This window comes from Schistocerca serialis, chromosome 2 (genome assembly GCF_023864345.2).
Source record: "Schistocerca serialis cubense isolate TAMUIC-IGC-003099 chromosome 2, iqSchSeri2.2, whole genome shotgun sequence".
NCBI classification, from domain to species: domain Eukaryota; kingdom Metazoa; phylum Arthropoda; class Insecta; order Orthoptera; family Acrididae; genus Schistocerca; species Schistocerca serialis.
The window spans coordinates 1,126,819,791-1,127,063,583 of NC_064639.1; the positions used below are offsets into that span (position 1 = coordinate 1,126,819,791).

The 243,793-nt window shown below is 42.6% G+C and overlaps 1 protein-coding gene across 1 annotated transcript; it reads left to right on the plus strand.

Annotated features, from left to right (window-relative positions):
• The first annotated feature begins 13,114 nt into the window (after positions 1 to 13,114).
• LOC126458575 (uncharacterized) lies at positions 13,115 to 226,610 on the plus strand. The gene is made up of 7 exons (XM_050095707.1): positions 13,115 to 13,202; positions 89,317 to 89,385; positions 183,880 to 183,968; positions 192,102 to 192,189; positions 210,065 to 210,138; positions 212,346 to 212,499; positions 225,956 to 226,610. Exons 3-7 carry the CDS (start codon positions 183,894 to 183,896, stop codon positions 226,054 to 226,056), a joined length of 492 nt encoding a protein of 163 aa, XP_049951664.1. The 5' UTR covers positions 13,115 to 13,202; positions 89,317 to 89,385; positions 183,880 to 183,893; the 3' UTR covers positions 226,057 to 226,610.
• Positions 226,611 to 243,793: the final 17,183 nt, after the last annotated feature.

Genomic DNA, 243,793 nt, shown 5'->3' on the forward strand with positions numbered 1-243,793 from the left:
ATTCTAAGGGAACTAGAGTTCATATTTTCGGAAGATGACGCAAGAAAAAGACGAAGCGCACGTGAAAACGAAATCAAAATGCAGTGGAATCCACAAGACACAGTACGAAGAAACAATAATTACGAACCACGTGATAACTTCGCACCAAGAAACGACAATAGATTTCAACAAAGAACCGGTTATGGATTCAGAAGAGAATATGGCAATAACTATAATTCACCCAGGAACGGCAACAACTATTACAGAGGGAATAACGACAACCAGAACGGGTACTGGAGAACCAATAGACCGACAAATTATCAACAAAGAAACCACTATCAACAAGCTGAACAAGAAAAGAGAATACTGATAGGTGGAGGTAAGACCACCGAACCCCGATAAACGTTCGAATTGACAGCTAAGCGGCCATGCCAAAGAGAATGACGCACCGACCCAGGACAATTGCAGCACCTTGAACAGGGAAGTAAAAATCTTATCACGAGAAGAGAAGAAGGAAGAAATCAATCCGCAGGGACCAGATGAAAACGAAGACAAGAAAATAACAATATCGTGTTGGGACGAAATTAATTGGGAGAATACTGACGAGGAAGATGAATTACCAGAGGCATGCACCACGAGTGTAGGAGGAAAGGACGAAGTAATGAGTATTGCAGAGCTATTTGAGATGGAAACCAGGGAAAACGAATTCAATGAGGATAATGCGCAGTCAACAGAAGTTGAAAATAAGTTACGAGTGGGCACACAACCCAACGTATATAATGAAGGAAGTTATGAAGCGATAATTAGAGCATTTAGATGCGATTATTTGGAAGTAGCGACGAAGAAGGAGAAGATAGACGAGGATGAGGAAAAAGTAGAGGACGTTGAAGAAAGCGTAAATGAAGGAAGAAATAGAGAAGAGGAAATAAAAGAGAGAGAAGTACCAGTCGAAGCTTATCCTACAGAAAGTTCGAATTCACAAGGGAAATTCCTAAAAAGACTCATGTGTGATTCAGTGGAGGATTCGTTGATGCAAGAAGAAGAAGAACAGAACCAGCCCTTTCAAATTCAAACAATTTTGAAGGCCATGCTAAAGCATATCCCAGTCAATATTGTAATTGATAGCGGAAGTGAACTGACTGCCATCTCATAAAATTTATTCATGCAGTGTAATGCCAATGAGGAATTGCCAGTTCTGAAAACACGTAAGATTAAAGTAAGAGGTCCTATTAGAAACAATGCTGCGGAAGTTACGAGACAAACAAGGTTAACTCTTTCGTGTCAAGGTCAAAAGATCGAAGCCAACTTCGTGATTATACCTAAACTAACTGTAGATTTGATTATAAGTGCTGATTTTTTAAAGGAGAAACAAGTGATAATAGATATGGGGAAAGGTAGCGTAACATTCGGGAATGTAACACTCCTCTTTGAGCAAAAGCTAAAATTAGAAGAAATACCAGTTATAATCAAACAATTAAGAATGATGCGAGATAAAGAGGATGAAGAATTAGAATGGTATGCACAAAAGGGGGAATCGCCTCAACTCATGTTAGAAGTCCATAAAGAAATCGACGAAAAATTGCAAGAAGTTCAAGGTATTTTGGAACACAGTAAAAGAGAATTAGAGGGTATATTACGAGATAAAGCAGAGGTACTTTTACCTAAGACTGGCAGTATTAAACACTTTCAGTACAAGTTTGAAGATTAATTTTATTACTGGTAAATAATCAGCACAATATTTCAAGATTATGTTGCAGATAAGATCGTCAGGAGAAAGAAGAATGAAGAGAGAGGAAGGTGGGAAAAAGAAAGTAGTTTCAATAAAAACAAAAACAAAAATAACATCAATAGTACCATAGATTAAGGTGAAGGGCTAAAGCGTAGATAGTCTAACAGCATGAAATACTAAAATGCTACACACCACAACACTACACAAAAATAAAAAACGAATTTGAGGATTCTTGTAGACGTTAAAACTCGAAATATCTTAGAATTATAACATGGAAAGGGCGCCGAAATTTGTAAAGCTTTTAAGAAGGCGTAAAACAATTTAGGTACTTGACATATGTTAGATGATTATAAGTAAAACTTTTTGTAAGAACCATTGTAAAAACTCCAGCAAGGACGAGATGCAACGACCAACAAGTTGCAACATGAGAATTATCAAGAAAGGAAAGGACGTAATTAGCAGGACACGATTCCTACAAGGCAGAAGCGTTGAGAGAAAGGAAAGGACAGCGAGACCAACAGAAGGCCCTTGTATCGAAAGAGGGCAATAAATCTGCCAGCTAGGCGGAACCCTGCTGGGACGGAACACGGAGCCGCACAGTGGCGGAGCCCTGTAGAGACGGGACGGGACGCTGAATGCCGGAAGTGTCTCCGAGCGTCCCGACTCAGCGGAGCGAGCAAAAAGCGGCCCGACGACGAGAAGACGGCTTGGGCAAGCCACCACTGGCAAAAAAATATGTGTAAAAGTCACACTACTGCTATTAAACAGCAGGCTGATGCACGAAACTGAAGAAAACTTCCACAAAGTAAAAATGACAAGCCCAAACAATTTATCAAACTGTTACTAAGAAGAGAACTTCAAAGCGACTAGTTATCAATAAATATTTCCATATCCTGACCAGAGAAGAACCAAGAATCAAGTAAGAAGCAGAGAAAAAGCAGGAAGAACAGAAGTTGATGTTTCGCAAGATTGAGACCAAGAAAGAAAATGGGTGAAGAATAGACGACATACCTTCCCAAATCCCTATCCTATTGTAAACTAGTAGTCTGCGAAGCAGCGACACATAACAATGACTTTCACACATACAAAGCCAGTAAACCACGAGATTCTGCACTCTCAGCTCCATTCCATTATGGGACCTCCACAACAGCAACACACACTTGCAAAGCCAACAAGGAACGACGAACAAAGCTGTACATCAAATACTTGCCCACATCCATCTCGCTCAAGTCCATCACCTTCGTGCAAAAACATTCGCCAACCTCATGCTTAAACATTCATAGGATTGTGTGAATGTGTGAAATCAAATTATGTGATGTAGGAATTGTGCAAAAGAAACATGTGAAAAAATAAATAAATTAAGCACACCAGACAGCTAATAAAGTACAAAATAACAGTCATTGACTATGGACTTAAGTAAAAAATAGACTATCGATAAAAATAAGTCATTAGTTCTGAAATGGACAGTATATAAAGAACAAAAGTAAGGCATAATAAACACTAAAACCAGATGCCACTTATTTTCTCCTCAGAAAAATAAAAGAATAACTATATTTTACTTATTTTCTTCTTATAAAAACAAAGAATAAAAAATTATCTTGTTGAATGTTTTCCCTTTTTTTAACATTTGTACAACTTGTTAGGATAATATCTCAATACTTGTGTATGTATATTTCTTTGTCAAAGCAATTCTTGGAAATAATTCTTATTTGTTAGTGTAACAATGTTGAAATGAGTGTCTAGAAACAAAAACATTTTACTTGTACATGATATTAAGAAAATGTGTTAGGAATAGATTTTACTTAATTACTACATTTATAAAAAAAAATATATTTCTAAGAAAATAGATGTGAAAGACTCCTCACTTTCGATAACAAACTTCTTAAGAAACAAACTTCACACTTAAATAAAGAAAGAAAATAATTAAAAATTAATAATAGCATAAAAATATTCTTCTCTTGTCATTTTTGGGAATAATGTGGAAGAATATAAAAATATAAATTAACAATACAAACCAGCATAGAACCAGAATAATGTCGCTGAGCAGTAGGCAGCAAAACTTAGATAACGGAATAATTTTTGACTGGCTTAGACAACGATTCAATCATTGCCTTAATTCAGTGCAAAAAATAAGTTCGAAGGGTGGTGATGTGTAAGGTGTCAGGCAAATACAACCCCTTCCATGAAAACCCTGACATGAAAAGCAGATCCAGTAGTATGTCACATAGCTCCGAATAAATCATCATCATCATCATCATCATTTAAGACTGATTATGTCTTTCAGCGTTCAGTCTGGAGCATAGCCCCCCTTATAAAATTCCTCCATGTTCCCCTATCCAGCGCTAACATTGGTGCCTCTTCTGATGTTAAACCTATTACTTCAAAATCAATCTTAACCGAATCCAGGTACCTTCTCCTTGGTCTGCCCTGACTCCTCCTACCCTCTACTGCTGAACCCATGAGTCTCTTGGGTAACCTTGCTTCTCCCATGCGTGTAACATGACCCCACCATCTAAGCCTGCTCACCCTGACTGCTACATCTATAGAGTTCATTCCCAGTTTTTCTTTGATTTCCTCATTGTGGACACCCTCCTGCCATTGTTCCCATCTACTAGTACCTGCAATCATCCTAGCTACTTTCACATCCGTAACCTCAACCTTGTTGATAAGGTAACCTGAATCCACCCAGCTTTCGCTCCCATACAACAAAGTTGGTCGAAAGATTGAACGGTGCACAGATAACTTAGTCTTGGTACTGACTTCCTTCTTGCAGAACGGAGTAGATAGTAGCTGAGCGCTCACTGCATTAGCTTTGCTACACCTCGCTTCCAATTCTTTCACTATGTTGCCATCCTGTGAGAATATGCATCCTAAGTACTTGAAACCGTCCACCTGTTCTAACTATGTTCCTCCTATTTGGCACTCAATCCGTTTATATTTCTTTCCCACTGACATTGCTTTCATTTTGGAGATGCTAATCCTCATACCGTAGTCCTTACATTTCTGGTCTAACTCTGAAACATTACACTGCAAACTTTCAATCGAATCTGCCATCACAACTAAGTCATCCGCATATGCAAGACTGCTTATTTTGTGTTCACATATCTTAATCTCACCCATCCAGTCTATTGTCTTCAACATATGATCCATAAATAATATGAACAACAGTGGAGACAGGTTGCAGCCTTGTCTTACCCCTGAAACTACTCTGAACCATGAACTCAATTTACCGTCAACTCTAACTGCTGCCTGACTATCCATGTAAAGACCTTTAATTGCTTACAAAAGTTTGCCTCCTATTCCATAATCTCGTAGAACAGACAATAACTTCCTCCTAGGAACCCAGTCATATGCCTTTTCTAGATCTATAAAGCATAGATACAATTCCCTGTTCCACTCATAACACTTCTCCATTATTTGCCGTAAGCTAAAGATCTGGTCCTGACAACCTCTAAGAGGCCTAAACCCACACTGATTTTCATCCAATTGGTCCTCAACTAATACTCGCACTTTCCTTTCAACAATACCTGAGAAGATTTTACCCACAACGCTGATTAAAGAGATATCTCTGTAGTTGTTACAATCTTTTCTGTTTCCATGTTTAAAGATTGGTATGATTACTGCTTTTGTCCAGTCTGATGGAACCTGTCCCGACTTCCAGGCCATTGCAATTATCCTGTGTGGCCACTGTATTTGATGAGTTCCGACTTAATTTCATCCACCCCAGCTGCTTTATTGCACTGCAATCTATTGACCATTTTTTCCACTTCCTCAAATGTGATCCTATTTCCATCATCATTCCTATCCCATTCTACCTCGAATTCTGAAACATTACTGATCGTATTTTCACCTACATTGAGCAACTCTTCAAAATATTCCCTCCATCTGCCCAAGGCATCCACAGGATTCACCAAAATACTTGTCATTTCCTTCTTACCTCCCTTTCGAAGACTGATAATTACACTCCAGAATGGTTTTCCAGGAGCTTGACCCAATGTCTCCAACCTGTTTCCAAAGTCTTCCCAAGATTTCTTCTTGGATGCTTGGATGCTGTTTGGCTTGTTTCTTTTTTCACCATAACTTTCTCTGTCTACCTGAGTTCTAATATGTAGCCATTTTTGATACTCCTTCTTTTTCCTTTTACAAGCTGCCTTGACTATGTCATTCCACCAAGCTGTTTGCTTCATCCTACCTTTACACACTACTGTTCCAAGACATTCTTTAGCCACCTCTAGTACTGTGTCCCTGTACCTTGTCCATTCCTTTTCCAATTGTAATTGACTACATTCAACTAACTGGTACCTTTCTGAGATCGCTGTTATGTACTTGTGCCTTATTTCCTTATCCTGAAGTTTATCCACTCTTATCCTCCTCCATATGGACCTGACCTCCTGTACCTTACAGCCTCACAATCCCAATTTCACTGCAGATTAAATAATGATCAGTGTCATCAAAGAATCCCCTGAATACACGTGTGTCCCTCACAGCCTTCCTGAATTCCTGATCTGTTATTATATATCCAATGACAGATCTGGTTCCCCTGCTTTCCCAAGTATACCGGTGAATGTTCTTATGTTTAAAAAAGGAGTTTGTGATTACTAAGCCCATAGTGGCACAGAAATCCAAGAGTTGTTTCCCGTTCCTGTTGGCCTCCGTATCCTCTCCAAATTTACCCGTAACCTTTTCATACCCTTCTGTTTCCAATCCTGGCGTTAAAATCACCCATGAGCAGAACACTGTCCTTGTCCTTTACTCTAACAACTGCATCACTGAGTGCCTCATAAAAACTATCCATCTTATCTTGATCTGTCCCTTCACAATGCGAATATACTGACACAATCCTAATTTTCTTGCTAGACACTGTCAAATCTATCCACATCAGTTGTTCATTTACATACCTTATTGCAACTACGCTGGGTTCCATTTCTTTCCTGATGTAAAGCCCTACACCCCATTGTGCTATTCCTGCTTTGACTCCTGACAGGTGGACCTTGTATTCTCCACTTCTCACCCCTTACCCGAATGTCACTAACAGCTAAAACGTCCAGCCCCATCTTACTTGCAGCCTCTGCCAGCTCTACCTTCTTCCCAGAGTAGCCCCCATTGATATTAATAGCTCCCCATCTCATTACCATTTGTTTGCCAAGTGGTATCTTAGGAGTCCCTGGTTTGTCAGTTAGAGGTGGGACTTCGTCACCTCCAAAGGTCCGAGGCATTTTGCTCTGATTGTTGCCAGCATCATATTTAAAGTACCAGGGAAGCAGGTTGCTAGCCTTACTTGCCCCGAGTCCCATTGGGTTTTACCCCTAACGGCTGAGGGACTAACCGGTGGATTTGGTAGTCTTTGCCGCATGAGCACAAAGGTGACCACGACTCAGAATATGTCCGAGATACCCAGCCTTATTCCAAAGTAACTGGTATCCTGACTGTCGGGACCACTTACTTGGCCACTCATACGTTGACCATGGTTCATGAACTAGGACATGACTACAGGAACCCACACCATGAACCAAATAAATCGTGACATTAAATTAACCAAAGTAATACGAGTAACGAGTGGGCAAATGGAATACCACAGACTAACACAAGAATGCCTAAATGCATCTCATACCTTCCCACCGTGAGACAGACGCAGGTCCAAGGGGAAAAACAAGAACAGAAGCCGAGACCAGAACCGTGTTAAGCTGGAAGGTCCTACGATAAGGGACGGACACCCAAGTCGCCAGCTAACCGCTAGGACCACACCCCAGCCGCAAGTTTTAGTGTGAGACTGTTCCGCATCTCTGTTACGTCAGGACCACCCCCCAGCCCATGTTAAAAGCTAGAGCCCCCCAGAAGAACAGTACAGATCTTACGATAACACAAAAAGGGCCACCCCAACACCACCCGCAAGTTTTAGCGTGAGACTTTTTCGCGTCTCTGTTACGTTGCAAACTTTAAAAACATCGCCCCACCACGAAAAGTATAACGTTTCTCATCGGATAGACAGAATTTTTGTAGGCAGAGCTTAAGGTTAACATTGAGACCCTGATTGATAAGATGAAAACACAGCCAGATAGTTTTTTTAACTAACTTCGGCAAATTGTAGTAAGGAGAAGTTAGGAGAGAGTTGCTTCCGAGACGGCGAGGTGAGCGGAGCTGTGCTGTCCGCCGCCCCCTGACGAACACCGACAAGGTAATGAACGCACGCGATGCCGCATAACAGCGCATAAAGCTTCATTCAGAACTGCAGAAGTCTCATCTGTTACACCCCCTTTTTGCGTAATACTAGTGTCGATCGTCAATTAAAGCTCATGGTGTTCACATTTGCCACTTGAAGTAAAAATCTGAAACGCGATGATTTTTTTGTTATATAGTTATTGAGAAGCCACATCAGCCACTGTAATTTACGACAAGTTACATAAGTAATTAAAGATAATTGAGGGTCGCTGTAGACCATTTTGATAGTTTTCTGTTTTATGAAACTTAATTTAAACCTAGATTATAGATGTGGTATGGCATAGGTCATCCTTCGGTCCATTGTAGAACTTGGAAACCCATTCAGGGAATATTCGTTCACATTTTTGTTGAACGCAGTTGGTTTTTACCATCCTGTATTAAAACGTTTCCTTTTATCAATAGTGCAATTTATAAACAATGTTTTGTGAGTAGAATAAAATTTCCAATGGTAAACTTAACTGCTTTTTCGACGTTATTTTACCAGCTAACTAAAAATGGGAAAGCCTTGAACCCCTTCCACTAAATTTAGTTAGTATTAAGATTCTTTTACAGGGATTGCAGTGGAGCTGACGCTGAAATCATTAGGTATTTGGTTATATCATCTCTAGTCTCACTGAACTCTTCTGAACTCTACATGTCATGTGTGGTCTGGCGTCTCCTTACCAGCAACAGGTCCCAGGTTCAAACTAGTCAATTCCCTAAAAAACACGCTCAGAGCATCGTTGCACGAAAGTGGTAGGGAGACACGTCTTAGAACAAACAGACACTACACCGAATGTTAGAGTGTTTGTTCCGCTATCATATAATCATGCAATAAAGGATCATTCTTTCTATGTATTCGCAATACATTACATTTATCTATGTTAAGAGTCAGTTGCCACTCCCTGCGCCAAGTGCCTATCCGCTGCAGATCTTTCTGCATTTCGCTACAATTTTCTAATGCTGCAACTTCTCTGTATACTACAACATCATCCGCGAAAAGTCGCATGGAACTTCCGACACCATCTACTATCTACAGGTCTCCTGTTGGTTGTCGGTATTTTAGCGAACCCCGAAAGGAAAATCGCGACCCCTTCGCTTCGGCGTTAGCAATACAGAAAGCTTTCGTCAGCTATCTTGTCTGCTTTTGTTCTCTGATCTGCGTGAGCGATGGAATGGACTAAAAGGAATGTAATGTTGGTGATAGATAAATATTTTTACCATCGGTGCTTCTGGAAGCCAAGGTATCGACAGCAAAAATGCTGGAGGAAAAGAAGTATGATTCTCTGTATGCCCATCTTTTCAGAGACGGTTGCGGGACTCAGCTGTTCGGTGCAAGATGTTAAATTAACCACCTTCCAGCCGTCTAGTTTCCAACATTATTTTATTTGGCTACCAGTATCGGCGATTTACTACGCCATCTTCAGGCCCCCGACCGACGTATAGGAAGAGTCAACCTGGTGTCTGATCAAAACAGGGGCCAGAAACACTGGTATTAGTATACGAAGTCGGCATATGATGGTTGAAGGTGCCGCTATAGCAAGCAGAAATCTACTAATACCAGTATTACTTACAGTTAGTCGAGTTTTTGGCTGGTATCTGCGTTTCCCTTCATCTGATCACGTGCTGGAGGTCGCAATATAACTTCACTTACGAAACATAGCCACATTTTCACGTTACGAACTTCTTTCTTCACAGTTTACATGTTCTTTGCGCTAAATGATATGGAGCACTATTATTTTGCTGTCGCCAGCTGTAGATGTTTTATCGAAAACTATGATTTAAAGTCGTGACTAATGTGCGTTCACTTTATGGATCTCCCTATATATAGAGAGAGGGAGGGAGGGAGGGGGAGAGAGAGAAGGAGAGGGAGAGAGAGGGAGGAAGTATATGTATGGATTGTGTGTGTGTGTGTGTGTGTGTGTGTGTGTGTGTGTGTGTGTGTGTGTGTGTGTGTGTTCAAATGGATCTGAGCACTATGGGACTGGTATTAGTAGACGGTTATATATTAGTTATACTCGTATATTAGTAGACGGTTATATACATCTGAGGTCATCAGTCCCCTAGAACTTAGAACTACTTAAACCTAACTAACCGAAGGACATCACACCCATCCATGCCCGAGGCAGGATTCGAACCTGTGACCGTTGCAGCAGCGCGGTTCCAGACTGAAGCGCCTAGAACCGCTCGGCCATGTGTGTGTGTGTGTGTGTGTGTGTGTGTGTGTGTGTGTGTGTGTGTGTAGTCAGGGCGAGTTATAGAAACTAGAATATGAATGCAACGCCTGTCATCTTTTGTGTAGCGAATCATGGAAGTGTGTGTGGAACGGGGTTGGGTGATATTATTATTATAATAATAATCCTCTGTTGGAGTGTTATTCTACTATTTTATCGATGAACGTAAGCAGCGAGTTATATGTATACTTTATTATTAAACAGGGTTTTCTTTCTGTTTCGTCCTTTGTATGTGGCAATCTTCTTGCAGGGTTAGAAAGTGTTCTTTATTTTTTATTTGAATTATTTTTATTTATTTATATTATTTACGCTGAACGAACAGCTAAATTGTTATCTCTTCTTATAGAAGAATTTATGTGAAAGAGAGAATTGTGATTTTGAAGTCCTATTAGAAGTACTGAGCTTGTGTTTCGAGAAATAATGCAAAATAGTGAAATCTAAGTCGATGTAATTCCACATGGTGGGTAGTTGGATTTGCAGCTGTGTTATTCACTTTGTAGAGGAGAAGTATCTGCTAAACAAACTGACAGGTCAGTCGGGACCGACCATCCTCCGTGTCATCCTTTGCCAAAGGCTTCATTTGGATGAAGGGGCGTGGGGTCAGCATAGCGCTCTCACGACCGTTGTGGGTTTTCGAGGTCTTCGAACCGCTACTTCGCTTTCATGTAGCTCCTCAGTTGGTATCACGAGGCTGAGTGCATCCGGATCCAGTACTTCCACCATGGAAAAACTGCAGACAGTACTGGGAATCGAAGCCTGATCCTGCGCATAACAGGCAGATACGCTGACCTTTGAACTAGTACTTACGTAGGGCACATTGCAAATAAGGTTAAGGGTTATGACTTGCTGACAATGGATCGTCAGATGCCTACTTTTAGGAAACGTTCATAGAATTTTTGAGAGGGAGCGTAAGAATTGAAACACATCAACACAGTGCCTAAGACTTTTTCTCATAATTAAATTTGTAACCATAACGTAACTGTGATATAATTTCGCCGGCCGGAGTGGCCGAGCGGTTCTAGGCGCTACAGTCTGGAACCGCGCGACCGCTACGGTCGCAGGTTCGAATCCTGCCTCGGGCATGGATGTGTGTGATGTCCTTAGGTTAGTTAGGTTTAAGTAGTTCTAAGTTCTAGGGGACTGATGACCACAGATGTTAAGTGCCATAGTGCTCAGAGCCATTTTGATATAATTTCTGTCATATGTACCTTTTATTATTCTATTAATGTTCTCATATAATTAAAAGTCAATTAATTCAAACCAACTTATTATAAAAGAGTATTGTAATAATAGTGTAGTAAAAACGATGGCCTTGTCAGGGAAGTTTGCTTTTGTTGAGAGGCAAAGACTGGATTCGAAGCAAGAAGTATTGTCGCTGGGGGCGTAAGCGCTTAGTGGGGCAGAAGTAGTCGGCGGAGAGAGTAGATAGCGACAAGTGGTTAGCGCAGACGTGGTGCGCGGGAATGGAAGGAATAAACTGGAAGAATTTTAATATGTGGCCAGGCATATTAACGGTAAATTGTGATCAAGAGGAATTATTAAAGAAGAGTACTGTGGGCACGAACTTTTTATATGAGGCAACGATAAAGAAGAGCCTATTCCCTTACATTGTCGACGATTAATAATTTACATCGCACTAGCAGAAATATGTCAAAGTAAGATGCGATCAGTTTCATCTTTAGATTGTGCAAGGCTAGCGAGCGTAGTAGTCTAAATGAACTTCACCCCAATCATTTACCTAAGAGGGTCTTATCCTATCATCACTATTGACTAGGCAAGTAAAATACTGAAAGTCATGAGCTTATTTAATTTCGGTATCTAAGATAAAGAACCGCAATTTATAAAACTGAGTTCATCCAGAACGGTTGTTTAATAGCAGTGAATTTTGCTACGTGGTAGAACAACTAGTTAAAGAATAATGCCTAACAGTAAAGGGGTAAAATCATAATTTAAATGAATTTTGACAAAATATTACTTCAGAACAATCCGTTTTATGTTTTTTGTGTGCATTGCAAGTTACGTAACAATATAGTGTAAAATTACTGATTATACGCTCATGAAACATTACGAATTTTCCAGAAATAGCTTACTATAATAGAAAACAAATATTTACGGGCATTTTCATTTCTATAATCGGTAACAGTTGACATTGCAGTGAGCAGTGCATAGCTATTCATTAGGCGAACCTTTTTGCAAACGATTCAGGTGCATGTGTTCCTATTATTTTGTTGCTTTGCTTGTTTTCTGATTAATTTAAGTCGTGGAATTAATTGTGCTTTTACATCTGAACTCGAGTAGGTGCTTTTGGATCCGTTCTCGTCTGCTTGTGATTCATTGATTAGTCCGTAATAACAATTTATAAACAATCAATAATCCTACAGCAAGTTTTGCTCACAGAGTGACCCGACAACCGTTCTGAAGTAATTTTCAATCTAAAATTATAACAGATGCAGTTTATTAACTCTAAATTTCGCTGACTCTTTCTTATTTTTACCTTTTTCGTCAAAATTTCTTTCGATCATTATCGTGAAAAAGTAGTCGCACGATAGCGATTCTGCACTTACCCGGATTTTAATTATTCTTCGAACAGATGCCTTTCCCAAAAAAAGCAGGGAGTATTACGTGTACGTGCCATTTAAAAAACAAGAAGTGTAGATGCGTTACAGATTTATGTGTGAGGTTACTGTATACGCTCAGTTTGGTTGAGATTCGCCGCATAGAGAGCGTGCAGCATGAGTAAGGAACCCTGTGGTGCGACAGCCAGCGACGAGAACAGACGCCGCCAGCCGCAAGTTGCATCCGCAAGTGGCTAAGCAGTAAGATGACAACTTAAAGCAAAAGCGCTGCGTTCACGGAAGGCTGTAACGTCAGCGCGTTAAATCGCTGGTGTCGCGACAGCCAGCTGACCGGTCGCGGTTTTGGCGCGAGCTGTGAACGGGCCGTGGAGTGGTGGGGGGTGGAGGACGCCCGCCGCCCGTCGCTGAGCCCGAGCAGCTCAGTCGACGTTCGACGCCACAGCAGGCAGCAGACAGAAGGCGGCGGCGCAGTTCACCACAGAGCAGGTAGGGGGCCGCACCGCCGGCACGTCCTAAACCAGGGGCTTTTGGCTTACCTCGACCACATCAAAGAAGACGTGTTTTTTTTTTGTTTTTTTTTTGGACCGCATAAAATGCTTAATACTGACAATGGCCACGGAGGAAGAAAACAGGAATGGACCAATGACAGAGAAGCATCGTGTGGTGGGATTTCCAAATTGACAATATTCAATTTAGCATAATTTTACATAAACGGATTCTTTTCTTTTTATTTACCTCTTTATATACCGATCGTTCGATAGAGGCTCCTTCCTGGGCCGCTTTAACACTTAGTTCGGCTCGGATGCGGCCCGCGGCTTGGACGCCCCATGGTCTGAACGCTGGGCTCCTGCTTTAATCGCTAACTTCATGGATTTTTCTTTTGCCGCGTGGTACACTTTTTTTTTTCAGGGATAATCCGTACTGGTCCGCAGTGAGATAAGCTTTCGGATATTAGACGGAAAAAAATTTCATTACTACGAGGCGTATTCGGAAAAAATGGTTCGAATGGCTCTGAGCACTATGGGACTTAACTACTGAGGTCATCAGTCCCCTAGAACTTAGAACTACTTAAACCCAACTAACCTAAGGACATCACACACATCCATGCCCGAGGCAGGATTCGAACCTGCGACCGTAGCGGTCACGCGGTTCCAAACTGACGCGCTTAGAACCGCACGGCCACACCGGCCGGCCGTATTCGGAAAGTAAGGTCGGATTAGGTGCGAAATAGAAACCATTGTAAAAATCCGATGGAACTTTGATGAGGTGTGTTGGGCTGTGTCTTTAGTGCGCCTGTCGATCGCTTCGCGTCGCTCTTTTCAGTTCAGAGCGCAAAGTGATCACATAGAAATGCCTGAAACAACAGTGTCTCCCGGCAAGTATGGGGATCTGAAGCGAGATTTCGCCTGAAGCGAAGCAGCATGTCATTCTCAATGGAGAGAAGTCTTCCGAAGTAAGAGCGATTTCAGTTGTGCCGCAGGGGAGTGTCGTAGGACCGTTTCTATTCACAATATACATAAATGACCTTGTGGATGACATCGGAAGTTCACTGAGGCATTTTGAGGATGATGCTGTAGTATATCGAGAGGTTGTAACAATGGAAAATTGTACTGAAATGCAGGAGGATCTGCAGCGAATTGACGCATGGTGCAGGGAATGGCAATTAAATCTCAATGTAGAGAAGTGTAATGTGCTGCGAATAAATGGAAAGAAAGATCCTTTATCATTTAGCTACAAAATAGCAGGTCAGCAACTGGAAGCAGTTAATGCCATAAATTATCTGGAAGTACGAATTAGGAGTGATTTAAAATGGAATGATCATATCAAGTTGATCGTCGGTAAAGCAGATTCATTGGAAGAATCCTAAGGAAATGCAATCCGAAAACAAAGGAAGTAGGTTACAGTACGCTTGTTCGCCCACTGCTTGAATACTGCTCAGCAGTGTGGGATCCGTACCAGGTAGGGTTGATAGAAGAGATAGAGAAGATCCAACGGAGAGCAGCGCGCTTCGTTACAGGATCATTTAGTAATCGCGAAAGCGTTACTGAGATGATATATAAACTCCAGTGGAAGACTCTGCAGGAGAGACGCTCAGTAGCTCGGTACGGGCTTTTGATGAAGCTTCGAGAACATACCTTTACCGAGGAGTCAAGCAGTGCATTGCTCCCTCCTACATATATCTCGTGAAGAGACCATGAGGATAAAATCAGAGAGATTAGAGCCCACACAGAGCCATACCGACAATCTTTCTTTCCACGAACACTACGAGAATGGAATAGAAGGGAGAACCGACAGAGGTACTCAAAGTACCCTCCGCCACACACCGTCAGGTGGCTTGCGGAGTATGGATGTAGATGTAGAAGCTATGCAGCCCACATAACATAAATGTGATGCGTTTCTTTCTTTGAGACAATTCTCAGCCGCATTCTGCAGGAGCAATGGAGACGCTCCTGCAGCGTTTTCGATAGGAAGTGTTCGATCACCACAATACTGCCCTTTATTGGCACCCTCCGTTGGTCATCTCTGCTGACATGGATCGCTGGCTACAAAGGCAACAGTTTGGCACAAACAACGAAAGGGAGACGAGAGAAAAGAATTGGCGGAAAGCACAGGCGGCTGCTTTCTGTGACGAGGGTGCTGGAAAGTTTGTACAACGACACGACAAATGTTAAAGTAGGAGCGGCTATTTAGAGAGGTAGCTGGAAGGTGTGGCTAACTGTTGCAAATAATTTTTATTTTATTTTCACTGTTGTTTTCATTTCGCGACCGATCTGACCTTACTTTCCGAACAGCCCTCGTACTTTATCCACGGTGTCTGGAAATCCCAAGAATGTTCTCGGTCACAATATCCCATAATGTACGATTTTTATCTGTGTAGTTAATTCCTGGCCGAAGCACATCCTTAAACTGTCTATGCTTAAGGGGCAGTCAAACGGAAACAAGATGGATGGAAAACTAATTAAACTGTTTATTATTTCAAAAGTAATCCACATAATCAGTAATACAATTATCCCACCGTGCGACTAGACCGTCAGTGCTTCCGTGGAAAAATGTTTGCGGTTGCCTGTGGAACCACGACTGTACCCACGCGTGCACATCTTCTTCCGAAGCAAATCGACGGCTTCGGACGCCTTCCCTCTGGGCCACAAAAATATAGGAATCGGTTGGGGAGGGACAGAGACTGTATGGAGGATGTGCAAGGACTTTCCAGCGAAAGTTCTGCAGCGTAGTAGAACATGTGGGCGGGCATTTCCCCACAACAGAATGACGCCCTCTGTTAACATTCCTGGGTGTTTGGACTTGATTTCACGCTTCAGTGGCCCACAGACCTCTGCGAGTTAACTGTGGCGTCGTGTTCCACAAAGTACATGAGCAGCGGGTTGACGGACGGCGTCATTCCCTTGCGTCATAATGTCCGCGCATATGTTGCCAAGGTAGTTTCGATTTCGTTGCAGACGTTTCGCTGGTGGCCCTTACACATCCTCCACACAGTACCCATCTCTCCCCGTCCGATTTCCATTTCTTTGGTGTCCTGAAGAAAGACATTTGCGGCCAGCGATTTGCGCGCCTCGGTACAATCGTGGCTCCACAGGCAGACGCAAACATATTTACATGGAGGCACTGAACAGCTTGTGGCACAGTGCCATGAACGCATTAACAGCCGTGTACCGCAAGTCTCTAGAGGAACGGAGGGTTCCAAATGATTGGAAAAGAGCACAGATAGTCCCAGTCTTCAAGAAGGGTCGTCGAGCAGATGCGCAAAACTATAGACCTATATCTCTGACGTCGATCTGTTGTAGAATTTTAGAACATGTCTTTTGCTCGAGTATCATGTCGTTTTTGGAAACCCAGGATCTACTATGTAGGAATCAACATGGATTCCGGAAACAGCGATCGTGTGAGACCCAACTCGCTTTATTTGTTCATGAGACCCAGAAAATATTAGATACAGGCTCCCAAGTAGATGCTATTTTTCTTGACTTCCGGAAGGCTTTCGATACAGTTCCGCACTGTCGCCTGATAAACAAAGTAAGAGCCTACGGAATATCAGACCAGCTGTGTGGCTGGATTGAAGAGTTTTTAGCAAACAGAACACAGCATGTCGTTATCAATGGAGAGACGTCTACAGACGTTAAAGTAACCTCTGGCGTGCCACAGGGGAGTGTTATGGGACCATTGCTTTTCACAATATATATAAATGACCTAGTAGATAGTGTCGGAAGTTCCATGCGGCTTTTCGCGGATGATGCTGTAGTATACAGAGAAGTTGCAGCATTAGAAAACTGCAGCGAAATGCAGGAAGATCTGCAGCGGATAGGCACTTGGTGCAGGGAGTGGCAACTGACCCTTAACATAGACAAATGTAATGTATTGCGAATACATAGAAAGAAGGATCCTTTATTGTATGATTATATGATTGCGGAACAAACACTGGCAGCAGTTACTTCTGTAAAATATCTGGGAGTATGCGTGCGGAACGATTTGAAGTGGAATGATCATATAAAATTAATTGTTTGTAAGGCGGGTACCAGGTTGAGATTCATTGGGAGAGTGCTTAGAAAATGTAGTCCATCAACAAAGGAGGTGGCTTACAAAACACTCGTTCGGCCTATACTTGAGTATTGTTCATCAGTGTGGGATCCGTACCAGATCGGTCTGACGGAGGAGATGGAGAAGATCCAAAGAAGAGCGGCGCGTTTCGTCACAGGGTTATTTAGTAACCGTGATAGCGTTACGGAGATGTTTAATAAACTCAAGTGGCAGACTCTGCAAGATAGGCGCTCTGCATCGCGGTGTAGCTTGCTCGCCAGGTTTCGAGAGGGTGCGTTTCTGGATGAGGTATCGAATATATTGCTTCCCCCTACTTATACCTCCCGAGGAGATCACGAATGTAAAATTAGAGAGATTAGAGCGCGCACGGAGGCTTTCAGACAGTCGCTCTTCCCGCGAACCGTACGCGACTGGAACAGGAAAGGGAGGTAATGACAGTGGCACGTAAAGTGCCCTCCGCCACACACCGTTGGGTGGCTTGCGGAGTATAAATGTAGATGTAGAACAGTTACGATGATTACTTTTGAAATAATGAACAGTTTATTTACTTTTTTCTCATCTATCACATTTTCATTTCACTGCCCCTCATACTTGTGTGCAATTTACGTTTTGTTTCTAATGATGGCAAAGTACATATATTCTAAAATAATACTTAATTTCTGTCTTAATAAAAACATGATGTATTGCACAAAGTCTGTTCCACAAATCAGTACTCTGAAAGTTCTCACTGGACGGGAAAACGATTTGCCCAAGAAGTGTACCCCGTCGTCTCGATCTACCCGCTCTTGAAATTAGTTGCGGGTAAATCAATTCAGCGAAATTTTGAGTGGTTGGTCCGTTTGATCGTTTCTGCAGATCACTAGAATTTGATTATTTTATTGCTTCAGGATATTCTAATATTATGTCCGAGTTTCTGGTTTCCTTATAACTATACCGTAACATTTCTCACAAAATTTTCAAGTAAAGATAGAATACAAAGACCTCACATGTAAACTATTACCATTGGATGAATATAAGTTTCATAAATGTTTCGCACTACTTACCCAAACATAAATGTACGGTATCCGTACAATGTCAGCAGTCTGTATACAGACTTCTATACAGTCTCAAGCATTTCAGCGTTACTGGTTCTATTCTTTAGACATCTGGTGTGTACTGTGAATGGCGAACAGAATTCTCCTAGAAATTTTACCAAACACTTTTTATACCGTTTGCGACTTAATAATTGGAAAGACATGATAATGATTGTTTGTCGCGCCTCAAATCTGAACGCAGTTTGAATTATTTTTGGATTACTGTAGAATATTCCGTTATCGTCCATGAGTCTAACTTTATAACTCCATCTTATCTCCTCGTGAGAAGACAGTCTCGGTCTTGTGGAGCTGGTCGTCCGTACCTTATCACCAGGACGTGCGTCGTCTCATCAGCCTTACAATGAGCTCGTGAGACGTCACCACCTCTCCTTTGTACTTTGGTGATTTATTCACTCAGTCTCCACAGACAGGAACCACGTTTATAACGGCAAATTTAACAAGGAAATTGTTCTGATAGTATTATTTGCGTAAGTATGCAGTATGCTTAAATTCATTAATATTAATTTTACGTATGTCTTTCAGGTACTGGATGTGTATTTGGACATCAATCGGTTTGTAAATTGTTCCATTCGCCTCATACTCCACTTAAATACAACCACCTGTCACAGTTGTACACTAATATTTGCAGATTAATGGGAAAGTATTAAAAGGGTTTCTTGCCCCAAATGCGTAAAGAAGAAACTAATTTGCAAAGAGGAACATTCATTTAAGCACTGCACCTATTCACCAATGCCATGGCAGTTGTTCTTTACACGTCACAGATAGAGGCTTGACTTTGTAAATGAGAAGTTCAGATAATCTCGTCTTTATGTCGCAACTATATGAGACGTGTTTATGAAAAATTTGATCTAATTTTCCACTCTGTGATACATACTAAATATAGCCACACTTGTCGACTGTAGTTCTTTGCCAAGTATGTCACTGTCTGTTAGCTTTAAAAAGGTCCGGCCGTATGGGTATTGCGTACCTATGTTTACTACGATTTGAGGATGGATCACCTGCTAGCTCTACAAAAAGAGCAGTCCCACGTCTGCTCAAAAGTCACCCGGACGGTGAGAAAGAAGCCCTACTTCGTGCAAAAAAACCGGTAGTTGAGTACAGTGTGACATTACTTTAATTATTCAACACAGAAACAAACAACAGAAAGTTTATTTTACACCCTGTATCTGTAACTAAAGATACTGATTCAGTGTATTTCCTACTTTGTTGTATTTAAAGGCCGTGATAGTTAGAAGTAAATTCAAAGTGAAGTCTCAATGCTAACAATCAGAATTATGGGCATTTGTCTGTTGATAAATTGAAACTTCCAATTCGAATATTATGTGTTTCACAGAAATTTAACGGTTCTCAGACTTTGACATTACCGCCAGAGTTAGTATTCACAGTAATATGGATCCGAAGGAAGAGGTCAATAAGCGATTTCACAAAACGTAGAACCCATGGAATGCTTCAAATGAAAGCAGTTGTCTTACTCTCAGTGTACAGCAGAAACAGGAAAGAGTTTACTGCCAGAGATTATACACGTAATTTGTATCTCGTACGGTTTTCTGTGTCTCGAGCGATCCAAAGGACTTTAGGGTAGGCGGGGGCAAAGGTGCGCACATAACACTGTTCCATTTTTACCTTCTGATTTTCTGGTAACGTGCCAATGAAAATTGCACACAGTACACCTACGACCAGACTTTACATGATACCATAAATTAAAGATTGCTTATATGGTGTATTAAAGTTATATTTAACAAAATGTTTCAAATGAACAAAATTGCTCTTTGCCTGAGGCCTGGGGTAAAAATTCTATTGTTATAAGGCAAAATTCCACACAAAAAGAAGTTAGTAACTATAACAGAATAAAGAAGAATTACATTATTTGTCAGGTACAGCCATTATAACTTGTATAATGTTTTACTATATCAAAATTATCACCATCATCATAATCAACATCATTGTCTCCATCGCAGTGATCGTATTAAGTATAAAAACATAACACTAACGTATTACTAACTTGAATACAAAACATTTCAACAAAGTAAACACATTGGATTATTATTGTTTGTCCTTTTCTTGCCACATTTTTCTGCAGTTTTTCCGGCACAGTCTGTATTTCTGTTTCGTCTTCATATGGAATTGATGGGGCTGAGAATTATTTTTAGATTCCAAAGTTTCCAAGTTGCTAAAAAGTTTCATTTGAGCTTTATTGAACCCTGTTATACTCCCGATGCTGATTTTCTCCGGTTGCCTCAAAGTTAAATTATGATGAGCGATCAATAAGCGATCGCAGTCTTCCCCTGCCACTTGGGTTTCTACAATAAACGGGTGGCTTACGTCATTACTTTCCGCGAATTGATATGCTAAATGTCGGAAGTGTTTAAACGTAAGGCCATAGAACATACGAACCAGACTGATGCAGTGTTCCACCAATTCATTTTCCTCTGCCTCAGAAAACGCTCCCTTGAAACACCACGATACTGCCACTCCACAACATGTTTTATGTCTTTTGTGTAATGTGGATTCATTACATCCAAGTCTGTTAGCTGGTTTTCTACTCGAAGATCTATTTTCTATTAGCTCTTTAGCCTTCTCTATCGTTTTACAAGACAACCTTTCCTCTCGTAATTTCTGTAACATGAAGTTGAACTAGTCTTATTAATACTGAATCAGTCGATGCGAAATAGTGCACTATAAAGTAAGATCCATTAAATATGTTAAATAAACTTATGCGTTCAGTATTAAAACCAAATAAAGAAAAGAAAAATATTTTGGAGCAAAGGTACGCATGTGGACGTTTGCCCCAACCAGTTCGTAACTTCTTTGCCCCGCGGTGCAGATTCCTGAACTTCTAGTAAAAGCTGCCGTATATGGCAACTTGTTAAACTAACATTAAGCTTAAAGCGTGAGATATGTACTTATATACCAGATATTGGTAATTCATTAGTGTTTTGGCATAGCAGATAGATTATAGCCAATTATACCGTATATACTTAGATCGAAAGTTCCAAACAAATAACTCACCTCATATCTCGAAAGCTTCAAAGCGCAAACCACTTACGTAACCTATTTGACTCTTCCACTGTAGAAGTTCTCAACTAAAGAGGCAGGATTGTCACACAGCACTCACAAGTAGGAGAAACACTAGATTCGTATCGTTGCTCCGTGCGCACATTTTGCCCCCTCCTGCACTACATGCAAAGGATGCAGATTACATGACAGAGGTAACGCTATTATAAAAGTCGTGCCCGGCAGATTTTATATGCGCTGGTGTGTTAAACCTGTCGAGAGTGTTGACATAGGGAAAAGGGGGCAGAGGATTTCAGTTCAGCAGCGCCATCACCCAAGTCTTAAGAGAGGTCGCAAAAGTTCAGCTAGACAAGAATGTGGAAGAAATCGATCCACTCCTGTGAGATAAACCATTTCGGAACGCGCCTTCAGTGATTTGGAGAAACAGGCAAAACACGAATAAGAATTTTCAGACGGGTATGTAAACACGACTACATCCGAGTACGAATGCAGCGTCTTAATCACCACACCGTCAGCCTTGGTCTTTTTAATATTTTTTTATGAAACCATAATTCGCTGCACATGTCCCGAATGCCGGTGACCTCACTGAATTTTAATTATTTGCTGCGTATCTCACCCACTTGCACCGATACGCGGCCTGACTACGTGAGAGAGGAAAAGTTGCAAAAACAACGGGTACGCTGCAGCTCTAACACGGCGTCCTGTTTTTGCGACAACAACGGTGAGATCACCATCGGAATGTATACGCCGTCATCATGTTGGTGGTATAGCCGGTTTGGCAGCAAGAAAAACGCACACCACCTTCCGCAGCCGCTCCAACGATTTTAACATGCCAAATTTTTTCCTTCTATCTGTCAAGCACAACGCTACGCTGTTCTGTTAGATGATGATAGAACGTAAGTTCAGCTACAACGACATTTGCAAAACTCCCTCCGTTTAAAGAGAAATTTTGCAAGGCAATAAGCGTAAGATGACTGAATGCCTATTTGTTTTTTGCACACTAGAGAGTTAAAATATGTATACGATGTACATTAAAAGGGTTAAGAGGGAAGCGAGTTTGCTGACACGCATTGATTATGTAAGTGGGAATATTCTTTCGTGTTGCACGAAGCGATTATTTCTCTCTTCTTATTGCTTTTGTTTGTTAGTATTGTGCGGCTCCGATATTCTCTGGTGTTTTACGGTCAAGCAATGTTTTCATTGACTCATGTCTGCCGGCTTCACTGAAAACGTTATTCATTTACGATACACAATACCTGGACGAGCAGAAGTGATAAACCGTCAGTGTCCGCTCAAACTGCTGCTAACGACCATGAGCATTATGCAGGAAACCTATTGGGCTGCTCATAGTGCAACCGTCTCCCTTGGAGAATTAACTGCGAACCAAAGATATTTTCTTTGAGATCACAAGAGAGAAGAAATAATATCTATACCTGCGTCCTTCTGCAACAGTCTGCTAAACAATAGCCGAAACTTACTTTTCTTGTACGGTGCCTTCTCTTTTAAATGTGTTTGTAGATGACAAGAATTTAAGGGGGACGTTCATGAAAAACGCACACTATTTAAAAGATGCACCAAATCCACAATTCTGAAGATACAGCAGTGATATTTTGTACCATGTTTTACATGAAATTAACACATTTACTGTCGAGTTCCTTGGATTACATATCTAACTTTTTCATGGAATTTAAAAATTTTAGTTTCAAAACACTTTGTCCCACATCTCAGATCACACTCAGAATTTCAAAATTTACTCTTGAGACAACATTTATTGGGTTTACAGAAATAAGTGCACAAAATTTCATAATTCTTGCCTTCATAGGTTCTGAGAAAAAGATACATAAACTCTAAAAAACATAATTTTCACGAAATGTAATTTGAAGTTCAGCGTAATGTGTTATCTTATGTCATCTCTTCAGAAGGCCCCAGATTTGTACTCATGGTTCTCTTTCCTTCCGAAGTTTCTCTTCTGGTTCCTCGTTTTCTGCTTCCTTTCCTTTACCAGGTCTTCAGCTGACTTTCAGCTGCAGAGAGGCGCTGTACATCTATTTTTCTCAAGATGTATCCCATTATCCTTAATACCTTTATCTTTCCTAGGTTCCCATAATTAAATACAAGAACTGCATCAATAATTGGAATTCTGAGGACTGTAGCAGATAAAAATGTGGTTTTAGGGCATCGTTTCCATATGAGTGAATTTAGAGACTCATTTTGATATGGCTTTTAGCATGAACACACGTTTTTAGAAGTTCAAGATCGGCCAGAAGTCTGTAAGTGGGCTTGACAACATCCAGCATACAATTTTGAAGCCCCTGCTTGTGAATGCAGGGGTTGTTATCCCCTCTAAGCCCGCAAATATTTACAGTGCACCAGTTAACGTGGTACAGACGATGAATATCATGTTCTTCTATTGACACTATGTGGAAATACGCAGCCCATATTGCACTCTTCGTGTCACTGTAAATAGATAGGTTCTGTCAGATAGGATTTCATAATACACTTGAAGAGTGTCTTTCATCTCCGTCAGTAGCACAAGGAAAACAAGAATTGCTTATTCATAAACAAAGCACCTAGTTTGTTATTGTTTCCAAGATACGGGACGGTCACAGATGATCTATGAAACCAAAGACTATATATCACAGCCTTCTAGATACATCTCGTACAAGTTTGCTTGAAAGTAATCCACGGAATCGTTGTTCAGCGAGCTAATATTGAAGGAGTTTTCCAGAGATTCGCCACTGATCATGAACCACTTTTCATACTCATTTAACAATACTAGGGAATCTAAACAAATACTTGAAACAGTCTGAAAAGCAATTCTAATCTTACTCAGAGAGATTCTTATCTATCCAATCACTGTATGTTAGAGGATAATACAACACTGTATGTGTCTCTTTGAACCGTATTTGCTATGGAGGCCGAGTTATATAGATAGTCTAAGAAAAGAGTCTCAGATTCTTATAGGAGAGGAGACAGCATTTATCAAGACCACAAAAAAAATCTTGCTAGCATATGCCTAGAAATTACTACCTGATTGGAAAATGTTTAACCCTCTCGTTTTAGTAAGTAATTGGATTTACATCTTTTTTGCGCTAATCAGAACACAATCCTCCCGTTTAAATCGAGAGGAAATAAAGGACAAACACGAAGCAACAATGTACTATGGAACCAACTGCCTGTACCATAAAGCGGGAGCGTAACTGATGGGCGCGACTGAGTTTCAGCACAGACCTACCTGCTGGTACTGCGTCCCCGAAGTCCATCCACACACACTCGACCTTTTAACCTCTCCTGCCGTTACCTGTAGTGCAGTTGCTCGTACGTTGCGCTCCAGCATATGAACTCCGATAACAAATTAATCTCACACCATATCCCTGTGGACGAGACCGGTACACTAGCAAACGAACAGCAAACAAATCCAATAAAATCGGAATACAATATGTGTTCCCAGAATGAGATTTTCACTCTGCAGCGGAGTGTGCGCTGATATGAAACTTCCTGGCAGATTACAACTGTGTGGCGGACCGGGACTCAAACACGGGACCTTTGCCTTTCGCGGGCAAGTGCTCTACCATCTGAGCTACCCAAGCACAACTCAGGCCCCGTCCTCACAGCTTTAATCCGCCAATACCTCGTCTCCTACCTTCCAAACTTTACAGAAGCTCTCCTGCGCAACTTGCAGAACTAGCACTCCTGAAAGAAAGGAGAACTAGCCCGCGAAAGGCAAAGGTCCCGAGTTCGAGTCTCTGTCCGGCACACAGTTTTAATCTGCCAGGAAGTTTCACAGTATATGTTGCTGAGGCCCAGTGTTCTCCAATTTGGTAGGTTTACATTCATTACTACAATTATGCAACGCTACAAGTGCATTTACCAGAATTCACACGACCGAAACTACTTCCGATCAACACTGCACTATCGCCACGAACTAAAAAAGAATTTACAATTTTAAGTTCCCACGCCACTGCTCTGTGCCACGAGGAACTTGAGACCACAACGCTAGGGAAAATTTTAGATCTGCTGGCAATAAGTAACACAATATTCTCCAAGACACAAAATGATCTAAGGCCACCTTCGCGACCGAGAGGTCATCAGTCACAACACTGAGGCAATAAACAACCACCCCATTTACCGACTTCGTTGGAGCTATGGCGTATTGCATTGCATAAACTTCGTTCGTTATCTATCATCGTCTAAATTTATGTAGATCGTCAGAATCAAAATATACTTAATCAGCACCAAGTAAAATCACTGCCTACACGATTTCATTTTATTAGACTTTGTTAAGTCGGCATGAGCAGAAACAAACATTATTATGACGTTCCTCTTCCAACAACCAGCGCATTCTCTCTGCACAATGTCTCGCCATCCCCACAGCTAACTTTTATGGACTACAACTATGTCAGATAGTCCACTTTAGGAATTGTAGCCACCCGTTTAACATAGAAACCCAAGTGGCAGGAGAAGACTGGGATCGCTCATTGATCGCTCGTAATAATTCAATTTTGAGACAACCGGAGAAAATCAGTATCGGGAGTATAGCAGGGTTCAATAAAGCTCAAATGAAACTTTTTTAGCAAATTGTAAACTGTCGAATCTAAAAATAATTCTCAGCCCCATCAGTTCTATAATGAAGACGAAACAAGAATACAGACCGTGTCGGGAAAACTGCAGAAAAGTGTGGCAAGACAAGGACAAATAACAATAATACAATGTGTTTCCTTGTGTTGAAATGTTTTGTATTCAGGTCAGTAATACGTCAGTGTTATGACACGTGTTTAGTTGTTAATTGTCTGTCCAAATTTAATATCTTCTTATGAGCGAATTTTCCTGACAAATGAGATAGGTCGGAAACTAATTAACTTTTTAATAAAAGCGAATGTCTTGGTCTGGTTCGCAATGCGGTTTTCTCCGACGGCTTCAGCAGTTGCAATTCTTGTCGCATTTGTTTCAGGATTATACCTTTGTTGCTCACTTCAGTAAAAGTTACTGCACTCGTTCCACCATGTCGGCTGCGCAAAATTCTATCATTAACAATTCTCTTAATTCGACTGAAAGGAAATGTTGAATGGCCAGTAACTCAGAAGACACACCACTAATTAAAGAATTAAGTCGCGTCTTTAACTAGGTGGATGCTCTCCGCGATCTTCCAGTTCCATCAAGGTACTGCGCACTGGCTTCTTAGATTCTTTGCAAGCGTTCAGGACAGTGACATCTTGCACTCACACCTTCAATAAGTTTAAGAAGATGATTATTTTCACTGCGTGCCTAGAAATACTGTTTGCATTATACAGGGTGATTCAAAAAGAATACCACAACTTTAGGAATTTAAAACTCTGCAACGACAAAAGGCAGAGCTAAGCACTATCTGTCGGCGAATTAAGGGAGCTATAAAGTTTCATTTAGTTGTACATTTGTTCGCTTGAGGCGCTGTTGACTAGGCGTCAGCGTCAGTTGATGCTAAGATGGCGACCGCTCAACAGAAAGCTTTTTGTGTTATTGAGTACGGCAGAAGTGAATCGACGACAGTTGTTCAGCGTGCATTTCGAACGAAGTATGGTGTTAAACCTCCTGATAGGTGGTGTATTAAAAGTTGGTATAAACAGTTTACAGAGAATGGGTGTTTGTGCAAAGGGAAAAGTTCTGGACGGCCGAGAGCGAGTGATGAAAATGTAGCACTTCATCACTGGCCTCCAAGAAGCCCTGATCTTACCCCTGCGATTTTTTCTTATGGGGGTATGCTAAGGATATGGTGTTTCGCCCACCTCACCCAGCCACCATTGATGATTTGAAATGAAAAATAACAGCAGCAGCTATCCAAACTGTTACACCTGATATGCTACAGAGAGTGTGGAACAAGTTGGAGTATCGGGTTGATATTGCTCGAGTGTCTGGAGGGGGCCATATTGAACATCTCTGAACTTGTTTTTGAGTGAAAAAAAACCTTTTTAAATACTCTTTGTAATGATGTATAACAGAAGGTTATATTATGTTTCTTTCATTAAATACACATTTTTAAAGTTGTGGTATTCTTTTTGAATCACCCTGTATACAGCATTAACAAAGCAGGTTGCTGATGATGAAACTGACTGAACAATATTAAACAACATACTATTTCAGAAGTACATATAATAGACATACTAAGATGCGCCACAGCTTCTGAACGTTCTGGAGTGTAGTAGCCCAATTATTTTAATTATGTTACAATTAAATTCCATGCTAACGTAAAGATTGAACCATTCTAATGCTTTCAGACGGAAGACTTCCCTGAAAAGCTGTAATTTCGTGCAATTATCTCAGGAGAAATACAAAACAAACGTGGTAGGTTTTTTCTGTTGATACAACTACATTCAATTTGGCGATAGTAGGTTCAAAAAGTGATGACTTACTGTAAAGTAAGACCACACACTCAGTGAACTGAAGTAAATATCGCATCATATTAAAAAAAAAGAGTTGTCGAAGTGAAAGAAGGACTCGCATACTGAGGGTTCTGCACAAACTTAATGATGCATGCAGAGTTCATGCATTCCAGGAATCGAGCATCTCGGCGATTTCTTCCTGTTAATGACATTGATACTGGCAAGATATCGGTTCCAAGGATTCCAAGACTTACGTGAATGTTTTAATTTCAAGCTTGAAGTCGGATAACAAATTAAAAAAGAAATACTTTTTTCGTGTGATATAAGTAAAAATTAACAATTTTCGGACTTTTTTTCCTTTGTTTGTACTGTGAAACCTTTCTTCTTGACGTATTTCATACCTCTACATCAAGGGAAGTACCCTCTCGGTTTTAACGAGTGAGTTTGCGGGTGTCAAAATATGTGACAAAAATAGCGTATCCTTTGTTGATTGCATTGACTTAGAAGTCAATGTTTATTACACCGGCAAGGGACCGCAGGCCTTAGTGCTTAACATAAATTTCATCTTGATACGTCTACCCCGTTCCTGCGATAGAGGGGTCTTAACAAACGGACAGACAAACAGAAATTCTGCTAAAAAAAGAACAAAAGGTTTTTGTGATGTAATTACAAATTAACAATTTCGCGTTTTTTCCCTTTGGTTGTAGTGTGAAATCTTGTTTCTTTGCAAATTTCGTTATTCTACGTCAACGGGAAGCATCCTTTAGGTTTTAATGAGTCAGTTTGTATTGAAATAAGTGACATAAATGGTGAATCTTTTGATAGCATTGAATTAGAAGCTTCACCTTTTTATATCGCCAAGAGACCCTAGATCTTAATATGTGACTTAAATTTAACTTGACTTGTCTGTCCGTTCCTGGGAAGTAGGGTTGTGAACAGTCGGACAGACAGACAGGCAAACGGACAACAAAGTCATGTTATAAGGGTTCCGTTTTTACTGACTGGGGTAGGGAACCCCGAAAAAGACACCTCACCCTTTTCAGTGATGATCCGAAGTCAGCTACTTAAGCCACTGAATGTGCACATGTGGGTCACATTTCTGCTCGTCAGTCACGATAAATTAATGTCTTGTGACACACATACAGATAATCATCTAATCCCGAACATCTGGAATTAGCGTCATTCTTAACACAACCCCATAGGATTAGATTAGATTAGATAATAATTCATTCCATAGACCCATAAAAGAGGGAATACTCTTGGGTGTGGAACATGTCAGATAAACACATTACAAAAATTGTAATTAGAAAAACTTGAGTTTCATTAATTTTAATGATCCTCAGTCAATAAACAGTAAAATTATGTACATGAATTAAATTTAAACTTCTAATATGTACAGGTTTAATACTTACATCTGCTTTCATTAAATTCATCATTCAGACATTTGCTAGTTTCTTGGCTATTACAAAATAGCCAAAAATTAAAGTAAAGTATTAATTTCAGTGATCCTCAGTTAAGAACAGTCAGATTATGTACAAGATTTAAAATTAAACTTCGACTATTTACAGACTTAAGACTTACATCTGCTTTCCATACATCCACCGTTCACACAGTAGGTAGTTATTTGGCTGTCACAACCAAGTATTGTCAAAAATTAAAGTATAATAAATTTTCATTAAAATGGTCTACTGCACTTGTTGAGAAACTCACGGATGGAATAGAAGGAGTTGGCCACCAAACATTCTTTTAAATTATGTTTAAATTGTGCCTTGTCTGAAACCAAACTCTTAACGGTTGCTGGTAACTTATTGAAAATATGCGTTGCTGAATACTGGTCTCATTTCTGGGCATGAGTAAGTGATTTTAAATCTTTATGTATATTGTTCTTATTCCTAGTATTAATACTGTGTACTAAGCAGTTAATTGGAAAACGAGATGTATTATTTACAACAAACTTCATTAAGGAATAAATATACTGATAAGCTGTGGTTAATACGCCCAATTCTTTGAATAGGTTTCGACATGACGTTCTTGGATTTACACTACTCATTACTCTTATTATACGCTTCTGTACTCTAAAAATTTTTTCTCTGTTTGTGGAGTTACTCCAAAATATGATACCATATGACATAATGGAGTGAAAATAAGAGAAAATATGCCAGTTTTTTTATATTTATATCTCCTATGTCTGACATCGTTCGCATTGCAAACTTAGGCTTGTTTAGGCGCTTTAGCAGTTCGTTAGTAAGTTGCTCCCAACTGAATTTATTATGAAGTTGTAATCCCAAGAATTTTACACTCTGAACTTCTCCTATTTCCATGTCATCATATTTTATACACACACCAGAAGGAAATCTCTTGGAAGTTCTGAACTGCATAAAGTCTTTGGCTTCGTTAAAGAAGTAGGAGACTCACTTCAATCCTTTTATTTGAGTTGCTTCAGTCACACTGTGGCATGCCTCCTTGTGCTGAGTTTCTCGTACAATCTACCATGTGGACACTGCTGGCATTCACTACTGCAACAATATTTGTTCACCGGTTCAGTAAGTAGGCTCTACTTGTAACCCAACATCCACCAATGCTACTGTGAAAGTAACTCATTTTGCCATCAACACACGGGCCGTAAGATCGCGAAACGGGAGAGTGACTACTCGTACAAAGTTCCGGTGCTCAATATGTGTCGATGTTGAGGGGAAACACGAGAGAACTCGGGGACGTGGTGGACAATGTTAGAGTGAGGCAGTGTTGAGTGTCTGCGTATCGTGATACAGAGAACAGAGCCCTACTGTGCGAGAATAGGGGGAGACGGTGTTGGCCGCGACTCAGAATTGTGCAAGGCTTCGCCAGCTGTGGCCGGACTGACTTCATCTCTAAATGGAGGTCGCCCATCTACAATTGCGCTCGTGCTTTGCAGTTGATGGCCGCTCCGCTAACGATCCCCAGCGTCCGGTGTATCTCCGCTGTGGCGCGTTCCGTTTTGGATCGATGAAAAAAGTACGACGGTTTCTACATAAATGCTTCCTGAAATCTACAGTACAGATTTGTGGGTTTATTGGCGGAGTGTGATATAGAAACCAGTATCAGAGCAGGTTATATTTTCACAGAGGTTCGACCGTTAGCGGCGAAGCGCGTCAGGTTAGATGGAAAGATATCCATTGCCTGCCTTACGTAACTGATCATAATACGAGGCGTATTGTATTACGCTTGGACAGTATCTAGTTACTCTGCTCACAACAGCGACCTCACCGCTGCCGTTATCCAATCTGACTTACTGAAACAGAAAAAAAAAAACAGGAAACTAACTGAAGCACACAACCAAATCATACTTTTTATAAGGTTTAATTTTTTTCTTTCCTGTTATGCACAAAAAGTTCACCGGCAACTAGTTTCAGACAGAGAGAAAAAAGAGGTGAAAGTGACAGCGCGAATTAGAACTGACGCACCTGCTTCTGATCGTAGTAGTGAACACGTAGCCCGCATACGGAACTTCGAAATATCCTCAAGCATAACTTCGACGCTTTTGACTACTTGTACTGCATCTCGATGAATATTTCGTTTTTCTGCACAAATATGTGTTCCGCATGATTGCAGAAATTTATAAATGGACACAATACTTCACTGTCCATTTTGCGTAATATTTTACTATCGCCTTCCTTACACTAGTGCATTCTCGTAGTATCACTTTACAAAAACTCAGATGAGTAGTGCTTAAGATGAATACCACGATAGTCATATACTGCCGGAAGAAATTAGTACGAGGCGTGTTTTTTAAGTAATACCGTTTTGAAACTAAAAAAAGACGTGCTAAGATATCTCAATTTTATTTTTACACGAAAGCCTGTACGTACTTTTCTACATAATTTCCGTCAATATTGAGGCACTTGTCACAACGTTGTACCACTTTTTGAATACCCTCCTCATAGAAGTCTGCCGCCTGACTTGTTAACCACTGTTTTGACTTCGTCATCGTCTTGAAGACGCTGACCGCCCAGGTGTTTCTTCAAGTGCAGGGACAGATGGTAGTCACTGGGCGCAAGATCGGGGCTGTACGGAGGATGATCTAGAGTTTCCCATCGAAAAGATGTGATGAGATCTTTGGTCTGATTCGCCACATGCGGACGGGCATTGTCTTGCAGCAAAACGATGCCCTTGCTCAACTTCCATGGACTGTTGCTTTGATTCTGGTGTGATGTAGGCCACCCATGTTTCATTGCCCGTAACAATATGGGTTAAGAAATCATCACCGTCGTTGTGGTACCGCTCAAGGAAATTCAAAGCACTGTCTAAACGTTTGGTTTTGTGCATATCTGTCAACATTTTCGGTACCCAACGTGCGCACAATTTTCGGTAATTCAAGTGCTCGGTCACAATGCCATACAAAACACTACGAGAAACATTAGGAAAGTCATCCCGCAAGGAGGAAATCGTAAAGCGTCTGTTTCCTCTCACATTATTGTCCACTTCCGCACCAAACTTTCATTAACGACCGAAGGACGCCCACTCCGTTGTTCATCATGCTCATTTGTGCGGCCACCTTTAAATGCTCTCACCCACTTTCTTACCATTCCATTACTCATAATGTTTTCTCCGTAAACTGCACAGATCTCACGATGAATATCGATCGGTTTTAGGCCTTTAGCACTAAGAAATCTTATAACAGCCCGTACTTCACAGTCGGCGGGACTCACTTTAATCGGAGGCATCTTAAACACTCAGTACACAACGTAAACAAGGAAGAAACAGACTGTAATGGCGTCAGTGCGTAGATTAAGGTACAGGCTTTCATGTAAAAATAAAATTATTGAGATATCTTAGCACGTCTTTTTTTAAATTTCAAAACGGTACTTACTTATAAAACGCGCCTCGTACATCTTTTTAGAGAATTCCAATTCACTCAAAATTCATTGCTGGAACAGTGCATACGGATTACATGAGATGATTACATTTACAGATCACCAGCAGAAACGGTTCTGAAGTACCAGGTGTTGATCCATGCTGGAACATCCATGTTGGTACGTGGTGTAGCCTCCACAGGTGCCAAAGTAAGCGATGACTATGGCGTCCAGTCAATCGCATAGATGGCGAATACTGTCCTAGGATACGTTATTCCACGCCTGCTCGACCTGTTCACCTAGTTCTGTAAAAGTTGTCGGTGGACGAGTCTCACAAGTCACTTCTCGTCCCATCACATCCCACACGTGCTCTATTGGAGACAAGTATGGACATTGTTCTGGCCAGGGAAGTTGCCGTACGTCTTGCGGAGCACTTTGAGTTTCCCGGGCAGTGTGTGGACGAGCGTTATCTTGTTGGATCAACATATCATTTTCCTGTTGCAAGAACGGCTCTAGCAACTTTCTGTACGTACTGAGCGCTGGTTAGCGTCCACTCCGGAAACACCAAAGGTGAGCGAGAGTTGTAGCTTACCACACCCTAGACCATAAGGCCTGAGTTGGGGTCAGTGTGTATCACGGTATAACTGTATATTATTTTTATAATTATATATTTTATGATTTTGGTTCGGGTGTCTTTAAATATTGTGAGCTAGCATGAGACTTAATTAACTTATACCGCGATAACACTCGTACGGACATCGGCTGCTCCGAAGTACGTAGCATAGCATAGCACTCCGTCTTCAGGCCACGAGTGGCCCATCGGGACCATCCGACCGCTGTATCATCCTCAGATGAGGATGCAGAGAGGAAGGACGTGTGGTCAGCACACCGCTCTCCCGGTCGTTATGATGGTTTTCTCTGACCGGAGCCGCTACTATTCGGTCTAGTAGCTCCTCAATCGGCATCACGAGGCTGAGTGCACCCCGAAAAATGGCAACAGCGCATGGCGGCTGGATGGTCACCCATCGAAGTGCCGACCACGCCGGAAAGCGCTTAACTTCGGTGATCTCACGGGAACCGGTGTATCCACTGCGGCCCGGCCGTTGCCCCGAAGTACGTACGATATAATATTTTTTAAACACAACGCGCGACTCACCGCCTTCTAGTAAATAGTTTGCGTGAGCGCTGCTATTTAGAAAAGAAAATATGCGTATTCTTATGAAAACTGTAATTATTAATATGGGTCTGAGGGGATAGTGGTTATTTATGTACCAAACTACACAAAGATTAACTTAGATATTGCTGAGCTCATTAAATGGAATGATTTTCAATATTTCTTGTTCATTATTTGCAAGGCAAAACTGGAGAGAATCTCATCTGCCGTTAGGCGGCCTAAATGAAACATACTGAACTCATTCAGTGCTGTGAAATTTGGTTGGTTCAAATGGCTCTGGGCACTATGGGACTCAACTGCTGTGGTCATCAGTCCCCTAGAACTTAGAACTAATTAAACCTAGCTAGCCTAAGGACATCACACACACCCATGCCCGAAGCAGGATTCGAACCTGCGACCGTAGCAGCAGCGCGGCTCCGGACTGGAGTGCCTAGAACCGCACGGCCACCGCGGCCGGCTGAAATTTGGTAAATGAAATCTATCACTACTCTTTTTAACTTTGAAATTAATGAAAGATCAAAATTGAGAAGTCTCTCGCATTTACATTTAACATTATGACATGAAATTTTAATTAAATAATACAGTCAGCGTAATGGCCGACTAAATCCTGCTAGGGGAGATGAGTTCCCTGCTCTACGAACTTCTGTAAAAACTTGGTTATTGAGAATTAATGGTTGCGATCATGAGAGGTGACAACTAAGTCAATAATACACACTTTCTAATAACAATTTCTATTATATTTTGCAAAAATACAGAAAACTTACATTAATTATTATCCAGCGCTACAATGGCGGCCAACCTCTAGACGAAACAAAAAAGAGGAGCACTTTCAATAAAACATTAGTCTCTGGTCATGTTCATTTTCATTACATAGATAAAAAGAATGTTCTTTTTTTTATATCACATCGCTGTTTGTGATTTTTGGTGGTATTGCTTAACTTTTTTAATCTTTCTTACACATCGCGCACACATACAAAGTCTTGAAATAATTTACAATTCACACGTGAGACAAGCAAAAACCTTTTTTTTTTCTTTTTCTCCAAATGTCCATTTATGTGACTTACCGTCACATGTGTCACGGACGAACGAACTCTACGAGGCAGCGCGCAACAGGTCCACAGCGCAAGCGCAAACGACCATCACTTGCTTGCAGACAGAATCTGCTTTCGCCGCTGAAGACCACGGCGCGCCATTCCCATTTCCAAGGGTTCCTCTGACAGCACCAGTCAAGCTGTGCAAATCGACGCTGCGGCGCGAGTGGAAGACGAGCTAAAGGTGTGCGTGCCTACACAGTAGTCTGACCGCTAATCACCGGTTCACAACAGTTCGTGTTGACACGTCTGGGCTCACAAGCCAACTTACCTGCGCTGTGGCAGCTGTACGATCTGCCACTGCTGCCCTTACACTGCCACGATCCCGACGGGCGTCTGTGCTGTGTGGACGCCCAAACCTTTTCTACGGGCGTGGAAATGTTCACTTGACCTCTTCACCATGCAGCACACCCAACGTTTGTGGCAATTCTCCGAAAGGGCCATTCCGCCACTCGGAAGGTCCTAGTTTGACCCCCTCCAAACTCGGTCAGTTGGCTGTAGGAAGCACGGTTGCCTGCTTGCTTCACATCTTTCGGGGATTTGTCCGAAATTTTGTGTGGTGAAAGAGGACCCCTAACACCTCACGTGGTTAAAATGTTAGGACGCACTACCCGGAAAATCCCGGGAAAAATCGATCCAAAGTTTCTTAGGTGCCTTATGAGTATAAAATGTTAGTCCAGTGCCGACCCGCCGTCTGGTCTAGATGATGCCGGCACGGTAGCTCAGCGTGTTCGGTCAGAGAGCCGGTTGGCCTCTGTAATAAAAAAAACTGAATGGAAGGATCAACCACCGAACTTGAACAGGATAACAGGATGTCTTAAAAAAAAAAAAAAAAAAAAAAAGACATGTTTAGGGCTCGGAGTCTTACGCCAGAGGACTAGGGTTCTATTCCCCCTCCGGCACTTTTTTTTCTGTTTCATTTTCTTTTGTTACTACACCAATTATTCAGAAAGTTTCCCAAACCTACATTATCTTTAACAAATTAGTTACATTATTGAATAAAAATAATTTTCATTTTGTCCAACAACACAATTCATGGCGGTGGGTTTTTCATTTTTCATTGTAAAGTATATGAGGAGGATCACTGGGTTTTTAGTCAGAATAACAAAGTCGATTGGGAAACATTCCATTTTATGCATATAATAATTATAAACCAGAATGTCAATGGTAATTATCGTAAAAACAAACAAAGCAATAATTTTTGCGACATCTTGCGCAACATATAAAAGTGGATTTTTTACGGTCACAGGGCGTTTGCAATAAATCTGTACAAAAACATGCCCCATTAACATTTACGAAAACGTTTCAAGTTTCTGATAATTTTGAGGCAAACCAGGCATATTGAATCATGTCTCAGAATATTGGTGACGATAATTGATGGTGAATTATAGAATGAATTTTTATACAATCTTCCCGGGAATAAATTTCACGATTCTCCTGTAACAATGCGCTGCAATTTTGCAAGCAACAGAAAAAAAGTGCCGAAGGTGGAATCGAACACGAGGACTCTGGCGTAAGGGTCCGAGCGCTAACCACGTATGCCAGACGGCGTCTCGGCAGTGGACTAACATTTTATACTCATAAGGGACCTAAGAAACTTTGGATCGATTGTTCTCGGGATTTTTCGAGTAGTGCGTCCTAATATTTTAACCACGTGAGGTGTTAGGGGTCCTCCTTCACCACACAAAAATTCGGACAAATCCCGGACCCCACGCTCGTGCCGTCTCCTTGTAAGCCTTCTGGCTGTGAGCATTCCCTCTTAAAGGGTAGATACAGATGCTCTGTGGTAGCAAAGCCACTGTGCTATCTGTTGGCGGACGACGGCGAAACCATTGTCAGTAGATCTACTATCCCCTAGGTGGCATATGCCGTCACCGGACTGACGTCGTCTTTCCAGGTGTACTAATTTTTTTTCCCGGCAGTGTATTAATGTTCCTAACTCTATCCGCGGCGGGTTGAAGGTTTTATAAGACTTTATGTGAATTTGACCTCCACGAGAGGCTATAAAAAGTCAGGTAGCACTCTGAGACAAGCCAAACTGTTTATCCGTATCCGCGTAATAGTCGCATCGTGAATCCATCAGACCGCTGTCTAGATCGCGAAGTCGCACCGACGTGAGTTGTCTGTTTGCTTTTAGCACGCAGCCATACAGCTTGCCTAATGTCAGTGCTCCTTCTCTGTTGAATATGTTTTTGTTCCTTTCAAGTTGTGTCGTCTCTCTGTAAATTCTAGCATATTACTGATTGAACATTGACAAAAATATAATATTAGAAAAACGAGTTTTGTGACTCACTGGTTCCAGTGTGTTATCTGCTCTGATGACGTCTCCGGCGTCGTACTTTGGACCATATGCTCATAAAATAAAAATTACCAAGTACAAGTGGTGCGTATTGAGATACGAAATGCTTGGATACTCAAAACAACTGAGGGTACAAGAGAAGCGTGATCTTAAACCCATCTTTACAAGTTCTGTGGCAGCCAATATTTTCTTTCAGAATATCGATCGATTCTTATTACCTTCTCCGTGTCGGTTTCTCGACAGTGATTAGAGGCACTTTAAAAAAATGTTAGTCGCAAACGTCGCAATACAATTGGTTCAGATAAGGAACTATTTACACAGACGAGACTGCTGGCAGTTTATAAAATAACAGGAATTATAATCGGCAACCACTGGTGGAAGAGTCGTAACATTGAATGGATCGAGCAGGTTTCAAAGAATTTCCTTCCTTTGTTGCTTAATGTCTGTTTGGTGACAAACGAGATAGAGATGAAACTCAAACTCGAAAAGCCTAATGGATTTATGGAAGCCATACGTAATCTAAATTTGTACCACCTGATGGAGGTGTGAATCCCGCTCATCCAGTTTTCGAGTCCACCACCTTAACCAATGCGTCACTTCGCTTCGTACGCGACTTCAGGCGTAAGATTTGTGCGTTTCCGTTTAAGAGAGGTAGCACAACTTGGAAGAAGATCTTTATAAACATTTTCTTAGTTCTACTTCAGTTTGGCTGACTAAGAGGATCTGCGCGAGAATATTTTCAAACGGAGCAGGACAAGTAACACCCAACAGCAATAAAGGTCAGAGAGAAGGACGTCGGTGAAGCAGTCGCACAAAACACTGCACTACAGAAGAGCTCTGACGAAGGCACACAGTACCGTAAAGAATTCCCAGATCTGGACACAACAAGAGGAAAAAGGATTGCCACATTCCTGCTAATACCTGTTTAGCAAAAATTTCAATAACAGCTTGCTTTCTTTGTAATTTTTCAGTCAACGACTGTTGTTGCTATTGCTTTCTGCGATTAGCCGGCGCCATTCTACGTGTGTAACTGTACTGGCCTTGCAGGTTGTATTGACTGCTTGGTAAGTGTAGCGTTACGTGCGTATTATCTAGGATACACGTGTAGAGATGTTAAGAACGAAGAGTAAATTCGGTGTCAGTTCTCTTAGTTTGTTCGCAGATGATGCTGTAATTTACCGTCAAGTAAGGTCATGCGAAGACCAGTATCAGGTGCAAAGCGATTTAGAAAAGATTGCTGTATGGTGTGGCAGGTGGCAGTTGACGCTAAATAACGAAAAGTGTGAGGTGATCCACACGAGTTCCAAAAGAAATCCGTTGGAATTCGATTACTCGATAAATAGTACAATTCTGAAGGCTGTCAATTCAACTAAGTACCTGGGTGTAAAAATTACGAACAACTTCAGTTGGAAAGACCACATAGATAATATTTTGGGGAAGGCGAGCCAAAGGTTGCGTTTCATTGGCAGGACACTTAGAAGATGCAACAAGTCCGCTAAAGAGACAGCTTACACTACACTCGTTCATCCTCTGTTAGAATATTGCTGCGCGGTGTAGGATCCTTACCAGGTGGGATTGACGGAGGACATCGAAAGGGTGCAAAAAAGGGCAGCTCGTTTTGTATTATCACGTAATAGGGGAGAGAGTGTGGCAGATATGATACGCGAGTCGGGATGGAAGTCATTAAAGAAAAGACGTTTTTCGTCGCGGCGAAATCTATTTACGAAATTTCAGTCACCAACTTTCTCTTCCGAATGTGAAAATATTTTGTTGAGCCCAACCTACATAGGTAGGAATGACCATCAAAATAAAATAAGAGAAATCAGAGCTCGGACAGAAAGGTTTAGGTGTTCGTTTTTCCCGCGCGCTGTTCGGGAGTGGAATGGTAGAAAAATGGTATGATTGTGGTTCGATGAACCCTCTGCCAAGCACTTAAATGTAAATTGCAAAGTAATCATGTAGATGTAGACTCCATCCGCTTCTTCTAAAAACGACAGACGTGCACGCTGAGCTGGACGTCACCAACCAGAAGGTGAGCTAACTTTCGTAGTGTAACAAATTTGGAAGACATTATCGCATACTCGGCTGATCAGGTACCGCATTCCACCGCTTCTCATTACCTCGTTGGCCAAACATTAGAGATGAAAATTTCTTGCAGCAACAAAAATTCAACGATCAGTACCACTATCATATTGTTCACAGCGATGTTGTTGTCTACAGGGAACGATGGTCGTTGGACGATCGTAATGTAGCACGCACAGTATGTTCACCTGTTTTGAGTAACGACATGGAGAAAGACTGCGAATTAATTGTCACGTGGTATAATGCGCTTGGTATAATGCGGGTAAATGAAAGATTACGTCTAAAGCGGAGTGAAAGGACCAGATAGTGTTCCATTACAAGATTCGTGGAGAATAACTTAAGCACATCTCATCGTATACGTTTCAGCGGTACGAAGAGGCGATATTAAATGGGACGAAGGCGTAAAATTAGTATTAGGGAATACCAACGGAGACTTCGATTTGTTGGAAATGTTCTAAAAAATGCACTGTACATTTGTAAAGAAAATCGCATACGAGATCTTAGATCTTGCAACTGTATTGTCACAGCGTCCAAGTGGGTAAGACGACAACATCAAACGAATTCGGAAACACGTTGCTCGGGTCGTAACATGTCGGTATAGTCCGTATGAAAGTGTAACAGAGGTGCTCGGGAACTTAAACGGGAAGTTCTTAGAAGAAACACGATGTAGTTTTCGCGAAATCCGTAGGATAAATTTAGAGCTCGCGTTAGAGGAAGGCTGTGTGACCGTGCTGTTGCCGGGATCGTACATCTTCTATAAGGGTCATGAGAGTAACTTCAGAGAGACCAGAGCGCGTACAGAGGCTTATAGAGAGTCGTTTTTACTTCCTTCAATACACGAATGGAATACAATAAAATATCGATGGTAATTGACGAAGTACCATTCACTATGAACCGCACAGTGGCTTGTGGTCATCGTGCAGTTTGTATACTACAAATTTTACTGCCACCAACTTATATTTCGCGGAAAGACCACAAAGATAAGGGAGAATAGGGCTCGTACAGAGGCATATAGGCAGTCATTTTTCCCTCGTTCTGTTTGGGAGTGGGACAGGAAGAGAAGATGCTAGTTGTGGTACGAGGTACCCTCCGCCACGCACCGTACGGTGGATTGCGGAGTATGTATGTAGATGTAGATGTAGGTGGATCCCCTGAAAACAAGTCTTCTTCAGCGTCGGCTGTATTTCACCAGGAGTGCGACGTACCCGCATGTCGAGAGCCAGAGACTCGGCTGTGGTCCCGCGCCGTGTGACGCAGGAAGCGAAACGCGGCCGAGGAGGCGCGCGGTTTCGCCGGCTGGCGGCGGCCGCTTTGCGTCGTTCATCGCGGGCCGCCGCCGCTGTCGGTGTCGGTGGGCGTCTTCCCGAAATAGCGGCCGCCTTTCGAAAGCCGCGGCTGTCCTTGTGGGCAGCCACACCCAGACCGTCCCGGCCAAGCGCCCGCTGTCCGAGTCCTCAACTGCCACTCAACACTGCCCGCGGGCAGTAATTCTTCACGCTGGCCAGTGTCAGTCTTGCGCGATAACTACAAAACGAGCACCAACTTCTCGCAGACGACCGCACGAACAGCGCATTCCTAAGACTCTAGGACCCGTCATCGAAGTAAGGAAAGAAGAGGGTTTAAAGTCCTGTCAAAGATGAAGTCAACAGCTTGGGCTAGTGGTGGAAATAGGCCACGTCTTGTCCAAAGAAACGATACCGCAATTTACCTTAAGCGATTAGGCAAAGTACAGAAAATCAAAATGAAAATGGCCGGACTAGGGTTTGAGCCACGGTCCTCCGGGCTGTGAGCCCAATGCCTCAATCAGTACACGACTTTGTTTGATGAAACGCCATCAGCCAGTCATTTTCGGTTCGCACGTGTTGTGACGCACTTCAGTGTCGACGAGCGGCATTTATGAGAGGAAAATCTGACATTGGACAGAAAACTGTAATATTCGACGGTTATGCTTGTCAATTATAAGAAAGTTACTATCAGAATTCCATTGGAACTACTGACAGCCTTGGGAGAGCCAGCCCTGACAAAACTCTACCATCTGGTGAGCAAGATGTATGAAACAGGCGAAATACCCTCAGACATCAAGAAGAATATAATAATTCCAATCCCAAAGGAAGCAGGTGTTGATAGATCTGAAAATTATCGAACTATCAGTTTAATAAGCCATGGCTGCAAAATACTAACACGAATTCTTTACAGATGAATGGAAAACTGGTAGAAGGCGACCTCGGGGAAGATCAGTTTGGATTCCGTAGAAATGTTGGTACATGTGAGGCAGTACTGACCCTACGACTTATCTTAGAAGAAAGATTAAGGAAAGGCAAACCTACGTTTCTAGCATTTGTAGACCTAGAGGAAGCTTTTGACAATACTCTCTTTCAAATTCTGAAGGCGGCAGGGGTAAAATACAGGGAGCGAAAGGCTATTTACAATTTGTACAGAAACCAGATGGCAGTTATAAGAGTCGAGGGGCACGAAAGGGAAGCAGTGGTTGGGAAGGGAGTGAGACAGGGTTGTAGCCTATCCCCGATGTTATTCAATCTGTATATTGAGCAAGCAGTAAAGGGAACAAAAGAAAAATCTGAAGTAGGAATTAAAATCCATGGAGAAGAAATTAAAACTTTGAGGTCCGCCGATGACATTGTAATTCTGTCAGAGACAGCACAGGACCTGGAAGAGCAGCTGAACGGAATGGACAGTGTCCTGAAAGGAAGATATAAGATGAGCGTCAACAAAAGCAAAACGAGGATAATGAAATGTAGTCGAATTAAATCTGATGATGCTGAGGGAATTAAATTAGAAAATGAGACACTTAAAGCAGTAATGGAGTTTTGCTATTTGGGGAGCAAAATAACTGATGATGGTCGAAGTAGAGAGGATACAAAATGTAGACTGGCAATGGCAAGGAAAGCGTTTCTGAAGAAGAGAAATTTGTTAACATCCAGTATTGATTTAAGTGTCAGGAAGTCGTTTCTGAAAGTATTTGTATGGAGTGTAGCCATGTATGGAAGTGAAACGTGGACGATAAATAGTTTAGACAAGAAGAGAATAGAAGCTTTTGAAATGTGGTGCTACAGAATAATGCTGAAGATTAGATGGGTAGATCACATAACTAATGTGGAGGTATTGAACAGAATTGGGGACAAGAGAAATTTGTGGCACAACTTGACTGGAAGAGGGCATCGGTTGGTAGGACATGTTCTGAGGCATCAAGGGATCACCAATTTAGTATTGGAGGGCAGCGTGGAGGGTAAAAATCGTAGAGGGAGACCAAGAGATGAATACACTAAACAGATTTAGAAAGATGTAAGTTGCAGTAGGTACTGGGAGATGAAGCAGCTTGCACAGGATAGAGTAGCATGGAGAGCTGCTTCAAACCAGTCTCTGGACTGAAACCCACAGCAACAACAACTATCAGCGTAGTATCGTGCACCGATGAAAAGTGTACTACCTGACGTAAGGAGTATTTGTACTCAGGAGAGCAACGCACGGTCTGCTCCTGTTTGGTACGGATCCACATTACTCTTCAGAAGTATGAGAATGTCAGCTATTTTCCTATTATCGATTTTCAAAAAATGGTTCAAATGGCTCTGAGCACTATGGGACTTAACATCTATGATCATCAGTCCCCTAGAACTTAGAACTACTTAAACCTAACTAACCTAAGGACATCACACAACACCCAGCCATCACGAGGCAGAGAAAATCCCTGACCCCGCCGGGAATCGAACCCGGGAACCCGGGCGTGGGAAGGGAGAACGCTACCGCACGACCACGAGGTGCGGGCTATCGATTTACAGATTATTTAGATATCAGTACTGTTAGTCGCTCATACCCATCCGCTCCAAGTTTTCCTTCCTCACTCACTCATTCAGCCTAAAACATCGTCGTTATCTCTTTTGTGTCTGTCTGTCGTTGTCCGTTGTGTCACAGCCTCAGACCCCTTCGTTCTGTCCTACTACTATAGTCTTATCTCACTGTGACGGTCTCCCTCTTGCTCTCTCTTATTGTGAATATCTTAATTCCTTCTTTCCCACTGCTCCTGTCTCTTTCTCCTCCTCGTTGTGATCGTCATATTCTCTGCCTCTCATTATCACTATCTCTAACCCACTCCCACTTTTCGCTTCTCTAAAATTTTTAAAGGTGCTGAAGTAGATAGAATGACGCAGCCGGTATTCCATTTTTCCGTGAGGCTTTTGAATAACCAGGAACATATTCGCATTTATCGTGCTCTGATAGGAACATTTTTCCACTGCTTCCATTGGTCCCTTCTTTTCCCTGTTGCAGCATGGAATGTGACTCATAAGAACAGAAGTGTATTGATCAGTATATTGATCAGTAAAATTTCTTGTTGCTCTGTATTTTATTTCTCACAGACGCGGTTTGCCTTTATACTTTAAGGCAACTTCAGTGGAATCTAGAATGATACAGTTTTACCTTGATATGTGGTATTTGCGGATTGTAAAACAGTTCACGTCTCGTTTTTATGTAAATAAGTGATTACTTAACAGTTCTTCACGTTTTTCGTTGGTATCTGCGTTTCCTTTCATCTGATCACATCTTGAAGGTCGCACTATAACTTTCCTTACCAACCATAAGAAGATAAAAGTTCGGAACATGAAAGCGTGCTTGTGTTTGGTGAGGAAAGTTGTAGTGCGCCGTCCAGCATGTGACCAGACGAGAGGAAACGCAGATGCCAACCAAAAACTCGAAGAACTGCAAGTAACCACTTATTTACATAAAAACGAGACGTAAACTGTTTTATAATTTACAAATGTCACACACCAAAAGAAAACTGTTTCGTTCTAGATCCCACTGAAGATGCATTAAAGTAAACAGGCGAAACGCGTCTTGGTGAAATAAAACACAGTGTAGCAAGAAAAGGCGGCTTATGTTTACAAAACAAATATTTCTGTGCTTGCTGCGGAGCAGGACAGGCAAACAAACTTGTTAAAATTTAGATAGTTTACTTACGTGAAACTGAAATAAAGTAAAACTAATTTTACATCTCAGACGCGATTTTACGTGCAAAACATTCTGCATGTGCATCTGTATGGAGTTCGCAGATAACGGAGGCACTTTACAGCTTGTTTCTCCGTGCTGCGTCACTTTATAAACTACGATTTCGGCTCACACCGGATTTTGCCTGCGTATTTCAAGGACACGAGTAGGGTAGCTTTGAACCTCTGTATCTCAAAAACGGGTAAAGATATGAAGAAAATTTTGTAAAGTTGTTTGAGAGTGTGATCTTGGGAACACATCTTAAAAATTACAGCCATTCGCTGTGCAGAGAAATCTCGCAATCCAGGCTGGTTTTTGGTGCCAAAGAAAGAAGTTTCTGATGTGTTTTTCGATAAGGATAAAGATTTTCAAAACTGGGAGATGGCTCTTCTAAATAAATGCTACAGAATATAACGTTAAAAGTTAAGCAATTTTCTGCGATTATTTATCATTTAGATTTCGCCTCGTACCGAATTTTAGGTGTAGAAGTACGGTAACTTTGAACTTCGGTTGCTCGGAAACGGATAAGAGTATCATGGAAATTTTCAAGACTGTTCGACATAGGAATCTTAGGAATATATTGCAGACATTTCAGCCATTTCCTGCTCATAGCCGTCCGTGAATCCTCGCCTGCGTATTGGTCCGCTGGTGGCGCCGAAAATATGGTAAAGAAACCCTTTTTTGCTGTTTTCCGAGAACGGTCCATAAACTAATTGTGCCTCTATTAGTTCCATCAAATCCACCGAACACATCAAATGCAAAAAGAACCAATCAATTTGCGCCAGTTGCCCAAGCATTTGTCCCTGTATTGTATGATAGCGGCGCTAAGACGATCCTTCCGTTAGGTGTACAAATGATCCACAGCCCAAGGGCTGTCCAAAACACTTGATCCTACCTTTTTATCACCAATAGTACCCGAGGTAGGTTCACAGGAAAATCCCGTTTTTATGCTTGGCGCTTTGGAACATATTAGGAACGAATGCTGCCGCATGCATTACGTTACCGAGAAGAAAACATTACAGGAAAGATGACAGTAGATGCTGAAGTGTCCGAAACGGAAGCATTATTTCCAGACCACATCCCGCGTGCGTTGTTCCACGCATGCCCTATATGATTCATGTCAAGCTGTTACGCAGACTACTACACTTGCGTGATGATCTGATCCTCCAGCGTTTCAGTAACACGTGTACTTCTGGAGAAAGGTACTAGTACTTGACTGTACACGAAAATAAAATCAGAGCCCATGTACCACGCAAATATTGTTCGTATCCTTCTACTGTCCTGTTACGAAGATATATAGTGTTGTTGTTGTGTTGATCATGTTACCTTGTCGAATAATGACTATCATTCATCGTAACCTCTCTCTAGAAGAACTGACGTCAAAGACCGTTCGTTGCGCTGCACCGCAATTTCTCTGCGGGCTGTTGTCGTTCTCCATCACTGTGATCACCATATCATTGCTGCCCGTCTTGGAAGCAGACTAAATGCCGTGTGGCTCCCCGGAAAATCCATCCAGGGCCCTCCCAATTTTATCTAGTAACGCCATTGTTATGCAAGCTTTGCGATGTCTTACAGACAACAAAAAAATGGTTCAAATGGCTCTGAGCACTGTGGGACTTAACTGCTGTGGTCATCAGTCCCCTAGAACTTAGAACTACTTAAACCTAACTAACCTAAGGACATCACACACATCCATGCCCGAGGCAGGATTCGAACCTGCGACCGTAGCGGTCGCGCAGTTCCAGACTGCAGCGCCTAGAACCGCTCGGCCACTACGGCCGCCTTACAGACAACAGACATGAGTAACTGACAGCTGCTCCTAGGCTGTCTGTGCTGCTTCTTAATAGGTTCATCGGATACTTCCAGAAATGAAAGGGAAAAAGCTGCCAGCATAACAAGTACCTACACAGCTGGGTAAGACACACATCAAAAAAAGTTTTGCATCACCTCGGTTCCCAGAGCTCCTGAAGACAGACGTTGACTGTGGGTATTGTATCACAGACACAGTCCCTTCTATTCTTCAGAGATGTCACTAAACCCGCCCAAAGATGTAAACAACCATGCATGGGCAGCGCCTTTTAGACGAAGGGGGTCTGACAGTCGATCACTGCCAGTAATTCCACCACGAAGGAGGTACACGGCTCGTGTCGTCTATAGTTCAACCATGCCTAGACGGTCAATACCGCGGTTCGATCGCGTCCGCATTGATACGTTGTGCCAGGATAGACTTTCAGCAAGCGAAGTGTCCAGGTGTCTCGGAGTGAACCAAAGTGATGTTGTTCGGACATGGAGGAGATACAGAGAGACAGGAATTGTCGATGACATGCCTCGCTCAGGCCGCCCAAGGGCTACTACTGCAGCGAATGACCGCTGTTTACGGATTACGGATCGGAGGAACCCTGACAGCAACGCCACCATTTTGAATAACGCTTTTCGTGCAGCCACAGGACGTCGTGTTACGACTCAAACTGTGCGCAATAGGCTGCATGATGCACAACTTCACTCCCGACGTCATAGCGAGCTCCGCCTTTGCAACCACGACATCATGTAGCGCGGTACAGATGGGCCCAACAACACGCAGATTGGACCGCTCAGGATTGGCATCACGTTCTCTTCACCGATGAGTGTCGGATATGCCTTCAACAAGACAATCGTCAGAGCCGTGTTTGGAGGCAACCTGGTCAGGCTGAACGCCTTAAACACACTGTCCAGCGAGTGCAGCAATGTGGAGGTTCCCTGATGGTTTGGGGAGGCATTATGTGGGGCCGACGTACGCCGCTGGTGGTCATGGAAGGCGCCGTAACGGCTGTACGATACTTGAATGCCATCCTCCGAACGATATTGCAACCATATCGGCAGAGTAGTGGCGAGGCATTCCACCTGACAAAGTCAACAGAGCAGTAGTACATGTTTTGGCGATTTATATGGCCATCATGACTAGTCAGTGACTGGTAAATGTGGTTTCATCACTAAACGAGATACATGATACATGTATCTGGAGTATCCTGTCTTAATACCAATGTACAAAAGTTAACACGATTCTCATTCTGGTTTCCATGCAGCTTTTGATAGAGAGATACGATAAGGATCGAACCTATGTAGATGGGGAATGTGTAGGTCACTTGACAGACTCACGCCACTTCCTCGTGCAGTTCCGCGGGAGTTGATGTGCAGATCAACTGCAGTAGCAACAAAAACATTAATTTACCCCTCTTCTGTCGTCACTTGTTTACTTCTGTTAGATGGTCTAGGTGTCATACTACCACTTTCACGTAACTGGTTGAAGAGGTTGATAAATAATGACCGATATGTTTGACGTCTATTGGGATATCTTGCCTCATACACCGTACAAGAATGAACAGCATTCTTCCTAGGTTCACCATACAGCTGAGTTTTTTCTCCATTGACAAATACCATCGTCCACCCACAACCTACTGCTTGGACTGTCACACACTAATTGACCAGCAAGTCACTGTGCACTCACTGAACACACAGGCACACTATAGGTAAACATAACAATATCGTACTTAAAACAGTGCAGGCTGAATGGCACAAACAAGTACCGGTGAGGAAACTTTTCAAAATAACGATATTTCGTAGACGACTCGCACTAGAATCATGCAACCAACACCACTGACTTTCTAATTTATCCTACTTTTAGTCTTTTACTATCAATAGACATTGCTCCGTTTAAAAAATTGTGTGTTTGCGCAAAAAATACTCTTTCTAAGTATTATTACATCCTGTTTATTGGCTAACAATGCGAGCCCCTGTCTACCATCCCATTCTACGAAAACGCACATCAATAGCACTTTCCATTTCCGCAATATGTGAGGAGCAAGTTTGATGTAATTCACCCTGTATATAGCCTATGTTCGTCCGAATCTTCATTAGAGTGTTACGCAAAAATTTAAAGTAAATCGGTCAAAAACGTTTAGAGATTTTTGGCAACAACTATTCTCCTATATAATTATAAAGTAGATATATAAAACAGGCTTGTATTTGAATGCAACATTGCGTCAAATTTTAAAGTGGTGGGCGAAAACTTTCGGAGATATACGGTTTCGAACAAACGAACATTTACATTTTTATTTACGTAGATTGTAATTTGATAAATATTACGATTGTTGAGATTCTAGATCCAAAGAACTTTAACACTCCTGTCTGCTACTGCTGTACCATAACCTTAAAGCTGGAAACAGGTTTTGAAATAAAACTATTTTGTTAAAGCAATTATGGTATAAAGCAACAGAGCAGTGTTACCCTCTGAGAGGAATTTTGTTATGTTGACCGTGTTGTACCTAACGGAGGTGGCTTATCGGAAATGAAAGTCAGAATTACGTAAATGTTTGAACAGTAACAAACGAAATTTTGTTATCTGCACTGTTTAATGGATAAAGAAAACGGTGGCCAGCCTAACTAGGCAAGAGAATGATTAACATTCTCGTTCAAGAAAATAGTTATTAGTAATTTTAATGGATAAACACAACCTATACTTTGTCACACGGGAGTGCGGTGAATTCTGACACATACATTTGTTTACGTTAAGATTGAAGCAAGCAGCTAGAGCAGCACAAACTACTTGCAAAATTATAACAGATACCGAAACACACTATTACTTTCAGGGCTTACACAAACTGAATGGTCTTTATAACGTTATTATTACTATTCACTGCAGAATCATTAATTGGATACAGGTTAAGTCTCTCTCAGTTAAATACTTTACTATTTAAAATGAAAGTCACTTGGAATCCACTGAAACGTTGCTTCTCACTATCATTTGAAGAAAGAAATTATGGTTTTCATAATTAATGGTCTTTCGTTACTTGTTACTGAGCATTAACACAATAGACAAACTGTGGATCCAGTTATATTATTAATATGCACTTCCAATACAGAAGAAAGACAAACACTTAGCAATCACGAACATATAATTTCCTACTATTGCAGTTTTCCACTTTTATTACAGCGAAACACAATGTTGACAAAATTGCAAGAAACTGACTCACCTTTTAGAATTTACTACAGATAGCAAGGTGATCATTTGCTAAGCAAAACTTTATAAGCCTCAGTCTTAAGAACTTTTAAGTTTTGAATTTGGCAACAACACATTAAAAAGCAGTTTTCATAGGAAAATTATTTTCAGAAAGCATCACTTACTTTAACTCACTCTCTTGCCACATTCACTTTAACTTTCATTTTACTATGTTAAAGAGCCATTAATTAGCAAAACACTGGGCTTTAATATTCTTTCAGTAGGGATACTCGGTAATCACTTTAGTTCAAACGGAGAGGAACCTGAGAGGTGTTATGATAAGGAAAAAAATCAAGGTAGGTACATAAATTCAGTTATAAATTACCTTATATTTGAGCACACTAACACCTCCATTAAGCTGATCCTTCACTGTACATCATTGTAGCATTCCGATGCAATGATTGCGCAATGTGGTGGCAACTGCATGTTGGTAGGTGGAATCGCAGGTAGAATTGCTGGACTCTGTCAGTTCTTGGTGGCGATGATAGATACTAATTCCAAAATTGTTCCAGCTATTTATCCATCCATCCGAGGCATTGGAAAGTAGCAGAAAAAAACCTCTCTCGGAACCAGCACAATGGCAGTGCACAGTTTGGTAGCTCGTCCCCGACTGATAGCTCGTCACCGACTGACTCTTGTTCCACCTTTTCCACCTAGGCCAACCACAATTTGCGCGCGCTACACAGTTCCGTTCCCGAGGGGAACCACTACACTTTTTACATACAAACTAACTAATAACCCTAAGTGAGGATCAGCAGTTTACATAACAGCAACCAAATGCATTAAATAAAACAGGACATTTGCACATATTTGCATTTCCACAAAAAATTATTCACATAGAAATTACGATTATATACAGTAAGTTTTGTTCCCTCCAAATGGGACAAAGAATTTAAATTACAGATATATTACATTGCATAGGATCAAATCATGACATCAAAGTTTTAACAAAGAAAGGAGTATACAGTTTTGTGTTATCGTTCAATCAAACACATTTACAGAAGCCCAACAAAGTAACAGAAAATAAACAAAAGCACATACTCAGTTTGAACCTAAAATATAGTTCCAAATCGTATTCACACCAACAGACTTTATCAAGTAGTGGTAAGTTTTTCCGTGGTGGAGTAAAGGGCTCTGATTATTTTCTGCGCCACTAGTTGTCTGTCTACAGCCAAAGTCGTCCAGATAGGCATCCTTTAATAGGCGATGTTTACATAATTTTTGAAGAGGAATGAATTGAATCTCGTACAATATTTTTGGACAAAAAGCTGAACAAATTTCTAGGTGCTTCAACTTTCATGACAGAGCGCAGTTTGTACCAAAGGAAATAGGTGTTTATTTTGGATATCGTAGCGTGAAACCTACACGAACAGTTTTGTCCTACTATTATAGAACCGCTCGATGTGGAGACTGGACTTGTGTCCCTGAAGAAGCGGGGTTCAAATCCCTGCCATGCAATCCGCAGCTTCGCGGTTGTTTCCGTATAACAGTTCATTTGATTACGTGTATGTTTCCTTCAGTTAACTCTGGACTGATTTCTTCCCATGGGCTACTTGCCCTACTGTAAACGACATTTTCCAACACATGGTACGGATGGTACGATGAAGAAACAGTCAATCTTTGTTGCTGCGATGTATTTATTATTTATTTACTCAGTGACCCGTTTTGCCTGATTGAGACATCTTCAGACTAGCAAATATTAGATGTTACCAATGATGAAATCATTGATGATGAATAACCGTTGTGGATGTCCCGTTGTAATTTGCATAAAAACGAAAGTAAACACTAAGATCTGCACATAGTAATGGGAAGCATAGAAATGGGAGGCTGGTTCAATTTCACCGTCAAAAGAAACGTGTATAAATGTTAGATGGTTTCAGGTACAAGGAATACCGAGCGTATAGAACGTCCCAGCAAATAACTGCTCTCGTCAGAAAATTGGGTACATTGTGCGGTATCCTTGTGGAGGCATTCGACGTAGTCCAATGAATGCAAAACAGGATCATGCCTACATAGATCTGTCACGATGGAGACGTGTAAGTTGTAAAATGAATGGCTGTTTGCTCACTTCCTGGTGTTGTAAGCTACGCATTTCGTACTGCGGCCTCTTCCTGCACCAAGGACAAACGCCAGCTGCAGCTACACTAGTTAACGCTGCTCTGAGCGAAGGCCTGCATACTTGCGGATGTAGAGCAGAAGCCTCCACGCGGTGGTACGTGTACAACACGTGACTCAGTCCTCATGCCCGCCATCCTGACTGTCGCATAATAGCGAAACATGTCCTCCAATGAGCTATGGTAATCCATTTTTCGAAATAATGATGAACAAATCAGAAAAGATGACTGACACATTTGATATATGTCGCTAACAATATCCATAAGTTGTGAGTACGCGGAGTTCAGAGAGCTTCTGAGGTGAGTAGAAAATAATCTCTGAGACAGTGCTTCAACTTAGTCATCTCTTATCAAGGTCGTAAGCATAAATCCTTTCAACATGCTGACCCACAATAAAAACAAATGTAGCGTCTAGGTAACGTAATAGGTGAAAAGACTTGTTATTGCTTAATCAACTCCCCCCTCCCCTCCCCCCACCTACCCCGAATCAGATATAATCCATTTACCACTTACAACCCATATAGCACAAGAAATGTCATGGCTGCTTTCCACATAGATTGTAACCACGAACCTCCGTCAGTTCCTATGCCATCACCATACTCCCCTTCGCTTCTTTCCCAGCTATGAACTCCGTCCCTAACCCAGCATATAGTCTTCCAGAGTGTTCTCAAATCCAGGAGAGGTTCGAGCACTCTTTAGCTTGCAGAATCACCTACAGCTAGCGTCACCAATTATTTGTGTTATATATTCTAAGCTCTTTCTTCCCCTGCTAGTTTCCTTCAGTACGATGCAAGTTATTCATTCCTCGATGTCTTAATATGGCAACGGCCTTGCCGCAATGGATACACCAGTTCCCGTGAGATCACCGAAGTTAGGCGCTGTCGGGCGTGGCTGGCACTTGGATAGGTGACCATCCAGCCGCCATGCGCTGTTGCCATTTTTCGAGGTGCACTCAGCTTCGTGATGCCGAATGAGGAGCTACTCGACCGAATAGTAGTGGCTCTGGTCAAAGAAAACCATCATAACGACCGGGAGAGCGGTGTGCTGACCACATGCCCCTCCTATCCACATCCTCAACTCAGGATGACACGGCGGTCGGATGGTCCCGATGGGCCACTTGTGGCCTGAAGACGGAGTGCTTTGCCATGTCTTAATATAAGTCCTATCACCCTACCCTTCTTTTAGTTAGTGTTTTCCCTATTTTTCCTTTCCTAGATGATTGTGCAAAACATTTCCTCTTTCCTTATCTTATCTGTCCTATTAACTTTTACCTTCTTTCCGTAACAGCATGTCTCAAACGCTTCAGTTCTCTTCTTTTCTGGTTTACCGGCAGTCAGTTATTCAGGTACGTACAGTACCCCAGATGTAAATTCTCATAAATTTCTTTCTCCTGTTAAAACCTATACTTAATACTACTAGACTTGTATAACGAGGAATGTTGTCTTTGGCTGTGTTTGTCTGCTTCTTATAGTTTCGTTGCTTCGTCGCTCGTGCGCTATTTTGCTTCCAAGATAACAGAATTCATGTACTTCATTTACTACATGATTAGCAATATTTATACTACCTTCGTCGCTATTATAATTTCTTTACACTTCTGTGTTTCTTGGTTTTACTTTTAATCAAATTATATTCACTGCAGACCGTTCGTTTCTGCAACAAGTCCTGCAATCCTTCTCCATTTTCACAGAGGCTAGCAATATCGTCAGCTAACGTTACCGTTGAACATTTTGCGCTGAGTTTTATTCCCTTCCTGGATTTTTCTTTTTTTCCCTTCTTTACTTCTCTAATACACGGATTAAGTGGTAGAGAAGGAAGACTATACCTCGCCGTGTGCCGTTTCCAACCCATTTACTTCTCTTTTGATCTTTTGGTCTATATGATTCTCTCTCGAATCTGGTACATATTGTATTTCTCGTCTATCTCCATAGCATATATCTACTTTTCTTTGGATTTCAAAGATATTGCAGCACTGTACGCAATATTACGCAATTTATTCGCCGACTGCGAATTCTTTGACGCCACCTACATCACAAATAGCTATACAACCTGTTAAGCACACAGGAAAAGTTGTGCCGGGCCGCGACTCGAACCCCCATTTCCCGTTTATCGCGAGCGGTCACCTTAACCACTTCGGCTATCCGTGCACGCTTCCCGGACTCCAGATGCTACACTGTCTACATCCGCTAATGCTCCCAACATTACTTGGATCCCCGCAATAGGGAGACTACGAGGAATCGCGATCGATGTTGTTATCATCGTTTTCTGAGTCTAGGCTTGTAACACTACACTACTGGCCATTAAAATTGAAGATGACGTGCTACAGACGCGAAATTTAACCGACAGGAAGAATATGCTGTGATATGCAGATGATTAGCATTTCAGAGCATTCACACAAGGTTGGCGCCGTTGGCGACACCTACAACGTGCTGACATGAGGAAAGTTTCCAACCGATTTCTCATACACAAACAGCAGTTGACCGGCGTTACCTGGTGAAACGTTGTAGTGATGCCTCGTGTAAGGAGCAGAAATACGTACCATCACGTTTCCGACTTTGATAAAGGTCGGATTGCAGCCTATCGATAAAGGTCGGATTGTAGCCTATCGCGATTGCGGTTTACCGTATCGCGACATTGCTGCTCGCGTTGGTCGAGATCCAATGACTGTTAGCAGAATATGGAATCGGTGGGTTCAGGAGGGTAATACGGAACGCCGTGCTGGATCCCAACGGCCTCGTATCACTAGCAGTCGAGATGACAGGCATCTTATCCGCATGGCTGTAACGGATCGTGCAGCCACGTCTCGATCCCTGAGTCAGCAGATGGGGACGTTTGCAAGACAACAACCATCTACACGAACAGTTCGACGACGATTGAAGCAGCACAGACTATCAGCTCGGAGGCCATGGCTGCGGTTAACCTTGACACTGCATCACAGACAGGAGCGCCTGCGATGGTGTACTCAACGACGAACCTGGGTGCACGAATGGCAAAACGTCATTTTTTCGGATGAATCCAGGTTCTGTGTACAGCATCATGATGGTCGCATCCGTGTTTGGTGACATTGGGTTGAATGCACATTGGAAGCGTGTATTCGCCATCGCCATACTGGAGTATCACCCGGCGTGATGGGTCACCTCTTGTTCGCACTGACGGCACTCTGAACCGTGGACGTTACATTTCAGATGTGTTACGACCCGTCGGTCTACCCTTCATTCGATCCCTGCGAAACCCTACATTTCAGCAGGATAATGCACGGCCGCATGTTGCAGGTCCTGTACGGGCCTTTCTGGATACGGAAAATGTTCGATTGCTGCCCTGGGTCCGCAGCTCGTGGTCGTGCGGTAGCGTTCTCGCTTCTCACGCCCGGGTTCCCGGGTTCGATTCCCGGTGGGGTCAGGGATTTTCTCTGCCTCGTGATAACTGGGTGTTGTGTGATGTCCTTAGGTTAGTTAGGTTTAAGTAGTTCTAAGTTCTAGGGGAGTGATGACCTCAGAAGTTAAGTCCCATGGTGCTCAGAGACATTTGCACCATTTTTTTTTGCTTAAATCCACTTCCGCACTTCTTACTAAATCTATTAAGACGAATGACAGGATAGTTTAAATTTCCTTTAATTTACGTCTATGGTCACAAATTTTTTAAACAGATTACGGGTTTCGGTCTACAATGACCATATTCAGTTCTGTTTTATAAAAACACAACAGTGCCCGAATGGTAAGTAACAGGAAAAAGATGGTCATTATAGACCGAAACCGATAATCTGCTGACAAAAAGTTTGTGACCATAGACGTAAAGTAAATGAATGTTATTCTACATTCGGGTCACTGTTTTATTCGCGACAATGTCGCACCCTGGTGAGACGGGATAGTTCACTTGAGAAGCACGCGCGCAATTTCTTTTATTATGCTCGCCCTACCTGATCCCCGTATCTAATGAACTCATCGTCGACGACATTTTAAACTACGATTCTCCTCCTGTTCCTCCTCTTCTTTGTCTAAGCTCATCCGCGCCCATTACTACTGCAGATCCTCGACTAGGTATTTCCAAACATTAGCGACTATTGCTAACGCATACAACAATGAAAGATAATCAACACTGTTGCTTCATACAGTTCAACATTATCGTGTCTTTGCTTTACAAGTACATTTGTTTTACACTTATTTTATTTCTTGTTACGGCCGAAGAGTGTTGTGTTGTACCTGTAGCTACCCACCTCACACTTGAGGTTCGGTAGCTTGAAATAAAAATAAGAGGAACAGAAATCCATAGTATCCAGTGTGAAAGTTATGCCTGTGATTGACAGCATTCACTAAATACATACTATGTTTAAGGCTTCCACAAGAGACGGATAAGAGCGACAACAAGTCTGCGAGTGACAGTTTTGAGGAAGAGTAGCAAGTGTCGTTCTGAGGTACGCGCTGGTGTTGCAAGGCGGCGTGGTGGGTGCGGCCCCTGCTGAGGCAGTGAGGCCGCCCGCCATCCGTGAAATGAGCCACTGAGCCACGGCTCGAAGGCGCTGGCTGGCCTGGCAGGCGGCCGACGAGGCGGAAGAGCCGAGCTGCCGAGTCCTGCAGCCACGCGCTGTGTGTCAGTGACGTGAAGGGTGGGGGGGGGGGGTGGCGGTGGTACCCAGCAGCCACCGAACCTCTCACCAGTTCCGACAACCCACTACTGATGTTGGACAGTCTTAAGACAATTGCAGTTACACAGGTAAAGTATTGCAAAATGGCTGGAAGTAAAGTACTACGCAACGGTGCCCAAATACGAGGGTCGGTCAAAAAGTAATGCCTCCCATTTTTTTTCTACTTAAAGAAATTAAGTTAAGTGAAAAATTTGAATTTGGCGCCATTCCTCAAACCTTCTTCTGCAATCCACTGCAGTAGTAACTTTCTGTGTCAACAGGTGGCAGCACAGCAGAAGTTTGTAAGATGGCCGACATCGATGTTCGTTTGAGACAGCGTTGTGTGATTGAATTCTTGAATGCAGAAGGTGAAACGCCCATACGCATTCATGAAAGACTGAAGAAGGTGTATGGTGTTGTGACAGTGGATGTCAGCACTGTTAGACGATGGGTTCGTCGTTGTAAGGAAGCTGAAGGGCAAACACCGTTGACTGACGAAAAGCGGAGCGGCAGGCCAGTGAGTGCAGTGACTCCACACAACATTCAGCAAGTTGATGACATCATTCGTGGTGACCGTCGGGTGACTGCAGATGAAGTGTGTCGCATTATTTCTCTTAGTAAAGGCAGTGTGATCACGATTATTAAACAATTGGGGTACTCAAAAGTTTGTGCACGGTGGGTTCCAAGAATGTTAACCGATCAGAATAAAGAGGCAAGGAAAACAATAGCCTCCCAACACTTGCAGCGCTTCCGTTTGGAGGGAGATGAGTTTCTGAAAAAAATTGTGACCGGGGACGAAACATGGGTGCATTTTTTTGAACCCGAATCAAAGAGGCAGTCAATGGAGTGGCGTCACACAAGCTCGCCGAGGAAGAAAAAATTCAAAACTGTACGATCGGCAGGGAAAGTTATGGCAACAGTTTTCTGGGATACAGAGGGTGTGATTCTGGTTGATTTTTTGGAGCAGGGATGCACAATAAATTCTGTTCAATACGTCACAACCCTCAACAAACTTAAAGCGCGTCTTCAGCGAGTTCGCCCAACAAAATCAATGGCAGATGTTCTTCTTTTGCATGACAATGCAAGACCACACACCAGTCGTCACACCTCTGACGAGATTGTCAAAATTGGATGGGAAGTTTTGCCTCATCCCCCATACAGCCCTGACCTGGCACCATCAGACTTCCATCTGTTCGGGCCACTAAAAGAAGCTCATCGTGGGATTCATTTTGAAGATGAGGAGGCCGTCAAAACATCCGTGCGTCAATGGCTTAGGAAGCAGAGCTGTGATTTTTACCGTGCTGGGATACATGCCCTTGTTCAAAGATGGACCAAAACTGTAGAGATGGGCGGAGATTACATTGAAAAATGACAAAATGATCCTCAATGTTGTGGTTTTCAACCTATGTAATTGCATTTAAATTTCCTGACAATTAAACGTAGAAAAAAAAATAGGAGGCATTACTTTTTGACTGACCCTCGTAGTAAGTACAATAGGAAAAAGTAGAAAATGGAGCAGTCACTGTAATGACTTTCAAGATTTACTCAGAAGACGGAACTATTCTCAGCTTCGTAGAGGCACCTGCTTCGTACATAGCGAAATGTAGTCCTTTAGATCTACCGGGTGATCAAAAAGTCAGTGTAAATTTGAAAACTTAATAATCCACGGAATAATGTAGATGTTGTTGTTGTTGTTGTGGTCTTCAGTCCTGAGACTGGTTTGATGCAGCTCTCCATGCTACTCTATCCTGTGCAAGCTTCTTCATCTCCCAGTACCTACTTCAACCTACATCCTTCTGAATCTGCTTAGTGTATTCATCTCTTGGTCTCCCTCTATGATTTTTACCCTCCACGCTGCCCTCCAATGCTAAATTTGTGATCCCTTGATGCCTCAAAACATGTCCTACCAACCGATCCCTTCTTCTAGTCAAGTTGTGCCACAAACTTCTCTTCTCCCCAATCCTATTCAATACCTCCTCATTAGTTACGTGATCTACCCACCTTATCTTCAGCATTCTTCTGTAGCACCACATTTCGAAAGCTTCTATTCTCTTCTTGTCCAAACTATTTATCGTCCATGTTTCACTTCCATACATGGCTACACTCCATACAAATACTTTCAGAAACGACTTCCTGACACTTAAATCTATACTCGATGTTAACAGATTTCTCTTCTTCAGAAACGATTTCCTCGCCATTGCCAGTCTACATTTTATATCCTCTCTACTTCGACCATCATCAGTTATTTTACTCCCTAAATAGCAAAACTCATTTCCTAATCTAGTCCCCTCAGCATCACCCGATTTAATTTGACTACATTCCATTATCCTCGTTTTCCTTTTGTTGATGTTCATCTTATATCCTCCTTTCAAGACACTGTCCATTCCGTTCAACTGCTCTTCCAAGTCCTTTGATGTCTCTGACAGAATTACAATGTCATCGGCGAACCTCAAAGTTTGTACTTCTTCTCCATGAATTTTAATACCTACTCCGAATTTTTCTTTTGTTTCCTTTACTGCTTGCTCAATATACAGATTGAATAACTTTGGGGAGAGGCTATAACCCTGTCTCACTCCCTTCCCAACCACTGCTTCCCTTTCATGCCCCTCGACTCTTATAACTGCCATCTGGTTTCTGTACAAATTGTAAATAGCCTTTCGCTCCTTGTATTTTACCCCTGCCACCATCAGAATTTGAGAGAGCATTCCAGTTAACGTTGTCAAAAGCTTTCTCTAAGTCTACAAACGCTAGAAACGTAGGTTTGCCTTTTCTTAATCTTTCTTCTAAGATAAGTCGTAAGGTTAGTATTGCCTCACGTGTTCCAATATTTCTATGGAATCCAAACTGATCTTCCCCGAGGTCCGCTTCTACTAGTTTTTCCATTCGTCTGTAAAGAATTCGCGTTAGTATTTTGCAGCTGTGACTTATTAAACTGATAGTTCGGTAATTTTCACATCTATCAACACCTGCTTTCTTTGGGATTGGAATTATTATATTCTTCTTGAAGTCTGTGGGAATTTCGCCTGTCTCATACAGCCCGCATCTCGTGGTCGTGCGGTAGCGTTCTCGCTTCCCACGCCCGGGTTCCCGGGTTCGATTCCCGGCGGGGTCAGGGATTTTCTCTGCCTCGTGATGGCTGGGTGTTGTGTGCTGTCCTTAGGTTAGTTAGGGTTAAGTAGTTCTAAGTTCTAGGGGACTGATGACCATAGATGTTAAGCCCCATAGTGGTCAGAGCCATTTTTTTTTTTTTGTCTCATACATCTTGCTCACCAGATGGTAGAGTTTTGTCATGACTGGCTCTCCCAAGGCCATCAGTAGTTCTAATGGAATGTTGTCTACTCCCGGGGCCTTGTTTCGATTCAGGTCTTTCAGTGCTCTGTCAAACTCTTCACGCAGTATCTTATCTCCCATTTCATCTTCATCTACATCCTCTTCCATTTCCATAATATTGTCCTCAAGTACATCGCCCTTGTATAGACCCTCTATATACTCCTTCCACCTTTCTGCCTTCCCTTCTTTGCTTAGAACTGAGCTCTTGATATTCATACAAGTGGTTCTCTTTTCTCCAAAGGTCTCTTTAATTTTCCTGTAGGCAGTATCTATCTTACCCCTAGTGAGACAAGCCTCTACATCCTTACATTTGTCCTCTAGCCATCCCTGCTTAGCCATTTTGCGCTTCCTGTCGATCTCATTTTTGAGACGTTTGTATTCCTTTTTGCCTGCTTCATTTACTACATTTTTATATTTTCTCCTTTCATCAATTAAATTCAATATTTCTTCTGTTACCTAAGGATTTCTATTAGCCCTCGTCTTTTTACCTACCTGATCCTCTGCTGCCTTCACTACTTCATCCCTCAGAGCTACCCATTCTTCTTCTACTGTATTTCTTTCCCCCATTCCTGTCAATTGTTCCCTTATGCTCTCCCTGAAACTCTCTACAACCTCTGGTTCTTTCAGTTTATCCAGGTCCCATCTCCTTAAATTCCCACCTTTTTGCAGTTTCTTCAGTTTCAATCTGCAGTTCATAACCAATAGATTGTGGTCAGAATCCACATCTGCCCCTGGAAATGTCTTACAATTTAAAACCTGGTTCCTAAATCTCTGTCTTACCATTATATAATGTAGATAGAGAGGTAAAAATTGACACACATACTTGGAATGACATGGGGTTTTATTAGAACCAAAAAACAAACAAAAAAACAACAAATTTCACAAAATGTCCGACAGATGGCGCTGGAGAGCAAAACGTCAGTGACTGCGCATGACAATCGTATATAAAAGGAGCTGTAATGAGGGAGAGAATCAGATGCGCCAGCAGTCGCAGCATGTTGACTTTACCTGAAAAGGCGCTTTTAGTGAAGAATGGGGAAGATCTCTTGCGCGCGTCGTTTGGTGATGATCGTGTGCTCAGCCGCCACTTTCGTCATGCTTGGCCTCCCAGGTCCCCAGACCTCAGTCTGTGCGATTATTGGCTTTGGGGTAACCTGAAGTCACAAGTGTATCGTGATCGACCGACATCTCTAGGGATGCTGAAAGACAACATCCGACGCCAATGCCTCACCATAACTCCGGACATGCTTTACAGTGCTTTTCACAACATTATTCCTCGACTGCAGTTATTGCTGAGGAATGATGGTGGACATATTGAGCATTTTCTGTAAAGAACATCATCTTTGCTTTGTCTTACTTTGTATTCTAATTATTGCTATTCTGATCAGATGAAGCCCCATCTGTCGGACATTTTTTGAACTTGTATTTTTTTGGTTCTAATAAAACCCCATGTCATTCCAAGCATGTGTGTCACTTTGTACCTCTCTATCTACATTATTCCGTGATTTATTCGGTTTTTAAATTTGTACTGACTTTTTGATCACCCGGTACAATGCAATTGCCGCATTTATACTTGTGTTGTAAGCTAAGTATAGTCTGTTGGTTACATTTACGACGTAGTGTCACAAAGCGCAAAGAGTGGAACTTAATTAGAAAAAAACGAGAAGATACGAAAATCGAATTTTGTGAAGTTGTGTGTGATGATGATGATGTTTGGTTTGTGGGGCGTTCAACTGAGCGGTTATCAGAGGCCGTACAAATTCCCAACCTTTGCTCAGTCCAGTCTCGCCACTTTCATGAATGGTGATGAAATGATAAGGACAACACAAACACCCAGCCCCGGGCGGAGAAAACCCCAACCCGGCCGTGAATCGAACCCGGACCTCATGATCCAGAGACAGCAACCCTAGCCACTGGAGCACGAGCTGCGGACTTTGTAAAGCTGTGGTGATACCTTTACTATCGTATGAAAATAGGTGTTGGATAAATAAATAAAAAAAATATTGGGCCGAATATAAGTGTTAAAAATGAGATTCTTGAGCAGAATGAAGAGCTGCAGAAGAAGCTATTTCATTAGAAGAAATTGATTAGAATTCTGCTCAACGCCACCGTGAAAGTGCCTCACGATGCGAAGGTCGTGACAGCTCCTCTTGCCCACATCTCAATCCTTCTTTTAACATCTCTGCGACGGAGATCAGAGCTGCAACGACCACCTGTGATATCGTACGGTATTCGTATGAGTGCCTGAAGAAAACATTCCAGACATACCGCCGCTCAGAACCGGCACGAGAAGCCCTCGGGGGTTGGCGTGAAGGCCGTCAATAAAACCGGCCCCTCTCTCAGGGTATTGACCCCCACACATCACGCAGTCGAAAACGACAGTTCACAGTGCCATGAGTAACAGTAAGACGGTCTTGACAACTTTTGACACTGCTGACACCCTCGGACGTTTCAGCCCTTCTCTGTAGGGCTGCGTCCCCATAAAGCCAGATATGACCGCTTTGGAGAGCAGAGCGACCACAAGTTTTGTTCTCGTGTACAGGCTGGAATCACGAGTGACCATTCAAAACGATTAGACACAATTTGAACGTGATTCGCGACATTGAAAGGTATTTACGCATATTCATACCTCCTTTTTCGTGCCCTGTTACGGCGTGATCTGGGGGGGGGGGGGGGGAGGGGTAGGGGGGCTGCAACATTATGATGTGTGTCAATAAAACGCCAGAGGATCCTTCTAAAACCCACCAGTTCGGCAACACCCTGGGTACCACCCACGCACCTTAGCTGAAAACGTTGCAGATGTACCTGTATGAAACTTCGACACAAATTAAGTCTCGTTGCTGCCCCAGCGTTTGAGGGTTGGGCGACCCATCACGCGGTACTCTCAATGCTGGGCGTCACGCTTCTAACCTCCATCGCAGAGGCGACAAGAGAACGAGTGAGGTGTTGGCAAGAGTTGATGTGCTGACCTTCCCATCGTGTAACACATCCACGGTCGCGTTGGGCAGAATTATGCTTAAGCTTGGTCCCGGTGTGACGTCATTAACTCACCTTACACGTTCATGAACTTCTGAGCTGTGGCCTTTCTTCACATGTGTCGACGTCTTGCCGTTTGAAGCGTTGTCCAGCCCGAGGGTGATATTACAGGGCGCCGCACTTTTGCATCATTATGAGAGAAAGGTTGTACGCATCTTCGAGCCAAATTTCAAACTTATGCGTCGCACTGGGAGACAACTACAGCGTTTCGAAAAAGCTGTCCTTTACTTCTGTTGCGCAGTGTGTATTACTAAACGACTAACCCCAGAACCGATATCTGTTGCCTATCAAAAGGCTTCCAGGGGCAACGAAAATTTGATTTTCAATATTTCGTATGATTAATGACCGAATATAGAATACTGTCATAATTTACTCATTAAGAATTATAATCTTAAATTAAAGGCTTAACACAAGTATTACCGTTAGAAACTGTCTGTTTATATTGAGGCAGCGACATAGATGGCGTTCAAATACCCGGCCTTTATTCATTCAGTACTTGAGAATCAGAGGACTTAGTGATTTCCAACTTTTTATCACTGATATCCCCCACGAAATAATGAAACAAAAGAAGTATATCGCTCACTACATTTTCGCTGTTCATGCATGAAAATTTCACCATCACACATTATATTTTAATTTATTTCTTCTACGCTACGGACTCTATTTGCGACATAGTTTGCAGGCAGTATCCACATATAGCACTGAGAGGACTTGCAGAATTATGTCATTTGACGACACATGGTTCAGGAGATGTAACGTCATAAACAGGGAGATGCATAAAAAACTAGCTTTTGCTTAAAAATTAAGCGGAATACACTCTCCCAGTGATTAATAATGAGAGCACTTATCGACTTCCAACAAACCTTAAACATAATTTCTAATCTTTTCTAATCTTTTTCTCCCTTGCATGCTTACCGTCAGCTATTTAACATATTAATTCATTTGGGAAGTAATTACAAATGTGAACCTGTTTTGTACATGGGAGTTTGATTCTGTACGGAATCGGGAGATTTACTGGTTTGACCAAAGGGAGCAAAATCGTGGGCATCATGTGTGAATTGTGTGAACTTTGTTCTGCGTGTTGTCGTATTTTAACTGCATGTGTATTGTGTTTTCTGAGGCATTTACCTAAAACCAACAGTTAGGCTTGCCGGGCATCAGACCAGTGGTCGTTTCTCTGATGTTCGGTTTTGATCCGATTCTGGCTCACCTTATCTCGAAAGCCTACTTGCTAGGTCTCAACAATACGACCAGCCTGGCGCTCGACACCTGAAAGATGAAAAATTCTTTTTTCAAATGGTATTTGTGTGTCTGCGAAAGAGCAGATGAGATCAGATCGTACTAAGTTCGTACCTATTGTAGGTAAGACACGGGCACACGACGTCAAAATAGCTACTACATTCCGGAGGTCTCTGAACTGGCGATTTAAGCACCAGCCAAGAATGTCATCGGGAGTTTCGGGCGACAAGCCAATGTTTCACGTGTTGTCTCCTACAACAAAGGAGCATCAACGTGTTGCGTATATGCAGTGGGCATCTAAATGTTTTATAGTTCAATCGGCAATCGTCTAGGAATGTGCAGCAGGTAGATGCATTTTTCATATGTATTTAACTACGGAAAAGTATTGTATGTAAACTACGGGCATTTGTAAGTGATGACTATAAACTAGCGTAGAATGAGATTTTCACTCTGCAGCGGAGTGTGCGCTGATATGAAACTTCCTGGCAGATTAAAACTGTGTGCCCGACCGAGACTCGAACTCGGGACCTTTGCCTTTCGCGGGCAAGTGCTCTACCAACTGAGCTACCGAAGCACGACTCACGCCCGGTACTCACAGCTTTACTTCTGCCAGTACCTCGTCTCCTACCTTCCAAACTTTACAGAAGCTGTGAGTACCGGCCGTGAGTCGTGCTTCGGTAGCTCAGATGGTAGAGCACTTGCCCGCGAAAGGCAAAGGTCCCGAGTTCGAGTCTCGGTCGGGCACACAGTTTTAATCTGCCAGGAAGTTTCATATCAGCGCACACTCCGCTGCAGAGTGAAAATCTCATTCTGGAAACATCCCCCAGGCTGTGGCTAAGCCATGTCTCCGCAATATCCTTTCTTTCAGGAGTGCTAGTTCTGCAAGTTTCGCAGGAGAGCTTCTGTAAAGTTTGGAAGGTAGGAGACGAGGTACTGGCAGAAGTAAAGCTGTGAGTACCGGGCGTGCGTCGTGCTTCGGTAGCTCAGTTGGTAGAGCACTTGCCCGCGAAAGGCAATGGTCCCGAGTTCGAGTCTCGGTCGGGCACACAGTTTTAATCTGCCAGGAAGTTTCATAAACTAGCGTTTTTAAGAATCAGATTATGCATTAAAAACAGTTATTAAATACGACTAGCTTTTCTGTCTTAAGTTCTGCAGTTACTATTACACTCAGTAAACAAGGAACAAGAAGGCGGGCTTAAAACTGTTATTTAATACAAACAAAAGAGGTTATTGATCAACAATTAAATATCGTTATTTGACGTAAAAACAAGCTTATAACGATTTTATCAATTCTGAAGTGTCATTGGGAATTGTTGGCGGTGTTATATTAACTTAGAGGTCTAATGTTAATATCTCACAGCCTTAATATATGAGCAGAGTAAGGAAATTTAATCATTAGAGGAAGGGTTGGCTTATTGTTGGCGTGCTTGTGCTTTTCCCTGCATTTGTGGACATAAAAAACTACGAATTATCACAAACGCTGTTGACGTTTATTACTCATTAATAATAAATAAACAATCAGTCACAAACCTGAGCGTGGGATTGATGACCACAGTGATATTATATGTACGCCTGATTCCTTCTCCTCACTCATACAGAAGAAATCTGAACGATGGAGCAACTAGTCTTTAGTATTGCGCAAAAAGCAATAAAAGCGGTTAGTATCACAATAAATCCTCGGACCACCCAGGAACCGAACCTCAGACTTCTGGTTTGTAGCCAAAGCTTTAACTGTAGAGCCACCAATAATTTAACTGTACTGATCCAAAACTTTAAATTTAGTAAATAATTTATAAACTTTCATAAATACAGCTAGAGTTGCTTAAATTTGCCGGCCGGGGTGGCCGAGCGGTTCAAGGCGCTACAGTCTGGAACCACGCGACCGCTACGGTCGCAGGTTCGAATCCTGCCTCGGGCATGGATGTGTGTGATGTCCTTAGGTTAGTTAGGTTTAATTAGTTCTAAGTTCTAGGGGACTGATAACCTTAGAAGTTAAGTCCCATAGTGCTCAGAGCCATTTTTTTTGCTTAAATTTGGCTTGTTTCCGCAACTGGTTGCAAACTACATATCAGTTCACTAGTATATTCCTTACTTGGTACAGGTAATATTGATTAATATGATCAAATTTATATAAATTAAATTTCGAGTTACTTAAGGAGTGAGTTTTTCTTATGCAAATGACGTTCTGTGTTGGAATAAAAGTGTAACGCAGTGATGCTTATATGACGGAAGATAGAATGAACACATTCCGAAGCTAGTTGAGTTATTAACATATTTCAATTACTATAGAGTGAGTGAATTAATTAGATATTACAAGTGATAGACTGCTGCCATAGCATCTAAACTCTCATAATACACAACAATTTCATGCCAATTATTGACTTTGAGCAGCTTGCAGAACCTAAATCCATGGACAAAACAATCATTTAATCATGCAACTATTACTTCTACAACAGAATAGTTTCAGGCTCTTACCACGATCTCCTCGTAGTGTTACAAATGAATCACTGGCATACTCATTTTCAACAACGCTTCATCTTAAAAAGCCACTATTTTCTAATCCTATCTACGAACTTACAGAAATGCCTATTTGTAAGACTTATTCTTGGGGAAATTCGCAGATACAGTTTCGAAAACTGGTTAATTAATCTTTTGCGGTGGTTCAGAGAGATATTAGACAAATTACTTGTAGCGTCTGCCAGATCACACTTTACAGAGTTAACATAACACTTCCCTGCGAGGCAGACAAACCAGTGAAGAGTGGTGCTGTCCTTTGCTCATGCTCCATGTCTCTTGTTGGCCCAAACTGATGTGATGGCTGGCGTCACGCATGGAAGTGCTATAGGCCCTGTACTTGTCTCTGCAACAATGTTCGACATGGGGGTTCAGTAGCATCTTATCTGGTTGGTAAGCCTTGTGCGTGGAGGAGGGGAGTTTTAAACGAAGTAGCCACGTTCAAACTGTGCAACGACTTCTTCTGATTAGCCGCCATCTCATGGATTTCAGTTAGCGAATTCACGACTAACGTCATCAAACTGAAATTTCAGGTACAGTGACTTCCTTACCTGGAGATGTTACTGATAGTCCTCTTTGCGCAACCCAGCACAATTAAACATGTAACATTCGACCACAAAGTTTCTTTGCATTTAAACTAATTATCAAATAAAAATTTAAAGTACTTGACTGCCATCCTTCAATTATTACCTGAAAGATACTATTATTTAAGGAATAGCCTTCGATATTCGAGGTGCTACAAAGTGGCGTACATTTCCTATCCTACCATCCTACGATCAATTCCAATTACAAAATGATCTAAAGAGAATTTCTGTATGGTGCGAAAAGTGGCAATCGGCACTAAACAAAGAAAAGTGCGAGGTCATCCACATGGGTACTAAAAGAAATCCTATAAATTTTGGATATACGACAAATCGCACATATCTGAGGACTGTCAATTCGACTAAATACCTTCTAAGGGCTGTCAAATTCGACTAAATACCTGGGAATTACAATTACGAGCAACTTAAATTGGAAACACCACATAGATAATATTGTGGGGAAGGCGAAACAAAGACTGCGCTTTGTTGGCAGAAAACTTAGAAGATGCGAAAAACCCACTAAAGAGCTAGCCTACATTACACTTGTCCGTCCTCTGCTGAAATATTGCTCCGCAGTGTGGGATCCTTACCAGCGACTGCCTACACTACGTTTGTTCGTTCTCTGCTACGGTATGGCGTTGAGGAGACATCGAAAAAGTTCAAAGAAGGCAGCTGTCGCGAAATAGGGGACAGAGTGTTACGGATATGATAAGCGAAGAGGGATGCCAATCGTTAAAACAAAGGCGTTTTTCGTCGCGGCGAGATGTTTTCACGAACTTTCAGTCGCCAAGTTTCTCTCCTGAATGTGAAAATGTTTTATTCTTGCCAACCTACATGGGGAGAAAATGTCATTGTAAATCAGAGCTTGCAGAGACAAATTTATGGCCATTTTTCCCACGTGCTGTTAGAGAGTTGAACGGCAGAGAAATAGTCTGAAGGTGGTTCGACGAATCATCTGTCAGGAACATAAGTGTGAGCTGCAGAATAGTCACGTAGATGCAGTTGTGGACCCCGCACACTTGAACAGTATTTCAGTATCGACTAAACAAGTACACTACTGGTTATTAAAATTGCTACACCAAGAAGAAATACAGATGATGAACCGGTATTCTTTGGACACATATATTGTACTAGTACTGACATGTGATTACATTTTCACGCAATTTTGGTGCATAGATCCTGAGAAATCACTACCCAGAACAACCACCTCTGGCCGTAATAACGGCCTCAATACGCCTGGGCATTGAGTCAAACAGAGCTTGGATGGCGTGTACAGGTACAGCTGCCCATGTAGCTTCAACACGATACCACAGTTCATGAAGAGCAGTGACTGGCGTATTGTGACTAGCCAGTTCCTCGGCCACCATTGACCAGACGTTTTCAATTGGTGAGAGACCTGGACAATGTGCTGGCCAGGGCAGCAACCGAACATGTTCTGTATCCAGAAAGACCCGTACAGGACCGGCAACATGCAGTCGTGCATTGTCCTACTGAAATGTAGGGTTTCGCAGGGACCGAATGAAGGGTAGAACCACGGGTCGTGACACATCTGAAATGTAACGTCCACTGTTCAAAGTGCCGTAAATGCGAGCAAGAGGTGACGGAGATGTGTAACCAGTGGCACCCCATACCATCACGCCAGGTGATACGCCAGTATGGCGATGACGAATACACGCTTCCAATGTGCGTTCACTGCGATGTCGCCAAACACGGATGCGACCATCATGATGCCGTAAACAGAACCTGAATTCATTCGGAAAAAAATGACGTTTTGCCATTCGTGCACCCAGGTTCGTCGTTGAGTACACCATCGCAGGCGCTCCTGTCTGTGATGTAGCGTCAAGGGTAACCGCAGCCACGGTCTCCGAGCTGATAGTCCATGCTGCTGCAAACGTCGTCGAACTGTTCGTGCAGATGGTTGTTGTCTTGCAAACGTCCCCATTTGTTGACTCAGGGATCGAGACGCGGCTGCACGATCCGTTACAGCCATGCGGATAAGATGCCAGTCATCTCGACTACTAGTGATACGAGGCCGTTGGGATCCAGCACGGCGTTCCGTATTACCCTCATGAACCCACCGATTCCATATTCTGCTAACAGTCATTAGATCTCGACCAACGCGAGCAGCAATGTCGCTATACGATAAACCGCAATCGCGATAGGCTACAATCCGACCTTTATCAAAGTCGGAAACGTGATGGCACGCATTTCTCCTCCTTACACGAGGCATCACAACAACGTTTCACCAGGCAAGGCCGCTCAACTCTAGTTTGTGTATGAAAAATCGCTTGGACACTTTCCTCATGTCAGCACGTTGTAGGTGTCGCCACCGGCGCCAATCTGATGTGAATGCTCTGAAAAGTTTATCATTTGCATATCACAGCATCTCCTTCCTGTCGGATAAATTTCACCTCTGTAGCACGTGATCTTCGTGGTTTAGCAATTTTAATGGCCAGTAGTGTATATTTAACGTTTCGCGGAGTGCGAAAAATCATCGAATCACTCTGTAATGAGAAGTCGATATCAATCTTTACAGTTACTGTAAATGGAATCTGCATTTACAGTTAAGTCCCAGAGCATAGGGGTGGAAAATTTCCGCCAAGGGGTATCGCCCGTGGCCACAGGCTTTGTGCATATCGTTTGGTTGCAGTGCTCGGCGGCGTTCAAGGACACGGCAGAAGGCTCACAGTATGGGCGAACTTTCCGGCGCGTCCCGCTGTGGCGCTGCCAGCGAATCTCTGCCGTGTCGAGGTCAAGCCCGCAGGGCGTGCACGAGGAGCAGCTACCATCCAGCTGGACCAGGCTGGACAGAGCTCGGTATTCCGACCGTGAGCCTCGTTCTGGTTTCTACAGGGCAGGGAGGCGCTGTGTTCAGCTAATGTGCGCACGATGCAGCGCTGTACGAAATGTACTGTAGCATGTAGTAGTCCCATGAAAGTAGAATTTTCATACAGTTACAGAACAAGACATGAAGCCCTAAAATGATATCGTCACGACGTAATCCAAAAAGTTAAGGGCGGCTGTAGTTTTCAGATTCTCACAATACTACGCAATACGTCGATTATAAATATGATTCAGTTCTATTTTGGCTTCAACCCAAACTCATCAACATCCTACGAGACTTTCATTTGACTAATACAGAAATAAATTAATGTAACTTATTTCATACAAAAAAACGAATATGATTATTGACACACAACGTACAGTCATACTGTAAATTTGTTCATTCCACTAATCACAGTCCAAATTGTCTGCCCGTTATCTTAGATTGGTTTTTCGCTCAAAAGACAAACAGAAAAACCTCGCAAATTCATTATGCATGACTGTAAGTGTTGATATAAGAGCTGTGAGCTCCAATTTCCAAGATCTTTCACCATCTATGTGCACAACTGTTCTCTTTTCGAAAAAAATTGAGAATACTAACGGCACGATAGCAAAGACGTTGATCGTTGCCAAATCTTGAACGCCCAGTAAATGGGATATTCCATCTCCAAGATCGTGCACACAATGTGCTTTTCATATGTGACTCCGCCAAGGGTGTATCTTTTTGTAGAAAACCTACGCTGTCAGAGACAACATCCGTGAACAACTTTGTACTGTTGTCTGAGGTCGCCATCGACTGCAACTGTCTGTAAACAGTGTTGGTTCGAGAACATACTTCCACAAAAGCGATTTATCATTTGCCACTCCCCCCCCCCCCCAATACACTTTCATCCGCGTCAGTTTTGCCACTAACTGTGACATCCACTGTATACAAACCTAGAGATTGGACGGCCATGTCAGCTTGATGCCCCAAGTGGCGGCTCGTGTCGCTTGGGCCATAAACCTTAGCTGGCTGTAACATACGATAGAAGGACTGCAATGCTACAAATTATTCCGATATTCAATGTCGTGCAACATCAATTCGCGAGCGGCCATAATATACAGAACCAGCTCCTCCCCGCTGAGTACAAGAGCCACGCCTCTGTCCGCCATACGTCGCACGGGCTAGGGTTAGGTTGCGCAAACGTCCACCGCCATTTGTAAATCAGAGCTTGGAAAAAGGTTGCCTAGATTTATGAGTTGGTATGCTCTGACGATCGAGTACAAGTAAGTCGAAAATCGATTTTCCAGTCTTTAGGTAATGATCCTTCTACGAGCGAGCTGTTCTATATGACTGCTAAGTATGGAGTCACTGTATCAACATACTCTGAAACGAACCTGACTTGTATACAATTTGGAGGCCCAGCCATTATGAAGTGATTTAAGCTGCTTCGCTACACCGAGGATATCTACTTATAAGTTGCTCATGTTGGTAGTTGTTCTACATTCGAATTCTGGAATATTTACTTCGACTTCTTTGGTGAAGGAATTTTGGAAAACTGTATTTAATAACTCTAATCCGTGATATCACAATTGTTACCGCGCAGTGAATGTATTGATTCCGTCTTTCCACTGATATACTTCTCGTACGACCAGCATCTCTTTGGATTTTCTGCCAGATTTCGAGACAGAATTTCGTTGTGGAAATATTAAACGCCCTTCGCATTGAAGTTCGCGCTGTGTATTTGTGGCTAAGACTATATGAATGTGACGAACTGTGTAATTATGGATGATAGCGTCACGGACAGTGCATAAAGTGTAAAAACGAGCGATGTCTACGTCATGTACTTTGAAAGAAAGGACATGTCAACAACGTTCGTATACTGGCGTCTTGTGGTTTGTTAATCACCATGGGGTTAATGATACAGCTGTGCCGGAACTTTATTTGCTTTTCGCCGGAGAAGATTAACCAGCGGAACTGCCTGCATCCTGGTCTCATCATCGTAACCCGCCGACATCGTGCTGCCCAACGCAACGCTTCGTATGCAACAAAAAGTTAAGAGATTTCGCCGAACGCTATCCACTGACCTAGAAACTCTATTAAAAGTACAAGAATTACAGACTCTATTTAAATAAATTCTTTGTTTAGTTTACGTTTGCTTTCTGCTAACGAAAATAAAATTACAATCAGTGAATTAAAAGTTGCCTGGTAGTCATTGTTGAACACCAGTAAATATAAACTTCTTCCTCTCATTAGAGCTAATTCTCCTTGCATGTCAAAATTATAGTAGTTATTTTATGCAGTTATATGTATTGTTATGAGACTAGATATATGACAGTGACTAATAAGAGTATTTTGTCGCGAAATATGGCTTCGCGCGAAAATTACGGCGACAGCCATACTTGCTTGCGTTCTGACCAATAACTTGAAAGCTGCTATTCCCGTACTGGTGCAATTCGTGACGTGAGCGGGAATTATAAATGTCAGCTATCAAATCACGTAGGGACTGTTTACCCAGTAATAAAAGTTTTTGATATTGTATTGCTACGAGTCGTAGTATTAAGAGTCACTGGTTATACTCACAAGTGGGTAGATGTATGGTGAAACCCCCCAGTGTTCATGCGATTATTAACAGTATTGTGTGTGATTCACGAAATTTTGTCACTTTTTCTAATTATTTCAGATATTGTCTTAGATGTCTTTGAAGTTTCGGAGAATATATACACAATTTTGTCGGTTCAGATTAATTTCAGAGCAGTTTCACGTGAATATTAGAGTTTTCAGTTAATAAACAAAGTGGGATCGTGACCAATTGAGAAGTATAACAAAGAGTGTGGTTTTCCAACTAGAATTTTGGATGACTTGACAGTTCAGATTTTGATAATTATTTTTCCTGTGGGTTGAGGTCTTCACACACTCTGCTGGTCGACGTCACAGGCTACGTCTTGCTGCATCAATAGTGTCCCCATCATCCACGTACTGCATCCCGCGGAGTGAACCCTTCATTGAAAGGAACAGATGTAAGTCGGATCCGGACTGTAGACCGTATGAGGAAGAACAGTCCAATCAAGTTCTGTGAGCTCCTCTCGGGTGCGCAGACTTCTGTGAGGCCTTGAGTTGTTGGCATGGAGAAGGAGAAGTTCGTTTGCGTTCTTGTGGCGACCTACATGCTGGTAGCACAATACACTTCAGAGCAGAGCGTTGCACCGTGAGGGAGGACACCAAACAGGATAACCACTTCAGAGTCCCTGAAGACCGTCCCAATCACTTTACCTGCTGAGGGTGCGACTCTGAAGTTTTTCTTCGGAGGAGAGGTCGTATGCCCCACTCCATGGATTGCAGTTTTGTTTCCGATTCCAAGCGGTCAGCCCATGTTTCATTGCCTGTAACGATGTTCGACAAAAATGGTCACGATCAGCCTTGCAGCGCTCAAGCAATTCCCTTAGATGGTGCTTCGTTGCTCTTTGTGGTCCTCTGTTACGCGGTGAGGAATCCAGCGGGTACAGAGCTTTGAGTACCCCAACTGACGGGCGAGTGCATCAGCACTGCCAACAAAGACGTCCACTTGAGCAGGGAGGTCTTTCATTGCGATTCGTCGATTACCTCCGCACGTTCCAAAATTGCGGGAGTGACAGCTTTGTACGGCCTGCCGGCACGAGCGAGATCGGACGGGTCGGTGCGACGTTGTTGCCATGATGGCAGAGACTTCGCACAGCGATTCACCATGCATCTGTTTATCGCCAAGTCTCCGTACACATTCTGCAAGCGCACGTGACTACCTGCGATGCTCTGGTTTTCTGCCAAAAGAAACTTAATGACAGTTTTCTGCCTGGGACGCAGCACCATTAAAGACGACACTCTGAAGGCTACAACAGTATATAATCAGTGGAAGTACGTTGGACAAGGTGAATTGACTCATAAGGTTCTACGTCGAAATATACACTACTTGGCCATTAAAATTGCTACACCACGAAGATGACGTGCTCCAGACGCGAAATTTAACCGACAGGAAGAAGATGCTGTGATATGCAAATGATTAGCTTCTCAGAGCATTCACATAAGGTTGGCGCCGGTGGTGACACCTACAACGTGCTGACATGAGAAAAGCTTCCAACCGATTTCTCATACACAAACACCAGTTGACCGGCGTTGTCTGGTGAAACGTTGTTATGATGCCTCGTGTAAGGAGTAGAAATGCGTACCATCACGTTTACGACTTTGATAAAGGTCGGATTGTAGCCTATCGCGATTGCGGTTTATCGTATCGCGACACTGCTGCTCGCGTTGGTCGAGATCCAATGACTGTTAGCACAATATGGAATCGGTGGGTTCAGGAGGGTAATACGGAACGCCGTGCCGGATCCCAACGGCCTCGTATCACTAGCAGTCGAGATGACAGGCATCTTATCCGCACGGCTGTAACGGATCGTGCAGCCACGTCTCGATCCCCGAGTCAACAGATGGGGACGTTTGCAAGACAACAACCATCTGCACGAACAGTTCGACGACGTTTGCAGCAGCATGCACTATCAGCTCGGAGACTATGACTGCGGTTACCCTTGACGCTGCATCACAGACGGGAGCGCCTGCGATGGTGTACTCAACGACGAACCTGGGTGCACGAATGGCAAAACGTCATTTTTTCGGAGGAATCGAGCTTCTGTTTACAGCATCATGATGGTCGCATCCGTGTTTGGTGACATCGCGGTAACGCAGATTGGAAGCGTGTATTCGTCATCGCCATACTGGCGTTTACCCGGCCTGATAGCATGGGATGCCATTGGTTACACGTCTCGGTCATTTCTTGTCCGCACTGACGGCACTTTGAACAGTGGACGATACATTTCAGATGTGTTACGACCCGTGGCTCTACCATTCATTCGATCCCTGCGAAACTCTACATTTCAGCAGCATAATGCACGACCGCATGTTGCAGGTCCTGTACGGGCCTTTCTGTATACAGAAAATGTTCGACTGCTGCCCTGGCCAGCGGATTCTATAGATCTCTCACCAATTGAAAACGTCTGGTCAATGGTGGCTGAGCAAGTGGCTCTTCACAAGACGCCAGTCACTACTCTTGATGAACTGTGGTATCGTGTTGAAGTTGCATGGGCGGCTGTACCTGTACACGCCTCCAAGCTCTATTTGACTCAATGCCCAGGCGTATCAAGGCCGTTATTACTGCTAGAGGTGGTTGTTCTGGGTGCAGTTTTTTCAGGATCTATGCACCGAAATTGCGTGAAAATGTAATCACATGTCAGTCACACTGGACTCGCATTCGGGAGGACGGTGGTTCAATCCCGCGTCCGGCCATCCTGATTTAGGTTTTCCGTGATTTCCCTAAATCGCTCCAGGCAAATGCCGGGATGGTTCCTTTGAAAGCGCACGGCCGACTTCATTCCCCGTTCTTCCCTAATCCGATGAGACCGATGACCTCGCAACTTAGCCTCTTTCCCCAAAGAACAACAACAACAACATGTTAGTTCTAGTATAATATATTTCTCCAATGAATATCTACATCTACATCGATACTCCGCAAGCCACCTGACGGTTTGTGGCGGAGGGTACCTTGAGTACCTCTATCGGTTCTCCCTTCTATTCCAGTCTCGTATCGTTCGTGGAAAGAAGGATTGTCGGTATGCTTCTGTGTGGGCTCTAATCTCTCTGATTTTATCCTCATGGTCTCTTCGCGAGATATACGTAGGAGGGAGCAATATACTGCTGGACTCCTCGGTAAAGGTATGTTCTCCAAGCTTCAACAAAAGCCCGTACCGAGCTACTGAGCGTCTCTCCTGCAGTCTTCCACTGGAGTTTATCTATCATCTCCGTAACGCTTTCGCGATTACTAAATGATCCTGTAACGAAGCGCGCTGCTCGCCGTTGGATCTTCTCTATCTCTTCTATCAACCCTATCTGTTACGGATCCCACACTGCTGAGCAGTATTCAAGCAGTGGGCGAGCAAGCGTACTGTAACCTACTTACTTTGTTTTCGGACAGCATTTTCTTAGGATTCTTCCAATGAATCTCAGTCTGGCATCTGCTTTACCGACGATTAAGTTTTTCCATTGTTACAACCCCTCGATATGCTACAGCATTATCCGCAAAAAGTCTCACTGAACTTCCGATGTTATCCACAAGATCATTTATGTATATTGTGAATAGCAACGGTCCTACAACACTCTCCTGCGGCACACCTGAAATCACTCTTACTTCGGAAGACTTCTCTCCACTGAGAATGACATGCTGCGTTCTGTTATCTAGGACCTCTTGAATCCAATCACACAGTTGGTCTGATAGTCCATATGCTCTTACTTTGTTCATTAAACGACTGTGGGGAACTGTATCGAACGCCTTGCAAAAGTCAGGAAACACGGCATCTACCTGTGAACTCGTGTCTGTGGCCCTCTGAATCTCGTGGCACGACCGTCTTGTCATCTCCTTTCCTTCTTGGTGCAGCAATTTTAATGGCAGTAGTGTACTTAAACGTTGACCCTAATACGCAGCTTTTTATTTCCATTCCCTCGTGGTGATGACAGGTGACACAGAGAGATGGAATGAATGTGCAGCTGCCCAAGAACGCAGCGACTGGCTGCGGTGTGGCCGCCTCGTCGGTCAGGGCAGGGGCGCCGCGCAGCCAGTGGGCAGGCGGCGCTTCCCCGGCGCGCCGGCCGCCTCCGCCGCGGCCGGGCCTTGCCCACGCCGGACGCCGTGATCCGGGCCGCGGCGCGCGGCGTGCCAGCGCCGTGACGTCACGCGGCGGCGCGGCCTTGGCGCGCCTGCGCACACGCGACTCTACCCATCTGGCGCGCGCAGTTGGCCGCTGGCGGCGTATGGCACTCGCGCTACAGCCGGAAATGGCAGTGGCAACGGCGCAGCGTGGCGCTGCGAAGTTGTTCCAGGCCACCTTATAATTCTTTTATTGTGCTACAGCTCACCTCTTAGGGAAACTGGAGCAGATACAATGGGTGCGAGGGAGAAAATCTGTCCTCTACCAGAACAGCAATGTATTCTGTTCAAAAAGGAGCGTCCCCCTACCAAATGAGAGGCTGCCGTACTTGTAGAACGGTTTCACAAAGGCGGCCGTCTGGGCAGCGCTGCAAAATACGCTCAGCATAACGTTACTCACACGTGAGTTGGATTCTAAGCCCTTTCTTATTCTCGTGGGAAGGATGAATTCTTTCCAAATGAATTATAAATGCTACGAGCAAAATACACGACAAGGAAATAATTTTCTTGTAAAGGAAGAGGGAATATTCCGACCAGGGCGAGACATTTAGGGAAGGATTGCCAGCTCCGATGGGGGAAGGACGGCGAAGGAAATGGACCGTGCCATTTGAAATGAACTATCCCGGCAATCTCCTTAAGCTATTTAGGGAACCACCTGGTAGCCGGAGGGGGTGGTCCTCCCGAATGCACGACCAGTGTTTACTACCTTCCTCGGTAATTTTCATGTAGAATTTGATCCTTGGCTAGTGTACAGTGTGGAGGTACGTACTCTGGTGCAAAGGTCTTTAACACACCCTCATCTAATATAAAGCAAGTAATTGGGAATTGCTACCATACCGAAAGAAACTCAAATATTTTTCATATTAGCCTCTCCTTCTACAAATCATCTGGTTGTTTAATTTCGAGGACTGACAGCTATCGTTGGCTGCTTTGCAAGTAACTATATTTGTTGTAAAGTAATATGACAAGTAGTTTGTGTATTGTTAATACAACGTCCCACCAGACTCTCTCTCTCATATTAACATTTCAAAATATTAAGAATTACTTTCTTGAGATAGTATACATACTAACACATCAAACAATATTTAGAAGATGGTACTGGCAGGGTTTTTACCTTATTCTTTGTGTCTTATTTTCCTGCTAAGTACTGCGTAAATAAAGATCATCTCCGTAGCCAAGGTGAGAAAAAAAGGAGCGGGGAGGGGGGGGGGGGGGGTGTGGAAAGGTCAGTAACGCTCGACTCAGAGGTAAGTTGGTTCGAATCTTGTTAGTGGATGAAATTTTCAGAGCCAATATTTGGCCGGCAACGAGAAAAGAGGTGGTGGCGTTAAGGTTCCTGACCCCCAGTCTTTGTGCCAGTGTCCGTTATTAAATTCCAGACCTCATCGCAGAGTCTCATGGAGTCAGTGCATGTTACAGTGTTGACGGTAATCCGTCAGTCGGATAAAGACGTTATACTATGCGGTCCGCTTGATGCTGTTCCCGAGTAAGCTATATGCCGGCATAGGGTTTCACCATCTCTTTTTTCTCATGATCATGATCATCATCATCATCATCATACAACACAAACATAATGCCACCCTACAGACTCACCTACAATCCACTCATGCACATGCGACACAATTCGCAGATACCCCCAACGAAATCGGTCAGTGTGCGCGGAGGGAGAACACCATTTCCGACTGGCGGTTGACCCCAATCCATAGGATATCCTAAATAACATCTTTTTTGCGTAAAAGTTTGCTTTTCTCATGCAATAGAGCTGATATTTTCATTACTGACGCAATTGTCATTATGGTCCTCTGTTTTTTTACTCACATTCTTATTTATGAAATGTGTAATATTTTTCTTTGTCCAAATATTGCTATACCTAAATGCTGTTTTTTCTGTCTATTATGGGAGCTGTTTTTTTCTGTCTATTGTGGGAGAACGTCGTAGAAAAAATAAAAAATCCCTATGTAGTCTTCGCATGTGTACCAAAAACAGAGTTAACAATAAAACGAAGATTAACAAGAGATCAAAGATCAACATTCATTTAATACTAGTGAGCGCGGCGAAAATTAGTTAACTTTTAGATGTTACCACAGGGGGCTGTAACTCTTCTCTACCGTCAAATTCAGTCGGTCGTCGTTTCCGTGGTTGCAAATTCTTCAGCGTGCACGGAATTTAGAACGCCACACTCGACACGAACAACTGATAACTGACGTCACAGACCAACTTGTAACGGCGCTGGTGGCTAATTTATACACTGGCACGTGATGCGCCTATAACGAGTTGCCCTTGTGTAATAGGCCTTAGGAATAAAAGGCAGCGAGAGAGAATTATTGGCCGGATATGAAAGATGTCGAGCATATCGCAGCTACTTATTAGTGCTAAGCCTGGATACGATTCTCAGAGTTCTGTGTGTCCACTCGTTCTCACCAAGCCGACCTTAAACACATCAAAGTGGAAGAACATACACAGGTCGCAATGAAAACGAGATACGTAAATTCTTGCAAATTTGCTGTTGTGTAATGACTTGATGTTGACCACGGACATTGTAACTGGCACCGACAAGGACTGACCAAACCAGGCGTGCTCGAACAAATTTTGACTCCAAATTGTGGGCCTGTAGAACTTGCTGTACACGCTGTGATAAGGCAGCTGATGTTACGTTATCGATAGAACAGAAATCTAACGCCTTACACGTATCCCACTTTCAGGTTTGAAATATCTGACAATGAGAGGAAATAATTTAGTAGATTGTTGGTATCGATCGAAATGATTATAAAATTCACTTAATTAATGCCTTCGGTAAGAAGTTCTTGGCACATTATTAACAATACATTCTGTCTGTGACTGTGTCACACAGCGTGATAGCCAAATGTTCCTTCTGCCGCAGTCACTTTTAATTCTTCATTGCATGAGACAGAGAGAATTTGTAAAATTTACTCACAAAATTAAAAATGGAGTAGTTAATAACAAAAATATAAGATTTCAATATTACAATATTCTGTTAACATACCTAATGTTGCAATAGGAAACAAAGTGCTCATTTTCGATGATGTTGCAGCAGCTGTTGAACACAGTTTATGTTTCTTATTTCTCACGTGCTGTAAAATGTCTGAACTTCCACCACGTCCAATGGAAAACGTGTCGTGGCAAGTTGTGCAATAACTTATTTTGGTACTTTCCAGAGAAGGATACTTTTCCTTGAGTTTAGATGAAAACATGTACTTGCGTTTAGACATAATTTGAAGAAATGTTGTATCGCAGTAAGGAAGAGAAAGACTCTGTGAATACTGAAAGTGAATATAATACTGAAATGAACAAGAGCACACGCACTTCTTAAAACATTCATCACTCAACAGTCATCACTGAGCTGAGGTCGGCACAAAAGTGCACAGAAGATAAATAAGAGCTGTCGAAGAAACAAAACATGTGGTTAAATTTAAACCTTATCAGCTAAGTCATGCATTGTTGCTGTTTGAAAGTAAATATTAATATAGTTTAGTGCAGTGGTGATAGAGGAGGCTTCGATGGGGTGGGAGGAGGGTAGGCGGTTGACCATTGTAGTGTTGTGTGGAAGCTTGCAGGAACTTTAACAGAAACCTAACAAAAATAAATGAAGCGATAACCTAGAAAATAAGGTAATTCTACGGCGTATTTTCAGAATTACAGACCCCAACATTTTCAAACAATTATACACAACTTAAATATAAATCAGCGTTATTAATTTATGGCATCAAACGTATATACGAAATTTTAATATACGGGACATTCGTGCGTCCCGACAAAAACTACGGCGACGCCAGAAGCCGGGACCACAAAAGAGTACTGTCCCGTTTCTTACGGGACGTGTGGTAGTCTTGCAACTGCACACTTCAACCCATCTTCCAGTACCGTATTCTCGACGGTTCGTGGTGACACTCTGACTGTACCCTACTCCAGTATTTCAGCTGTTGCCATCCGTCTGCTCGCCAGAGTCAGTCGATCAATCCTCCAGTGTTCCAGCGGTCTTTGTTAGGAGCTCCACCGGGAAAGTCCAGTAATGTCACATACATCCAATAGCCGTCATGTGTATAAAGCATTATTCATCTATAAGAGTGGCTTTTATCTGTAGCGAAAATTGACCTACACAAGGATAAAATTTTTGTCAGTGTGTTCCATAGGAAATACTAGAGTATCAGTTTAATAACGTTCGTTTAAGGTGTTCATGGCATAACGTCTTCCATTTGAATCAGTTTATTTTCACTATCGTTTTTTTAATGTGTAGCTGGTGCCTCCCGAACCCATGATTCATATTGTACAGTCTCGTGCATCTCTCAAGCCGCTAGAGGAACCGTGTGTCTGACATTTCCTGTTTTGCTCCAGATTTAATAAGGGCTGGCTATTTACTTCAAACGTACGAATAAAAGTACAGGCTGAGCACAAAGTCTTGCCCTGATTATAAAAATTTATAACAGAATAACCGTTTGAGATTATAAGTTAAATTTTATGCCGTTACATAGGTTAGTGTTACTAGTTGTGACCAACAGATAGCGCTAGTCCACAACACCAACTAGATATGGGTCGAACTCGTTCATTCCCGTGAACTACTTCATTCATTTCACTCTTTGCCGTGAAGCGTTCAAATGAAGTGGTTCATTCATGAAGTACTGAAGCCTGGCGAAGTTGCCCAGTTCGCCGCTCAGCCGCGGCTACGCTGGCATCGCCTCGCTCGTACAATAAAGCTTCGTAATACTTCATAAGTTTACCAACAGATGGCCGAACTATGCAGTCACGTGCACGCAACGTTTTACACATTTACAGCGTCTGAGCTAACTTGAACAGAGCATGGTCGAAGGGGACAAAGGAAAGATAAACAGAGAAGCCTGTCACATATAAAGAAGGTATTACGTTTAATGAAGCTCGACATTTTCTCACGAAGCGCCCAAAAAAGTCTTTATCTCCCAAGTGAAACCTTATTTGTTGTATTCATGGACTGAAAACTACAAAATAGAATGAGTATGTTTACCACTGTCACAAAGTCTATATACCTACGTTAAGTAATTATTCAGAAGTTTTCTTGTAGATTTTATTTTTGTTGAGAGTAATAACCCTCAAAATGCAAAACGTAAACTGTCACCTGTAGTCATTGGTACCATTTCAGGTAAAATCCCTCTTTATTTTATTCGGAAAGCAGTTTTTGTGTTTATTCACGCTTATACAATGGCTAGCAACTCGCGATCGCGTAAAAGTAGTGAAATTTGGGGTTTCTTCGCCGATTTAGGTGATGGGAAAGCAAAGTGCAACTGTTGTTCTAAGAGTATTTCGCCGCGCGATTCGTCTACTGGCAGTAGAGTGAGGACTGGAGTGAAGGGAGAATGAGTGACGTAGCGCCGATGTAGTGGGAGAGGGAGAGGGGAAGAGAGTGAGTGAACTAGAAAAAAGTGTGGAGTGTGCTATCTGTGAAGAGTTGAAGTACCAGTTCATTGAAATTGAGTGGTTAGTTCACACTTCACTGGAGTGAAGCGTTCATTTGAACGACTCATTCACGAGCTCCCCATCACTAACACCAACGCGGTCTCTTAGGTCACGTTAGTTGCTGGCGAAATGGCGTCGAAGCAGGAGAAACTGCAATGTGTGCTTTGGTTTCACGAAACGAAATCGCCCATCAGTGTTCAGCGTAAATTTCGGGCTTCTTATGGACGCAGCCCTCCTGATGTCAAACCAATAAAGCGATGGTCGAAACAGGCAGCGTTGAAGATCGTCCTCGAAGTGGCAGGTCTCACGTGAGTGATGCAACTGTTGATCGTGTTCGGCAATCGTTTCACCAGAGTCCGTCTAAATCAACTCGTCAAGCATCACGTGAATTTCAAATACCGCAAGTAAGTGTGGTGAAGATTCTTCATGAAAGGCTTAGGTTGCATGCTTACAAAGTGCAAATTGTGCAGGCCTTTCAACCGAATAATTTGCTCAGACTTGCTGAATTTCCAACTGAGATTCTCAACAGGATTGATGACGCTAACGATTGCTTAAATCGCATATACTTTACCGATGAATCCACCTTTCATGTCAGTGGAATGGTAAATAGGCATAATGTCCGCACATGGGGTTCAGAGTCTCCATATGCTACTGTACAATTAGAGCGAGACAGCGAAAACTCGAATGTTTGGTGCGGCCTCTTGCATAACAAGGTTTTTGGACCACTTTTCTGCGCGGAAAAATCCATTACCACTAACATTTACTTAGACGTTTTGCAACAGTACATTGCCCTACAGTTAGAAGAACATCAACCATGGATAATTTTACAGCAAGATGGAGCTACCCCCCACTGGACTTTGATAGTGCGCTATTTCCTGGATGAAACATTGCGGGATCGGTGGATTGGAAGGAACGGTCCAACACCCTGGCCAACCCGCTCTCCAGACATTACGCCCCTTGAATCTTTTCTCTGGGGCTATATCAAGGACAGAGTCTTCGTCACACCAGTTGCTGACGTCGACGAACTGAAGGCTAGGATACAAGCTGCTGTGGGGACTGTGACAGAACACATGTTACGAAACACCTGGCGGGAACTAGCATACCGCCTCGACACTCACCGAGCTACCAAGGTTCACTAACGTAAGTGGTATTAAAAAAAACCTATGTAACGGTATCAAATGTAAATTATTATGTCAAACGGTTATTCTGTAACAAATTGTTATAATCAGGGCAAGACTTTGTGCTCACCCTGTAGAACATTAGTTACTTTGTTCGTGAATTGTACTCCAGAAGTTCCTGGTGCAACTTTGATGCTTTAGACGGGACAAGTGAACCTTCTGCTAAATATTTTCACAATCGTGTCTGTTGTGACTTCTGTACCGGGAGGATGAAGGGAGGTATACATACTGCTACAAAACATTTAGACGAAAAACTGTGCAGACTGATTGTGGGAAGGACTAACAGTACAGCAAACAAAGCGGTGTCAATGCTTCGTTATATACGAAGAGCCGGCCGAAGTGGCCGAGCGGTTCTAGGCGCTACAGCCTGGAACTGCGCTACCGCTACGGTCGCAGGTTCGAATCCTACCTCGGGCATGGATGTGTATGATGTCCTTAGGTTAGTCAGGTTTAAGTAGTTCTAAGTTCTAGGGGACTGATGACCTTAGAAGTGAAGTCCCATAGTGCTCAGAGCCATTTTTTTTATATACGAGGAACATCTTAGTAAACACGTCTTACATAACGCTACACATCGTGACTTTGCTCATTGCTTGAAAAACAAAAGATAATAGTTAATGGAAGGAAATTCGCCTGCTGCATATCGTTATGATGCTTATAGTGCAACAAAAGTAGTTACTGTGTTACACTGTCCAAGAAGTAAACGCTTCTCTTGGCTTTCAGTTAAGGCACCTAAAAGTATGGGCTTATACCGCTAATGAAAGCATATTTGTATGACCTACAATGGGAGCATAGTTTCTATAACTATACAACAGCAGTTACTGTGTCATTTCGGTCCATTTCACGTAGTTAAGTCGATTAGTTCCACTTAAGAGGTTGTCTTCTGCTCACGTCGTAACAATTACGAGAGAAAATATTCCTCTCTTAACGACCTTGACGTGAAACGGACGTAGAACATTCGACCATTAGTCGCTCCCGGTTCATCTGAACCAATTGAACTCATCCTCACTCCATTTGCAGTCATCTTCACGACGTATTCTCCGTTAGTTTTCACGAGAGATAAAAAGTTTTGCCTTTTTAAAAGTACTTGTGAAGAGTTTCATCTTAAACTTTTGAAAAAGTTGCTCGAAGCTGTCTTTAGAATTCATAAAAAATAATTAATTTCGAAGTACCTAATTATCCTTAGTTCCTTCAGTACGCGGCTCCCAAGATCAAAACAGCAGAAACGAACAAGTGGAAGGAGAGGCGAAATATGATCTAAAAATGTATGTGCAATGAGAAAAGTAGAAATGTTAACAGCATGCAGACTGCATTTAAATTCTTCACTCACTTTGGATGTTTACACTGGAGACGAAGTGTGTATTACTTTAAAGAAGAAATCATTTGCACGTTTAGGTAAATACTTTGTTATGGAAATTGTCACCTTGGTTACCAACTGACAATGCTATAGGATACGTTGTTGGTACATAGATGAAGTGTCCATCACCTCATGTTAATGGTAGATTTTATTGCCTTTGTTCCCTTTCGTCCTCGCGTCCATCACTACAGTTGTATTATGCCCCATACAGATTTCTGTTCACGAAGCGTGAAACCACATTCTTGAAGACCGAATATCTTCTTCTGTTTAAAGAATTTAGTAGCAAATGGCTTATTGCCGTCGACGAGATATAGTGTCCATTCATTTCCAAATTTCATTTCGGAGTTTGGCGCATTTTAGCGTTCGTTCTTTCCACCCAAAACCCAGCGAACTGGGAATGGGGCGGATGGTTTCCCAGTAGGGTGTGTCCGAAGAGATTACCGATTTCGGTATTTATCGTACAACTGAAATCTTTTTCGGAACGAGGGGATTGGAGCTACTTTTTTGTGGAGCAATACAGTGATAAGACAAAACATTATGACCTCCGACTACCGCAACGTCGGATTCCGCCAGGTGTCGTCGCAGGCACGTGACGCGGTAACAAAAGTACGCAGTCGGAGAAGACACGGAAGGGGGATCACCATAGCGAAAATATGGGCTGCAAATGTGGAAATCCATTGAGATAAGCGACTTCGACACAGGAATGATTATTATTGATTAATAATAATAATAATAATAATAAAGAACTGTGAAAGAGTATCTCGAAAACGGCGAAACTGATCGAATGTTTTCGTGCTACTGCCGTGTATATCTACGAAAAGAAGTAGAACGACAGTGAAACTACCTCTAGGCGCTGAATGGTTGGACGTCCATGACTCTTCAAAGAACGTGAGGTTCGGAGGCTTTCTGTAAAGTAGGATAGATAGTGATTTGTGGCATCTCTACCGAAAGAGCACAATGGTAGTGCACACGCAAGTGTTTCGGAGCACACCGTTCATAGTACATTGTTGAATATCGCAGCAGACCACCCCTACGTGTTCCCTTGTTGGCCAACGACACCGTCAATGACGACTGCTCTGGGCACAGGACCATCGGGACGCGACCGTCGATCAATCGAAACCTGTCGGCTCTCCGGGTGAATCACATTTTTGTTACACTAGGTCGATACTCGTCTCCACAAACACTGCCATCAAGATGAACGGCGGCTCGAAATGCCACGGAAGCAGGCTGGTGGGGGCAGTATTATGATATGGGAGGCATTCTCCTGCCCTTGCATGGGACCTGTGGCAGTAACCGAAGACAAGTTGGCAGCTGCAAACCACGTGCATCCCTTCGCGCTTGATGTTTCCCAGCCAGCCATTGTGGCAGAGCGGTTTAGGCGCTTCAGTCCGAAACCCCGAGACTGCTACGGTCGCAGGTTCGAATCCTGCCTCGGGCATGGATGTGTGTGATGTCCTTATGTTAGTTAGGTTTAAGTAGTTCTACGTCTAGGGGACTGATGGCCTCTGATGTAAAGTCCCATAGTGCTTAGAGCCATTTGAACTACTTGATGTCTCCCCGACGGCGATGTCATCTTTCAGCAGTGTAATTGTCCTTGTCTCGGAGACAGAACGTGCTACAGTGCTTTGAGGTGCGTTATATTGGACTTACCTTGACGAATGGGCAACCAAATTCGCCATCATCATGTACGCGAATCAGCGGCCCGTTATTTACGCGAATTACATGACCAGTGCGGCTATTGAGCAGGTGATCATAACGTTCTGTCTCATCAGTTAGTCCACGAACCCACGCGAATTGTAAATGGTTGCGAGAACACACTTGACCTCTTAGCCACAAACAATCCAGAGCTAATAGAGAGCATCATGACTGATACAGGGATTAGTGATCACAAAGTCGTTGTAGCTAGGCTCAATACCGTTTCTTCCAAATCCACCAGAAACAAACGCAAAATAATTTTATTTAAAATAGCGGATAAAGTGTCGCTAGAAGCCTTCCTGAGAGACAATCTCCATTCCTTCCGAACTGACTATGCAAATGTAGACGAGATGTGGCTCAAATTCAAAGATATAGTAGCAACAGCAATTGAGAGATTCATACCTCATAGTTTGTTAACATCGAGTACAGATTTAAGTGTCAGAAAGTCGTTTCTGAAAGTATTTGTATGGAGTGTAGCCATGTATGGAAGTGAAACATGGACGATAACTAGATTGGACAAGAAGAGAATAGAAGCTTTCGAAATGTGGTGCTACAGAAGAATGCTGAAGATAAGGTGGGTAGATCACATAACTAATGAGGAGGTATTGGGGAGAAGAGAAGTTGGTGGCACAACTTGACTAGAAGAAGGGATCGGTTGGTAGGACATGTTTTGAGGCATCAAGGGATCACAAATTTAGCTCTGGAGGGCAGCGTGGAGGGTAAAAATCGTAGAGGGAGACCAAGAGATGAATACACTAAGCGGATTCAGAATGATGTAGGTTGCAGTAGGTACTGGGAGATGAAGAAGCTTGCACATGATAGAGTAGCATGGAGAGCTGCATCAAACCAGTCTCAGGACTGAAGACCACAACAACAACAAATTGGTAAGAGATGGAACTGATCCCCCATGGTACACAAAACAGGTCCTAATGCTGTTGCAGAGGCAACGGAAAAAGCATGCCAAGTTCAGAAGAACGCGAAATGCCGAAGATTGGCTAAAATTTACAGACGCGCGAAATTTGGCACGGACTTCAATGCGAGATGTCTTTAATAGGTTCCACAACGAAACATTGTCTCGAAATTTGGTAGAAAATCCGAAGAAATTCTGGTCGTATGTAAAGTACACAAGTGGCAAGACGTAGTCAATACCTTCGTTGCTCAGTGCCGATGGTACTGTTACCGACGACTGTGCCGCTAAAGCGGAGTTATTGAACGCAGTTTTCCGAAATTCCTTCACCAGGGAAGACGAATGGAATATTTCAGAATTTGAAACACGAACAGCTGCTAGCATGAGTTTCTTAGAATTAGATACCTTAGGGGTTGCGAAGCAACTCAAATCGCTTGATACCGGCAAGCGGTGAACATAGTCGTGTCCAGTGGTCGAGTCTAGAATCATTTTGCCATTATGGAAAGTAGTTGGATAACCACAGAGCTTTTGTATTGTTGATTTCAGAGTTGTAAGAAGTTTAAGCGTGACTCGCGCGTCAAAGCGAGATTGGCGACCTATATTTAGAATAATCGGTACACTCCGATTAAAACTACTATGTGATTTACAGACTGCAGTGCCAGGGGGCAGTGTTGTCGGCGTACGGCCAGCCACGCTTTGCAAAGCGCTCCATGTAACAAGCAAAGCGGGCAGCACAGAGAGCAAATGGAGCTCGAGAAAGAAACTACGATTGGCTCGCGGCTGTCCCGTACCACTCGATTCGCTGAAACCTCGATCATAAAGTAATTATAATCGGAGTATAGTGTAACAGCAGATAATTAATCTAAGTGCGTCAATAAACGTTTACTGTTACATCTGTGGAGCAGTAAGTTGTGCAGTTTTTGTATCGCGAAACGCACGGCGCCCATTGCGTGATTTGTGGCTACCGCCGCAAATGGAACTTGGTGCAACGCTGCGGAAGCTCCGAGGACAGGACGAAAGGAACGTTTCATTACCTGCCACTGAATGCACGCTGTGTTGGAACATAACAGATTATTTGTGTAGTGTTTAGATTAGGCTGACACTCGTAAACGCCATCATGCGCTTACCAGTCGTAAATGCCATTACACGCTTACCTACATGCGCAGCCACGCGTTTGCTGTTGTTATGGTGCTTCTGCGCAGACATCGGTCGCCACCTGATGGTGAGACCTCCCGCCCTGTGTGCGACCTTCTGTCATACAGCCCTTCAACGCCATCTCTCGTACGCCAACAAAGTGCCAAACTCTTCACTAACCTTGCGCCTCACTACCCAGCAATGATCTGAGCGAGTCATTCGATAACGATTGTAGCTCAGGAAATGTGACGATACGTTTGGGCTATTACATGACACACGTATATGATGTGTTCCACTAACGATGAAAAGTGCAATCACGAACTGTCTCTAATACCCGGCCAGTTGCCTTGACGTCAAGAATGGACCACACTAGGATACAGGGGGTTCACCATTAAAAAAATCGAAGACTGTGAGCAACACAAAACACAGGAAAAGCTCACTTACTGGAGTCTAGGAGTGTCGTCGATTTTCATCAGCTTCTGACGGCTAGAAAAAAAAACCGCTCCCACAAAATAAACCCCTTTCACAGGCAGGCCACCCCTTTAATCTTTTTGTCATCCTGGTGTAACACAGAGGGCACGACAGTGTACCGCTGAAGATATTCTGTACGTGACAAACGACACTTATAGAACGAAATTGTTTTCCCTTGCAATACCCGCGAATTACATAAAAATGAATAATCAACTAACACCAAAAAGTACCTATAACTACAACTCCTGGACAGTTTCTTGGCTAGTCTTGCGGCAGTTTAGCGCTGTTGACACAAGATATCCACCACAATGACGTTTATACTTTCTAGTTAATCACCAATAATTAACATCTCCAAATAATGTAACATCAAAAACCTCTCAGAAAGAGCATGGCAACACAATGTAGGTTGAAAACTCGTTACAGAGGTCATCGATCATATCGGTACTTACAATCTGTGTTCAGTTTGGACTGCATAATTTATTAAATCATTCTATACAATTAAAGAGTTTCGCCATCATCAGTTCTACACTACTATAAATCTTGACTTGATAAATTAAATTTATTGTTTTTATTTTTCAATTCTGACAGTGGACTTAGCCGTAATGCGTGAACTATATAAGTAAATTTGCAAGTTGCTATCTGCACTGAACATTGACTATAAATAGTGCAGCAATTTCTTAAAGCATCAGAGTATTATCAGTTTCTCATAAGAATAGCGATAAACGTTTGAAATCAGCCGAAGATCATGGAGCAATAATGGGTTCAAATATGATACATGTAGTGTACTATATTGTTATTATTGTAAGTACTATTGTTATTGTGATTATTGTTATAGTTATTGTTATTAAAGTCTTTTGTAGCAAGTAAATAATAAGCACAGATTATATAAGAGATAAAAACGTTTAACTTGTAATAAATTTGTTTTAGGACTTCGCTGTGCCACTGTAAGACTGACATCGCCATCCCAACGCTCCCGATTGAATCGTTGATACCAAGGTATTTGCATCATACAACTGACTAATTATTTACTTCTCATTATGCTTTAAACTAAGGAGTTGGTTTTCAGCTGCGACTCCATTGTAGTTGCGTACTGACAGACAACTATCGGCAGCTGTAGCAACATTTATTTTCATTAAACCTCTCTGACTGTTCCACAAGTACACACCTCCCAGGAATATCTCCGAAATAAGACTGTTTACGAAAAGCAATGGCCATGTTCAACCCTAGTACCGTGCTATATGAATACCTTCACAGGCTCAAATCAATCATGGCTAACGCTATAGTTAAGTGTTATAACGGATTTCTGAATCTCTTCGCATGTGTCTATATAAAATTTTACCAAAACGTCACCCGTAACGTTTGGTAAGCTGTATAGGATGATACACTGAACAGGCTTAAAGAGAGGACCACTGACCGCCAAGTGTGATTTGTCTTTTGTTGGAAGTTGAAGTTTCATAATGGTTCAGATGCGAGGATGAGCGTGTATTTCACATTTCGTCGAAAACGCTAACATCAGCTCTCAGAACAAAATAGATTCAAACTTTAAGATATCCAGCATGATAGCGGCGAGTACAATGGGGTTACAAAGGTAAACGTACGTGACCTAATAAGTGCTGTTCCGTGTTAAGCACAACAATCGCTTCGTGAATTCGGGCTATGCCATGGAAACAGTACACAGCATGTTCGAAGTATTAACTTACAGAAAACAGTGACGAGGTTTCTTATCTGATAACCGTATGGCTCTGAAACAGACAAAACCATCGATTTGTATTTTTATCGTCCAAGTGGCGGATCATATTTGCATCAGTTTGCATCAGTTGGAGCTGGTGCTGCATCGTATTCCAAACATGTCACCTGTTTAAACCACAGAAATTTGAAAATTTGTGGCAAGGTCTTATGGGACCAAACTGCTCAGGTCATCCGTCCCTAAGCATACGCACTACTTAATCTAACTTAAACTAACTTACGCTAAGGACAACACACACACCCATGCCTGAGGGAGGACTCGAACCTCCGACGGGGAGAAATCGCACGGATCGTGACAAGGCGCCTAAAACCGGTCAGCTACCCGGCGCGGCTAAACCATAGCGGCACCACATCAAATCCTAAGAAAGACATCACAATTTTCAACTTATGCTTTCCAAATCACCCAGGCCACGTACTTCCGGACACGAGTTCCATCTTTAAAGCCAACAAGCTTTCCGTCCTTCAGAAAATTCTAAGTGTTACCGGAGTTGTTTTGGTACAACATGTTTAGGTTCAAATGCCAGTCATAGTGTCATGCTATAGTTTAAATGTCTTGTACGGTCCGTGTATCGCATGCAAAAGCACTTTTTCTAAAATCACCGTCTTCAACACCATCACTTACATTATACAGGGTGATTCAAAAAGAAAGACCACATTTCAGTTGTTTGTTACAAAAAAACTATAAAGGATAGAAGCACATTGCGATTTCACTGGCTAGAGGAAGATTCAAAGTTCTTACACAGCTACGCTCTTGTTTGTTATAGCAACTTGCGACTACATCACTAGAGAAATCATTTAGTTTGCTGGAATTTGAGCGAAGTCAGTCTGTTGTTAAAGAACAAAGTGCTTTCCACTGTCGATTCAGCTGCCTCTGCATATGCAGATTTATGACTGGCGCACAAAATTCTTGGAAGTTGGTTGCATACGGAAAGGAAATATCACTGGTCTGCCACGCACTTCTGATGAAAATGTCGAGCGTATCCGAGATGCGTTCACACGGAGGCCTCGGAATTCGACAAGACGAGCAGGCCAGGAACTTCAACTTCGTTAAATAATGATGTGGCGTGTTCTAAATCGAAACCTGCATATGAAGCAACACCTGTATATGAAGCCTTACAAGTTGCAGTTACTACAGCAATTGCGTCCTGCTGACCATAACAGAAGGCACGAATTTTGCATTTTAAATCTCCAGGATAAGGAATAGGACACTTTTTCCTAACGACTCATCTTTTCGGACGATCGACGTTTCATCTATCGGGTAAAGTAAACCGCTATAATTTAAGAATTTGGGGGTCACAAAGTCCTGGCGTCCTCGTCGAGCATGGAAGAAGCACACTGGAACTCAATGTATTTTGCGCCATTTCTGTTCACAAAGTTTATGAGCCTTTCCTATTGCGGAGGAAACTGACAGGACTGTCATACCCGGATTTGCTACAAAATTGGTTGTTTCCTTAACTTCACGAAGATTCCAGTGATTTCATCTTTATGCACGACGACGCCCCGAGTCATTTTCGCTTTGAGGTGCGGCGTTATCTTAACAATAACACCCCACAACTCTGGATTCGAAGAAGTGGCAACAAGATCTTGTTCATTGTTCTTGGTCTCCCAGGTCACAACTTGCGATTTTTTTATTGCGGTGGGGTGGAGGGGTACATAGAAGACAGAGTCTTTGTGATGCCTATGACAGCTACTCTTCAAGAGCTGAGAAATCGAACTATTGAAGCTGTCGGTGCAGTAAACAGGGACCTGTTGGTCTGTGCGTGGAGTGAAACGGGCTACAGTTTCGATGTTTCTCGAGCAACGCAAGGCGCTCGTGTTGAGTGTATGGTACAGTGCGTGCGCGAAGATAAAACTTCCAGAGCCATGTGCAATGTGTTCCACCGTTCATAGTTTGCCTATCATAAACAACTGAAATCTGTTCTTTCTTTTTGAATCACCCTGTATGCTAATACTCTTATTTTGTGTACTGAGCAAGGTTCGGACATACGCCCATTTTCAACTGTCGTCGTGGATAGAAAATAAAAGTGTGGCGTCTGCATTAGCTGAGTTTCATCATCTCATGCACCGATGAAGCAAAACTTTATGATCACCTGCTTAATAGCATGTTGTTGCACAATTTGGACTGTAATGCCGAAGAGATGCTGCTTGACATACATCGACAAGTCCATAGTGGGGTTCCGGAAGCATGTGACAACAAATTCCTGCGCTTAGGTCACGCAATGTCCGTAAATTAAGCGGCGGTGATTAGTGGGGACGAATCTGGCGCCCGATAGCGTCCTTCACGCTTTCCACCGGGTTCATATCAGGCGAATTTAGTGACCAAGACATCAACGTGGGTCCAGTATCATGCTCCACTAACTATTGTAGCACGATTTTACCCTTGCGAGAAGGACAGCTACCCTGCTGAAAGCTTCCACCGCCCTCAGAGAAGACATAAAGCTCGCGGAGATGCAGATGGCCGTCCACAATTTTCATGGAGACCACAGTCCAACACAGCATACTACTGCTCGCACCGGCCTATGTCCGTGACGTGATGCATGTTACAAGCAGCTGGTCATCTGGGTTTCGGCGTCTCCGGATACGATTATCGATCTGGTGTAACAAGAAATGCGACACGTTTCCATCGATCCACGGAAAAATCTCGTTTGATCCACTGCCCACTGCAATCGTAATTGACTGTGACGTTGGCTCAAAACAGAAACACGTAGGGCTCATCTGGAGCGGATCTCCGTCTTGAGCAATATGCGTTGAACGTTGTGCTCCGATACTCCAATGTCTGCACAACACTACTCTGTCGTTAGATCCACTATAGACCGCCGCCTATCCTACCCCAGCCTCCGACATCAACTCACTGTGACAAGGCGTGGAGGTTCAACCCCCTCTCTTCGCGTATTGACCGTCCTTCATCCACTCTCCGTAGATGCTACGACAGTAGCATGCAAATGGCAGAAACGCCAAACTTTGTGAGCGCCAAGTCTCATATGTGTCAGGAGAACCGAAACCAATGCATTCTTTTTGTACATGTTTTATTTGTATCCAAAATGTTGAGAAGGTGTTCTGATACCACAGAATTATGCTGCTCACCCCATCGCTGCAGAAGATAATGAGTTAGAAAGTAAATTATTTATTAAGAACATTCTAAGCGTCTTACAAGGAAACTGACTAGTCTTAAGCGCCAATAAGAAAGCTTTCGTTCCAAGTGCCACAATACATAGGCATAACGATTTATTAGTGATGATGTAAGTATGGAAATACAGCATTAATTTTCAAGTACGAGCGTCACTCCAAAAGAAATGCACACTATTTTTGTAAAAATACAGTTTTCATTCTGCATGTGTGAAAGTTTTACAGTGTGTAGATACATCCCTCCCGCTTGCTTCAAACTTAGTTCAACCCGTTCCCGTGAGTGGCGCCGTCACAGCATGTCTTCAAGATGGCTGCTACACTTGACGTTCATCAGAAGCAACGTGCTGTCATAGAATTCCTGTGCTGTGTAAACGAGACAGTGGGAAACATTCACAAGAGGTTGAAAAAGGTGTATGGAGATGCTGCTGTCGATGGCAGTACAGTTAATCGGTGGGCGAGCAGGTTACGTGATGAAAGTGGGCACTGCAATATTGAGGATTGTCCTCGCAGCGGCAGGCCTCGTACTGCACGCACTCCAGACAATGTGCAGAGAGTTGAATTGGCGGCTGCTGACAGACGCATCACAGTGAACGAATTCTCACGCTACGTTGGGATAGGGGAAGGAAGTGTTTTCAGAATACTGAATGTGTTGGCGTTAAAAAAGGTTTGAGCCAGGTGGGTTCCCAGGATGTTGACAGTGGCTCACAAAGAAACAAGAAAAACGGTATGCCGCGAACTTTTGGAACAGTACGAGAATGGTGGAGATGAATTTCTTGGAAGAATTGTGACAGGTGATGAAACATGGCTCCATCATTTTTCACCAGAGACGAAGAGGCAATCAATGGTGTGGCATCATGCAAATTCACCCAAGGAAAAAAATTCAAAACCACACCTTCTGCTGGAAAAGTTATGGCTACGGTGGTTTTCGATTCCGAAAGACTCTTGCTTGTGGACATCATGCCAACTGGAACCACCATAAATTTTGATGCACATGTGACGACACTGTAGAAACTTCAAGCTCGACTGAGTCGTGTTCGACCACATCGGCAAAAGCAGGATGTTTTGCTGTTGCACGACAATGCACCGCCACATGTCAGTCAAAAATCCCATGGCAGCGATCACAAAACTCGGATGGACAACACTGAAACACCAGCCTTACAGTCCTGACCTGGCTCCATGTGACTATCATCTCTTTGGGAAACTGAAAGACTCTCTTCGTGGAACAAGGTTTGAAGATGATGACTTCCTTGTGCACGCTGCCAAACAATGGCTCCAACAGGTTGGTGCAGAATTTTACCGTGCGGGTATACAAGCGCTGGTTCCAAGATGAAATAAGGCAGTTGAGAGGGATGGAAGTGATGTGGAGAAATGAAAATGTTGTTCCTAAAGAATGTATCTACGCACTGTAAAACTTTCAGACATTTAGAATAAAAGCTGGATTTAAAAAAAAATAGTGTGCATGACCCTCGTACTAAAAATGTAGTCAACAAAAACCATTTCCCACATCATTTACAGGAGAAGAACGAAATTAAATTCGAGGAAAAAAGCGTCTTAGTACTGAGTTCTTTTTGTTACACAACAGCGTTCTTCGGATCAGACTTGCAAACTTTACTGTAGAACTCCCTGTGCTGTTGACGGAGAAATGGCAAAATCGCCAATAAGTCTTTTCTTTCGTAACTGGCAAACATGGCTGTTCTTTTCGCGTTTGAATACATTGACATTTTTCCATTCTTCTGTTTCAGAGTAAGATTTTTTAATGGCTCTTCGAGATAAATGAGTATGAGACATTTTGATCATACTGTCTTTGGGGATCTTAGACGCGTGCATTGATAACAATATTTCAGCAACATTTTTAATATCAAAGAAGTCAGTTGTATGCATTGGAATTACATGGAATGGACTCGTAACTTTTGCTGACTCAACAATCATCTGTAAACCTTGCGGAACGAAGACTTTAACGCGTTGGACTTGGAACTCCAGAGGGAAGCAATGCTTGACACAAAGATCATGAGTATCTAGTAATTAATGAATGTTTGAAACATTTTCTCTGTGATTTTGGCAGTTGCAACAACTCTAATGAAGTGCAGCCGAATACCGAGAACACAACTGCACTGAAAATGCATTTTGAGAAAAATGACACTTAAAAACGTTTGACATTAGCATTCGTCGTATATACGAGGAGCACTAAAAATCTGCGTACGTCCGAAACATGTTCGGTACGGAAAAAAAAGTGCATACTGCGGCTGAAGGCGGTAAAGACAGATTTCCTTGAACATTAACGCATGGTTACCTACGCAACTGTGCCGCCACCTAATAAAGTGAGCGCCACGTAAGGTTGACAGCGAAGCGAGATGCGGCGCGAGAGTAGGTTTCATCACTTCCGCAACGTCACTCCTGCGGTGACGTCGCTTCTCCCGAGGCGTCACTGCCGCTGTGTTTAGCTTTCACTGAAAATTCTGTCACAGCCGGCGTGCCCGAGAAGCGTCAGCGTTAGTGTAGGCGGTGACCGCATTCTCTGCCATCCGGTGACATTTTAGACGATGGCCTTCTGATGTAACCGCAAGATTGGGAAGTTACGAATAAAATTGTGGTACTTCACATCTGAAAAATATCTATGTTTTACAGAGATTCTTTCTATAGCATGCATTTATGGCAAGTATGTCCTAAGAAAATTGTATATCAACCTTTTGGTGAACGCAAAATTTACTACACATAAAAAGAAATAAAGGCAGCCACGCTGTTTACGGGGTTCGTTTGGAAGTTTGTGTGTGTGTGTGTGTGTGTGTGTATGAGTGTGTGTGTGTGAGTGTGTGTCGAGGCTTTCCAGTTATCGCAATTGCTAGCAGCGAGAAGATAAATAGAATCCAGGAGCAATTAATGTTCTTTTTACCTATTGATGGCAGTGTAAGTCTACAAAATCTCATTCCAGAGCGATACAGTTATAGCTCCAGTTCTCGTACCACTTAACGTTTATGGCTAATATCACAATTCGTTGCATTACTGTACAGCACTTTCAAGTAAGTGTTGTTGTTGTTGCTGTGGTCTTCAGTCCTGAGTCTGGTTTGATGCAGCTCTCCATGCTACTCTCTCCTGTGCAAGCTTCTTCATCTCGCAGTACCTACTGCAACCTACATCCTTCTGAATCTGCTTAGTGTATTCATCTCTTGGTCTCCCTCTACGATTTTTACCCTCCACGCTGCCCTCCAATGCTAAATTTGTGATCCCTTGATGCCTCAAAACATGTCCTACCAACCGATCCCTTCTTCTAGTCAAGTTGTGCCACAAACTTCTCTTCTCCCCAATTCTATTCAATACCTCCTCATGAGATATGTGATCTACCCACCTTATCTTCAGCATTCTTCTGTAGCACCACATTTCGAAAGCTTCTATTCTCTTCTTGTCCATACTAGTTATCGTCCATGTTTCACTTCCATACATGGCTACACTCCATACAAATACTTTCAGAAACGACTCCCTGACACTTAAATCTATACTCGATGTTAACAAATTTCTCTTCTTCAGAAACGATTTCCTTGCCATTGCCAGTCTACATTTTATATCCTCTCTACTTCGACCATCATCAGTTATTTTACTCCCTAAATAGCAAAATTCCTTTACTACTTTAAGTGTCTCATTTCCTAATCTAATTCCCTCAGCATCACCCGATTTAATTTGACTACATTCCATTATCCTCGTTTTGCTTTTGTTGATGTTCATCTTATATCCTCCTTTCAAGACACTGTCCATTCCGTTCAACTGCTCTTCCAAGTCCTTTGCTGTCTCTGACAGAATTACAATGTCGTCGGCGAACCTCAAAGTTTTTACTTCTTCTCCATGAATTTTTGAAGTAAGTGTTATCCATAAAAAATGCAATATTCGTTGGTATTTTTACTAAACTGCTCTCAGTGCTCACAACAGTTAAAAAGTTTTCCAGGACAGTTCATACGAGTAGTTTTAATTATGGTGCGTACACGGCGTATTCGGAATACGTAGGTGATTTGGGTGTACATGGTGCGAAATTTAGTACACGGAGCTGGCACGTCTACCAACAGTAATGGCTCTAACCCGGCTAGGCATCTAGACGACATCATACAGTACCTGTAAACTACTCCAAGGGTGCGTTGTTTTCTTTTACATAGGTGCGTGGGACACGCTCTGTTCAGTGTTACAGTAATAGTATACTAGCGTAATTGAGCGCTAGATGTTGGGCTGTAGAAAACCCTTTGACGACGGAGATCATCCAGCCTAAGATGTTGGTATGAAAATCTTCCTTTAATTTTACATGTGCTACTGGAGAAAATGTTGACATGTTCGAAACAAACTCCTAAACAGACACATTCTGCTTTTAGATCAGATATGGGAGAGTCGAAAGCTAATGGTAACAACACAAAACTAAAGGTGTACATCATCATTCAGCTCAGCACTACTTGCTACACATGCTGAGGAAGTATATCTAAGGAGCCGACAAGTATATGCATGAAAGAATTTCGTTGCAGGAAATTTTGGTTAACACCTCGTAAATTGCTTTGCAGACACGTTCTTTGCTGACGAGGTGGGAAAGCGAATAAAGATGGGTACAAACATACAGTATCCCATAGAAAATATCCAGACACGAGTCAGTGGATATTAATATGGGGTGTGCCCACTCTTCACGTTTATCAGGACTTGAACTCTGCAGGAGGCACTTTCATTGTCATGTCTGAATGTCTGTGGAGGGATCAACCCATTTTTTCTGAAGAGCTGAAACCAGAGAAGGTAACTTTTTAATTTCAACATTTTGTTGATAGGAAACCAGCAAGTTTTTTTTCAGTACCTGAAAGCCTTTCTTAACAGTTCTGTCACCACTTGAATTATTTATATCAGGCGACTAGTTTTGAATCTTAGAGATTCATTTTCAAGCCTGTTCTACTGAGACTGCACAGACAGTGCTTGATCTTAATGATAAACATAAAACGTGGCAACACATGCTTTATAAATGTTTGCAGAATGAATGCCACAATCCACACACGTCTCTTACCAGGTCAACTTGTGACTTGTTAAGAGGCGTGTGTGGATTGCGGCCTGATATAAATACTGAAACTGGTGACAGAATCGTTAATAAACTCTTTAAGGAAGAGAAGGTAGTGATGATGGATGCTAGGGTCCGTAGCAAAGTCGACATTGTAACGTATGTCATCTGGGTTTAAGTCGGAACTGTGGATGGACCAGTCTATTTGAAGAACGTTATTGTTCAAAACCCATTGCCTCACATATGCTGTTCTGTAACAGGCTGCACTGTCATGCTGATACAATCAGTGTATCAGAACTATTCCTCTACGGTAAGCAGTACACAATGCTGTAAAATGTATTCACATAATTCGGCACTTAAGAGTTTTCTTGAGCGCAATGAGGGGATCACACGGTAAACACGAAAAACTCCCTCATACCGTAACAGCACCTCCTACGTACTCCATTGTTAGCCCTACACATGTTGGCAGGTTACGTTCTCAAGCGTTCGCCAAACCCAAATCGTTCCATCGGATTGCCTCAGGTTATAACATGACTGATCACAGACACTACCAATTCGTTACCCAGTATCCAATGGCGTCTCTCTTTACACCGCCTCAAAAGTTCCCTAGCACTGACCACAGAAATGCGGGCTTGTGAGGAGATGCTCGACCGCTGTACCCTCTTGTTTTTAAGTCCCTACGCACGGTCATTATGCTAGGTGGACGGGTTACATGTGATTTTTTACAATCGCTTTCCGCAATACTGAAAGGTCCCTCTCCGTCAGTATATGAGGTCTGCCTGCTCTTGTTTCAACTGTGGTTGTCCCCTTGGTGTTTCCACTTCGCAATCACATCACCAACAACTGTCTTGAACACCCTCAGGTGAATTGAAATATCCCTTAAGGATTTTCTACTAAGATGTCATCCAATGAGTAGTCCAAGATCTAAGCCACTGAGCTTTGGGGACCATTTTGCTGTTACTGTTTCTCTACTGACAACACACTACATTCCGTGTCCTTTCACACTGAGGTGAGAAAAGTCACCGGATAAGTCCTGATATCGTGTCGGACCTGCTTCTGACCGGCGTAGTGCAGCAACTGGACGTGGCGTGGACTCAACAAGTCATCGGAAGTTCCCTGCAGAGACATTGAGCCATGGTGCTTCTACAGACGTCCATGATGGCGAAAGTCTCTCCGGTGCAGGATTTTGTGCACGAACTGAAGTCTCGATTATGTTCCATGAATGTTCGAAGGGATTCATGTCGGGCAATCTAGGTGGCCAAAAATTATGTCCCGCTGACATGGCGCATCGTCGTCCATAAGAATTCCATCGTTGTTTGGGAACATGAAGCCCATGAATGGTTGCAAATGGTCTCTAAGTAGGCGAACAGATCAGATAACACAGTCTATTCCATGTAAACACAGCACACACCTTTATGAACCCACCACCAGTTTGCACAGTGCCTTGTTGACAACTAGGGACCATTAGTTCGTAGGGTCTGCACCGTACTCGGAGACTACGATGAGCTCTTACCAACTGAACTCGGGACTCCTCAGACCAGGCCACGGTTTTTGAGTCAACTAGGCTGCAACCGATACTGTCACTAGATCAGGAGAGGCGGTGCAGGCGATATGAGCCGTTAGCAAAAGTACTCGCGTTCATCGTCTGTCGCCATAACCAAAAATGTTTCAAATGGCTCTGAGCACTATGGGACTTAACTTCTGAGGTCATCAGTCCCCTACAACTTAAAACTACTTAAACCTAACTAACCTAAGGACATCACACACATCCATGCCCGAGGCAGGATTCGAACCTGCGACCGTAGCGGTCGTGCGGTACCCGACTGAAGTGCCTAGAACCGCTCGGCTACAGCGGCCGGCTTGCCATAACCCATTAACGCCAAATTTCGCCGCAATGTCCTAACGGATACTATCCTCGAACGTCCAACATTGATTTATGCGGCTATTTCACGCAGTGTTGCTTGTCTATTAGCACTGACAGCTCTACGCAAACGCCGCTGCTGCCGGTCGTTAAGTGAAGGCCGTCGGCCAGTGCAGTTTTCGTGGCGGGAGGTACGCCTGAAATTTGGTATTCTTGGCCCACTCGTGACATTGTAAATCTTGGAATATCGAATTCACTAACGATTTGCGAAATGGAATGTCCCATGCGTCTAGCTCAAACTACCATTCCGTGCTCAAAGCCTGTTAATTGCCGCCGTGCGGCCATAATCACGTCGAAAACTTTTTGATGTGAATCGCTTGAGTACAAATGATAGCTCTGCCAGTTCACTGCCCTTTTATACCTTGTGTACGCTATGCTGTCTCCGACTTCAGGCCACGAATGGCCTACCGGGACCATCCGACCGCTGTATCATCCTCAGATGAGGATGCGGATAGGAGGGGTATGGGGTAAGCACACCCCTCTCCTGGTCGTTGTGATGGTATTCTTGACCGAAGCCGCTACTGTTTCGGTCGAGTAGCTCCTTAATTGGCATCACGAGGCTGAGTGCACCCCGAAAAATGGCATCAGCGCATGGCGGCCTGGACGGTCACCCATCCAAGTGCCGACCACGCCCGACAGCGCTTAACTTCGGTGATCTCACGGGAACCGGTGTATCCACTAGAGATGGGCAAACACGTTCATCCTTGGGAACTAGTTCACTGCCGATCGTTCTGTTTTGGGAACCGTTCATTTTTACTCGTTCACCGTTCATCTGTCATTGGTATATGGTTCTTATGAAAAACTGAAAACTAGTAGTGTAGGTGACTGAAGGATGGAGGGCACCAAGAGGGGGCACTTGCCTCCCCCCTGGAGTACAGAGTTTTTATTCATTACAGAATTCTTACACACTTTTAGAAGTAATTTCTGTGATTTTGCAGAACCTGTCGTTTAGCCAACCGTAACCTCGCTTGGCTGATCGCAGGGAAATAATATAGGGTGGCGCACGGAAAACCGGCCCCGAGTACAGACTGCTCGCCAATTACGGACGATGTGTTGCCCCTTACGAGCAGATACAGCAAACAGACAAATATGTAGTAATTAGGCAGTGAAGAAATAACAAGCTAATGCAAGCAACAATTGCGAAACAATCGATGACGATGTGTAGAGAGCTGCAGAAGAGAACATGAAAATCTCACGCGATGCGCGTGGGCTATAGCTCATGTAGTCTTGTAAACCTGTTGGTGGCTGTTTCCCAACTTAATAGACCACAAGTGTCTTGTATAAAATTCTTCGTTTCGACTTCCACTGCATAGCTATGCTACGTTGTCTCTTGAGTTCGTAGGCGAAGTAGAGACTTTATGGAAGCATAAAATAAAATGTGGTTTTCTCATACTTGCATCACACGCTTAGTAAAAATTGGGTGGTGGTGGTGGTTAGTGTTTAACCTCCCGTCGACAATGAGGTCATTAGAGACGGAGCGCAAGCTCGGGTTAGGGAAGGATTGGGAAGGAAACCGGCCGTGCCCTTTCAAAGGAACCATCCCGGCATTTGCCTGAAACGATTTAGGGAAATCACGGAAAACCTAAATCAGGATGGCCGGAGACGGGATAGTAAAAATTAGGTTTTTATGTTGTATTATTAAGGTTAATGCAGCAATAATAATAATAATTAAGTTCGCAGTAATAAAGTTTTTGGTTTGAAAGCTCCTTCTGAACAAATGTTTTTGAGATAATAAGTAAATATGATTTTATGGCAATCTATGTCTTTTCAAATGGAGAGGCACCGCTTTTCCTACTGAGCCACAATGACCCACAACCCAAACTAGCAGGTAATGCAAATTGGAAACAACCAAACTTAAAAGTAATTAGAGCCTTACTAAATGTAATGTTTTGTATATGAAAGATACACGAAAATCGTTTTATATGAATTTTCTTACACTAAAAATTAATCAAATTATTGAAAGTTAGCTGCTAAATCAAGTCGATGAAACCAAAAAATATATGAATAACAAAAAAAACTTGCCTTGTTATAAGTATGTCCCATGCTGTTCATCGATATAATGAAGTGAGCTGATATGCCCTTTTGTTGCGTGAAAAGACGTACCTATTACATACAACTCAAGTTTTATGTAATTTACGTAACTGTAAAATACGTTTTGATTACCAATCGTGGACGCTGAATAGCCAGACCCAAGTGCAAGAACAGTTTGTAAAACATGTAAAATAGGCGAGCGCAGTGAACGAAACGAACAACTGGATACTGGACTAACTAGGAGCAGTCGGCAGTGGAACTGAGACAGGTGGTCATGCGAAGAACGACGAGTGCGGCCGAGGAAGACCGAGACTGAGACGAGCACGGGACCGAGGCTGGAACGAGAACTGGCGAAGTGACCGCCGCGACCGAAGTGAACTAGTGAACTATGAAGCGATCGTTCGTCGTTCCCGGCAACTATAAGTAGACCGCCGCGACCGAAGTGAACTATGAACCGATCGTTTCTCGTTCCCGGGAACTATAAGTAGACCGCCGCGACCGAAGTGAACTATGAACCGATCGTTCCTTGGCAATCGTTCCCCGGCCCTTTCGTTCGTCTTGGTGAACCGTTCCTTTGCACCCATTCGTTCGCGAACTACCGATCTCTAGTATCCACTGCGGCAAGGCCGTTGCCTGCGCTATACTGCCGCTATCTGTACTGTGCATATCGCTGTCCCACGACTTAATCACCTCAGTGTGCAGCGGCGCGTCCGGCGCTCGTCACATCTAGTGGCCAATTACACATTACAAAGGAGTTTCCAGATAGCTTTGATGAGATATCGAATGAATTTATGGACAGACACGCGTTCTTGCTGGCGTACGCTGGCTGCGTTGCAGATGTGGGCAAATTGTGGGCTGCGTGACGAAAGAACGGACGCAACGGCGTGTGTCCCGGGAAAGGCGGCTGCGCGCCTTGACCCGGCCAGAGGAGAGCAGAGCTGGCTGGCTGGTCTGGTCTGGTGGACAGAGGCTGCCGGCTCGGCTCGGCCCGGCTCCCTACATGGCCACACGGCGGAGCCCGCTCTACGGCCGTCCTGCCCCGGGCCGCTGCCCGCCGTCCACCCGCTGCCTCCGACCGCTCATTCTGAGGCCAGCGTAGCGCCGGGTACCGGCCATTTGTAACCTCCCCCTCACTTATCGACCTTAATGACAGTGAAAAATTAAACCGCGTGCACCTAATGGAAATTTGGGAAAAGCAATCGTACCGAAGTTAATTTGTCGGTAAAATGGGAGGAAAGGGTTACACCTAAATGAAAGGAAAAATGCAAATGAAATCGGTGGAAATTAATTTTGAGAAAAGGATAAAATTAATAAAGAACGTAAATGTGCGGTCGTTACGTTAACAATTAATTGGCGTTAATTGGATATTTGAGATTTGGGGAAAATTACGGTCGCCAGTCCTATGGACAACTACTATAATAACTGAAAATGAAAGATTAATGCACATATAATTAGCACTAAAAGCGTGGCAACTGAAGGTTGACACGTGTTGTGTGAAAACTGAATGTTTGTCAGAAGTAATAAATTTCGCTACACTCTGACTTAATTTAGCAAAAGAATTGGTAAAACCAGAAAATTGAAAGTTAGTTTAGTGACTGAAATTAATAGTGCGCTTTGTTTTTGAAGCACTACGAAACTCAGTAAAATAAGGTTACTCAAGCACGACTCACGCCCCGTCCTCACAGCTTTAATTCCGCCAGTACCTCGTCTCCTACCTTCCAAATTTCACAGAAGCTCTCCTGCGAACCTTGCAGAACTAGCACTCCTGGAAGAAAGGATATTGCGGAGACATGGCTTAGCCACAGCCTGGGGGATGTTTCTAGAATGAAATTTTCACTCTACAGCGGAGTGTGCGCTGATATGAAACTTCTTGGCAGATTAAAACTGTGTGCCGGACCGAGACTCGAACTCGGGACCTTTGCCTTTCGCGGGGCGTGAGTCGTGCTTGGGTAGCTCAGTCGGTAGAGCGCTTGCCCGCGAAAGGCAAAGGTCCCGAGTTCGAGTCTCGGTCCAGCACACAGTTTTAATCTGCCAGGAAGTTTCATATCAGCGCACACTCCACTCTAGAGTGAAAATTTCATTCTAGAAAATAAGGTTAGTCTTGGGCTACCTCAACAATCACTTCAGAAGCTACTTGAATCTACGCAATTTAGAAATAAGAGATTTAACTTTGAACTTGAATTAAATGATTCTGAACAATTAACAATAGTAAAATTTAGTATGTACCAAGCTGAGCTGCAGTCACAGGTAAGCTAAAATATGGTAACAAAACTCCCACTCTTAGTTTGTGCTAGTTTAATTTAAATATTGTAGCCAGCTATGAATACTTTAACTGAACTTTGAAATTAAGACAGCGAAATGAAATGATATTACTTTAATGCTGGCGTTTGAATTTCAACGACACTCGGGTTCATTCTAGAAAAGGAATGGACCCTGTTTGGTAATGCAATTTGGACACTCAGCAACAAATGTTCATGCTAAGTTGCTGTAATTTTAGTTATGCAGATGGAACAATTTGAAAAGCTGAGGTCTGCCATACAGTTCTAAAACTTTACGTGCTTCCAGTCTTCCTTGTTGGTTGATTGAAGGTTTGAAGTCGTCGGTCGAGGAGGTGGCGACAGTCACTCATTGTCGGCCGTCGCTGTTGCAGAAGCTGGATGTTGGAGCGCCTTCTTCTCGACACGGTCACCAGGCGAAACGGGCTCTTGATGTGCGCCAGCTAATGCTTCCCGTCCGCTACACCGTGTCAGAAACTATCATAGCAAGTCGAGCGCAATTACATGCTGCCAAACCCCGAAAGCGCGGCAACTCGCGGGAGCGTCACGCAACACACCTGCTCCACCGCCCTACTCCACCCAGACTCTGCTCTGCCCGCGCTCAACGCGGCAGAGTTAACACTAACAAAGATCCTAAACACTTTGGTTCTCCACACGACTTATCGATGTAATCGTTCGATAACATAGTTTTCCCTAGGCCAGGCTCAGCGTAAAAATACAAATAACATTTACTAAACAAATCAATTATACATTGACATAAATGCATAAACATATATTATACACAACTAGTAAAACAATTACAATATATAAAGACACAGAAATGGCATATCTTCAGGTAACAAAATAAGGAAAAAAATTTATAGTACAATAGATGGAAATAGGAGGATATGCATTTCCGGCATTACAAATGGGCACTGACACCCCAAAACCATCCACACACTAAGGGGAGTTTCGCAGAGTCCAAAAGATATACGCTGCTAGCCATAAAAATTTGTACACTTGGAAGGATAACAATTCTAAATATCGAAAGGACTTAGACAGGGCTGTAGTAACTCTAACAATACCACCACTTGCAAAGTAGATTAGAAATCAGATTAATAAAGTTGCTCAGGCAGCAAATGTTCACTTTATCGGGCAACAACAAAGCTATTGACTGTGGATGGTATAGTCAGAATCGAAATCATGAGGTCACTGTAAAAAAGTCATTAATTTGGCACTTATCTTGAATGGATTCCCACGTAGATTTCGTCGAAGTCGTTCTTTATTTACGTGACCATTACGGCACTCCAGCGTCAGTTCTCGATACCAGTAATATCGAACTACTTTTCTGCGAATTAACAGACATATTTTTGTGACAATATTCACATTTGGTTTTATTAATGTATAAGTACTCCGATGTGTCGATATATTACAGTGATATGGTTCCTGTGTGTATTCATTTCTGTGAGACTGTCATAATCTTTGACTTACTTGTAATTGTTTTGGCGTTAATGCGCACAGAGCAGTCTTTGTTTCACTTTGCAGAAGGTATGTTGTTATTTCGCTTTTTAAAAGAACAGTCAAGTCTTGTGTTTGGTTAAAGTGGAAATTAAATATGTGAAGATTGATACAAAACTGTTTTCTTGATGATGTGACAATTAAGAAGAAGTATATGTGAATTTACAAGAAATTTATTAAAAATGTGGATCGTGAACACCAATTCAAAAATTATTTCTATCGTGCCATTGTTCCGGTCTGGGATTGTTTGATCATTAAGAATTTCCTGAAAAACGCATTTGTTAGGTCTTCAAATATTGCTAAAATACAGATCCGGACCTTCTAGCAGCCAAAGTGCAATCACCCTAGAATCAACAAGATGAGTCGTAATTACTTCGACGAAATCTACGTGGGAATCCATTCAAGATAAGTGCACATTAATGACTTCTTTACAGTGACCTCATCATTTCGATTCTGACTATACCATCCACAGTCAATAGTTTTGTTGTTGCCCGATAAAGCGAACATATGCTGCGTGAGCAACATTATTAATCTGATTTCTAATCTACTTTGCAAGTGGTGGTATTGTTAGACGCCGACCCTGTTTATACATATACATCCGCATGGATACTCTGCACATCATACTTACGCATCTGGCACAGGGTTCATCGAACCACCTTCACAAGAATTCTTTATTATTCCGCTCTCAAACAGAGCGGATAAAACTTATACCTTTCCGCCCGAGCTCTGATTTCCCTTATTTCATTATGACGACCGTTTCTCCCTGTGGACATCGGCATCGACAAAATATTTTCGCATTCGGAAGAGAAAGTTGGTGACAGACATTTCGTGAGAAGATCCCGCCGCAACAAGAAACGTCTTTGTTTTAAGTATGTCCACTCCAAATCCTGTATCATGTCTGTGAAACTCTCTCCCCTGTTTCGCGATAATACAAAACGTGCTGCCCTTCTTTGAGCTTTCTCGATGTACTACGTTAACCCTATGTGGTAAGGATCCCGCACCGCGCAGCAGCAGTCCAAAAGAGGACAGACAAGTGTAGTGTAGCCAGTCTCTTTACTAGATCTGTTGCATCTTCTAAGTGTTCTGCCAATAAAATGCAGTCTTTGGTTCCCCTTTCCCATAACATTTTGTATGTCTTCTCTCCAATTTAAGTTGTTCGTAATAGTAATTCTACATATTTAGTTAAATTTACGGCCTCTACATTTGAAGATTTATCGTGTAATGGAAGTTTAACGGATTTCTTTCAGCACTCGAGTGGATGACCTCACACTTTTCATTATTTAAGATCAACTGCCAATTTTCGAGCCATACAGACATATTTTCTAAATTTTAGTACTTTCAACATTGCAGCCCAGTCAGTTATCGTGATAATCTAATATATAAGAAACTATCAGCCTCGTTTGCGGTAATGAAACCAACCTTTACCTAGGTTTCACGCCAAGTAATTGAGTATTCTTCACAAGATAAACCTGATTCTATAATATGTCTAAGAGGGCATGGTCTAGAAATAAAACTAAAACAGCCTGAATAGGCGTAGTCACATTTTAAAAATGCGGTACATACGTACTAAGTGACCACGTGAGCTCCCGAAGCCCACCGCACGGCGACCATGGAGACAAGGCGCTCGTCGGAGCTTAAGTTAAATCTTGGTGGTGACTTAGTACGTATGTACCGCATTTTTAAAATGTGACTACGCCTATTCAGGCTGTTTTAGTTTTATTTGTAGACCATGACCTCGTAGACATATTATAGAATCAGGTTTATCTTCTGGAGAAGGCTCAAAAAAATGTTCAAATTTGTGTGAAATCTTATGGGACTTTACTGCTAAGGTCATCAGTCCCTAAACTTACACACTACTTAACCTAAATTATCCTAAGGACAAACACACACACACCCATGCCCGAGGCAGGACTCGAACCTTCGCCGGGACCAGCCGCACAGTCCATGACTGCAGCGCCTCAGACCGCTCAGCTAATCCCGCGCGGCGAGAAGGCTCAATTACTTGGGCTGAAACCTAGGTAAAGGTTGGTTTCATAACCGCAATCGAGGCTGATAGTTTTTTATAGATCTTTTCTAAATCGTCGTGCCATTTGTTTTGATCTTCTGACGACTTTACTAGGCGGTAAACAACAGAGCCATGTGCAAACAACGCAAGACTACCCTGGGGAACGCCAGAAATCACTTTTGGTTTACTCAATGACTTTCCCTCAGTTACTAAGAACTGTGAACTCTATGGCAACAAATCACGAATCGAATAGCATTACTGAGACGATATTCCATAAGCACGGAACAAAGCTTGTGACGTAAGGTGTCGAAAGCCTTCTGGAAATCTACAAATCTGTTTAAAATATATATGCAGAATATTTTGGAACGGTGGAATCAGTCATACGGAGGTATGCGATTTCCATTCCTCGTCCTCATTTTCACTGACTTTGTCACTCATTATCACTGGCTTTCAGCCACTTCCACTTTCTCCCTTTCTTCATTCCTCTCCCACTGATACAGTCTTCTTCACTCTTCTCCTAGCACTGTCCTGTCACTGTCAACTATTTTTTACTGTCACTGTGTCCCTCTCTATCTCTCATGCCGCGATTGTCCCTTCGCTCTTTCTATACCGCAACCAATGTCTACTGTCTTCCAGTATTTATTATTTTTTCGTCTCCTTCCCACAGGTACTGTCTCCTCTCTCAGCATAAAAAAGCGCGAATATGTTCGCATTCCAAAATTTTTGGGAAATTTCTTTAAGATGCCAAGGACGATGGAATGAGGCAGCTGGCTTTCCACTTTTCAGTCAGAGTCTTTTAAAAAGGAGCATATTCGCCCTTTTTGTTCTTTCTCAGTAAATAAAACTTGTCAGATACACGGTAAAAACATCAATAAACCTAGGAAAACCTGTGTGTTTCGGTGCGCTCGATAAATCGAAATGATTGTCATTACAGGTTGTGTCGCAAACACTCTATAATATGCAGTCATCAGCTATCTAACACGCGATAGTTCGAATTATTTCTTCAGTTCTTCAGATCATTGTTTTGTCATTCAAATCTTTCCGGCACTCGTTTGTTTTCTCAAGAATGTATAACGTACCACAGTATAGAAATTAGATAAAAGTGACTTCAAAGAAGTACATGCCTTTGTCTTGTCTATTGCAAAAAGGAAATGTGAAGTGAGAAAGAAGGCTGAAAATAAAGGTTTCTGAATTCCGCCATCCAGTTGTCGACATTCCTGAAGCAAAAAGATGAGATTGCTGGAAAGTATTATAAAAAGGAAAGAAACGGTCCCAGTGAGGTTAGTTTCCACTTGTTGAAGAATGCTTAGTGATGTAAAGGACAAAACATACCTGTGGAAAGTTTTGTGCTTAAAAAAAAACGCTAAGTCTTCCTTGTTAGTCTGGGTATCGAATGGTTTGCCGCCAGCAAGGAGTAGCACACTAACTTTGAAAGAAAAGACATAATTTCGTTTTTAAGAAGATCTGTGGAGGAAGTGCGAGAATTTATTACACAGTTTCTTCAGCACGTAAAAATGAATGAAATTGAAGTTTTCTTACGTATTCTCGGGAACTTGTGTGTGCCTTTCGCTTCAAATATAAAAATAAATAAAAATAATAACAAAACGCAGAAATGGTCTTTATTCTAGTTGTTACTTTGTTCTTACCTTTGAAAATAAATACGTGTATTATTGAAATTACAGCACTATTTTTTAACTTAAAGTCCCACTTCGATTTTTTTCTGATTTAATCTTGATGGCACAAACTCGCGTTAAATTATACTCTCAATTATTATAACTTTTTTTAGTTCCCTTGAACTCAGAATTTTGGAGAGCAATTTCGATTAGTTTAGCGCTGGACAGTGCAGTCATATGGTTTTATAGAAGACTTTAAGACCATATTATCAACACTGCAAACGAATAACACAAGGACGACAGTGAGGAAAAAAAATGTGTCGTAAACAGAAGCATAAGAGCAATGTTTTAATCACTCAACGTGTCAATAGAATACGGAGGTGTGTAACTCATACCGCAGTGCCTCGCGTTGTGGCTTGCAGGCTACGTACCTATTTAGAGGTGCATGTAGAGTAAAACTGATCTTTTGCCAACCGAAAGATCTTTCCGTCTGTCAATAACGGTTCCTGTGCCAAGCAAAGGCTCCGCAGCGGAAAATACTGCTCGTCAGCAGTAGCTTGTGTTGGAAGCTAGAAGTGCTTTACAGCCCATTGTTCGTTCAGTAGGTGCGCAGCAGGTTTGCAGTCGATAGAGACTTGTATTTAGAGGGACAGGGATTCGTAATTTATCTCCGCACAAAAAGATACTAACAAGATGGGTCATTCTGACAAAGGAGACGAGACCGACATAGTCACTGGAAATGTTAATATATTTTCCGGCTGTGTTTCAATGGCGCCCACGGTTCATAAGGGTGGTCGATGTGCCAGGCACTCCGATGCTGCGCAGTTTTTACACTGATTTCAAATGATACGAACTTCCTTGTTCCCAACGCAATACCCTATTTTCCCTTACTTTAATGAAATTAAACTGTGGCCGAGAGGTTCTAGGCGGTTCAGTCCGGAATCGCGCGACTGCTACGGTCGCAGGTTCGAATCTTGCCTAGGGCATGGATGTGTGTGACGTCCTTAGGTTAGTTAGGTTTAAGTACTTCTAAGTTCTAGGGAACTGATGACCTCAGACGTTAAGTCCCATAGTGCTCAGAACCATTTGAACCATTTTAAACCTAACTAACCCAAGGACATCACACACATCCATGCCTGAACCTGCGACCGTAACGGTCGCGCGGTTCCAGACTGTAGCGCCTAGAACCGCTCGGCCACCCCGGCCGGCCGTTACATAGTCAAATTTTGTAATTTAATGAAGGTCTCAAACGTCAAATAATTTACCTCCGTCACTGTGTGCAGTGAACCGATGTCACAACTTCCCTGAAGATGTTCGTCGCAGACTGGGATAAGACGTTGAGCTTGTCAAGGAAATCCATTCGGCCACGGTACAATAACTTAGGAAATTTTAGTAATTGTAATATTTACTACCATGGAAGCTTAAATTTTTTATGATTCATAATTTAATTTGGGTGGAACTCAGTGGCGAACTGCGTTAAAAGTAGTGTATTTAACTTAAACGTAACCCAGCTGTTCCAGCTGGGGTAACACAGTCAGGTGAGATCTTTGTCATGTTTTCCTGCCAAGTTGATGAACACGTTATGAAGGAACGACAAAAACATATTGAATTCACATACGGTAAAGCGTGATGACCACTTCCTTAAAGTGCACAGGCCCACCTATGAAACGCAATGCAGTAGCGATTCTGTATGCTGTGGATTCATCAACCCTGTGTATGTTCCCGGAGGTATGTGGCGCCAGATAGCTACACACAGACCACGGAATTCCCGTAGATTGCGGGACAGTGATTTTCGAGCGTCGGATAGCATCCCAGATATGTTCCCTCGGGTTCAGATCGGGCGAATTCGCTGCCAAGACATCAACATGAGGCCACTGCCACGCTCCTGAATCTGCTCTGGCACGATTCTGGCCTTGTGATACGGACAGTTATCCTGCTGAAACATGACAACGCGGTCAGGGGAAACGTCAAACATGAAGGGATGGAGGTGGTCCCCAATAATATTCACGGAGCCCACAATCATGGTGTCGTCGATTATTACAACTGATCCCAAAGATGGTCTGCAGTATGTGCCTTCCCCCCCCCACCCCCTCCCTCCCATAGCATAATACTGCTCCACCGGCCTGTGTCCGCCGTGCGGTGCATGTTTCAACCAGCTCCAGCTATTTGCCTGTATGATGAATTATTCGTATCAGGACCATCGACCTCGTGTAACAGGAAACGTCACCACGCAACACGCTTCCATTGATCCACGGTAAATCTCGAAGATCCCATGCTCAATCCATCGTAATTGACGATGTCGTTTGGTTAACATGGGATCACATAGAGGCCGTTAGCTGCGAAGCACTATGTTCAACGATGTGTTCCAAAACACTTGTGCCTCCATCAGCAACATAGGCTACTCTGTTGCTGCATCTGTCACAGATCGCCACCTACCTCGTCTTACAGAACGGGCAGGCCTCCGACCTCCAGGTTCTGTGGTAAGGCGTGGACGCCCAACATCTAGTCTTCTGCTTGTGTTTCAAAACCTTTCAACCACTTTCCAGAGACACTAACGATAGCAGCACGCAAACAGCCGGACAGCTTCGCCGTTTCCAAGACGCTCTCTCCCAGCATGGGGGCCATAAAAATATACCTTTGGTCAAAGTACTTTATGACAGTGGAGTTCCCCATTTGTAGCCCACATGGTCATCTGGTTCCCTTTCGTCTATGTCCCACTTACATGTTTTCAAAAAATGGTTCAAATGGCTCTGAGGACTATGGGACTCAACTGCTGAGGTCATTAGTCCCCTAGAACTTAGAACTAGTTAAACCTAACTAACCTAAGGACATCACAAACATCCATGCCCGAGGCAGGATTCGAACCCGCGACCGTAGCGGTCTTGCGGTTCCAGACTGCAGCGCCTTTAACCGCACAGCCACTTCGACCGGCTACATGTTTTCCTTACCGCTTCAGGTGCCACCAGGCGGCACTCAATCGTCGTATGGTGGACAGTGGTGATAATCTTTTGTCTCAAAATATACGAGGGACATTCGGAAAGTAAGGTACGAGGTGCTAAGCGACTCTTGGAATGTTTATCGGAAAGACAGATTAGACGCCGTACGAGGGGGAATGTTCATTGCAGTTGACAAAAATAATGTCTCCACTGAGAAAGAAGTTGAGTGTGACAGTTAAGTTGTCCGGTCACCCATAACAGGTCTAGGTAAAAAAAAATGCCGTGTGACTAGGGCCTCCCGCCGGGTAGACCGTTCGCCGGGTTCAAGTCTTTCGATTTGACGCAACATCGGCGTCTTGCTGTGTCGATGTGGATGAAATGATGATGATTAGGACAACACAACTCCCAGCCCTTGAGTGGAGAAAATCTCCGACCCAACCGGGAATCGAACCCGGGCCCTGACGATTGACATTCTGTCGCGCTGACCACTCAATTACCGGCGGCGGACAAGGGTCTAACTGAAACCATGTTAATTGTTGAATGTTTTTACCGACTCCCATGTGACAGTTCTAGAGTCATTCAAAAGTGTGTGGTCAGTTGTGCATAAATGCCGAGATCATGCAATACTACTTTCTGGTGACTTTAACCTGCCGAGTATAGACTCCTGGGACGTGTATGGATTCATCGGAGGGGGTACAGAGAGACAGTCTTGTGAAGTACTGTTGAACATGTTTTCCGAAAAGTGTCTTGAGCAGCTAGTTCGGCAGGCAACACGCAATGGAAGTATCTTCGACCTTTTAGCTAAAAACCGGCCGGACCTTATCGAGGGCGTTACTATAGGGACGGGGATTGGTGTCATGATGTCATCATAGCGGCTAGGGTCCTGAAAGTTAGTAAATCAGTCAAGAGGGCTAAGAGAGTGTTTCTGCTAGAAAGAGTAGATAAGCAGTTGTTAGCATCTCACTTAGACAATGAACTGCAACTTTTAGGTCCAGAATGATGGCCGTAGAGGAATTGTGGCCAAGTTTAAACAGATTGTAAATCGTGCCCTGGAGTGGATTAAGGACGGAAAAGATCCACCGTTGTTTAGTAACTAAATCCGTAAAATGTTGAGGAAGCAAAGGATGTAGCACTTTCAGTTCAGAAGAGGACGCCCAAAAGACGCCAGAAAAAAAGATTACCAGAGATTCGTGCGTCTGTGGAAAGATCTATGCGCCTAGCACACAATAGCCTACCACCGTCTTGTACCTTGGCTAAAGAGCTGACGGAGAACCCGAAAAAATTCTGGTCCGATATAAAATCGCTAAGCGGGTCTATGCTTCAATTCATTCCATTCAGTTATTCGTTGACTAGTCTGGTGTGGCAGTAGAAGATAGGAAAAGGAAAGCTGAAGTTTTAAATTTCGCGTTCAACAAATTGTTCGTGCAGAGGAATCGTACAAACGTCTCTGGCGTAGAGAAACAACTGAAAGAGCTGAAAACAAAGAAGTCGCCAGTTTCGGATGGAATCCCAGTTCGGTTTTATAAAGAGCACTTACTGTACGTCATTGGACCCTTACATAGCTCGCACTTATCGTGAATCTCTCGATCAGCGACTGGAAAAAAGCGCAGGTGACTCCTGTACATAAGAATGGTAAAAGAAGGGCGCCGCAAAGTAACAGACCAATACCCTTAACATCGATTTGCTGCAGAATTCTAGAGCATATTCTCAGTTCGAATATAATAAATTCCCTAGAGGCTGGGAAGCTCATATCCACATATCAGCATGGCTTTAGAAAGCATCGCTTGTACGAAATCCAGCTTGCTCTTTTCTTTTCTCCCCAGTATGTTGTCCTCGATGGTGAGTGTTCACCGGAGACAGGGGTAACGTTAGGTGTGCCCCAGCGAATGTGAAAGGACCGGTCCTGTTTTCTATGTACATAAATGATCTGGCAGACAGGGTGGACAGTAATTTGCGGTTGTTCGCTGATGATACAGTGGTATACAGGAAGGTGTCGAAGATAGTGACTGTAAGTTGATACAAGATGAGCTAGACAAAGTTTCAAGTTGGTCTGACGAATGGCAGTTGGCTCTTAATGTAAGTTAATGCGGATGAGAAGGAAAAACAAACTTGTAATGTTCGGATACAGCATTAGTAATGTCCCGCTTGATACAGTCACATCGTTTACATATTTAGGCGTAACGTTGCGAAGCGATATGAAACGCACCAGCATGTGAGAATTTTGTGGCAGGGAAGGGGGACGGTCGACTTCGTTTTTGCTGGAATAACATTAGGAAAGTGTGGTTCATCTGTAGAGACTGCATATAGGGCGCTGGTGCGACCTATTCTTGAGTCCTGCTAGAGTGTTTGGGATCCGCACCAGATCGGATTGAAAGAAGACGTCGAAGCAATTCAGAGGCGAGCTGCTGGATTCGTTACCGGCAGGTTGTATCAACACGCAAGAGTTACGGATATGCTTCGGGAGCGTAAGTGGGTGTCCCTGGAGGGGAGTAACATTCATTTCGAAAAGCACTACTGAGAAAGTTTAGAGAATCGCCATTTCAAGCTGACTGCAGAACGATCAAACTGCCGCCAACATACATTTCGCGTAGGGACCACGAAAATAAGACACGAGAAATTAGAGCTCGTACGGAGGCATATAGACAGCCGTTTTCCCCTTGCTGAATCTGCGATTGGAACAGGAAAGAAAACGACCAGTTGTAGAGCGAGGTATCGTCCGCCACTCACAGTACAGTGGCTTGCGGATTATGTACACTACTGGCCATTAAAATTGCTACACACGAAGATGACGTGCTACAAACGCGAAATGTAACCGACAGGAAGACGATGCTGTGATATGCAAATGATTAGCTTTTCAGAGCATTCACACAAGGTTGGCGCCGGTGGCGACACCTACAACGTGCTGACATGAGGAAAGTTTCCAACCGATTTCGCATACACAAACAGCAGTTGACCGGCGTTGCCTGGTGAAACGTTGCTGTGATGCCTCGTGTAAGGAGGAGAAATTGGTACCACCACGTTTCCGACTTTGATAAAGGTCGGATTGTAGCCTATACCGATTGCGGTTTATCGTATCGCCACATTGCTGCTCGCGTTGGTCGAGATACAATGACTTTTAGTAGAATATGGAATCGTTGGGTTCAGAAGGGTAATTCGGAACCCCGTGCTGGATCCCAACTGCCTCGTATGACTAGCAGTCGAGATGACAGGCATCTTATCCGCGTGACTGTAACCGATCGTGCAGCCACGTCTAGATCCCTGAGTCAACAGATGGGGACGTTTGCAAGACAACAACCATCTGCACGAACAGTTCGACGACGTTTTGCAGCAGCATGGACTATCAGCTATCAGCTCGGAGACAATGGCTGCGGTTACCTTGACGCTGCATCACAGACAGGAGCGCCTGTGATGGTGTACTCAACGACGAAACTGGGTGCACGAATGGCAAAACGTTATTTTTTCGGATGAATCCAGGTTCTGTTTACAGGATCATGATGGTCGCATCCGTATTTGGCGACATCGCGGTGAACGCACATTGGAAGCGTGTATTCGTCATCGCCATACTGGCGTATCAGCCGGCGTGTGGTATGGGGTGCCATTGGTTACACGTCTCGGTCACCTCTTGTTCGCATTGACGGCACTATGAGCAGTGGACGTTACATTTCAGATGAGTTACGACCCGTGGCTCTACCCTTCATTCGATCCCTGCGAAACCCTACATTTCAGCAGGATAATGCACGACCGCATGTTGCAGGTCCTGTACGGGCCTTTCTGGATACAGAAAATGTTCTACTGCTGCCCTGGCCAGCACATTCTCCAGATCTCTCACCATTTGAAAACGTCTGGTCAATGGTGGCCGAGCAACTGGCTCGTCACAATACGCCAGTCACTACTCCTGATGATCCAAGTTCTGATTGACTCAATGCCCACGCGTATCAAGGCCGTTACTTAGGCCAGAGGTGGTTGTTCTGGTTACTGATTTCTCTGGATTCATGCACCGAAATTGCGTGAAAATGTAATCACATGTCAGTTCTAGTATAATATATTTGTCCAATGAATACCCGTTTATCATCTGCATTTCTTCTTGGTGTAGCAATTTTAATGGCCAGTAATGTATGTAGATATATGTGGAGAACGATTGGTCGCGAAATGGAAACCACAGAGAAAATCAAAACTGTTTTATTTTAAACAGTTAGCTATACCTTCCAGGCACTTCTCTACGCGGTCGCCGCTCCAACTTACACATCTCTCGTAGCGTTGTACTAACTTTCCAATACCTTCTTCATAGAAGGCAGCCTCCTGTGCTTTCCGACAATTTTCTACGCTGGACCGCAGTTCGTTGTCTGTGCCAAAATGTTGTCCTAATTCCCAGCGGTTCATTGTATCAGAGATGAAAATGGGAGGAAGTCAAGTCCAGGGTATGTGGTGGGTGATAAAACTTCCCGTTGGAAACGGTACAAGAGCATCTTCATTGCCCTTGCAGTGTGCGACTGAGAACTGTCATGAAGAAAGAAATGCATGACAGTTACATTAAGTAGGGCTGTATGAAATCGGGCGAAATCTCTCGGCAGGCACCCATACTTGACGCGACCTCCAGTTTCTATGCGTATTTATGTGCTCACTGTGCGCTTAGAAATGAGAAGAGCGACGTGACGCTATCTACAGACATATTAGGGACACTGCCCAACACGTCTGTGGAAAGCTTCGTCAGATCATCACTGTGATACACATTTAGCGACTGATCATTCGTTACTTTCCGAACAGCCATTGTATAAATTTCGCACACTAATATGCTTTATTTGTTTATAACGATTCTGTTACTGCTCGGTACCATAATTCTATCAAAAGAGTCATAGCAGAATAAATGCAAAAATTCCTGTGTTAATATCAAATGTGTATATGAAATTCATCCAAAACCTGTCTAAAATCACAACACATGCTTGAAACTGTTCATTTGTTTTCTGTTATATACATAAAGCAGAGAGTATGTGTGTACATCCTGAATCTCTTTCCAAACTCCTGGATCGATTTCAATCAAATTCGGCGCAGAAACAGTGGGCTACAAGCGTATCATTACTGTGGGGTTTATAGCCTCCCAGCTCCGACAAGAGCACAGATAGGGCAGAAATGGCTCTTTTTTTTTTTAAAAAAAAAAAAAAAAAGCTCCTGGTTACAGGCCCCAATATGTAGGCTGCCCAGCATGACAGGCATATTGTGTTGCACTAGAATCAGCCTGCTTTATCGATCTTCTTTGCGTGGCAAACTGTGAATCATGGACAAACAAATGATTTTTAGGTCCATGACATATAGCCTGTCCTGTATGATAGACATGTTGAGGCAGTGTGAGCATGATTTATTCAACTATATTGCAGAGTCTATATTGGGATAGGTTGAGATGGATTGAGAAGGGAATGGATAGAGCAAGGGGAGGAGGAAATAGGCAGAGAGAGGGGAGTAGGGAGACATACAAGAGTTAGGGGAAAGGTGTAAAGGGTTCTGGGCAAGTGGAAAAGGGAGAGGGAGAGGCGAAGATAGAGAGGGAAAGGAGGACGGAGGATATGGTCAAAGCGAAGGAGAGGAAGATCTGGTCAGAAAGGGGGGATGGAGGAAATGGACAAAGAGAAGGAGAGGACGAGATGAAGAGACAGGGAGATTGGGGAGGGGGGGTGAGGGGATATACAGGTTGTGGTGGGAGGATGAGGTGAACAGACAGAGGGAGGGATATATGGACCACAGAGAGAGGAAGGAGGAGGTGTGTTCATTATATGTGTCGAACACATAAGCCAAGCAAAGCCGCAGAGAAAAGGCTAGTAGAACAGAAAATTGAGTTAAACCTGCCAATGTTACCGACAGCTACAATTCAACTAGAATGGTGGTGCCGACTTGCGTTTTCCATGTATTCTTTGGACCACACAGGTAAATATAGGGTAATGTCTTTAAACGAATGCCAGCTTGGTGTTCTTGTTTTAGAAACTTGTACATTACCGTGTATTCACTGACATAATTGTGAAAGAGGGACTTGACATAAAAACACAAAGCGGCAAGTAAACTTCCAGCGATAAACTAACAAGGAGACTCCGACTTCTCGTCATAACCAAATTTAGTTACATGCAGGGCTTGACCATAAATGAAAGAGCTAGCAGTGGGGGCTCCAGATGCCAAGCGTTTGGAGCGTGTCGGGCGACACTTAAACCATTTATGTGAGTGTAACTTGTAGTCTGTCGGTGATGCAGCGAGAGAGTACAGAAGCGTACTCCGAGGGTCGTGAGGTGGAGTGCTGCCCTGCAGCTTAATTTTTGTTCACATTTTTATATTACTTACACCGCAAGTAAAGCGAAATAATGCTCAATATGTTGTATTTATTTGTATTTTGATAAAATGGATGAAAAGGAAAGGCGAAGGAAAATTTTGCCCTGAAAATAAATTTCCAAGAAAGGATTGTACCTAACAGCATGCACGAGGTCTTTGCAAATAAATTTTCAGGAAAAGATTGTAAAGCGTACGCGACAATTCCGTGTACAAGATTAGATGGTTCAAATGGCTCTGAGCACTATGGGACTTAACATCTTAGGCCATCAGTCCCCTAGAACTTAGAACTACTTAAACGTAACTAACCTAAGGACATGACACACATCCATGCCCGAGGCAGGATTCGAACCTGCGACCGTAGCAGTCCCTCGGTTCCGGACTGCAGCGCCTAGAACCGCACGGCCACCGCGGCCGGTCCAAGATTACATCCTTCTGTTATTTTACAGTTGGTGATTTACACGTCTTGGGGTTATATTCATCGAAAACAGGAAAAGCAGTAATTTTCTCGGCATACTGCACACATTATAAGCGCCGCATTTTTACAGTCACATAGTTATTTTACATTTACTATAGAAATATAAACTTGCTTTACTTTCATTCATAGAAGGTTCTGTGTCATCGCACAGTTTTGCAGTAACCACTCGTAATCGTGCTCGAAGGTTAAAATGAAACTAACGGAATAGGAAGTCTTAAGCGCTTTCATTACAATGCTTTTTTGGAAGTTTGTTTGCTGTCCCAAATTGTCCTTTGCCTTGTCTTTTCAAGCCTTTTATGAAGACATTAATAAATACATTGGTTTGCGCATTATTTAGATTTATTTCCAGTTTCAATAATGTAAACAGTAAAAAAAAAGTTTCCGCACAGGGTCTCGAACCGATGACCGTCGGATTATCGAGTCTGGACGCGGTGGCGGCGCGAGGCCACTGGGTCACCGCTTGCGAAACGTCCGCGGATAGCGTCGCACGGCGTCGCTTCGTCTGCACCCACGGCGCTGGCTCCATCTCCTGGCAACGCACAACCCGGCTCAAACTCTTTCTCGCAACAGCGCCACGCTGGGAAAGCATTGAATAATGTGATTCTTCGTACACTTGGAGATATAAAGATTAGGGTTTAGCTTACCGTCCTCAACAAGATCATTACAGACGGGCCACAAACTCAGATTGGGGAATGACGGGAAGGGAACTGGCCTTGTCAAGGGAACCAAATCGGCATTTGCTTTAATCACTTTAGGGAAACCGTGGGAAATACAAATCTGTATGCTAGACGGAGATTTGAAAAGCTGTCCTCCCAAACGTGAATCCAGTGTCTTAACACAGCGCCAACTCGCTCTATTTGTACGCTAGCGTTTGTTACAATTGAAACATCCAGAACTATGTTAGACTGATGTGCTCGTAAAAAAGTGTGTGTTGGGGCAGTGCGCAGTAGCAAGCGTACCTTAGTGAGAAAACGGCGATAAACCGTAGCTATCTTGTAAGTAGGCTGTTTAGGTTTTTATATCGGTAACGCCACGTAGCGCTCTGTATGAAAATCACTGGCTGTGCTGTGTGCAGTCTGTGGCTGGTTAGCATTGTTGTAATATTCGCTATTGTGGTGTTGGGCAGTTGGATGTGAACAGCGAGTAGCGTTGCGCAGTTGGAGGTGAGTCGCCAGCAGTGGTGGATGTGGGGAGAGAGATGGCGGACTTTTGAGAGCGGACGATGTGGACGTGTGTCCATCAGAGACTAAATTTGTAAAACTGGATGTCATGAGCTGATATATACAGGGTTATTACAAATGATTGAATCGATTTCACAGCTCTACAATAACTTTATTATTTGAGATATTTTCACAATGCTTTGCACACACATACAAAAACTCAAAAAGTTTTTTTAGGCATTAACAAATGTTCGATATGTGTCCCTTTAGTGATTCGGCAGACATCAAGCCGATAATCAAGTTCCTCCCACACTCGGCGCAGCGTGTCCCCATCAATGAGTTCGAAAGCATCGTTGATGCGAGCTCGCAGTTCTGGCACGTTTCTTGGTAGAGGAGGTTTAAACACTGAATCTGTCACATAACCCCACAAAAGAAATTGCATGGGGTTAAGTCGGCAGAGCGTGGAGGCCATGACATGAATTGCTGATCATGATCTCCACCATGACCGATCCATCAGTTTTCCAATCTCCTGTTTAAGAAATGCTTCTGCTTTAGCCTTTTCCGTAGGATTTTCCAAACCGTCGGCTGTGGTACGTTTAGCTCCCTGCTTGCTTTATTCGTCGACTTCCGCGGGCTACGCATGAAACTTGCCCGCACGCGTTCAACCGTTTCTTCGCTCACAGCAGGCCGACCCGTTGATTTCCCCTTACAGAGGCATCCAGAAGCTTTAAACTGCGCATACCATCGCCGAATGGAGTTAGCAGTTGGTGGATCTTTGTTGAACTTCGACCTGAAGTGTCGTTGCACTGTTATGACTGTCTGATGTGAGTGCACTTCAAGCACGACGTACGCTTTCTCGGCTCCTGTCGCCATTTTGTCTCACTGCGCTCTCGAGCGGTCTGGCGGCAGAAACCTGAAGTGCGGCTTCAGCCGAACAAAACTTTATGAGTTTTTCTACATATCTGTAGTGTGTCGTGACCATATGTCAATGAATGGAGCTACAGTGAATTTATGAAATCGCTTCAATCATTTGTAATAGCCCTGTATATTATGACTTTTGAACACTATTAACGTAAATACATTGTTTGTTCTCTATCAAAATCTTTCATTGCTAACTATGCCTATCAGTGGTTAGTGCCTTCAGTAGTTAGAATCTTTTATTCAGCTGGCAGTATTAGCGCTAGCTGTATTGCAGTAGTTCGAGTAACGAAGATTTTTGTGAGGTAAGTGATTCATGAAAGGTATAGGTTATTGTTAGTCAGGGCCATTCTTTTGTAGGGATTTTTGAAAGTCAGATTGCGTTGCGCTAAAAATATTGTGTGTCAGTTCAGTGTTGATCAGAAAAAGTAAAGAGAGAAATTCCTGAGTACGTTCAGTTCTGCTCAGCTGTTTGAAAATCAAATAACGTAAGAGGTTCATCAGCACAGTAATTCATAAATTTTTCTAAGGGGACGTTTCAATCTTTATAAAAGGCGAAGTTGTTGATTTCTGTGGTCTACGAAAACAAAGTCATATTACATCCAACAAAAAACTCCTTGTATAGAACTGCATTGTTCAAACCAATCTTGTAACTGATTACAGCTTTACGTTTCAGAGAGTTTGGGTGATAAATCAAGCGCAGCACTTGAAGTCAACAAGCAATATGCATTGGTTTCATATATGTATAAAATTTTTGGGAGAGAGTCAAAGCCAGAAACAGTTTCTCGATGTGAGCACAATTTGTCCCCCCTCCCCTCTTCCCACCACACACACACACACACACACACACACACACACACACACACACACACACAAACACCCCCCCCCCCCATATACACACACACACACACAAACACTCCACACCACACCACGCCACTCCAAACTGCGCTGCTGCTGGCTGCCAGGCAGGGATTATGTGTTGCGCACTTCTCGAGTGATAGAATCGGACTTAATGCACACATTAGGTACATGGTAAAACACGAGTGATCAGATTCATACAACTGTATATTAACTCTAACTTGAGAATTCAGTACGTTGAGATACTACCACGCACGAATTTTTGCTTGTATCTAGAGATATGTCACTTTTAATAAAATTATGGTACCCAGAGTGTGTTGTAAAAGTCCTCTTAAAGCCATACTTCGAATCAAACTTTGTCTGTATTTGCTCCTGGTTAATTACACACCATGTAGCTAGTAATTTCTATATGTCAAATGAAAATGCAGGTCACAGTGGAAGCGATAGACAACTTTCTTCGTGGAAGGTGAGCACACGGCACGCTCTTGCTTATGCGCTGAAATATGACGCGGGGGGTTGTCTGAAGAACAAACAACATCGCGCTCTAAAGCCTCCCGCAGATAGCGATTACTGTTGAGCTTTCCCTCTACACGCTGGAGTCGTAATCGCATATTGTATGGAATAGCGTCACGGGCCACCGCTCTTGGTGTCTGTCCGTATTATCGCTCAGAAACGCACGCTGCCAGAATGCTGACACCACACTATCATGTAAGATATATGTGGCCACCGCTGCAAGGCCAGTTGAAACAGATTCGTTCGGAAACTCGACATTTTGCCGCTAACCAGAGACGGAGTTCATACGTCCAACTTCTTATGCTGTATTTTTGGCTTCTTAACAGCGGAAGCCGATGCAAAAGCACGGCTACCGCTAACCGCGCCCGCAGTAGACGGTCTAACGTAACAAAACCGCAGACGTCACAAGAGCGCAGCTGCGGCTTAATACTGTGCATGAAGCTGTACAGGCCAGACGGTGGTAATACCGTGCTGCGGGCAGAAGCGTGGTACAGTGTAACCACTCTCCTGTCCATTAGCTCGACACACGCGTCGCTGTCCTATGTTTCTGCCCTCTGCGAACTTACTCACATGATTATGTGGTTCAAATGGCTCTGAGCACTATGGGACTTAACTTCTGAGCCATCAGCCCCCTAGAACTTAGAACTACTTAAACCCAACTAACCTAACGACATCACACACATCCGTTCCCGAGGCAGGATTCGAACCTACGACCGTAGCGGTCACGCGGTTCCAAACTGAAGCGCCTAGAACCGCTTGGCCACAGCGGCTGGCTGATTATGTGGCTTAGTGCCACTTGTTTTCATCTTTCTACTTCGTCTGACGGCTTAAAACTGACCTTTCTCCACACACAACAGAGGGTTCTACTGTGCTTACGAGAACTTCAGCTCTCTTCATCATTAACCACTTACGCTGGAACACTGTTCTACATACCACGCACCAATTCTGCATTCATTTTGGCCATTTTTTCAAATGACCAGAAACGTTAGAATTTATTTATGACACGAAGATGATCAAAAATAAGTATTGAAAAAACTGCATATAATATTTTGAAGTTCATTCTCGTCCCTTAAATGTATAAGTGCTCATGTTGTTTCGAGGGGAAAGCTTCTCTAACCTAATTCATTAGCATTATTTGGAACTAACATCAGTGTAGGCTACGGTATAGTATTGACGAGATCATTCTAGATATTTTCGTTATACAGGACGTTTCAAGTTGAATACTAAATATTTCAGCAGGTGATAAAGTAGACTAATTCGAATAAAACATTCCATATAAAATGTCTCAATTTTTTATGGTTACAGAGATACAGCCGCTAGGATGTAACCCAACCAGATACACACAGAACGTGTTAACGTAAACGATTAAGTTTAAAGTTGATTTCCATAAAGTCCATCTCTGGCTTCAGTGCACTTGCGAAATGTCTTGATAACACAACGTATAGGTCTGTAGCGGCCGTCTCGGAGTTCTTTTATGAGGTAATACTATTCATACCCCGAATGATAAATTCGTCTCTTTATATTTGTAGACTTCGCCTTTGAACCACCCGCACAGGCAATAATCTAAAGGTGTAAGGTCAGGACTCTTGGTGCCAAGTAACGTGATCATTTCTTCCGAACCGCGTACTGGGAAATGTTACGTTTAGACGGTGTGACACTTATGACTAAAATGTACATCGTTGTACACAAAGGAACCTCTTTCAATAACGCTGGGAGCTCATTCTCAAGGAAGTCTAGATAATGAGGCCATGTAACACAACGGGCTCAATTAATTCATTGTCTGCCAAATATTTACAAAGAAGTATTCTTGAAAATGTATCTCTACAAAGAAATGGTGGTTCTCGTCTGACCCCGATTTCAGAGAGTTTTTTGATGCCGTCACGACTGAAATTGGCCCCTTCGTCTGCTAACGGTATTAACGGAATTAGTCAACGATTTTCAGTTAGCCAACGATAAAATTCCAATCGTCTACTTTTAACTCCATCTCGAAGGTGTTGAATCCACTGTAAATGATAAGAACAGAGGTCGTACATATGTAATGCCAACACATTCTTGTATGTGGAACGCCGATCTGAGCAGAAATCCTACTTGTTGAAGGGCTCCATTCTGTCAACTGAATAATGTCTTCTGCTTCAACCACTCTCTGTTCACTCGGACGTTCAGATGAGGTATGACTGCTGGGCACTGTCCCAGTCTCATCAAGCTTAATGGAGAGACGGGTGAACGCTTATGGATCTGGTGCTCTGCGGTTAGGAAATCGTCTACCGTACTCTCTACAAGCAGCAGAAGCGTTTCCATTACAATATGCGTTCACAAATACCATATCATTGTACTCCCCGTTGCTAAATACATGCATTATGCTTCAACGATACAGCAGAATTTGGCAACAAATGACAGTCAAAATGACAGTTTAAAAATTCAATTATATTAACTCAAGCACAACTTCACAGTTTGAACTAAAAAAAACGATAATCGATAAAGGAACCCATGGCAACCGGCGTATCAAGACGCCAAATGAAAACTTATCTCTGTAACCAGTAATAATTGGACACTTATTAAACAGATATGTTTTATTCCCTTTAGTCGATACTGGCACCACCTGAAACGTTCACTGTTCCTCCTGAAACAGCCAGCATTTCTGCAGGATCTTGTAGTGGTTAGGAAACATGTACAAACAAGTATTTAATACTTGTCGATCGTATTAATGAGATGATAATGAGAAACACCACTGCCTTACTGTATCCAGCTGCAAACCTGTATCTTAACATGCACAAAATCCGCACTATGGTGGCACCAGTTCAAAACATTTATTAAATGTTTCCAACTAAAGCAACTGACATTTTTGTTTTCAGCATGAACACTGTCAATAGATATTGCACGAAATAATAAAAACAGTTAAAAAACACACAGATTGTCGCTTAAGCAATTATAGACAAATGGGATACAGGATGCGTAAAACCTCTCGCTGTCTTATATGTTGCATATATGTGCAGAAACCGTCTTATAGTGAAACGACATAACTAAAAACGAGAAGATGTTCTAAGCCTACGGCGAAAACGTTGTCGGTCTTTTTTTCAGTGATTGAAATCCGCATTGGTTTGTTTTGCATTCTCACTCGACGTCATTGACTGTGAAGTAACTCGAGCTGCAGATCTTAAAATAGCCGCAAGGGTAGCCTGGAGGCGTCGAAAAGTGAGAGACGGCCGACGCCCAAAATATTACGCCATTGCTCTCTCGCGCACGACACGCGATGTAAACACACAGCACGTGCAAAGCTCCACTTCGGGAAAGACTCTCCTGCGTTAAGATGTATGTTTCTGACGTGAGGATGGCATAGCGAAAGACGCACCATTTCCCTGTCTACTTGTCTTTCCAGTTGTGTCCGTCTTCGTGGTTCATCGGTCACCAATGCTCAGTATTATCGCCGCAATGCTGGTTTCGACTCCTGGCAACAATTAAGAATTCTACTCTGGGAGAGAGGGGGGGGGGGGGATGTCTATCATGACATCCACACTCTCTTCGAAGCCAACTGCCCAACAAAAAACGACTATTTCTTGCAAGCTCCAGAAGTGCTGTTAATGTCAAAAGTCTTGGCTCTGAGCACTATGGGACTTAACTACTGTGGTCACAGTCCCCTAGAACTTAGAACTACTTAAACCTAGCTAACCTAAGGACATTACACACATCCATGCCCGAGGCAGGATTCGAACCTGCGACCGTAGCAGTCGCGCGGTTCCGGACTGCGCGCCTAGAACCGCTAGACCACCGCGGCCGGCCTCAAAAGTCTTGCAACTAGTTGCGAGTCACAAGATACTTTCTTTTCTAGTACCAGTTTTAGTAATTTCTTCAGAAGAGGAGACTTGTGTAGATCTACCTTCCAGTTTATGTTTTCTCTATAATGAAGACGTACGGCAGATAAATCATTTCTCTCAGAGTCCACGTCTGAGGTACTTCGTAAAGTGCCGTCGCTTCAAAAAAATTTTTCGCCTTCTCCATTTCTCTCGTAAGTCTACCTGTCAGAATGTTCAAATGTCTGTGAAATCTTATGGGACTTAACTGCTAAGGTCATCAGTCCCTAAGCTTACACACTACTTAACCTAAATTATCCTAAGGACAAACACACACACCCATGCCCGAGGGAGGACTCGAACCTCCGCTGGGATCAGCCGGACAGTCTATACGTGTCAGAATAGGACTGTAAAAGTAGCATGTCTCGAAAATGGCATAATACTGTTCATAGGTGACATTCTCAGTAGAAGGCTAGTATGAAACGAATTCTTCTGCGTTGTGTGGTGTACACTGATCAGCTAGGACATTATGAACACCTACCTACCAGCCGGTATGTCCACCTTTGGCACGGATAACAGCGGCGACGCGTCGTGGCAAATAAGGCCCTGGTAGGTCGCTGGAGGTAGCTGGCACCGCAATTTCACACACAAGTCACCTAATTCCCGTAAATTCCGCGGAGGGGGCCGATGAACTCTGACACCACCTTCAATCACGTCCCAGATATGTTCGATCGGGTTCAGATCTGGCGAGTTTGGAGGGCCAGCACATCAATTGGAACTCGCCACTGTGTTCCTCGAATCACTCCATCACACTCTTGGCCTTGTGTCACGACAAATTATGTTGCTGAAAAAGCCTACTTCAGCCGGGAAACATGAGTCTCATGAAGGCGTGTACGATACTCCTTGACCGTCATGGTGCCTTGCAAGAGCTCTACTGGAACCAAAGATGGCGACGCAAATGTTCCCTAGAGCATAATGGAGCCGCCGTCAGCTTCTCTGCGTCCCGCAGTACAGGAGCTGTTCTGGAAGACGACGGATTCGTGCCCTTCCATCGGCATGATGAAGAAGGTACCACGATTCATCAGGCCATGCAACGCTCTGCCACTGCACCAACGTCCAGTGCCGATGGTCACGTGCCAATTTCAGTCGTAGTTGCCGATGTTGTGATGATGTCATTGGCGCGTACATAGGTTGTCGGCTGCGGAGACCCATCGTTAGGAATGTTCGGTGCACTGTGTGTTCAGACACACTTGTACTCTGTCCAACATTAGTCCCGCCACAGTTCGCCGGCTGTCCTGTTTTACCAGTTTGCCCAGCCTATGACGTCCGACATCTGTAATGAGGATCCCCACCCAACCCCATCACGTCTGGACGTGTTTTCACCTTGGTTTCGCCACCTGTTGAAGACACTCACTACAGCACTCCTCGAACAACCAACAAGCCGAGCCAGGCTATCGCAATCTGCCCTCTGTCAAACTCAGATAGGGCGCGCGACTTCCCCACTCTACACATGGACAGCACGCTCCTTGATATTACACGCATCGCGCGTGTGTCTGACTAGTAATCATTCCTCGCCTGTTGAGGTTGCTATCGACTGGATTGGTTTATGTTGATGTTAGGCCTGTGGTCATAACGTTCTGGCTAATCAGTGTACCAATTCCTCTGTAAAGTAATTTCGGGAAGTTCCAGTGAGGGAACAGAGCCGTAAGTTCTCTAGTTTCCTTGTGCCATTATTCAGTTAAGTTTATTGCCCACAATGTATCTTCCGTTGTGTAACTAAGTTAAAATGAAAATCGTAACAGGCCGGACACGAACCACGAGCCCTGCCTGCTCCTGGCAATGCTCCTGGCACCAGGACATCCGGGAACAGCGAGACCAGACTGAAAGTTCCAGTCTCTCGGCACCTCTCTGCTACTTTCCAAACTCGATACGCTTTCCTTCATACCTTACCTGACTAGCACGCCTGGCAGAAAATGTTTTCTGTGCAGTTTTAATGTCTGAGGAAGTTTCACGTTTATCGTCACCGCCAGGAAATATTTCAAGGTAATACTGTATTAATTTTAATTATTTTCATTACAATCGGATCATGATACGCTCCCACAATGAGGAAGACCTTGCTGTAACTGAGACATTATAGCTGATGGTGGTGCCTTCCCGAACGTCTCTTCACTTGTCATTAGGCTACGCCAGTCCTTCTTATGAGGGCCAGCTGTAAGAAGTAACAACGTGGCAACAGCTTTCTCTTTGTTTACTTGCAATCATGACGGCAGTAAATAAGGCAGTAATACTTCTGTTGCAGTCCATCATTTGGTGTGAGAAATCATAATATTTGATCATATTCGCTAAGGAAACAAAACATAGAATACTGATTGAAACAGCTATTTTGCGATAACAAGTAGCCGGCCGCTGTGACCGAGCAGTTTCTAGGTGCTTCAGTCTGGAAACCCGCTGCTGCTACGGTCGCAGGTTCGAATCCTGCCTCGGGCATGGACGTGTGTGATGTCCTTAGGTTAGTTAGGTTTAAGTAGTTCTAAGTTCTAGGGGACTGATGACCATAGAAGTTAAGTCCCATAGTGCTCAGAGCTATTTTTGTTATGTGTTCTCGTGGTCATGCGGTAGCATTTCTCGATTCCCACGCCCGGGTTCCCGGGTTCGATTCCCGGCGGGGTCAGGGATTTTCTCTGCCTCGTGATGGCTGGGTGTTGTGTGATGTCCTTAGGTTAGTTAGGTTTAAGTAGATCTAAGTTGCCCGCATCTCGTGGTCGTGCGGTAGCGTTCTCGCTTCTCACGCCCGGGTTCCCGGGTTCGATTCCCGGCGGGGTCAGGGATTTTCTCTGCCTCGTGATGGCTGGGTGTTGTGTGATGTCCGTAGGTTAGTTAGGTTTAAGTAGTTTTAAGTTCTAGGGGACTGATGATCTAAGATGTTAAGTCCCATAGTGCTCAGAGCCATTTGAACCATTTAACAGTCGGTTTTCAGCCGTGTTACCGTGCGGACGGGCTCGGCGCGCCGGGCACTGCTCCGCAGGTGTTGTTGTTTACCCGCTAGCGCGCGGTCGCGTCGTTCTCTTGCCGTATAGTACCTGTACCGACCCGACATGGCGTTCTCATATCGAAAAGCTACAATCAAACTAACGTTCAACGCATCGTACACGAGACCGAAGGCCCATGAAATTGAACGGTTTCTACGAGACATCATGCACATCGAACCACAAGAACTGATAGGAATTCATCTGTCTATTGTAACCAGCACAGTGTACCTCAAACTGATTGACGAAGCGGCCTGCGACAGACTACTCCAACGATCTGCAAACGGCTTTCGCTTCTGTCACGCAGACGGTAACGTGAGCGTGGTAGGAGTTGACCATGCTGGTCTGGGGGTGCGTACCGTGCGCATCTTTGAACTACCGTTCGAAGTCCCTGCCAACCTAGTCGTTGATGCGCTGCGGCCATACGGCACGGTTCTGAGCCACACAGAGGAGAAATGGAACACATTCGAAACGTACCCTGTCCTTAACGGGGTACGACAAGTGCGCATAGAACTTAAGAAGCACGTTCCATCGTATGTTTTCGTTGGTGGCTGCCGCGCAATTGTTATATATGATGGACAACCGAGGACCTGCTCGGGCTGCGGCCAGGAGGGCCATGTTAGAACTGAGTGTCTGCAGCGCCGCCTCGTTCAGGTGCCCCGCAATGAACTTCCCCAACGATCCACTATGACCTCTCTCCCGCTAACATATGTGGAGGCGGCACGACATGATGTGATGGATGATCAAAACCTGCTACCTCCTCAAGCCGCTGCCAGCTCCGTTGGAGAGTCAGCGCCGTCGGCGACGCCGCAGCCCAACGGTGCAGAGGTTCCTACAGCCTCCGCCCACCGCAGCGTCGTGGGCACCCAGCCACCGTCACTGTCGGGATCAGACACAGGGGTTCCTAGCGACCGAGACTGTGTCGAGCCCCGCCCTCCAGTGGATGACGAATCTCGGACCCGAAAGCAAAAATCACCCAAGCGACACAAGAAGAGGCGATTGTCAGCTGACGAACAGGACAGGAATGTGAAGCCGGCGGAAGACATCGACTTCGTTGACTCGCCCACAATTGCAACGGACTCCAGTGGCATCATTCCCCAGAAGGTGCCAGAAGACAAGGAACACTCTCCTAAATCTGGTGGCCCAGAAAACGAGGCGCACTGCGTCGACTCCCAAAATGTGGGCTCCTGTGAAAGCGTCCAGCCCCCAATGACGTCACAATCGTCTCTTGGTGATTGGGCAGACGATATGGAGGCAGATGATGCACAGCAAACATCGATATCTCCACCAGAGCCCATGGCTGACAATGAGCCCGGAGGGCTCTGCCAGTCAGGGACTTCTACGGCACAGTAATGCACAGCATGCAGGTGGATGGCTGTGTGGTGTGTGATGTGTGAAATCACTGTGGGATTGCACCGGCACACTGCCTCCGCCACTTGATATGTCTCAGTCATACCGTGTGGGAACAGTCAACGTAAATGGTGTCCACTCCACTGTCAAGACCCGCATGTTACACGACATGATCAGAGCGGCAGACTTGGACATTGCCCTTCTCCAGGAGGTCCGTCCCGAGCTGTGTTTAGACCTATATGGCTACACCACGTACAGCCTACCCGTAGGTGATGGCGCAGGAGGAACGGCCATACTTCTCCGAGATGGCATAGACGCGACGGACGCGACGTACTTGCCGAACGGGCGAGGCATCGCACTCACACTTGGCGCAGTGCGCCTCATTAACGTCTACGCTCCCTCCGGTAATTCGCACCGCGGTGACAGGCATGTCTTCTATTCGGAGGAGTTGGCCCCACTTTTGCAAGGAAATATGGACCATTACATAGTGGGCGGCGATTTTAACAGTGTTCTGCGGCCCGAGGACCAGATACCTCATTACGTCCCATGCCCCGCTCTACAAGCATTGATACGTGACCTCGCGCTCCACGACACATGGCTCTTGCATCATGGGACCCAGAGTGGATATACGCACTTTACCAGCCATTCTGCCAGTCGTCTGGACCGGATATACGTCTCGCGTGCCCTCCGCACGGCAACCCGTGATGCAGAACTCTGGCCGACGGCCTCCACGGACCATCTCGCGTACATCTGCACTGTCACCTTGCCCCGACAACTCACAAGACGCAGCAGGGGCCCGTGGACGCTGAACGTCTCCCTCCTTCGCGAGGAAGCGTGTCGGCGAGCAGTCACTGACACGTGGCGTCGATGTATCAGGCGCCTGCCTATGTATGCTTCCACGTTGCTGTGGTGGCTGGGATGTGTCAAACCTGCCCTCCGAAAGACCTTGATGGCCTACGGGCGTGACAGATCGAACTGGCAAAGGGCAACATCGGAATTTTACTATACAGCGTTACGTGAGCTGGCGACGCAACCACCGTCTCCCGAACGTCAGATGTCCGTACAACGCATCAAAGCTCGTCTACTTCGCATCAGGACAGAGCAGCTAGACGGTGTCCGCATCCGTGCGCGAGTGCAAGACTGTATCCCCAACGAAACAGCGTCAGTGTATCACATTGTGCGCGAGAGGCGCCACCGCAAACGTCAGCTCATTACGGCGGTAAACACGGAGGACGGCGGGCGCGCAGTGACACAAGCGGACATCGCGCACACGTTCGCCAGACACTATGGGACCTTGTACATGGAAGATCCGCGAAATGTACGTGATTATGACGGGCTGTTGCACGATTTTCCCGCCCCTCGGGACGTGGCACCCGATGATAGTCTGCTGTTGCCCATTACACCCGACGAGCTGACATCGGCCTTGGCACGCGGTGCACCGAACAAGTCGCCTGGACCAGACGGTTTACCCCTGGAATTCTACCGCACTTTTCACCACCTTATGGGTGACAAGTGGCTCCAAATGTTTCAAGACCTGATCCGCCCTGATTTCACTGTCCCCACAGAATTCACAGAAGGCATCTTGATCCCAGTTCCGAAACCGAATGGTGGTTGTAGGTGGCAGGATTTTCGCCCACTCACACTCCTCAACAACGACTACAAGATCTTCGCCCGTATCCTCCGCGCGCGTCTCCACACCGCTATCGGGAAAGCCATCCACACCGATCAGACATGTTTAGGTGGTGTCAGCAACATTCATACGGCGTTAGGAGCATACCGCGACGTAATTGCTTTGACGGCGGCCTGCAAAATACGAGGCGCCCTTGTCGCCGTAGATTTTGACCACGCATTCGACCGCGTCGATCACGGCTTTTTACGCGCAGTTTTGCATCGCATGGGCCTCTCTCCGGAGTCTGCACAGGTGGTCCTTCGACTGGCCCACGGAGCGCGCTCCCGCATGATGGTCAACGGTTATCAGTCTGGTCACATTGTTGTTGGACGGTCAGTGCGACAAGGGTGCCCCCTGTCGGGCCTATTATTTGCTGCAGCACTTGAACCAGCTTTACATGGTCTACGGCAGCGATTAACTGGTATCTCCTTGCGGGACGTGACCTTTTGTTGTGGTGCATTCGCCGATGACGTGGTGTTCCTGGCCAGATCAGAGGATGAAATGCATATGGCGCTACAGTGGCTACGCCAGTACGGGGCGGTCGCTGGGAGCGTCATCAACGTGAAGAAGACAAAATACATGGATGTCGGAGGGGGGATTTCCCACACAACGGCGGTGCCCTTTGACAAGGTGCCCGTACTCAAGTGTTTAGGAGTGCAATTCTATAGCAATGTCCGCCGCACGGCGGCGGCTACGTACCGCCGGCTCCTACACCAGACACGTGCTCTGCTGCAGGACAACAAACTGCGTCGCTTGGATATGCTCCTCAGAACACGTTATGTCAACACCTATCTTGTCTCAAAACTGAACTATTTTGCGCATATCCTTCCCTTGACAGCTACGATGGCCGACAGATTTCAAGCAGCATATGGACATTTCGTAAGCACCGGTCTGGTTTTTAAAGTCCGATACGCCACCCTGACACTGCCGCAGCGGGCGGGCGGTATCGGTTTAATTCACGTATATAACCGTGCGCGATCGCTTTATCTCAACACTATGCGTCGCACGTGGACCTCTGCCCACGCCACTCTGACGGGCACCCTGATAGCGGAAGTGGCACCACACTCTCTGCATCCGCCGGTTTCTGTAGGACACATTTCACCGGCACTCACCCACATCAGAGACTTCTTTATTGACTTCAGCTACTTACGTTCAGAACTTCCGACGACACGGAAGCCCAGCACAAATGACTATTATCGCCTCTATCAGCAGCGGCAAACTGTAAATACGGTCACCGACAGACACCCTGAAGTTGCCTGGAACACGGTGTGGCGAGCGGTACACACGCCTTTTCTACCTACGACGGTGCGTTCATTGTGGTACGTAGTTGTGAATGGGAAGTTCGCTACTCGTCAGAGGTTACATTCCATACATCTGACGGACGACTCCTTGTGTCCGACATGCTCAGTCGCTGACTCGGATGCACACCGTCTGACGTGTGCCGCGACCAGCGAGTGCTGGCTACTGACGCAGCGCATGCTGGCATTACTCTTGCGGCGATTGCCGGAGTCTATCTCCCCTGATGACGTATTGCGCCCCGACGTCGTATACTTTCCATCAACCAGAACGAACGCCGTTAACTGGCTAAAAGGCATGGCCGTTTACTACATATTTTGCGATGCTCCCAAAGGCACACTCGACTTTTGGTCCCTATTGATGACGACACATGCAGCTTTCAGCCGCAACCCGAAGTACAGAACTCGTTTCGCAAATTATTTAGGTTCATTATTTGCGGATCCTCCTGCTCACTGGGGCGTTCCGGGTATGAGACGCTGAAAATGAAGAAGAATCCTGGAGCATATTGATCCCCTACGGACGGAATAGGGGGGAACCCCTCCCAACAGACGAGAAGACGACTCGGACGCTCGGCTACGGCAGTTGTAGGATCTTTCATTGTAATGAAACAAAAATAAATCTATAATACAAAAAAATGTTATAAAAATTAAAGAAATGAAAAGAACAACATCGACAAACCCACTCCATCCTCTTCCTGATCCTTCGATCCTCGAACTCGAACACGTTGCTTGGGCGTGGCGGCGGGATGGCCAGGCTTCGGGTGTCGACCCCTGCCCTACCCGTCGTCCTGCTCCTGCAGCGGTTCATTAGGAAAAAAAAAAAAAAAAAAAGTTCTAGGGGACTGATGACCATTGATGTTAAGTCCCATAGTGCTCAGAGCCATTTTGTTATGTGTGTTTTTTTTGGTTTGTTCACTATAGTGATATTTGCTTGACAGTCATGCACAGGACTGCGGATTTACCTTGTGTCGATCAATAACAGCCACTGAAGACGTCTGTTCAAAAGCTTACTGAAGTGATCGGCCATTAGTTTATCGCGTAGTGTGTAGTAAAATTCAAATTGATGAATCGGAGGTCCGTGTTGATCGGCAGAACGTAGTGAAACAAATTAACCGAAATATTATAACGGAGAAACTATGTCATCAACACAAATAGAAAAATCAGGATCGATTTGCCTGGACTTAAACACGTCCCAGTAACTGGAGAAGTATGTTAGGGGGTATGGTTTACCTCACCTCATCACACGGCTCAGCGTACCAGTTGCGACTCGTCCTCGGCGCCTGGCGGGGAAGTGTTAGAAGTAGTTCATTGTAGTTCCGTTTCCAGTGTCAATAAATCGAGGTTTATTTCGAATGCTGCTGTCTCATATTAGAACATTTACACTGAGTCATACACGCACTCACAAGAAATTTAAGTAGCTACCTTGCAGCGTGTGGCACCTCTTTTCTCCCTCATGAGGGCGATGGCGAGTCGTGATCTGGGCTCCACAAGACAAAGAAAGCCAAGTCCACCATCACAAGTAAGTATCCTCCAGACCAGAACACTGCAACCACCTTCCTGAACGTGGCCTGCTCTCAGGCACGATCGGCCGCCTTTTGTGATTTTTTTCCGTATTTGTACTCGGCCGTGGGCGTATAAACAACGTGTACCGTGACTCAGCAATCCAGGAGGGCTTTTCTCGTGTCTTAGAGTTTTCACGGGAGGGACTCACGTGACTCTGCGCTGGTCCGGTATTGAATTGTCGAGTGATTCGCCACACTTGCCCTCCTACTCGCTGTTACAGGAAGTGATAGTCGACCGTGACTGCTGTCAACAAGTTGTTATCCAAGCTGGCGGCCCTGAATCGAGGTACTGATGATAAACCCTTAGCACATTGCAATGCGTACCTCAGAGATGAGGTGTGCCATGTGCTGGGTGCTCACAACTTATTCACTATCAAACATTGTGACATTACAGCCTTTTTCCATCATGCGCTCTTTCACGTGACAAATGGAACTATTCTCTTCTCCATGGCTACAAGTCGTTTTCTCACCAACACAGCAGCTATCTGTAATTATGTTGCTCCCTAGCTGTTACCTGGAGCTGTGCTCACTTATCAGTAGCATTGTTACGTCGAGTGATGGTAAGTGCATGCAATAACTTCAGCTGCCCTCACGTGTCTGCCTGTTTGGGTAGGCACAGCTCACGATGTGCGCCCTGCTCTGCCCTCTTCCATGCTGTCCCCGTCGCCGGCGAGCGGTGCCTACATGGGGGGGCATAAGCGAGAGTGCGCACATGTTCATCTGTTGAAGTAACTATGTATACGTTATATAACGTGTTCTGTACATTATGCAACAAATAGTGTGGAAGTATGGATAAGCATTGTATTGATTACTTTGAATAGTATCACGTAGCACGTATCAACCAATAAAAACACGTAGGTTAGTTCTTACAAAGAAGAAAACAGCAACCAGCCACTATTAATACTGCTATATATTTGGGTAAATACCGCCGTTACCGGTTTCGAACTGGCAAGTTCATCATCAGACGGCTGTTCACATGATTTTCAAGATACAATTTACATAATCGTCCGTTTTCGATTTTTATTTTTCCACTGTGGCGAAGTAATTTTGGTGTGTTGTTGCCCTACGGTAGGAAACAGTGTTAGAAGCGCCCTATGTGAAAATAACTAACCTCCAAACGATGAAATACAGCGTAAGTAAATACACTCCTGGAAATGGAAAAAAGAACACATTGACACCGGTGTGTCAGACCCACCATACTTGCTCCGGACACTGCGAGAGGGCTGTACAAGCAATCATCACACGCACGGCACAGCGGACACACCAGGAAGCGCGGTGTTGGCCGTCGAATGGCGCTATCTGCGCAGCATTTGTGCACCGCCGCCGTCAGTGTCAGCCAGTTTGCCGTGGCATACGGAGCTCCATCGCAGTCTTTAACACTGGTAGCATGCCGCGACAGCGTGGACGTGAACCGTATGTGCAGCTGACGGACTTTGAGCGAGGGCGTATAGTGGGCATGCGGGAGGCCGGGTGGACGTACCGCCGAATTGCTCAACACGTGGGGCGTGAGGTCTCCACAGTACATCGATGTTGTCGCCAGTGGTCGGCGGAAGGTGCACGTGCCCGTCGACCTGGGACCGGACCGCAGCGACGCACGGATGCACGCCAAGACCGTAGGATCCTACGCAGTGCCGTAGGGGACCGCACCGCCACTTCCCAGCAAATTAGGGACACTGTTGCTCCTGGGGTATCGGCGAGGACCATTCGCAACCGTCTCCATGAAGCTGGGCTACGGTCCCGCACACCGTTAGGCCGTCTTCCGCTCACGCCCCAACATCGTGCAGCCCGCCTCCAGTGGTGTCGCGACAGGCGTGAATGGAGGGACGAATGGAGACGTGTCGTCTTCAGCGATGAGAGTCGCTTCTGCCTTGGTGCCAATGATGGTCGTATGCGTGTTTGGCGCCGTGCAGGTGAGCCCCACAATCAGGACTGCATACGACCGAGGCACACAGGGCCAACACCCGGCATCATGGTGTGGGGAGCGATCTCCTACACTGGCCGTACACCACTGGTGATCGTCGAGGGGACACTGAATAGTGCACGGTACATCCAAGCCGTCATCGAACCCATCGTTCTACCATTCCTAGACCGGCAAGGGAACTTGCTGTTCCAACAGGACAATGCACGTCCGCATGTATCCCGTGCCACCCAACGTGCTCTAGAAGGTGTAAGTCAACTGCCCTGGCCAGCAAGATCTCCGGATCTGTCCCCCATTGAGCATGTTTGGGACTGGATGAAGCGTCGTCTCACGCGGTCTGCACGTCCAGCTCGAACGCTGGTCCAACTGAGGCGCCAGGTGGAAATGGCATGGCAAGCCGTTCCACAGGACTACATCCAGCATCTCTACGATCGTCTCCATGGGAGAATAGCAGCCTGCATTGCTGCGAAAGGTGGATATACACTGTACTAGTGCCGACATTGTGCATGCTCTGTTGCCTGTGTCTATGTGCCTGTGGTTCTGTCAGTGTGATCATGTGATGTATCTGACCCCAGGAATGTGTCAATAAAGTTTCCCCTTCCTGGGACAATGAATTCACGGTGTTCTTATTTCAATTTCCAGGAGTGTATGTGAGGTTAAGTGGTTATGGTACTTACATCGAAAATTGCGCGCGATTTTGTTGCGAAGTTGCAGGATTGTATTTTTCGAATATTCCAAAATATATCCAATATATATCTTTAAAATCATGTGAACAGCCGTCTGATGATGAACTTGCCAGTTCGAAACCGGTAACGGTGCTATTTACCTAAATAAATAGCAGTATTAATAGTGGCTGGTTGCTGTTTTATTCTTTGTAAGAATTGACCTACATTAATTGTACACAGCCACGGTCTCACCATGTCTGTTTTAGGCAAAATAGCAATAAAAAAACGTATTCACAAATATGACAAAGATCAAAAGTCGAAGAGTAAATAGATTTTTCAAAGAGTGAATATCTTTCCCTAATTCGCGTGTTATTCTTCAAATCAAGTGTCTTGTACTACAGACTTTATAAAGTAGCCTATGCTATTCCTCAGAGTGTAAGCTATCTCCATACCAAATGTCATCGAAATCGGTTCAGCGTGTTAGTCGTGAAATATAATAGAGTTACATTCGCATCTATAATATTAGTATGAGTAGCACTTTGAGTTACGATTTTTTTTTCTTGATCAGTTTCTGATGAAATAAAGCCTATAAGGCGCCCCGAGCTATGTTCAAGTTATCTGTGAAAATCCCACAAACATTCGTCTAGTAGTTTTGGAGAAGCGTGTTCAAAGCGATATCCCCGACAGTTCTACAGATTTACGGGGGGCGTTCAATAAGTAACGCAACCTATTTTTTTCTGAAAGCAGTTTGGTTTTATTGGCGATTCCAATATACCATATTATTCCCCACTCTTCTGGCTGCAAAGCGCTATTTTTCAGCGTAATCTGCTTTAGTGCGACTGTCTTACGCCATCTTACTGACTGGGCCTGTATTTCCACATGGTACCACTCTTCTTTGTTGACGCTGCATCAATAACCTCCCCACCACCCACGTACCGCTGCCCGCGGAGTGCATCCTTCATTGTGCAAAACAAATGGGACACGGAAAGTGCGAGATCTGGGCTGTTGGGTGGAAGAGGAAGACCAGTCCGCCGGCCGGTGTGGCCATGCGGTTCTAGGAGCTTCAGTCTGGAACTGCGCTGCAGCTATGGTCGCAGGTTCGAATCCTGCCTCGGGCTTGGGTGTGTGTGATGTCCTTAGGTTAGTTAGGTTTAAGTAGTTCTAAGTTCTAGGGGACTGATGACCTCAGATGTTAAGTCCCATAGTGCCCAGAGCCATTTGAAGACCAGTCCAGTGAAGTTTCGTGAGCCCCTCTTGGGCGTGGTATGTGTGAGGCCTTGTCTTGTCGTGGAGAAGGAGAATTTCGTGGTGCTGCTTCTTCAATTTCCTGAGGGTAGCACGATACACTTCACAGTTGATCGTTGCAGACCGTCGCCATCACTTTACCAGCTGAGGGTGCAGCTTTGACCTTTTTCTTCGAAGGAGCGGTGATGTGGCACCACTCTATGGATTTCCGTTTTGTTTCCTGTTGTAAGTGGTGAACCCATATTTCATCGCCCGTAACGATGTTCGACAAAAAATTGTCACGAGCAGACTCGTAAAGCGCAAGGAACTCCGCATAGCTGGGCCTCGGTTCGTTTCTGTGTTCTCCTGTTAGGTGCTGAGGTACCAAGCGTGAACCTTTGACTACCCCCAACTAGTGGATGAGTATGTTAGGACTGTCAACATAGACGCCCAGTTGACCACGAGGAGTCTGATTGTGATCCGTCAGTCACTTAGAATGAGAGTGTCCGCACGTCCAACATGGCAGGGGGCACAGCTGTGCCCGGCCGACCGGCAAGCGGGAGATCGGACAGGTCTGCGTATGACGACATATGCCTCGCCCAACGACTCACTGTGCTTTTGTTCACTGCCAGGTCTCCGCAGACATTCGGCTAGCGCCGGTAAATATCTGCGACGCTCTGATTTTCCGCCAAAAGAAACTCAATGACAGCTCGCTGCTTGGAACGCATCTTCGATGTAGATGCCATTTTGAAAGCTACGTGTAGCGCCACCTTCTATCAGAATTTCATGAAACTATAAGTTCTGAAGCAGGAATACTCCTCGATGTCCCACAACAAATTCCGCTTTTCTTCCATCCGAAATTGGTTGAGAAAAAACACTCCTCTCATTATTAGTCAGAGACGGCAAAGGACTTGTAAGAGCAGTTGAACGGAATGGACAGTGTCTTGAAAGGAGGATATAGGATGAACATCGACAAAAACAAAACGAGGATAATGGAATGTAGTCGAATTAAGTCGGGTGATGCTGAGGGAATTAGATTAGGAAATGAGACACTTAAAGTAGTAAAGGAGTTTTGCTATTTGGGGAGCAAAATAACTGATGATGGTCGAAGAAGAGAGGATATAAAATGTAGACTTGCAATGGCAAGGAAAGCGTTTCTGAAGAAGAAAAATTTGTTAACATCGAGCATAGATTTAAATGTCAGGAAGTCGTTTCTGAAGTTATTTGTATGGAGTGTAGCCATGTATGGAAATGAAACGTGGGCGATAAATAGTTTGGACAAGAAGAGAATAGAAGCTTTTGAAATGCGGTGCTACAGAAGAATGCTGAAGATTAGATCGGTAGATCAAATGACTAATTAGAAGGTATTGAATAGAATTGGGGAGAAGGAGAGTTTGTGGCACAACTTGACGAGAAGAAGGGATCGGTTGGTAGGACATGTTCTGAGACATCGAGGGATCACCAATTTAGTATTGGAGGGCAGCGTGGAGGGTAAAAATCGAAGAGGGAGACCAAGAGATGAATACACTAAGCAGATTCAGAAGGATGTAGGTTGCATTAGGTACTGGGAGATGAAGAAGGTTGCACAGGATAGAGTAGCATGGAGAGCTGCATCAAACCAGTCTCAGGACTGAAGACCACAACAACAACAACAACAACATTATTAGTATGGAAGATGACAGTGTAGTGAAGGATATCACAAGTATAAGAAATCCGAGGGGTAACCATAAAGTTTTAATTATCACCTCAAAAAAGTTACATAATTAATTTTTTGTTCGTTACAGGTACGTGCCTGAAGCCCTGGTACGTATTGAAATCCCCACGTAACAGTACCACAGAACGCCGGTAGAGGAGCTAAAAAAAAAAAAACTTAGTCCATAGATAAAGTGGAACATGAACAGCAACTGATTTTCTGCATCTGAAGGAGAATAATGGTGTAACATCTAATGCTTAGTTGATGGAAGTGTACGGTTCAATGCATCACATTATGACAAAGTGATCGAGTGGCGCAAAGGCTTGTACTCTGCCCAAACAAGTCTGAATGATGAAGAACGAGGTTGCAGACTATTTCTCTGCGAAGAACAGGGAATCTCTAGAGGAGTGGGGGTGCTGGCACCCCAAGACCAGCGTGTCAAAGCTGAGGTGGTAGTGGAAAAAATTAAAATCAGTAGTGTATCGGTTTTCAATACCTCAAACGACATTTTGGAAATCACAAAATTCACTGACCACTGGGTGATTAGTGGTGAAAATCTTGAGCGCGTCATATCGTGTATGTGTGTGAGGCTGGTATTAAAAAGCGATATGAAATGGGGCAGTCACGTGTAATCAGTATTAGGGAAGACGAATGAAAGATTTAGATTTGTTAGAAGTGTTGCAGGAAAATACGATGCATCTGTAAAGAATATCGCATAAAGGACGCTACTGTGACAAATTCATGAATGCCCTTATTAGGTAGACAGGACAACAGATATCGAACTAATTCAGAGTCGCTCTGCTAGGGTCCTAACAGTTCTGTACAGACCATAAGAAACGGTAACAGAAATGCTCGGGGAACTTAACCCTCTGACTACCATCAGAACGTGAGTGCTCACGATAGGTTATCAGAGAATCAGTGGGAATTTGCTGCCTGTTATTGCTGTGTATCAACATCCCACTGACAAAGGGAAGCCTGGTGATGGTTTACACAACTCTTATAATTGCAGATTTCATCTATAGGTTGTGCTGCCTTCAAGTTTCTTCGTTACTCCTCTGCTGTGTATCGTCACTTCAAATTTGTTCGTGTCTGTAGATAGGCAACCCAATGAACAGATTTGCAAAGCGTGCTGTTGTAGCGCCTTCCTGGACGCCCCGTGTCAATGAAGTGACACATCTATTGACATCTGCAGCATCACAAAAGATGCACATATCGAGCAATTCTAATATCAGTTAACTACTTCGAGAGATGCGCTATCCATTCATATGTGTCTGTTTCTTGTATGTCTTGAACATCTGCACAGTCGTCTTCTCAAACCCTGGAGGTACTTACGAATAACTCTACACGTCCCAACCCTTCCTGCGTTAGTAAATGAACAGTCGGAAATAGATCTCTCACACTGTTACTTCTTATTGAGACAATAATTAAAATGGCTGAGAGATAACATGTTTCACTCGAAAACAAAAATGGCAGTCGAAGAGTTGAAATGGGAATTCTTGGTAGAAAGACGATGTAGTCAATGCGAAACTTCATTGGAACTGGTATTCGAGGAGTACTGAGCGATCACTACGCTGCCACTATCGTATATCTCATGTAGAGACCACGGGAATAAAATAAGAGAGACTAGGACGCAAACGGAATCATAAAGTCACTTTTTCTTCGCCCCAAAAGCGATAATATTGGTACGATGTATGCTACCCACGCCCTGTACGGTGCCTTGTGGAGTGTATGTAGACGTAAATGTTTAAGGCAGCGACACAGAAGGTATATGATGTGAAACACAACTAGCTCTTTATTCACATGAAGTGTTTAGTGCTATTTACAAGGGATTTCAGATCGATTCCGTATTTCTGGGTTTCCGCAAGGCTTCTGACACTGTACCACACAAGCGGCTTGTAGTGAAATTGCGTGCTTATGGAATATTGTCTTAGTTATGTGACTGGATTTGTGATGTACTGTCAGAGAGGACGCAGTTCATAGTAATTGACGGAAAGTCATCGAGTAAAACAGAAGTGATTTCTGGCGTTCCCCAAGGTAGTGTTACAGGCCCTTTGCTCTTCCTTATCTATATAAACGATTTGGGAGACAATCTGAGCAGCCGTCTTCGGTTGTTTGCAGATGACGCTGTCGTTTATCTACTAATAAAGTCATCAGAAGATCAAAACAAACTGCAAAACGATTTAGAAAAATATCTGAATGGTAAGAAAATTGGCAGTTGATCCTAAATAATGAAAACTGTGAGGTCATCCACATGAGTGCTAAAAGGAATTCGTTAAACTTCGGTTACACGATAAATCGGTCTAATCTAAAAGACGTAAATTCAACTAAATACGTAGATATTACAATTACGAACAGCTTAAATTGGAAGGAACACACAGAAAATGTTGTGGGGAAGGCTAACCAGAGACTGCGTTTTGTTGGCAGGACACTTGGAAAATGTAACAGACCTACTAAGGAGACTGCCTACACTACTCTTGCCCGTCCTCTTTTAGAATACTGCTGCGCGGTGTGGGATCCTTACCAGATAGGACTGCCGGAGTACATCTAAAAGTTCAAAGAAAGGCAGCAATTTTTGTATTATCTCGAAATATGGGAGACAGTGTCACAGAAATGATACAGGGTTTGGGCTGGACATCATTAAAAGAAAGGCGTTTTTCGTTGCGACGGAATCTTCTCACGAAATTCCAATGACCAACTTTCTCCTCCGAATGCGAAAATATTTTGTTGACACCGACCTACATAGGGAGAAACGATCACTACGGTCGCAGGTTCGAATCCTGTCTCGGGCATGGCTGTGTGTGATGTCCTTAGGTTAGTTAGGCTAAAGTAGTTCTAAATTCTAGGGGACTGATGACCTCAGATGTTAAGTCCCATAGTGCTCAGAGCCATTTGAACCATTTTTGACAAAATAAGGGAAATCATAGTTCGTACGGAAAGATATAGGTGTTCGTTCTTTCCTCGCGCTATACGAGATTGGAGTATTAGAGAATTGTGAAGGTGGTTCGATGAATCCTCTGTCAGGCACTTAAATGTGATTTGCAGAGTATCCATGTAGATGTAGATGTAGAATTGAATTTAGTTAGTTTCTCAATGAAAACGTGCAGTTGGCTGGCAAATCGATAAGGCGTAACCAGAATGCCTATGGCTGCAGAGACAGCCCGTGTCGCGCGCACACACTGTGCCGCGTTGTCAATGTGGGCAGCCGCGCAACGGAAAGCGCCGATGGAGAGGCAGCGGCCATCGGATTTAACGCGTGACGTCACGTTTCGTAGGCTGGACGAGGGCCAAGAGGGACGATGCGGCGTCATCTCGCTCACACAAAGAAGAGGAAAGTGTGCCACAAGGAAATTACAGCCCGCTTCATTGTACTCAGTACTGCCATATTATCAACATTGTTTCTATGCTTCTTCATTACTCCCTTTTTATGCGAGGCAAAATCGTGAAGTTTTAATTGTAAACTCGAAAAATTTACTTATAAATTTTTTGTTTGTGGTCTTGGTACTCCTCGAGATCCCCAGTCCATGGCACCATGGCACGTCACTATAGGAGCTAGAACATAATGGTGGAGTCCACTCATAAAGTGGAGCGTCGCATGCCAATACGAGGAAAAATCCGAAAGTCTTTGCCCCTATTGTTTTAGCCAAATTACGACTAGCTACGCCGCACGGTGCAGCTGTCAGTTAAAGATGGCGGTTGCGCTTCACACGTCCACGGCGTTAGAGCAAAGAAGTGTGATTCGTTTTCTGTGAAGCAAGTGACGAACGATCATCGACATCTACAGAGAAATGCAGACCATATGTTGAGTTATACTGCAGTTGCAGTTCACTTTAAACCGTAGTTACGCTATAACTGTCGGAGAAAGTCAGTTTAACCGTAGGCGGAAAAGACGGGCACATCACCTATAGTAGGTCAACGTACGAGTATAGTAAAGGAATGTGATGTTCTAATCAGTCTTCGGGCTTTTCTGACTACAGTATGTGCTACACTCATTTGTTTAAGAGTTGATTTACCATCATAAGTCATTCTCTACCATAGGAGATATGAACAGAAATAAGCAGTCATTTATAAAAATACAAATAAACAGCATATATGTTTATTAAGAAATGTTTACGTCTTCAACTGATGCCTTCCACGGCACAATTTTTTTGATAAATATCACATGTGACCACACAATTAATATAAACCTACCTGTCTTAGTAGGCAGCACACACGATGCACAACCTCCAGCGAGCACCGAAAAAAATGTCTGTCTCATCTAGCTATATTTTTTTCATATTTGATAATGCAAACAATAAATACCTTGAGTTATGCTTTCGAGGTAATTTGAAGTGAAATCACAACATAAAATTAATTGTAGAAAAAGCAATGCTAGATTGAAACTAATTGGAGGAATATTAAAGAGATATGATTCACTTTCAATGTGTGATGCTTTCCAGCTATGATTGATAGTGAAGAGAGAGAAAAAAAAGAGAGAGGGAGAGAAGAAATCTGGCAGAAAACCCAAAGCGATTCTGGTCGTATGTAGAGTACATCAGTGGCAAAACTGCGCGATAACATATGTAATGTCCATTATAAATATCCGGGCTGTTATGCCGTGGTCGGTTGATGAATTCTGTGTCGATTCCCAACGTTTCGTCTCCTGGGAATGATATTTCCGGCCGTGAAAGTCTACATTTTAGTAACATATGTAATGTTATTGTTGATGGGAGTGGCACGAAAGCAGAGTTAGTGAACACGGTTTCCAGAACTTCCTTCACAAAAGAAGACGCCATAAATATTCCAGAATTCGAATCAAGGACAAGTGCCAACATGAGCAACTTAGAAACAGTGAAGAAACTTAAAACACTTAAGAAAGGCAAGGCTTCCGGTCCAGATTGTACACCAGTCAGGTTCCTTAAAGAGTATGCTAATACAATAGCTCCATACTTACAAGGGAAGCTCTCCATCGCACACCCTTCAGATTTAGTGATAAGATGGCCCATTGGATAGGCCATAAAAAACTGAACACACATCAAGCATGAAAACAGGAAGAAGATGAGCTGAACTGTGAAAAGAGAAGCAAAATAGAAACAGTGAATAGTCTAGGGCTGAGATGAGCAATATCGAGCAATTTACAGAGGCCACGGCGTCGTGGTTATGTGGTCACGGTGTTGGACAGCAAATCGAGATGTCCGTGTTTCTTTTTTTTTTCAGACAAAATTTTGAGCTGTCCGTCCAGTCATCGACGCGACAGTTCTCCAGTTCTCTCCTTGCGCGAACAAAGATTTCGCTTCACTACTTGACAGCTGTAGAGCACAGACGGATCAGCCATTGTAGAATTTTGATGTAGGAGAAGACGTGATTACCATTCCTCCAGGTTGTACACCTCTTGTGCAACCGTTAGATGTGTTTGGCTTTACAGAAATGAAATACTTTGTGGAGAGACCACGATTTTGCAGAAGTGCACAGGTACAAAGAGCAGTATAGCTTATGCGATCGTGTTTCTACCAGTCAAAGCTCTCACGCACAACCAACTGCGCTCTCCGAAATTCCAGGACATGTTCAGATTTGCTTGGACATAAGCAGAATTTGGTAGTGTACATGTTGAAAACTTCAAAAACGTTAAAAACATATGTTCTGATACACATCCAGGAAAACTGTGTAACTGTAGCGTTCATTTGTTGCAACCTGTGTGACAAACGTGTTTTCATCATTTCTTTGGGAAAGATCACTTTCACATTCATAAGAACACACAAATCGGACAAGCAGGCATATCTCATTCACTCACCAGGCATGCAAGTAAGGTGCGTCGGTATGAGATTCCTCTCATATGACACACATACTGTCACCAACGTCGCGTATGGCATACTGACGTGCTTCTTCCCGGTCGACCATATTTTTGCACTCGCCAGTACGTACACGATGGTCGAGTCGAGATGAGGTCAGTGGGATCCAGAAATTTCCGGTTTTCGCCCTGCTGCAACAGCGTCGCAGGAGAGGGATCGGCTCTCCTTCAAGGACACCTGCAGCATTCACCAAGCGAGAGAGCTCCAAGAGCCTTATTAGTTCAAAATATTGCAACAAAGGTCGTGAGATAGCCACATAGAGACAAATATCTAATGGTCTCGGTTATTTGGAATCGCAGCTGAAATTAATTTCACATTTTCCCTTCACAGACTGCATTGGGTGAGTAATCACTCTTGCCGATTAGCCGGTCTCAACCCCGATTATTATCAAGCAAATATATTGTCATATACAATACCCCGTAAAAGAAAAACGCATTTGCATCAGGACAAGAACGCGAAATACGCATAACGGCAAGTACCCCCTTCAGTGATTTAAAACGTTATCAGAACTTAATTAGAGTGGAGTCTTGCCACAATTTAAATTTGTTCTGTCTTCTGAATCATTTTATATAGTGTAATATAATGGTATACGTTTTATTAAGAGTGACCAAGTACCCCAAGTTAGGTAAGCGCTTGGACTGATTACAAAGCCTACAAAGAAAAAAAAATTTCTGTTAGAAGATCGTTTAAAATTTATAACTGAAGAAGTAAATGGTATAATAAGACCAGACAAGATACTGTATCAAATCTGCAGAGATAAATAAACATGCCAGTACATTTTGATGCATAGTTTGTGACTGATTAAAATGCAATACGTCTGCATTCCAAATGAATCTAGCGTGTAGCAAGAGCATTTTAAAGGTAGAAGATGAATGTTATGACTATAAAACAGGTGGGTACAGTTTTGACAAAGATCGATAGTGTAACCAATAGCCAAAGCAAGAAACATTGTTCCGCTATCTAGGACGCGTCGTGGTACGACGAAAGATGAAGTAAGACTTACATACAGAACACTGACCACATTTTTATCAAAATATTGATAATACCTGTGTTTTGGAACAAGATATTTTTGTGAGGTGATAGTACCAATCATTAATGCTTGCCGGAAACTTTCTTTTAGATTTGTTCTTAGCTTCTTGATTGCGGGTGCTAACTTGAACTGTACAGCTCTTACTCAATGGCGAACTGCTCACTGATCTACCGTCGCACAGCAGCTTTGGAACAGAAATAGAAGTCGATTGTACGACGGACGTTGTCACTTTCCCATATACTAGAAAGGATTCTCGCTGGTGGTTTCCAGACTCAGGCTATAGGATGTCCCAGAAGTAGACCGAATCCACTGAAAAAAAGGCTACAACAAATTACGCACGAAATGATCCAGTACCTGGCAGACTTGGAAGTGTGAAGTTCACTAGGATAAATACACGAAACGGAGGGAACGAAACTGGTGAATCTCTAACAATGCAATGCTCATAAAGGGTAAAGTCTATGACTGTAATCTGAACGCGTCCTGAATGATAAATGTAATTTTTAGTGAGTACATATGTAGTGTATTAGTTTATTTGAAAAGCATACCTAGTGCTTGGAAAGCACTGACCACATCACTGTACCGCATGTTGATGTTTTAAAGTGTTTCAGCGGAATAATTTCAGTCCTGACTGGGCCAGACACCTGAGCACATTAAGGGTGGTAGGACGTCAAACGGGCCGACTTGGAGCAGGAGAGGCATCTCAGGACATTTTAATTTCCAGTGTCTATACTTCTACAAATAAAGTCACAAAACTTTGTCAGCATCACCAGAAAGGATTCAGGATTCACATTCATTGCAGTGTAAGTTCGAAAATATAACAAAATAATTTTTTTGCGTGCGAAATTTCATCATTTTTTCACTTAGTAATGGCTGCATTTGTTGCTATAGGTACACTTTTCTTCATAAGTTATAGATATTCTTCGATGAATTTTGCACAGCATACATACCATACCCACAGGTGTGTGAAACTCTAGAATTTATTTAATTTATGAAATTACGAATTAACTGTTATATTTTAAACTTCTTGTTTAGAAAAAACACAAATTTTATAGTTAATTACCTCAATTTTTACCACAATTTTTAATAGATTTGGAAAATTATAGAATTTCATACACCTTTAAGTATGGTTTGTATGCTGTGCAAAATTCATCGAAGAATCTCTCTAACTTATGAAGAAATGTGTGCTTATAGCAACAAATGGTGCCATTAGTAAGTGAAAAAAAATGATGAAATTTCACACGTAAAAAAATTACTTCGTTGTGTTTTAGAACTTCCACTGCTATGAGTGTGAATTCTGTATCCTTCCTGGTCATGCTGACAAAGTTTAATGAATTTATATGTAAAAGTATAGACTATGGAAATTAAAATGTCCTGTGGTGCGTCTCCTGCTCCAAGTCAGGCCGTTTGACGTCCTATTCCACTTAAAGCGTCCGCTTCCGGGACACGGGGAGGCGCGCCAGCTCTAGATCGAATACTAGTTGCGGATTAAAGATGGGAGTCAGACTGGATGTGGCTTTTAGGTGGTTTTCCACAACTGTCTAAGTAAATACTGGGCTAGTTTCCACGTCCCGCCTCAGTTAGACTAGCTAATTTGGTAAACTTTTGTCACATTTGACTATTGAGGTGTATACTAGATGCAGACAGAAGAGGTAAACAGATTCCTTCTTGAGAAGGAAACTGGCAGAAGCTTTAAAATGCCTTTGGGAGGAAGGAACTTAAGTCCTGAGGAAGCTGGCGCCGTAGACCGCCTGAAGCCCTGTTAGACTGTTCACAGACGACGCACTTGTGTTCAGGAAACGCAGAGAGAACTGCGGGTGATCAGTCTATGGTGCAAAGATAGAGTTGAGCCTAAACATAAATCAAGGTAATGTAATGCGCGTAAACAGTTTGAAGAGTGGTTCGTGCACGAAAGGGGTCACTTGCAAAATACTCGTTAGACCGATTCTTGGGTACTGTTCGTTGACTTGGGAATCTTACCAATTGTGACTAAGGGAAGAGAGAGAAGATATTTAATTAAGAGCTCCAAAAGTCGTTATGAGTTAGTTTTATCAGGGTGAAAATGTCGCAGAAATGCTCAGATACCTTTAATGAAAGACCATTTGCACTGGACCCCGAAAGTTCCAAAACAAATCAATAAACATACTGCCTCCTCCAACATCATGCATAATGACAAAGAACCTCGGATCGATACAGAAGGGCACCGACAATCTTTCTTTTTCCATAGCGGGTGGAATTCGGGAAGAAAGGTGGGTGAGGTAGGGGGGAATCGTACTGGTCCATTGCGTACCCTCCCGCTAACATCGTAGGGTGCTGCGGGGAGTGCAGATTTACGTGTACAGTGATCTTTACTGGTCACGGAACAGCGCCCTGCTGTAGTACGGAAAGTAGTGGAAGATGACCAGAGAGTGTCGTACCGCCAGACAGATAGATCCTTGGCGCTGTCTGCGAATACAGTTCACACCCGCCTCCTAGCTGAGGTCTCTAGCGCACGCCTGTGCGATAGTTCTCGACGCAAAGGTTATCCGGTTCGAATCATTGGGGTCAATGACACAATCACTGCCAGTATTTGCACGAGAAGGGGAGGAGAGGTGGTGGCGTAAAGTCCCTGATCGCCAGTCTTTCCGCCAATGTCTTGAGTTACATTCCAAGCCTCTCCGTAGCGTCTCATAAAATGAGAGCTTGTGGCAGTGTTGAGTGATCCATCCTTCGGATAGGGCATTATGCTAGGCGGTCCCCTTGGTGCTATTCGGGAAGAGTGGGCTGTGTGTCGGCACTGAGGTTCATCCTCTCCCTTCTCTCATCATCACCATCATCATCATCAAAAATGGTTCAAATGGCTCTGAGCACTATGGGACTTAACATCTGTGGTCATCAGTCCCCTAGAACTTAGAACCACTTAAACCTAACTAACCTAAGGACATCACACACATCCATGCCCGAGGCAGGATTCGAACCTGCGACCGTAGCGGTCACGCGGCTCGAGACTAAAGCGCCTAGAACCGCACGGCCACACTGGCCGGCCTCATCATCATCATTATACAACACAAATATAACACTACACTATTGGTCGTCGAAGCACCATGGCCCCCACGTTCACCGGATCTGATGTCCCCGGATTTCTTTCTGTGGGGAAAGTTGAAGGATATTTGATAACGTGATCCACCGGCAACGCCTGACAACATGCGTCAACGCATTGTCAATGTATTTGCGAACATTACGGAAGGCGAACTACTCGCTGTTGAGAGGAAAGTCGTTACACGTATTGCCAAATGCATTGAGGCTGACGGACGTCATTTTGAGCATTTATTGCATTAATTTAGTATTTACAGGTAATCACGCTGTAACAGCATGCGTTCTCAGAAATGGTAAGTTCACAAAGATACATGTATCACATTGGAACAACCGAAATAAAATGTTCAAACGTACCTACGTTCTGTATTTTAGTTCAAAAAACCTACCTGTTACCAACTGTTCGTCTAAAATTGCGAGCCATATGTTTGTGACTATTACAGCGCCATCTATCATAAAGCGAAAAAAGTGGTCCAACTAAAACATTCGTATTTCTTTACGTACTACACGAATATGTAATAAAAAATGGGGGTTCCTATTTTAAAAAAACGCGGTTGATATCCGTTTGACCAATGGCAGCGCCATCTAGCGGGCCAACCATAGCGCCATCTGGTTTCCCCCTTCAAGCTAGACAAGTTTCGTTCTTTGTAGTTTTTTCGTTCGACGCTTATTTCGTGAGATATTTGGCCCGGCCACTATCAAGAGAAACTGGCATAGGCATGCGTATTCCAATACAGAGATATGTAAACAGGCAGAATACGGAACTGCGGTCGGAAATGTCTCTATAAGACAAGTGACTGGGCAGTTGTTTAGATCGGTTACTGCTGCTACAATGGCCGCTTATCAAGGTTTATGTCAGCCTGAAAGTGGTGTTATAGTCGGCGCACGACTGATGGGACACACCGTTTCCGAGGTAGCGATGAAGTGGGGATTTTCGCGTACGACCATTTTACTAGTGTACCGTGAAGATCAGGAATCCGGTAAAACATTAAATCTCCAACATCGCTGCGGCCGGAAAAAGATCCGGCAGGAACAGGACCAACGACGACTGAAGAGAATCGTTCAACGTGATAGAAGTGAAACACTTTCGCAAATTGCTGCAGATTTCAATGTTGGGCCATCATCAAGTGTCAGCGTGGGAACTATTCAACGAAACATCATCAATATGGGCTTTCAGAGCCGAAGGCCCACTCGTGTGCCCTTGATAACTGCACGACACAATGCTTTACGCCACGCCTGGGCCCGTCAACACCGACATTGGACTGTTGATGACTGGAAACATGTTGCCTCGTCGGATGAGTCTCCTTCAAATTGTATCGCGCGTATGGACATGTGTGGGAATGGAGACAACCTCATGAATTCATGGATGCTGCATGACAGCAGGGGACTATTCAAGCTGGTGGAGGCTCTGTAACGGTGTGGGGCGTGTGCAGTTGGAGTGATACGAGACCCTTGATACGTCTGGGTACGACTCTGACAGGTGACACGTACAAGATCCTGTCTGACCACTTGTATCCATTTACGTCCATTGAGCATTCCGATGGACTTGGGCAATTTCAGCAGGGCAATGCGACACCCCACGCGTTCAGAATTGCTACAGAGTGGCTCTTCTGAGTTTAAACACTTCCGCTAACCACCAAACTCTCCAGACTTTAACATTATTGAGCATATCTGAGATGCCTTGCAACGTGCTCTTCAGAAGAGATCTCCACCCCCTCGTACTCTTACGGATTTAAAGACAGCCCTGCAGGATTCATGGTGTCAATTCCCTCCAGTATTTCTTCAGACATTAGTCGAGTCCATACCACGTCGTATCGCGGCATTTCTGCGTGCTCGCGAGTGCTCTACACGATATTAGGCAGATGTACCAGTTTCTTTCGATCTTCAGTGTTTATGCCTCCGTACGTGTCCTAATACCTATAATAGTATCTGCGTGGTCCTTACGTGAAATGAACGTTGGCAGCAGTAGAATCGTTCGCAGTCAGGCTCAAATGCCGGTTCCCCAAATTTTCTCAACAGTGCCCCTCGAAAAGAACGTCACCTATCCTCCAGTTGTAAGAAGGCTGTTTAGGTTTTCTTATTGGTAACGCCACGTAGCGCTCTGTATGAAAATCACTGGCTGTGCTGTGTGCAGTCTGTGGCTAGTTTGCATTGTTGTCTGCCGTTGTAGTGTTGGGCAGCTGGATGTGAACAGCGCGTAGCATTGCGCAGTTGGAGGTTAGGTGCCAGCAGTGGTGGATGTGGGGAGAGAGATGGCGGAGTTTTGAAATTTGTAAGACTGGATGTCATGAACTGCTATATATATTATGACTATTAAGGTAAATACATCATTTGTTCTCTATCAAAATCTTTCATTTGCTAACTATGCCTATCAGTAGTTAGTGCCTTCCGTAGTTTGAATCTTTTATTTAGCTGGCAGTAGTGGCGATCGCTGTATTGCAGTAGTTCGAGTAACCAAGATTTTTGTGAGGTAAGCGATTTGTGGAACGCATAGGTTAATGTAAGTCAGGGCCATTTTTTTGTAGGGATTTTTGAAAGTCAGATTGCGTTGCGCTAAAAACATTGTGTGTCAGTTTAAGCACAGTCATGTATAAATTTTTCTAAGGGGAAGTTTGACAGCGATCCACCTGTTGTGGATCCCAGACACTCCGACAGTACTCAACAACGAGTCCCACTATGTCCTATCTATTCCGTATGTTCGTAATTTCGTTAACAATCGGCAGTATGGCATCGTGTCAAATGCTTTACGCAAATCTAAGATTATGGAATCTGCCTCTTGCCTTCGTCCATTGTTCGCAGGGTATCACGTGAGAAGAGGGCAAGCTGAGTATCGCTCGAGCAATGCTTTCAAAATGCTTTTAAAATCTGTGCTGCTTTATGGACAGAAGCTTTTCCCTCTCAAGGAAATTTAATATACTGGAACTGAGAATATGTTCAAGCATTTTGCGCCAAACCTATGTTAAGGATATTGTCGTGTCATTCACTGAGAACGAGTTTTCAGAAATGTAGTACGTCTGGTCGAAAGGTACCTCATCTGGTACTGTAGCGCACGGTGAAGGTTTTGTTGTCATCAAAGTAATTCTATCGCCAGCTTCTGTTTTAACATGATTTCTTTACTGTTGGTACATGTGATGGCAGGCTGCAGGGTAAGTTTTCTTGATAAATTTACTTGATCCGCGGTAATATTAAAACTGTCACTCATGTGGACATAACAGCCGATGATGGCAGTGAATAACGGTTTAAAACTGACGCATGGCCGGCGACGCCCGCTAAGGTGGCAGGAGGTACGCAGGCAAACAGGGATGAATCACGTGACTATTAAAAGACGCTGTCAGCTGCCGCCGCTGCTTCAGAACGTGGCGGACTCTGGGGCTGAGTCATCATCTGGTTTGTTTACATCAGCTGCGCGTACCACTCGTGGCGTGTGAAGAAAGAAAGTTTACAAAGCTCTCGGACGTTGTAAACATGAACGCGGACATTTCTGGCGTGTCGCACGCTCGGATGAGCAGTAATAACTTTAGGGTGTGTCCAGTGAGTTTCAGGAATTGTTAAAAGCCGTATTACACAACTACTGCAACAAACGGCAAATTGGCGTGAAGTGTACTGCATGGCTGCACACGCAAATGGTTAGCACTTTACTGCAACCACATAAAGTATGTGAGAATAACGATCCTTACATTCTGTATAGTTAGGCAGCGGGTTTCTGATTCAGAAATCGTATTTGAATGTTGTATGTTTGTGAGACGCTCGTTTTATGTGTCGTGTAAGAAGGAGAAACGTCTACCAAAACGTGATGAAAGCCGTCAGTATCATGGTCTATTGAGACTGTGCTTTATAGCCCTGCGATATTTGTTATGTCTAGGAATCCTGTCTATTCGGTTCGCTAGACAAACAATCAAAGAACTCGAATTAATGAGTTTTATTACAAATAGTCAAATATAATACTTAACTCTGGCAATTGCACAGATGTGCTGCAGGCAAAGGGCGAATTACTGCTGGTCTCTAACTGACAAACGACTGTCCTGAACTGTTATCGAAGTGCCTAACGTTAAAGTTGCTATCCAAATGCCTAACACTGAAGCTGCTATCTAAGTGGCCGACGCTGACGCCGCTATCCAAGTGGGCCGCCACCAATCGGGCGCGGCGCTCATGTCCTCTTCGCCTAGGGGCCGCTGCTGTCGCGTTGTCATCCTGGAAGGGAGGTCGGTCAGCGTGCGATTGGCTCATCCTTTGTCACAGCCTTCTCCGCCCTGTCGTTCCCGATTGGCGTGCCGGCGCTCAACTTTACGCCATAACACTATTATTGCTGCCTTGCGAGTATGGAATCGATGGCGCCACAAGAGCTATACATAAGGCACAAAGAATTTCAATGGGCACACGCGACTAGCGCCTGAGAGGACAGACTTGCTGTTCAGAGCACCAGAGAGAGACATGCCGATAGTGTTGCGCCGAACAACACCACTGGATCCAAGAGTGGCACGATATTATCTTTTCAGACGTGTCCCAGTTCTGCATACAGTATCCTAATAGACCTATTCGATCGTGGACGCTCGGAGAAGAATTAACGTTGGCAGATTGCATTCGTGATTACTACTAGCACCTGCCGTGACCGAACAGGACACCATTGGGTACACAGAAAGATCACCTGAGGTTCGTATAGATGGTATTTTGGATACCAGGCTTTAGATTCCTAATGTGTTGAGGTCAGTGGATGTGCCCTCACTTTGATGTCTCCATGACGTTATTTTTCAACAACATTAAGTTGCAAGTTGGCCATGCTGTCCAGACCCACATCGGTACAGAGGGTGTCGATTGCTGTCCTGGCCAGCAAGATCTCCATATCCCTCACTGGTTGAAAACACCCGGTCATGGGCTGATGAGAGACTGGTATGCTAACAGTCACTACTGTTGATTAATCATCCTGGAATTATGTATCCTTAAGTTTTAAGTTCCAAATAAACGTGGATAGCATTGCTTACAGCATTTTCAAAAATCTTTGAGAAAGTAATGTACTCAAGAGTGGTTAGCCATCTCAACAGTAATGGGATACTTAGTAAATCACAGTTCGGATTTCAGAAATGCTGTTCCACTGTGACAATAATACACAATTTGACTGTCCACATAATAGAGTATTTAAATAGTAAAATGTCACCAGTAGGAATATTCTGTGACTTATCCAAAGCAGTTGAGTGTGTGAACCATGACATTATGTTAGAGAAATTACAATTCTATGGTATAAATGGAACAGCATACGAGTGGTTTAAGTCATATCTACAGAACAGGAAGTAAAAAGTCTCTTTATATGCTTCAAGTGATTCAAAGGAGTTTGCCACTTCATCTGACTGGGGTGAAATTACATTACGTGTTCTGCAAGGTTCGATCATGGGTCCCCTCCTGTTCTTCATATATGTGAACGATGTCCCTTGTTATGTGAAACAAGATGCTGAACTGACACTGTTTGCTTATGATACAAGCGTAATTATTAATCCAGTAAAAGAAAATCCGATAGAAAATGATACAAATAAGGTCTTTGGAAAAGTTATTAATTGGTTTTCTGCGAATGGGCTTGCTCTGAACTTTGAAAAAACACACTACATCCAATTTTCTGCTGTAAAAAGTATAATTCCTTCAATAAACATAACACATCAAAAGAAGTCAGTAGCCAGGGTAGAGCACACTAAGTTTTTGGGTGTACATATAGATGAGAACCTAATTGGAAAATTCATATTTTGGATCTCCTAAAGCGACTAGGATCAGCAACTTTTGCAATCAGAATAATTACCAATTTTGAGGATGTAGAAATTGTTAAGGTAACATACTTTGTATACTTCCACTCTCTGATGTCATACAGAATAATATTCTGGGGCAACTCAACACTTAGGCAAAAGGTATTCACTTCTCAAAAGAAAGTAATTAGAATAATGTGTGGGGTTCATAGTTGCACATCTTGTAGGCATCTGTTTAAAAGGTTAGAAATTCTTACAACTGCTACTCAGTAATGAAATTTTTTCTCAACAACATGGACCAGTTTAAAATCAACAGCGACATTCAGGATTACAATACCAGAAAAAAGAAAGACCTACACTATCCTTTACTTAACCTATCTTTGGCACAGAAAGAGGTAAAATATGCTGCTATAAAACTTTTTGATAAATTACCGGATGAACTAAAATGTCTGACAGAGAGCAGTAATAGTTTGAAAAACAAATTGAAATCATACCTCCTTGACAACTCCTTCTATACCATAGATGAATTCTTGAATATTAGTAAATAAATCTCGAGATATAATATATGCATTTTGTGCCATTTAAGGGAATGGGATAGATAATAGAAATATTTGGGTATAACACTATAATGTAAACAAAACAAAAAAAACTTGTTCCCTGTGCGCATTTCTTGTGCATTTGACACGTTCCACATCATAACGGTTTTTCCGTGCTATTGATCAATGGAACACGTAGTTAACTACGAACAAACTAACTTCGCTAGTCGCAAGGAATTCTGGAGGCCTTCGTACATTTTACAACGTGCACGAATTAAGCACCGGACTGCCGCCGCGGCCGCCTCTGTGCCCTGCGGTCGGGAAACCCGACCGCGCGCGCTCCCCGGCTGTTGCGCGAGGTCGCGGCCGTCCCACGGCGCGCCTTGCCGGCCCGTACCGGCGCGGCGGCGCGGTCTGCTCCTTCTATGGAAGCGGCCGGCAGCGGCAGCTTACGGAGCGCGACCGTGCTGCCGCCACGCGGGTCGAGCAGAAAAACTGAGCGAAAGCACTACCCGCGCACAGTTTCTCCGAAGGCTGAGGTGCGGGAGGTTCGTCGAAGCATCCGACACTACCGAACCTCGTTCCTCTGCCTCTCTGGCGAACACGCAACTCGGTGTCCTTCTGCTTTGACGCTCTTCGTTACTCTCATTCAGATGTAGTCGCTAGACCGAACTTCAAGAGTCTTTGCTCGGTACTCGATTCTTCCGTTTCTCTGCTGTACTTTCTGCTTATCACACAGATGATATTGTATTATGTTCGATTAGTAACGTCATTAATAAAAAAACATAAATTGTCTTTTGCAAACAGCCCGTCCCAATTTGAAACCTTCTTTTCTGTTTGCACGACGCCCATCAACACCTACACAACTGGCCATTAAAATTGCTACACCGCGAAGATGACGTGCTACAGACGCGAAATTTAACCGACAGGAAGAAGATGCTGTGATATGCAAATGATTAGCTTTTCAGAGCATTCACACAAGGCTGGCGCCCGTGGCGACACCTACAACGTGCTGACATTAAGAAAGTTTCCAACCAATTTCTCATACACAAAAAACAGTTGACCGGCGTTGCCTTTTGAAACGTTGTTGTGATGCCTCGTGTAAGGAGGAGAAATGGGTACCATCACGTTTCTGACTTTGATAAAGGTCGGATTGCAGCCTATCGCGATTGCAGTTTATCGTATCGCGACATTACTGCTCGCGTTGGTCGAGATACAATGACTGTTAGCAGAATATGGAATCGGTGGTTTCAGGAGGGTAATACGGAACGCCGTGCTGGATCCCAACGGCCTCGTATCACTAGCAGTCGAGATGACAGGCATCTTATCCGCATGGCTGTAACGGATCGTGCAGCCACGTCTCGATCCCTGAGTCAACAGATGGGGACGTTTGCAAGACAACAGCCATCTGCACGAACAGCTCGACGACGTTTGCAGCAGCACGGACTATCAGCTCGGAGACCGTGGCTGCGGTTACCCTTGACGCTGCATCACAGAGAGGAGCGCCTGCGATGGTGTACTCGACGACGAACCTGGGTGCACTAATGGCAAAACGTCATTTTTTCAGGTGAATCCAGGTTCTGTTTACAGCATCGTCATGGTCGCATCCGTGTTCGGCGACATCGCGATGAACGCACATTGGAAGCGTGTACCCGCCATCGCCATACTGGCGTATCACCCGGCGTGATGGTATGGGGTGGCAATGGTTACACGTCTCGGTCACCTCTTGTTCGCGTTGACGGCACTTTGAACGGTGGACGTTACATTTCACATGTGTTACGACACGTGGTTCTACCCTTCATTCTATCCCTGAGAAACCCTACATTTCAGCAGGATAATGCACGACCGCGTGTTGCAGGTCCTGCACGGGCCTTTCTGGATACAGAAAATGTTCGACTGCTACCCTGGCCAGCACATTCTCCAGATCTCTCACCAATTGAAAAGTCTGGTCAATGGTGGCCGAGCAACTGGCTCGTCACAATACGCCAGTCACTACTCTTGATGGACTGTGGTATAGTGTTGAAGCTGCAAGGGCAGCTGTACCTGTACACGCCATCCAAGCTCTGTTTGACTCAATGCCCAAACGTATCAAGGGCGTTATTACGGCCAGAAGTGGTTGTTCTGGGTACTGATTTCTCAGGATCTATGCACCCAAATTGCGTGAAAATGTAATTACATGTCTGTTCTAGTATAATATATTTGTCCAATGAATACCCGTTTATCATCTGCATTTCTTCTTCGTCAGTAGTGTATGTAATACAGTCATTCGAGAAGGGTAGTCTGTCTTTCATTAACACCAAAATCTGACAATATGAAAAATCGAAACGGAAATTGTGGGCGAACTGGAAGCAACTTCCGTTCTGGATCTTACAATTTGTATTTATCGTGATTTTCAACACTGATTCAAGGCAAGAAGCAAGAATTGGCCACCGTGTACGCAGTAAATTTAGTTTTGTATTTTGAGAGCACAGCGGCGCACAATACAATTCATAGCAGTCTCACATCACTAGGGCAGCTTACGTAGAACAGGTTCAAACCCTGGCGGCGCAAGACATTTTTTTATCATCTTCTTTAAGCCAGCATTAGAAAGTCAATTGGTGGTGGAAACGTCCTGGTGCCCATACTATGTGACCGTATCCCACGTTATGTCCCAAGCCAATACAAGTGCCTTATACAGAACAAGGAGAAATGATTTGGAGCACTGTGGTGCTGTTAGATTGGAACAAAGCTGCTTGGCACTGCACATCATTATAACCCTTCTCTCTTCATCCCAAAAAAAGTGAAACGACACACTATGCCCAACCGTCACTTTTAGCCTCGGACGCCAGTGTGAACCATACTTGACTGTGGAACTGTGAAAGGACTTCTGACTAACTGCAGAACAGTGTCTTGTCAATTGTATACGGACATTAATACGGATATCAACATGAAGTAACTCCACCGTTCTAGCACTCCGTCTTCAGGCCACAAGTGGCCCATCGGGACCATCCGACCGCCGTGTCATCCTCAATTGAGGATGCGGATAGGAGGGGCGTCTGGTCAGCACACAGCTCTCCCAGCCGTTGTGATGGTTTTCTGTGACCGGAGCCGCAACTATTCGGTCGAGTAGCTCTTCAATTGGCATCACGAGGCTGAGTGCACCCCGAAAAACGGCAACAGCGCATGGCGGCCTGAATGGTCACCCATCCACGTGCCGGTCACACCCGACAGCGCTTAACTTCGGTGATCTCACGGGAACCGGTGTATCCACTGCGGCAAGGCTGTCGCCTAACTCCAGCCTTCACCCTTATGATAATTATAAAGCTCTAATTATCACCTGAAAAAATGAAGTTCTGCAATTATATTTTTGTTAATTTACAGATGCATATCCTTAATTCTGGTAGATACTGAAATTCCCGCGTCTCAGTACCGTTGCACGCCAGAGTAAAAACAAAATAGCGCTGTCCGTCAGCACTTTATCACTGCACTGGGCTGAGGTAACCCTCTGCTGTGAAAGCAGAAAGTTTGGAAATCCGCACCCAACGTTCAATGCGATTCTATAATTTAACAGATTTAAGCATTGGCAAATGGTGTACGTTGTCGCTGTAGTACTGTTAAAAAGAATCATGTGCGCGACGAAACACACAATGTTTGCACAGAACGTCGCAATTTCCCGTTAGCTGCTGCACGAATTCAGCAAATGACTCACATTTTAATAAGTTTCGACAAATTAAGGAGCTTATTGATCAGTACAGGAACTGTGACTACATGACCTTCACAAAATACCAAGGAAATTGTTACAAGATCTTATTTCTTTGAATCACAACTTCATTTCGGCTTACGTACGAGGTAAATGCAACTTACACAGTTGGTAAGCACAATAAAATATCATCTGCAGTTACTTTATAACAAAGTTATTTATTTACAGTGACACACATTTCACATTGTGAACTCACATTCTGGCTGTAATTTCAGGCTATTAGTGTTGAATAAGGTAAGAGAACAGAAGAGAAGAAGTGAATAGAAGCTCTTGAAATGTGGTGCTGCAGAAGAATGCTGAAGGTTAAATGGGTAGATCACTTAACTAGTTAGGAGGTACTGAATAGAAGTACTGAATAGAATTGGGGAGAAAAGAAATTTGTGGCACAACATGACTAGAAGAAGGGTTCACATTACAGGTTACATTCTGAGAGATCAAGGGATTAACAATTTAATATTGGAGGGAAGAGTGTGTGTGTGTGTGTGTGTGTGTGTGTGTGTGTGTGTGTGTGTATGGGGGGGGGGGGGATTATAGAGGGAGATCATCACAGTAAGCAAAATCTGAGGAATGTAAGTTGCAGTAGTTATTCGGAGATGAATATACTTGAACGGAGAGCCGCATCAAACGAGTCTTTGGATTCAAGACCACACCAAAAACAAGTTATTTACTATCACACGTCGTCCACATGTAGGTGAATTGGGGGTCCATCAGAGAGAACGGTGCAAATCCCCCCCCCCCAGCATCATGATGCGTGAAGAAGGTAGGAAAAGAGAACACTCTGGAATGGAACCTGAATCAGTGGCGTCTCATCGTCAAGGAGTGCAAGATTTGTCTGACGCCTGATGGAAAATGGAAATGAGCGTTTGGCGTCATTGGTCGGGAGGCCCCTCGCGGGGCAGGTCCGGCCGCCTTGGTGCAAGTCTTAATACATTTGTCGCCACATTGGGCGACCTGCGCACCGGATGGGGATGAAATGATGATGAAGACAACACAACACCCAGTCCCTGAGCAGAGAAAATCTCCGACCCGGCAGGGGATCGAACCGGGGCCCCTAGGACAGCAGTCGGTCACGCTGACCACTTTTTTTTTTGGCTATCGGGACGGACTGACGCCTGATGATAGCCGTAGAAGAGTGTGGAGGCGACCGAGTGCCACTGCACGCTTCTCCACGCCGTCTACTGGTTTAGCAGGGAGATGGGTCAGCCGTGTTTTGGGCCAGTATCAAGTACGGGTGTCGGACGCCGGAGGGCTAAGCAGTATCTGGACGGAATCCTACAAACCATCGCCCAGCGCTACGGCCAGCATTTTAGCGGCGATAACGCAGAGGCATGGGTGGCGGGAATCAGCGTGCTTATCTGCTGACACGAACCCGATTGAGCGTGCTTGGGCCCGTTGAAATTTGCAGTGCGTCTCGCAGAAATGCTCGTTACACAAACGATGTAGTTACGAAGAGTGGGAGAGGGCTGAACAACTTCTCGACCACCGAGCAGCAACACGACACTGAATCAGGGACGTGATCCGTCGAGGCCGCTACGACATTTCGCTACCCCCCCCCTTCCCCCCCCCCCCCCCTCCCCGAGAAGAGGGACGTCCATGGTGGCCAGAAAGGAAAAATGGCAAAAAGGTATAATTAAATGGAAAGAAAAATGGAGTAATTAGCGAAATCGCTCAGTCCATTGGAGTATTTCTCTGTGTTCAAATAATCATAGTTGGTTTCGGAAATCCTTCAGAGACGTGAATCATTTACCTCCTTTTCCCAGGTCGAACATCATTGTGCATTAAGATTCGAACATCAATCAGTTACATATGTAGACGTGCCAAATATCGCAGCCAAGGCTATGATAGAATTCAAGAAGTAAGTGCTACATTCAGAATGGACGAATCTACACAACGTACACGGCTGCTGCAAATGATTCATTTGTATTCAGAACCCAATATTTTTCGAAGTATTACATGCCCACATATGATTAATGCTTGAGTAGAATCGTAAACTCACCAAGTTTGAATTTTGGAGTGTACAAATGTTCTATGAGTGCCTCTCTGGTCAAAGAACACATGTCCAATCGGTAGTCAAGTCCATTCCGTGCCATATGTTGCAACACCCTGTCACTGGGCACCACAGCAGTATTGACGCATTCACCGAGCTGTTCCAGCGTTCTAGGCAGTGGGGGTACGTAAACACGGTATCCCCCAAAGCACAAAGACACAAAGTGGAAGTGGTGGAGGAGGGGGGGGGGCGGCAAAGGGGCAAAACTACATCATCTTCACCAATTCGCCGAATCCAGCGATCCGTTAAGTTCGTCGTATAGGTAGAGATGAACGTTGATGCTCCAATGGGGAGGGGGGAGCGAAGTGCTCAATCTCCTGCGAAGATGAAATTCTCGGAATCGGCAGTCAGTTGGGGGAATCACCACATCATCAACGTATCACAGTAAGATCTACCTGTCACAGTCTTCTCACAGAAGAGAAACGCGCCAAACAGCGTCGCCTGTAGCACTGCTCAGAAAACATTAACCTTTGGGGAATCTCGTTCATGCATCAGAATTTCATGAGGATGTTCCGTACCACACACTCTCACATTAAGACGATTAACTTTGCCAGGTTACTTCGTCGCTGAACATCAGCTCGGAGGTGAAATGTCCATCCTCAAGTGCTTCCTGCATTATGATGCAAAATTGAAGGCGCGCCGCGCGGGATAGCCGCGCGGTCTGAGGCGCCTTGCCACGGTTCGCCCGGCTCCGCCCGTCGGAGGTTCGAGTCCTCCCTCGGGCTAGGGTGTGTGTGTTGTCCATGGCGTAAGTTAGTTTAAGTTAGATTAAGTAGTGTTTTAAGCCTAGGGACCGTTGACGTCAGCAGTTTGGTGCCATAGGAATTTACCACAAATTTCCAAATTGAAGGCACCTTCCTGTTTTAATTATTCACTGACTGCAGGCTTCCACACAGTTTTCCGATAATCCAAGTTCGTGGCTTGCACGAACAGGTAATTTTTTTGGACTGTCAACGATACTGTCCCTCGCCCTCTCCACGGTTCCATCTGGCATACTTGGTCTATAGGCACTTTTCTGTTTACAGAGACAATCAGTGTCCCTAAATTGTCGATGTCAAGTTATAATTCTATGTTTACATGGCAGTTGTTTCCATAATTCCTCCTGAATTCACGCTCCACTGTTGTAACACATTAACATCTCGCAATTTCCGACACATAAAAACTCTTTTCTTGCTTTGCCTTTGTGTTGTCAATGCACTGCACACGTAACTCCAACTAGGAGACACAACGCAAACTCGGTCCTATTCATGCACCAGTCATACCTAAGCCTGCCATTCGCCACGTAAAAAAACGGGACTGTCCCCTTTTTTCGCTTGTGTGTCCAGTTTCCAGCGTTCCCAGAATTTTTGTTGGGACGCGAGTGATTCCGTACTGTCTTGACACCATCTTCCTACATAAAAAAAATAGTAACTATTTTTGCCATTTCTTCGGTGAGAAATGATAGATCGGCACTTGTCTCACTGTTTAACGCGTTCGCGGTCTGTGAGCAATGAAGAGAAACTAAGTTTGTTTAGTCTGCAAGTATTGGCTGTTAATGTACACTCCTGGAAATGGAAAAAAGAACACATTGACACCGGTGTGTCAGACCCACCATACTTGCTACGGACACTGCGAGAGGGCTGTACAACCAATGATCACACGCACGGCGCAGCGGACACACCAGGAACCGCGGTGTTGGCCGTCGAATGGCGCTAGCTGCGCAGCATTTGTGCACCGCCGCCGTCAGTGTCAGCCAGTTTGCCGTGGCATACGGAGCTCCATCGCAGTCTTTAACACTGGTAGCATGCCGCGACAGCGTGGACGTGAACCGTATGTGCAGTTGACGGACTTTGAGCGAGGGCGTATAGTGGGCATGCGGGAGGCCGGGTGGACGTACCGCCGAATTGCTCAACACGTGGGGCGTGAGGTCTCCACAGTACATCGATGTTGTCGCCAGTGGTCGGCGGAAGGTGCACGTGCCCGTCGACCTGGGACCGGACCGCAGCGACGCACGGATGCACGCCAAGACCGTAGGATCCTACGCAGTGCCGTAGGGGACCGCACCGCCACTTCCCAGCAAATTAGGGACACTGTTGCTCCTGGGGTATCGGCGAGGACCATTCGCAACCGTCTCCATGAAGCTGGGCTACGGTCCCGCACACCGTTAGGCCGTCTTCCGCTCACGCCCCAACATCGTGCAGCCCCCCTCCAGTGGTGTCGCGACAGGCGTGAATGGAGGGACGAATGGAGACGTGTCGTCTTCAGCGATAAGAGTCGCTTCTGCCTTCGTGCCAATGATGGTCGTATGCGTGTTTGGCGCCGTGCAGGTGAGCGCCACAATCAGGACTGCATACGACCGAGGCACACAGGGCCAACACCCGGCATCATGGTGTGGGGAGCGATCTCCTACACTGGCCGTACACCACTGGTGATCGTCGAGGGGACACTGAATAGTGCACGGTACATCCAAACCGTCATCGAACCCATCGTTCTACCATTCCTAGACAGGCAAGGGAACTTGCTGTTCCAACAGGACAATGCACGTCCGCATGTATCCCGTGCCACCCAACGTGCTCTAGAAGGTGTAAGTCAACTACCCTGGCCAGCAAGATCTCCGGATCTGTCCCCCATTGAGCATGTTTGGGACTGGATGAAGCGTCGTCTCACGCGGTCTGCACGTCCAGCACGAACGCTGGTCCAACTGAGGCGCCAGGTGGAAATGACATGGCAAGCCGTTCCACAGGACTACATCCAGCATCTCTACGATCGTCTCCATGGGAGAATAGCAGCCTGCATTGCTGCGAAAGGTGGATATACACTGTACTAGTGCCGACATTATGCATGCTCTGTTGCCTGTGTCTATGTGCCTGTGGTTCTGTCAGTGTGATCATGTGATGTATCTGACCCCAGGAATGTGTCAATAAAGTTTCCCCTTCCTGGGACAATGAATTCACGGTGTTCTTATTTCAATTTCCAGGAGTGTATGTGTTGCTATTTAGCTGTTTGCGATAATTAAGCTACTGTGCCCAAGGTCAACGTAAAATCAGAACAGTGCAGATACAAATGGTATAGGTGAGCATTAATTTCAGCCCAGTTAAAATCTTTTGCAAAACGGATTAATCGATTCGCACAAATTTGCCTGGCCTGCAGCTCCGGTTCGTACTTCAAACCTTGCTCAATATACTGCATCATGGCAACACTAACGTGTTCGAATGACTATGAAAGTGGCCGCAGTGCTGTAACGATGTTTTATGCACAGAATTATATTTTTTTCACCCGCTTCTGCAGTTGTCAGCCTCGAGTGCGATATGGAACACAATATCTGATAGTGTTTGGGGAATAGCTATTTGTTCCTCAAGAGTCCTGGATGTTCAACTCCTCGGCCTCTAGTAGACGAATGAGGACCTAGTTGCAACAGTAGTAGTGGCTCCGGTTTCGAAAGCCTGCATCAGCGTTCGAGCAACTGAAGTGGTATACCACTCCAACATTACAGTTCGCTCAGGCCTTACGCATCTACATCTACATACATACTCCGCAATCCACCATACGGTGCGTGGCGGAGGGTACCTCGTACCACAACTAGCATCTTCTCTCCCTGTTCCACTCCCAAACACAACGAGGGAAAAATGACTGCCTAGATGCCTCTGTACGATCCCTAATCTCTCTTATCTTATCTTTGTGGTCTTTCCACGAAATATAAGTTGGCGGCAGTAAAATTTTACTGCAGTCAGCCTCAAATGCTTGTTCTCTAAATTTCCTCAGTAACGATTCACGAAAAGAACGCCTCCTTTCCTCTAGAGACTCCCACTCGAGTTCCTGAAGCATTTCCGCAACACTCGCGTGATGATCAAACCTACCAGTAACAAATCTAGCTGCCAGCCTCTGAATTGCTTCTATGTCCTCCCTCAGTCCGACCTGATAGGGATACCAAACGCTCGAGCAGTACTCAAGAATAGGTAGTATTAGTGTTTTATAAGCGGTCTCCTTGACAGATGAACCACATCTTCCCAAAATTCTACCAACGAACCGAAGACGACTATCCGCCTTCCCCACAACTGCCATTACATGCTTGTCCCACTTCATATCGCTCTGCAATGTTACGCCCAAATATTTAATCGACGTGACTGTGTCAAGCGCTACACTACGAATGGAGTATTCAAACGTTACAGGATTCTTTTTCCTATTCATCTGCATTAATTTACATTTATCTATATTTAGAGTTAGCTGCCATTCTTTACACCAATCACAAATCCTGTCCAAGTCATCTTGTATCCTCCTACAGTCACTCAACGACGACACCTTCCCGTACACCACAGCATCATCAGCAAACAGCTGCACATTGCTATCCACCCTATCCAAAAGATCATTTATGTAGATAGAAAACAACAGCGGACCTACCACACTTCCCTGGGGCACTCCAGATGATACCCTCACCTCCGATGAACACTCACCATCGAGGACAACGTACTGGGCACGCAGAAGCTGAAGTAACTGCCAATAGGCAGGACAATATGCGAGATGGACGATAATACTACGGAGTTGGAGAACAGTATTTTTCAGCGATGATTAAGGGTCGTGGGGATTGAAGCAACCGATACAGGCATCGACAGAGGCAGGTGTTCTTAATACGTGTGATGATATGGTGAACTTCTTAGCTGGTTAGTCACGTACACAAGAGCGGGACAATGCCAGAGGGCATCTCCACAGCACGGTCATGATGGACGAGATAAATCACGACTCTAGAGCTCTTGCGTCGCAGTACGTAAAGCTTTAACTACAAAGAACACAGAGCACAAGATTGAATTGTTAAGAGACCTTCCTCATATGAAAATAAATGATAATGGTTTTGTTCGAACTTTATTTGTTGTTTGCACTAATTTTGAGGTCCTTTGAAAAATAATGAGAGCTCGAATGCCTGTGCCAGACACCAACAGTATTACACCATTTCTCATTTAATGGTCACTGCAAGAAACATAACGCTCATTTCGAATGTTGCAGTAGTAGCCTTGTTGGGCCTAATTCGGGGTACGTGATGGATAGTATAATGTTACTTGATGGAAACACTATTCTGGTGTCGTGAACCAATTGCGGATTATTCTGTCTGTCCTGTACAGAAATTTTTTAAACACTGTAGCATGCAGCTGTTATTATTAATCCGCCGAGGGAAGGGAAATCTACGTCATATTGAAGTTAGGCTCAACCTCGCTAGTCGTTCTCTGATCGGCTGTTTCTGAAACATTCCGCATTCCCGCCGATGTTACGTGCTTAGTGTACCATAAAACTCGTCGTAGTGAAAACCGCGACTTTACTACGACACGCGCTCACGTTCCTGCGCGTAGAAACACGCTGACAACGACAAATCTCGGTATGTCTGATCACACTGAAGTCGTAGCACATTTGCCAGTTCCTAAGCCACACAAGCTGTTGCTTTCGTCTTTTGGTTTGCTTATCCTAAGTTCCGGCAAAATAAGCACATGTTACGAGAATGAAACATTAATGATGTTCTGGCTGGGAAATCCTCTCTCGGCTGCTGTCAGCCTCTAGTAATAAATGGCGAAAGCTCTATAAGAGATTCCCTTGTTGCTAAAAATATAACAGATTCCACGAATTCGTCCTTCGTGCAGACTTTGCTCCTGTAGCAAATTTTTGTGTCGGCTTGTTATTTCAAGATGTATACTACAGTATTCCTTGATGTGTAGGAGGGGAACACATTTGTATACAAGCTTTTCCAGTGGCTTTATAGCTGTGGTCTCACCAGATACAGTTTAAACGAGGGCAAATTATGCACAGAAAGCGGTAACCACTCTTCTGTTAACTGTAATGGTTTATCCACGTTTTGAGGATCGGTAATGATACTCAAAAAGCAAATTTACACTTGAACTGTATTATATACGCGCTACGCATAATATTACTCAACACGCTTTGAAGTTACAATCAGTTTATTGCCTTCATGTAATGAAAGTATGAGGTATGATGGTAAAGTTCACAGCGTCATGTTGAAGACATTTTCTGTTGAAAGAAGTAATATATTTATATGTTGCACCCTTTAAAATAACCTTCCTGAACTTTAATATATTTTCCCACTGGCTTTTTCCAGCTTTCGAAACGCACGCGAACTATTAAACTTCTACCCCTGGCACCATGCCTTTTTAATGCACTTTTGAATTTGAAACTGTGTGCTTTCAAAAATTCTTTAACTTTTCGAACTAAAAAGAAATCCATAGCGGACCAAGTGTAAACAGTGCGGCACAGTTGATTATGTAGTTGAGGACAGTTGAAATGTTTACAGCGGCGTGGAAAAGCACACAGTTAATGTTGTCAACCTTGCAATATTGCCTGCTATAGCGCCCCCAATATAATCCACCAGGGAATTTTTTTGCCATACACGGAAAATCACGCAAGGGGAGGCGCTGTAATTATAACAACTAAATATAAATAACTAAGTACCTCGAAATAATCTTTCACATTCACACTTTTTTCTCACGCACGTGCGCAAATCCACGTTTCTACTGATTCTGCACGAGCTATAACGAGATATCAGTAGATAGCTTATACAAAGAAAACTATGAAACAACGAAGAGGGTCTTATACAGCAACCTACCTTCTAAAAGGTACATTATCTTGTAAATACTCTGTTTACTGTAGATCTGAGACTGACTGCTATTTAACTTGCATTTGAAAACAGACATCGTTTTAATATTTTACATCATTTGGAAGTATCCAGTGACGTGTAATCAGTATTTTTTTTTCTCGAGACTGTGTAATGTACGAAATCATCCAACAAAATGCAATCATCTCATGCTGAACATTGTCTTCTTCTAGCCCAAACTGGTAACTGTCGTAACAATACTCTTTAGATCTAGTGCTGCTGGCATGATCATATATTTAACACAGTTGAATAAATTACTTTTGAAAGCATTGTGGTGTCATACACGCGCAACGTAATTAGTTTAGGTTTGTTGTTTTTTATAATTTACTAGTGCAAGCCTTGTTACACATATGTTTGAAGTAATCATAATTTGAAATGTGTACACAATCTCGACTCCATTAGAAATTTAGAACGAATAAAGCCAAAGGAGCCTCTCCATAGTAGCCTACACATTTTTATCAAAGCTTGTAATAGAGTAGCTGGTCCATATGATTCTGTACTTCTGGTCATGTGCTCACTTCAACCATTATCATGTATAGCGATTAAAATTTTCAACGCTCTGCTGCCACTGACAATGTAATTTTCCTCTTCATTCTTGTGGACAGCGCTACGTACAGTGTATTAACTATTAACTGTAAGACGGCTGAATTGTGAGGGGAGTGCGGAGAGAGGAGGAAGCAAGCATTGGCTGGCGAGGGGTTGTGGAGCCGCTTGGGGCGGGGGGGGGGGGGGGGGGGGGAGACAAGGCACGCCTACCAGTTGCAGTGCTGGCACTACAAATTGCGCGTCATGCTTCACGAAAGCAGACGAAAGGCTTGGAAGTAAAACTCGCTTTAAATGTTGTTCGTAAACGAAACTGAAATCGTCATGTACATTAATATATATATATATATATATATATATATATATATATATATATATATATATATATATATATATATATATATATATGAATTTATTTGTGTTTGTCTACTATGCGCTCACAAACCATTCATCCAATTGCAATGAATCTTTGGTGAGTTATTCTCCGAACGCCCGAAAAGAGTAATGGAAGCAATTTTTCTGCTCCCTTTCCCTTTTGCAGCATTGAATCACACGCAATATAATTTTGCGAGCATCGCTACGTAATACTGGTTTCCTTCTAATCGTAGGCCTACCGGTAGGGGTTGTTAGCGACTCCCGAGATGGACCAGCAACTGGTTCTTCACTCATTTTGATAATGTTTACCACAACTGCACAATAAAAACACGCAGAACAGTACAGCGCAAAACAATAACGAAGCAGACGACAATGGCTACCTTGTACAATACAGTCAACAACGTAATGTTGGCAGCAGTCGCAACTGCTGCGTACCGAAGCCTCCCGACGTTTACCGACTTCTACCGATTCAGGACTAGGGAGAGGTCTGCCATGTGAAAGTTTACACACTGTAACTGTGCCATCGTCTGGCTGCTCAATGTCTTCAAGATGACAAAAATGGCCACGTGCGCACGAATACGGCCAAGGCCGTGCACTGGTCTCGCAAAGCTTGCGTCAGTCTCCCATTTCTAGTTCAGGGTCAGGAGATAGTAAACAGAAAGCTGCGTTCATTGTGGGTTTACGACCTTCAGATCCGTCACACGTAACTGCCTATTTAAAGTCCATGTAACAGTGCCATCCATTGCCGTCATGTCTTCGCACCAGTCATACTGTGAACGACCAATTATAATAACTGATTTATGTTGGCACTGATTTGTCCTTACCCTGATAGCTGGTGTAAACACTAAATTGCTTTTCTTATGCTAGCTCTTTTAGATGGAACCTGTACGCTCTTGCCATCCTCCTACGCATCAGCTGACTTGACAAGGCAGTTATAAAAAAAACTACAGATTAATATCGTGGTATAGTTTCACGTTTTTCATTTACACAGTGCGCAGCCAGAGCTGAAAGTAACTTTCATAGTAACTTTCTGTAAAACTTAGTGATGTCTGTTGTGTAGGTGCTGAAAAAGAAAAAGCAACCTGTATTTTATCTCGTAATACTTAAGTATTTTCATGCAATTTGCGTTGCATTTAATGTACATTTGCAGTGCACACATACTGTAAATGACTTAATAAGAGAGGCACATAAGCAACAAATTAATATTCCTAAATAAAATCCAGATGTTATCGTCTGAACATCAAAAAATATGCTGGACCACTACGATTATAAAAAGTTTTCCTGCTCACAAACGTTTCGGGTGACAATTATAATTTTCAATGGTGTTTTTCTTATGGCATTTTGCTGACTGAACTGTGATGCTTGCTGAGTGCTTGTCTTCATGGTGTAGGCTAACACAACTGCCAATGAGTTATTTTTTCTCGGAATACGACGTGTTCAAGACAGATTGTTCTTGTTGTGGTCTTCAGTCCTGAGACTGGTTTGATGCAGCTCTCCATGCCACTCTATCCTGTGCAAGCTTCTTCATCTCCCAGTACCTACTGCAACCTACATCCTTCTGAATCTGCTTAGTGTATTCATCTCTTGGTCTCCCTATACGATTTTTACCCTCCACGCTGCCCTCCAATGCTAAATTTGTGATCCCTTGATGCCTCAAAACATGTCCTACCAACCGATCCCTTCTTCTAGTCAAGTTGTGCCACAAACTTCTCCCCAATCCTATTCAATACCTCCTCATGAGTTACGTGATCTACCCACCTTATCTTCAGCATTCTTCTGTAGCACCACATTTCGAAAGCTTCTATTCTCTTCTTGTCCACACTAGTTATCGTCCATGTTTCACTTCCATGCATGGCTACACTCCATACAAATACTTTCAGAAACGACTTCCTGACACTTAAATCTATACTCGATGTTAACAAATTTCTCTTCCTCAGAAACGATTTCCTTGCCATTGCCAGTCTACATTTTATATGCTCTCTACTTCGACCATCATCAGTTATTTTACTCCCTAAATAGCAAAACTCCATTACTACTTTAAGTATCTCATTTCCTAATCTAATTCCCTCACCATCACCCGATTTAATTTGACTACATTCCATTATCCCTGTTTTGCTTTTGTTGATGTTCATCTTATATCCTTCTTTCAAGACACTGTCCATTCCGTTCAACTGCTCTTCCAAGTCTTTTGCTGTCTCTGACAGAATTACAATGTCATCGGCGAACCTCAAAGTTTTTACTTCTTCTACATGAATTTTAATACCTACAACGAATTTTTCTTATGTTTCCTTTACTGCTTGCTCAGTATACAGATTGAATAACATCGGGGAGAGGCTACAACCCTGTCTCACTCACTTCCCAACCACTGCTTCCATTTCATGCCCCTCGACTCTTACAACTGCCATCTGGTTTCTGTACAAATTGTAAATAGCCTTTCGCTCCCTGTATTTTACCCCTGCCACCTTCAGAATTTGAAAGAGAGTATTCCAGTTAACATTGTCAATAGCTTTCTCGAAGTCTACAAATGCTAGAAACGTAGGTTTGCCTTTTCTTAATCTTTCTTCTAAGATAAGTCGTAAGGTTAGTATTGCCTCACGTGTTCCAACATTTCTACGGAATCCAAACTGATCTTCCCCGAGGTCCGCTTCTATCAGTTTTTCCATTCGTCTGTAAAGAATTCGCGTTAGTATTTTGCAGCTGTGACTTATTAAATTGATTAATCGAATGAAATTCGTGGCTGCCAGTAGCCACTACATTTATCTTGAAAACGAAACCTCTGTTTTTTACAGTCGTGGGCTTTCAACATCGATCTTATAGTGGATACAACAGTACATGCAAATGGCTGTCACAGAACGGACGAAATTATTATATGAAAGCACATTGTACAATACAACTGACACATTACGAAACATGTCAAGACCAGTTTATTGTGCCGTTAGTCATTTTCGTGTAAAACAGACAACTATATATAACCAGTAATGTCAGTAATATGACGTCTTTTTTTAAGAGGTTGTCTACAGTACTCATTTTTTTTTACAATATAGATTCATTATTTCTTACTCTGGAGACCTGACTGCCGTTTTTGTCGAAATAAAGCTTACTTTCGCTCCATCACAATTGTAACGTAACAACGGAATACAGTGGCTGCGGAAGAAGGCATAACAGGAGTTCAACAATAGCTTGTCAGTTACACAGCTAACTTTATTTCGAAAATCGGTGACTCGTGTTTGCTTTATGTATACCGTAAATAGTTAGTGTGATTTTCCCTCATTAAGTTCGAATAGCAAGCAGTTTCGATGAAATGTTATCGTTTATTTGATTGAATGTAAGAAACAGTAATAACTATAGAACAATTAATATGTATTCAATTATTTCTCATGGAAATGTTATCAGTGATTTATTAATTAGACCTGATGTTATACTGTGCAATGTATGGAGCGTCCGAATTTTATTTTCTCGTCGTCTTCTTCATGCTTACACTTAACAATGTGTGTAACAGAAACACCAACAAGTTTAGTATGATGCGCACGACGACAAACTGGTTGTATACCAAGAAGGTAATCCTGTCCAAACTTGTATATTTTGGGTCCTGTAGACCATCGAATTTGAAAGCGGTAACATCAACGTTTCTTTGGACTATGTTTGGTATCCTAATTAGTTATGCAAACCGTTTGCTATTTTTGTAAGATGGCTGCATGGACTGCATCTAATTACTTTCCTGTAAATGGCATAGTCCTTTATAATAGTCGTAACTGGATAACTGTGTGGTGTGCCAGTCGAATACGTTGAGGACAGCAGGAATGTGTCTAAGGTTTTCCAGTAAACGCTTTACATTACTCAACCACTTCGGCGTATTTGAGCCTCTGCCAGCTGTAAATCTTGATAGTGTCATTTCACAAAGTATAGATTTACATAATGTAACATCGGTGAACCTGCCGCTCGTCCCATAAAAAACTGGACAGTCTCCATTTCTTGCTTGTGTGCACCGTATTCCCAGAAGTTTTAATGGGATGTGAATAGGTAATTCCCGAATCTTCTTGACACGGTAATCCTAAATTAAAAACGGAAGTATTTTTGCCATTTCTTGTTATGGCAAGTCTTGGATAGACTCTTACCTCACTTATTGTTGGAACTGTTCAGTGCGTTCTGTGAACAACGAAGGCGGACGAAGTATGTGATCTGAGTCTTTCCCGGCGTATATGCTGGTTCCAAAGTTTTCGGGTGTACTGACGGAGCCAGTCAGTGAAGGTTCACGATATTTTGGCGAATAACCGTTCCGCCATCATCAGGTGGTGTTGATGGAATGATGCGTTACCATGCAGCAGACACAACGAAGTTTCTTCCTTTATTAAAAAAGTATTTCATTTCAGAAAGCTGAGTGCATCAAAAAATAATTATTGGGAATCATTTCTATCGAAAATGAAAGTTCTAATTTAACATCTAAAAATGTGATGTCAGTTCTGCATACTCATACCTAAAATCAAAGTTTGTCTTTATTTGCTAACAATATGTACACTTCGTTTTGTGGAGTAAACAGAAGAGGCAAAGAAAATGTTTCTGCAAAATTACAGGAGAGCTTTGGTAGGAATTGTCGTACATATGTGAGTTGCATGGCAAATATTGTCCACAACAATGTGGAAACAGCCGTTGGGGAGCTGCCAGATGATATAGAGAATATCATCTCTAAAATTACCAGTATTTTCGTATTTATACTGTAAAGTGAAAAGATGCAAAGAGTCGTGTGATTTTGTGAACGTCAGTTACTAGGATACAGTAGTACGAAGTGGTTGATGTTACTTCCTGCTCTTGAAAGAATTTTGAATTTAAATCTTGCTCTAAAATAAGTTTTCCTCTCTGAATCAAGTTGTACATTTTGAAATCAGGTTTCAACAATGAGAACTCTGAATTATGGTTGGGATTTGTGGTTTACTCATATCCAGATCAGTCTTCTTGAAACAAGCTTTCAAAAAATCGAAAAGCAGAATTCCTGCCTTGCAAAGACAATATCTTGTTATGAACAACTCTTAACAAAGATGAAAATCAGGGTACAAAATAATTTTAAGAGTTTTAAGATCAAGTATATGTCGAAATTGTATGGCTGCTTAAACTGCTTGCACTTCATTTTATTCCTGTGTCCATTCAGTCTATAATGTAGTACGTGAATATTTGGTTTCGTGGGGAAGAAATTTTCAGATTATAATTCACTTTGTTCAACCAGTTTGAAAATGGATGTACGATGAAGTGATATAGAATCAACTGTACCACTGATTCAGATAGTAAGCTGTGTCGAAATATATAGTGTGGAAATATTCGATTAATATTGTATTGTCAAAAAGATTGTAGCTGAAAAATTAAATTATTGGCGCGATTCAAGGAAGAAGTGCATAATAGATGGGATGGAATATTTAAAATGTTAAACAAAATTTATCTGCATACATGACTTCTGCTTTTGGGAAGCGTGTATCATAAGTCAAGCTGGCAGGGGGCATGGGGGGAACCCCCATGTCCCCTGCACGGCTCCTCACCCCCTCAGCCTCCAATGAGGGCTGGGCGTGCGTCCTCCAATCCCAACAACCCTTCCCCCCCTCCCCAGTATAAGCCAGCTTATTAGATAACACACTGTAACTGACAGCAAGGATGTACTCCAGGAAGGAATGAGGAGGGTAGCTGCCTCCCCCCTCCCCCCCCCCCCCCAAAAAAAATGATCCACGGACAGAACAGTACTTAGTCACTTTTGATAGTGAGGATGTGAGATGAATTGACTGTTAATTATTTAGGCAAAGATATAAACAAGTGCTGTCATTTTAAACATGGAAGGAAACTGTCAAAAGTAAATATCTAATGAGATAATAAATGTCCTCTGGTTTTGAATTTTCCCTACTGTTGTGAAAGAATATTCTGTAAGTGTCTGACCTATTCTGCAGTAGTGCCATTGAAAAATTTTCATTGACTGTAATGCACTCCTTTTCCCATAAGCATCGTCAGGCTTTCTCTCTCCTCTACCAGTAAGGAAGACTTAGAATAACTGTCAAATCCAATGGAAAGTCCTTTTCACCCAGAAAATGGGTTAATAATACACAGAACAAAGATTAAAGCTATGAAAAGTAATAGAAGAGGAAGTACTTAACTGCAGAACGATAAGATTGTGTAAAAATTATTAAATAATTGAAATAGTTATAACAAGCACTTGCTCTTTTTCTAGCAATAGTACACACATTCACACACACAACCACATAGACACGCAAACACACACTCCTTCAGCTTTAGCCTGCAGCAACTGTAAATACAGGTTTGCTGTGGAAATGGGAGTGAGCTTTTGGGTGTCTGTGTGGTTAGGTGTGTGTACTACTGGAGATTGTGTATATTTACTATTGCTGGAAAAAGAGTTAGGGCTCAAAAGTTAGTGTGAATGCTGTTTTCTATTGTATGTTGCTGTGATCTATGCATAGATACACTACGATGAGTGGTTGCCTTTCCCTTATTTTACATATTTCTCCATCCAGGAATTACCATTATTGTTATGAACTAATTCTGATAACTAAGTGACATAATTATACAAAATGGTGAAAGCAAAAGACACACCACAATGAGAATGGCACAGGCAAAAAAAGATTGCAACAATAACTCTGCTGCTAGGAAACTATAACATGGAATTAAGGAAGACATTTCTGAAAGAGGACATCTAGAGCATCGCATGACAGTAATATGGCCCTTGCAAAACAGACAAGAAACTGAAAGTATTTGAAAGAAGTAATGTAAAAATTTGAGTCCCTTGTGAGAGTATGAAATGGAGAGGTATGAACAGAATCCTCGAGCAGAAAAGTCTTTGGTAAATACGAACCAGAGGATAGAAAATGTACGAGGGCAGTTCAATAAGTAATGCAACACATTTTTTTTCTGAAACAGGGGTTGTTTTATTCAGCATTGAAATATACCAGGTTATTCCCCAATCTTTTAGCTACACAACACTATTTTTCAACGTATCTCCATTCAATGCTACGGCCCTACGCCACCTTGAAATGAGGGCCTGTATGCCTGCACGGTACCATTCCACTGGTCGATGTCGGAGCCAACGTCGTACTGCATCAATAACTTCTTCATCATCCGCGTAGTGCCTCCCACGGATTGCGTCCTTCATTGGGCCAAACATATGGAAATCCGACGGTGCGAGATCGGGGCTGTAGGGTGCATGAGGAAGAACAGTCCACTGGAGTTTTGTGAGCTCCTCTCGGGTGCGAAGACTTGTGTGAGGTCTTGCGTTGTCATGAAGAAGGAGAAGTTCGTTCAGATTTTTGTGCCTACGAACACGCTGAAGTCGTTTCTTCAGTTTCTGAAGAGTAGCACAATACACTTCAGAGTTGATCGTTTGACCATGGGGAAGGACATCGAACAGAATAACCCCTTCAGCGTCCCAGAAGACTGTAACCATGACGTTACCGGCTGAGGGTATGGCTTTAAACTTTTTCTCGGTAGGGGAGTGGGTGTGGCGCCACTCCATTGATTGCCGTTTTGTTTCAGGTTCGAAGTGATGAACCCATGTTTCATCGCCTGTAACAATCTTTGACAAGAAATTGTCACCCTCAGCCACATGACGAGCAAGCAATTCCGCACAGATGGTTCTCCTTTGCTCTTTATGGTGTTCGGTTAGACAACGAGGGACCCAGCGGGAACAAACTTTTGAATATCCCAACTGGTGAACAATTGTGACAGCACTACCAACAGAGATGTCAAGTTGAGCACTGAGTTGTTTGATGGTGATCCGTCGATCATCTCGAACGAGTGTGTTCGCACGCTCCGCCATTGCAGGAGTCACAGCTGTGCACGGCCGGCCCGCACGCGGGAGATCAGACAGTCTTGCTTGACCTTGCGGCGATGATGACACACGCCTTGCCCAACGACTCACCATGCTTTTGTCCACTGCCAGATCACCGTAGACATTCTGCAAGCGCCTATGAATATCTGAGATGCCCTGGTTTTCCGCCAAAAGAAACTCGATCACTGCCCGTTGTTTGCAACGCACATCCGTTACAGACGCCATTTTAACAGCTCCGTACAGCGCTGCCACTTGTCGGAAGTCAATGAAACTATACGAGACGAAGTGGGAATGTTTGAAAATATTCCACAAGAAATTTCCGGTTTTTTCAACCAAAATTGGCCGAGAAAAAAAATGTGTTGCATTACTTATTGAACTGCCCTCGTAAGTACAGCAGATGCTACAACATTCAAAAACAGTTTGACACAGGAATATCCAGCAGAGAGTAAAAACTGTAGATATAAGCAAACAGTACTGTAAAGGGTGTTTCAAACAGAATGACGTGAATTTGGGCGATAATAATTATGAAATATGGGACGTGCCTACAAGTAAATGTGTGTTGTTTGAATGGGCATGGCATAGTTTCAGAAAATTGCCATTAGATGTCAGTCAGTGCATCTTCTTAGTTTGCACTCAGTCAAAAATAAGGTGGTATCTGCTCAACAGAAGTCATCTTGTATGCTGCAGTTTGCAAAGAGTGAGTCAGCGTTTCGGTCCAGCATGCTTTTTGTTGGTATTTTGGCATAAATTTTCCTACTCCCAAAAACATTTGTCACTGGTATCACCAATTTGAACAGACAGGTCACTTGTGCAAAGGTAAGAGTTCTGTTCAATGTTGCACTTCTGATGATGTGATGGAAATAATTCAGCAAACATTTGAGCAGAGTCTACGGAAGTCTACTTACTGCACAACCAGAGAACTGGCAGTGCCTCATATGACTGCCTGCAAGTGTTAAGTGTGTGTGTATAAGCCATGCGGACTTCAATTAATGCAAGATCTTGGAGTTGGTGAAAAAACGAAATGGATTGACTTCAGTTCATGGCCATGCAGACTTCAATTAATGCAAGATCTTGGAGTTGGTGAAAAAATGAAATGGATTGACTTCAGTTCATGGTTAAGTTTCAGTGATGAAGCAACATTTCATGTTAGTGATAAACAACATAACATGCGCATATGGGGATTCCAGAACCATCATGACATTATTGATCATGAAAGAGAATCACCTAAAATGAACATTTTTGTGCCATGTCTCATGAGAAAGTGTATGGTCTCTACTTTTTTGAGAAAAAAACAGTAACTGGAATGAGCTATCTTCACATGCTACAGTATTGTTTTTTTTTTCCACAACTTCAGGAGGACTCTGATGAATTCATTTTCCAGAAGGATGGAACTCCACCACACCAGCACAACATACGTCAGTTTCTCAATGACGCTCTACTTCAATGCTGGATAGTATGCACGGGACCCTGAGACAGTGCCCTGCGTTCTTGGCCTCCAGGGTCACCAGACACAACCCCAAGTGATTTTTTCTTGTTGGCATATGTGAAGGAAAGTGTATTCATCTCTGCTTTACATTGTGACATGCAAGATGTGAAGAACAGAATAACAGCTGCCATAACTTCTGTAAAAGCAGATACACTGTGTAAAATTTATTACGAATTTATCTATCATCTAGACATTGTTTATGCTACTGCTGGTAGATGCATAGAGCATTTGTAACAGCATAGCTAAAACTTTAAGAATTTGTTAGTATTTTGCAATTCATCCCATGTTTGTAATACATTTTCTCAATAAATATTGAGCTCTCAAATCATTCATTCTTCCTGAAACACCCTTTATTTTAAACAGAATATTGAAGATGCTGTATGTAGGCCTAATAGGTATGCTTAGGTGAAAGGAATAAGACAAGGGAGTTAGAGATGGGGCTAGCATCAAATCATTTGTAAACTGATGACACATGGCAACACACACACACACACACACATCAGGAGTCTAGAGTGTGCAGGAAGCAACATGAATGTAAAAAATTACTTACTGTACAATTGAAGGTAAAAAGAAAGAATGTTAATTTTTATAGATGCTAAACTGTTGCCAGATGCTAATAACATATGCACAAATTAGAAAGTTTGAATGTCTCAAACTGCATTATATGTGAAGTGTAAAAGTTTCACAGCATTTTGATTGTTCCTGAAACTTTCAGGCAAAGTTAGCTGCCACAATATTCTGATCCAAAGTATTCTGGTCATTTTCAGGTGCTTACTGGCAAAAATGTACAGAGCTCCCCTAAAGACCCCACCACTGCATGCATGATGTACCCATTTTTCAAAGCCCATGCATTGCTTGAGCACATGCATCCTTTCTACTACAAGTCTGTGCTCTCCTTCAGGTGTGCCCCCACCCCCCTCCCTGGTCCCCCCATTGTGAGCAGATCGATCACCTTTACGTGATAAAATAAGAGAATCACAGAATGACACTACCTATTTTTCCAAGATAGTATTACATGCAGTATCTGGAAACTGCCATCCCAATTGATAAGGGCCACAGACAGTCACATTTGCACTGAATCCTTGATAATGTAGATCCATAACTTTGAAGTAAGGAGGACAATTTTTGTTTCATTGTGTTTCTTTGAATGGTCACTAGAAGTAGAATGTTCGACACTGGTGGATTTGCCAGCTTTTAGGAGATGAGTAGGCTGCTGATATTCCATGACACACCAATGAACAGTGCATATTATTTGCCCTACATAGGATATGCTGCACTAACACAGAAATCTGTAAGCAACTGCCTCATGAAGCTCCAAGGAACCTTTAATCAGTTCTGAAAATGCCAAGGTTTTTGATTGAGCATGAAAAATCACTTTATTCTTTGGTTTTCTTAGTACACTGTGTATTTCCACAGAAACAGTTGCAATATATGGTAGGTGAACTATCATCTTGAAGGCCTCATCCTTGTTCTGCTGTTTATATGTTTGTATTGGTTTGTGGCCACTTAGACAAACATAAAATTTCCAGGAATATAGTTTGAAGGTGTTCCAATTATGATGTGATATGGGGTTAGTGAATCAAGGACATCAGAATGCCTGCTGTTTGAGACAGGTGGTGGCACCTAGTAGCTCCTATGTACAGGTGTGTGCGAGTGAGCTTTTGAAATATAAAACATCCAAGTGTACTTGCTCTCACATTGCCCTAAGATTTCTCTGTCTCTGTGAAAAAAATTCATGTTTTCATGTGTAGAGTTAAGATGCTAATGGAACTCTCAGGGACCACCCAAACAATAAGGCCAAAGTATAGAAGTACCATTAACTTGTCACCAAAATATTGTTGGTTTTAAAGCCATATGGAATCCACTAAGAGAAAAACTCCATGCTCTGTTTAGCTGTCATTTTTTCTGTGATTTTCCTGTTGAAGACGATCACTCTGATATCAGTGATGCAAAAATTCACCAAATTTTGTACATTTATTATTGGAGCTATGAGGATTCAACGGTACTTTTCATGTACTTTTTACTATTAATCTCATTTTGTACTTGTCAGTCAGCAGAATCTGCAAGACCCCAGGTAAACAGTTTAATCATATCTCTATCAGCAACCATATGCTTTTGCTGCAATAGCAGCTACAGTTTTGTTGTTGAACCTTGTGAGCACAGATATGTATATTGTCCACTTCCTATGTCCGCTTACACATCATTAGTGAAATCCAACACATTCACTCTACAATACTCCTCACAACACTCACATTGCAGGAGCTTCATAATTCTTATTCCTGCCTTGGAAGTAGCAAATAAAAAGGGCATGAAGAGCAATGCAACATATAACTGAAATTTACCATGAAAATGTACCATGGTATAGGGTGTGGTAGCATTCATAGTAGGATATTTAAAATACACCATCAGATAGAAACTGTAATTTATTTATTACCTCTTATGTCAATTAATAGTTAAAGGTATGCCATTTACTAATGTGTAAGTCATTGTCCATTGTGTGGATTACTTTTTGCATATGACTCCTGTCAAATGATGCCCCTCTGCACAACAATCATCTAGGTGGCATTGGAAGCTTTCTATAACTCAGAATAATGTATTTCATGGGACACTGGTGGCAGCAGTTCTGATGTGATCCTTCAACTCAGGAAAGGTGGCACTATGTGTTTGGAACACTTATTGCATCCAGCAGCCCCAAAGGATAAAGTCTGCACACGAAAGGTCAGGTGAGCGAGGCAGCCAGGAAATGTCACCAAAATGGGAAATTAGTCTACTGGGAAATGATACAAGAAATCCATGCAAATTCTGACTGTACGCGAGGTCACTCCATCTTGTTGAAACCATAATTGTTTCACATCCACATCGACCATACCTAATTGGGGAAGAACGAAGTCTTGCAGCATCTTTAGGTAGCATTCACTGGTAACAGTTACAACCACAAAACTGTCATCCTCAAAGAAGTAAGGGCCCATAATCCCAAAGGAAGTAACTCCACACCACACTGTGACTTGAGAACTGTGCAAGGGCTTGATGTACAGTTCTTATGGGTTTACACCACTTCAATAACACATGTTCTGTTGATTCGCTGAACCATATAACTCGAAATGAGTTTCACCTGGCATCAGGATGGTGTGCAAAATTTGTGGATTTTGGCAAAGGAGATCACGCATGGTTAAGCAGAATGTTTAGGGTGAAACACAATCACGAGGACTAATTTTCTGAACAATCTGCAGCTTATGTGGGTGAAAAGGGAGATCTTTGTGCAATATCCTCCTGAATGAGCGATCGGACATATGCACAATTTGCGCGTGACGATTTGCAGATCTTTTTGGGCTACGCAATAGTGCAGCATGAACATTTTCCATGGTTTCTGGTGTCTGCACAGTTCTTTCACTTCTTCCTGGTTTGCCACTGCAAACAGAACCTGTTGTTTGAAATGCACATACCCACCTCACAATGGTCCGTCCATCTGGAACTTTCCCATGATGTCCCAAGTTGAAATGTTGCCAAAATAGATGCTGGGTAGCAATAACAGAATCGTTATTCTTGAAATAACTTTCAACAGCAAAGGCACGATGCTATGCACTCCACCACTCCATATCAATGTCACACTCAAAATGGCAGCTCATTAGTACACAAATGTGGCACGAGCTGGCATGCATTCCTGCAGTATGTCATTGTACTACGCAAGTCAAATTATGCTATGAATGCTGCCACACCCTGTATTACCAACATTGCCCTTGAGATTCATTTCACAAATTGTGACGAGATTGTTTATTACAGTGCAGAGACTTCTTATGTAATTTCTGTTCATTAAATAAGACTTAAGTAGTAAGAACACATCAGGAAGTTACAACGTATCATTTGTGTGTTAAACTTACTTAATTTATTAACTTTCAGTGTATTTAAAATTCTTTTATTAGACAGTGGGTGTAGAAACAGAGTAATTTGTATTCTATCCATTAATCGCTATAATTTGTGATTGTTATTATTTTAGTATGTGTCGGGTACCCTGCACAGAAGTTTCTCATTTTCAGCCCTTATCTGAATTGTTCAGTCTCATACATTATTTGTTTGTCTTGATTTTGTTCCAGATACTACAGGAAACATGCCAATCCTAGACAGATGCTGCTTTTGTGGCTCCCTTAAGTGGGGAACCATCATCACAGGGCTACTTGGCATCGTAAGTGACTTCTTCTTTTTATTGTTTTTCACTGTATGATAAGGAAGAATGATGTTAAGAACAATATGGTGCTCTGCTCTTGTTAACCACCTACTTTTTGTTGTCAGTTTGATTAAAAACTGCAGATGGATATTTCATTACAAATCCTAAAGCACCCTAAGAAATGGTACTAAAAGTCAAACATATTTCTATAAAATTAAATCAGTAACTTCGTATTTTGCATTACTACCAATTTCAGTACCTCATGTTAACCAAAGCAGTGATTTTTATTTGTACTGTACTACCATCTTCAGTTCTTTGTGCATAGTTAACATTATGATACAGGTTGCTTCATAAAACTACCACTATAAATTTAGCATGTAATTCACAGTCTCATTTGCACATCAAAATTTAATAAGGGCTGCTTTTAGATGTCAGTCATAAATTTTCAAGTTTCCTCCAACAAAACAAAATGTAAGTTTACTGATATTAATGTTCAAATGCAAAGCTACTTACATAATCAAACTGCCAGAATGCTTACAAAAGGGGAACATGACAATATATCATTGACATCAGGTCCCAGTCACCAATGAATTTTAATGTGCAAGTGAGACTACATATTACTTTACTACAATCTAATCACCTAATGCTGTTGTGTGTAACCATGGAAAATATTCACTGAGACACAGAAATTCAGGGTTCACTGTAATTCAAGCATGCCGCAGTGGTAACATTGGTTCCCATCAGACCACATAAGTTAAGTGCCGTCGGCTTGACTAGCACTTGGATGGATGGGCATTCAGGTCTGCCAAGTGCTGTTGGCTGGTGAGGTTCACTCAACCCTTGTGAGGCCAATAGAGAAGCTGCTTGATTGAGAAGTAGCAGCTCCGGTCACAAAAACTGACAATGGCTGGGAGAGCAGTGTGCTTACGACATGCCCCTTCATATTAACATCCAGTGACACCTATTAACTCAAGATGACTCAGTGGTCAGTCGATGCCATTGGGCCTTCCAGAGACTGTTTGGATGGAATTTAATTTTGTAATTCAAGCACGATGGAAAAAAGTTTATCAGAACCATTCATGATGGTACAAATTATGTATACGGTCTGCAAAATGTAACTTTCAATATAACTCATTGTTGTTGCACATGTGTTGGGAGAAAAGCTGAACTGTGTGCCAGAGATGCATATTTTTCTAATGTGCTGCTTTTCCAGTGCATTGATAAGTGCAAGAAACATGACTTTTTTGTTAGGAGTAATCTAATTGTATTATAATGTGAATTTTATATAATGGGCTGGAGGATGCACCTAAAACCTAATCTTCCATCTGGATATGATGGCGAAATGATCACATTAAAACCTGCTGATAGAGGATTAGTACGGTGTAAGCAATATAAGTGAGAATTACATTAAAATAATTGGAGATAGTTTACAATATCAGTTGTGGGAAGAAGCTGGCATAAGAAACTCAGTTGATGAGAAAACATGTGTCTGTACTTTAGACGAGAGTATTCTGTGAAACTGTGTGCCAGATTGTAAATATTAGCCCACTGCTCACAAAATGCAATGATCTATGTATGAGTTTCTGTTTCACATACAGCTTTAACTTGTCACAAGTCTCAGTCACAGTGCTAAAGTGTCTAAAAATTTAATGTGACTAATATCACTGAGGCTGTAGTTAAAATCAAAATCTTCCATGTTGTATCCTTTCTCTCAGAAGTTCTTAGCCAGCATTGTATCATAAGCACCTGTGGAGAGCTTGGAAAGTGTGTGTAGAAATGAGTTACAAGAAGAAACTTTAGGTTAATCTGTGAGACAGACACAAATAGAGGAAATTCCTCTGGTCTGCCACAGGCTTTTGCATGCAGCAGTGAAAGTTTTGCAGTGATGTAGTGTAAAGTTTTATCATCTGGGAAGAGCAGAATTCAAATTCTCCTGCAGTTACTCTGATTTTCATGAATCACTTCAAGTGAAAACTGGAGTGCTTCCTTCAACAAGGCCAGGACAGGTCAATTCTTTTCACTAACCATGTCAAAAATAAGCAAAGTTCCAGCACTAGTGATGTCAATATTGATGGGACTTTAAAACGAAATATTCATTTTCCATAGTGGTTATTGTCATGGTTGATTAGTTACAAAATTCCTGGCACTTGTATGTTTATTTGCTATAGCTGCATTGCATGACTTTGGTAAAATGTGGAAGGTTACATAAAAGTTTGCTTTATTATCAAAAAATTAATCCAGTAATGAGGAGCAGAAACTAAAATAAAGGCAAAACTTGTTTGTGCATTAGTAAAGTAATCTTACTGTATATACAGGGTGATTCAAAAAGAATACCACAACTTTAGGAATTTAAAACTCTGCAACGACAAAAGGCAGAGCTAAGCACTATCTGTCGGCGAATTAAGGGAGCTATAAAGTTTCATTTAGTTGTACATTTGTTTGCCATTTCAGCCAATAAAGTTTTTGGTCCCTTTTTCTTCGAAGGTGCTACTGTAACTGGACTACAGTATCTGGAGATGTTAGAGAATTGGCTGTTCCCTCAGCTCGAACAAGAAGCACAACAATTCATATTTCAGCAAGATGGAGCGCCACCACATTGGCACTTATCTGTCCGTAACTACCTGAACGTCAACTACCCGAGGCGATGGATCGGCCGCCAGGCAGCCCGTGACAGAGCACGTCATCACTGGCCTCCAAGAAGCCCTGATCTTACCCCCTGCGATTTTTTCTGATGGGGGTATGTTAAGGATATGGTGTTTCGGCCACCTCTCCCAGCCACCATTGATGATTTGAAACGAGAAATAACAGCAGCTATCCAAACTGTTACGCCTGATATGCTACAGAGAGTGTGGAACGAGTTGGAGTATCGGGTTGATATTGCTCGTGTGTCTGGAGGGGGCCATATTGAACATCTCTGAACTTGTTTTTGAGTGAAAAAAAACCTTTTTAAATACTCTTTGTAATGATGTATAACAGAAGGTTATATTATGTTTCTTTCATTAAATACACATTTTTAAAGTTGGGGTATTCTTTTTGAATCACCCTGTATATAGCTTCCCTCCTAAAACAGTATCTTCTAGCCAGAAGACAAGTACCTACATGACGTTTAATGTTACTGAAAGTGTTCGAGTCCCTTATTCAGTTTCAACAATTTACTAACAACTTTTGTATTATGAATTACAAAAGGTCAAACTGAAATTACACCTTCTTTTGTGGTCCTTCAACACTATAAGATACTGAGCATTTGAAGTAAAACAAAATGTGTATGGACTTACAGGATAACAGCAGAGAGAAAGCATTGATTCATCTAAGTGACCTGTGATTACATCAGCAGAGGCATATTAATAACAGATTACTGGAGGAGTCAGTATTCACACATTCTCTGATTCTGTGCACAGCTCAAATGCCTTAAAATTCAATTACAGTTAAAAAAAGTATACACAGTGAGCAGCAAAGTATCAGAAATTTATTTACACTTGTCTTGTGCTCTCCAAATAGGCACACCACTAAATTTTAATAAATTTATGCCAATTTCTAAAAGTATTGAAATACAAGGGCACTTATTTCAGAAAAATTATTGTTAATTCATTCATTCATTCATTCATTCACATATTTGTGGTCCACAAATCTTGTAATTAAAAATATTTAATCTATTCATAGAGCCATTTTGTGTATTTTTTCTGTTTTACTTCATTTATAGCCCACTATCAGTTGCTGAGATATCTGCTGAGCTAGATAAACACTTTTAATTCTTCTTAACCCATAGGACGTCACTGTGGTCTAATTATTTGTATTTTTACTACTAATTTAAGGGTCATAGAGTCAATAAAAAGTCTTCCAACCATTGATAAGCCACAGAATAAAGAACACGCTGTCTTGCAAATGAATAAATGTAGAAGAAACTGGTGCCTTTAAGACTCCTAGAAATGGTATGAACCTTTCTTGCCATTAGGTTAAGAAACTGACTCTAGAGATGTAAAGATCATAAACAAAAGTAAAGACAGAATAGTGTATACATAACACATGGAACTTTTTATCATCTAAGTCTCATGATGGCTATTGCCTTGCATAAAATTCCATGTCTAAATTAGTCCTAAGCTGTGTTTCCAGGTTTGGACTACTCAGAAAGATATATCAAGAAATAAAGTAAGATAGCTAAATACTACAAAGAGCACATTGAATATTTAGGTATTGATTTTTGTGAGAAAATGGACAAATTTAATGAGAGAGTTTCACAGTTGAATATTCACCCATTCATCATGTCCATGGATGCCGTTATTAATGTAAGTCACAGTAAGGCTTAGCTTTCACAGTTCCTGACATAAAATTCAGCTAAAACTGGCAGCTTGATTACACAAATGAGCATATGACTTGTGAGTCTGAACACTTCAAATTCCTGAGTATTCAGAGTGATGGTAAGCTGTCATGGGAAACTCATACTCAGGATCTTGTTCAGATACAAAGTGCTGATATATTTACCGTCAGAACAATATCACAATAAGTGCTGGTCTAACACTAAAATTTGTCTACTTTGCTTATTTTCATTTGGTTATAACATACTACTTCATATTCAAGGGTGACATTTCTTGCGCACAACGTGTATTTTTGTCCCAGAAACAATCAGTTTGAGTAATATGCAGTGTAAGTTCATAAACCTCTTCTTGACACCTGTCCAGGAATCTGGGACTTCTGACATCAGCCTTTCCAATACACACTTTTTTTTTGTTAACAATATTAGCCATAAATGCAATCTGCATTTGTATTGTATCTCCTTGACTTTTGTGCCAAAAGGCACATGGTATCCTATCACATCCATTTTCAGTAAACTACCACAAAAATTAACAAATCATAGCAGCAATCCTCATGCTTTTAACTCTAAATTTAAGATTTTTTTGTGGTAAGTTCCTATGGGACCAAACTGCTGAGGTCATCAGTCCCTAGGCTTACACACTACTTAATGTATCTTTAACTTACACTTAGGACAATGCACACACCCATGCCTTAGGGGGAACATGAGCTTTCGGTGGGGGGGAAGCCATGCGAACCATGGTGAGGCACTGCAGACTGCGCGGCTACCCCATGCAGCTGTTGAAGAATTCCCTCATGGTTCATTCCTTCTGTTCTGTTCAAGAATTTGTGGAAAAATTTTAAGCAACTAACTGTGTTATGTTATTAATTATTCTGATACACACCCAGCAGCTTGCCATCTGGATAGGATACATGTAAATTTTATTTAATTTTTTATTAACTTTGCGTGTGTAATGACTGACTCATTTCATGACCATGGAGATTGGCTTTTCAGTTTGCTCCTATGGAACTAGAAGTGCAAATAAATACCGTAAATAGATAAATAAAAATGAAGGAGAACCTGCATGGCTGTGAAGTGAGTCACAAAGTACATATTAACAAAGAGAAGCAGCTCTTAGAAAATGCATTAATAATAAACAACTGTTGAAGTGCTATACATTATTTCTACTTACACAGGCTAAATTGAATGTAGTAAAATTATTGGGACACCGCTACTTTTAAAAATGCACTTGTTTCCTCAGTTATAGCAAATATCTGTTGTTTATCTTTTACTGATAGCTTATTTATGTGAGTAAATGCATATTTTGCAGGAATATTAGTTACCTACATGCTGCATGGATAGAGGCATTGCTCCAAATGATAATACTTTAAGATGGGGGTTGAAAATATTTCAATAAATTATCTTCATACCAACAGTCTTCTCCACTGACTCTACACCATTCCTCTTCCTTTACCACTTGGCATCCTGTTTGTCACTGTTGATGCCACTTCCCTCTACACTAACATCCCCAATGCCCACGGCCTTGCTGCCACTGAACACTACCTCATCACCTACAAACAAATCTGTGGTACAAAATGAGCACCAACATAACACCATCCTGTGCTAACCAGTTCACAGCCCATCTAGAGGAATCCTTCCTAACCACAGAGAACTCCAAACCCCTCACCTGGTTCAATTTTATTGATGGCATCTTCATGATCTGGATGAAGGGTGAGGACAACCTATCCACATTTTTCCAGAACGTCAACACCTTCTCCCCTATTTGCTTCACCTGGTGCTCCTCAGTCCAGCAGGCAACCTTGCTCAATGTCAACCTCCACCTCAAGGATGGCCGCATCAGTACCTCCACCCATATTGAAACTACCAACCATCAACAATACTGTCACTTCGACAGCTGCACTCAATCTGCATGAAGAAGTCCCTTCCATACAACCTAGCCATCCAGGGTCAGCACCTGCAGTTCTGAGCATTCCCTCTTCAAATATGCCACCTCCCAACCTTGTCCAGAAACAGATCTCATATGCCTTGTCTTCCCAGACACCTATGATCCTCCACATAAGCACTTTCCGGCCACTAAGGAGCGATTCTCTCATGATTCTGTACCACACAGGTCTGGAGTAAATGAATCACTTTCTCCCCAGGGTTTTGACTATCTATCATTGTGCCTTGAAGTGAGAAATAGCCTCGTTACCCCTCTCACAGTGGTATTCCACCTACCCACCCAACATATGCATGTCTTTGTCTGCCCCTACTCCACTCCTGCTCCCAACCCCATGCCTCAAGGCTCATACCCCTACAATTGTCCTAGATGCAGGAACTGTTCCATACATCCTACCACTACCACATACTCCAGTCCTGTCACAGGCATCTCCTACTCCATGAATGACAGAGCCACCTGGGAAAGCACCCTCATGATAAACCAACTTAGCTGCAATCACTGTGTCACATTCTATGTGGGCATGTCCTCTGACAGCTGTCTGTCCACATGAATTGCACCAAACTGTGACCAAAAGACAGGTGGACCACTCAATTGTTGAGTCTGCCACCCAACACAATGTGTTTCCCTCTAACAACTGCTTCACAGCTTCTGCTGTGTGTATTCTTTCTACCGACACCATCTTTTCTGAATTGTGCAGATAGGTACTCTCCCTGTAAAATAGCCTTCATTCCTGTAACTCCCTTGGTAACAACCTTTGCTACTTGCTATCATCTGTCTGCTTATCCCCTTTCCAGCTCCCACTTTTATCATGTGAACCTGCTTGCACAGTCCTATCCCTTCTCTATGCCCCCCCCCCCTTCCCCCCACCCTGCACAGCCTCCCAGTGTTGCATTAATTCCTGACAGTTGCTTTGGGCTGGGTGCGACAGCATCGTGGGTCTACCTCAGTCAATAATGTAATGCGATTTTGCAAATGTCTTCATGGGAACACCTTAGTATTGTCACAGCTATGTAGACAGATACTGTTTCTGCCGCAGGGGTAGCTGCTCAGAGTTGAAAGCTGGCAACAGCACTACAAGCTGTCAGGGATCTGCTTATGCCACCTCAACTCTAGCAGCCCTATCCTGTCCATACCATGTCCCTGCATGTTCCCATAGGCAGCACTAGCACCTTTCTCCATCTCTGTTCTGCTATCCCTCCCCCTCCCTGCCCCACACTTGTTCTGTACCCCCACTACCCATCCCAGCTAAGACTGCTGCTCACCTCATGCACAGCTCCATATGGGCCTTAGCGTCTGGAGACAACAGTGGCCATGTGTGTGTGAGTTGTGATTGTGTGAATGTGTGTGTTTCCATGTGTGATGAAGGACTTAGTCCGAAAGCTGAATATTCCTACTATTCTTTTCCATTGTATCTGTCTGTAGCTCAATGCCTCTTCTGTGAGGTGAGTAGCAATCTGTCCTTTCCATTTTGTTATTATTCCACTCAGAATTTTCATTGTTCAGTTTTTTGACTTGATCGGTGAAACACTGGCTTTGACTTGATTTGTGAAACACTGGCTTTGACTTGATCAGTGAAACACTGGCTTTTAATGCAATAGATTAAAGCAGATTGTTGAGTAAGTCAATGGCTGACAAGAGCTGCAGTGCACAGAAAAAGGGGGAGGAGTAAATCATGTGCATAAGAATATCTTCCTCTTTTTGCTACATTCCCTGATGGCTATTTGTTTATTCACTTATGGCAGATAATCCATGTATTAATTTTACATTGACAACCACAGCTGTTGTAGAAAATAATTATATAATTGTAAATTTGATGCATCATCTTTAAATATCATTTGAAGTTTTGCTGTTATTAATTTGTTGGTTTGTAAGCATAATACTATTGTCTATTTATTTGTTTCAGATTCTTGCAATTGCTACTCTTATCTTTGTTCTTGTTACAAATGTGAAGATGCAGACAATTGTGATTGACACATTGCCACCTCTAATTGGTAAGTTCTGCTCATAAAATAATCTCTCTCTCTGTCTCAAACACACACACACACACACACACACACACACACACACACACACACCTGTGCACCTGTATTTTGCCAGATGGACCACAATGCTGGGATTGCTGTTTGGTAGGTGAACTGGGTGAGGAATTGTGTTGGGTGGGATGGGCAGAGGGAGAAAGAGGTGGGAAGCAGAAGGATGAGTTGACGACAGGCAGGTAGCAGGTTGGAAGGAGGCAGCAGGTGTGCAGGATAGGGACACAGGAGCGAGGGCTGGCAGATGCACAAGCTAGGCATATGACACAAGGCACCTGGGCCAGTGAGTTTGTGCGGTGCACAGTGAAGACAATGTGGAGACATGGATTGGGGGAGGGGGGGGGAGGGGGTGACAGGACAGAGGAGGGGAAAATTGGATTAACAGAGAATCAGAGAGTGAGGTTTACAGGAGAGAAGAATGTGCTGCACTCCAATAATCTTCTCAATGTCAGTCTCTGTAAACCCACTGTCCCCAAACGCTCTACCCAATAGCTTCCCTTTTCTCTCTCCTGTCACCCAGCTCCAATCCATACTTCTATGCCACATGTTGTACATGAACTCGCTGGTTCAGGTATACTTGTGTCTCGTGCCTAGCCTGTACACCTACCGCCCCACACTCCGACATTTCTATCCAGCACACCCGTTGCCTCTCTCCAAGCTGCTAGCTGCCTGTCCCCAACCCCCCTCCTGCTTCGTGCCTCTTTCTCCCTCTGTCCACCCCACTCAACATGATCCCTCATTCCAGTCCACCTGCTGAATTGCAGTCCCAGAAGTTTATGCTTATTTACAGATCCCATAACACAAGGACCTCACAGCACTAGGTTACAGAAAGTCAGTCTGAACTTTGAGCAGCGAAGCAAGGCCAGTGTGTTATTTTTGTATCTCTTGTAGCAACTGCCTATTCACACTGCATCAGAAATAAGATCTAGTCAATCATATTTGTCTATTGTTCCAGATTTTAAATTAACTTCTTCTCTTATTTTCATACATTTATATCTTCTACTTTGTCATGTAACTTTTACACCTTTCTGTCTTATAACAAAGGACTAGTTTTAATACCCAATAATTTGACATTTGCTACACACTTTATATGTGCATGTGTACCTTAGCCATATTCTGGTTACTTCTTTCTCAGTTATTAGTAAACAGTGCTCGCTTCACAGCATTCTTTTCAGTCTCTGTGGCGTATCACTCTGCCTACCTGAATTTCAAATTTTACAGTTTAAGAAAATTAATGAAAAAGTAACAACAGTATTCAAATATTTCTTTAGAATTTCTACACTTATTTATTAGAGCATTTACTCTATAATGATGTTTGTATGTAACAGCAGAATTCATCTTCTGATGCACTATGATGTACATCGTTGTGATACTTCACAGAGACTGAAAAGGAATTCCACTAAGCAACCACTGCTTACTAATAACTGAAAAAGAGGTAACCACAATAGGGTTAAGGGAACATGCACATTTATAATGTGCAGTCATTATCAGATTATTGGGAATCAAAACTAGTTCCTCTCTTGTAAGGCAGAAAGGTACAAAAGATATATAAGACAAAGAACAAATATAAATATTGAAAAATAAAAGAAGTTATTGTAAAATCTGGACCAACAGGCAAAAATGATTGGATAGATCTTATTTGCGATGTAGTGTAAATAGGCTTGAGGGAATATTGAATAGTTGTAAGTAAACAACTAGAATTCTCTCAGATACACATTTATTCACACTTAGCTTCTACACAGATACAAGTCCGGAGGCTAACTGCCGTTAGCGTCCAACCCTGCCCAAAGCCCTCTCCTCAAAGATAGCACACTTACGCACAGAACAAATATCGATATTTATGGCGCTCTACACCACATAGCCCCCCCCCCCCCCCTGCACAGTATGGAGTATGTCCCTGTGAATGGGGGGGGGGGGGGTGAGAAGTTAGGAAGGTAACGTACAGTTCTTCTGCGTCAGGCGGAAGCAGTTGACTGGTAGGAGACCGGGGGGTGAAACCCGGTACGTCGACGGTGAAGTCAGCAAGCGACGCCGGCGGCTGAAGACGACGTCCCGTCCTGGAGTGGAGGTGTAGCTCTTCGTCAGCCGGCAGGCGGAGAATCACCTTGCCAGAAGGCCTAACAAAGGCACGCAAATTGCCACACGCAGCACTTCTGCTCAATTTAAAGCGGCACACCACACGAGATTCTGCACTTCCTCCCTCAATATTGTCACACGCGAGTACCACACACACTGTATCACCATCTACTACAACAGATAATTTATGTATGTCATCAGGGTGCACATGTGTTGTGAATTCTTGGATGGCACCTGTACGAGCAATGGTAGGGAGGCAGGGAGGTGTGGGAAAGCCATGGCAGGGGGAAGCATCTGCTAAAAGGGGGGTGGCAGGTGCACTGGACTGCGCAGGAGACAACCTCGGGCGATCAGCTGACAGACAAGGGAGCGTGACCGAAGGCAACGAGGAGCCAGCGTAGATTGAACGGCGTGACAAAGAGCTGTCACACGAAGATGGTAACACAATGGTAGAATCCGAGTGGTTGGCAGTTCGACTGCGAGGGCTGTGAGGAGTGAAGCCGCAAAAAGATTGGCCACTCGAATTAGATGAACGCGGAGAAGGAGCAGTGCTCGGCAGAGAAGCACGCTGTGGAGAATCAATACCTGGATACATGGTGTGGGAAGATGGATGGCCGCTTGAAGCAGGAGTGGGAGAAATAGGGGCAGAATCAGGGAGGTTCACCTGAGGCTCAATGAAAGCTGGTTTCACTTGGTTGAGTGAGATCGTGGTTACAGAGTCTTTTATGAGGAGATCCATGTTATTCTCAGAGCGTTTGACGACCTTGTAAGGCCCTGTGTAGGGCGACTGAAGCGGGGCTTTGACTGAGTCATCTCTGAGAAACATGTACTCACAAGAGTCTAGCGTGCGCGGTACGTACACGCGCGGAGATGTATGAGCAGCCGGAGGTGGCGGCTGAATTTTGCTGCAGTGCAAGCGCACCCGCTCGAGAAGTGAAGGGAGTTCAGAGGGCCATGGAAATGGGGTCAGAGTGACTAGTTCTCCAGGCAAAACCAGAGGTTGGCCATACACAAACTCGGCTACGGAACCCTTGAGGTCTTCCTTGAAAGTCGTACGAAGGCCAAGAAGCACGAAGGGCAGTGCCTCTGTCCATAGTGAGTCATGGCAACGCAGGGCAGACTTTAAGGTGCGATGCCATCGCTTGACAATCCCATTGCTTTGGGGTTGTATGCAGAAGTATGAATTTTGAAAATACCACACATTTTACATAAGTCAGAGAAAACTGAAGACTCGAATTGTCGCCCCTGGTCAGTGGTGAGGTAAACAGGTGAGCCAAATCTAGAGATCCACGAATCTAAGAATGCTCGACTTACTGTCTCAGAGGTAATGTTTGGAATAGGCACAGCCTCAGCCCACCGAGTCATCCTGTCAATAGCTGTAAACAAGTAACGGAAACCCTCGGAGGGGGGCAAAGGGCCTACGAGGTCGACATGAACATGGTGAAACCGGCCTGGCGGTTGGGCAAAACAGCCAAGGGGTGGAGAAGTGTGCCTGGAAACTTTGTTCTGTTGACACACCATGCATGCCCTTGCCCAAGACTGACAGTCACGGTGCATGTCTTTCCAGACAAACTGTTCAGCTACCGGACGGGTGAAAGCTTTGACACCGAGGTGTGCTAATGTGTGTAGTTTGTCAAAGACCTGGCATTGAAGGGTCTTAGAAATGAATGGCCGCAATGTACCAGTCGATTCATCACACCACACTAAGTCAGTTATGCCAGGAAAAGTAGAGCGTACCAGTTGGAGAGAGGATCTGTGGTCTGAAATTAACTGCATGGTATCGGGGTCTGCCGATTGCAACCGAGGTAGGTCCGTTAAGTCAATTAAGGTTGTGACCACCAACACGTGAGAGAAAATCAGCGACCACATTGTCCGCTCCTCGGATGTAGCGAACATCATTTGTAAATTGCAAGATGTAATCGATGTGACGAAAGTGTCGTGGGGGCGGATCAGCCGCAGGATTTTTAATGGCAGGAACCAACGGCTTGTGATCAGTGAGCACATAGAAATCTCGTCCCTCAACATCAGTTCTGAAGTGTCTTATAGCCTCGTAAACTGCAAGTAATTCTCTGTTGAATGCTGAGTGTTTCTTCTGCTTGTTGTTTAGCTTTTTTGAGAAAAACTGCAGGGGGGTCGTAACATCGTTGTATGTCTGACTCAGTACTGCACTGATAGCATTGTCACTAGTGTCAGTAGTGATAAACATTGTGGCGTTCGCACATGGGTGAGCAATAGTGACAGCGGAGGCCAACAGCTGTTTGAGTTCGTTAAATGCCTTGTCCATGTCTGGTGTCCACGGTACCTGGCGGGTGCCAGAAGTTTGTGGGCCAGCGAGAGCATCTGTGAGAGGAGCCTGCACCACAGAAGCGGCTGGCAAATGTTTCCGGTAATAATTAACTGTTCCGATGAACCTGCGTAATTCTCTATAGGTCTGAGGGCGTAGCATCTCGAGAACAGGCTTGATCTTGTCCTGTGGTGGTATCAGACCGTCCGATGACACAACATAACTTAGGAATGTGACGGATGACTGGTGCAATTGAGTCTTTTTATTGTTCAGTTCAATACCAGCGGCTGCTAAAATATCTGTCACGACTTGAACACGCTCCTCACTCTGTTCCAATGTAGAAGCAAAAACCAATATGTCGTCCGTGTATACGAAACAAAAGTCTAGATGGGATAAAGTTTGACTGATGAAACGCTGCCACGTTTGGGGGGCGTTTTTCAACCCAAACGGCATAAATTTGTATTGGAACAGCCCGATGGGAGTGGTTATGGCAGTCTTTTCAATATCCTCCAGAGCCATAGGAATCCAATGAAATGTGTGCTTACAGTCCAAAACAGAGAAGTACTTTGCACCTGCGAGCGCATGATTGAAGTCTGCAATGTGTGGGACCAAATATTTATCAATGATGGTGCAGGCATTTAAACGCCTATAGTCTCCGACCATACGCCCAGTACTGTCTTTCTTTTGGTCAAACAGGATAGGACTAGCCCAGCAACCGGAAGAAGATTCAATTATTCCCTTTTGTAACAGATCAGCCAATTGTTCTTTTGCAATTTTCATAAATTCCGGCTTGAGGCGGCGTGGGCATTGCGATATGGGCGGCCCATCGGTTAGACGTAACCGATGAACTGTGCCATTAGTGACTACTGCAATACGTGGCGCGCCACGACAGTCAGATGTCTGTGAAGCGGAGCAGGCAGTGGCGGACGGGCCAAGCTGTGGCGCTGAGGGCACGGAAGTACAGGTGTACCACCCGCTCGTAGGCTGCGTAAAGGCCGAGGTTGGTACACTGGTTCTTTGCCACGAGCTTGGCAAGTTAATTGTCCATTCGGAACGCAAGGAGCATGAGCACTCAGGCATACACTGTCATTACAAAAGGGGGTGCTGACACAGTTTACAGAGTTCACAACATTGTCGTTAACGTGCGTGGGCACAGGAACACCAGATTGGCATGGACTGACCTTGTCTGTAGCCGACGAGTCGTCTGCTTGTAGTGCCACGAGGCGTTGTTGTGTGGAGGCCAACTCGTGGTGTATGTCGCGGAGATGCAGCAGCATTTCTGTACGTTCCATCCGCAACTTCGAAGACTTGGCGCACTCCACTAGCCACTTGTTTGTCCAAGATTGCAGCTCTAAGGATAGGTTTACACACTTCTTAGCACAGCACACATGTTTGGTGTTAGCCGAACTGTCACTCAGCGAAGCGAAAGGAATATGTTTGTTAAGGGGGGAGTAAAACACAGTATTTTGCACAAAATCTAGTGACAACTGATAGTGCTTGAGGAAATCAATTCCGAGAATAGGTTCTTCAATTGTTGACAGTAGAAACGTCCACTCCAGCTTGCACTCAGGCGAAAGTTTCACTGTATACAAAGTGGAACCCGAGCACTGTAGGGTAGACCAGTTCACTGCGCGAAGTACTGTTTTGTGTGGTTGCACTTTATTGGTTGCTAGGCGAACCGGCAGCAAAGAGACGTCTGCGCCAGTGTCTACCAGAAAACATACACCTGATCGTAAATCGCGAACATAGACTCGACCACACTTTCTGTTATTGTCCGAAACGGAGTGCAACGTGGGATGGTGCCCATTGTTTACATCGCGGGAGGTGGCACCGTAGCCTACCTGCGGTTGGAGCTTGGGTAAGAACACGGTGACTGGCATTTGCAAGCTTGCTCCCCGAATCTCGCGTGGAAGAAACAGTAAGGTTGGGCGGGCCTGTGCTCCTGTGGGTAGTTGCTAGGTGACGGAGTATGTGCCCCAGAGTCTTCCACAGAGGCCGATGCACTGTCGTTGCGGGGAGTTGAAGGTGCAGGCAGGGCAGCTAGTTTAACAAACTTGTTATTAGCAGCACCAGACAAGGGCGTGGTGTCAGAAAGCGTCTTAGTGCGGTCACGTCCAGAATGCAGTGCACGGAGCTCATGTTGCCTAGTGGAGTATGCTCTGTCGGCAGCGCGTAAACGTTCATTTACTGGCCTATCTTCATACGCAGAGATTGCAGTCTGGACAAGCAAAGGCAGCTTTTCAGTCCAGATTTCTGTGAGCGTGTCATCAGGCATAACTTGCTCATCGACAAGAAGACGGATGCACCGCCACAGCTGGGACGGAGACCTGTCGCCGAGACGCTCTTCGTAGATGAGCTGTCACACATTTTCTCTCCTGGTTTTAGAGACGCGCTCCAGTATCGTCTGTTTCGCCACAGCATACTTCCCTGCTAGGGGGGGTGCTTTGACCAGATCGTAAATTAAATCGACGCGGTCGTGAAGATGGTTCATGAGGCAGGCGAAGCGTGCGTCGTCATCCAAAGCACAGACATTGAATGTTTGCTCAACCAGGTTAAACCAGAACTCCGGTCTGGTAATTTCGGCAGATTCAGCACTGCAGTCACTGCGGAGGTGTGCCTATTACTTCGGACGGAAGTAGAGGATGCAGAAGGTAGCGAGTCCAAATTATTGGCGTCCCGTAATGCGGGAATCGCGAAATTCACTTGCGACGGGGGGGGGGGGGGGGGGCGGCTGAGAAGCGACGGACGCTCGAACGGTGTGAGGATCGTAGTCAAAATGTGCATTCTCATTGATGTGGTAGCTTGGAGAGAAGCCACAAGTGCTTAAGTACGCCGGTGAATGTCCGTTATGCACACAGTATTCACTCGACCGTGAGTGGTGGGGGTGGTTGTAGATGTTGGAGTAATTACTGTCCAGCACAGAATTGTTGACTTGATTAGAAGCAACACAAGGATCCCACACACGTCCACTAGGATGCACACTCGGAGTGATATTAGCTGTTTGGCGAGCATTGAACACCTCTTGACTAGCCGGCGTGGAAGGATACACACGTGGCAGGAACTGATTCGAGTTTGAATTTACTACTGGATTTTCCAAAGTAGCAAAACCGCGCTTGACGCCATGAACTGTATTGAATTGTGCATTCGACACAGGAGTAGGAATGTTCCAACCAACACTCTGTGGAGAACACATGGGAAGGTCTAGGCTAACAAAGCCAGGGTCCATGACCGTTGGCGGTTGGAAGAAACTGGCGGCACTCGATGAATTCCACTGCATGTTCTGGCTGAAGGATTCCGAAGATTCTTGCAGCATGCCCACTACGATGGCAGGAGTGCTGGAGAGATGTTGCTGGAATCCGAGTGGCAGTGAATGCTGAAAGGCCATTGTCTGGAGCTGAACAAAGACCCTCGCAATTGTGGAGAAACCCGATGCGGTAGGCGCGTAAATAACCTTCGGGCAGTAACTAGGACGTGTATTACACAAAAACGAGGTCACCAGTGAGGGAATATTGAATAGTTGTAGGTAAACAAGTAGAATTCTCTCAGATACAGATTTACTCACACTTAGCTTCTACACAGATACAAGTCTGGAGGCTAACTGCCGTTAGCATCCAACCCTGCCCAAAGCCCTCTCCTCAAAGATAGCACACTTACGCACAGAACAAATATCGATATTTATGGCGCTCTATGCCACAGGCTTAAGAAAGACAGGGTTCTTACACTCACCCACCAATACATTTACTCCCTGAAGATGTTTGTGGCTAATAATAAGGGTGAATTTAGGAAGAACTGTGAAATTCACAACTGCTTTAATAAAACTAAAAGTTATTTCTCTAAAGATTTTGCTTCCCAGTCTAAGGGTGAAAATGTAATTTCATATTATGGGGCAAATGTCATGTTGCTAGTAGACATCACACAGAAAGTATTCAAAAAATGTTAACCACTGCCTCCAAAATTTACCAAATACTTGGATTTGAAGAAGATGTAAATTCTGGTTAACACTGATGGTTGGTTATCTGAGGTGTGCAGCGTAACATTAACATCATTTGTTTTCTTTGTAAACTGTAGACTGTGATGTACATGACTGTCATATATAAGCACAAATGCAAAAGAATTTGTATAACTGTTATGCTTCAGGAAAAATTGATATTAACGCTTGTTAGTACCAAAGTATCTTACTGCTCCTTCAATTCAGTAATATATTTGCTGACTACAGAAAATGGGAAGCAGTAGATGCCAAGAATCCTTAAATATTAAATTAAAACAATACCTCATAAGTCACTTTCCTACATTATATATGAATATGAGCCTGACTGAAAATTCATCTAACAGAATCATGCTACTGTTAGAATAAGGCTCCTTTCTTACAAAGATAATTATTTTCCTTGGCACAGTTTATGTTCTTAGACAAATTTCTTATGCTTTAGTAGCAAAATGACAACAAAAACAGTAGTTTGTAGCTTTACCAGGAGCTCTTTAAGATGGCCACATGCTGCCATTTTAGTATAAACAAAGTCAGTGAAATGCTTTTCTCTTATATCACCATTAATAACAGTAACCGAAAACTTGTAAAGTCCCAGATTTGTGTTGCCTTGCTATCTTGATGCCTCTTGCTACCATTAACAACCAGCAATTAGGTAGCACCAGTTGAGTAAATGTATGACCCTAAATTAGCGTAGCTCATTTACATAATCTTAAGGGTAGGTTGCACTGTCTTACATATGTGTCCAACCATTGCTCTGGCTGAAAATAAAACATATTTCACACACGATCATAAAATTAAATAAATCTTAAGTTGGGGGATTTTGCATTTGGTACATTGAAACTTATAAATAATGGTCTTACAATGCCTTAAATGCTAGCTTCAAGTAAAGTTGTATCTTAACATGGAAGATATTAGAAGTGCAGTAAGGCTTGCATGTATAATGAACAAGTAACAGCATACCCTCTTAAACTACTATCCTTTTAAATGGAGCATTAATGGCAAGTCCTGAAATATCTTAACGATCCAAAAGTCAAATAGTTAATATGCCAAAATACAGTACCAAATCTCATAGAATTAGTGTACACTCCTTGTGAGAAAAGGCAAAACAGTTAAACCACAAACTTGTTGGGGCTTTTGTAGCCTCTTGTTGGTTGACATACTGTCTGTTGGTTTTCATATTGGAATCTTTGGTCTATTTTTGTCTAATGATTTCTCTGATATTTCATCACCACAAGTGGTTGGCACTGTCAATCATTCACCTTCCATTGCTAGTGGTGGACTGGAGTCTAGTCCATGGCTGCATGTTATGTGTATTTTCTGTGTTAATTTCTGTGAGAGGCATGCCCTTGTTTATTGTTAGTGTACTTCTTCCATTTTTGCTTGAAATTGTTATTTGTTGCAGAATGGGAATCCAGGCTCCATTTTTCTAGATTCTTTTTTCATTCTTGTTAAAACTAATTTCACGTTTATGTATTTCAGTGCCTTCCCTGAATCACAGTGAGACCGTGCATGTCAGCATATTTTATCAAGTGTTTTGTCTCATACAGTGTGTGCTCCTCCATGACCAATTTCTCCACCTGACCCAATTTGTTGTATTTATGACAGGATGGAAAAAGCTTTGTTTATGAGTGAATTTATACAACAGGGAGAGACTTAGGAACTTATGGACATTTTCTATCACCTCAGTGGCATTGTGCACTGAGCTGATTGGGACAAAATCTTCTGCATCACTGACAGAAGCACACAGTATTAGCTCGACTGTTGAACTGAACGACTGAAGAGAAAATTTGAAAGGGAAAGAACAAATTGACAAGTCGATTACTGACATGCCATGTACAGTTGTAAACTGTCCACTGAAGTGGCTATGCAAAATTTTCCTTTCAAAAACCAAGGAAATATAGAGACTGAAACCAGCAGGTTACTACATTGAACTAAACCATCAGCTTGCAACCTGGAACTCACTGCTGACAAAAGCATATAGGTTCTGTCTGCTGATAAGGAAAATATAACCATTGTAATGAGTAAAAGAAATGTAATGTACTAGATCTGATGATATACTAAAAGCTTGGTATGCAGATGCAGAGGTTCACAAGGAATATGAACTCATCAATCAACATTTCTTCTTTCCTGGTGTAAGTGCAGAGGAATCTATGCAACACTGAAGATCTGTCCTCTCTCTCTGTCTCTCTCTCTTTGTCATCATTCTTCCAACTGGTTTTATGTGACCTGCCGTGAATACCTCATGCTGCAGCCTCTTCATCTCAGAGTAGCACTTGCAAGCCACATCCTCATTTAGTTGTTGGACGTACTCAAATCTCTGTCTTCTTCTACCCTTTTCAGCTCCTTCTAATACCATGGAGGTTACTCCCTGATGTCTTAATATATGTCCCACCATCCTGTTCCTTCTTGACAGTTTTCCATATGCTCTTCTCTTCAATGATTATGCAGAAAATATCTTCATTCCTTATCTCATTAGTCCATCTAATTCTCTTCTTAGCACCACATCTCAGATGCTTCGATTCCCTTCTGTTTTGGTTTTCCCTCTGTCCACTATTCACCACTATACAATGCTGTGCCCATAACATACATTCTCTGAAATTTCTTCCTCAAATTAAGTCCTACCACCAGACTTCTCTTGACCAGAAGTACCCTCTTTGCATGTGCAAGTCTACTTTTTACGTACTTCTTGCTTTATCCATTCTGTATTATTTTCCTGCCAATGTAGTAGAATTCCTTAACTTAGTCTACTTCATGATCACCAGTTTTGATGTTAAGTTTTCATTATTCTCATTTATTTTGTCTTTTTCTCAATTTACTATCATTCCATGTGCTAAAAAATTGTTCATTTCATTCAACAGGCCCTATAATTCTTCTTCACTTCCACTGAGGGCAGCAGTGTCATTATTGAATGTTATCATTGATATCCTTTCATTAATTCCACACTTGAAACTTTCTTCTATTCCCACCTTTGCTTCTTCGATGTATGGATTGGACAGTAGGGGTGAAAAATTGCATCCCTGTCTTACATCCATTCTAATCCTAGAACTTCACTATTGGTCTTCCAGTTTTATTGCTCTCTCTTGGTTCTTGTGCATGTTGTGTATTATCTATCTTTCTCTACAGTTAACTCCTATTTTCTCATAATTTTGAACATCTTGCACCATTTTACATTGTTGAACACTTTTTGTAGGTTGAGATTTTTTTCTTCAGTCTTTCTTCCATTATCAAGTGCAACATCAGAACTGCCTTTCTGTGGTCTTACTTTTCCCGAAGCCAAACTGATTGTGATCTAACAGATCCTCAATTTCCTTTTCCACTCTTCTGTACATTATTGATGTCAGTTGCCTGTATGCATTAGCTGTTAAGCTGACTGTGTGATAGTTCTCACACTTATCTAATCTTGCTATCTTTGAAACAGTGTGGATGATATTTTTCTGAAAGTCTGATTGTATGTCACCAGTCTCATAGATTCTACTTGCTAACTTAAATAGTCATTTGTTTGCAACTTCGCCAATTATTTTAGAAATTTCAATGGAATGTTATCTATCCCTTCTGCCTTAATTGCTCTCAAGTCTTCCAGAGCTCTTTTAAATTCTAGCTCCAATGCTGTATCCCTTATGCCTTCCTTGTCAACTCTAATTTCTTCTTCTAATATGTCGTCAGGCAAGTCCTCCCATTCACAGAGGGTTCAGTGCACTCTTTGTATCTATCTTCTCGTTCTTCTCATTGCACTCTTAAATGTTACTGCCCTTGGTTTTAATGTCATTGAAGGTTGTCTTGACTTTTGTATAAGCCGAGTCAGTCCTTCCAATGATCATTTCTTTTTCAGTTTCTTCTCATTTTTCCTGCAGCCATTTCATCTTGGCTGCACTGGACTTCCCATCTATTTCATTCCTAAGTGGTTTGTAATGCTGCATTCCTGTCCTTCCTGAACAGTTTTGTACTTCCATCTTTCATTGATCAAACCAGAAGACTGATACTAAGTGCTCATGGTACATTGATATATAAACTGGTGAAACACTTGGTCTGTCTGTTTCATCTGCACGTGAAAAAATCCAACATGTACATAAAAAACATATTTCATTGAGAAGTTGAAGAGACTAAAACTTGGGCCAGGTCAGCTTTGATGTTGTTTCTTTGTTTACTAAAAGTGCCAGTCAACGACTCTCCAGATTACGCAGTGTGATTTTGCACAGGACATCACCAAAGTGTTTCATGTGCATTTTACCATGAGATACTTCATGTGGAATGGCAATTTCTACAAACAACTCGAAGGCATCACACTGTGTAGTCCACTCAGTGCAGTAGTTGCAAATTTCTTCATGGGACGTTTTGAGTAGCAGGTGCTGCTGGACTTGTCACCTTTCAAACCAAAGGTGTGATATAGGTACAGTCATGATACCTGTGTTGTGCGAAGCTATAGTGATGTACAGCTCAACAGCTCGATGACTTCCTAAGACACTTGAACAACCTTCCTTCTGACATTAAATGTACTCTGGAGGTAAAAGAGGATCAATAGCTACTCTTTCTAAATGTGCTGGTTATGAGAAATGGTGATCACCAGTGCTGCACTGGCAGTAAAAAATGAAAATACACATTTCACCTGGTCATATTCTTATCACTTATACCTGTACAAACTACCAAATCATCACTAAAGCCAGGAGAAAGGTATGATTAATATGGCCATAACTCATGCAAGGTGAATATGTGTGCTGTAATATCTGGCACGCAACATGAAACATCTGGAATGTGTTACAAGGAACAAAGGGTATGCCAGCAGTTATGTAAGAAGTGTTATGAAACCTAATACCCATTGCTATGACATGTCAGGGTGACAGATACAAAACAACAAAGAAGATTAGAGAGCATCTCAGGTTGGCGGGTGACAAAAGAGACCCCCTTGCAATGTTGAGAGTTCATTGCGTACCATGTACATGTGGAAAAGTCTATGGTGGAATGACTGGACAATCCACCAACACCAGGATCATCAAACATAATCAGTACCGCAGATTGGGACAGCTGGAGGGAAATTAGTCATGGTAAAGTAAGTACCACATGACACTGACCAAGAAATAAAATTTGCTGACATGCAGGCTCTCACATTGTATAACACTTAGACCTGTTTGCTCAGAGAACCCATTGAAATTCATAGACTGGGCAACAGATTTAACAAAAAGAAGAAATCCTCAAGATAAATGGATCCTGGATTCCAATGCTGCAATGAATGACTGTTGCACAAAACAACTGATGAGCTACATTAACAGTCACCAGGAAGACACCTACCATAGATGTTAGCAGAGAGTGTACATATAACCTCTAGATATGGACTTGACTCATGTCCATCACCAGCAATGAAGGGCAAATCTTTGAGAAAGCAAACCACTCAATCTGTTTAAATCTGGGCAAAGATTGTGAGAAAAAAGTCAATATTTAAAACACACTAGAGTTATCATCAAAAACAGCACAAATATTTCTAATTCTATCAGTCATCAGTTGTTTAAAAATTGGATCACAATAAAAATTCTGTTATATAAAAACCAAACAAGATCAAAGCTAGCGCCCAGAGACAGTCACTTGTAAAATGTTAAAGTACGAAACTGCTGTGGCTGAGTCATGACCCAAGAATCTATCAGCTGAATGTCATAGAAACTGACACAGTCCTACCTCACCATGTGAGAACATGCAACGTATCACAAGCTTTCCAACATTTATCTTTAAATACTCTCACACCAAGTTCCAATGTAACTATGAAAATTTAAGAAAATTGCCCACCATTCAAATTTACAGGAAATTAGGCCTACAGTTAACATGTTGGCAGGAATTCCTCTCCTCACCAGTCGTTTTGTCACATTTCATTAATAAACAATGAAAATACATATTTTGCATACTCATTTATGTATCACTATAAAGAATGGAAACATCATAAAATATTATGTTCAATACCTCATGGAGCTAATTTTGATAGTACTCTATAAAATAAATAATTATTTGATTAACTACTTACATCTTAAATCTCCACATGTGATAAATTGTGAGAAAGACTACACAAAGCTATATTCATATTATTTGTATATGCAAAGGATTTGGAGTTTTCACACATCTGCATAATCAAACTTAAGTAATATTTATTGTACATGACAACCACCATATGAGTGTTTTATCGTTTATTTAAGTACAACAGAGGTTTCAGCCTTATATGTCATTTTCAAGTATTTGATTTTATGTCTATAACATATACAGGGTATCCCAAAAATAATGACCCATTTTTAACTTGTAATAATACTGAGACAAATGTCACTAGGTAACTGAAACAGCACTAGATGTAATTGGCATGGTCTAGAGTTTCAGAAAAAATCTGCAGGATGTCGCTACGAGCCCTGATCTGGAGCATGCAGCCAGTCTCATGCAATATGCCACCCACACAACAGTAGGCATATTGTGTTATTGAATTCACTCATACTCAATCAGTGATTGCAGTTCAGCAGGCATTTCATATTCGATTTTGTGCTGAATCACCATCACCAAAGAACATTTGACAGTGGTATAAACAGTTTGAAGAAACACGGTGCCTCTGTAAAGGCAAAAGTCCTACCCAGCCATGTGTTTCTGTACCAACAGTGGAACAAATCCGACGAGCATTTGAGTGGAGCCCCGCAAGTCTCTGTGTCATGCTAGCCGAGAACTTGTATTACCACACATGACAGTGTTGCGTGTGTTACGGCATCATTTAGCTCTCAAACCATACTGATTACAATTGGTACAAGCTCTTCAAGTTACTGACAAAGTGAAGCGAGTGGACTTTAGCCATGCTATTGTAGAGGACATGGAAGATAACACTTTTATTTCACGGTTGATATTCAACAATGAGGCAACTTTCCATATTAGCGGTACGGTTCACCATCATAATGTGTTTATATGGGTGCTTGTAAATCCTCATGAAACAATTGAACATGAATGTGATTTACCAAAAGTTAATGTTTTTTGTGCTGTTTCGCAAACCAAGGTTTATGGACACTACTTTTATGATGAAGAAACTGTAACAGGACAATCTTATCTTGCAATGCTACTGAACTGGTTATTCCCACAACTTGACTCTGACAATTTCATCTATCAGCAATATGGAGCACCACCGCTCTGCGCAGTTTCCTCAATGCCAACATGCCTCAACATTGGATAGGGCATACAGGACCGCGAGACCAGGCTTTACACTCTTGGCCTCCTAGGTCACCTGACTTAACACCATGTGATTTCTTCCTGTGGGGATATGTTAAACAATGTGTTTATGTTCCTCCCTACCTTGTGACATTGAAGAACTAAGAACCAGAATATCAGCTGCTGTAGTTTCAGTGACAGAAGACACCTTACGCTCAGTTTGGGATGAATTTGGCTATTGGCTGGGTGTCGTCCGTGCAGCAGTGGAGGACATATTGAACATTTATGATGGATTTTTTTAAACTTCTGTCTTTTCTGAGTAATAGAGTATGCAATTTGTTGGTGTTAAGCCCTTCTTCCTAATAAATAATTCTATTTAAAATTGGGTCATTCTTTATGGGACACCCTGTATTTCAGGACACTTAACATGGACTATAGAATTCTGTGGGCCATAAGATGAACCTTAATTTTTAAGCAGTTTTTTAAAAAGTAACATTTTTACCATTTTTTTGTTAGATTGCAAAGCCAAAGTAAATAAAAAATTCTTAGTTTATAAAACCAAACTGACTGTCTTCATCTTCTTCTTCCTCTTCATTGACATCATTGTCCTCTTCATATATAAGATGGCCTTCAGTCCAATCAAGAATGTTGCTTATGCTGTGCTTCTTGAAAGATTCAACAATAATATCTTCTGTCACTCTAAGCCATGACAGTTTTATCCACTGACACTCTTGTTTGATTATATGTTGTGAATTCCTGTTGGAATCATTCATTACTCATTTGTTCCATTCCTCTCTCATATACACTTTAATTGGTTTATTTATTGAGACATCAACAGGTTGCAATTGTGAAATAAGTCCTCCCAGAATAGTAGCAATCTCTGTACTTCCCTGTCTCAGTTTCTCTTTCAGAGAATTTTTCAGATGCTTACTAAGCTGATCTAGCACAAGAAGATAACTCTTCTTCAATAAAATATCTTTCCTTCAATCCCCCACTCTGTTAAACCAAAATTTCATACCAGCTTCATCCATCCAACCTTTGTCATTTACCTAAAAAAGCGCTTGGCAGTATATCAAAAGATTTTGGAATTTCTTTGCACTTGAAAATGATCATTGGATTAAGTATAGTACTGTCAGCACAACAGATTGAGAATGTTCATTGGATTAAGTTTAGTACTGTCAGCACAACACAAAAGGGCAACAGTGCAGGGCATTTTTTCAGATCCGTTTGTTTTTATAGTTGCAGTTTTAGCACCTTCCATGACAATGGTTCTGTTACTTGGCACATTAAATGTCAGAGGAATTTTGTACCTATTTGCTATTTGCCTTAGTTTTACTCTGGTTTTCTTTTGATGTTGAATAATAAAGTGATGGAAAGCTAATATTTTCTCTTCATATTCTTGTGGTATTTTCTGAGATATTTTGGTTTTGGTTCAAATGCTAAGTCCATGACACTTCATAGATCTGTAGCACCAACCAACTCCAGCCTTAAAGTCTGTTAAGTTCCACTGTAGCATTAGCTTAAAAGCAAATATTTGAATTGTTTTTGTATTAATTTCAGTGCCACTTTGATGGTGTCCTTGAATCCATTTCAGTATGATATCTTCTAGTGTTGGCCACTTAGCATTCAGTCCTCTATCTGCACATTTAGTGTACCTCATTTTTTTCAGTTATTCTTCACTAGCCCACTAATTGCAAATGGTTTTTTCTGTTTGTGGAGGGCCAAAATGCCACTCAGCTGCTCTGTTTCCATCTTCTTCTGCGTATGCTATTACTTTCAGTTTATAGCCCAAATCATATGAATACCTTTTTTTCCCATTATGAAGCTAGCCACTAACAAAAATATTGTACTGTTACCAATAACACAAATCACTTTCAGTTCAAGTTCACTGCCACCATAGACTGCAGTGACACGTCATAGACTAGAGAGTGCTCTGGGTTTGTGATGGCAGGGTGGAATGGTCATTTTTAAGACTGGTGGGAATTTTAAATCAAACACTGGACATTTTTATGATAATTTTGAGTATAAGTCCCACCTTAATTTTGGAGACAATTTTTTGAAGCAAAAGTGCATCTTATAGTCCATAAAATACAGTAAGTGACTTTGACAAAGAGCAGATTGTTATGGCCCAGCACCTGGGAATGGACATCATGGAAATCTTTAAGCTGGTCATCTGTTTGCATACTACTGTCACAAACATGTATATATAACTATGATGTCTGCTGAAGAGATTTTAGTATTTATATCACAACTAATTTTCATTCTTTTTCTTTGTACCATACTGACAGTGTGTTGTTATCCAATGCTTCTTACTTATCATGTCTGCTCTTTTTCAGTGAAAATTATACTAGCCATAAACCTTGTGATGACAGTTCTCATCTCAGGACTACTGGTTATTGGAGCAATCAGAGTAAGTAAAATGTTTGAAATTTATTTGTTAGTATCCTATTGCTAGTTACATACATATATTTGCATAAAATCTTTGTGCAAATTACGTAGGGTAGACAGAGTGGGATTATACAAGTATTTTCTTCATAAGCTTTGTATGGTTATGTGAATGTGTATGTATGTTTTCTATTAGGAGTTTTAAACAAAAGCTTAAATACACAGCAGTCTTTTTGTTGTGCCTGTCTGCAGGGATGTATATAGGCTATATTAATTTCATTGTATTATTATTAACTTCATTGTATTATTTTGTTTTGTACTTTTTTACGTATATATTGTTTGGGTCCCATTTCTTTGAAATGGTTTACATGTACCCTTGACAACATCCATACTATATTTATTGTCAGCGGATGGATAAATAAAATAAAATAAATAAATAAAATGTCTCCTCCACATAGTGAGCAACAATCCATTCTTTTCGTAATATTTCGTTATTCTATCCAGGATTTCCCATTTTTTGATTAATTTTTGAGTTAAAGATGAAAGGCCATTTCTCCAAGTTCTTCTGTCAGACATATATAAAATATCTAAAATCTCCTCTGCTTGCTTCTGCATCTGCATGCATTCATAGAACCGTGAACCATTGTACATTTTATAATCATCCGTGCATAGAGTCAAATAATTTCACTGGCCCTCATGACATGTTGACAAACTGTCTCTGTGTTAATAATGTCTGCTGCATAAAGGATAACCTAACAGAACTGAGGCTGGGAGAACCTATAGACCATGGAACCACATATCCATCATGGTAGATATCATCCAGTGGATCTCAAATAATTTGTCTGGAGTGTGTTGGAATCCACATGTTTAATCTTACTTTCAGTGATTGCAGCTCCTCTAAAATGAGCTGCATGCCAAAATTCAAACTGCTAAATATTTTAATAGTAATAAATATAAAATACTGGTACCCAATACTAGAACATTAGTAATTTTAAGAAAAACAAGGAGGCTCATCAATACCATACAAGAAACTGTTGAAAACTGAGAACAGTCCAACTGTAACATACGCGGGGATGTACCTATTCAGTTGTGTTCCAAGCAATATCACCCAAATAAGGAACATTAATGGCTCTAAGCACACAGTCAATGGAATATGGGAGAAAAAGTCATTTTATTCCTTAAATGAATTTTCTGGTTACCATAAAGAAAATCTAAAAGTTCGACACAAGGCACAGCTTCTACTTCCTACACCAGGTAGGCTCTTCCTATGCCATTCCCTTGTTCTACTCTTTCACAGCTGTCAGCCTCCCTCACCTCTGCCCTTCTGTTCTTCTCCCAGTCTCTTCAATCCTTTCACCCTCTCCACCTGTCACAACTTCTCACCACAACTAGTCTGCAATACTGTAGTCAAGCCAGGACAATGTAGCTCTATGCGCACGTGTGTGTGTGTGTGTGTGTGTGTGTGTGTGCGCGCGCGCGCGAGCGCGTGCGCGCGCATGCGTGTGTGTGTGTTTTGTTAGCTGTGAACAAGGATATTGTCCTAAGTCTCAGCAACATTTTTGGTCTTGTTTACATGCCTGTTGACCACTCAGCACTTCAACTACACAATTTATTAAAAATGTAAATAGTAATCCATTCATTTTGGTTAACTATTTCACTAACAATCCATATAATGAATCTGGCAGATAGTGGGTACTTTCACTCATTTGGAATGTATATTCTTTCATTACAACATCCAGATATGTTAATAATGTCTTCATAATGAACCCTAGCTATTAAAAAGTACATTTTGTCCAAGTTTAAAAGGTTTCTGAATTTTTTTATGACTGAATAATATGGCACATTAAAGACAGATGACATTACCTCTTATTAAGGGGAGGTAGGTGCAAGCAGACATAAAATATTTCATGGCTATTTTTCTTATACTCTAAAACCCTGCACCTCAGTTTAGCAACTGAAAACAAGGAATTCTAAAAATATTCTTTGAGACATAGTAGTGCTGTTTGTATACTGACTATGGACATAGCAGTTGCAACAATATTTACAAACAACTAAATGGGCTATAAAATGATACCAGTACACCACATAAATGACTTGGTGACTATGGACATATGTAAGTTTATCTATAAATAAGTTGGCAAACTCATAATACATTTAAGTCATATCTGTAGAGCATTTGCTTGAGAATGATTCTGAAAATTATTATTTGACAATAAACTCTTTATTCCACAGCGCAGCAAGTACATGATGTTGCCATTTGTTGTCCTTGGAATAATGCTGGCAATTGGATTGTTCATCTCAATAATATACACATCTGTTACAAATTTCATAAAGGGAAAGGAATTATTAGGAAGCATTTGGTTGGTTGGTGGCCTTATCAGTGTTGGTAAGTAGTTAATTTTCTTTTTTGAATGAACATGATATTTGCAACAGAGAAGGAGAGTGTACTTACTGTCTGTTAAAACAGGAACGATAGGACTAAGGCTGACAGACTTAATTTGTTCCTGGCTTGTTAAGTGAGTGCTCTTTGTCTCCCATAAATAGTATATTATTAATATCTGAATTTCATTTTGATTACTTTTTTCAGTAGGTTTTATCTTCATTTATATATTCCATTTACACATTAAAATTGAGATCTGTAACTCCCAGCATTGAAGAGAACCTTTTAGAGATACAATTAGTAGAAAAGTATCTGCTATAAATCTCTTCTATATAATACACTCTCTTATAACTATGCTACGTGGATTGTATGGCATTATAGCTTAAACTTTCTAGTATTTAAAATTGTAGTAATTGAACATACTACAAACTACATAGGAAATATGTAGCGGCTTTTGCTGTGATATTGTTCAGCTGTTGTTTATATGCTGTTATGTATTTTACATGGCTGCTATGTATTTTACATGGCTACCTAACTCTCTATTAAAAGTTATTGTTCTGAAAATATTATTATAATGTTAGTGTAAATTTACAAAACCAGAATTCTGATACTAAGACAGTATTTCAGAAGGGACAGCAAATAATTGTTAGGGTTTTCTCGTTGTTAGGGTTTACCAGTTCTCTTCTTTATATCAGTTGATATATTTTTAAAGACTTTTGCTCCAGAATACACATCTCCACTCTGAGCTGAAGTCCAGGATAGCTATATGAGGATTTTTATATCCTATATTGTTGTCGCATGTACCACAGTTCATACTAAGTTGACTTTTCTCATTCACTTCAAATGCCTTGTGAACATAAGAAAAGAAAGTGGTCCCTTAGAGTACATGACAGAGAGTGTTTTACATATTCTGTTCACAAATGGTAGCTGGCAAAAATAAAGGAACTGTTAGTAATCCTCTGTATATGTTTAGATTTATGTGATTTTAATGCCTTGGTAATTTTGCAAGATATAAGCAGGAGAAAGCAATATGTTGTTTGACTCTTCTGGAAATGTACACTCTTAGAACTTAAACAATAACCCTCCTTGTAATGCACAGTTCCCATCTTTTGTTGTCAGCTATTGAAATTGGCTGAGCATCTCCATGACCGTCTGAGGCTTATTGAAGTAAAATGTGCTACTCTCTCTAGACCTTCTATTAATACTAGCTGATATGAATGAGTCTTTGGCTGATAAGTGGCACTCAAGAACAAGTCAAACAGAAGCCTTGTGAGCTACCTCTTTCATGCATAAATTACATTTCCTCAGGATTCTTCCAGTGAATAACAGATTGGCATTTGACTTCCTTAGTTTGGAAATGCAAATTCCTGTTAGTAGTGTAAGGGAGCATGCATATGCTAAACTAAGCTTTCATGTTTCCAGAACAGGTAACTTTAAGTTAAGTAAATCACAATGAAACTGCATAACTGTGCACTCTCTAGTGCTAGCGAAAAATAGCTGAATAGTGTAACTGGAAACCTATAAGCTATGAAAAGAAAGTGATGTTTTTCTACTCAAGACATTTACACTCCTGGAAATGGAAAAAAGAACACATTGACACCGGTGTGTCAGACCCACCATACTTGCTCCGGACACTGCGAGAGGGCTGTACAAGCAATGATCACACGCACGGCACAGCGGACACACCAGGAACCACGGTGTTGGCCGTCGAATGGCGCTAGCTGCGCAGCATTTGTGCACCGCCGCCGTCAGTGTCAGCCAGTTTGCCGTGGCATACGGAGCTCCATCGCAGTCTTTAACACTGGTAGCATGCCACGACAGCGTGGACGTGAACCGTATGTGCAGTTGACGGACTTTGAGCGAGGGCGTATAGTGTGCATGCGGGACGCCGGGTGGACGTACCGCCGAATTGCTCAACACTTGGGGCGTGAGGTCTCCACAGTACATCGATGTTGTCGCCAGTGGTCGGCGGAAGGTGCACGTGCCCGTCGACCTGGGACCGGACCGCAGCGACGCACGGATGCAAGCCAAGACCGTAGGATCCTACACAGTACCGTAGGGGACCGCACCGCCACTTCCCAGCAAATTAGGGACACTGTTGCTCCTGGGGTATCGGCGAGGACCATTCGCAACCGTCTCCATGAAGCAGGACTACGGTCCCGCACACCGTTAGGCCGTCTTCCGCTCACGCCCCAACATCGAGCAGCCCGCCTCCAGTGGTGTCGCGACAGGCGTGAATGGAGGGACGAATGGAGACGTGTCGTCTTCAGCGATGAGAGTCGCTTCTGCCTTGGTGCCAATGATGGTCGTATGCGTGTTTGGCGCCGTGCAGGTGAGCGCCACAATCAGGACTGCATACGACCGAGGCACACAGGGCCAACACCCGGCATCATGGTGTGGTGAGCGATCTCCTACCCTGGCCGTACACCACTGGTGATCGTCGAGGGGACACTGAATAGTGCACGGTACATCCAAACCGTCATCGAACCCATCGTTCTACCATTCCTAGACCGGCAAGGGAACTTGCTGTTCCAACAGGACAATGCACGTCCGCATGTATCCCGTGCCACCCAACGTGCTCTAGAAGGTGTACGTCAACTACCCTGGCCAGCAAGATCTCCGGATCTGTCCCCATTGAGCATGTTTGGGACTGGATGAAGCGTCGTCTCACGCGGTCTGCACGTCCAGCACGAACGCTGGTCCAACTGAGGCGCCAGGTGGAAATGGCATGGCAAGCCGTCCCACAGGACTACATCCAGCATCTCTACGATCGTCTCCATGGGAGAATAGCAGCCTGCATTGCTGCGAAGGGTGGATATACACTGTACTAGTGCCGACATTGTGCATGCTCTGTTGCCTGTGTCTGTGTGCCTGTGGTTCTGTCAGTGTGATCATGTGATGTATCTGACCCCAGGAATGTGTCAATAAAGTTTCCCCTTCCTGGGACAATGAATTCACGGTGTTCTTATTTCAATTTCCAGGAGTGTATAATAACCATTTTAAATAAGCATATACAGAATGGAAATAATTTGTTTTATTGATAACTATCAAAAGATTTTATTTTATTTTAGGTTAACATTAATGAATCTTAGTTGCCAAATGTGAAAAGTAAGAACCAAAACAATAAATTGCTAGCAGACACTGTTGAAAAATTATTTAATGACAGTGGCCTCAAGTTACAGCTCTTTTTCTGGAATTGCTACATATACTCCCTGAAACACTCACATGCACATGCTTACACATAATTGCACATTTTTAATGGCTGCAGTGGCACTGTCTCCTTATGAGCAGTTGCTCAAGTAAATGGATGGGAGGAGAGGAAATGAGTAGGAAGAAAGAAAAGGATTTGTTCACTGGGAGAGAAGATATGGTGGTACAGGGATAGGGCTGGAAAGTTTTGGGAGCTGAAAGTGGAGAAGACAGGTAACAAGTATTTTTTTTTTTTTTTTTTTTTTTTTTTTTTTTTTTTTTTTTTTTTTTTTTTTTTTTTTTGATGTGGCCCACCACAAATTCCTCTCCTGTGCCAACCTCTTCATCACAGAGTATCACTTGTAACTTATGTCATCAATTATTTGCTGGACATATTCCAATATCTGTGTTCCTCTATGGTTTTTGCTCTCTACAGCTCCATCTCGTACCATGGAAGTCATTTCCTGATGTCTTAACAGATGTCCTATAATCCTGTCCGTTCTCCTTGTCAGTGTTTTCCACATACTCCTTTCCTCTCAGATTCGGCGCTGAAGCTTCTCATTCCTTACCTTATCAGTCCACTTAATTTTCAACATTCGTCTGTAACACCACATCTCAGATGGTTTGATTGTCTTCTCTTCCAGTTTTCGTGCAGTCCATGTTTACAATGCTGTTCCCTGTCAAACAATGCTGTGCTCCAAACATACATTCTAAGAAACTTCATCCTCAAATTAAGGCCTATGATACTAGCAGACTTCTCTTGGCCAGAAATGTCCTTTTTGCCATTGCTAGTCTGTTTTTATGCCTGCCTTGCTCTGTCTGTCTTTGGTTATTTTGCTGCCTAAGTTGTAGAATTCCTGAACTTCATCTCCTTCATGACCATCAATCCTGATATTAAGTTTCTTGCTGTTCTCATTTCTGCTACTTCTCATTACCTTCGTCTCTCTTCAATTTACTCTCAGCCCATATTCTGTACTCATTAGATTGTTCATTCAATTCAGCAGCTCATGTAATTCTTCTTCACTTTCACCCAGGATGGCAATGTCATCAGTGAATCGTATCAGTGATATCCTATCACCTTGAATTGTAATCCCACTCCTGAACCTTTCTTTCGTTTCCATCTCTGCTTCTTCGATGTACAGATTGAACAGTAACAGCAAAAGACTACATCCCTGTCTTATGTCCTTTCTAATTTGAGCGCTTCATTCTTGGTCTCTTGGCTCATGTACGTATTGTAGATTATCCGTCTCTTCCTATAGCTTACCCATATTTTTCTCAGAATTTCGAACATCTTGCACCATTTTATATTGTAGAGCCCTTTTCCAGGTTGACAGATCCTATGAAGGTGTCTTGATTTTTCTTTAGCTTTGCTTCCATTATCAACTCCAATGTCAGAATTGCCTCTTTGTTCTCTTTACCTTTCCTAAAACCAAACTGATCATCATCATCTAACACACCCTCAATTACTTTTCCATTCTTCTGTATAATATTCTTCTCAGTAACTTTGATGCATGAGCTGTTAAACTGATTGTGCAGTAATTCTCACACTTGTCAGCCCTTGCAGTCTTCAGAATTATGAGGGATGATATTTTCTCGAAAGTCAGATGATATGTCACCAGACTCATACATTCTACACATCAACATGAAGAGGTGTTTTGTTGCCGCTTCCCAGAATGATTTTAGAAATTCTGATGGAATGTTATCCATCCCTTCTGCCTTATTTGATCTTAAGTCCTTCAAAGCTCTCTTAAATTCTGATCCCCTATCTCTTCTAAATCGACTCATGCTTCTTCTTCTGTCATTCAGACAAATCTTCCCCCTCTTAGAGGCCTTCAATGTACTCTTTCCACCTATCCACCCTCTCCTCTTCATTTAATAGTGGAATTCCCATTGCACTCTTAATATTATGACCATTGATTATAATTTCACTGAAGGTTGTTTTGACTTTCCTATGTGCTGAATCAGTCCTTCTGACAATCATTTCTTTTTTATTTTTTCACATTTTTCAAGCAGCCTTGTCGTCTTAGCTTCCCTGCACAACCTATTTATTTCTTTCCTTCCTTCTTTTATTGATCAACTGAAGTGTTTCTTCTGTTACCCATGGTTTCTTCACATTTACCTTTTTCGTACCTACGTTTTTCTTTCCACCCTCTGTGAGTGTTCTTTTTAGAGATGTCCATTGCTCTTCAACTGTAGTGCCTACTGAGCTGTTCCTTATTGCAATATCTATAGCCTTAGAGAACTTCAGGCATATTTTGTTATTCCTTAGTACTTCCGTATCCCTCTTCTTTGCTTTTGATTCTTCCTGACTAATTTCTTAAACTTCAGCCATTCTTCATCACCAGTACATTGTGATCTGAGTCTGCATCTGCTCCTGGGTGTGCCTTACAATCCAGTATCTGATTTCATAATCAGTCTGACTATGGTGTAATCTAACTGAAATCTTCCCATATCACCCTGCCTTTTCCAAATATACCTCCTTCTCTTGTGATTCTTGAACAGAGTATTCACTATTACTAGCTAAAATTTATTACAGAACTCAATTAGTCTTTCTCCTCTCCCATTCCTTGTTTCAAGCCCATATTCTTCTGTAAACTTTTCTTTTACTCCTTCCCCGACAACTGCAGTCTCCCCATGATGGTTAGATTTTCATTTCCCTTTGTGTACTGTATCATCCATTCAATATCCTCATATACTTTCTCTGTCTCTTCATCTTCAGCTTGCAATGTCAGCATATGTACCTAAAGTATCATAGTTGGTGTTGTTTTGGTGTCGATTCTGATAAGAACAACCCTATCATTGAAGTGTTCACAATAACACACTCTCTGCCCTGCCTTCCTATTCTTAACAAATCCTGCACATGTTTTACCATTTTCTGTTGGTTTTGATATTACTCTATACTCATCTGACCAGAAATCCTTGTCTTCCTTCCATTTCACTTCACCCTACTATACCTTTTTCCATTGAGTAACCCTTTAGAAGTTTTTGGAATATCCTTTCACTCATGCTGTCCTGTAGACTCTTAAGAAGATGTTTACCAGTTGTTCACCTGAATATCAAGGACCTTTTTCACCAGCTTGCAGTCTGTGTAGTATACTTCTCAGCTGGCCCTTACTTCTTGTGTCATATGAATGAATATCCATATTTTTTCCAGTAATGTATCGTGCTTGATTCATGAAATTATTGTCCTGCACACATACAGGAATGAAAAAGTAGTTTTTCAGATTACTGAAGGCAGTTTTGTTTAAGTGTTACTATTATTATTATTCAAAATGATTCTAATGGCCTTTTTTGTATAATTGCTGCTGCAGTTCCCCTAAACAGTAATTCCATAGAGTAAGTACAGTTCAAATAGAGAATGGCACACTGTAACAATGTACAAGTTTTTTCATAATAAATATCATAGTGTGTAATACACAACAGACACTGATTATATGTTGTATCCATTGGAGCTCATTGTCAATAGTAATTCCCAAAAATTTTATGGAGGTAACTTCTTCCAGTCTTGTTTCATCTATGAATACGTCTATATGATCATCCTTTTCTCTATTCATGAGCACCATGAACACTGTCGTTTTTAGATTTATAAGTATGTCACTCTGTATGAGTTACTGTACTATGTTATTTTTCAACATGAACATGCTTGTTGACAATGTTTCCAGATTTTCTTCTACATTCACTAACATCATGTCATCAGCATATAGTATTTTTTGATCCTTCTCACTGGTTTCAATGTTGTTTATAAATAGGTTGAACAGAAGTGGGTCAAGTACAGATTCTTGAAGTACACGGTACTTAGCAACCCTGATTTCAGATCTGCATCCAGATTCTGTTGTCACCTACTGCTTTCTGTTACTGACACATGATGTCATTCATTGCACTGCAAGCTCCACATGTTCCACTGCTTTCAAATTTTTTGATCAGAACTGTGTCAAAAGCTTTAGTCAAATCCACAAACATAGCAGATACAGAGTTTCGTTTGTGTAATGCATCTATAACAGATTACATAGGGCTTAAGACAGCAGTTTTTGTAGATTTCTCTTTTTGGAAACAATGTTGTACTGGAATCAGAATGCTATGTTTCTCCAGAAATGCAGTCATTCTACCATACACAAGCATCTATAGTATTTTCGAAAAACAAGAGGTTAAAGATAATGGTCCATGATTATTTGGGTCATCTTTGTCACCTCTCTTATATATTTCTTATTTTATTTTTTCTAGAAACACTCCTTCTCCAAATGAACACTTAATTCATATGCTTTATTACACAATTTGATATTTCATCATCTCCTGCAGACTTCTTCGATTTTAATTTTTGCATTATTTTTATGAGTTATGTTCCTGTTACTGGTTCCAGGAACACCGAGTGGAATGGCTGCTCAAGTATTCTAGGATGCTGTAATCCCTAGTGATTTTTTTCCCCCTTCAAATTTTACATAGCATCTATAAAAGTGCTGCTGAGTATATTCACAACTTTTGCTCCATCTGTAACTATACTGTTCTCAGTTCTCATTGACTTAATAAAATTGCTGTTACTTACACTCTTTTGACTAAATTTTTGGTGTTGATTATGCCCCATGCTATTTTACTTTTATGATTTTAATTTGCTATGGATTTGTTTACTGAGCTGGCTTTTGCTTCTCTTATCGATTGGCTGTACTTCTGATATTTTTTATATGTCTCCATGTTCCATGTTTGCCTGAGTGCCTTCACTTTAGTCCTGGGTTCAATTATTTCTTTGATAATCCATTTTTTACTGTGACCTTGCTTTTTCTGACAGACTGTTTTGGGAAAGACTGCATGAAAGTGATGCATTAGTGTGTTAAGAAATATACCATACTTCTCATTTGCATTTTGTTCTCATTGTTTCATTCAGTCTTCTTTCCTCAGAGTTATTTTTAAAACATTCATGTTTTATAGATTTATAATTCTCACTGCCCTGTTTTCTGACTTTATTTCTGTTTTTGAGCTCCTATTTTTGTATATACAAAATATTAACCCATGTTGATCAGAGGCTGTTGTTAGCAGAACTTTTGCTTCACATTCACTATTTTCAATACTAGTGATAATGTTTTCAATGACGGTCTGACTCTGATCAGTCACTTTCCTAGGTACGTTGATTACATTTACACTGTAACAATGCTTCTTTTAATTCTTGTTTTGTTTTTGAGTCTTTACCTGTGTCTGTGTCATAGTCTCCACATATTAAACATCCTTCGTTTTAAACTTCAATAATAATTTTGCTAGTTTTTTTCAGAAATATTTCAATATTACCACTTGGAGACCTACATACACAGAAAATTCTTAGTTCTTCACTCATTACACCAGTAATTTCAGTAGCCGAGTCAGTGCATGCTGGAAGTTTATATATTTACAGTATTCAGCAACTTATAGATTACAAATTTTCTTGTTGTATATGGCAACACCTCCAGCTTTATGTTTTGATCTACAGAAATAATTATTCAGATCATATTTCCTTATTATTAAACTGCAACATTCTGCTTCATTTAGTCCTTGCTCACTAATGCGTTACAAACCTGGTTGTGTTTCACTCAGGAACATTTCGACTTTATTTTTATGTTGCCTAGGCATTGAAATGTCTTGAGGTAAGGCTAATTTTATTTTCCTTTCAATGATTCCTGAGCTGTTGAAAATCTGTTGTCATTGGAGACTTACATGTAACCACATTGTATTCCTTGTTATGTATCTTGTCTCTCTTCTGTTGGCCATGAAATAAAAAAAAAACTTTTGCTAAGTAGTGGGGAACTCATACTCTCTGCAAAATCCACATTTGTTTCCTTTCTATTTGTGCAACTTTTGTAGTTGCTGATTGTTGCCTTTTCATACTTTGATGTATTTCATGTTCTTTTTGTGGTATCTCTCTCTCTCTCTCTCTCTCTCTCTCTCTCTCTCTCTCTCTCTCTCTCTCTCTCTCTCTCTCTCTCTCTACCCCCCCCCCCTCCCCCCCCCCCCCGCCCCCCCCCCCCCGCCCCCCCGCCCTCTCTCTGCCTCTGATACTTAAGTTTTATGACATACTTGTATATTGTATCTGTGATATAGAGGTAGCGTCTTTGATTAGAAATCAATTCGTCCTTGGTCCCGGGTTTGAAACCTGCTACCGCTTAAATTTTGATTAATAATTAGCATTGGTGGCCAAAGACTTCTGGCGTAAGAAGTCACCCTCATTCTACCAACGGCCATGTGAAAGAGGGCAGAGGAGTGGGAAGAGGTTGTCTTTGGGGTGGGAAACTGTCACTTAAGGCGGAAGAATCAGCAATGATCAACAGCTTCAGGATTCAGAAGCCAATGGAAACCACTGCATTAATGACACATAATGTGAATTCACAGGACTTGTGGCCTGTAATTGAAAAAGTGTCATGATGATCTCTCCATTGGCAAAAGATTCTGAAATAGTCATCCATTCGGGTCTTCGGGAGGAGACTGCAAAGGCGGAGGTGATCATGAGAATAAGATTCAATAACCAATGAAAGGATAACTTTCTATGAGTCAAGGCATGGAATGTCATTAGGTTGAATGTGGTAGGGAAGATAGAAAATCTGAAAAGGTAAATGCAAACACAAACAGACACAAGCAGACATATGTATGCTTGTGTCTGTATATGTGCAGATGGATATGTGTGTGTGTGCAAGTGTATACCTGTCTTTTTTTCCTCCTAAAGTAAGTCTTCCCGCTTCCGGGATTGGAATGACTCCTTACCCTCTCCCTTAAAACCCACATCCTTTCGTCTTTCCCTCTCCTTCCCTCTTTCCTGATGAAGCAACTGTGGGTTGCCAAGGCTTGAATTTTGTGTGTGTGTTTGTTTGTGTGTCTATCAACATACCAATGCTTTCGTTTTGTAAGTTACATCATCTTTGTTTTTAGATATATTTTTCCTATGTGGAATGTTTCCCTCTATTATATACACAAGAACAAGATATAGATAAAAATCACAAATAATAATGAAACTTAGAATCGGCAACTTGAGGGACAGAGTGATACCGAAGAAGTAAATCCCAAAAGAAGTTGTTAGAACCAAGACTGTAAATATAATTGCTGCTCATTTCACTCACAGCAATTTACTCTGTGTTTTTATTTTTCTGTCTAAGCACACCCTCAGAAATCATGACATATTCAGATAAAATACCGTAGTTTACACGTGTTATTGAGACAATGACAGACAACATTTAATAATAGGCTGTTTACATTCTTCCATGGAGGTATAATAAGGGAACTTATCATGATGTCAAAAACTTGAAGGCAACAAGTGCCATATTAGTTTCCAAAAACATCAGCTTCTCATGGAAATATTTTGATAAAAAATGCCAGCTTAAAAAATTTATGGACATATTAATCATTCTCATTACAGTCTAAAGTGTAATGGTTTCACATGTCATTCATAAGACTCATTCAAGTGATATTTTCTTTTATAAATATCAGTTTGGGTTGCATTGTTGCCTTTTATGGTAGTGGTTTTATTTTTGGGTTGCATTGTTGCCTTTTATGGTAGTGGTTTTATTTCTATCATTTGACTAGATTTCCTGTCATTCCAACTCAAAAAACTCTCTTGGTGAACACTGTGAGAAGGAAAGATTGGTAAGTGTCCCAACTTATCAAAATATGTTCTTAGCATTATTGAGACAAGGACATAAACCAAACATCAGTTCATCAGTCCATATTAAGGAAAATGCTGGATTATGAAAGCAGCCCTTTCATATAAATACTTCTCTTCTTGGTCATTCAAAACTTATAACAAAAGGAAAGTTACATTAATGAGGTGAACTGCATCATATTATTGGATCAAATGTGCATTTAAGACTAGAAAAACTTCTCTAAATGCTTTACTGACACTATGTTATTCACCTAAACACTTTTAACATTTTCTTTTTAAACAACTCTTCCATGAAAATAACTGAAATTAAGAACAAGAAGCAGTCATAAGCAGTAGTCTGCTAATGTTTTAGAGCATCCAGCATGGTGGTGCCAGCATCAAAGCGATTTACATACCACCACCTCCCCTTATTATACTCCATGGCTATAAACATCCTTTGCATCATTAACACAGTGTCATCACTCAAAGCCGAGACTTGGAATCGCGTACTATATCTGACCCAACAGCTACATAGGGTAATGTGCAGCAATTGCAGGATAGATGGTATATGACCATTGACTATGGATAGAAAATGCCTGTGACTTGACTGTGTTATGGTAGTGGGTGGACTATACAGTAGCTGTGGTACCTGCATCATCCTCGAGGTATTACTCCTTGTGATACAAGTTTGAGAGCTAGAATCTGAATCCACTAACATCATATATCAGATGTACTGCAATTACCATGCTGTATTATGTGTATGACCATTAAATAAGTGAATGGTAACTGACAAATTATTTCTAATCACGCATTTGATCATCTAAATTCTAAACATGAAGTACACCACAACACTAATGATCTCAACAGTTGTTTCAGTATATGTGCCATACAATCCTGCAAGCTTCTCCTCCTAACAACAGCTGCTATGAATGAGAGAGATTGTTCATACAAAAAAGGGCTAAAGTTCAAAAGGCAGTGCAATATAAAGGCTTTCTCAGTGTACTTATGTCTCCTCATTTATCTGCAGATGGGTTTTTGTCTGTCCCTGCTTTCATTTTGCGGGTGCTGTTTTCATCTTGTAACTTCTGTAAATCGTTGTAATATAGTTCACAAGTGTGAGGTCTGTTCAAAAAATTCTAGAAAGTTCGTAAGGCGCCAGTGGTGTGTTGGAGCAAAATGCAGTTGCCATCCCTGCACACTCCTGTATTTGATGTGTAACTCCCAGAGGTTTCATTTTTGTGTGTCTGTTAGCTATTTTTCAGTGATGTATTGAGAAGAATTTTGTGTCCCACAGTTTGCAAATTTCAAGATGGCAGAGCTAGAGGAGCAATGCAACTGTATTAAATTTTGCATACAACTCAAGAAAACGTTTACAGAAATGCATCACATAATGCAGGAAGTCTATGGTGATCAGTGCTTAAGCTGTACTTGGTGTTATGAATGGGTCACATAGTTTAAAAATGGCAGGTGGAAGTTAAAGATGACCTTAATTCAGGGCACCTTTCGATGTCTACCGACAATGTTCATTTCAGGAGTCAACAAAATTGTGCGTGCCATTCGGAGATTGACTGCAGAAGAATATAACATGTCAGCTGGATCATGTAATGAACTCCTGACACAGCATCTTGGAATGCATCTTGTAGCCACCGAGATCATCCCATGGCTCATGAACCAAGACCAGAAAGACCTTCACCTCACAATCTGTGAAGAACTTTTTGATCATGCAAATGAGAAGGAGATGTTCATTAAGAGAATCATAGCAGGTGATGAGATATGGGTCTACAGCTATGATGTTGAGATCAAGGCTCAGTCTTCACAATATGTCGGGAAATGTTCTCCAAGACCAAAAACGCTCATCAGGTCAGGTCAAATGTCAAAGCCATGCTGATAGTTTTCTTTGACTTTGGAGGATTAGTTCATAATGAATTCATTCCACAGGCAGCCTGTTAATCAGTGGTACTATTAGGATGTGTTGTGATGCCTGCAAGAAAATGTGAGAAGAAAGTGACCTGAAATGTGGTGAGATAATCCATGGCTCCTACATCATGATAATACACCCACACATTCACCTCCATTGGTGCATGACTATTGCACAAAAAATGAAATCACTGTGCTGCATCATTCTCAATACTCTCCTGACCTGAGTGCTGTAGAGTTTTTTATGTTTCCAAAGTTGGAAACCCTGTTGAAAGGATGGATATTGCAACGACAGACAACACAAAAGAAAATTCAGAGATGGTGCTTCACGAAATCCGGCAAGAGGAGTACCAAGACTGCTTCTGGAAGTGGAAATGGCATTGAGAGCTGTGTGTCAATTGTGGAGGAGAGTATTTTCAAGTAGACCATGCACAATAAGAAAAAGGTAAGTGTAGAAAAATTTTGTGGACAATGTTCCGGAATTTTTTGAACAGACTTCATACAGGTCCAGTAGGTATTTCCCAGCACTAATATTACTCATGTGATTACCTGTACTTCCAGTATCTTGAAAATTAAAGCACATTGTAAATGAATAAATGAATGAGTGGTTGAAAATGGAGAAAATATTATTTTATTACTAGAGATTATGAGTTTTCTCTTTATGAAAGCATCGCATCAAGAACAAAAAGTGTCAGGATTGTCTTGAAATAATTTTTAACATTTTCCTTTCCAAGACACTTGTGCCTGATTGTGATTTGTTTTTTACAGCAATATATGTGTACCTTTGGCTGGTAGTGTTCAGTTACTATCAGCTTGTCCAAGAGGAAGGTGGACGTGGTCCCTACACGAAGTCAACTTATAGACGATGAATGACATGAAATTCAAACAATCATCAGAACATTCATGAATTTGTTGAAGACTCATAGAAATTGTGCATGTTGTAATTTTTAAGTTCTCTGTTTTTGTTGATTAATGTTTATTTATTTTTATTGTGCCTCGACAGTTGTAAGCTTACATACTTTTAAAGTTGTTTGCCCAAGAACATCATTTTCATTAGTTGTCAATGTCATGGAAGAATGTGTGTTTCTAGCCTGCTTATTTGTGAATCAGTTATCGAAGCTAACTTTAAATTGCCTAAATCTTGCTTTAGGCTCTATTACATACATACATTATCTGCATCATATGCTGAAAATCAGTGTAGGCCTTAAGGAAGCAGGATCAAGAGTTATTTCACTGGAATGTCTAAAACTGAGTCTTGCCTATATGAAATTTGTAATCTGTGTGTAATATTTATGTATTACTCATTATTGATGTATATTTAGAGATAGATATCCATTATTATTTCATATTTTTAATAAAAATTGTGACATTTTTGTATATATTGTTATAAGATATGTAAATAAAATTTATTAAAAAATTGTAATTTGTTCACTATATATATATGTGAGAGGGAGAGCAAATATCTGCTCTTTCATTTCTACTAGGGAAATCAATAGTATATTGAAACATCTGTATTAGTAGATTGTAGGCAGTTTTATTAATACTACTGAGTGTACAATATTGCATATTATGTTTCTCATGTGGAATATTTGCATGTCCTGCTCAAACTGTAAGACTAAGTATATGCCCTTGGCACCATCTTTGCCACTTTCACCATTCCATTGTGTAACCCAGTGATTCCTTGAACACCAACAGTTGTTCTCAGAACATTAAACATTTCAAAGGACTCTGTGAAATCAGCAGACTCAATAAATTACATCATTATAACCATAGAAAAAGCCCTACATACAGGTAGTAATCATGGAGGCAAGCTGGTATGCAGTAGGGCTGGCTGTAGAGTGAGTGTGTGGAAGGGAAGGTAAAGCAGAGGGTCTGTTACTAGTGCTGGATGGCACCAGCAGTGGAGTGGGGTACATTGGAAGTAAACATGGCACCCTGACCTTGAGAATATCTTCAATGGAAACCCGGGATGTAATGGCAATGGTTTTAATGATGTGCACCAGTTTCATGGTCTTACAGAACTTCCATGCAATGGAGCCATTTGCAGTATGGAGGTTGGTGTGCTGACCTCCTTATTGCAGGTCACAATCTATGAACTTGATATGGAAGTCCCCAGGAAGGAAACCATGGACGTCCAGTTGTAGAACAAAGGTTTATGATACGGCACTGCTAGTGGGAGAATAAGCAAGTGTCAAGAGAGGGTACGTTTTGCCACATGTTGTCATTCAGTGAGACATCTTTATGTGGTTCTAAGTTTTTAATATATTACTATGCGGAAGATTTGGTCATCTCTTTGGATCACTTTATGGGGGCCTGACTAGGGAGGGTGTAGGGGTTCTTAATATTATGAAGTCACAGTCTGTGAGTGCTTTGTGAACAAAGACTTTAGGCAACAAGTTTGGGACAGACGGTGGTACACAGAGGTGTTCCATGTGGCTCTTAAAATGTGCAACTAAGTCTGGTAGGTCTGGGGATGCAGGTGATGGTACTTGAAATGTGAAGTCTGCAAGGAGTAATAGCATCTAAGTTTACAGAATTTCAGCCAGCAGGCTCCAAGGCCATGTTTTTGTGCTGTTGGAACTCCCAGAAGAATCCACAGAAGCACCTCAGTCCATAGTCGTCCATGGCACATGAGGGCTGCTTTTATTGTGCAGTGCCAAAACTCAACCAAATCGTTGCTTTGAGGATGGTATGCTGGAGTTCTGAAGTGATAAGTGTCTGCCATATAGCAAAGTTCTGGGAAGAGCGCAGATTCAAATTGCCTGTCCTAGTCTGTTGTAATAGATATTTAGCAACCAAAGTGTGAGATCTATGTTTCAATAAATGCATTGGTGGTAGAGTCAGTGATTACTTCTTTTATTGCTGTTGATTCAACCCATTGTGTGACCTGATTGATCACCGAGAGGATATAGCGGTAGCCATCAGTGACAGGTAGTCCACCGATGAGGTCAATATTCTTGTGCTGAAAGTGCCCTTTCAGGCTCTGGAAATGGCCCATGAGAGATTTTGTGTGATGTGAGACTTTGCTCTTTTAACACAGGGTACATGTGCGAGCCAAAAGTTTACAGTCTTTCATTACATTAGGCCATATGAACGTGTTGGTCACTAGCTGAGTGGTTCAGAAAATGCATGGGTGTGCTAAATCGTTGAACTGTTCAAATATGATATGGCATAATCATTGCTGTTATGAGGAAGTGTGTCCAATTTTGTGAGATATAATAGGGTGAGATTCAATCCATAGGTTCATGCACTTGTCGTGAATGAGGGATTATAGCTGTTCTTATTGTTGTTGTGCATCAGTGAACTGATCATATTCAGTGGTAGATGACAACCTGCTGATGTAAAAAATAATTTGCTATAATGTTCCCTGTACCTTTGATGTGGCAGATGACCGTGGTAAATTGGGCAACGTAGTCCAAATGTCATTATCCTCCAGGTTTCGAAAAGAGTCAGTAAGTGGGTGATGATCGGTGTGGATAACCAGGGGGCATCCTTCCATGTCCTGTCTCAAGTGGTGTAATGCTTTACAGTCACCAATAAACTTCCTGTCTGTGATGACACCAGATTGCATGCAAAGAAACAGTGTGGCTGCTCTGTAGTTGAGTTGAGTATCTGAATCGTTCTTGTTGTAGCAAAGCTTTGACAGTGGTACACTCTTGTCTGATTTTATGATGAGCTATGTGCCAGGAATGGGATACGCCAAGGTTATGTCATGGGTAAGGCAGTCCTTAATGCTATCAAAAATTACTGCATCTCATTTGTCCATGTCAATTTGCGTTTGCTGGTAGTATTCTGGTTGGTGAGTGCTTGTGATAGGAGTACTTGCAGGGGAGCTTCACAACCCATAGAGTCCATAACATATAGTGAAACATGAGGTGAAGGCCAATTTGTGTGCAGAGGTGACACCATAATTGCAATGGAGTCTTGACGCTTAAAACTTCATAAATAATGTGATGGATTTGTTCCTCCAGGGAGTGCATGAGGTGGCAACTCCAACTGGACTATAGGCCTGCATGCACCCTGGTGATGTCACACACTGATAACTGAACCACACTGCAACTATATGGGCTTCAGGAGTTTCAGATATGCTCCTTTCTTCTCTTGCATAGCCTTGTAATTAAGCTAAGGAAATTTATACCATTACATAAAATACTGTAAAGAACTGATCTATGGTCTGTGAGTACATAAAATTTTTTCGACAATTTACTGTATTCCTGAAGACAATCTGTAATTTAAAATTCATTATTTCTCTTGTGCCTTGGGAATTAACCTTTTGTTGCAGTAGAAGATAAGTCATATGCAAAAATAAACAGATGATTCCCTTTTGAAATCAAGCAACAGAGCTCCTACAGAACATAATAATTTATTTTCTGGGTCATTTTAGCAAATTTTTGTCTCCCATTCAAAATGTGCTGACTGCAGAGGAAACCCATGTCATTTGATACAATGTAGCGTCTCCTGAGACAGTTTTCATCAAACCAAAAAACACGACTAAGATCTATTACTTTCCTGATTTTCCAGGCCTGTAGTAATCTTAAAACATGAAAAATTTGTCTGAATTTTATATCCTTGACTGAAAATTCTGTCAGAGTGGTATTAATTTCATCTTAAGGCACTCAACCTGCAATTTTTCTTCCTACATTGCTTAATCTGTGAAACACTGAATACATTAAAACAAGTTTCAAATGTAATGTAAGCTCAAAATTATTTTGGGAGAGTTGTATTTGTATAAATGATCAAATTGATTCTGTAGAAATTTGTATACTGCCCAAAATGATGCTAGCTCTTTGAAATAAAAATTCTGGAAACTCAAAAATCTGATAGGAATGATAAGAAATACTGAACATTTTTGAGTGACAGAGTGAATGAAAATTTATTCTTCCACACAAAAAGTTGTATGACAATATGAACCAGTAAACCATTACAAAAAGTCAGACAGATGCAAACACACACAGTGATACAGGACAAGATACTGAGACGCTTGTCTCACTATAGAATCAAAGCTATTTCTGTATACCAGAAGATAATTAAAATGAAGACAAAATATTTTATTTTTTAAATACTAGAAAAACAAATGTGATTAAAAATCACTCAACATACATACATCATGCAAAAAGTTTAGTTCTTCACCAGCATCCAGTATAGAAGGATCAAGAAATAACTACATGATTTATTGTTCTTTCCCAGAACACAGACTGTTACTAGAACAGGATTAATTAATGTGGGTACACCCTAAAAAGCAAGCTATATCACACTCATCTGTGAGCAAACACTGTACATATTGACACGTATGTTATTCAGAAAACTTGTCACACATTTCATTGTTAGCACATTGTCAAATGAAGGAAGTGGTGAACAAATTACAATGCAGATATCACTGAAATAAAACTAAACACACTCTTAACTCTGTGGAATACCTTACCAAAATAAACTTGGACTTGTTCGTGAAACATAACAAATATGATACACAAGAAAGATGAGCTTCTCATATAATTAAAGTAACTGAAAAATCAAAGGTAGTTCTACAGCTGTGTATTATGTGTAACATAACATCATTTGAAAATCGTAGAAATTGAACAAATGTAATGAACTAATAATACTTAGCAGAAATAACTAGGAAGTCACTATGTGTGCTTCTTTCAGTATTAATTTCATCGTGGATAGTACTGAATGTACTTAAAGATACTGGTTGAGGGCATTGTTGTTCAGCTTAGTCTCGTTCCCATGTAATATTTCCAATATAAAGGACATTGTACAAGAGTGATTAATAATGTATTCTAATCCCAGCTGAGCTCCATAGTAAATCGTTTAGTTGGATAGATAAAAAAATCTACTCACCAAGTGGCAGCAGGACACACACACATGAAAGAGGGCTGTAATTGCCACCACTTGGCGAGTGGACTTTTTATCCATCCAATTAAATTATTTTGTCAAAAATTGATTGTTTTAGTTGTTATAGTAAATGGTTTATCTGACTATGATGGTCACAGGGCAGCACTGAAGTATCTTCGTAAGTCATGTTTAGCTAAAGAAGGGAGAAAGTACAGTTTCTCAAAATCACAATGTTGACTCAGCTACGTGATTCAGTGATAATTTACTATGTGTACAAGAAGAGGAAGTTTACTGAGTACATACAGTAGATAAAAAAATATTCTTACAATGATATGAATCCACTTTTCCTTTTAAATATTTGGGATATAATTGAAGCAGAAACAGAGAAAAAGTTGCCAGCATAGTTTCACTAAAAAATCTAACATGGCACTCGAAGACATCAGGCAGCAAATCAGAAATCCCAAGGTGTTCAAAACAAACTAAAAGCCATCCCCATATTTTATCAGAGTCTTTTGACTGAGGTATGTAACTTTCAGCTTATACTATTCCTCATATTAACTAGTTTCTAACTATACCAGTGTGTAGACAGACGATGATCTCTAAAATGAGTGAGATTACATAAATGCTTAGCCTGAAGTAGTATATAAGAATGGCAACTGGATATTACAAAAGGAATGCAGTGACTTAAAAAGAAATCAACTACTTTTCTCATGTCATGATGTGTTATTTGTATACTTTACTTGAACAGCCTGCAGTGCCTTCATCTGGCTGTTAAGGTATATCTTAACTTGTTCAGCAGAATGCGAGTTATGGAACAGGATGAAGCAAGAATCAATGAAGCCAATAACAAAAAGCACATAGAAAATTACTTAAAATGCAGCAGTACAAGAAAACCAATCAGGAAAACCAACCATTCCTCCCCTGTCTGTTCTCACCACAGCAAGGTTTTTATCAGTTGCAGGTGACCCATTTAACTCTGGCTAGTTATGAAACTTCATACAAAGAGTGTTAATAAGCAACCAGTTGTTTCCTGGATTTCTAATTACATATTAACAAAAAGGGTCATAAATAAGGAAACATTAAATGCTTTTCAAATAGCACTATCTGCAGTACATTGGCAGCCTGGATTACAGGAAATGGCAACAACTGATGCATATCAAATGCTCTTTCACACCATCACAACAAAATTTTACCACATCCGTCCACACAAAATAAAAAAATGTGCTGCAAGCATATCCAACACATGTAGAACTAGTGAAAAAATGTGGTACACTAGTTAAATGCATTCTATGACTACCAAGTGATCACTTCAAAGCAGCAACAGGTCCCACTTCAAAGGAAATATTTTACAGCAAATATTTACAGGCCAAAATAATTTTTCGAATGGATGTAGACAAAGTCAAGAAGAAAAGCAATGACTGCATCACCAAAGGAGCTCACAAATAATCCAAGGCTGTCAGTTCTGTAGCAGCATTATTGGAAAAGGCAGATGAAAAGGAATTGTGCTTGGGATGGGGAATTAGCAAGTTTCCAGATTCCCCCATGAACCTGCAGACAACCAATGGTATAATTTGCACAAGAGAGAAAAACAGCAAGGCCTCTGATTTGTATCTTAATTGGTGCCTGCTACTCACAAGATGTATGCAGGACTTTACAAACTGAAAAAAAAAACTTTATCATCAGAGTCTTCAGTAAGCAACTGGATAGGTATGTATGCAGTAGAACAGTTCACAATGGGATGGTACTTCCATGGTATATAGCCACTGTAAAGAAACAGAGATTACAGCATAATAAGTATAAAATAAAGTGTAGGGCTATAGATAGAGAGATGATTTGGGTATCAAGAGAACAATGCGTGATGCCTTCAGTGACTACCGTAACAGAATATTGTCAAGTGAGATTTCAGTAAATCTAAAGAAATCCTGGTTATATGTAAAGGCTCTTAGTACCACCAAAGTTAGTGTTCAGTCCCTAGCAAATGAGACAGGAAGTGAAACTGAGGGTAGCAAAGCAAAGCTGAAATGCTCAATTCCATTTTCAAATGTTCCTTTACAAAGAACAACCAGGAGAATTGCCTCAGTTTAATCCTTGTACCACTGGAAAGGAATGAAATGAGTATTAGTGCCAGTGGTGTTGAGAAACAGCTGAGATTGTTGAAACTGAACAAAGCTCCAGGCCCCAATCAAATCCCTGTCAGATTCTATACTGAATTTGCAGCTGAGTTAGTCCCTCTTCTCACTATAATCTGTTGTAGATCCCTTGAACAAAAAACTGCTCCCACTTGGAAAAAGGCACAGGTCACATCCATCTACAAGAAGAGTAGTAGAAGTGATCGACAAAACTACTGTCCAATATCCCTGACATCAATTTGTTGAAGAATTTTAGAACATATTCTGAGTTCAAACATAATGAAGTGTCTTGAAGAGAATGACCTACTCAATGCCAAACAGCATGGTTTTCAAAAACATCGATCATGTGAAACCCAACCTGCACTTTTCTCACATGACATACTGAAAGCTTTGGATCAAGGCAAGCAGGTAGATGCAGTGATTCTTGATTTCTAAAAAGCATTTGACTCAAAACCACACCTATGATTATTGTCAAAAATACAATCATATGTGGTATCAAGCGAAATTTGTGTTTGGATTGAGGACTTTTTGGTAGGAAGAACACAGCATGTTATCTTGGATGGAGAGTCATCATCAGATGTAGTAGTAAATTGGGTGTGCCCCAGGGAGGTGTGTTGGGATCCTTGCTGTTCATATTGTATATTAATGACCTTACAGACAATATTAATAGTAAAATCAGGCTTTATGCAGATAATGCAGTTATCTATAATGAAGTATTATCTGAAAGAAGCTGCATAACTATGCAGTCAGATCTTGATAATATTTCAGTGTGGAGCAGAGATTGGCAACTTCTCTAATTGTTAAGAAAATAAAAGTTTTGCACTTCACAAAATGAAAAAACATAATATCTCATAACTATAATATCAATGAGTCACTGCTGGAATTGGCCAGGTCATACAAATACCTAGGTGTGGGGATATGAAATGGAATGATCACATCATGGGTAAAGCGGGTGGCAGATTTTGGTTTATTAGTAAAATACTCGGGAAGTGCAATCAGTCTACAAAAGAGACTGCTTACAAATGACTCATACGACCCACCCTAGAACATTGCTCAAGTGTGTGGGACCCATACCAGATAGGATGAACAGGGGATTTTGAACATATGCAGAGAAGGGCAGCACGAATGGCCACAGGTTTATTTAATACATGGAAGAGTGTCACAGAGATACTGAAGGAACTGAAACGGCAGGTTCTTGGAGACAGATGTAAACCATCCTGAGAAAGTCTATTAACAAAGTTTCTAGGGCTGGTTTTAAATGATTACTGTAGGGATGTACTACAACTATAAAATTACAATAATTACTACATGCACAGAGGCATTCAGACAATCATTCTTCCCGTGCTCCATACGTGAATGGAACAGAAAGAAACATAATAATTGGTACAAGGGAATGTACGCTCTGCAATGCATCTCATGGTGGTTTGCAGAGAATGGATGTAGATGTAGAAGCATATCTAAAATATCAGTACTTTGCATTATCCTAATGAGTACTTTTTACATTCAAGATCTGGAGAGTTTTGTTTGTCAGTCTTTAGTATAATTTCAATATTATGATAACAATTTACTGTCACTGGAATTGTTTGACAAGTTGTTTCAAAAAATTCCTTTATGAAAACTGAAACTTTCAACTCTCCATTAATAATGACAGAATAACACAACTGAGGTGCAGATCCTTGTGTGTCTGCGTTAACAAAAATTACACTGTCTGTCTTGCTGCAGACAGTCCAGAACAAAGAAATGTTAATTCAATGCACCCCATCCCTCATTAACTGAGATATTCTTGAAAGTTTATTTTCTTTTTCATTTTGCTCAGCTGATTTCGCACTTATATTCATTGCTGGCTGAAGCTAAGCTGCTTACAGACAAATTTGCTTTCCATCAGGAAATTCTCAGAAAACCAGTTGTGATGACAAATAGAATGTACAATCAGGAAATACTGATGAAACACATCCATTTTTTTACCCTCAGTCATTTGAGATTTACAGTTAAAATATGTCCTGTTTTCTTCTTAAAGCAGCATGCTATCAAAACAATAGTTTTCAGATGAAATGTTTGTGACGAATCTATTACAACAAAACAAGAATCAATAGAACTATCCCCTGACTGAACAGTGTCTTTAATGACAAACATTCTGCAGCCAGGTTCCTAATGATCTGTATGAAAAATCAGACATTTATCTGCTTACAGACATTGATAAATATCAATGGGGACAGTTGAAAAATGTGTGCCCTGACCGGGACTCATACCCGGGACTTCTTGCTTACATGGCAGATGCTCTATCGGACTGAGCCACCGAGGACACAGAGAATAGCGTGACAGCAGGAACTTATCTCTGGCACGCTCCCTAACTTACTGTCCACACACTACATGTCCAAAAGAACATATACCATCTTTATACAGACAAGGCTTACTGGCCAATGACCTTCTTGAGTGCAGATGCACTCACATTGCTCAAACTCTTATGGGAATCGGTTGATTTACTGCCGTGAATAGTGAGTATAGTATGGTAAGAGGACTACAAACGTAGTGTGTGAACAGTTAAGTTGGAAAGTGTGAGTCTTGCAGGAAGCATGCCAGAGATAGGTCCCTGTAGTTTCACTGTTCTCTGTGTCCTTGGTGCCTCAGTCGGATAGAGTATCTGCCATGTAAGCAGGAGGTCTCAGGTTTGAGTCTCTGTCAGGGCACTCATTTTTATACTATCCTCATTGATATTTATCAACACCTGTAAGCAGCTAAAGGTCTGATGTCATTGTAATTTCGTTCTTCAAGAGCTGTAAGGTCACCAATGGTATTTGTACAGATACCAGCTTCATATATTCATATCATACTGATCTTGTCAGCTATGGTGCCAAATCAAGTAACCAAATCAAGTAACCTTGGTCCTTTACACATATATACTTATATACTTTATAAAACAATAGCAAATATGCAGTGGAAACAAATAAAATATTACAAATTTATCATCTTTTACTTACACTTAAACAGTGTGTAGCACAAAATTGTTTCTGGGTATTAAGTGAGCCAGCAATTCCTCAGCTTCTCGCATTTGGGAAATTAGAACATGTCTTTCATTTCTTATTGGTATTTATAAATTTTCCTGCCAGTATGGAACACAGAACTTGTATCCTATAACTTACACAAGAACTACAGGCATATAATGTATGAAATATAACACTTCCAAGTGGCATACATAACACATGGAATTAGGGAACGGTCCAATTCCAATCATCTGCTTTGACCCATGATGTCATCAATATGGCAGAAACACCTACTTCAAGCATATACAAAATGCAGAATGAGAACAATGCCAGGACCAGACACACATGCCAAAAACGTGGACAAAAATTAAAACAACACAAGAACATCTCACTCCAACAATAAAATGATACTAACAGAACAACCACAACAAATGGGGGTTTAAGGTGGGGACAAGCTAAATATGTAACAATACAAAACACCACACCATCCCAAAACAAATTTTATAAAATATCTCAGCTTACAACACGATGCTGCAGCCACAAAACCAACAAGAACTCTACACTTCAGATGACCTATATAGCTCAAACAAAGCCTACAATACCATCCGCAATGGATACCTATTGGCAAACCAAACATAAAAAGAGCACTATCAGAAACTTCACACACCTACTTAACTCACAAAACACTACCTAAACCAAAACCCCAACAACTTGGAAACCCCCATATTCATTAGATAAATTAAAACACAACCGAAATATCATAAATACAAAACAGCCAAAACATCAGAATTACTTCAGAATAAAACCAAAATAAAAATAACTTAGCAACAAACCCGCCCTCCCCCCCCCCCCCCCCCCCCCCACACACACACACACATACATACACAAAAAATAAACCTGGGTCACCATGGTGATAACCAAGACTGAAATGAACCTAGTATCATATGTAAAACCCAACACCCACCACCAGAGGGTGCCATCAAATACAACGATGCACCAACTAAAAAATACCATGGCAAATGACATCACACTACAACACCATTACATAATGGGTCAAAGCAGACAGGTGGAATCAGATTGAAACTTTGTGTAACAAATGATCAACAGCAAGTGTTGTAGACCTGTGTATGTAGAAGGCGCTGAGTAGTGCAGCTTTCACAGTGTCATACCTGTTGACTGCTGAGGGAAAGGATGGTATGACTTATTGTGTAAGGATGTTCCCCCAACTGGCTTTGTAGGGTAACAAATTTTGTGACATAGGTTGGCAAGACAATGTTCATAGCTTAAGAGTAATTGAGCAAGTATTTTCCATAGATAACACATCATGCTGTGTGTTGGATGAGGTGGAAGGCGATGTAGCTGGCTGCAGAGTGACCAGATTCAGGCATTACCTGGTTGATGTCTCTTCAAAAGCAACTGAACACAGATCGAACTGGTTGGAGTGATGTGGCATGGGTGTAGTCCAATTTGCAATGGTAACAGGGACCCATGCTTGATTGTGAAGTACATAGTTTCTTATCTTCCATTGTTCAGCAGTGTTGCACATTAATGGAGCACTGTCCAGGACAGCGACACCTTTTATCGCACGCATTGTACGTTGGTTGTTATCCATAACAGCTTACATCATGGCTTGAGAAATGTTGTCCATAGGTGATGATCAAGCAGCACAATGTGGGCATGCTGACAGCATTGTTTTTGTGCTGTAGTCTGGAATGTTGAAATTTGCATGCGGTCATGATTGCTGGGAATCACCAATGTGGATCCACAGGTACAGGAAACAAGTATGATGGATAATCACTTGATCCATACACTGTGTACAATGCTTTTATTGACAGTATAATCATACGCTGTACAACAAATGGAATGCAACCAATTCACCAGCCTGACTGCCTGTAAAAGAGTTCCCTGTGTGGGACCCAGTGATATTATTTCATGGAATAGTGTTCCCACACAGTATAATAGCTGGTGTGTAGATGTGATACAGTTTCTCACATAACTGAACTGTTTAAAAATCGCTCTGAGCACTATGGGACTTAACATCTGAGATCATCAGTCCCCTAGAACTTAGAACTACTTAAACCTAACTAACCTAAGGACATCACACACATCCATGCCTGTGGCAGGATTCGAACCTGCGGCCGTAGCAGTCGCGCAGTTCCAGACTGAAGCGCCTAGATCCGCTCAGCCACACCGGCCGGCTGAACTATTTATTTTCCCTTTTTATACAACTGGTTTTACCTTATATTGTTGCTAAACTTCATCCCCAGATATTGTGCTGATGAGGTTGAATGCAATGACTAATCATTACAATGTGATCAATTGATATTTACACAGTATTCCCTTCCATTCTGAATCTTAGTTCTTTACACATAGTTGCTAGACGTGATTGCCTCGATAACTTCAATGTGGATGCACAACAGGATCCAAGCCTCTTCCAGGAATAAAGGGCTCACTGTGAGCAAGTAGGTGAATGAACAGTGGATGCTACTTGTAGTGTTGGCAGAAGAGCCAACACTGTTTTTCTTGAGGAGGCCGAAATGCACGCGTTTAATTACACGCTGACTGGCGTGAGGTCTGGAACAGGACAATATCTTGAGAATTGCAAATAAAGTAAGTAGTTGATATAATACTTAACTTTAATCCACAATTGTAGAACATCTCTCGTTACGGTACATGCTTCATAATATTAATTATCAATTGAATACGGCGCCTTGCTAGGTCGTAGCAAATGTAGCTGAAGGCTATGCTAACTATCGTCTCGGCAAATGAGAGCGTATTTGTCAGTGAACCATTGCATTGAATGTCAGCTGTACAGCTGGGGCGAGTGCCAGGACGTCTCTCTAGACCTGCCGTGTGGTGGTGCTCGGTCTGCTATCACTGACAGTGGCGACACACGGGTCCGGCGTATACTAATGGACCGCGGCCGATTTAAAGGCTACCACCTAGCAAGTGTGGTGTCTGGCGGTGACACCACACTACTAACCTGTGACAAGCTGAAATTCTGAGATGGATGGGAAGCATGTTCAGATGACTGACACAGTTAAGGCAACCGCTCATGCTAAGCAGAGATCTGGGTATCAATCCGAGTCTGGCACTAATTTTCAGTATTTACTATCAAATCTCTTCAATGCCCAGTTCTATCGGGGTCCATAATTCTCTCAAGAAAAGGAATATACTGTTGTATTTCTAGTCACTGCAGGTGATTCAAGGCTCTGATATGAAAGCTGTACTGTTGTTGCAGGTAACATGCAAACTTGCCATTATATACACTCCTGGAAATTGAAATAAGAACACCGTGAATTCATTGTCCCAGGAAGGGGAAACTTTATTGACACATTCCTGGGGTCAGATACATCACATGATCACACTGACAGAACCACAGGCACATAGACACAGGCAACAGAGCATGCACAACGTCGGCACTAGTACAGTGTATATCCACCTTTCGCAGCAATGCAGGCTGCTATTCTCCAATGGAGACGATCGTAGAGATGCTGGATGTAGTCCTGTGGAACGGCTTGCCATGCCATTTCCACCTGGCGCCTCAGTTGGACCAGCGTTCGTGCTGGACGTGCAGACTGCGTGAGACGACGCTTCATCCAGTCCCAAACATGCTCAATGGGGGACAGATCCGGAGATCTTGCTGGCCAGGGTAGTTGACGTACACGTTCTAGAGCACGTTGAGTGGCACGGGATACATGCGGATGTGCATTGTCCTGTTGGAACAGAAAGTTCCCTTGCCGGTCTAGGAATGGTAGAACGATGGGTTCGATGACGGTTTGGATGTACCGTGGACTATTCAGTGTCCCCTCGACGATCACCAGTGGTGTACGGCCAGTGTAGGAGATCGCTCCCCACACCATGATGCCGGGTGTTGGCCCTGTGTGCCTCGGTCGTATGCAGTCCTGATTGTGGCGCTCACCTGCACGGTGTCAAACATGCATACGACCATCATTGGCACCAAGGCAGAAGCGACTCTCATCGCTGAAGACGACACGTCTCCATTCGTCCCTCCATTCACGCCTGTCGCGACACCACTGGAGGCGGGCTGCACGATGTTGGGGCGTGAGCGGAAGACGGCCTAACGGTGTGCGGGACCGTAGCCCAGCTTCATGGAGACGGTTGTGAATGGTCCTCGCCGATACCCCAGGAGCAACAGTGTCCCTAATTTGCTGGGAAGTGGCGGTGCGGTCCCCTACGGCACTGCGTAGGATCCTACGGTCTTGGCGTGCATCCGTGCGTCGCTGCGGTCCTGTCCCAGGTCGACGGGCACGTGCACCTTCCGCCGACCACTGGCGACAACATCGATGTACTGTGGAGACCTCACGCCCCACGTGTTGAGCAATTCGGCGGTACGTCCACCCGGCCTCCCGCATGCCCACTATACGCCCTCGCTCAAAGTCCGTCAACTGCACATACGGTTCACGTCCACGCTGTCGCAGCATGCTACCAGTGTTAAAGACTGCGATGGAGCTCCGTATGCCATGGCAAACTGGCTGACACTGACGGCGGTGGTGCACAAATGCTGCGCAGCTAGCGCCATTCGACGGCCAACACCGCGGTTCCTGGTGTGTCCGCTGTGCCGTGCGTGTGATCATTGCTTGTACAGCCCTCTGGCAGTGTCCGGAGCAAGTATGGTGGGTCTGACACACCGGTGTCAATGTGTTCTTTTTTCCATTTCCAGGAGTGTAGAAAGACATGACAGTTACCGCATCCGTTCTGCTGTGCACTTAAGAATATTTTCTTTTGAACAGCTCCCATGAAATATATACAAAGCAGACCAGAATTTTTTGATCAGATAACCAGCTCAGGATATGATTACATTTGCATGAGATAGGCTTTTAAATGTTCTTGGCATATATTCTTATTCTCTTTACTATCGTTTTGTAGATGTAGAAATAACAAGAGTACATGCTCATGTTTTAGGTATCAAGCAAATCTGAATCTGTATGTTAGACCAATAGAGTGAATATCCTTATGTATTTTATAGGTGTGGGAATAACAGGAATATATACGCATGTGATAAGTGTCAAGCATATCTTAACCTGTATATTATACTAGAAGAGTCAAAATATTTACATTTTTGATATACAACACAGACTTTAAGTAGATGTGTAGATAACAAGACTCATGTATCAAAACATTAAATATGAAGGTTCCAATTTACACACAATGACTATGGCAACAATTCAAGTGAAACTCACACATTTGTCGATATGGAAATATTGTAGTATTGACAAATATCTTTGAACATGACATCATTTTTACACAATTCAGGTGAAGCTTATGTAATCTGACAACTACATCGTGCCTGGCTCAGTTACATTGTGATTGGGCATCTCGTTCTAATACCCACTAACATCCTATACTGTTATTGGCTGGAGAGGGGAGGGGAAGGGAGTGCAAAGCACAACTGCATCTTGCATTTTTTCGGTTTATCACCACTGTGTTGTATTTTTTTAATTTATCACACTCCCATCTTGTGTTTTTGAATTTCTGACCAGTGCCTTACTGTATTTTTTAGTGATTGCAGTGTAGATTATCAGCGGATACTTATGTGCAATTTGACTTTAAATCTCTCTGAATGCCTACTCCTAGACATTTTATGGATGCGGCTGCTTCCAATTATTGTTCTGAAATCATGTAATAGTACAGCATTGGGTCATTCTGCCTACTCATGCACAATATGGTAGACTTGCTTATTCTGAGGGTCAGCTGTCAGTCCCAGCACCAAACGTCGATCCTCTGCAGGTCGTCCTGCATTTCGCAGCAATGTCCTAGCACTGCATTCCTCAGTAGGCTACACAACAGCATCATCCACAAAAAGACTCACGGAACTTCCGACGTTATCTACTAGCTTATTTACATATGTTGTGAAAATAAACAGCCCAATAACAATCCATTGGGATACCCCCGAAGTAACTCTTATGTCTGAAGATTTTTCCTCGTTTAGAATGATATGCTATGTTCTCCATCTAGAAACGCTCCAGTCCAGACACGCAGCTAGTTCGATGTTCCATACACTCGTAGTTTGTTCATTATCCCACAGTGTGGAACTGTGTTGAGCACCTTGCGGGACTCAAGTGACACAGCGTCAACCTACCTGCTGCTTTCAGGGTCTTGTGGATGAACAAAGCGATTTGAATTTCACATGATCGTTATTTTTTTTTTTTTTTTCGGAATCCATACTGAATGCTTCAGGCGAAACTTTTGGTCTCGAGAAATATCATAATGCGTGAGCATAAAACCAAGTTCCGAAATTCTGCAACGGACCGACGCCACAGATAGTTTTGTGCATATGTTCTATGACCTTCTTGAAAAAAGGAATGACCTGCGCTTTTTTCCAGTTATTAGGAAAGCTTCGCTTCTCCAGCGAACTATGGCACTCTGCTACTAGAAAAGGAGCAAATTCTCTTGCATGCTCTATGTAGAATCGTATTGTTGTCCCGTTAGGTGCAATGGGCTTTCCTCTGTTGAACAATTTCAGTTGCTTTTCTATCTCGTCACTTATTTCGATACCAATCATTTTGATGTTCGTGCAAAAATTGAAAGTATAAATTGCCTTGTGATTTTCCTCAGTGAAACAGTTTTGGAAAAAGAGTTTTTGTATTTGAGCTATCTCTGTGACATCCTCCTTTTCGTTGTCATTATGGTTGCAGAATGCCTGGACAGATCATCTCGATCCATTTATTGATTTATAAAACCAAAGCTTCTTCGAATTTTCTATCATGGCGGTAGATAGAATTTTACTTTAGAACCCTTTGAACGCTCCAAGCCCTCGGCTAATTTTGGCTTCATTCAGTTTTTATTTGTTTCGCAGTAGCTTTCTAAAACGGCTGTCTAGCTACAGCTGGACTTTCCCATCCTTCACAATATACCTGTCTATAGCGTATTGTAACATTACTCATGAATTTTGCATATTCATGCTCAAAGTGGCCAATGCCGGAGATGAAATTTTCTTGTTGACTGCTCAAGTAATCTGAAATTTGTTTCTTGTCACTCTTGCTAAACAGAACTATCTTCCTGCCTTTCCCTATATTTACATTTACACCCGTGTTCAGTGATCGTGTAATGGTTTTATGATCACTGGCGTTCAACCTATATTTGTGGTATATCTGAATTTGGAATTCCAGTTTCTGTCCCTAGTTCTATGTGGGCATTGTTACCTTTTGTAAGAGAGACTATTTCTGGGACCTTGCCATCGATTCTCCTGCAGTTAACTAACACTACATTAACATTTTCTATCACCACTCTGCCATGACGAGTACTACTCTCTTTAATTAAAGGGGATAGTAAATCGGAAAGTATCTTGTCGGGCCTATGGAGGGATTCCTCTATCCTAAGAAACGGGGTGGCCGAGCGGTTGTAGGCGCTATGGTCTGGAACCGCGCGACCGATACGGTCACAGGTTCGAATCCTGCCTCAGGCATGGAAGTGTGTGATGTCCTTAGGTTAGTTAGGTTTAAGTAGTTCTAAGTTCTAGGGCACTGATAACCTCAGAAGTTAAGTCCCATAGTGCTCAGAGCCAGCCAAACCCACATGTGGAGACCACAGATTCTCCGTTGCCCTAGTAGCCACTCACTGCATGTAGCGCCTGTGTGATAATTTGAGGGTGAGAGGGAGTCCCACAGCTTTCCACCCGATAGCGGAGGTCGAGAAATCCG

Excerpts from the sequence above, each read along its gene's own strand:
- LOC126458575 (XM_050095707.1), top strand. The coding sequence starts at position 183,894 with ATGCCAATCCTAGACAGATGCTGCTTTTGTGGCTCCCTTAAGTGGGGA. Across the intron at positions 210,139-212,345 it reads TGGTTATTGGAGCAATCAGA|CGCAGCAAGTACATGATGTT; the intron begins GTAAGTAAAATG and ends TTTATTCCACAG. Across the intron at positions 212,500-225,955 it reads TGGTGGCCTTATCAGTGTTG|CAATATATGTGTACCTTTGG; the intron begins GTAAGTAGTTAA and ends TGTTTTTTACAG.